The sequence below is a fragment of the Aquarana catesbeiana genome, linkage group LG11, assembly GCF_042186555.1.
Source record: "Aquarana catesbeiana isolate 2022-GZ linkage group LG11, ASM4218655v1, whole genome shotgun sequence".
Lineage (NCBI taxonomy): Eukaryota > Metazoa > Chordata > Amphibia > Anura > Ranidae > Aquarana > Aquarana catesbeiana.
In genome coordinates this window covers 14,774,282-15,052,066 of record NC_133334.1, presented here as the reverse complement: position 1 = coordinate 15,052,066, position 277,785 = coordinate 14,774,282, and the positions used below count along the sequence as shown (strand labels likewise).

Genomic DNA, 277,785 nt, shown 5'->3' with positions numbered 1-277,785 from the left:
TCATGCCCACAACCATTGCCCAGTTGTTGTGGGGGTCTGCGGATGGAGGGCATAACGGAATCTGGAAGCCCCCTTTAACAAGGGCCCCCAGATCCCATCTCCCCTCCCCATTAATCAAAAAAGTGACAAAAAAGTAAAAACGACAGGAGACAGTTTTTGACAATTCCTTTATTAAAAAAAAAGTGTCCATGATGTCCATTGATCTTAAATCACAGTGCAGAAAGGACCCGAAAAAAAAAAAGCTATGCCTTGATGGGAAGCGTCCCGCCAACTGCTGTCTCTTGGCTTGGACAGATGTTACTGTTATATAGGTAAGGGCGGGGCCACTCGGCGACGGGTGACCCCGCCTCCTCTGATGTCACATGACATTACATGATGTCTGAAGGAGGCGGGGTCACCTTTTTACGTCACCGGTGGCCCCGCCCTTGACTATATACAGTAACAGCTGTCACAGTCAAGAGACAGCAGTCGGCGGGACGCTTTTTTTCTTTCTACTTTTCAGGTCCGTCAGTGCCATGATTGAAGATGGATGGACATCGCGGGACACTTTTTTTTATAAAGGAATTGTCAAAAACTGTCTCCTATCATTTTTTTTTTTGACACTTTTTTGGTGAATGGGTAGGGGTACAATGTACCTGCTGCCCATTCACACAGCGTCTGAGGGCCCCCTTGCTAAAGGGGGGCTTCCAGATGCCGATAAGCCCGCAGACCCCCACAACCACCGGGCAAGGGTTGTGGGGATGAGGCCCTTGTCCCCATCAACATGAGGACAAAGTGCTTTGGGGGGACCCCAAAGCACCCTCCCCATGTTGAGGGCATGTGGCCTGGTACGGTTCGGGGGGGCAGCGCTCGCCCCCCCATCTTGACCTGCCAGGTTGCATGCTCGTATAAGAGTTTGGTATGGATTTCAGGGGGACCCCATGCCAATTTTTAAAACATTTTGGCGCAGGGTTCCCCTTAAAATCCATACCAGACCTGAAGGGCCTGGTATGGATTTTGGTGGGGACCCCCTTGCCCCATCTGCCTCCCCTGACTGCACGTCCCTGATTCATATCCATTTCTGTATTTAAAATTAACGTACAATGTATTTTCTTATTGATTCATAGTGATACTGTGTACGGGGCTTCATGAGTCTCCTGAAGAAGCCATATTCCTGGTGAAACATGTAGAGCGGAAACCACTGTACATATATAATGACCATATGAAAGTGTCAATGCTTGTATTATACAAAACTGCTTGATTCTACCTTTTGAATATGTAAAATAACATGTATCTGATTTGATTATTGATCATTTGATTAAGACTGTTGTATTCTGTCTTCAGCACCTTTAAAATCCCATTGAGTATCCTTGCAAAAAATTATAAATCTATCCTATCTTTTCTGTCATCTCCGGTCTCCCTCTATGTCTGTATCTTCACCTGGGTGAAGCCTGTCCATCAGCCTATAGCCACTCCCCCATCCTTATACTATGCTTTCTAATTTATACTTTGCTTGTCTTATGATTGTCCTGTGACAGGTCCTCATTGTGCTGTCAGTAGCAGTCCTGTGGTCTGATGATTGGAGCTCCTGTCTCTCATACAGAATATCATGACTCCAGGCTGTCATTGTTCTCTATGGAATGTGTAGTCAAGCTTCACCTCCAATCTATTGTGTTGTCAGGTGGTATGAAGGTCAGGGGTGAAGAGCTGGAAGGTTTTCAACTTAGATATGTGTATGATTCCTTGTTTGGCTCTTCCTCCAATACTCCACCACACTTTACTACAGACCACCGTCCACCAATACTCCACCACACTTCACTACATACCACCGTCCACCAATACTCCTCCACACTTCACTACAGACCACCATCCTCCAATACTCCTCCACATTTCACTACAGACCACCGTCCTCCAATACTCCTCCACACTTCACTATAGACCATCATCCTCCAATACTCCTTCACCCTTCACTACAGACGCCGCCCTCCAGTACTCCTCCACACTTCACTACAGACCACCGTCCACCAATACTCCTCCACACTTAACTACAGACCGCCGTCCTCCAGTACTCCTCCACCTTTCACTACAGACCATCTTCCTCCAATACTCCTCCACCCTTCACTACAGACCGCTGTCCTTCAGTACTCCTCCACACTTCACTACAGACCACCGTCCAACAATACTCCTCCACACTTCACTACAGACCACCGTCCTCCAATACTCCTCCACACTTCACTACACACCGATTCCCTTCAGTACTCCTTCACACTTCACTACAGACCTCCGTCCACCAATACTCCTCCACACTTCACTAAAGACCACCATCCTCCAATACTCCTCCACCCTTCACTACAGACAGATGCCCTTCAGTACTCCTCCACACTTCACTACAGACCACCGTCCACCAATACTCCTCCACACTTCACTACAGTCCACCATCCTCCAATACTCCTCCACATTTCACTACAGACCACCGTCCATCAATACTCCACCACACTTCACTACAGACCACCGTCCTGCAATACTCCTCCACACTTCACTACAGACCATCATCCTCCAATACTCCTCCACCCTTCACTACAGACCGCTGCCCTCCAGTACTCCTCCACACTTCACTACAGACCACCATCCACCAATACTCCTCCACACTTCACTACAGACCACCATCCTCCAATACTCCTCTACATTTCACTACAGACCACCGTCCATCAATACTCCACCACACTTCACTACAGACCACCGTCCTCCAATACTCCTCCACACTTCACTAACAGACCACCATCCTCCAATACTTCTCCACCCTTCACTACAGACTGCCACCCTCCAGTACTCTTCCACACTTCACTAGAGACCACCATCCACCAATACTCCATCATACTTCACTACAGACCACCATCCTCCAATACTCCACACTTCACTACAGACCACCATCCTTCAATACTCCTCCACCCCTCACTACAGACCGCCGCCCTCCAGTACTGCTCCACACTTCACTACAGATCACCGTCCTCCAATACTCCTCCACACTTCACTACAGACTGCCACCCTCCAGTGCTCCTCCACACTTCACTACAGACCACCATCCATCAATACTCCACCACACTTCACTACAAACCAACGTCCTCCAATACTCCTCCACACTTCACTATACCCCTCTGATTTACTGGGTATGTATAGTTTATACATAGTTACGTACATTGTTCCAGCTTGGACTGTAATGATGCGTAAACCATACCTGGATAATGCCCTTGGAATCTGGAAATCACTGAAGTAGACATCACTACTGCACCCCTACTACACTGCTACTGCACCACTAGTTCACTGCTACTACTCCACTTATACACCACTACTACACTGCTATTACACCATTACTACTACACTGCTACTACACTGACTCTACACCATGACTACACCACTGCCACTACACTGCTACTACTCCACTACTACACTATTCAAATAAAAGTAAGGCATTTTACACAAATGCAGTACAATTATTAACCAGTGATCACAACAAAAGTCCAAAATAAAGTGTACAACCAACACTAAACAGGTTATCAATGCACTTGTAGTTCTTCTTTTCTTTAATTTTACATACAATATTTGTATGCTTGTGCCACCACATGTGTAAGAAATGCACACTCACCAAATAGGTGACAGACTTACCTTTTCAATGAAGCCCTTCAGCAGTTAGTAGTCACTGCTCCCAGCATTTCCATCTTCACCTTAGCTTCCTTCTAGTTTTGAACATGGCATGTGGCCTGGTACGGTTCGGGGGGGCAGCGCTCGCCCCCCCATCTTGACCTGCCAGGTTGCATGCTCGTATAAGAGTTTGGTATGGATTTCAGGGGGACCCCATGCCAATTTTTTAAAACATTTTGGCGCAGGGTTCCCCTTAAAATCCATACCAGACCTGAAGGGCCTGGTATGGATTTTGGTGGGGACCCCCTTGCCCCATCTGCCTCCCCTGACTGCACGTCCCTGATTCATATCCATTTCTGTATTTAAAATTGACGTACAATGTATTTTCTTATTGATTCATAGTGATACTGTGTACGGGGCTTCATGAGTCTCCTGAAGAAGCCATATTCCTGGTGAAACATGTAGAGCGGAAACCACTGTACATATATGATGACCATATGAAAGTGTCAATGCTTGTATTATACAAAACTGCTTGATTCTACCTTTTGAATATGTAAAATAACATGTATCTGATTTGATTATTGATGATTTGATTAAGACTGTTGTATTCTGTCTTCAGCACCTTTAAAATCCCATTGAGTATCCTTGCAAAAAATTATAAATCTATCCTGTCTTTTCTGTCATCTCCAGTCTCCCTATATGTCTGTATCTTCACCTGCGTGAAGCCTGTCCATCAGCCTATAGCCGCTCCCCCATCCTTATACTATGCTTTCTAATTTATACTTTGCTTGTCTTATGATTGTCCTGTGACAGGTCCTCATTGTGCTGTCAGTAGCAGTCCTGTGGTCTGATGATTGGAGCTCCTGTCTCTCATACAGAATATCATGACTCCAGGCTGTCATTGTTCTCTATGGAATGTGTAGTCAAGCTTCACCTCCAATCTATTGTGTTGTCAGGTGGTATGAAGGTCAGGGGTGAAGAGCTGGAAGGTTTTCAACTTAGATATGTGTATGATTCCTTGTTTGGCTCTTCCTCCAATACTCCACCACACTTCACTACAGACCACCGTCCACCAATACTCCTCCACACTTCACTATAGACCACCATCCTCCAATACTCCTCCACATTTCACTACAGACCACCGTCCTCCAATACTCCTCCACACTTCACTATAGACCATCATCCTCCAATACTCCTCCACCCTTCACTACAGACGCCGCCCTCCAGTACTCCTCCACACTTCACTACAGACCACCGTTCACCAATACTCCTCCACACTTAACTACAGACCGCCGTCCTCCAGTACTCCTCCACACTTCACTAGAGACCATCTTCCTCCAATACTCCTCCACCCTTCACTACAGACCGCTGTCCTTCAGTACTCCTCCACACTTCACTACAGACCACCATCCTCCAATACTCCTCCACACTTCACTACACACCGATTCCCTTCAGTACTCCTTCACACTTCACTACAGACCTCCGTCCACCAATACTCCTCCACACTTCACTAAAGACCACCATCCTCCAATACTCCTCCACTCTTCACTACAGACCGATGCCCTTCAGTACTCCTCCACACTTCACTACAGACCACCGTCCACCAATACTCCTCCACACTTCACTACAGTCCACCATCCTCCAATACTCCTCCACATTTCACTACAGACCACCGTCCATCAATACTCCACTACACTTCACTACAGACCACCGTCCTGCAATACTCCTCCACACTTCACTACAGACCATCATCCTCCAATACTCCTCCACCCTTCACTACAGACCGCTGCCCTCCATTACTCCTCCACACTTCACTACAGACCACCATCCACCAATACTCCTCCACACTTCACTACAGACCACCATCCTCCAATACTCCTCTACATTTCACTACAGACCACCGTCCATCAATACTCCACCACACTTCACTACAGACCACCGTCCTCCAATACTCCTCCACACTTCACTAACAGACCACCATCCTCCAATACTTCTCCACCCTTCGCTACAGACTGCCACCCTCCAGTACTCCTCCACACTTCACTAGAGACCACCATCCACCAATACTCCATCATACTTCACTACAGACCACCATCCTCCAATACTCCTCCACACTTCACTACAGACCACCATCCTTCAATACTCCTCCACCCCTCACTACAGACCGCCGCCCTCCAGTACTCCTCCACACTTCACTACAGATCACCGTCCTCCAATACTCCTCCACACTTCACTACAGACTGCCACCCTCCAGTACTCCTCCACACTTCACTACAGACCACCATCCATCAATACTCCACCACACTTCACTACAAACCACCGTCCTCCAATACTCCTCCACACTTCACTATACCCCTCTGATTTACTGGGTATGTATAATTTATACATAGTTACGTACATTGTTCCAGCTTGGACTGTAATGATGCGTAAACCATACCTGGATAATGCCCATGGAATCTGGAAATCACTGAAGTAGACATCACTACTGCACCCCTACTACACTGCTACTGCACCACTAGTTCACTGCTACTACTCCACTTATACACCACTACTACACTGCTATTACACCATTACTACTACACTGCTACTACACTGACTCTACACCACGACTACACCACTGCCACTACACTGCTACTACTCCACTACTACACTATTCAAATAAAAGTAAGGCATTTTACACAAATGCAGTACAATTATTAACCAGTGATCACAACAAAAGTCCAAAATAAAGTTTACAACCAACACTAAACAGGTTATCAATGCACTTGTAGTTCTTCTTTTCTTTAATTTTACATACAATATTTGTATGCTTGTGCCACCACATGTGTAAGAAATGCACACTCACCAAATAGGTGACAGACTTACCTTTTCAATGGAGGCCTTCAGCAGTTAGTAGTCACTGCTCCCAGCATTTCCATCTTCACCTTAGCTTCCTTCTAGTTTTGAACTCTCTGGCCAATTGAATTGTCAGACTGCAATGTCCTGGAAAGCCTGAAGGTGCTCTTTGGATTTTGGTCCCCTCTATGATAAGGTTGTGAAAAAGTCTAACGTGCATCATCAGTAAGAGTAGCAGAATGTGTTTTGGGGTGTAGTTATGAAAGTATGCTCATGCTGTCTGTCAGAAATATCCTAAATATCCTATATTAATTGACAACTTTATGTCAAAAATTTCATTTTCATTTTCTAAAAACTTGTCTCACCATGTCTCTTATAAAATACATTTGGGTGTTTGCTTTCCAATATGTAGTCATTTTGTGGTGCTTCTATTTTCCCGGTGCTCCGGGGCCTCTTACTATATGATATGTAGTCAGAAATTTAGATGTGTAATTTATGCACCTAGTACTCCTGAAGGTGCTCCTTGGTTGTTGGGCCCCTCTATTTGGCTAGGCTGTAAAAAAAAAGGCTCACACATGTGGTATTCCCATTACAGGAGCATCACAAACTTGGAATGCAATTATTTCTTACAAATTTGAGAAGGCAAAATGACTCATGTAATTGGACATGTAATTGCCATCATCCCTTGTAACTTGAACAAATGTGAAAGACCTCTATTAGGATTTTTTTAGGCAATGAAAGACGTTTTTGAAAAAGATTTAATTGATTATACAAATAGAAAACGTTCCATAGAAATTTTAACCATAAAACATATAAATGTTAAAACATTATATATTGATAAAGAAGATAAGGTGATACTTTAATCCAACGCGTTTCAATGGGTAATGGTTATTAAAATCTTCATCAGGGATATTGTATCACTATCTATAGAAGATCAAAAATTCAACATTTAGAAATTACATTCAATGCACATAGATATTATCCATGAGTATACCAAAAAATGATAACTTACTTTTCAATACATAATTAAACAAGTAGCAGGTGCATTCCCCCTAGTATCAGCAAGGAAGGTCCAAAAAAACACACGGTATACCCTTGTTTTCTACAGGGCAGCCGGATATAAGTAAATCCAAAAATTTGGCACTTAAAAACATAAGGTGCTATATAATTGTTATGTTATTGTTTTATGGTTACATTTTCTATGGAACGTTTTCTATTTGTATAATAAATGAAATCTTTTTCAAAAACTTCTTTCATTGCCTAAAAAATCCCACAATAGAGGTCTTTCACATTTGTACAAATTTGAGAAGTGCCAATAATTATGTCCAGTCCTTTTTTTGCATTTTTGTTTACTGCATTGTACCTATTTTGAAAACCTTCATAAAGAAACAACAACATGCTCTGAAAGGTGATCCTATCCTTTAAATCTGCAGCAAGTAATAACAAATCACCCTGTTACACAAATTATCTTACAGCTTGTTACTGTTTTATTACTGGCACTTTTGTACAGTTTGACAACAATTTGGCATAAGTCGGAATCCCCTTATAGATCGGTGTTCTTATACATCTTAGTATATGTACAGAGACTATAATTCCATCAAGTGATTGGAATCTGTGTCATCTAAAAGGTGAAAGTGAAACAAGGTTCAGACACCGTTGGTTACTTCATACAGATCAGACGTCTCTCACAGTTCTCTTGGAGTGGATGTAGCAAGGATGGTGCAATGGGGACCTGGCTGAAAATTCCGCATGTAATCTGCTTTCTGCTCCTCCTAGGATCAGGTCAGTGTCACTCTTCTACATTACAGAGTCGTACAACAGAGGTTCTCAGACATTGCTACTATTACTGTATAATACTATTACTATTCACTAGTCCTTGGAAAGGATGTCCTTGACCTGGAGAGGGTCCAGAGAAAAGCAACAAAGGATGGATCTTCCTCGAATATCCTCAATAACTTCTGAATAGGAATGGCAATTCAACCTCCACAGTTATCCATATATTATAGAAATTCCAAAAAGATGCTCATCTTTGAACTTGCTGGAACTTAGACCTGGACTAAGTGGTTATGATTATCCATCCGTGGCAATTATGGAAATTCTATAATGTATGGATAACTGTGGAGGTTGAATTGCCATTCCTATTCGGAAGTCATTGAGGATATTCGAGGAAGATCCATCATCCTGACCAGGTGGTCACTAAGCTTTTTTGACTTGGATGACGTAAGTCTTTTCAAGTCAATAACCTCTGGTAAGCCTCTTATACCTTTGGTGATGGCTCTTGAACCATCAACAGCTCTTCTGCTCACCTTTGCTGCTCCCACATTCCCACTTACCTGTTTTGGTCCAGTTGGTCATCTAATCTTAACGTCAAGGCGGACATTGGTCTCTTTTACCATTTTGTCTTGGCAAGCCCCCTAAGATCCTTGGTGGTGGCTTTTTCACCCTAATTTCTCTCAATTAACATTGGTGGATTTTATTTTTCGCATTTTGAGTGGTGTTAATTCCAGTTGGACTTTTTGGATTTATTTTTATCACATTTATATATTTTTTTCTATTGTATTATTTGTATTTCATTATGTATACAATGCACTATATGTAGTTTGTAAGCATTTTTTATTGGTTTCTATTTTGTTATCAACACATACACAGCTATTGTACTTTTTAGAGTACATCAGTTTTTGATGCTAGTTGTCTGTCACACAATTCTCACTGTGTCGAAAGACAATTAAAAAGGAATTTTTTTAGGGTTTATAGCGCCACACTTTTTCTATTTATTTTCTTACACTTGGGTCTATAGGTGTGTTGGCTGCCACTTACTTACATTTTTTACGCAGCGCTGTATATATATATATATATATATATTTCTATCAAATTTGAATTTAAATTCATTTTCAAATTCATTTTGAACTTTGGATAATCCATTTTGTTATAATTTATTTCAGATTAGTTGACATTCGCTATTATTGTGATTCGGAAATTCAGGAACATTCAAATCTCTGAATAATGAAAATTGTGTCCAAAATTTGATTTGCAACGAAACAAATTGCACTTGTCTACCTTCCATAGTTGGTGGTGGTGTCAGTAGAGAGTGTAGATAAATCCTAAAAATACCTTTTAGATCTGTTTCTTAGAAAACAAAATTTACAGTGATATGAAAGTCTGCAGTCTCGCACACACACACAGGTGGAACTTGATGGACCAGTGTCTTTATTCAACCTTCCAAACTATGTACCGTAAATATGTATATGTAACTATGTAATTACTGTTATAGTACAGCGCTATAGAACAGTGTTCCTTTTACAATATTATTATATTATTATTAGCAACTATTACATTGCAATGTTACTATGGGTCTATTTATAAAGACCTTTTGCACTCTTTTTCCTAGCAATCACGCATTTTTCTAATTGGACTAATATGTTTCACTTTCAAATTTGAATTAATTTTCAAATTTGAATTCAAATCTTTTTTAAATTTGGACAATTCCCTTTGTTATAATCTTTTTTAGATTAGTTGAAATTCATTATTATTGTGATTCAGAAATTTAGGAACATTCGAATCTCTGAATAACAAAACTTTTGTCAGAATTTTGACTTGTAATGAAATAAATTGCACACGTCTTTCTTCCACAGTTGGTGGTGGTGTCAGTAGAGAGTGTAGATTAATTAGACCTGTTTCTTATCAAACACAATTTTCAGGGATATGAAAGTCTGTAGTCTCACACATACAGGTTGATCTGGATGGGCTATGTATATGTAACTATGTAATTACTATTATGCCACGTACACACAATCAGATTTGCCGACAACAAAATCCATGTTTTTTTTTCTGACGGGTGTTGGTTCAAACTTGTCTTGCATACACACGGTCACACAAATCTTGTCGGAAATTCTGAACCTCAAGAACGCGGTGACGTACAACAAGCCGAGAAAAATGAAGTTCAATAGCCAGTGCGGCTCTTCTGCTTGATTCCAAGCATGCGTGGAACTTTGTGCGTCGGAATTGTGTACACACGATCAGAATTTACGAGAACGGATTTTGTTGTCGGAAAATTTGAGATCCAGATCTCAAATTTTGTTTGTCAGAAATTCCGACTAAAATTGTCCGATGGAGCCTACACACTGTCGGAATTTCCGACAACAAGCTCCCATCGAACATTTGTTGTCGGAAAATCCGATTGTGTGTACGCGGCATTACAGTGCAGTGCTAATACAACAGTGTTAGTGTTAGAATATTATTATATTATTATGAACAACTATTACATTACAATGCTACTATGGGTCTGATTACAAAGACCTTGCACACGTTTTCACAACAATCACGCATTTTTCTAATTGGACTTAATATGTTTCAATTTCAAATTTGAATTATTTTTCCAATTTTAATTCAAATTCATTTTCAAATTCATTTTCAAATTTGAATAATTATATTTGTTATAATTTCTTTCAGATTAGTTGAAATTCGTTATTATTGTGATTCAGAAATTCGGGAACATTCGAATTTCCGAATAATGAAAATTTTGTCTGAATTTAGATTTGTAATGAAACAAATTTGCATATGTCTACCTTCCACAGTTGGTGGTGGTGTCAGTAGTAGACATGTGCGATTAGTTTCATACGAATCGAAAATTCGTACGAATTTCCGTAAATTCGTACATTCGGGAGGATCCAAAATACGAATTGCTATGCTTCCAAATTTTGTACGTAATACGAAATTTTGTTTACGAATTCCAGATCCAAATACCGTTACAACGGAAACGAGAATGTTCATTAATTACGATTGTTCGTTATGATGAAGTTAAAAAACCCAGGAAGTCAGCACAGCACATTGATGGTGGGAGCCCCTCATAATAAATTCATCATAATGAACATTCGTAATTGTTATGAAAAGTTAACAAACCTAAAAGTTAAAAACAAAGGAAGTCAGCACAGCACAGGGATGGTGGGAGCCCCTCATAATGATAAATTCATCATAACGAACATTCGTAATTGTTACAAAAAGTTAACAAACCTAAAAGTTAAAAACCCAGGAAGTCAGCACAGCACAGGGATGGTGGGAGCCTTTCGAAATGATAAATTCATCATAATGAACATTCGTAATTGTTACGAAAAGTTAACAAACCTAACAAAAATACATATTTCGTACAAATCCAAACTCAATTTTGGACATGAATTACGAAATAAGAATTAATTCTAATACAAAACGGAATGAAACAAAACTAATTTATTGACGGCGCACATATCTAGTCAGTAGAGAGTGTTTTTTGAAACGATCAGTTTCGTAGCAAAACACAATTTTCAGGGATATGAAAAACTGTCGTCTCGCACACACAAGTTGAACTGGATGGACCAGTATCTTTATTCAACCTTCCCAACTATGTAATTACTATTACAGTACAGTGCTATACAACAGTGTTCCTATTACAATATTATTATAATATTAACAACTATTACTTTACAATGCTACTATGGGTCTTTTTTTATAAAGACCTTTACACACCTTTCCCCAATAATCACACATTTTCTAATTGGACTTAATATGTTTAAATTTAAAATCTGAATTAATTTTCCAAATTGAATTCAAATTCATTTTAAAATTATTTTTCAAATTTGGATAATCATATGTGTTATAATTTGTTTAAGATTAGTTGAAGTTCGTTATTATTGTGATTCGGAAATTCAGGAACATTCAGATCTCCGAATAACAAAAATGTTGTCTGAATTTCGATTTGTAACTAAATGAATTGCACATGTAAACCTTCTACAGTTGGTGATGGTGTCAGTAGAGAGTGTAGATAAATTAAAAAAAAAAAACCTTTAGATCGGTTTCTTAGCAAGCACAATTTTCAGGGATATGGAGAACTGTACTGGTTGGACCAGTGTCTTTATTCAGCCTCTCAAAGTATGTAACTATGTATATGTAACTATGTAATTACTATTACAGTACAGTGCTATACAACAGTGTTACTGTCACAATATTATTATATTATTATTAACAACTATTACATTACAATGCTACTATGGGTCTATTTATAAAAACCTTTACACACTTTTTCCTAGCAATCACACATTTTTCTAAATTAACTCAATGTGGAAATCCTAGGAGAAAGATATGGAAACATTTATAAATGTACTCTTGTGAGTCTTACTAGGAGGGTAAGACTCATAAGGGTCAAAATTTGAATTTTGAATTCAAATTTTAAAATTTGATTTTTGAAATTTAAATTTTAGAACATGACTACATTTGTTGTATGTTATTCTATTATGTTATATTATTTTCTATTCTAGTCTATTTTTTCTATTTTATTCTATTCTATTTTACTCTATTCCTTCATATTCAGTTATATTCTGTTTTATTCTATTCTATTCTTTTATATTTTATTCCGTAAAGCAGCCGAAGTAGGAACCATCATCTTATTTCACTTTTATACCTTAATGTATTTATTGTAATATGCTTCAAATTCAATCCCGACCATGACACCATTTGTCTGGAGTTTGCCTGTTCTCCCTGTGCCTGCCTGGGTTTCCTCCAGGTACTCCGGTTTCCTCCCACACTCTAAAGACATGCTGGTAGTTTAATCGGATCCTGTCTAAATTGGCCCTAGTATATGTATGTATGAATTTGTGTTATGCCGTGTACACACGACTGGACTTTTCGACAGCAAAGGTCAGACGGAACCTTTGCTGTCGAAAAATCAGACAGACTTTAGATTTGGAACATGTTTCAAATCTTTCCGACGGACTCGAGTCCGGCTGAAAAATCAGTTCGTCTGTATGCTAGTCAGACGGACGAAAACCAACGCTAGGGCAGCTATTGGCTACTGGCTATCAACTTCCTTATTCTAGTCTGATCATACGTCATCACGGTCGAATCAGTCGGACTTTGTTGTGATCGTGTGTAGACAAGTCCGATTTGACGGAACTCCGTCGAAAAGTCCTTCGGAGTTGAGTCCGTTGAAAAGTCTGGTCGTGTGTATACGGCATTAGGGACCTTAGGTTGTAAGCTCCTTGAGGGTAGGAACTGATGTGAATGTACAATGTAAAGTGCTGCATAAATTGATGGCGCTATTTAAGTACCTGAAATAAATAAATACATTTCAAATTTGAATTCAAATTCATTTTCTAATTTGGATAATTAATTTGGTTATAATTTATTTTGGATTAGTTGAAATTCGTTTATATTGTGATTCAGAAATTCAGGAACATTTGAATCTCCGAATAATGAAAATTTTGTCTGAATTTCAATTTGTAAGAAAACAAATTGCACATTACTACCTTCCACAGTTGGTGATGGTGTCCGTAGAGAGTTTAGATAAATCCCCCTAAAAAAAAAAAACTTTTAGATCTGTTTCTGTTTTAGACCTTTAACAAAACAAATCACACGTCTTTTTAGATCTGTTTCTTAGCAAACACAATTTACAGGGATATGAAAAACCGTACTCACACATACATGTTGAACTGGATGGACCAGTCTTTATTCAACGTATGTAACTATGTATATGTAACTACAGTGCCTTGCAAAAGTATTCACCCCCCTTGGCATTTTTCGTGTTTTGTTGCCTCGCAACCTGGAATTAACATGGATTGTTTGAGGATTTGCATCATTTAATTTACAGAACATGCCCACAACTTTGAAGATGTTTTTTTTTTTTTTTTATTGTGAAGCAAACAACAAATAGGACACATTAACAGAAAAAGCCAATGTGCATAACTATTCATCCCCCTAAAGTCAATACTTTGTACAACCACCTTTTGCGGCTATCACAGCTCCAAGTCGCTTTGGATAAGTCTCTATGAGCTTGCCATATCTTACCACTGGGATTTGTGCTCATTCCTCCTTGCAAAACTGCTCCAGCTCCTTCAAGTTGGAGTTTGCGCCTGTGAACAGCAAAGTCTGACCACAGATTTTCTATTGGATTGAGGTCTGGGCTTTGACTAAGCCATTCCAAAACATTTAAAATGTTTCTCCTTAAACCACTCAAGTGTTGCTTTAGCAGTGTGTTTGGGGTCATTGTCCTGCTGGAAGCTGAACCTCCGTTCTAGCCTAAAATCACACACAGAGTGGTACAGGTTTTGCTCAAGATTATCCCTGTATTTAGCATCATCCATCTTTCCCTCAACTCTGACCAGTTTCCCAGTCCCGACTGCTGAAAAACATCCCCACAGCATGATTCTGCCACCACCATATTTCACTGTGGGGATGGTGTTCTTTGGGTGATGTGATGTGTTAGGTTTGCCCCAGACATAGCGTTTTCTTTGATGGCCAAAAAGTTCAATTTTAGTCTCATCAGACCAGAGCACCTTCCTCCATACATTTTGGGAGTCTCCCACGTGCCTTTTCGCAAACTCAAAACATGCCATTTTGTTTTTTGCTGAAAGTAATGTCTTTCTTCTCACCACTCTGCCATAAAGCCCAACTCTATGGAGCGTACGGCTTATTGTGGTCCTATGTACAGATACTCCAGTCTCTGCTGTGGAACTCTGCAGCTCCTCCAGGGTTACCTTAGGTCTCTGTGCTGCCTCTCTGATTAATGCCCTCCTTGCCCGGTCCGTGAGTTTTGGTGTGCGGCCGTCTCTTGGCAGGTTTGCTGTTGTGCCATGTTCTTTCCATTTGGGTATGATAGACTTGATGGTGCTCCTAGGGATCATCAAAGGTTTGGATATTTTTTTATAACCTAACCATGACTTGTACTTCTCAACAACATTGTCCCTTACTTGTTTGGATAGTTCCTTTGTCTTCCTGGCAGTGTTTGGTTAGTGGTGCCTCTTGCTTAGGTGTTGCAGCCTCTGGGGCCTTTCAGAAAGGTGTGTATATGTAATGACAGATCATGTGACACTTAGATTGCACACAGGTGGACATCATTTCACTAATTATGTGATTTCTGAAGGTAATTGGTTACACCAGAGCTTTTTATGAGCTTCATAACAAAGGGGGTGAATACATACGCACATGCCAATTATCAGTTTTTTATTTCTGAAAAATAGTTTTATGTATATATTTTTCTAATTTTACTTCACCAACTTAGACTATTGTGTTCTGATCCATCACATATAATTCTGATTAAAAAAACATTGAACTAATGGCTGTAATGGAACAAAATAGGTAAAAAGCCAAGGGGGGGGGGTGAATACTTTTGCAAGGCACTGTATGTAATTACTATTACAGTACAGTGCTATACAACAGTTTTACTATTACAATATTATTATATTATTATTGACAACTTTCATCCCTGGTTAACATTGCAGCGATTTGTCATGCGATTTGACAAGTCAAATCGCATGCCAAATCAACTGCTGTTGCCGGCAATGGCGCCGTCCGAATTGGCGCCGCACCGATTCCCAAAAGTAGTTTCTGTACTACTTTTGGCAGAAACCCACACCAGATGTCTCTGAAATCAACCCCGAAGTCAGGACTGAAGTGCGGGAATGAAATTGCGCAAGTTCAGCTGCACTCGCACAATTTCATTCCCGCTGTCAGTGTGAACGTAGGCTTAAACTACAGTGCCACTGTGGGAGAGATTTAACAAAACTGGAGCACTCAGAATCTGGTGCAGCTGTGTATGGGAGTCAATCAGCTTCTAACTTTCGCCTGTTCAATGAAGCTTTGACAATAAAACCTGGAAGCTGATTTCTATGCAGCGTTTCACCAGATTTTGCACCATACGGTATTAGTAAATCTCACTGTGTGGGTCTATTCACCTTTACACATTTTTTCCCAACAATCACACATTTTTCTAATTGGGCTCAATGTGTGAATCCTAAGAGAAAGTTATGAAAACATTTATAAATTGACCTCTATGAGTCTTATGCTGTGTACACACGACCGAATTTTCGACCGAACTCGTCCGCCGGAACAAATCCGTCAGACAATCCGACCGTGTGTGGGCTTCATCGGACATCCTACGTACCTTTTCGGTCGAAAATCAGACGGACTTTAGATTTGAAACATGTTTCAAATCTTTCTGAGGGACTCGAGTCCGGTCAAAAAATTAGTCTGTATGCTAGTCCGGACGAAAACCGACGCTAGGGCAGCGATTGGCTACTGGCTATTGACTTTCTTATTTTAGTCCGGTCGTACGTCATCATGTACGAATCCGTCGGACTTTGGTGTGATCGAGTGTAGGCAAGTCTGTTCATTCGAAAGTCCGTCTGAAGTCTGTCAAAAGTCAGTCGAAAGTCCGTCGGAAAGACTGTCGGACCTTTGATGCCAAAATGTCTGCCCGTGTGTACACGGTGTAACTGGGAGGGTGCTGATGATTCTCCCCTTAGAGGCAAGCAATGTTTAAGCAAAAAGCTAAAGCGATTGCCAAGACAAAAAATAATAATATAACATTTGATTTTATTGCACATAATCACTTTTTTATGTAAAATATAAACAGCGAGTTTGTACCCAATGACCAACTCCAAAGGAAAAGATCATTAAAGTGGTGGAATTGAGCAAAAGGGATGATTGGGTGCAGCTGCTGTTCAGGTGACAATTTTCTAACCGGCTCCTTCAAATTTTTTAGCTGATTTTTGTGGAGCCGGGTGGTGTGTTAGAGAAATACGTGGAGGCACCCTCTGCCCTCATGGGCTCAGAATACAATTTTTCCTGAAAATAGGGAATTCATAAGTGACATTATCCACTTGACCTTTGGAAGGTTTTACCACCTTCATAACCAGGCTTTTTTTTTTACTATCCAGCACTGCATTACTTTAACTGGTAATTGTGCTGTCATGCAACACTGTACCCAAATTAAATTTGTATAATTATTTTTTTTACACAAATAGAGCTTTATTTTTATTATATAAACAAAAAAAAACGGAAAATGTTGAAATAAACCCCAATATTTTCTATTTTCTCTTATAAAACATAAAAAAAAAAATCAACAAAAACAAAACAAATGTCTTCAAAAATGTAGGCTAAAATGTATTCTGCTACATGTCTTTGGTAAAAAAAAATGGCAATATCTAAATATGAATTGGTTTGTGTGAAAGTTATAGCATCTACAAACTATGAGATATACTGTATACCAGAATTTACACAGCTATAGACACTCTACTAGTAATGATGGTAGTTAGCGACTAGTGTGACTGTGATAGTGTGGCGGGTGATCTGGCACTAACAGACACTGGCTAGGTGGGACGCTAACTGACACTGACGTTGCTAGTGACACTAACACAGTGATCAGTGATAATTCTGTACACTGTACTAATGACACTGGCTGGGAAGGGGTTGAATCAAGGGGCAATGAGGGGCAAGCGGATAACTGTGTGCCTAATAGGTGTATGTGTTTATTGTGTGCTGCTTTTTCTCACCAGTCTGGCTGCTTTTTCTCCCTGCTTTTCAGGGAGAATAAACAGCCAGAATGGCCTTCTGTGTACAGAGTTCTGTGTGTTTGTAAATGCTGCTGTGATTGGCCGCAGCCGATCAGCAGATTTCAGCCAAAACTATTGGCTAAAACCTGCTGACAAATTCATGTACTCTGGGCGGGAGCAATGGTTAAAAATAAATAGGAAGATAATTTACAGAATTCTACAAAAGTGATGATCTCTTTATTATGGTAACAAACAGAGATTGACATTGTCCAAGAGTCTCTGTCCCCCCTTTAAACTTTGCATCCGGGCCTAAATATTACAGCTTCCTCCTGATTTGTTAGGGAGCTGGAAACTGCCATTGTCCTAACAACCATTAAAGGGGTTGTAAAGGTTCGTTTTTTATTTTCCAAAATATGTTCCTTAGAGGTAGTGTACTGTTGGTTCACTTACCTTTTCCTTCGTTTTCCTTTGTAAATGCTTTTTTTTCTGTGTGTGAATTTTCAACTTCCTGTTCCTCCTCTAGAAGCTTGCCCCCATCATCCGAGCCGTTCTGACTGGGGGTTAGTCAGCGTGCTCGCCCCCCCTCCCTTGGAACTACATTCCTGCGGGGAGACGCTGTGTGCGTTCACAGGCACGGGAGGCAGGGGAGCAGCGGGCGTGTCTAAGATGCTATAGCTCCGCCTCCCGTGCCTTGCTATTATAATCTGAATGACCATCTCAGCACAGCCCGCCTTTACTCCGCCCTACTCCGCCCCCTTTTTTGCTGAAGTGTGGCTCAGGTTCGTCGTCACACAGCGAAAAAGCGGCACCGTGCATGCGCAATGCCGCTAAGCATCAAGGGAATTGTAGTTCCTTCGAAGCCGTGACGTTGCTGCAGGGAGCATGCTCGAAAACCCGGAAGTTGAGGGAGGAAAGGAAGAAGTGCTGATAAAGCCTATTTATCAAACAGGTAAATAAAAAATTTCGGCAGAAATAACAGCTAGATTCATGATCTGTTCAGCATATAGATCAGATATTGCCAAAAAAATTTTTAGCTTTACATCCCCTTTAACTCATCCCTACCCGTCATATTCAGCTCTCAGCCAGGGATCCCTGACTGACAGATAAATGTAAAGAAACAGCTGGAATAGTTTAAAAAAAAAAACCCAAAAAAAACATCATGACCCCCCAAATACCATACGCTTTGAGTCTGATATGGGTTTTTATTGGTGAACCCAACACAAAAAAAACAAGAAAAGGAAGTGTGAGGTCCCCTCTTAAATCCATAGTAGACCCTTAATCTGATTATGCAGTTTGGGTGGCCAGGACGGATGAGTGTCTCTTTATTAACCACTTAACCCCGGACCATTTGGCTGGCAAAAAGACCAGAGCGTTTTTTGCGATTCTGCACTGCATCGCTTTAACTAACAATTGCGCGGTCGTGCGACGTGGCTCCCAAACAAAATTAACGTCCTTTTTTCCCCACAAATAGAGCTTTCTTTTGGTGGTATTTGATCACCTCTGCAGTTTTTATTTTTTGCGCTATAAACAAAAAATAGCAACAATTTTGAAAAAAAAAACGCATTATTTTTTACTTTTTGCTATAATAAATATCCCCAAAAAATATATAAAAAAACATTTTTTTCCTCAGCTTAGGCCGATACGTATTCTTCTACATATTTTTGATAAAAAAAAAAAAATCGCAATAAGCGTTTATTGATAGCATTTATTTAACAAAAAGGGGGCATATTTTTATGGCATTTTTATTAATAATTTTTTTTTTTTACTAGTAATGGCGGCGATCAGCGATTTTTATCGTGACTGCGACATTATGGCGGACACATCGGACAATTTTGGCGCTTTTGGCCATTCACATTTATACAGCGATCAGTGCAAATAAAAATGCATTGATTACTGTGTAAATGTGACTGGCAGTGAAGGGGTTAACCACTAGGGGGCACTGTAGGGGTTAAGTGTGTCCTAGGGAGTGATTCTAACTGCGGGGGGGGGATGGGCTGTGTGTGACACAACACTGATCACCGCTCCCGATTACAGGAAGCTGTGATCAGTGTCCTATCACTAGGCAGAACGAGGAAATGCTTGTTTACATTAGCATCTCCCCGTTCTTCCTCTCCGTGAGATGATCCCGGGTATCCTCTCAGACATCGAGTCCACGGGACCCGCGATCACACTCACGGAGCTTGCAGCGGGCATGCGAGCGCCAGCAAACCGCTTCTTAATGGGCAACGTTCAGGTACGTTAATCTGCCGGTACGCGCCCTTCTACCGACGTATATCGGCGTGAGCCGGTCGGCAAGCGGTTAAAAGTCAGCAGCTGCAGTTTTTGGAGCCGCTGGCTTTTAATTCCCAGAAATGTGACTGGAGCTCCTCTTTAAGTAGCTATTCATTTGCAACCCCTGGACAATATTAGGATGCGATTTGCCTATCTAAAAAAATTCCAAAAAACACACAGCAAAGGTTTTTCTTTTCTTTATCCCGGAGTTTGACTCTAAACAAGTTTGCACTAAGAAACATCTAAAAGTTAAAGCCTTATTGAATAAACAAGAGACACATTGTACATTGACAAAAACAATAAGGTAGCCATTCATACAGAAGTATGCATGCATTGGTTACATAGAGAGATATAGACACAGTGTAACCAGGTGGATGTTATGCTACCTGATTACATTGTGTCCATATTGTCGCAGTAAGTGGGCTTAGCACTATATGACCATATAGTGTGACCAAACCCCCGTATTTTTTTAATATGTTCAGGTGTTTTTAAACTAGCCTTGCAGGATAAATGTCATTCTTGAATATGTACGCTGTAATCTGTTTTGTACTGTTTGTTGGTCTTATAGCAGCACCATCTTGAATTTAATGCATTGTAGGGTGTGCCCCCCAAGTATGTTTTTGTATATTGTAGCAGACCCTGTCCAGGTTTTTTTTTGGGCTGGAGCACCCCTCCCCCTCCTCATTACCTCTTATTAGTGGCCACCAGTGCATAGGAGGAATCCCTTCAGTTCTCTCACATAGAGGCGTTTGGCTCCCATGGTTGAGACGCAGGATTCATTCTATTACTAGGGTGGAACCCACTAATATCGGGTACTTTGTCACAGTAAGTGGGCTTAGCACTATATGACCATATAGTGTGACCAAACCTCCATATTTTTTTTTTTAATATCTTCAGGTGTTTTTAACCACTTCAGCCCTGGACCATTTGGCTGGCCAAGGACCAGAGCACTTTTTTCCATTCGGCACTGCGTCGCTTTAACAATTACGCGGTCGTGCGACGTGGCTCCAAAACAAAATTGATGTCCTTTTTTTCCCACAGATAGAGCTTTTTTTTGGTGGTATTTGATCACCTCTGCGTTTTTTATTTTTTGCGCTATAAGCAAAAAAAGAGCGACAATTTTGAAAAAAAAGCAATATTTTTTACTTTTTGCTATAATAAATATCCCCCAAAAATATAAAAAAAAACATTTTTTTTCCTCAGTTTAGGCCGATACGTATTCTTCTACATGTTTTTGGTAAAAAAAAAATTGCAATAAGCGTATATTCATTGATTTGCGCAAAAGTTATAGAGTCTACAAAATAGGGGATAGTTTTATGGCTTTTTTATTATTGATTTTTTTTTTTTTACTAGTAATGGCGGCGATCTGCGATTTTTTTTTTTTTTTATCAGGACTGCGACATTATGGCGGACGCGTCGGACAATTTTGACACATTTTTGGAACCATTGGCATTTTTACAGCGATCAATGCTATAGAATTGCATTGATTACTGTAAAAATGTCACTGGCAATGAAGGGGTTAACCACTAGGGGGCAATAAAGGGGTTAAGTGTGTCCTAGTGTGTGTTCTAACTGAAGGGGGAATAGGACTGTGCAGGGGAGATGACAGATCGCTGTTCATACTCTGTATGAACAGACGATCTGTCTGTTCTCCCCTCAGAGAACTGGAAACTGTGTGTTTACACACACAGATCCCGGTCCTCGGTGTGCCCTGAGCGATCGCGGGAGCCCGGTGGTGATCGCGCCCGCCAGGCACTTGCATCGGCTCCGTGGGCGAGCAGTGGGCGTCTATGCTACCGACGTAACATGACGCGATTCACGCAGCCGAGCCATGTTGCCGCAGTACAACTGCGGCAGCTGGTCAGCATGCGGTTAACTAGCCTTGCAGGATAAATGTCATTCTTGAATGTGTGCGCTCTAATCTGTTTTGTAATTTTTATGCTACACAACAATAATGCAAAACGTCTAAGACATATCCAATTATACCATTAAAGTGTCATCAGGGACTTGTTGGCTCCACCCATACAAGAATTGTAGTCTTGCTTTAAGAACTGCGTAGAGGTCTGAACATGACTATCATTAGAGACTGCTGGAACAGATCACGGGAGGGTGACCGTGTCTTAGTAGACATCTGGTGTGACAGAAGGTAACATTTTGAAGGCTAAATTCACCTTTAAAAATACATAAATAAATGCCCAAATGTTTTCCCCTTGTAGTTCATTACTGTGGTCTCCCATCTGCCATGGTGGTAGACAAGACCTGTAGTTTACAAAAGCCAATAAATATGTCACTAGGACACCAGGGAACGCCATAAAAAAAAGGACCAACACTTGACCACATCATAGCAGAAGAAAGCGATGTTTCAGAGCAACGCAGGACTGCTTCATCAGGCATGGGGGCTAATGTTAAGCCTGATGAAGGGTTTCTATGTGGCTCAAAAACGCTGCTATGTGATCATTCCATAAAGCGTTGGACCTGTTTTTGAAGTTCCCTGATGTGCTGGTGATCTATTTTTTGACTGAATGTCATCCCGATCTCAAGCTTGTGGTTGCTACAACCCCCACTCCTCCTTCAGCCACTATCAGGAACGTATGCATTGAGAATATTAGATTGTGAGCTCTTCTGAGCAGGGCCCTCTTAATCCTCTTGTATTTTATTGTATTATAACTGTATTGTCTCCCTTTTATATTGTAAAGCGCTGCGTAAACTGTTGGCACTATATAAATCCTGAATAATAATAATAATAATGGTTATGCCACTGTAAAGGTGCACTGACACAGCTCAATATACTGCAGTAAACATGCACTAACGCACTCCAATATACTGCAGTAATCCTGCCCTGAAAACACTAGCGAGAGCAATAATTCTATACCAAGACCTCCACTGTAATGCCGCGTACACATGATCGGACATTCCAACAACAAAATCCATTGATTTTTTCTGACGGATGTTGGCTCAAACTTGTCTTGCATACACGCGGTCACACAAATCTTGTCGTAAATTCCGAGCGTAAAGAAAGCGGTGACGTACAACACGTACATCGAGCCGAGAAAAATTAGGTTCAATAGCCAGTGCGGCTCTTCTGCTTGATTCCGAGCATGCGTGGAAAGTTTTTTTTTTTATCAGAATTTACGACAACGAAATCTTCCAGGTAGGTCATCTGAGTGAGGATTCCGAACTCCAGGTTCCAGAGGCAGGATGTGCCACAAATGGCCCAAACAGGGCCATCCTGCCTCTGGAACCTGGAGTTCGGAATCCTCACTCAGATGACCTACCTGGAAGATTCCTTGAGGCTCGGTTGATGACCCCTGGATATTCGTTAGAAGTCCATCCTACCAGCTCTACCTTCCTGAAATCCTTTTTTTTGCCCAGCTGGGCTTACCGCCTGATTGACTCCATGTCGCTGACAGGGGAGTCCATCTTATCCGGTAAGAGTACCCATCTTTTCTCATCCACCGTTATTGAGTATTGCTGATGTTGGTTTCCTCCACGGATTCATACCACCTTGCCAGCCCACGCTTGCCACTCACCACCCAGAATTGACCCCTTCTGTGTTCTGATACCATTGGACACTACAACATTGCACAATCCCTCACTTTTAAGACTTTATGATTTATTCATTATTTCACGCAACATTGTATCTAAAGAAATGTGGACTTGATAATAATTGTTGTTAATTTTTCTATTTTTCACCTAGCGCTGCATTTACACTTTTCCTTTATTGTTTTTGTCAAAATGTTTGTAGCCGCTTTTTTGTTTTTGTCATTCTAGTAAGCGCAGTGTTTTTGTTTAACTTGTAAAATTCATACCAGCATACCAGACCTAAAGAACTATATTATCTCCCCTGTTGTTTGTTTACATCAACCTGTCAGTTGAGAATCCCCAGCTGACAGCTGAATGTGGACAAGTCAATGGTTGTTAGGACGCCTATGGGTGCCTGCAGTACATGACATTATTTCTTTATTGTTATTTCCTTGTTGCAGATTTTCTCTCAATTCTTTTTTTTTGTAAAACATTGTCAGTGAGATGGGAAGTGAGGGAAAATACATTATATTGTCAAAAGTATTAGGACGCCTGCCTTTACATGCACATGAACTTAAATGGCATCCCAATCTTAGTCCGTAGGGTTCAATATTGCATTTGCCCACCCTTTGCAGCTTTTAGGTTTAGGAGGGTGTCTATGGAAAAGTTTGACCATTCTTCCAGAAGCGCATTTGTGAGGTCCAGCACTGATGTTGGATGAGAAGGCCTGGCTCACAGTCTTCACTCTAATTCATCCCAAAGGTGTTCTATTGGGCTGAGGTCAGGACTCTGTGCAGGCCAGTCAAGTTCTTCCACCCCAAACTCAGTCACCCATGTCTTTAAGGGCCTTGCTTTGTGCACTGGTCCAAACCATTTGGTGGAAAGGGATTATGGTGAGGAGTTGTTTTTCAGGGGTTGGGCTTGGCCCCTTAGTTCCAGTGAAGGGAACTCTTAAGGCATCAACATACCAAGACGTTTTGGACAATTTCATGCTCCCAACTTTGTGGGAATAGTTTAAGGATGGCCCCCTCCTGTTCCAATATGACTGCGCACCAGTGCACAAAGCAAGGTCCATAAAGACATGAATGAGGGAGTTTGGGATGGAGGAGCTTGACTGGCCTGCAGAGAGTCCTGAGCTCAAACCAATAGAACACCTTTGGGATGAATTGGAGCGGAAACTGCAAGCCAGGCCTTCTCATTCAACATCAGTGCCTGACCTCACAAATGTGCTTCTGGAAGAATGGTCAAACATTCCCATAGACACACTCCTAAACCTTGTGGACAGTCTCCCCAGAAGAGTTGATGCTGTTGTAGCTGCAAAGGGTGGGCCAACTCAATATTGAACCCTATGGACTAAGACTGGGGTGTCATTAAAGTTCATGTGCGTGTAAAGGCAGGCGTTCCAATACTTTTGGAAATATAGTGTATCTTAAACAACAGAGCCCCTAATAGCACATACAGACCTGACTAAGCTGTTGCAGGGTTTCCTGGATGGCAGTGTCAGTTTAGTGTTCCCTCTAGTGTGTGCTAGATGTAGTGTTATAAAATAGTCAAACTGTACTGTAATTGTGCTGTCCCCCCTCTACATTGTAAAGTGCTGCATAAACTGTTGGCGCTTTATAAATCGTGTATATTAATAATAATACCCTGACTCATATTGTACATTTGTATCTGTAATGGGGTCAGGATTATTAGAGTTCAGGGCTGGATGACTCATTCTGGCAGCACCCTGGTGCTTCCTCCTGATGTCTGGAAGGTTGGAGAACCTTCTAGAATTAGAGGGTGGGGTTAGGAGGAGCTCCCATGCATATTTATAAGACCTCAGCCAATCCTAAGTAGGGGCTGATAGGGGACTAAGTTTATCTCATAAATATACATGGGCCATGCCAGAAGGGCAGTTGGGTGGAATATGGAGGTGCAGTGTTGAGGATGCTATCAATAGCCCTGAGAGGTACTCCCTAGTCTGGGGGGGTGACCTGCCTTGGGCCGGAGCTCGGTTGCTGGAAAGATCCTGCCAAAGACACCAAAGGAGGAATCTTCTCTGGAGACACGGGAGCAAGGAGAGGACAGAGTGAGTAGCTCAACACTGGTGGTGACCTACAAAGGGGTAGACTGCCACATGTGGCCAGTCTCCCTTGAAAACAGCAGTGTGCTTAAGTCTTTAATCATTTCCCTGGGAGATCTCCTGAGAGTCAGCTGGGTGGGCATGTGAAAAGGCAGTTGAGTGGACTGGTGTGAAGAGGCAAAGTTACATTTTGTGTCACTCCATGCATGCTACTGTCAAGAAACTGTGAGTTCCTGCTAGTAATGGACCATTACTGAACTGACAAAGAGACTGCCAAGTTCCCCCAGGAGTGTACTCGCAGGGGATGAGCAAGAGTGTGCTGTAGGAAAGTGAAGAAGAGACTGTATATAGCTGTATATAGAAATTTGTCTCTGAAGTTTGCTAAGATCAAGTGGGGATCCCGTAACCTCCCATCCCCTATCAAGTAGTTAACCCTCTAATAAGCAATAAAAACAAAGCTATAGGCCGTTTCCTGACTGTGTGACTGTGAAGATGTGGTGTGCCTTGCTGTGGGGGATCCCTATTCATCTGCAGCTCCTACATGGAGTGTGCTACACAAGAATTCCTGTACAAATGTTATCACTCTTTTTGTTCAAATTTTTTAGGTGGTTCTCAGGTTCGGGGGCTGACAGTTACTGGGAAAGATGATCCTACTGAAGCTCATAGAGGAGAAGATGTCACCATCCCTTGTCTTCTGTCCGGTGTCCCAATACCGCTGAATCTACAGATACTATCAGTCGTTTGGACTCTCAGATTACAAAATGGAAGTGAATTTGAAGTTTACCATTTTCGGGGCTCCCATCAATCACTGAGGTCCGGATCTCATATAAATGACAGAGACCTTCTACAAGGAAACGCCAGTCTTTATATACCCAACATTCAGATTAAAGATGAAGGGGAATATGTCTGCTTTGTTATCGTCACTCCTGATTCCGGCTCTGCTACATCTTCTCTGCTTGTATCAGGTACACAGTGATAACGCGGCTATTGGAAAAAGTTGTGGGGTGTGATGGCAGATCTTGGACCAAAGGATCCTGAGGAGTTAGTCAAGGGTTTCTGGTAAAGCTCAGATTTTCCACCAAAAAAGAAAAGAGAGGGAGGCAGGAGAGCCCTTATAGTATAGTAGATTCATTCAAAAACAAAAATACAGTGCTTCCACAATAAAAGGTCAAAATGGACTTACAATATTTATTTATTTATTAAAATACTTGACCTACGCAGTCTTACCCGAAGGCCTCGATGCGCAAAACAAAAGACATTGACATTAAAAGACCTTAAGAGAGCCAGTATACCAGCATGACAACATACAAAATCAAAACCTGTGGGTCTGTCCAACACACCCTAATAAAATTAGGTGACTCCAAAAACTTGTACAAAAAGTTTGGTTTTCAATTTCTTTCAAAATTTCAGAAAATCATTCTCAAGTCTCAGTTTCAGAGGCAAGGAGTTCCAAAATTCAGCTCCCTGTACTTCACATGTTCTCCCTCCACATGTTTTCTTTTTAAATTTTGGAATCTTTGATATGGCCAAATTCGCTGACCTCAAGGATCGGGTAGGCACATACTTGATAAATGTTTCCTTCAGGTACTCTGGGCCACGTCCATGCAATGGCTTATGGACAAGACATCCAGTTTTGAACAGAACACGTTCTTTCACGGGCAGCCAATGCAGGGATCTGTTGAGTCTTTGATCACCCAACTATGGGGAAACATGTGGCCTTCCTAGTGCACAGGTGTATATATTGCTGTTGCTTAGAGTTCCTGGGTGACAACGGTGCCTGACTGCTAATGACATTTACAGGCATTAAAGATTGTTCTTGAAAATATTTCAAATTTATAAAACTGATTAAATGCATCATAACAGCCATCTTGCTGAAAGGGTACAAACACCAATAAAAGCATAATTTCTGGCAGAGAGGTGCTTGAGTATAAGGAGATTTCCTCTCACTTCCTGTTCATGTGATGGGTGTCAGAGAGAACAGAAAGAGGAGATAAAAAAAAAGGCTCCTGTATTTAATGTTGCCATCCATCCCATATAATAAGGGATTATCCCAGATTTTACATAAAAATGCTGTGTCCTTTACTGAATTAAAATGGGGCACAGTACTGTATGTCCTGCATTTTGGTGCAAGTCTGTTGCTAGGATGCTAGGACACAGGAGCCGTTGTTGCTAGGATGCAGAGACGGGACAAGGAGGTACTAAGACCTCCACTTCTGAGCCATCACTCTTTGCGTGGGTAGCTCCTCCTTCAGCCAGAAGGACTCCAACATAGGCAGGGGGCACAGAACAGTGACTGGTGAGGTTTCTACTATAAGTAAACACTGCCTCTGCTTACCACCGACAAAAAGAGAGACAAAGGACTGACCAGAGGGGATGAGCTGAACTTAAGTTCAGGCTGAACATTCACTGTTCAGACTTTCTGAAGTACTTCAAATTTAAAGGACATTCAAAAGGAGTTGCTCTTGCGAATGTCCCATAATGCCAGGGCCAGATTAAGAGCATCATGAGCCTGGTGCTGAAGATTTTGGTGGGCCTTTTTATGGAAACAAAATGAAAATGCAAATTTTATTTGAAAACAAATTAAATATACTCTCACCAGTAATACCAGCCGTGCAGCCTCTCAGCAGCAGCAACACCACCAATACCACCTGCTATGCGGTCTCTCACCGGCAGCAACATAGGGTGACCAAATTTTCAAACTGCCATTCAGGGAAAACCACCCCCCTCTTAACAAAAGATGAGGGGGGTGTGTAGTCTCAGGGTTAATGGGAAAATTCTCAGCGGTGGTGATTTGTCAGACAAATGACTGGTGTTAGCACTTAAAATCATCCTGGCACCATGCTTGATATGGTGTCAGGATGATCAAATTCCATTATTTCTATTACTACATTGTAATATATAAAATAGTTAAACTCACCATAATGCAGAATCAGTGAGAACCCGAGCTTTTCACTTGCCACCAGACACAGCTTGTTACTTGCCACCGTCACCTGCCGCCAGATGCAGCGTGCCACATGCCACTGGTAGCTTGCCATCAGATACAGTGTGCCACTTGCCACCCACAGCCTGCCACCAGATAATGTGCCACTTGCCACCAGCAGCTTGCCACAAGCAGCCTGCCACCAGATAGTGGGCCACTTGCCACCCGCAGCCTGCCAGCAGATACAGTGTGCCACTTGCCACCCACAGCCTGCCACCAGATACAGTGTGCCACTTGCCACCCACAGCCTGCCACCAGATAGTGGGCCACTTGCCACCAGCAAGCTACCAAATACAGTGTGCCACTTGCCACCCACAGCCTGCCACCAGATACAGTGTGCCACTTGCCACCCACAGCCTGCCACCAAATACAGTGTGCCACTTGCCACCCGTAGCCTGCCACCAAATACAGTGTGCCACTTGCCACCCGTAGCCTGCCACCAGATACAGCGTGCCACTTGCCACCCACAGCCTGCCACCAGATAGTGGGCCACTTGCCACCAGCACCATGCCACCAAATACAGTGTGCCACTTACCACCCACAGCCTGCCACCAGATACAGTGTGCCACTTGCCACCCACAGCCTGCCACCAGATACAGTGTGCCACTTGCCACCCACAGCCTGCCACCAGATACAGTGTGCCACTTGCCACCCACAGCCTGCCACCAGATACAGTGTGCCACTTGCCACCCGTAGCCTGTCATCAAATACAGTGTGCCACTTGCCACCCGTAGCCTGCCACCAGATACAGTGTGCCACTTGCCACCCACAGGCTGCCACCAAATACAGTGTGCCACTTGCCACCCACAGCCTGCTTCCAGATAGTGGGCCACTTGCCACCAGCACCATGCCACCAAATACAGTGTGCCACTTACCACCCACAGCCTGCCACCAAATACAGTGTGCCACTTGCCACCCACAGCCTGCCACCAGATACAGTGTGCCACTTGCCACCCACAGCCTGCCACCAGATACAGTGGGCCACTTGCCACCAGCACCATGCCACCAAATACAGTGTGCCACTTGCCACCCACAGCCTGCCACCAGATACAGTGTGCCACTTGCCACCCACAGCCTGCCACCAGATACAGTGTGCCACTTGCCACCCACAGCCTGCCACCAGATATAGTGTGCCACTTGCCACCCACAGCCTGCCACCAGATATAGTGTGCCACTTGCCACCCACAGCCTGCCACCAAATACAGTGTGCCACTTGCCACCCACAGCCTGCCACTCCCTCCAGGACTCTGCACAAATGGGTAGAAGGGACGGGGCCTGCATAGTCAAACAAATCCCTGGAGCCTCCACCCCCTCTGAGCTGGGATGGTATGACCATGTGTGAAATGAATGCCAGTAGTTGATCAGATCAAGTTCTACAGAGGAGGGGATATTGTGTGAACAAGCCTTTGGGCTCACATTGGTGTACTGCAGTTTGGACACACTGCTTGTGTATCTGCCCCATTTTCTGACAGTGCGCCAAAGATTGCAGCATGCAGGAATTTTGATGCGCTTTCAGAAAATGCAGAAAAAACATGCAACCTAATAGAAATCTGTAGGACTGTGGGTAAAATGCAGGAAAACTGTGGATACACCAGCAATGGGCCAAAACACAGCAAACCAGTGTGAACTAACCTAAAAGCACAGGGGACCAATAACTACCACAGGCTGATGACACAATTCTAAACACTTTGGCTGCAGTTATAACAGCTACTGCTGGAGAAATAAGTTAAAAAAAAGGGGGGAGGGAAGGGATATAGGAGTCCAGTCACTGAGCTCACACTTGGATGGTCGGAGGCTTATCACTCAGATATCATGTGAAGGTGAAGGCAGAGCTGACCCAGCCTCTCTCCTCTCCCATTTGTGTGGGGGGGACTGTGCACTCTGACACTGTCATAACCACAGTGAGCCAACACAGATGTAGTAACACACCCCTACATTTACACACAGCTTCTCCTGTCCCATAGACATTTATGGACAGGAGAAAATCGGGCTTATACTGCTGGCCGGGTGGGCTGATTTTAAGGCAGGGGCCTGGTGCTGCAGCTCCAATAGCCCCTATGTTAATCCGGCCCTGCATAACGCACTGCCCTAGTCTTGCACATGACCTCTAGTGAGGTGAAAAATCTGGCTTATGATGGTTTTGACCTAAGTTGCAGCCCACATAGTATAAAAAGTGCTCTCCCAGCACCTTTTACATAAGTGTAGACGGCAACTTTGCTTTGATTCTGCCAAACCCACCCCACCAGCTTCTGCTGTGTTATCCTCTGATACACCTGCCCCCAGTCCCCCATAAGTGTTCAAGAGGCTACAGCTCAGGCAAAAAAGATGCCATGCAGTGCTGTCAGCTTTGCAGAGGCAGGCCCAGGGTTGGTTAATCCCGAGACAACTTGTGACAGGAATGGTGTGTCCTCAATCTAGTGATGCAGGGTATCCTAGATAGAAACCCAAGGTTACAAGATCTTCTGAGGTAGGCTAGAAGAGTTTTTAGTCACTGGGTAGGTGGTCCTACCCAGCCAGTGCGCAGCTGGGTGAAATTCAGCAGGAATTCCATCTCTCCACAAGCCACCTGATCTGTGCCCAACACATGCCTACCAGGTAGAACTTGACCACGGCCATGCTTCAGTGGTTGCACATGCATCAATGTACATGTGTGATTATGGCACAAGGACAGGCTCGGGGAGCTGGGCTTTTTTCCCCATGCCAGTGCCCGCTGATAAAGGATGCATGTCACTTTCAAAAAGGCAAAAATAATGGAGAGCTATGATGATGCATGCATAAGCAATACTTTATCAGTCATGTTCCTGCTGGAGCACTCAGTGTGCCATCATGGACATGGAACTCAAGGCAGAGCAGCAGGAGGAAGAGGAGGACATCCTTTTATCTCAGGGCCCTCCACATTCAGACTATGTTCCTGTCAGACCACAGCAGGCACAGGAGGTGGAGGAGGAAAAGTGGAGGAGTATGATTTCTGTGGGGTTGCTGAAGATGACAGAAAGCAGTCTTAAAGAGGTAAATTTCATGCCTCCCAAACACCAGGATTAGTACATGGCTGGGCTAAAGTAGCTGAGGATCATGTCATTCTCAGCAAACACGAGGACTCAGGGAAAGTTTACAAGGGAAAAGTCACCGAACTGAATCGGTCCTTGCAGAAGGAGCAGATAATGAAAAATCTGGAGGATGCACATATTTGGGGATAAGGAGGGGGAAAATTTGTATTGACTTTGGAACCACATTAAATCTGCATGCTCTACTCCTCAGAGATAGTGGTTCCTACAAAAAGGGTCTAAAAGCTGTGCTGCCAAGCAGTTTAATTTCTACATCTGCTGTGCGGAAGAAAAATACAACATGTATTGTAAGATGCAATCTGCTTGTGCTTTCACTCACCCAAATAGTAGGCATTCTGAATAGAATAAAAAAGTTGTGCATAAAATTTGTAAAATGTCCTTTCTCACTCTAATTGCCCCTTTTTATGGGGCAAATTGCAATCTGGTTACTCTCTCCTTCATAAACTGTGACCTTCACAATCTAGGATTCAAAGATATGTTGAAAAGGTGTATGCTTCCATCTTCAGTGCATAAAACAAAAGCACTGACTAATGCCGCGTACACACGATCGGAAATTTGGCCAGCAAAAGACCGATGAGAGCTTTTGGTCGGAAAATGCGACCGTGTGTATACTCAATCGGACTTTTGCTGGTCGAATTCCAGCCAGCAAAAGATTGAGAGCATGCTCCCAATTTTTTTTCGGTCGGAAAAAGTTCCTATCCGAGAATGCGATCGTCTGTAGCAATTCCAAAGCGCAAAATTCCTACGCATGCTCGGAAACAATTTGCCGCATGCTCGGAAGCATTGAACTTCATTTTTTCAGCTCATCGTAGTTTTGTACGTCACCGCGCTCTTGACGGTCGAAAGTTCAGCGAACTTTTGTGTGACCGTGTGTATGCAAGCCAAGCTTGAGCGGAATCCCGTCGGAAAAGCCATCATATCTTTTTCCGACCATGTGTCCCAATCGTGAGGTCATGTTTAAAAAGGCTTTACAGCTGTGGTGCAAACCATCGTCGGTGTCCAAAAAAGACTATCAATTTTTTTTTTTTTTTGGATGCTAAATGTCTGCTCAATTATCAGACATTGCTGTCTATTTAGAAAGGCTTTCTAACTGTAGATTTGTATGATATTTCCATCATCACCATCTAAAAAAGACATTTTTTTTCAGAAGATGGATGCCAGTTCAAACTCTCCAAAATTGCAATCTGTTTAACCGCTTGCCGACCAGCCGTCATCATTATACGGCGGCAGGTCGGCTCCCCTGCGCAAAGTCCCTGGCAGGATGGTTTCCAGTTGCTAGGGGCAACAACCGTGCAGGGTACCATAGAGTAATCCCAAGAAAAGCACCAAAATGTAGCACTAATCCCATAGGAGTCGCTGATGTCTGGGTTCCCCATTGCTGCACAGCCAGTCACAAAGCATTTCCTTCATTCACTCATGCAGAAATCAGTTTTTGGCTTGTTTTTATTGTTTTATTAGGGGATGATAACTTGGATGGGGTAGGAAATTATGGGATGCCCTACTTAAAAAACATCCAGAACACAGAACAAGGGACAACTTCCTCTCCATTTACAAAAATCCTCTTCTTCCTTCCTTCTTCCTGCACAAACCTGGTTCACTATGTACAGCACCTGTTGATCACTCCTGGTGGAATTGACAGTCACTTTGTTAATTCAGCAACAGCCCACTACAGGCTAGGACCTAACTGTCCCTTCATCCTACACGTTTCAATATTCTTTGTGATTCCTCCTCCATAGAAATCACTGACTCCTCAGCAGAAGAACCCTCACCTTCCACCTCGGAAAACACCTCAAATGTATTTGACACCTCCACACTCACCGATTCTGGAACACTGACACCCTTCCTCCTCCACCCCCCCACTTACTCCTCTCCACATCATTCACCCCACCTTCCACATCATTCACCCCACACTCTACACCAGCCACTTTCATCCCCTTCCCACCCACCCCCCCCCACTATCATCCAATCCATCACCCACCTCATCCCTCAGCATCTTCTGACATCCAGCCGCACTTCTGCCATGCCAAGAAAGTGGGGTCGGTGCATGTGTACGTGCTGGTCCAGCACCCTCCACCACCTTTACCTAGGAGAAACAACAGGTTCAGACACAGACTTGAAAACCACACTTTCCAACACTGACTGGGGAATCACAGACAGGGGGGATACTGACTCCTCAGATAATCTCGCAGGCACAGATTCTGATGGGACAGAGACACTAGGATGCCATGGTACCACCTCAGCCAACTCAGACTCTTCCCTATCCAGATGGAAGAATTCCTCCACTAACTCTGGGTTATTGTGCAAAGCCTCAGGGCACTGGCTGTGAGGGTGACCAATCTCATCACATAAGTTACAACTAATGATTTTACAGCCTCTCTCCAGATGCCCCAGTTCATGACATAAAGAGCACTTCTGCTTCAGTCAGAAAGAGGAGAAATGTCCCTTGACTTCACATTTATGGCACAGCCAGGGTAGAACATGGTAATCCTATCCCTACCATTTAACGCAGAGGATGGCAAATGCTGGACCACATTCCCTCACACCCTCAACCTCAATGACACTGACCACCCACCCATCCCTATTTCTCCAACATCCATGGCACACAAAATGTCTCCAAACCTCCTTAACCAAACCCATAATTCTTTGGGGGTTATAGACTAATTCCTTGTCAGGATACTGAGAGAGATTGTCCATAGGCATTCCCTCACCAGCACTTTCTTTAACTAAAACAACTCCAGAATGTCCTCCATCAACAGACACTGTAGCACTGCCGCCATCTTAACTTTTAACACTACACATCTTTTCCTCAACTGTCCCCCTTTCAGGCCATGGGATGACATCCTCCTCCTCATCTTCATCTGATGAGTCTGTGATACTCAAGGGAGATTCCATTTCCTCAATGGCCTGCAACAATTCCTCAGCGTCCTCCTGAGATGGCCCAGGCTGCTGGGGAGGAAGAAGGGCAGATACTGATTTAGATGCAACAGATCCTGAGACAAGGGTAGTACTGGGGTCACCACATGAAACCACTTCCTTACCCCGCATCCATACTGTGGCCTTGTTGAGATTTTTCTATTTAAACGCATTGCTGCTTTTCTCCAGAGAGGTAACTAACTTCTCCTGCTTCTTCAATGCCTCCTTTAGAGATTTCAGCTTGAGACTGTGCCTCTTACTGTTCCAGGCCTTTTCATGCAGATTTTTCTTCATCATAAATTCAGCTTTCAGATTAACAAGCTTCCCTTACTTCCTATTTATACAGTGAAGTTTATTCAGCACTCTGTCCTGGAAAGTTGGTAAGGACTCACCCTGCATAGGGACAAGTCCAGGGTCCATTGCAGCTTGAGCACGTGGTGTAGGCCTCAGTCCCTCTGGAGAGCCCCTACCTGGATTCTCCCCAGCCTGCTGCATCCTGGCAGGGACAGGGAGTGTAGAAGAGGTCCCAGGCTTGTTGCTTTTCCCAGCTGAGACCAAAGCAGAGTGAGTCAACAGCACCCTGCAGAACAGCACCACCCGGTGGAGAAGCCCCTCTATGTTGGCCAAATGATGTAGGATATTGTCTGTCTGTCTGTCTGTCTGTCTTTTTTAAGCGAACATATGTGTGGACTAGGCTTAACACAGCTGGCAGACAAGTTGCATTTTTACATATCAAAAGGGCCAAAGCAGTTACCTAAGGGGGATTGTAAAATGTACATTTTTCTGATCAGACTTAAAAAGAATAGTATTCATGGGAAATGGTGGCTTGTTTACTTGGTAAACACTAATGTGACTGTAAAAGGTTATTGCAAGTAATTACAAGTAGAGTCTTTTCACCTTGATTAACAATAAGATCAAAAGTATTTTGGGTTGACCAAGCAAAAACCCTCCAGTGTCAGACTAGCATTTCAGGGGAAGATTTGAGCTGTTAATCATTCATTCTCTCTTTAAAAAGATGTTTTCAATGTTGCAAATTAAGGTAGCACCTAGTAACCTAACATAGAAATAATGAATAACACCGTGTCTTTCCTTGTACAGTTGAACCGCAGATTACACTGAGCTATGATAAACACATTGAAGCTGGAATCAAGGGATCTGCTCTTTGTGAAGTCAGCAGTTTTTACCCAGAAGCTGTGAAGATTCGATGGGTTAAATACAGACCCACTACAGCCACCAACTCATCTTTGGATAGAGGTGTTTTTCTCACAATACCATTGAGGAACAGCGATGGGACATTAAATGTGACCAGTCTGCTGACTGTGAGTCCGGCTACTGGTATTGAACCAGGAGATGCATTATTCTGTATTGTGAGCCACAGATCCCTGAAGGAGGAAATCGCTCTTAATTATACTTTGACAGGTAAGTAGCCTTAGAATATGATATCAGCAGAACTGGGCTCCTACTGCCTTCCACCAAGCCAAGAGTCTTCAAATTAGATCCAGAGATTGCCAATTGTGATGTTTACAAAACACCAAATACTTGGGCCCCTTCTCCACGAGCATTCCGATCAGGTCCACTTGTGGACCTGCTCAAAAAATCTGTGCATTCCTATGGACAGGCAGCTGTAAACGAACAATTACAATTAAATAAGTCTTCATAACATATGCTGTGAGTAACCCTTTGGAAAGTGCAAACAACGTGACCCCACGTGATGTTGATATGAATTAAATTGGTCTCACCACTACGCACCTTCTAGACCCCCTCAAAAAAAAGCATTACTAGACCCACTTAACTCTGGGTCTAGAGATCTGGTGAGTAGGGAAGGGCCGAACACCCCCCCATTCGGTTCGCATTCCAGAACATACGAACAGGCAAAAACTTTGTGCGAACACCGTTAAAGTCTATGGGACACGAACATGACAAATCAAAAGTGCTCATTTTAAAGGCTTATATGCATGGTATTGTCATAAAAAGTGTTTGGGGACCTGGGTCCTGCCTCAGGGGACATGTATCAATCCAAAATAAAGTTTTAAAAACATCCGTTTTTTTTCGGGAGCAGTGATTTTAATAATGCTTAAAATGAAACAATAAAAGTGTAATATTCCTTTAAATTTCGTACCTGGGGGGTGTCTATAGTATGCCTGTAAAGTGGCGCATGTTTCTCGTGTTTAGAACAGTCTGACAGCAAAATGACATTTCTAAAGGAAAAAAAAGTCATTTAAAAGTGCTAGCGCTAGTGCCGGCTATAATGAATTGTCGGTTCGGTAATACACTTAAAAGTTCATTGATAAAAATGGCATGGAATTCCCCACAGGGGAACCCTGAACCAAAATTTAAAAAAGAAATGCGTGGGGGTCCCCCTAAATTCCATACCAGGACCTTCAGGTCTTGTATGAATTTTAAGGGGAACCCCACGCCAAAATTTCAAAAAATAAATAGCGTAGGGTCCCCCCAAAAATCCATACCAGACCCTTATCCGAGCATGCAACCTGGCAGGCCACAGGAAAAGAGGGGGGGCGAGAGAGAGCGCCCCCTCCCTCCTGATCCGTACCAGGCCACATGCCCTCAACATTGGGAGGGTGCTTTGGGGTAGCGGCCCCCAAAGCACCTTGTCCCCATGTTGATGGGGAGAAGGGCCTCATCCCCACAACCCTTACCTGGTGGTTGTGGGGGTCTGCGGGCGGGGGGCTTATCGGAATCTGGAAGCCCACTTTAACAAGGGGACCCCCAGATCCCAGCCCCCTCCTGTGTGAATTGGTAATGGGGTACAAATGTACCCCCTACCATTTCACAAAAAAAGTGTTAAAAAAGCCAAGAGACTTTTTTTACAATTCCTTTATTAATTTCTTCTTCATTCCTGTTTCTTCTTCCATCTTCTTTCTTCTGGTCTTCCTTATGTGTTCTTCTTCTTCCTCCATCTTCTTCTTCCCCCGCTTCCTTCTCATCCGGCATCTTCCTCCGGCTTCTTCTCCGCTCCGTCCTCCGCACGATTCGCCTCAGTGGGAGTGTTCTGCTGCTTGACGCTTCTGTGGAAGTGACAGTTCTTATATAATGGAGGGTGGGGCCACCCAGTGACCCCGCCCCCCTCTGATGCACGGGGATATCCCTATGGCTTTCCCCGTGTTGTCAGAGGGGGGCGGGTCACCCGTTTACATAAATATATAGGGATATCCCCGTGCATCAGAGGGGGCGGGGTCACCGGGTGGCCCCGCCCTCCATTATATAAGAACTGTCAACTCAACAGAAGCGTCACACAGCAAAACACTCCCACTAAGGCGGATCGTGCGGAGGACGGAGCGGAGAAGAAGCCGGAGGAAGATGCCGGATGAGAAGACCGGAGAAGTAAGCGGAGGATGAAGCGGGGAAAGAAGAAGATGGAGGAAGAAAAAGAACACTGAAGGAAGACCAGAAGAAAGAAGATGGAAGAAGAAACGGGGAAAGAAGAAATTAATAAAGGAATTGTAAAAAAACGTCTCTTGGCTTTTTTAACATTTTTGACCCTTTTTTAGTGAAATGGTAGGGGTACATTTTGTACCCCATTACCAATTCACACAGGGGGGGTTGGGATATGGGGGTCCCCTTGTTAAAGGGGGCTTCCAGATTCCAATAAGCCCCCCGCCCGCAGACCCCCAAAACCACCGGGCAAGGGTTGTGGGGATGAGGAACAAGGTGCTTTGGGGGGCTGCTACCCCAAAGCACCCTCCCAATGTTGAGGGCATGTGGCCTGGTACGGATCAGGAGGGAGGGGGCGCTCTCTCGCCTCCCCTCTTTTCCTGCAGCCTACCAGGTTACATGCTCGGATAAGGGTTTGGTATGGAATTTAGGGGGATCCCAATGCATTTTTTTTTAAATTGTGCTTCGGGTTTCCCCTGTGGGGAAATTCCAAGACGTTTTTATCAATGAACCTTTATGTGTATTGCCGGACCGTCAATTCATTAATAGCCGCCACTAGCGCCAGCACTTTTAAATGACTTTTTTTCCTTTGAAATGTCATTTTGCTGTCAGACTGTTCTAAACACGGGAAACATGCGCCCCTTTACAGGCATACTATAGACACCCCCCAGGTACAAAATTTAAAGGAATATTACACTTTTATTGTTTCACTTTAAGCATTATTAAAATCACTGCTCCTGAAAAAATGGCTGTTTTTAAAACTTTTTTTTGCATTGATACATGTCCCCTGGGGCAGGACCCAGTTCCCCAAACACTTTTTATGACAATACCATGCATATAAGCCTTTAAAATTAGCACTTTTGATTTCTCCCATAGACTTTTAAAGGGTGTTCCGCTGCATTCGAATTTGCCGCGAACACCCCAAATTGTTCGCTGTTCAGCGAACTTGCGAACAGCCCATGTTCGAGTCGAACATGAGTTGGACTCGAACTCGAAGCTCATCCCTACTCCCTATATAGAAAGTTTTCTGTCTCCAGATCACTAACACCCTTTGAAGCTCTATGCTCTGGGAAAAACCCCCAACACCATCTGATATCAACTATGCACTCCTTTCTATTTGCAGACACCCCTTTTACTCTGGATCGTCATGCACAGCATGGGAAAAAGACCACTCTCTCTCTCTCCCTTTCACCATAGGATTGGGAACAAATACACTTAAACATCCATAAGGGCTCTATAAATGTCTCCACCCAAGAAATTGGATAAAAAAATTCAGGCTCGATGTTACCTAACCCCCACATTAATACACAAACTCTGTCTGGATCTCCTTGAGACCTGTTGGAGGTGTCAATTTGAATGGGGGACAAACGCATTATTGCTCAGTTACCACCTATAACTTTTACCATACCCCAGCTCAATTTCTTCTGCACCACTCCACCCTCCCACATAGTGTTTATTTCAAATCACTGGCCATGCACATGGTCAATGCTGCAAAACAATTGTGTTCCAATTCACTGGGGCACCCCCACCTCCCTTAATCGAAGATTAATAAAATAGCAGAGATGGAACACCTGATCAGCATAGCTCGTGATACCCCCACAAAATTTTCAACCAAATGGGCCTGCTGGAATTACTTCCAAACAACTGCAGACTACCATAACCTGATTAAACTCCTCTCCCAACCTACAATTAGATCATCATGAAGACCTGATCCCAGTGTTCCCTAGACTGGCACTAGTAATAGGCTTATACTAACCTCTCCAAGGTTATCCTTACTTTACCTATCGCATGACCTAGAATTAAGTTATTACTCCCCTCCTCCTCCTCAGAATCCAATAGAGGGAGTGAGAGATGTGAGCCCCCAACCCCCCTTTTTTTTGTCTCTCTCCCCCTCCTCCCCAACATCCTCTTCTACTTTTTTCCTTGATTTTCTTTGATATCTCCTCTGACATACAAAGACCCTCTTTCACATAATGTCCAAACTGTCTGCCAAATATACGCACCATGTACCCTTTCCTAATATCCTCTACAAAGCAGTGGCGGCTGGTGCTAAAAAATTTTGGGGGGGGCGCAAACAAACTAAAAAAATGTGAGAAAAAAAAAAACATCAAAACGCAACCACTGTGCCATCAAACGCTGCCACTGTGCTATCAATTACAGCCAGTGTGCCCATCAAATGCTGCCACTGTGCCAAATGCTGCCAGTGTGCCCATCAAATGCTGCCAGTGTGGCAAATTCTCCATACCCCCCCCCTCACTTGCCCACAATAGGACCTACAGATAGACACTGGGTGGGAGAGATAGACAGACAGATAGATATTGGGTGGGAGGGGGAGAATGAGTGAGATAGATATATAGATATCACCAGGGACCATGCCTGGCTGGGCAAAGCTATAGATGTAATAAAAAATATATATTCAGCAAAGACCCCTAAGACCCCTTTCACACTTGGGCGGTTTGCAGGCGCTATTGCGCTAAAAATAGTACCTGCAAACCGACCCGAAAACAGCAGCTGCTGTCCTTCCAGTATAAAAGCCACTGGAGCGATGCGCTGGCAGGACGGGAAAAAAAATCCTGCTAGCAGCATCTTCAGAGCGGTGAAGGAGCAGAGTGTATACACCTCTCCTTCACCGCTCCTGCCCATTGAAATCAATGGGACAGCGCAGCAATACCGCCGGCAAAGCGCCTCTGCAGAGGCGCTTTGCAGTGGTTTTTAAACCTTTCTCGGCCGCTAGCGAGGGGTAAAACCGCCCTGCTAGCGAGCGAATACCGCCGCTAAAACGACGGTAAAACGACTACAGGAGAGGGGGGGCGGCGCCCGGGCGCCCCCTATGGACGGGCCGCCACTGCTACAAAGACTTCCCTCTCCTATGGGCATACCCCATCCCCCCTTGAAAAAAAAATAAGAAATAACTTTCCAGGTATGCCTAATAACCCTCTGTAAGCTAAAATTAGTTGGCCTGCGGTGGGAAATGGTTCCTTAGACATTATCTTAATCTTATAGGCCTGAGATTTATACAGTAACAACTCCCCCATCTACTGTCTAGAGATAGTTATGATTTTAAAAATGCTATCTAATTAGTTTTTTCTGATCAAACTACACATCACTCTTCAGAGTACAATCTGTGGAGATGTTTCCCCTAATAAGAAGTTCCTCCAAATGCCTTTTGCTTATAGATAATTATACTGTTTCTCATACCATTTGTGCAGATAACAAGATATGCATTTAACTCTGTACTTTCAGTACTCATATTAGGCTCAGTTTCCACTAGTGTGACTTTTCATGTGACTTGGGACTGAAAAGTCGCATGACAAGTTGTACCCCATGATTTCCAATGAGTACTGTTCATATCTGTGTGACTTCAAAGTAGTCCCTGCGACTTTGATGCAACTTGAAGTCCATAGACCTCAAGAATACACAGGCATTGCTTCAAGTCGCGGCAAACAATCGCGGTAAAATCACCTCAAAAAATTGCGGCAAAATCACGCAACTTTGGGGTTGCACTAGTGGAAACTGAGCCTTATACCTGTTTGTAACTTTCACTTTCAATAAACCTTTTGTGGAAAAATAAATAAAAAAAATCACTGCTCCTGGACGAATTGATTTTTTTATTTTTTTTTTGCAATGGTGCATGTTCCCTAAGGGCAGTTCTCAGCCCTCATGCTATATTTTTCACACCCCCTTCTATATTAGTCCAGAAAACAGTCATTTTTAATTTTGTAGATTCAGCTCCCCTTGATTTTAACGGGGTCCAGGTTCAGCAATTTGATAAAAAATAAATAAATAAAATAAACACATATATGTCTCTTGAATCCAAAGTCAATTTTGTCATCCATTGATGAGAATCCACCATCAATCACAAAGAGTGATGACCCACCTGAATATCAAAAAAACTGGCCTGGATCCTGGGTGATGTCATTAACCAAATATGGTCATGGCTATGTTTGGTCAATGACATCACCCAGAATGCCTGTTGACTTGTTTACAATTTGAAACTGTCAGGAACCAGTTTCAAATTGCGCGTCGGGACCCTTCGGAGTAAGACCGCGCTATATTAAGATTCCTCTCAACTCAACTCAGGAACCATGAATCAGACAAAGGTGGAAAATGCAGTTACAATCACACCATTTATTATAATGTTAAAAAAAGTACAAATAGTAAACGTAGTCAAAACATAGTACGGTAGCCAAAACAGATAGTCAGAACAAGCCAGTAAATCAAGTAGCCATAGATCAGCGTAGTTGGAGGCAGCAGACAGGATCAGAAACCAGAAGGGACGTCAGTCAGACAAGTCTTCAACAGGAACACAGCAGAGTCTCCAGATATGTTTGACCAAGGCGAAGGCACAGAAGGAATGAACCAGGCAGTTTAAATAGCCATAACAGGCTGGCTGTAGGCTGGACTGATGGGCAGGAAATGATCATAAGGTGAGCCGTTGTGGAACGATGAGTACTGGCAATTAACCGACAGCTGAGCAACGTGAGCACTGGGAAAGCACTGAAAGCCCAGCCCTGGCAGAAACAAGCCATCAGGAAGTTGTCATTCAGTCACGGTAGTGATACCACTGCTAATAAAATGTGTTCCAGCTGCATCAGCTAGAGGTACAGGCTGGCAAACTGGTCATATCTGGCCATTTTGTTTACTTTTTTGCCAACCTGAGAACAGGTGGGTTTTGAGTTGACCCAAGCCTGAATTGAATTCAGGCTTGGGTCTATATGGTAACCGTGAGGAGGACACCGGGATGGCCATCTGCTTATACAGCCCTACACGGTCCCTTTCTTCTCCCTCCTTCCTTTAAATCCCCTCGGTCTGATAAATGAATATCAGAGCCTGACTGATACAGCTACTATTGCGGAAGATATAGGTGCAGCTTTACTGAGACCGAGATCTCCTGGAATGGATGACTAATGCACTTACCACTTGTGGATCCCCTGCAGCGGCTGTGACGAAAATCAATGGATCACGATGATCCTGTCTAGATGCCGGCGGCGGTAATTGTCTTTCAACTTCAGGATATGGTGAGATGCATGATGTCCCTTCACTGCTGCTAATCTAACTAGTTACATGTAACCAACACAACATTTTTGTTTAACTCGAGTTGATACAATGTGTCACTAATATATGAACTTTCCATATGGATATTTCCTAACATGGAAGCTGTTTCTGCAACAAGATAGCCAAAGGGGATGTTTAAGGAACTCCCACATCGCAACAGCACCAGTCAATAATCACTCTTTAAAATCCCCACTGAAGACAAGTTACTCTGAATACTTTACATATGGACTATGAGATCTATTTAATATTAATTTTTGTACTTCAGTATATTTATACCAGTAGTCACATCTGATCGATCGATTGTGATCTGTGTGTGCGTGCGTGTATGTGCGAGTGAGGTTTTTGAAAGATGGATGTTTTAATGGTGGCCACCGCTGTCCCCCCAAGACACTAGGTCTTTTAAACATGTATTGGAATTAGAGGTACACGCCTTTTGTATTTTTGTATTATTAAATTGTTGTTAGTTTTGAGCTAATTACTTTGGCCAAGACATTTTTTCTAAAAGGATAATCAATAAATGATTTATAGCTTTACAACCGACTTGTCCCCTTTGAAGAATTCCTGTGTAATTTTCACAAACTTGTTTTTGCTATTATAATTTCAATTCAGGGGACAACTAATTTGGGGGTCTCTAATACTCAACACAGCTCTTGGAGACACCCCAACTAGACGGTGGAACCGGGTGAATCTCAGCAGGGCGAGGCTGATTCATAGCCAATCAATGCCCATTAGAGAACACCGGATGCTATAAAGGAGGAGTTCTTTACCCTCTCTCTTCTGCTTTTTTGTTTTTATGAATTGAATTCTTACTTGCTAAAATAAATATATGTGCAATATTTATGGGTTGGATCATATTGTGAGTTCAGCTGGTAAAAATGAAGAAAATGTTACAAACACAATGATAAATGTACAGTCAGTAGATGTAAAAGTGTTGGGGTTCTCCAGACATGCAGAATCAAAATTATGTGTATTTTGTTTTATAGGATGGAATCCATATATAAATATTTATTATGGCTGGTTTGGTTTAAACTTATCATTAACTTTATTACCGATTTTAAGGATTTTTAAAAAAGGTAAGTTACTGACATTTTGTGTGGAAATCAGGATACTATTTAAGCCATATATTTGTCATTAAAACTATTATACAACCTCAGTTACCAGAACATGTGACATCAGATTGTTTGAGGACCAGAAGATCCTCCAGGCCACCAAACCCTGGTCTCCAGGAAGAGCTGAGAGTGTTCAGTGATGCTGGACCTACAGGCAGAGCATGGAAAAAAAATATGGAGAGTTCTACAATCCAATGTTCATATTTGGCCAGTTTAAGACGTGCAGCTGTTCAAATTACAGAATCATTGTAGATATAATTTTATAGTCAGTTAATGCAGAAGTGTTGTTTTTGGATGTGTTTCCAGACATGCAGAATTAAAATGACATCTATTGTACTCTTCTTTTATAGAATGGAGACCATGCATGAAAGTTTTTCGTAGTGTTATCGTTATATTATCAATGCTCCTGTTTTGCCTCTTAATACACTTCCTGGTGAATATTCGTGGTAAGTTTGTGGAAGTCCTGATGCTGGCATACAATGTAGGCTATGAAAACAATGTAAGCCAAGTATCAGCCAATGGGTCTATTGTACAGCTACAGACAGTAGAGTTGGATGCATAGCACTTGAAAGAATCTTGTAAAAGCCTCCTTAACATTTATACTGCTTTGTGCTATTATTGAAACCTAGGGCTAGAATACTCCTTCAACCACTTGTCGGCCGGCTCGCGTCGAGATACGCCGGAAGAATGGAGCCGTAGCAGGCGCGAACGCAGTGCAGCGAGCATGCCCGCCGCACTGCGGGGGGACCTTCTGCCGATGGCTGGCAGGCGCGATCGCCATCTGCCACCTGCAATCGCGGGCACGAGAGCCAGAATGGGGATTTGTGTGTGTAAACACACAAATCCCAGTTCTGACAGGGGAGGAGAAACAGATCATCTGTTCCTACTAAGTAGGAACAACGATCTGGCTCCTCCTCTAGTCAGTCTCATCCCCTCACAGTTATAACACATCTAGGGAACACATTTAACCCCTTGATCGCCCCCTAGTGTTAACCCCTTCCCTGCCAGTGACATTTACACAGTAATCAGTGCATTTTTATAGCACTGATCCCTGTATAAATGTCAATGGCCCAAAAAAGTGTCAAAAGTGTCCGATTTGTCCACCGCAATGTCGCAGTCCCAATAAAAATCGCTGATTGCTGCCATTACTAGAAAAAAAAAAAAAATTCCATAAATCTATTCCCTATTTTGTAGGCGCTATAACCTTTGTGAAACCAATCAATATACGCTTATTGCGATTTTATTTTTTATTTTTTTTTTTACCAAAAATATATAGAAGAATATATATTTGCCTAAACTGAGGGAATTTTTTTTTTCATATTTATGATAGCAAAAAGTAAAAAATATAGTTTTTTTATTCAAAACTGTCGCTCTTTTTTTTGTTTAGCAAAAAATAAAAACCACAGAGGTGATCAAATACCACCAAAAGAAAGCTCTATTTGTGGGAAAAAGGGACGTTAATTTTATTTGTGTGCAACGTCGCACGACCGCGCAATTGTCAGTTAAATCGTCGCAGTGCCATATATCGCAAAAATGGTCAGAAAGGGGGTAAATACTTTCCGGGGCTGAAGGGGTTGAATATATTTTTGCTTCTGTAGTTAAAAGTAGGAAATGAGATTCTGTAGAGAAAGTCTTGTTGCAGTCTTGCGCTAACCGCAAGCTAGCGTCTAGGGCAAAGTTAAAGAACTGTCTGTACATTGTCAGGCGAGATATGAATAATATGTCTATACATAGGGAGGTGTTTATACTGGCCTGGATTGGAGGTAAACCACGGGTGGGTGGGCCCGGCTATATCCTGATAGTATACTATAAAATATGCTGTACCCGGAAATAAATGGAGCAGTGTATGAATTTTGATCTCTTTTGGGTCAATATATATATATATATATATATATATATATATATATATATATATATATATAGCTCCCTGCGCAGGTCTGGGTGTGGGGAATGGAGAAGTGCCGGTGTTCTGTCAGATTAGACGACCTGTCAAAATGTGTAACGGAAGTGACATTTCATCGCCGTCATATTGCTACACCCTGCACTTCTCCACAGTAAGGATACACTGAGAAGGGGGCAAGTGGACACCTTGTTACACCCACCAGAGTTTTGCATTTCACAGTTATTTTTAACAGTAAACGGAGCTTAAATAGTGAAATACAGTGCTTAGAACTCCGTCTGGCTGTTTTGATGTTGAATTTTCAAAAGCAGCGGCAAGCCTGCTGATCTCACAGGTTTGCTAATCGGACAGAACACCGCTGCTTTTAAAATTCAACATCAAAAAATTTACATGGATTTCTAAGTACTGTATTTCACTATATAAACTCAGTTTACTGTTAAAAAAAGTGTAAAATGCAAAACTCCGGTGGGTGTAACAAGATGTCCACCCCCTTCTTAAGCCACGTACACACAATCGCACATTCCTACAACAAAATCCATGTTTTTTTTGGATGTTGGCTCAAACTTGTCTTGCATACGCACGATCACACAAATCTTGTCAGAAATTCCAAACGTCAAGAACGCAGTGACGTACAACACGTATGATGAGCCGAGAAAAATGAAGTTCAATAGCCAGTGCGGGTCTTCTGCTTGATTCTGAGCATGCGTGGGATTTTGTGGGTCGGTATTGTGTACACACAATCAGAATTTCCGACAACGGATTTTGTTGTCGGAAAATTTGAGATCCAGATCTCAAATTTTGTTTGTCGGAAATTCCAACGGAAAATGTCCGATGGAGCCTACACATGGTCAGAATTTCTGACAACAAGCTCCCATCGAACATTTTCCGTCGGAAAATCCGACCGTGTGTACGCGGCATAAGTGTATCCTTAATGTGGAGAAGTGCAGGGTGTAGCAAGATGGCGGCGACAAAACGTCACTTTCGTTACACATTCTGACAGGTCGCCTAATCTGATGGAACACTGGCTATCAGGTTAGGATTGAATAGGTGAATAAAAGCTGTTTACCAGAGTTGTTAACAGTAAATGGTGTCAGAATAGTCAGGAAATTACTACTTAAAAGATTATTATAGGGTTTTGTAGTATTTTGGGGTGAGGCGTGGCCGCCCAAGGTGGCTAAGCTATTTTACTACTAAATTGCACCTGGGTTGCCCTCCTACTAGGACAAACGCCTCAAAAGAAGTTGCATAGTTGCATATTGTCAGTAATTTTAGAAGTATTTTAGCTTTGTATCGTGTACTGTTGGCCGCCTGAGACTTACCTGATAAGCTGCTTTAATGCATATTGTCGCACCCAGGTTGCCCTGTTTTGGGGGTAGGAGCTGGCCACTGGGAGATAGGCGGGAAGTTGTTTTGCTGTACATACCTGCACACCTGCAAGGGTCACTGGATTTTGGGCTTTTCCCCCCCACACAACAAGACAACAGGAATTGATGGGGAATTGGGTAACATGTGATGCCCAAACTGGAGAACTTCAAACAAACAGTTAAGGACCTGCTAATGTCTCTGGCTGCTATGCTAAATCCAACTGTGCTGCCCACCTGTGGGAGAGATAAGGCAGGTAGAATGACAACAAAAGTTGCAAAAACTGAAGTTGCAGGTGCAGCACCTGGCTGCTTTTGACCCAAGCTAGAGAGGGGTTCTCTTGGCTGCTTTGCTCTGCTCAAATCTGCCCCCTGTTCCCAGACATGTAAAGTATTGTGCCTTACTGCCCTCTCTGTAGCCTTGGGGTTTGTTGAATAAAAGGAGGGACAGCCCCACTGGACGCTGGTATCATGTGAGGTGGAGGGGGCATCATATGGAGAGTTCCTGGCTTACAGCATCTATACTCATAGGGAGTGTAGGGGGAGCACTTGAGGCGATTGCTTGCAGAATGGGATAATCCAATCATCTTTCTTGCACCGTTGGAAGATGGCTATTTGCATTTCGGTTATGTGTGGGATTTTTGCACAAACCTTTTAATGAACATTTCATGCTTTGGATTTCTAGCATTGTTCTACTAGTGCCTTCTGGAATCTATCGCCATTGATATGATTTCATGAAAGAGATCATTTCTATTTCTGTGTCACTTTGTTGCTTATCTTCATGTGACACTGATGTGGAATTTCCCTCAGTTTGAGGTGTTTGTGTTAGCGCAAGAAATTTTGAACACACTGACGATTTATTGACAATTACACTTCTACTGATGGCTACCTTGTTTGTGTTTTGGTGTAAAATTCTGTACCCTTTTTGAGATTGACTGTACCCCACAAGTACCCTTTCCTTTGTGCAACCATCCCATTTTGTACGTTTTTCTTTTTGCATGTGCGCATAGGCTTTTCTTCCAAATTTTTTTCGATGGTTCAAATTCAGGGCCCTTCCATTGCACAGTTCAGTTGATTTTGCTGGTAAACGATTTTGGAGATGGCATGCGGTCATAATTGCCTCCCCCCAGTGTGTGGTTGACATATCTGCATCAAACAGCACGGTTCTTCCACTCTCACATAGAGTATGGTTCATTCTTTCTGTAACCACGTTTTGTTCTGGGTTGTATTGTACAGTAGTTTGAAATAGTATGCCGTGTTTTCTGAGAATCACCTGTGTGTCATCACCTTTATGTTCATTTCCATTGTCTGTGCACAATACACTCGGCATTTTGCCATATTTGTTACTTACTTGAGCCAAATACTGTTTAAGTTTCTTTGACACTTCAATTTTGTTGTTAAACAGATATAGTGTAGTATACCCGGAGTAATCATCTATAAGGCCCCTTTCACACTGGGGCAGGAGTGGCATCGGCAGTAAAGCAGTGCTATATTTATTGCCGCTTTACCATCGTTTTAGCGGTGGTATTCGGCCGCTAGAGGAGCTGTTTTAACCCCGAAAAAAGTTTAAAACCGCCCGCAAAGCACCGCTGCAGCAGCGCTATGCCGGCGGTATAGCCGCACTGCCCCATTGATTTCAATGGGCAGGAGTGGTGAAGGAGCAGTGTATACACCGCTCCTTAACCGCTCCAAAGATGCTGCTAGCAGGACTTTTTTCAGCGTCCTGCCAGCGCACCACTCCAGTGCGAAAGCCCTCGATGCTTTCACATTGGAGAGACTGCAGCGGCTGTTTCAGGGCGCTTTGCAGGTGCTATTTTTAGCGCTGTAGCACCTGCAAAGCGCCCCAGTGAAAGGGGTCTAAAAGTAAGAAAATACCTCTTCTTTCCTGGAGTAAATTTTTCCATTGGACCGCAAAGAGCCTAACCACTTCAGCCCCGGAAGGATTTACCCCCTTCTTGACCAGAGCACTTTTTACAATTTGGCACTGCGTCGCTTTAACTGCTAATTGCGCGGTCATGCAATGCTATACCCAAACGAAATTTGCGTCCTTTTCTTCCCATAAATAGAGCTTTCTTTTGATGGTATTTGATCACCTCTGTGGTTTTTATTTTTTGCGCTATAAATGGAAAAAGACCGAAAATTTTGAAAAAAAATGATATTTTCTACTTTTTGTTATAAAAAAAATCCAATAAACTCAATTTTAGTCATACATTTAGGCCAAAATGTATTCGGCCACATGTCTTTGGTAAAAAAAATGTCAATAAGCGTATATTTATTGGTTTGCGCAAAAGTTATAGTGTCTACAAGCTAGGATACATTGATACATTGAATATTATTTTTTTTTGTCCCAAGTGATTGAATAATGACAAAAAAAAAAAAAATTACAAAACGTTGTCACTAAATGATATATTGCTCACACAGGCCATGGGCATATGTGGAATTGCACCCCAAAATACATTCAGCTGCTTCTCCTGAGTATGGGGATACCACATGTGTGGGACTTTTTGGGAGCCTAGCCGCGTACGGGGCCCCGAAAACCAAGCACCGCCTTCAGGATTTCTAAGGGCTTAAATTTTTGATTTCACTCCTCACTACCTATCACAGTTTTGAAGTCCATAAAATGCCCAGATGGCACAAAAACCCTCCAAATGACCCCATTTTGGAAAGTAGACACCCCAAGTTATTTGTTGAGAGGCATGTTGAGTCCATGGAATATTTTATATTGTGCCACAAGTTGCGGGAAAGTGACAATTTTTTTTTTTTTTTGCACAAAGTTGTCACTAAACGATATATTGCTCACACAGGCTATGGGCATATGTGGAATTTTTGGGAGCCTAGCTGTGTACGGGGCCCAGAAAACCAATCACCGCCTTCAGGATTTCTAAGGGTGTAAATTTTTTATTTCACTCTTCACTGCCTATCACAGTTTCGGAGGCCATGGAATGCCCAGGTGGCACAACCCCCCCCCCCCCCACCAAATGACCCCATTTTGGAAAGTAGACACCCCAAGCTATTTTTTTTTCTTTCTTCAATTTTCAAAACTTTGTGACAAAAAGTGAGGTCTGCAAAATACTCACTGTACCTCTCAGCAAATAGCTTGGGGTGTCTACTTTCCAAAATGGGGTCATTTGGGGGGTTTTGTGCCACCTGGGCATTCCATGGCCTCCGAAACTGTGATAGGTAGTGAAGAGTGAAATCAAAAATTTACGCCCTTAGAAAGCCTGAAGGCAGTGCTTGGTTTTCGGGGTCCCGTATGCAGCTAGGCTCCCAAAAAGTCTCACACATGTGGTATCCCCGTACTCAAGAGAAGCAACGGAATGTATTTTGGGGTGTAATTTCACATATTCCCATGGCATGTTTGAGCAATATATCATTTAGTGACAACTTTGTGCAAAAAAAATTGTCTCTTTCCCGCAACTTGTGTCACAATATAAAATATTCCATGGACTCCACATGCCTCTCAGAAAATAGCTTGGGGTGTCTACTTTCCAAAATGGGGTCATTTGGGGGGGTTTTGAACTGTCCTGGCATTTTATGCACAACATTTAGAAGCTTATGTCACACATCACCCACTCTTCTAACCACTTGAAGACAAAGCCCTTTCTGACACTTTTTGTTTACATGAAAAAATTATTTTTTTTGCAAGAAAATTACTTTGAACCCCCAAACATTATATATTTTTTTAAAGCAAATGCCCTACAGAATAAAATGGTGGGTGTTTCATTTTTTTTTTTCACACAGTATTTACGCAGCGATTTTTCAAACGCATTTTTTGGGGAAAAAACACACTTTTTTAAATTTGAATGCACTAAAACACACTATATTGCCCAAATGTTTGATGAAATAAAAAAGATGATTTTAGGCCGAGTACATGGATACCAAACATGACATGCTTTAAAATTGCGCACAAATGTGCAGTGGCAACAAAATAAATACATTTTTAAAAGCCTTTACAGGTTACCACTTTAGATTTACAGAGGAGGTCTACTGCTAAAATGATTGCCCTGGATCTGACCTTCGCTGTGATACCTCACATGCATGGTGCAATTGCTGTTTACATTTGACGCCAGACCGACGCTTGCGTTCACCTTTGCGCGAGAGCAGGGGGGACAGGGGTGCTTTTTTTTTTTTTTTTTCTTTATTTTTTTTTGCTTTTTTATGTTATTTTTAAACTGTTCCTTTCATTTTTTTTTTAATCATTTATATTGTTATCTCAGGGAATGTAAATATCCCCTATGAATGCAATAGGTAGTGACATGTACTTTTTGAAAAAATTGGGGTCTATTAGACCCTAGATCTCTCCTCTGCCCTCAAAGCATCTGACCACACCAAGATCGGTGTGATAAAATGCTTTCCCAATCTCCCAATGGCGCTGTTTACATCCGGCGAAATCTAAGTCATGAAATGCTCGTAGCTTCCGGTTTCTTAGGCCATAGAGATGTTTGGAGCCACTCTGGTCTCTGATCAGCTCTATGGTCAGCTGGCTGAATCACCGGCTGCATTCTCAGGTTCCCTGTTGAGACAGGAGAGCCAGAGAAAAACACGGAAGATGGTGGGGGGGCATTCCCTCCCACTGCTTGTAAAAGCAGTCTAGAGGCTAATTAGTCACTAGGATTGCTTTTACATGAAAGCCGACCGCTGGCTGAAAAGAATGATACCAAGATGATACCTAAACCTGCAGGCATCATTCTGGTATAACCACTCAAAGTCGTGAATGGCGTACCTGAAGACAAAAAAATGGTTAACAATAAAACACAGTAAACGGTAAAGTATAAAAAATTGCATACCTGAAAAGCAAACATGATAAAACATAATAACAATAAAACATTGCAGAATAGAATACAGTAAAAAAGAGCAGAACAATAGAGAGAGAATAGAGAGAGAGAGAACAATAAAACGACAACTATTTTTTTTTATTTTTTTTTGTTTTTTGTTTTTTTTCTTTACACTTTTATAACTGTAACCAGTTCCAGGTTCGGGTCTCTCAAAATGCGATGGCATCTTGGGAGACCCTGTGAAAGTGTACCTAGTCTGTGCAATGCTGTACCCTACGCTAATACTCAACTAGTGAATGGTAGCGTTCAGAACATTCACCAATGCAAAGACCAGGATTGTCAGGACAGGAGGGACAATAATAGCGGGTGTCACGCCTATATCCGTGCTTGCTGCAGACACGACATCTTTTTTGGGGGGGTTCGTTGGGTAGGGGTACTCGGGAGGACATAAAGAAAATGCCTCTCATGCAGCCGACTGCATTTGGTTGGGGATGGGAATGGGGAAAGTACGGGCGCTGCAGAAGTGGTGGGTTCCCAATTAGGATTGGCGAATGCAGAAGGAAGGGCATTATGGGCACGACGGGCATGTGTTTGTCTTTTTGGTGGCAGCGGGACACTACTTGTGCTTGCCACCTCACCAGCTTGAACTGCACTTATGGGACTCGCCACGTCACCAAGTGTTACTGCAGTGCTGGTTTGACTACGACCGGGGTGTACTAGGCCGCTGGTGCTTGCCAGTTGACCAAAACGCTACCAAAAAAACTGTTAGCGATCGCTGGGATCAGGCCTGACTCTGCCAACGCTGCAGTTATGTGTTTAGTGTTTTGTAAGTGACAGTGATCGATCGATACTGCACTTGGGTGGGCTGGGCTGGGCCTGGGCGGAGGGGCAAAACGCAGGTGCTAGCAGGTATCTGGGCTGATCCCACTAACACCGCATTTTTGGGAACCCTAAACTGCTGGGGACGCTAGTATAGATCTGATCGGATCAGATATTGATCCGTTCAGATACTATACTACTAAGGGAGGTGTACGGTGCGTGCTTGGGTGTTAGCGGTACTGGCGCTAACCTGACACTGCCTGGGGCTGGTGCTTGCCAGTTCACCAAAATGCTACCAAAAAAACTGTTAGCGATCGCAGGGATCAGGCCTGACTCTGCGAACGCTGCAGTTATGCGTTTAGTGTTTTGTAAGTGACAGTGATCGATCGATACTGCACTTGGGTGGGCTGGGCCAGGCGGAGGGGCAAAATGCAGGTGCTAGCAGGTATCTGGGCTGATCCCGCTAACACTGCATTTTTGGGAACCCTAAACTGCTGGGGACGCTAGTATAGATCTGATCGGATCAGATATTGATCCGTTCAGATACTATACCACTAAGGGAGGTGTATGGTGCGTGCGTGGGTGTTAGCACTACTGGCACTAACCTGACGCTGCCTGGGGCAACGCATATTACCGCCGGGCGATCAGGGGGCTAAACCTTTATTAGGTAATAAACGGCGGGTGCCCTGACACTATAAAAAATAAACGAACTAACCAGCGTCACCCGTAACAGTTATACGGTGATCAGTGGTGAAAGGGTTAACTAGGGGGCCATCAAGGGGTTACTACATTTATTAGGTAGTATATGGGGGTCCCTGATGCTATAAAACACTGACGGCGAACCTAAATATTTACCTCCCTAACTAGCGTAACCAGTGACACTAATACAGCGATCAGAAAAATGATCGCTTAGCGACACTGGCGACGGGGGGTGATCAAGGGGTTAAAACTTTATTAGGGGGGGTTAGGGGGGTACCCTAGATGTAAAGGGGGCTAACACTAACTGCCCTACCACACTAACTGTCACAAACTGACACCAATGCAGTAATCAGAAAAAAAAACTGCTTGGTGTCAGTGTGACGGGGGGGGGAGGGTGATTGGGGGGTGATCGGGGGGATCGGGGAGTAAAGAGGGGTGTTATCTGTGCCTGGCATGTTCTACTGTGATGTGTAGTGTTGTGCACTCACATTGCAGTCTTCTCTCCTCGGCGCCAGAACGGAAAATACCGAGCCGAGGAGAGATGACATCACTTCCTCTGCCTCTGTGTACTATACAGAGGCAGGGGAATGATCCCATTGGCTGGGAGCGATCGCGAGGGGGGGCCATGAATGGATGGCCTCCTCCTCACCTCCGATCGCTGCCGGACAGAAGCCGACCGCCTCGGGCACCGGGGGGGTCCGATTGGACCCCCCGCCCACGGGAGGCAGATCACGTACAGGTACATGATTCTGCCTGCCCGTGCCATTCTGCCGACGTACATCGTCGTGAGGCGGTCGGCAAGTGGTTAATGAATTAAGTTCAGAGGTTTTTTAGCTCTGATGTTACTCTGGTTTGGAAAGACTTTTCTTGTAATTTATTCCTTTTATACAGCTGGTGCATTTCATTGTTTGATCATATGGACTCATTTTTTTCCACTTGCATAATAATTCTCAGTTATATCTCTTTATCATGTCAGCTTTGCTGTGCCCATGTCATCTGTGCCATGTGTGAATGCAGCTTGAATGTTTTTCCTCCTTGGCAGTATTAACCACCTCATTGCAGTTCAGCTGATACAGTCCATCTGTAATTTTAGCTTTTGCAAGCAAGATATTCCCTTTTGTGACGGCACAGCTGTCATCTTGGAAGGTCACTACATTGCCTTTTTTGTGAGCTTCTTCATTGACAAAAGATTTGTTTCAAAAGCAGGGACATAGAAGACATTATTCACAGCTATCTTTCTGGTGACACTCCGGGAAATAGGAGAGTAAAGAAAACTGTCTCCTATTCCTTCTGATTCTATTCTTTGCCCATTAGCTGTGGTTATTTTTTCTGTTTTACACTGGTCAAGGTGAATAAAGTAATTTCTATAATTTGGCTTGTGACTCGGAGCTCTTGAACACACCATACCTGCAATGATGAGGTGCAACTTTGAAGAATTGAAAAACATATTCATTATCTGAAGAAAAATCAGTTTATTCTTTCAAACTTTTGGCCTTTTGTAGTTTACTTTGCAGAATCTGGAAAGCTAGAATAAAAAAAACAATCTGCTTTTAAATGACCTTATTTCTTGCACACAAAGCATTCATGAGTTTCTTCTTGCACGTTAATGTTTTTATTCCTATTTTTTGTTTTTAAAGCAGACTCTGTGACAGAAGCACCGTCACTATTAATGCTTTCTGTTTAATGCTTATATTCATCCACAAGCTTGCCCTTAACATATTCCAATGTCAGTACATCTTCTGGACATGCATAAAGTGCTGTGGCAAGAATTTCATAGCTTTCTGGTAAACTGCTTAGTAATAGTGCTGCGACATGAAAATCTTTTATTTCTTCTCCTATACCTCTCAGGCATTCAACCATTTCCAAGGTGTGCCTTATGTAATCCTGCATATTCTGGCCTTTCATCAGCTTGGTTTGGTATAGCTTTCTAATCAAATACAGATTAATGCTGAGATTAGCTTTTTCATGCACTTTTTGTTATCCTTCTTTAGCAGTTTCCCACCTAGGCCAGCCATAAACAGAGTAAATTTCTTTCCCGCAACTACGGGTTGCAGGAAAGAAATTTGCTCGATTCACCCATCAACACATACATTATTGAGTCAGGAATCTCTCCTTCCAGGCCATTGTACTTTACCACTGGGGGGGGAGGAGGAGGGCAGGGGAAACCGTCCCAGCCGGGAGAAGACAGTGATTATTACTAGCTGCTATTGCAGCCCTTTTACAAAATGTGATAGTCCAAAAATGTAATTGAAATAATGGCAGGTAAAACCCGGAATGCTGGTTGTACTCAAGTTGATCAGTCAATCAACTTGGTACATTCTGCCTTCCCATACACAATTTGAACAGAGCGCTCATGCGTGAAACATGTAAATCATGGCTACCCTCAGCTTACGATCCACCACTACTGACGGTTCTTGTCTCTTCCTGTTTCCCCCTGTTTCCGAGGCAATGCAGACGTCATCCAGCACGCCCGGCTTCCAGCCAGACTGTTCGGCTTTCCCGGCTTCATCCTCCTACAGTGGTCTCTGTATGACGCTGTGAGCTGCTCAGCAGTCCCACTGCTTAGCGTGCTCACAAGAGGGCTTCCCTTATTAGTGATTCCTTGCTTGGATGTCAACGGAGCGCGACCACCTGTAAGGGTTGAGATACCATTCTCCCCTCTCATCTACAAGCTGACTGGTTGATGTTAACCCTTCCTCACCCGGGCTCCATAGTGGTACCGTTGATTATTTTTATACCAGTATCTAATCTAGCTATATGCTTTATGACTGTTTTTGCAACCTTCTGAAAGTATTTTTTATTATTGACAGTTGCTGCAGTTTTTATTGATTCTACTTCAAGTGCAATAAATTAACTTTGAATAAGTAAAGACTTACAAGTAATTTATGTTTTTCCCATTGAGTGCTGCTCCTTGTTTTCTGCCTTACATATATGTATGATGTGATCATTTTCTATGCTAGAGCTATTGTGCTCTGAGCTTTTTGGGTTTTCTCTATCCACTCATCTGGAGGGTGTTCTGGCCTGACTTCATTCATACATTTCCAAGTACCTTATTTTATTAGCAGCATTTTCATCTTGAATTTCCAAGACTGGTATTTCTGGTTTGTCGGGTTTGCAAATGAAAGCTTGTTGCAGCTGTGTTACTGGCCATTTTCTTTTATATTCTGTTGCAGTCTTCTTTCTGTTACTGTATCTTGAACTGTGAGCGATAGCTGACTAAGACTGGGCTCATAACTGGGTTCTCAGTTTTTCTCTGGGCTATGCCTGGGCCCATAACCTGTTAGAAAATCTGTATATAGCCAGAACATACAGACAGTGCACAGTCAACATTGGCTTTGCTGCTTAACTGCAAACAGGAAAATTGCCTTAATTATACAGAGAAAAAACATAGAGTTTAACCACAGATGCAGACACAAACTTATAAACACTGCCATCTACTTGTTGAAAAATATTTCTGTAGTTGTACAAAAATACATGAACAATGTATTCCAACAGGTCGGCAGCAGAGTAGCTTAGTGATGGGCAGCACAGTGGTGGGCAGTACAGTGGCTTAGTGATGGGAAGCACAGTGGCGCAGTGGTGGTCAGTACAGTGGCCTAGTGGTGGGTAGTACAGTGGCTTAGTGGTGGACAGTGCAGTGGCTTAGTGATGGGCAGCACAGTGGCACAGTGGTGGGCAGTACAGTGGCTTAGTTATGGGCAGCACAGTGGCACAGTGGTGAGCAGCACAGTGGCTTAGTGGTTGGCAGCACAGTGGCTTAGTGGTTGGCAGCACAGTGGCACAGTGGTGGGTAGCACAGTGGCACAGTGGTGGGTAGCACAGTGGCACAGTGGTGGGTAGCACAGTGGCACAGTGGTGGGTAGCACAGTGGCACAGTGGTGGGTAGCACAGTGGCACAGTGGTGGGCAGCACAGTGGTGGGCAGTACAGTGGCTTAGTGGTAGGCAGTACAGTGGCTTAGTGATGGGCCGCACAGTGGGTTAGTGGTCAGCACTTCTGTCTGGCAGCACTAGGGTTGTTATTTCACATCCCAACCACAACACTGGATGTTCTCCCTGTGCCTGTGTGAGTTTCTTCCACACTCCTAACATATAGGAGTAAGTCAATTGGTCCCTTTCTAAATTGGCCCTGGTAGGTATGTGTATGAATACGAGTTTTTAGGAAGCTTAGATTGTAAGCTCCTTGAGGGCAGGGACTGATGTATATGTAAAGTGTTGTATAAATTCTAGGTGCTATATAAATATCTGTGTAGCGCAGGGGTTTCGCTACCAAAGTTAACATGCTAAATAATGTATTGTGCTTAAATAAGAGTTTGGCTCCCTCTAGTGTCTTTTTAATTCTATTGAGAACTTTGGACAGTTTCTGGAAGCAACGTTACAAAGCACTGGGGGAGATGGTAGTTTAGTGAGGAAAGTGACTCATGTATTAGCTTAGTTTGGGAACTACTAAACCCACAATGCCAGGTAACAGACCCACAAAGCCGAGTCATTGCGCTGCCTGATGGGAGCAGAAAATAAATAGGACAGCGCGGGCATCTTTAAGCCTCTTGGGACGCCACTCAATACCTGCCTGCAGTGAGGTCTGTGTGTGTGACCGGAAGACTGCAGCCTGTGAGGCACGGAGTGGAATCTATCAGCCTCTGAGGTGTTCCAGAGCACAGCCAGCTGGACCAGCATGTGGACGGACCTGAGGATCCAAGATTTCTGGAGGTTACCTGTATTCCAGACATCAGCAGTCTGAAGGAGCAGTACAGCGAGACGGTGGCAGCCTTGGATCAGACTGAGACATCAGGAAAAAGAGTCCGGAGGGAGCTCTACAGTATCTGGACCTATTGTGGTGAGTGTGCACTTGCCCAGATCAGTAAAGTGCACTGTCTGCTATGTGAGTTAGTTACAGATTGCTGGTGAGACTTGTAGTTCCATGGAAGTGATTCTACTTACCCACAGACATACAGTTGAACTTTAGGATTTGTTCCCTCGTGCTATAAAGTCATACTGAATTACACTCATTGCTAAAGAGGAAGCAAATATAAGTGCCTTATATTTGCAAGTATACAATTGCCAGCGCATCATTTATTCTAAAGTTTGCTTTCTACTTGTTTCCTTGTTTGGATTTACAAATACTGCAGTCCAATATTATAAGCTAGCAGAAGATTCTGAAGACAAGGAACTTTTATTATCTTCTACAAAGCATCGCAGTTTACTTTGCGTTTAGAACATTACATTACAATCTAGGGGGTACAGGATATATATATATATATATATATATTACATCGTACTGTTATCTATTGTCATTTATTATTTTTCAGTTATTACACCGCTCATTGTGTTAAATTTCTATTTCAGTAAACTTGCTTAATGTTTAATTGATATCCTGTGTGAGTCTCTATCTATTATTACAGCTGAAGAAGTGACGGGCTCCAAGGGTACGGTAAATATACTGTTTAGTGAATCATCACTGTGTTTCCGTTTACTGTTGGTTACACTAATATTACCATACAGGTGTGTCAGCAGCTCCTACGGGGGTTGTCCTACACCTGTACACCTAAAAATAAACATATAATAAATAAATACCTAAACCCCAAAAAAATGTGTTATTTGAATGTATTTAGTTATCATCAAAGCTTTTGTTCATTTTGGCTATGTTACATAGTTAGTAAGGTTGAATAAAGACACCAGTCCATCCAGTTCAACCTGAGTGAGTGTGCGTGTCTACAATTGTCCTTATCCCTGTACATTGTGTCTCATTAAGATGCTCATCTATTATATTATTATTTATTTAAGGTACCCATATAGCGCTGTCTATTTACGCAGTCAATTTACATCACACACTCACATCGGTCCCTACCCTCAAGGAGCCCACAATCCAAGGTCCCCAACTCAAATTCATATACTAGGCCTATTTTGGACAGTATATGAACAGAAGCCAATTAACCTACCAGCATGTCTTTTGAGTGTGGGAGGAAACCAGAGTACCCGGAGGAAACCCACACAGGCACAAGGAGAACATGCAAAACTCATTTGAACCAGCGACCCTTTTTACTGATAGGCAAGAGTGCTACCCACTACACCATTGTGCCACCCATGTGACGAATGTTCTTTATTGAAAGCAATGGATGTATTGTTTCCTTGTGTGCTGAATATATTTTTGGCAAATAACATCCAATGTAATTTTGGTAAAGATGAGTGAATGTAGCAATGTTTGGTTAGCTGGACATTTGGAAAACCCTGAACATACCAGTGAACCCAATTGTCCAAAAGTTTACGAACTTGTTTATATTTGAGTGCTCCAACACTTATTCTGCTAAGGCAATGGGGGGGGGGGGCATATGCAGCATCCATGATGATTTGGAGGCTCACTGTGATGAATGAACCATTGATAAAATGAATAATGGTTGCAATTCCTTGCTGCCCAAGGAAATATAGATAAAATGAGATAAGATGAGATACTTTATTGTCATTGCGATAAGTAGAAAAAAATTAAAAAATACAAATAATTAACAATCAACAATAACACTACATACAAATTTAGTCCCTAGCCCCCCCCACCACCACTTCATAATAGCAGTAGAAACAGTGGTCGCAGTAGGTGCCTAGACACCATTAACTATCTCCCTTTCCCCAGAACTTCATTTACCGACCTAATTGCCCTTGGGGAAAAAAACTATCCCTGAAGCGATTTTGTCCTCACCCTAATGTTTCTGAAGCGTCTGCCAGATGGCAACAGTTCAAAAACATGATGTCCGGGATGAGACAGGTCACTCACTATCCTCTTGGCTCTCCTGATACAGCTTGACTGATTTCGTCTACTGAGACAAACTCACAGCCCACTACTCTCTGCACAGATTTTACAATCCTCTGAAGAGCAGCCTTTTCAGCTACGGTACAGTTCGAATACCAGGCCAAAATGCAGTAAGTTAACACACTCTCGATAGAGGACTGTGAAAAGGACCTCAAGATACTTATACCTAGGCCCTGTTTCGTAAGGAGACACAAAAAATACAAACATTGCTGACACTTTTTAGTGACAGCTCTTATGCCGTGTACACACGGGTGGACTTTTCGTCCGGACTGGTCTGTGTGTGGACTTCATCAGACTTGCAGCGGACTTTTTCGGTCGAAAATCAGACGGACTTTAGATTTGGAACATGTTTCAAATCTTTCCGACGGACTCGAGTCCGGTCGAAAAATCTGTATGCTAATCCAACGGACGAAAACCGATGCTAGGGCAGCTATTGGCTACTGGCTATCAACTTCCTTATTTTAGTCTGGTCATACGTCATCACGTATTAATCCGTCGGACTTTGGTGTGATCGCGTGTAGGTAAGTCCGTTCGTTCGAAAGTCCATCGGAAGTCTGTCAAAAGTCAGTTGAAAGTCCGTCGGACTTTTGATGCCGAAAAGTCCGCCTGTGTGTACACGGCATTACGTTCACGGACCAAGATAAGCTCTCAGTGATATGAACACCTAAGAATTTAAAAACAGGGACTTGCTTTACCGACTTTCCTTTAATATAGAGTGGTGCCAAAACTGCGGAAATATGGGATCTGCTAGAAAAGTTAAAACACAAAAAAAAAAACAGAGCACAGAGAATTGGATGATAGGATCATAAGGTGTGATCTGTTTAATATGTGCGCCTGTTCAAAGTAAAACACATTTTGCATGAATGCAGTAACATTTGTTTATAGTCGGTATATTGGGGCATGACTAAAATTACATCTCTTGTGCTTTTCTTTTATAGGAGTTGGAACATGGTTGTATATTGTCTTACCTAGTGGAATAATTTACTCTTTGATAACATTGGCTTTTTATGGTATGTCTGTCTGGAGATATTTCAAAATTGGTAAGTGTCCGAAAGCTTATGCAAGAAAAGTTGATTATGGTAACATTCCCAACAGTGTCAGACAATCCCTTAAAGACAAGGAAGGACCCTCTGATACCCACTGACCACAGACCGCTATCTATCACTTCTTAAGGCTGGGGGATAAGACCTTCCTGTTCAATGATTTAAATATGTTCCATATTCTGGGTCAACTTGAGCTGTTTACGGGCCAACCAAAATTAGATAAAGTCCCCAGCTTCAGATCACAGTGATTCATTAACTCCTGTCTGGGCCTTTCCAACACCAGGACATCCAGCTAATAAAAAACTCTCACCTCATCTAAGAACAAATATGGGCTTGCTCGCTTGCTTGCTCTGATAGAGGAACTTATATCAACCCCTGACCTCAGGGAGCTTACAATCTAAGACAAAACATTCAGAAATGTTTGTCTGAAGGCCTGTTGGACTGGGCCACTTGGATTTGACACTTTGCAAAATGAGCTTTAAAAGAGAAGTGCAGGAATATAAAATAATAAATATAGACACTCACCTAGATAGCTACAGCATCCATCTGATGCTGCAGCTGCCCCCCATCAGCTCTACACTGAGAACTGAATGATCAAAGACTGCTGATCACTCAGTTCTTGGTCTTCAGTGACCAGAGAGCCAGTGATTGTCAGTCAATGGCTCTCTGCTCCTCTGCCCCTCCAGGGCTCACTGGTTCGCCAGGCTGGGGAGGGGGCGGGAGCAGCTGGCTCTCAGCAACGTGCTGACAGGCTGTGCCAGCAGCTGGTCAGACATTTGGGTGGATCCTGACATTATTGTCAGGATCCCTAAAGAGCCTGGACTGGCTCTGTGGGGTCAGCTGACAGCGGGCTAAATCTGTGTCATAGGAGTGCACTCCTGGGGCCCACTGGAGAAGAATGGTCAAAAGAGCTTTGGCCATACTTCTCCTTAAAGTATCTTCTGTAGACGCGGACAAGTATATTCAATAGATGCAGACAGGACGGCAAGGGAGAAAGCCCACGTGGATGCCCCTCATGGAAAGCGGCTGTCTGTGGGGGTACTCACCAAAGAGGAGTGGCCTGGAGTGCCGGCAGGAGATCCCAGAAGAAGAGGATCAGGCCAGCCCTGTGAAAAAGCATTGCAAAGTAAACATTCAACAGTTCACGGTTTACCTACATCTAGCACTGGATAGTTGTAGGGGATGTATCAAACTGAAAAAGGGCAACCAGTGACTATAGAGAGGATCTATGGTTGAGAGTACTAATCAGAGATTAGCCAGGACAAAGAAAAAAAATTAGTGAAAGAGAATAAAATCAAAAAGGAACATAAAATGGGATTTAAACAGAATACACAGTAAAATAAACTTTGATCTTTTAGTGGTATTTAATCACCACTGAGTTTTTTGTTTTTGTTTTGTGATATACAGTAAGTATAAAAAAGAGCAAACATTTTGAAAAAAAAAAACAAGTTTATATTATAACATTTTGCAAATAAGTCATTTTTGTTCATAAATTTTGTCCAAAATTTATACTACTACATATCTTTGGTAAAAATAATCAGAATAAGTGTATATTATTTAGTCTGTGTGAAAGTTTTAGGCTCGATTCACACCTATGCATGTTGCTTTTGAGCGTTTTTGGAGGTTTTTTTTTCATGCTTGCCGCGTTTTTGAGCCGCGTTTTTGCCGCGTTTTAGCGGCGTTTTTGCCGCGTTTTTGCCGCGATTTGCGTTTTGCGTTTTTTTTTTTTTTTTTTTTCATTTTTTTTTTACAGTCTTACAAAAAAATTACAAAAAAAAAAAATAATAAAAAAAAAAAAAAAAAAACGGCAAAAACGCACCAAAAACGCACCAAAAACGCATCAAAAACGCTGCAAAAAAGGTGCACTTGCGTTTTTGATGCTTGTCCATTGAAAACCATTACATGCAAAACGCTGCATTTTGCATGAGAAAAAGTCCCCGACCCTTTCCAAAAACGCGGAGATACAAAAAAGCATTGATGTGAACATGTTCCATAGGAACCCATGTTAAAAAATTCCCGTGCATTTCTGCAAAATGCAAAATGCATCAAAAAACGCGCTAGTGTGAATGGGGCCTTAGAGTCTACAAACTATGGTGCCAATCATTTAAAAATGAGTACACCTGGTGTATTGACGGCCTATGTAATTGTTTGAGGCACTGAAATGTCAGAACAGTACAAATACCCCCTAAATTACCCCTTTTTGGAAAGTAGACAGTCCAAGGTATCTAGTAAAAGGCATGGTGAGTTTTTTGGAGTTGTAATTTTTTCCCACAATTCTTAGGAAAATTAAGAATTTTTTTTTTTTTTTTTTTTTTACACAAACTTGTCATATTCACCCTTAAAAAAAAAATTACACAAAAAGGCTCCTAAAAATGTGAAAAAAAAATTGAAAAAAAAAATGGGGTACTTAGCAGAAATGGCTGTTGCTAGGAAGATCGTCCTAATCTGCCACTTCCTATTCCGCAGTAGTCATCATTCTTCTCCTCCTCGCGTTGTCTTCTGGGACCTGTGTATGTCCCAGAACACAGCCGGCCATTCACAAAGTGCCACACGACTTGCGCATGCACAGTAGGAAACAGGCAGTGAAGCCACAAGGCTCCACTGCCTGTTTCCCTTAGTTCGAATGGGGTTGCCGGGACCCGATCCGATGGACATATCGGTCTCAGGCGGCCGACATCGCGGGCACCCTAGACAGGTAAGTGTGCTTATTATAAGTCAGCAGCTACAGTGTTTGTAGCTGCTGACTTTTAAAAAGAAAATTTTTCAGCTGGAACACCGCTTTAATAAGTTATTTCCCACACACGGCATAGGCATACTTGCAGTGATACCCCAAAATATATTCTGCTATTTGTCCTGAGTACGATGATACCACATGCATGAGACTTTTGCACAACTTGGTGACATACAGAGGCCCAACATCCAGGGAGAACTGTCAAGCAGTCTAGGAGCATAAATTACATATCTAATTTCCTGACTACCTATCACACTTTTGAAGGCCCTAGAGCACCAGGACAGTAAAATTACCCACAAACATTTTGGAAAGCAAACACCCAAACATATATTCTATGAGGCATTATGAACCTTTTGAGCATGTCATTTTTTTTCACAAGTTTTTGGAAAATGTGGAAAGTAAATGAAAACTTTTTTTTTTTTTTTCCACAATGGGAGGAGATATTCCTGCCGCTGTCATTTTTACAATGCTCCGGTAGGGAAGTGGTTAAATGATATAGACACAGTTAAATTAATATTAAGTCTCAACCACAATAATAATAATTAGAACAACTAAAAATATAAACCTAGGAACTTAAGGTGACTTAGAGAATTTAATTTTAATTCAGAAGGTACTATCTCTACTGTCTCAGAGTACAAGTTATTGGACTAAACTAGCAGACAACAAGGTCCACCCGATCCGACCTTCCAATGAATTCTTCTGCAGAAGAATGAAAGAGGTTAAGTCTAGACACCATTAATATTTACAACATGAAGTACCTTTGGATGCTGAACCCAGACCTTACCCTTCATGGCAGTGAACTCTTCCTCCTGCTATTCAATTATCAAATAGCAGAGCCTTCACTGCCTCTGAGGTTCTGCCATTGGACAGCGGAATAATGGTGGGTGGGGCTTAGGTACAATTTTATGTAGGGAAAACAATCTGACCCAGGGGCGTAACTACCACCATAGCGACCCATGCGGGCGCTATGGGGCCCACAGCCAAGTGGGGCCCAGTGAGGATGAGAGCACCGCCGGCACAGTCTCCCAGCTAGGGGAAGAGAGAGAAGAGGAAGATGCAAGCTGTGACCTGTGCCCAATACAGCCTGGTCTGCCTGTGCCCCACACAGCCTCACCTGTGCAGAGGAAGAGGCAAGCCACCCGGATCAGCAGAGAGCTGAATTGCTGGATGTAATAGCTTTCATTAGAACTTCCAGTGTTCCCGGGGCTCATGTCACATAGCTCCACCTCTTGGCCCGGCGCCTTTTGATAGACAGAACGCCAATCCAATGCGGGACATGTGACGTCATCAAAGGCGTCAGGCCAAGAGGTGGGGCTATGTGACGATGAGCACAGGGAAGACGGGAAATTCAAATGAAAGCTATTACAGCGGGCAATCCTGCTCTCTGCTGATCTGGGTGGCTTGCCTCTTCCTCTGCACAGGTGAGGCTGTATGGGGCCCAGGCAGACCAGGCTGTATGGGGCCCAGGCAGACCAGGCTGTATTGGGCACAGGCAACGCTGCACTGGGCACAGGTCACACTGCACTGGGCACAGGTCACGCTGCATTGTGCACAGGTCACGCTATATGTGGCACAGGTCACGCTATATGTGGCACAGGTCACGCTATATGTGGCACAGGTCACGCTGCATTGACGCTAGGGCAGCTGTGGGGGGGCTGTTTGCAGGGGGGCCCCATACAACATTTTGCTATGGGGCCCTGCTATTTCTAGTTACGCCCCTGATCTGACCTCCTTTTTATATTCATTTTATTTTTAATCCATTTTTAAATCCACGTTTTGTACAATTAGCTAGAAGAAGAAATAAACTCATTACACGCAGAGAGTTAAACAGTACAAAAAAAGGTAGTGAATTAAGATATGACTTAAAAATTCATAAACAAATAGAAACAATTGAAGCATGTAGTACACATCCAGAGGGCACAGTTTCCATCGTAATAAGCGTTAGTAATTAGAAGTGTTGTTGATAAAGGAACCTCAGTCTAACATAAAATGATGTATACTTAGCAGGGAAAAGAGAAAACAACCAAGGGTAACATTCAATAGAGTATGGCAGAAAATGTTCTCATCTTTATTATACAAGGGCTGAAAGGAAAGTAATGCCTGCGGCTTTCATATCTGGTCAATAGATGGCAGCAATGATATGTCACAGTTACTGCTGTAGGTTCTCCTCTGTTGGCAGCAGAGCTATAATTAAATTACCAGCTAAATTCACCAAATTCGCCAAATTCATGGGTAAAAATAATAAATGCATATATTTTTGCATTAATAAATGTGCGCTTATTATTTCTTCCCAAGGAGACCGCAAAACATTTGCTGCTTAGATTGTAAGTTCCTTGAGGGTAGGGAATGATGTGAATGTACAATATACGTATATGTAAATCACTGAATAGATTGACGGCGCTATATAATTACCCGCAATAAATAAAAAAAAGATAAATCACCACTGGGTTTTTTATTTTTTGCTAAACAATTAAAAGAAGATCGAAATGTAGGTTTTTTTCTTAGTTTCTGTTATAAAATTTAGCAATCAAGTAATTTTTCCTCTTCATTGATGGGCATTGATGAGGCAGCACTGATGGGCACTGAAATGGAGCATTGATGGGGCTGCACTGATGGGCACTAATGAGGCTTCACTGACGGGCACTGATGAGGTGGCATTGATGGGGTTGCACTGATGGGCACTGATGAGGCTGCAGTGATGGACATTGATGAGGCTGCACTGATGAGGTGGCATCGATAGGCAGTGCTTATAGGCTATTATAGGCGGCACTGATAAGATGCACTGATTGGGCACTAAATGGCACTGATGGGGCTGCAGTGATAATCAAGGCAGTGATGATCAGTGTCCTGATTATCAGTGTAAACAATGTACCCTCTGTCATACCTCGCAACTTTATGAGATGGGAATGAGGGACACCTATCTGCAAAAGTATGCAGGCATAGGACACACCCCTGCCACACCCCCTTTAAGGAGAATTGTACAAACAAAACAGATTGATTAAACCTACAAGTGCTTTTTTTACCACTACTATTCCTTTATATTGGCTTTTGGAATTTACAAATGCAGCAATTTGGAAATTAGATCTAACGTTTAGCACTGGGGAGCATTTTTTGATAGATAAAAAGTACATTTTATATACAACTATATAGATTAGGCCAAAATGAGGGACAAATGAGGAGGAATGAGGGACAGAGGGACATTGCTCCAAATCAGGGACAGTCCCTCCAAATCAGGGACAGTTGAAGCTATGCCCTGTCAGACTTGTCGGTTATCGGCTCTCCTTTCCTCACACAGAGACATGTGAGACAGAGACACGGACACAGCTGATCACATGGTTAAGAGCCGCTGTGATTGGCCCTTTACCCTGATATGTACACAGCGGTCATAGAGCACACCTGATGCACGCCCCTCAGGGGATGAGGGGGAGGTGTCCATGGACGTCCTCCAAGGACTGGAGAGCTGCGCTGTAGCTATCTTTTGGCTATATCGTGGTCAGGAACTGGTTATACTTTATTCTTCTTCTTATTGTCTCATTGTCTTCTAGGTGAACCTTCTGTATCTGAGATCTCAGGGGATCAGTGTATTCCTCATATGAGGGAGACAACTCTAACCTGTCAAATAACGAATTTCAGAAAAAGGAAAATACAGATAAATGTATATTTTAAAAGACGTACTGACGTAAAACAACATCTTATTGCCTCCGGGAAATCCAGAGACAATAATCCCCATGCTCCATTTCTGGTAGAAGAAGTACCTGAATATAGAATATTACCTGTGGAAATGGAAGTTGAGATGACAACATCCTGTATTGGAATGCACAAGTGTCTCTGCTCCATTACTATAACCCCGGATAAAGAAACAGATGACAAGGCGCTACTTGTTGTTGAAGTGGAACAAGCTGCCTTAAAATGGCCCATCTCTGTACACAGAACTTTGAATGTGTATGAGGGTGAGTAGTGGTTATACTGTAGGTGCTGAGAATGTGTTTTATGGAGTTCTAAAAGTGATCTGTGGCCACAGCGTACACTTTCATTTTATAAGATCAGAATGGTAATAAGAATACAAACAATAGTTACATTGGACAATCCAATATAAGATTACTTAAGATTCCCAGCATGCTTTGCAGCTTCTCCTTCATTTCTAAGGACTACACACTGTATCCAATGATACCTTGCTGCCTGCAAGTAGCGATTCCTAATCACTAACAAACAGATGATTGGTATTAAAAAGGGGATCAACTCCAGAGATAAAACGATAATTCTCCCGCTCTACAAGACTCTGGTCCGGCCGCACCTGGAGTATGATGTCCAGTTCTGGGCACCAGGCCTCAGGAAGGATGTACTGGAAATGGAGAGAGTACAAAGAAGGGCAACAAAGCTAATAAAGGGTCTGGAGGATCTTAGTTATGAGGAAAGGTTGTGAGCTCTGAACTTATTCTCTCTGGAGAAGAGACGCTTGAGAGGGGATATGATTTCAATTTACAAATACCGTACTGGTAACTAGGGATGGGCCGAACACCCCCCGGTTCGGTTCGCATCCAGAACATGCGAACAAGCAAAAAATTTGTTCGAACATGCGAACACCATTAAAGTCTATGGGACTCGAACATGAAAAATCAAAAGTGCTAATTTTAAAGCGGTTGTATAAATATTTTTTAAACTTTTACCTACAGGTAAGCCTGTAATAACGCTTACCTGTAGGTAAAAAAATATCTCCTAAACCTGTACGATTTAGGAGATCTTCCCCTCGCAATGAGCCGCTGACTGCAGCGGCGCATGCGCACAGGGGATTCTCGTCTAAAAGCCCGGCAGCCGCCGGACCTTGCCGGAAAAAAGTCAGCGGGAGTGACAACATTGCGGCTCCGGGCACTCACAGCGCTGGAGCCGCGATACCCGGAAGACACGCCGAGGGGAAATGTCAGCTCCCTTGGCGTGGACCGGGTGAGATGCCGGCGCCTCGTTCTAAGGTAACTATCTCATTATGCCTTTTCCCTTACAGGTGTAGGAAAAAAAAAAAGCCAGCGGGTTTACTACCGCTTTAAAGGCTTATATGCAAGTTATTGTCATAAAAAGTGTTTGGGGACCTGGGTCCTGCCCCAGGGGACATGGATCAATGCAAAAAAAAGTTTTAAAAATGGCTGTTTTTTCAGGAGCAGTGATTTTAATAATGCTTAAAGTCAAACAATAAAAGTGAAATATTCCTTTAAATTTCATACCTGGGGGGTGTCTATAGTATGCCTGTAAAGCAGACTTTTTTTCCTTTAGAAATGTCATTTTGCTGTCAGACTGTTCTAAACACGGGAAACATGCGCCCCTTTACAGGCATACTATAGACACCCCCCAGGTACGAAATTTAAAGGAATATTACACTTTTATTGTTTCACTTTAAGCATTATTAAAATCACTGCTCCTGAAAAAACTGACATTTTTAAAACTTTTTTTTGCATTGATACATGTCCCCTGGGGCAGGACCCAGGTCCCCAAACACTTTTTATGACAATAACTTGTAAATTAGCCTTTAAAATTAGCACTTTTGATTTCTCCCATAGACTTTTAAAGGGTGTTTCGCAGCTTTCGAATTTGCCGCGAACACCCCAAATTGTTTGCTATTCGGCGAACGGGTGAACAGCCAATGTTCGAGTCGAACAGACAGCCCATCTCTACTGGTGACCTCACAATAGGGATAAAACTTTTCCATGAAAGGGCAATAAGAAACGTAGCCATTCACTAAAATTAGAGTGAAGTCAGTTTAACCGGAAACTACGTAGAGGGTTCTTTACTGTATTGCCCCGTACACACGGTCGGACTTTGTTTGGACATTCCGACAACAAAATCCTAGGATTTTTTCAGACGGATGTTGGGTCAAACTTGTCTTGCATACACACGGTCACACAAAGTTGTCGGAAAATCCGATCGTTCTGAACGCGGTGACGTAAAACACGTACGTCGGGGCTATAAACGGGGGCAGTGGCCAATAGCTTTCATCTCTTTATTTATTCTGAGCATGCGTGGCACTTTGTCCGTCCGATTTGTGTACACACGATCGGAATTTCCGACAACGGATTTTGTTGTCGTAAAATTTTATATCCTGCTCTCAAACTTTGTGTGTCGGAAAATCCGATGGAAAATGTGTGATGGAGCCTACACACGGTCGGAATTTCCGACAACAAGGTCCTATCACACATTTTCCATCGGAAAATCCGACCGTGTGTACGGGGCATAAGAGCGGCAAGGATGTGGAATGTGGATTAGATAATCACCTGAATGACCACAACATACAGGGATAAGTAATGTAATACTATTCAGACCCCATTAAATTTTTCACTCTTTGTTATATTGCAGCCATTTGCTAAAATCATTTAAGTTCATTTTTTTCAAATAAATACAAAAATAAAAAATAATATAAATGTGACAAGTCACCTATAGCTTGATTCATACAGTATGTAAAATTGTAGATGTAAATGATAAAATACAGAGTAAATATAAAAGCGTGAACAAGGTCAGCCAAACCTATAGCCACTGAGTTCTAATATATTCCACAAGTAACAGCCACAAGTTGATCCATATATATATATATATATATATATATATATATATATATATGGGTAAATGTGATTGCTACATATATTGTTGATTCCTCCTTGAATTGGATTTCCACTTAGTTCTGTATATTGATACTCATTCTCACTTGTGGGAAATAAGCGTTGGTATATGCCAGTGATGGCGAACCTTTTTGAGCCCGAGTGCCCAAACTGCAACACAAAACCAACGTATTCATTTCAAAGCGCCAACATATACAGAACTTGATGAGCGTGTGCTGTGATGTCTGGGGGGGTGAACATGGGACACATCAGAAATCATCGAGTATTCACTATGTAGTCATTAGGGATGAGCCGAACACCCCCCTGTTCGGTTCGCACCAGAACATGCGAACAGGAAAAAAGTTCGTTCGAACATGCGAACACCGTTAAAGTCTATGGGACACGAACATGAATAATCAAAAGTGCTAATTTTAAAGGCTTATATGAAAGTTATTGTCATAAAAAGTGTTTGGGGACCTGGGTCCTGCCCCAGGGGACATGTATCAATGCAAAAAAAAGTTTTAAAAACGGCCGTTTTTTCAGGAGCAGTGATTTTAATAATGCTTAAAGTCAAACAATAAAAGTGTAATATCCCTTTAAATTTCGTACCTGGGGGGTGTCTATAGTATGCCTGTAAAGGGGCGCATGTTTCCTGTGTTTAGAACAGTCTGACAGCAAAATGACATTTTGAAGGAAAAAACTCATTTAACCACTTGAGCCCCGGACCATTATGCTGCCTAAGGACCAGAGGTCTTTTTCCAATTTGGCACTGCGTCGCTTTAACTGCTAATTGCGCGGTTATGCAATGCTGTACCCAAACGAAATTTGCGTCCTTTTCTTCCCACAAATAGAGCTTTCTTTTGATGGTATTTGATCACTTCTGCAGTTTTTATTTTTTGCGCTATAAACGGAAAAAGACCGAAAATTTTGAAAAAAAATGATATTTTCTACTTTTTGTTATAAAAAAAATCCAATAAACTCAATTTTAGTCATACATTTAGGCCAAAATGTATTCGGCCACATGTCTTTGGTAAAAAAAATGTCAATAAGCGTATATTTATTGGTTTGCGCAAAAGTTATAGCGTCTACAAACTAGGGTACATTTTCTGGAATTTACACAGCTTTTAGTTTATGACTGCCTATGTCATTTCTTGAGGTGCTAAAATGGCAGGGCAGTACAAAACCCCCCCAAATGACCCCATTTTGGAAAGTAGACACCCCAAGGAAATTGCTGAGAGGCATGTTGAACCCATTGAATATTTATTTTTTTTGTCCCAAGTGATTGAATAATGACAAAAAAAAAAAAAAAAAAAAATATTTACAAAAAGTTGTCACTAAATGATATATTGCTCACACAGGCCATGGGCCTATGTGGAATTGCACCCCAAAATACATTTAGCTGCTTCTCCTGAGTATAGGGATACCACATGTGTGGGACTTTTTGGGAGCCTAGCCGCGTACGGGGCCCCGAAAACCAATCACCGCCTTCAGCGTTTTTAAGGGCGTGAATTTTTGATTTTACTCTTCACTGCCTAACACCGTTTCGGAGGCCATGGAATGCCCAGGTGGCACAAAACCCCCCCAAATGACCCCATTTTGGAAAGTAGACACCCCAAGCTATTTGCTGAGAGGCATGGTGAGTATTTTGCAGCTCTCATTTGTTTTTGAAAATGAAGAAAGACAAGAAAAAACTTTTTTTTTTTTTCTTTTTTCAAATTTCAAAACTTTGTGACAAAAAGTGAGGTCTGCAAAATACTCACTATACCTCTCAGCAAATAGCTTGGGGTGTCTACTTTCCAAAATGGGGTCATTTGGGGGGGTTTTGTGCCACCTGGGCATTCCATGGCCTCCGAAACTGTGATAGGCAGTGAAGAGTGAAATCAAAAATTCACGCCCCTTAGAAAGCCTGAAGGCGGTGCTTGGTTTTCGGGGTCCCGTACACGGCTAGGCTCCCAAAAAGTCTCACACATATGGTATCCCCGTACTCAGGAGAAGCAGCAGAATGTATTTTGGGGTGTAATTTCACATATTCCCATGGCATGTTTGAGCAATATATCATTTAGTGACAACTTTGTGCAAAAAAAAAAAAAAAAAAAAAAAATTTGTCTCTTTCCCGCAACTTGTGTCGCAATATAAAATATTCCATGGACTCGACATGCCTCTCAGCAAATAGCTTGGGGTGTCTACTTTCCAAAATGGGGTCATTTGGGGGGGTTTTGAACTGTCCTGGCATTTTATGCACAACATTTAGAAGCTTATGTCACACATCACCCACTCTTCTAACCACTTGAAGACAAAGCCCTTTCTGACACTTATTTTTTACATGAAAAAGTTTTTTTTTTTTTGCAAGAAAATTACTTTGAACCCCCAAACATTATATATTTTTTTAAAGCAAATGCCCTACAGATTAAAATGGTGGGTGTTTCATTTTTTTTTTTCACACAGTATTTGCGCAGCGATTTTTCAAACGCATTTTTTGGGGAAAAAACACACTTTTTTAAATTTTAATGCACTAAAACACACTATATTGCCCAAATGTTTGATGAAATAAAAAAGATGATCTTAGACCGAGTACATGGATACCAAACATGACATGCTTTACAATTGCGCACAAACGTGCAGTGGCAACAAAATAAATACATTTTTAAAAGCCTTTAAAAGCCTTTACAGGTTACCACTTTAGATTTACAGAGGAGGTCTACTGCAAAAATTACTGCCCTCGATCTGACCTTCGCGGCGATACCTCACATGCATGGTGCAATTGCTGTTTACGTTTGACGACAGACCGCCGCTTGCGTTCGCCTTAGCGCAAGAGCAGGGGGCGACAGGGGTGCTTTTTTTTTTTTTTTTTTTTTTTTTTTTTTTCTTTATTATTTTTTTGCTTTTTTATCTTATTTTTAAACTGTTCCTTTCATTTTTTTTTTTTTAAATCATTTTTATTGTTATCTCGGGGAATGTAAATATCCCCTATGATAGCAATAGGTAGTGACAGGTACTCTTTTTTGAAAAAATTGGGGTCTATTAGACCCTAGATCTCTCCTCTGCCCTCAAAGCATCTGACCACACCAAGATCGGTGTGATAAAATGCTTCCCCAATTTCCCAATGGCGCTATTTACATCCGGCGAAATCTAAGTCATAAAATGCTCGTAGCTTCCGGTTTCTTAGGCCATAGAGATGTTTGGAGCCACTCTTGTCTCTGATCAGCTCTATGGTCAGCTGGCTGAATCACCGGCTGCATTCTCAGGTTCCCTGTTGAGACAGGAGAGCCAGAGAAAAACACGGAAGACGGTGGGGGGGGGGCATTCCCTCCCACGGCTTGTAAAGGCAGTCTAGAGGCTAATTAGCCGCTAGGATTGCTTTTACATGAAAGCCGACCGCTGGCTGAAAAGAATGATACCAAGATGATACCTAAACCTGCAGGCATCATTCTGGTATAACCACTCAAAGTTGTGAATGGCGTACCTGAAGACAAAAAAATGGTTAACAATAAAGCACAGTAAACAATAAAGTATAAATAATTACATACCTGAAAAACAAACATGATAAAACATAATAACAATAACAATAACAATAACAATAAAACACTGCAGAATAGAATACAGTAAAAAAAGAGCAGAACAATAGAGAGAGAGAATAGAGAGAGAGAACAATAAAACGACAACTATTTTTTTTTATTTTATATATATATTTTTTTTTTTTTTACACTTTTTTTGTAACTAACTTTTATAACTGTAACCGGTTCCAGGTTCGGGTCTCTCAAAATGCGATGGCATCTTGGGAGACCCTGTGAAAGTGTGCCTAGTCTGTGCAATGCTGTACCCTACGCTAATACTCAACTAGTGTATGGTAGCGTTCAAAACATTCACCAATGCAAAGACCAGGATTGTCAGGACAGGAGGGACAATAATAGCGGGTGTCACGCCTATATCCGCGTTTGCTGCAGACACAACATCTTTTTTGGGGGGGTTCGTTGGGTAGGGGTACTCGGGAGCACATAAAAATGCCTCTCATGCAGCCGACTGCATTTGGTTGGGGATGTGAATGGGGGAAGTACGGGCGCTGCAGAAGTGGTGGGTTCCCAATTAGGATTGGCGAATGCAGCAGGAAGGGCACTATGGGCACGACAGGCCTGTGTTTGTCTTTTTGGTGGCAGCGGGACACTACTTGTGCTTGCCACCTCACCAGCTTGAACTGCACTTATGGGACTCGCCACGTCACCAAGTGTTACTGCAGTGCTGGTTTGACTACGACCGGGGTGTACTAGGCCGCTGGTGCTTGCCAGTTCAATAAAAAGCTTCCAAAAAAACTGTTAGCGATCGCAGGGATCAGGCCTGACTCTGCGAACGCTGCAGTTATGTGTTTAGTGTTTTGTAAGTGACAGTGATCGATCGATACTGCACTTGGGTGGGCTGGACTGGGCCGGGCGGAGGGGCAAAACGCAGGTGCTAGCAGGTATCTGGGTTGATCCCGCTAACACTGCGTTTTTGGGAATCCTAAACTGCTGGGGACGCTAGTATAGATCTGATCTGATCGGATCAGATATTGATCCGTTCAGATACTATACCACTAAAGGAGGCGTATGCTGCGTGCGTGGGTGTTAGTGGTACTGGCGCTAACCTGACGCTGCCTGGGGCCGGTGCTTGCTAGTTCACCAAAATGCTACCAAAAAAACTGTTAGCGATCGCAGGGATCAGGCCTGACTCTGCGAACGCTGCAGTTATGCGTTTAGTGCCTTGTAAGTGTCAGTGATCGATCGATACTGCACTTGGGTGGGCTGGGCTGGGCCGGGCGGAGGGGCACAACGCAGGTGCTAGCAGGTATCTGGGCTGATCCCGCTAACACTGCGTTTTTGGGAACCCTAAACTGCTGGGGACGCTAGTATAGATCTGATCGTATCAGATATTGATCCGATCAGATACTATACCACTAAGGGAGGTGTACGGTGCGTGCGTGGGTGTTAGCGGTACTGGCGCTAACCTGACGCTGCCTGGTGCTTGCTTGCCAGTTCACCAAAATGCTACCAAAAAAACTGTTAGCGATCGCAGGGATCAGGCCTGACTCTGCGAACGCTGCAGTTATGCGTTTAGTGTTTTGTAAGTGACAGTGATCGATCGATACTGCACTTGGGTGGGCTGGGCGGAGGGGCAAAACGCAGGTGCTAGCGGGTATCTGGGCTGATCCCGCTAACACTGTGTTTTTGGGAACCCTAAACTGCTGGGGACGCTAGTATAGATCTGATCAGATCAGATATTGATCCGATCAGATACTATACCACTAAGGGAGGCGCATGCTGCGTGCGTGGGTGTTAGCGGTACTGGCGCTAATCTGACGCTGCCTGGGGCGACGCATATCACCGCCGGGCGATCAGGGGGCTAAACCTTTATTAGGTAATAAACGGCGGGTGCCCTGACACTATAAAAAATAAACGAACTAACCTGCGTCACCCGTAACGGTTATACGGTGATCAGTGGTGAAAGGGTTAACTAGGGGGCAATCAAGGGGTTAAAACATTTATTAGATAGTATATGGGGGTCCCTGTCACTATAAAACGCTGACGGCGAACCTAAATATTTACCTCACTAACTAGCGTCACCAGCGACACTAATACAGCGATCAGAAAAATGATCGCTTAGCAACACTGGTGACAGGGGGTGATCAAGGGGTTAAAACTTTATTAGGGGGGGTTAGGGGGGTACCCTAGACCTAAAGGGGGGTAATACTCACTGTCCCAACACTGTAACTGTCACAAACTGACACTATGCAGTAATCAGAAAAAAAAAAAAAAAAAAAAACCTGCTTGGTGTCAGTTTGTGACAGGGGGGGGGGGTGATTGGGGGGGGATCGGGGGGCGATCGGGGGGGGGATCGGGGTGTTTTGTATGCCTGGCATGTTCTACTGTGTGTGTGTGTGTTGTGCACTCACATTGATGTCTTCTCCCCTCGGCGCTGGAACGGAAACTACCGAGCCGAGGGGAGATGACATCATTTCCTTTGCTGCTGTTTAGCATACAGCAGCAAAGGAGTGTTCCCATTGGCCGGCGGCGATCGCGAGGGGGGGGCCACGAATGGATGGCCTCCCCCTCATCTCGGATCGCCGGGGAACAGAACGGGACCGCTTCGGGCACCGGGGGGGGTCCGATCGGACCCCCCACCCGCGAGAGGCAAATCACGTACATGTACGTGATTTTGCCTGCCCGTGCCGCCTTGCCGACGTAAATCGGCGTTAGGCGGTCCTTAAGTGGTTAAAACTACTCGCGGCTATTGCATTGCCGACAATACACATAGAAGTTCATTGATAAAAACGGCATGGGAATTCCCCAAAGGGGAACCCCGAACCAAAATTTAAAAAAAAAAATGACGTGGGAGTCCTCCTAAATTCCATACCAGGCCCTTCAGGTCTGGTATGGATATTAAGGGGAACCCCGGCCAAAATTAAAAAAAAAAACGGCGTGGGGTCCCCCCAAAAATCCATACCAGACCCTTATCCGAGCACGCAACCTGGCAGGCCGCAGGAAAAGAGGGGGGGACGAGAGTGCGGCCCCCCCTCCCTCCTGAACCGTACCAGGCCACATGCCCTCAACATTGGGAGGGTGCTTTGGGGTAGCCCCCCAAAACACCTTGTCCCCATGTTGATAAGGACAAGGGCCTCATCCCCACAACCCTGGCCGGTGGTTGTGGGGGTCTGCGGGCGGGGGGCTTATCGGAATCTGGAAGCCCCCTTTAACAAGGTGACCCCCAGATCCCGGGCCCCCCCCCTGTGTGAAATGGTAAGGGGGTACATAAGTACCCCTACCATTTCACGAAGAAAGTGTCAAAAATGTTAAAAATGACAAGAGACAGTTTTTGACAATTCCTTTATTTAAATGCTTCTTCTTTCTTCTATCTTCCTTCATCTTCTGGCTCTTCTGGTTCTTCCTCCGGCGTTCTCGTCCAGCATCTCCTCCGCGGCGTCTTCTGTCTTCTTCTCCTCGGGCCGCTCCGCACCCATGGCATGGGGGGGAGGCTCCCGCTCTTCTCTTCTTCTTTTCTTCTCTTCTTCTCTTCTTCATTTTCTTCTCCGGGCCGTTCCGCAATCCATGCTGGCATGGAGGGAGGCTCCCGCTGTGTGACGGCGCTCCTCGTCTGACAGTTCTTAAATAACGGGGGGCGGGGCCACCCGGTGACCCCGCCCCCCTCTGACGCACGGTGACTTGACAGGACTTCCCTGTGGCATTCCCCGTGACGTCACAGGGAAGTCCCGTTCTACTCCAGCTGAAGACGTACTGGTTGCCCTGCATTGTAGGAGAAGACTATGTGAAAAATCTCTCATTCCTGACTATGTTCACAGTCCTATATGTCCAAGAAACATCCTTCTGAACGTGAACACTCAAGGACAACTGTAGCAATGCTTTACCAATGCGGTTCACTCACAATGCCTGTGCAGTTCATTGCACGTCGAATGCAAACTCCCAGCAGCAGCTCCACCCCTCCACAGGGAGATGGCAGGGACAAAAACTATATGTATTTACATCTCACTTTACTGCAGTGGTATCTGCTAAATCTAGCAGGTATTCCCAGCCAGATAAACCTGAATAGACAACACAAAGCATCATGGCATCAGAGCTCATATCCTACAGAAAATGCTTCTCTGACAGCTTTGATAGAGAGTAACACAGACAGCATATACACACCATTATTCTGACAATACCCTTCCATGTTTTGTGGCAATGTTGGGAACAAGAAGAAAAAAAAAGGTCCCCAAGGAATAGATTCTATTTGAAGAGGCACAGAAACAGTGTACACAGCTAAACACATTTATTCCCCACACAGCATGTACACTTACTTTAACAACGCTTGCCACAGCACTCCAATAATACACCCATCAGCTGATTCAGTTCCCGGGCATGAGAATGGCCTGTGATTGGGCATCTCCCCACCACATGTTCTGCCTGCCATCCAACCCAGAGCAACCCTTCATCCTCCTAGGAGGAGTCAGTGACGTCATTCATTGAGGCTGGTAAAAGCACCATTGCGAAGCGGTGAGAGATCCACCGCGCCTCAAGCGGCTGATTACTTTTTCATCTAAGCTGAAAATTCCTAGGCGTATGTGAGTGGACCTGGTGAGGGGGGTTTACCCTGTAGATATTGTCCATTACGCAATGATGTTTCTTCTCTGGTTTTTCATTTCATGCATACGGGGCATCTGAGATTTACCCAGCGGGAAGCTATTTATACTACACGGCGATTGTTTACTTGTGAGCAGAGTTTGTTTTGGCACTTATGAGACTTTGTCTGAGAGCATATATACCAACGCTTATTTCCCACAAGTGAGAATGTGTATCAATATACAGAACTAAGTGGAAATCCAATTCAAGGAGGAATCAACAATATATGTAGCAATCACATTTACCTATATATATATATATATATATATATATATATATATATATATATATATATATATATATATATATAGGGATCAACTTGTGGCTGTTACTTGTGGAATATATTAGAATTCAGTGGCTATAGGTTTGGCTGACCTTGTTCACGCTTTTATATTTACTCTGTATTTTATCATTTCATTCTACAATTTTACATACTGTATGAATCACACTATAGGTGACTTGTAAAGTTTATATTATTATTTATTTTTGTATTTATTTATATTTTTTCCACAATTTTTTATGAATCACGGTTTGATCTATGCAGTGTTTGTGCACTAGTTATTAGTTTGACTGGGGCCACTCTGTGCAAAACGAACTGCACAGTGGAGGTAAGTATGACATGTTTGTTATTTAAAAAAAAAAAAAAAAAATGAACCTATACAACCCCTTTTAATAAAGCTTTCACAAAGGTAATGTGCTAGGTTGGTGCGCCCTTTGTTCCTTCTTATAGCCAGTATTGTATTTTAACATTTTGCTCTTATTTACTTCAATAGGATTCATAACTTAGTATTATTATTAATAATCAGGATTTACTATATATGGTGCCAACAGTTTGCACAGCGTTTCACAAAATGAAGGTAGAAAGTACAGTTACAATACATAGTGTTGTGGAAATTTTTTGAAGATGTATTTTAATATGTATTGTCACAGTGTCTCCCAGTGTTAGTTCTCCCGCAGCCCGCTCTCAAGAGAAGACTGGGGCAGACTGACGCTGGTTGAGATCCGTCTGGTATTGGAAAACTTCCTGAGGTTGGAGAGAAGTGTTTGCAGAGTGGGCCCCTGTGCGATGCACAGACGATCGTCTGAGGGGGATGTGTTCACTCTGCAAAGACATTATCGGTTATGAGCGGATGTACGCTCGTGTCACCCCGGTGTGCCTGATCAACACATTTGGGGGGTCATGGTGTGCCCCTGCAGATAATCCCCCATCCATAGTAATGGTAGTATAATCCAGGTATGCTTTGTTCTCTGAACGATGCAGAATAAGGATTCACGCCAACGGTAAAAACGGGAGCCTTTGAATTGTTATGGTCGGGGACAGCGTTCATGATTTCACGCCATGTGGCTTCCTGTTTACTGGAGAGCATGGCTTACAGGTACAGGGGGAGGGAAATTGTACACACTGTCCCTGCCCAGACACGCCCATAAGACTCCCCTAACCATTGTTCATTGGTTGTTCTATAACCCCTCCTGCTTGCCTGTGCTTGATTGGCCGATTTGTGAACCACCAAGCTCTATTGTTATATGAATAAAGATTGCTCCCAGGCTCAAGGTCAGTTGGTCGAGTGGAGGATGTAAGCATGTAAGCATGGTGGTCATGTCAGTTTACTTGGGGATATGCGGGAAACAGAGTGATAGAAAGATGCATTATACCAAAAGGCTGAGAAGGGCGCTTAAAGCGCAGGAGACATGGATTATGCGCAGCGTATAGTGGAATTTCCAAGACATTAGTTACATAGTTACATAGTAGGCAAGGTTGAAAAAAGACACAAGTCCATCAAGTCCAACCTATGTGTGTGATTATATGTGATTACATTGTATATTCCTGTATGTTGCAGTCGTTCAGGTGCTTATCTAATAGTTTCTTGAAGCTATCAATGCTCCCTGCTGAGACCACCGACTGTGGAAGGGAATTCCACATCCTTGCCGCTCTTACAGTAAAGAACCCTCTACGTAGTTTAGGGTTAAACCTCTTTTCTTCTAATTTTAGTAAGTGGCCACGTGTCTTATTAAACTCCCTTCCACGAAAAAGTTTTATCCCTATTGTGGGGTCACCAGTACGGTATTTGTACATTGAAATCATAATAGTTACAATACAATTCAATACAGGAGGAATCAGAGAGCCCTGCTCAACATTAGAGCTTGCAATCTATAAGGAAGGGTCAAGTGATACAAAAGGTAACAACTGTGGTGGAGGAGCTGTTGAAGAAAGGAAGGGAGAGTCTCTAGAGAAGTCCTGGAGGTGAGCATGGGAGGAGGTGACGAGGGCGCTAAAAAGCAGGACGTCTTAGGAGGACTGAAGAGAATGGTTTGGTTGGTATTTTTTGGGGACAAGTTTGTTATGTAGCTGGGGGGTCAAGTTGTGGATGGATTTGTAGGTTGTTTGTTTTTTGTTTTTTTATGGGGTGAGCAGAAGCCAGTGGAGGGATTGAAAGAGAGGCATGGCAGGCAATGAGTGGTTGGTAAGGTGGATGAGTCTGGCAACAGCATTTATGATAGACTGAAGGGGCCTATGTAAAGGTAAGCCAATGAGGAGACAGTTGCAACAGTCAAGGCAAGAGATATCAGAGAGGGGGAAAAAAATACAAGCTTTTTGGTGTCGTTGATTAAGAAGGGGCATATTTAAGAGATGTAATGGAGGTTATTGTGGCAAGATTTGGATAGTGAATGGAAGTGGGGCTGAAAGGAGAGTTCAGAGTCCAAGATTACAGCTAGCACCTGTGCACACAGGGACAGACTTATGCCACGTACACACGATCGGATTTTCCGACAACAGATGTTCGATGGGAGCTTGTTGTCGGAAATTCTGACAGTGTAGGCTCCATCGTACATTTTCCATTGGAATTCCCGTCACACAAAATTTGAGATCTGGATCTCAAATTCTCCGACAACAACATCCATTGTCGTAAATTCCGATTGTGTGTAATTCCAACGCACAAAATTTCACGCATGCTCGGAATCAAGCAGAAGAGCCGCACTGGCTATTGAACTTCATTTTTCTCGGCTCGTCGTACGTGTTATATGTCACCGCGTTCTTGACGTTTGGAATTTCCGACAACATTTGTGCGACCGTGTGTATGCAAGACAAGTTTGAGCCAACATCCGTCGGAAATAAATCCAGGATTTTGTTGTCGGAATGTCCGATTGTCTGTACGAGGCATAAGAGTTGTGCCCTCATCCTCAACAAAGAAGTCATGGGAAGAGGTTGTGGTGGAGCTCAGTTTTGCATAGACTGAGTTTGAGGAAGTGGTGTGACCATTATACTAATATGTCTGTTAGTAAATTAGTAACGTGTGAGGAAACTAATGGGGAGAGATGATGGGTAGAAAGATAGATTTGGGAGTTGTCAGCTTAGAAATGATATTGGAAGCCATGGGAGGCTATAAACTTACCCAGGGAGGAGGTATAGATAGATAATAAGAGAGGTCCAAGGACAGAACCTTGGGGGACCCCGATTGAAAAAGGAAAAGCAGAGGAGGACATAGAGTTGTAAGTGATATATTTAAACTCTCTACATAGTTTCACTTTCCAGGAAATATTGAACAAAAAATCATGCACTGATTAACTTCTGGGTATAAGCTGCCTTTTAAATCATATCAGCCATTTCTCTAGCTGTATATCATTTTTTTTTCTAAATTGCCTCCTTAAGAGCTCTCATGTATGTAAAGCGGTTAGAAAGTTATTGTTCAGCAAAATGTAAAAATTCTAACTGGTTTCAAAGATTTTACATTTTTTAGTATGTCTTCCTATCTGGGTTTCATTCAAGTGGTTGTAAAGGTTTTTTTTTTTTTGTTTTGTTTTTTTACAAAATAACTAGCATGGTATACTTACCTGCTCTGTGTAAAAGTATTGCATAGAGCAGCCCCAAAGCGCCTCTTCTGGGGTCCCTTGCCAGCACTCCTGGCTCCTCCTCTTCTTTGTGTGCCACCATAGCAAGCTGGTTCACTAATGAGCCACATTGTGTGGGTCTATAGACATAGACAGTGCGGCTCCGCCCTGCTGCCCATTCTATGCTCACAGGATTTGATTGACAGCAGCAGGAGCCATTGGATGCCTTTGTGAGCAGGGAGAGAAGAGAGAGCTGCTACAGATGGGCACAGGACTGGATGGAGTGAGGAATGTAATACGGTAAAAAATGTCATGGATTTAGAGCCACATTAAATCTCATGTTCTGTAGAACGTTTTTGCTTGGAATTACAATATTATTATTATTATACACAATTTATATAGCGCCAACAGTTTATCCCAACAGTTTACGCAGCGTTTTGCAAAGTATAGGGGGGACAACACAATTACAGTGCAATACAGAAGGTACAGGAGGGCCCGGCATAATAATATTACTATTTCTATATGGTTAGTTGAACTACTTTTGACTCAAGGCGGAAAATAAATGGTGCAGTATTAAAAACCAAACCCCTCCATCCAGCTTACCAGATCTATCTGTAATCTGTTCTGTATACTTAAGAGACTTTAACAATTAAAATATTCATTCATTTTCAGGTGATAAACCCAGTTTATGGAGAAGATGGAACATGCAAGTCAATGATAGAATCTCGAATATTTACTTAGCCTGCGGTTATATCTGCTCTTCCTTCATCATAGAAAGACCTCTTCATGATCTTTAGCGTACTACGCATTCAGTTGTGGAATCCTGAATATATCATAGGTTATAAAGGAGGACAGTGAAAAAAACATGTGGCACGGGCCCCCTTGGGGGCTGCTGAGAATTAGCTGTATTCACTATAGCGCTGGTGAAAAAATACTTCCAAAATCAAATTTACTATAGTTCCCTGAAACCAAATAGCTCCCAAACCCTTACTCTGCTAAAACCTGGAGTAGTGCACATGGAAATAATGTTTAGAACATGATATAATTGCCTAAATAGTACTGAAATATGCGGTATATTATTTAAAGATAATCTGCTTTTAAACTGTGTGAAAAAGTGATTTCTACACTGAAATATCTTTAAAAGTCTGAGAAGTGAAAAATTCCCTGTTTTGGACAACTAGGTGCCAACACAACTGAGCATGCTCAGACCTGAAAATAACTCTCATTTTAACTCAAGTGTCTTTTTTAGCCGGCGCTATAGTAAATACCAAAATGAGAGCTAATTAGAGAGCATTTTTTGGAAGTGAAAATCTGCTCTATTTTAGTCCAATGCAAGTTTCAGCCATTGATTCTAATGGAACAATTGTAACTTTTACAAAAAAAAAACCTTTTAATGTTGAGATGAAATGTATCTTTCTCTGAAATAAATTTTCCTTTGCAACATTGTTGCTTCTACTTAAAATATTTTGTTTTTAAGAATACTACAATGTGGAATGTTTTGATGGTAAAATATATTTTTCTCTGTCACTTTCACTTGTTACTCTCCATCTCACAACATTCTTTACCCCAAACTCACACAGGTGTCTTTATAATCCACAAACAATACCATTGCTGATGCAAATTTAAAATGAATCACAATTTTTTGTGCTTTTTATTATTTCCAAATATTCATAATTTGAGCCCAAAAAATGTGATATGTGTACCAACATCAGAAAGCAAAATGTAATTCTCAAAAATTTGAGGGTAATATTCTACTCTCACCCACAAAAAAAAAACACCAAATATCACAGAATAAATCAAGAAGAATAACTCTTGAGTAATGTAATTCCATCGCTTGTATGTCCAAAGAAATGCAGTATTTATGTGTATTTATGTGTAGGAGGTTCTCAAATATGGCAGCTCCGTGGCTTAGAGGTTAGAACTTTGGCTTAGTATCTCTGAGCGTCTGGGTTCAAATCCCAAACATACTGCTTCATATAGAGAAGTTGTCTCATCTCCCAGGTCCTATAACTATGTCTAAATGTAGTATTTATGTGTAGGAGGGTTCCACCACCATTGTAAATCTTTCCAGATAAACTATTTAGTCAAAAGTATTGGTACGCCTGCCTTTAAACACACATGAACATTAATGGCAGCCCAGTCTTAGTCCGTGGGGATAAAATTTGATTTGGTCCACCCTTTGCAGCTAGAACAGCTTCTGGGAAGGCTGTCCACAAGGTTTAGTTTGTCTATGGGAATATTTGACCATTCTTCCAGAAGTGTATTTGTGAGGCCAGGCACTGATGTTGGATGAGAAGGCCTGGCTCGCAGTCTCTACTCTAATTCAGCCAAAGGGTGTTCTATCGGGTTGAGGTCAGGTTGTGCAGGCCAGTCAAGTTCCTCCACCCCAAACTCTCTGATCCATGTCTTTATGGACCTTGCTTTGTGCACTAGTGTGCAGTCATGTTGGAACAGGAAGGGGCCATCCCCAAACTGTTCCCACAAAGTTGGGAGCATGAAATTGTCCAAAATATCTTGGTATGATGATCCCTTAAGAGTTCCCTTTGCTGGAACTAAGGGGCCAAATCCAACCCCTGAAAAACAACCCCACACCATAATCCCCCCTCCACCAAATGATTTGGACCAGTGCACAAAGCAAGGTAAAAAAAAGACATGGATGAGTGAGTTTTGGGTGGAGGAACTTGACTGGCCTGGACAGAGTCCTGACCTCAACACAACAGAACACCTTGGGGATGAATTAGAGTGGAGACCTCTAAGCCAGGCCTTCTCGTCCAACATCAGTGCCTGCCCTCACAAATGCACTTAGAAGAATGGTCAAACATTCCTATAGACACACTCCTAAACTTTGTGGACAGACTTCCCAGAAGAGTTGAAGCTGTTGTAGCTGCAAAGGGTGGGCCAACTCAATATTGAACCCTATGGGCTAAGACTGAGATGCAATTACAGTTCATGTGCATTTAAAGGCATGTGTTCCAATACTTAGGCCAATATATTGTATATTGCTTGTGACACTGACCATGGCTATGGACTTAGGACTGGTTCACACCACAGAGATGCAGAGAACATGTGCGAGGCTGCCTGCTGGCTAAGTGGGTAGCAGTTCTGTCTAGCAGCACTGGGGTTGCCGTTCAGTTCCCCAACATGCTAAATTTTGTTGAAGTTCTCGCTACAATCCAAAGACATGCTGGCCTTGTTGGACTTTAGATTGGAAGCTCATTGCAGCCAGGGACTGACGTTAATGGGGTTATTTACGAAAGGCAAATCCACTTTGCACTACAAAAGTGCAATTTTCAAGTGCACTTTGCACTTGTAGTGCAAAGTGGATTTGCCTTTCGTAAATAACCCCCAATGTTCGTTAGCACTAATCATGCCCAGGGACTTGGACATTTAAAATTGTAGGGTTTACACTGCACAGGTACATATGCTTAGAAAACTGTTGCTTTGTGGATGCAAATAGACTTCGATCTTTGGCCTGTAGTTGGAGGTTTGATGTACATAGCCAAGGGCTAACACAGTTGCAAATAGTATTATGTGTTCCTGCTCTTCAGGTGCAATCACTTTAGACATACATGAAGAGACAGATTGAAAGATACTGGTGGGCGTGTACTTCTAGTGGGTGTGTACTTCGATTGGGCGTGTCAGTGTGCTAACAATACAACCTCTCTTATATAAAGGGCTGCAGTAGAGGGGGTGCGTTTGGCCTGAGAAGGTCATCTTTTTTCCTGTGATTTGTGGGGGGGAGGAATGATATTGTGCAGATTGACAAATGCCCAACTAGGGTTGTTTACTGAAATTCTTGTGCTTTTTTTTCCATCAAAAGTGGCTTTTTGTGGCCATGCTGTCACTGTTGTGTGTGTTGTTCCTGTCTGACCATGCAAACCTGGTTTGGGAGTATGTGCTGATGATCTACTCTTTGAGCTCATTGCTTAATCATGTACACAGAAGTGCAGCTTCTAGCAGAACATGGTCACCAATGTATGTATATGTATGTATATGTGTGGATTGTGGGGTGGTGGTGGGTGTTATGTTTTGAATAAGTGCCTTTTTTTTAATATTATGTTGGAATGCTTTGTAAGGATAATGACTGTTAAGTATGTTTCTATAATCTTGCAGATAAAAATGATGTGTTGCCTGTTATACACTGGAAGTAAAGCTGTGTCCACTCTAAGTTTTAGACAAATTTTAGATTGTAAGCTCCTATGTGCAGGGCCCTTAAAATCCAATTGCTAAATGTAGCACCATATATCCTGTAGAATTATTATTTGTTTTGCTAGTAAATGAATGTACATAATTTTGTTTCTGCTGGCAACATAAAAGTACATTATTGAGCTTGTTGTGGTGTTTTTTTTTTCTTTCTTTTATTTTAGTTTTGGGGGTGGTGGTTTTGGGGAAGTGCAATATTTTTTTCTTATATTTTCTATATGTATTTGTGCACCAAAAAAGCTAGTCTCTTCGCCCTGGTTCACATTGATGCTACTTTGAAATTGGGCTACTTCACTTGAAGTAGCACAATTTTAAAGTAGCAAGGTCAGCGCAATTTCAGGTGCTACTTGATAGACATCTGTGTGGCTTCATACAGATTTCTATTGAAGTCACACCTGAAATCAGCAAAAGTTGTGCAGAAACTACTTTCGCAAATTGGTGCGGTGCCACAAAATCGGTGTTGCATTGATTGGAACAGTGCCATTGCTGCTAATGGGCTGTGACTTGTCATGTGATATCTCTCAAATCGCTCCAATGTAAACCCAGGCTTCAGAACACCTGCAAGCAAGTGATGAAGGTAGAATCTTAATATGTAACAACTGTGGAGAATTGCAGGTTATGAATTCAGCTGGTGGATGGGCAGTGTTTGAATGTGTCAGCTCTGGTTCACATTGGTGCGATTTGACATGTCAAATCGGTGGCAATTGCACTGTTCTAATTGGTGCGATTTGTATTGATATCAGTGCAGAAACCTGCACTGATGTCTCTGATGTTGCCCCCACAGTCGGGACTGACATGCGGGAATGAAATTGTGAGTTCAGCTGAACGATTTCCTCCCTCTGTCAGTGTGAACCAGGGCTCAAACTAGGCATTTGTCTTTGTAATGTACCTGCTGCTATCCCAGGGACACCATTTCTTATCGAACTCCCATAAGTTTACCTTCAAATATATGTAGAAATACAGATTCGCATATCTGCAAATAAACAAAAATAAAAAAATACTAATCGTGGTTGCGATCAAATATTCGCAGCTGCAATCAAGAGTGTGGTTTCACCTTCTGAAATTAGTCATTGTATGCACCTAGAAGTTCCTGTGCTGGTCAGGATCTCCATCTAGGTGGACATGGCGAGGTCTCTTTAGCAGAGAGGAGGTGCTGCTCATTTGCCAGGTAAGTGTAGGATATGTACTTGTACTTACTCAATGAGGGGGTGGATGTGGTAGTTAGATTTGGTGTGGGTGGGGTTCATTGATTTGTTTGGCATCACCACACATTTGCTTCCATCCCATGTGCACACATCACTTCCTGCATTTGTTCTGCTGAAGTAAATCAGTAAGGACTATGTAAGTATAAATGAGAGCTCCTTTTTATTGAAATATATATGACTTGTTTCACAGTTGGGCAAATTTTCCAGCAAATTTGGACCTCTGAGTTGCATGACAAGTTGTACCCCATGATTCTCAATGATAACCATTCATATCTGTGCTACTTTAAGTCGCACCAACTTCAGAGTAGTCCCTGTACTACTTTGGTGTGACTTGAGGTATATCGGGTACAATATTACACAGGCGTTCCCAGAAGTTGGGGCCAAGTGGCAGCTGCAAAGTGGTAGCAAAAATAGTGTGACTTTCAGGTCACAGCAGTGTGAATGACATTCAAGGATAACACCTTTGAATTTGGCCCTATTGTCACTTGTGCATCCTGAAAGTGTAGCAAATTCGTCCCTGCACTACCTTGGTTTGACTTTGATGCGATTTGAGGTCCATACACCACAAGATTACACAGACATTGCTTCAAGTCATGGCAAAGCTGTGCAACTTTAAGGTCACACAAGTGCAAATGGGGCCTTATTCAAAGGTGTTATCAATTAATCGCATTAGGTTACTTTCACACTTGGGTGACTTTTCATGCAGCTTTGGACCTCAGAGTCGCATGAAAAGTTGTCCCCCTTGATTTCCATTCATATTTATTAGAGCTGCACAATTAATCATCATTGTGATTTTTTTTCCCCTTTGCGATCTTGGAAAAAGCGTTTCACGATTCTTGCTATGCAAAGAATTCTCTCTGCTCTTCTGAAGCCACAGCCTTCAGAAGAAAGGAATAGAAAAACAGGGAAGTCTGCCAAGAATTAGAACATTCTTTATCAGTGAACTTAAAGAGGAGTTCCACCCAGGGGCTCCATTAAAAAAAAAAAAAAAAATAAAAGTCAGCAGCTACAAATACTGCAGCTGCTGACTTTTAATTGGACACTCACCTGTCCCTGGGTCCAGCGGTGCGGGGGATCGAAGCCCCGCTCGTCCCCCCTCCGCTCGTCGGTGCCGGCATTTCAACTGTGGGCGCCGGGCTGTGGCTTCACAGCCTGGCACCCACTGCGCATGCGCGAGCGGCGCCGTGATTGGCTGCTCAATCACCTGGGACCTGTAATGGGTCCCAGATGATTGACAGGAGGGAGGGAGCAGAGCCGAGCCCTTCCTGTGCCTGGGGGGAAGTGATGTCACCAGCCCAGGCAAAGGAATAGGCAGACTACGAGGGACCACCTAGCAACAGGCATTTAGAGGTAAGTAAAAAAAAAAAATATTCAAATGTTTTTTTTGTTTTTACAATTTTTCAGGTATTTTCGTTTTTTTGGGTGGAACCCCACTTTAACTAGAAACATTGTAACAATTTGTCAATGAAATAGACTTCTGTGTAAGTGAGGAAAGTTTAACCACTTAAACACTAAACCTTTTCCTGACATTTGTTGGTTTCAGGTTAAAATCATTTTTTTTTTGCTGGAAAATTGTAGAACCCCCCAAACATTATATATATATATATATTTTTAGTAGAGACCCTAGAGAATAAAATGGTGGCTGTTGCAATATTTTATGTCCCACTGTATTTGAGCAGCGGTCTTTCAAATGCAATTTTTCTTTGGAAAAAATTACTTTAATGAATTAAAAGGAAAAAAAAAAGTTAGCCCAATTTTTTTGGGATAATGTGAAAGATTTTACGTTGCGAGAATCGATCTTTTTATTCTAAGCAAAAAAATTGTGATTCTCATTTTGGCTAGAACCGTGCAGCTCTAATATCTATGCAACTTCACCCATGTTCACATAGCTCTGAATTGACATGTGAAATTGCAGGCCAAATCGGCACCTATTGACGGCAATGGAACTGTCCGAATTGGTGGGACACCACAATGATTCCCAAAAGTAGTTCCTGCACTACTTTGGGCGACTTCAGGGGGCAATTTCTTACCTCCTAACTTTTTGAGATGGATATAAGGGACATCTATTAGCAAAAGTAGGTAGGCATAGGACACCTTCTTAAAGGAGAACAGTTGGGACCTATGTGATTTCACTAGACATCTGTGCAGGAAAGTGCACTGATGTCTCTGAAATCGCTCACAAAGTTGGGCTGAGTCACACTTGTGTGACTTTGGACATCAGAGTCGCATCACAAGTCATACACCATGATTTTCAATGTGTACCATTCATATCTGTGCGACTTCAAGTAACACTGACTTCAAAGTAGTCCCTGTACTACTTTGGTCTGACTTTGATGCGAGTTGAGGTCCAAAGACCTCAAGTTTACACAGGCATTCCCTGGAATCAGGGCAAAATTGCTGATGCAAAATCGCGGGAAAGTTGGGTGCCTTTCCCTGCGACTCCTGCGTCCATAGACCTCAAGATTACACAGGCATTGCTTAAAGTCGCATCAAAATCTTGCAACTTTCAGGTCGCACAAGTGTGAAAGGGGCCTAAGTCACTGTGCTGAGTACTATTATACCTAGATTATAACGTAGTCCCACCATCAAACACTAGTAAACATATGTTCTCAATATAATTGTGCTCAAATGGCTGAAAATCACACAGATGGTATCACCTACTGAAAGCTTGCATTAGACTCAGCAGCATATACTGAAAAGAGGGGAATGCCTATTAGCCAATGCCACCTCAGCATGAGCTTGGTTGTTACTATAATATTAATGCCTGAAATGGAAAACATTATTGAATAGAATCAAACATTAGTAAATGTATTTTCTCTGTACGTATGTGCTTATCTCTTTAGCTTAGCTGTATACCCTGCTGCCCTCGAAGGTTCAAGCCATGAGTTCAAATCCCACTGACAGTATCACCTCCTGGAAGCATGCATTGTACTCAGCAGCATAACTAGCCAATGCACATCAGCTTGGTTTATTCCATATTTTAACTCTTCAAATGCATGCAATGGTATGTACTTATTCAATAATATTATGGTAGCCGCCATTTTCTCCATCTGCTGTGTTCCTCTGCACCGCTGGTTACCCGCTGATAAAAAAAAGCTGCCCTTCTTCCATGGCGGTATTCCTCTGCTGTGTTGTCACCTGCTGTGTGGCATCTCTAACATAGCCATGGAGCGGACTCTCCGGGTAACATTATCGGATGGCCACAGATGACCGCCACAAGTAGAGCAGCTTTTTTTTATTAGTGGGTAACTGGCTGCGTGGAAGAACACATCAGCGGGAGAAGATGGTGGCGGCAAGAGAAACAGTTCGGGGAGAAGAAACATCAAACACTGGTAAAACGGAAAATTGTATACTCACCTTTCCGTAATTTTCCTTTCCTGACGCATCTTCATGGAAGCACACACTGGGTTGTGACTTCGCCCCCACAACCTGACAGGATTGGTTAGCTATTAAATTTGAAGGGGAGACACCCCGCTGCATTCTCTGTAAATATATCACCAAAAAACGGGTTGGGAATCTGTGTGCTGCCATGAAGATGCGTCAGGAAAGGAAAATTACGGAAAGGTGAGTATACAATTTTCCGTTTTCCTGATGCCTTCATGGCAGCACACACTGGGAAATAACTCGCCAGATGGGTGGGTGCAAGAAAATGATATTTATTCTTTATAATGCGGAAGAATTGGCTCTAACAACGGATCTACGGAAGTCTGCCCTAGCCAAGTGATCAGAGTCCTCTCTATAGTGAGTAATGAAAGTATGTCTGGAGGACCAAGTCGCTGCTTTGCAAATCGTCTCCGGTGAAACACTGCAATATGCTGCCCAGGAGGTAGCCACTGCCCTAGTCGAGTGAGCCTTGATGCCTTCAGGAATTGCCAGATGGCGAATGGAGTATGCCTTCTTGATGGATTTGACTAACCAGGAGGCGATGAAGTGGCCGCTTGACCTCGTCTGTTTCCATGGGGTATGACCATGAGGAAATCAGTCTTCCTAAAAGGAGTTGTAGCCGCCAGGTAACTAATGATGGTTGTTTTAACATCCAGTGGATGAGGTTCACCTTGATCATTAGTAAAGGATGGTAAGACAATGTCTTGGTTGTAGTTGAAGGAAGTTGCTACCTTCGGGATGAAGTGGTCTGAAGGTCTTAGTACTGCTTTATCAGGGAAAAAAACTAAGAAAGGTTCTGATGCCATCAGTGCTTGGATTTCAGATACTCTTTTTGCTGATGTAATTGCAATGAGAAAAGACAGTTTCAGAGTTAGATCCCACAGCGAGATTCAGATGGAGTAAAAGGAGGATTGGTGAAGGCATCGAGGACTACTGAGAGATTCCATGATGGAAAAGTTGGTTTTTTGGGAGGTTTAATTTTCAGACAGGCTCTCAGGAATTGGATTACCAGAGGATGTAATGCCCATCTAGTGCCTGTTTTGGCCGACAAAGCGGATACTTGTACCTTAAGTGTACTTGAACTTAAGCCTTTGTCGATTCCTGACTGGAGGAACTCTAAAATTTCAGAAGGTTCTGGAGAAATGGGGTTCCATCCCTTCTGCTGTGCCATGGAGAAGAACTTGCTCCAAATTCTTGTATAGGTGGTGTTGGTAGCAGGGGCGTTGCTAGGGGGTGGCTATTGGGGCTATAGCCCCGAATCTGGGGCCCATAGCCCCGAGTCTCTTTCCGCAGGGTCCCTGCCTAACCAGCGGGTTGCGGCTGTTGCGGCAGGCGGGCTGGCTGCATGAGAGAGGTGGAGGAGAGGAAAGAAGTGAGGTCTTTACAGCCGGGCCTCTTCAACTTTTGAGCGAGGTGCGGCGAGCAGCAGAGAGATGACATAATCTCTCACTGTCCGCCACAAATCGGCGCTCCCTCACAGCACGGTCATCGTGGAGCTCCACTTTGCAGCCAGACCCCTTGCTTCAATGTCGGAGGTGCGGCAGGGAGCAGCGAGATGACATCATCTTTCACTGCCAGCCCTGCATCACCGCTCTCCTGCTCTCACTAAAGTAAGTGACAATCTGCAAATGGTGGCAAGAGATGTGGCAAGTGACAATCTGCAAATGGAGGCAGGAGACGTGGTAAGTGACAATCCACCTCTGGTGGCAGGCGACATGGCAAGTGACAATCCACATCTAGTGGCAGGTGACGGTGGCAAGTAAGACGCTGCATCTGGTGGCAGGAGATGTAGCAAGTGACACGCCCAGGGCTCCCACAGATTCTGCAGTATGGTGAGTTGAACCACTTCAATATATTAGAATGTAACAATAGAAATAATGCACTTCAATCACCCTGACACCATATCAACCATTATGCCATGATGATTGAAGCGCCAACACCAGCCATCTCCCATGAAAAATTGCTTAACACTGGTCCCCCCCCCCCCCCCCCCCGTGGGCATGCAAAAAGGTTGGTGACTGCTGCTATGGGCCCTAGCCCCAGATCTTTTGCAGACATAGCAACTCCCCTGGTTGGTGGTATTTTTCCTGGATTGCATCAGGGTTGATATTACCTCCTGAGAACAGCCTTGTTCCCTTAACCTAGCCCTTTCAACCTCCAGGCCGTCAGATGCAACTGAGCTGGGTGCTGGAGCTGGGTGTAGGAATTGGCCTTGAGATAGCAGATCCGGGGTTACCGGAAGAGGGATTGGAGGCTGAAGACTGAGTTGTAATAGAGTCGTGAACCATGGTCTTCTCGGCCAAAGTGGGATTACTGATATTACTGTGGCTAAAGATCTCCGAAGCCTGGACAGGAATCTCGCAATTAACAGGGTTGGAGGGAATATGTACCATGTTCCATGGGTGAATTAGACAATCTATTCACTCGGCTGATGGGAACGATGCTCTTGACAGAAACCGACACTTTGTATTCGCAGGTGTGGCTGCTAAGTCTAAGGCGTTCCCCACGTTTCCGTAAGAAGGGAAAAGGCCTGGAGGCTCAAGGACCATTCATTGTTCGAGAGAGTCTCTCGGCTCAGATAATCGGCTAACATGTTCTGTGCCGCAGGGACATATATTGCCTTCAAGTCTGTTAGGCGTGCCTGTGCCTATTCCAGGATAGGACGGACTTCCTCCATCAGTGTGAGGTGTGAGACACTTGGTACCCCCCTGCTTCTGGATATAGGACACTGCCACCTTGTTGTCCATCCGGATAAGCACATTTTTCCCCCTCAGGGCTGGTGCAAATGCCATTAGAGCCTGGAAAGCTGCCCTGAGTTCCAGTATATTCGATACTACACCCTGGGCCTGGAACTGCCATCGGCCTTGGGCTGCTTGATCTTGAAAATGAGATCCCCAAATGCTCTGTTAGGCATCCGAAGTGACTATCTCAGGGTCTAGAGGAACTATGGGCTTGTATCTTCTGAGGTTGTTCGGCTGTGTCCACCACCATACCGATTGCTTCATTGGTCTGGAAATGGGAATGGACTGATCCATGCATGATAAGCTGGACCGCTTATCAGATCTTTCCCACTCATCTTTAATTAGATCTTCCAGTTCACCTATAAAAGGGAAGTGTTCTGGATCTTTTCTTAAATTTGGGAAATATTTCTGAACTTTCTGCGGTTCTACTTTATCTTCTTCCCAACCGATCGCTTCCTTAACTGTCTTTGCAAAAGGTTCAACTAGGGAAAAATCAAAGCCTGCTGACATTTCCTGGTCATCATCTCCCGAATAAGATTCTGATGCCTGGGGCTGATGGAAGTCTGCTGCCGATGTGTTGGGAGTAGGCCTATCCGTTAGTGGTGCTGCTGTCTCCATTATGGATTCTCGTACAGATTCTCTTATGAGCTCCGTAGCCGCCCTTGCGTCTAGTTCCTTTTCTTTTGTTGCCTCATTGAAGCATGAGCGGCAGGCTAGTTTATCTGGCAAGGCCGGTGCACCGCATACCCAGCGAGCGTTTACTGTGGGACAGGTGTGGCGGCTCTGGCGGTGTGATGAAGGTGACCATCTGCGGTGTGATCGACTATGACGGGAGCGGCTGTGATGTGAGCGGCTATGTCTTCGGTGGTGGGAAGAAGATCTTGAACGGCTTCTGCGGGACCTCCTGCTTGACGCATGACTTGATCTTCTTCCATGCCTTGAACTTGCAGCTCTTGACCTGGTAGGGCTGCCAAAAGAGCAGCGTTAGTGGTCCGGATCTCTTTTTTCTCTCCCCTTCTTCAATACTTACCGATGTTTACGGACAGCCTCTTACCTAGTTTGCTGATGGTGGTCTGCGTGGGCAGTGGTCTCCATAGCGACAGTAACAGGAAGGCTGAAGAGAAATAAGGAAAAAGATTCCTATTTATCTATATACAGTGGGGAAGGAAAGTATTCAGACCCCCTTAAATTTTTCACTCTTTGTTATATTGCAGCCATTTGCTAAAATCATTTAAGTTCATTTTTTTTCTCATTAATGTACACACAGCACCCCATATTGTACACACAGCATCCCATATTGTACACACAGCATCCCATATTGACAGAAAAACACAGAATTGTTGACATTTTTGCAGATTTATTAAAAAAGAAAAACCAAAATATCACATGGTCCTAAGTATTCAGACCCTTTTCTCAGTATTTAGTAGAAGCACCCTTTTGATCCAATGCAGCCATGAGTCTTTTTGGGAAAGATGCAACAAGTTTTTCACACCTGGATTTGGGGATCCTCTGCCATTCCTCCTTGCAGATCCTCTCCAGTTCTATCAGGTTGGATGGTAAACGTTGGTGGACAGCCATTTTTAGGTCTCTCCAGAGATGCTCAATTGGGTTTAAGTCAGGACTCTGGCTGGGCCATTCAAGAACAGTCACGGATTGGTTGTGAAGCCACTCCTTCGTTATTTTAGCTGTGTTCTTAGGGTCATTGTCTTGTTGGAAGATAAACCTTCGGCCCAGTCTGAGGTTCTGAGCACTCTGGAGAAGGTTTTTGTCCAGGATATCCCTGTGCTTGGCCGCATTCATCTTTCCCTCGATTGCAACCAGTTGTCCTGTCCCTGCAGCTGAAAAACACCCCCACAGCATGATGCTGCCACCACCATGCTTCACTGTTGGGACTGTATTGGACAGGTGATGAGCAGTGCCTGGTTTTCTCCACACATACCGCTTAGAATTAGGGCCAAAATATTCCATCTTGGTCTCATCAGACCAGAGAATCTTATTTCTCACCATCTTGGAGTCCTTCAGGTGTTTTTTTATCAAACTCTATGCAGGCTTTCATGTGTCTGGCACTGAGGAGAGGATTCCATCGGGCTACTCTGCCATAAAGCCCCGACTGGTGGAGGGCTGCAGTGATGGTTGACTTTCTACAACTCTCTCCCATCTCCCAACTGCATCTCTGGAGCCCAGCCACAGTAATCTTTGGGTTCTTCCTTACCTCTCTCACCAAGGCTCTTCTCCCCCAATAGCTCAGTTTGGCTGGACGGCCAGCTCTAGGAAGGATTCTAGTCATCCCAAACGTCTTCCATTTAAGGATTATGGAGGCCACTGTGCTCTTAGGAACCTTAAGTGCAGCATAATGTTTTTTGTAACCTTGGCCAGATCTGTGCCTTGCCACAATTCTGTCTCTGAGCTCTTCAGGCAGTTCCTTTGACCTTATGATTCTCATTTGCTCTGACATGCACTGTGAGCTGTAAGGTCTTATATATACAGGTGTGTGGCTTTCCTAATCAAGTCCAATCAGTATAATCAAACACAGCTGGACTCAAATGAAGGTGTAGAACCATCTCAAGGATGATCACAAGAAATGGACAGCACCTGAGTTAAATATATGAGTGTCACAGCAAAGGGTCTGAATACTTAGGACCATGTGATATTTCAGTTTTTCTTTTTTAATAAATCTGCAAAAATGTCAACAATTCTGTGTTTTTCTGTCAGTATGGGGTGCTGTGTGTACAATATGGGGTGCTGTGTGTACATTAATGAGGAAAAAAAATAACTTAAATGATTTTAGCAATTGGCTGCAATATAACAAAGAGTGAAAAATTTAAGGGGGTCTGAATACTTTCCTTCCCACTGTGTGTGTGTATATATATATATATATATATATATTTTGCATCGTACTGTTATCTATTGTCATTTATTATTTTTGAGTTATTACACCGCTCATTGTGTTCAATTTCTATTTTTGTAAACTTGCTTAATGTTTAATTGATATCCTGTGTGAGTCTCTATCTATTATTACAGCTGAAGAAGTGACGGGCTCCAAGGGTACGGTAAATATACTGTTTAGTGAATCATCACTGTTTCCCTTTACTGTTGGGTCCCACACTAATATTACCATACAGGTGTGTCAGAGGGGTCAAGACTGTTCTTGGGGCTGAGTAGGCAGAGTGAAGAATCAAACAGTCATCAGCAGCTCCTACGGGGGTAGTGCTATACCTGTATACCTAAAAAAAAAAAAAAATAAAATATATATATATATATATATATATATATATATATATATATATAAATAAATACCTACAAAAAAAATAAAATAAGCGTGTTATTTGAATTATTTAGTTATCATCAAAGCTTTTGTTCATTTTGGCTATGTGTCGAACGTTCTTTATTTATACCTGAAAGCAATGGATGTATCGTTTCCTTGTGTGTTGAATATATTTTTGGCAAATAACATCCAATGTAATTTCGGTAAAGATGAGTGAATGTAGCAATGTTTGGTTAGCTGGACATTTGAAAAACCCTGAACATACCAGTGAACCCAATTGTCCAAAAGTTTACGAACTTGTTCATACTTGGGTGCTCCAACACTTATTCTGCTAAGGCAATGGGGGGGCACATGCAGCATCCACGAGGATTTGGAGGCTCACTGTGATGACTGAGCCATTGATAAAATTAATAATGGCCACGATTCCTTGCTGCCCCAGCAAATATAGCTAAGATGAGATAAGATAATATACTTTATTGTCATTGCGACAAGTAGAAAAAAATAAAAAAATAAAAATAATTAACAATCAACAATAACACTACATACAAATTAAGTCCTTAGCCCCCCACCACCACCACCACCACTTAATAAAAGCAGTAGAATCAGTGGTCGCAGTAGGTGCCTAGCCACCAATAACTATCTCCCTTTCCCCAGAACTTCATTTACTGACCTAATTGCCCTTGGGGAAAAAAACTATCCCTGAAGTGATTTGTCCTCATCCTAATGTTTCTGAAGTGTCTGCCAAATGGCAACAGTTCAAAAACATGATGTCCGGGATGAGACAGGTCGCTCACTATCCTCTCGGCTCTCCTGATACATCTACTGAGACAAACTCACAGCCCACTACTCTCTGCACAGATTTTACGATCCTCTGAAGAGCAGCGTTTTCAGCTACGGTACAGTTCGAATACCAGGCCACAAGGCAGTAAGTTAACACACTCTCGATAGAGGATTGTTAAAAGGACCTTAAGATACTTATACCTAGGCCCTGTTTCGTAAGGAGACACAAAAAATACAAACGTTGCTGACACTTTTTAGTGACAGCTCTTACGTTCATGGACCAAGATAAGCTCTCAGTGATATGAACACCTAAAAATTTTAAAAACAGGGACTTGTTTTACAGATTCTCCTTTAACCGCTTGCGGACCAGCCGCCACAGTTATGCTGCGGCAGGTTGGATCCGCTGCGCCAAATCACGTAACTGTACGTGATCTCGCAAGGTCCGGATAGCGGGCGCACACCCGCCGCGAGCCCTGTGAGTCCGACTGTGCATCCCATGGACTCGATGTCCATGGATATACCCACGATCGTCTCACGGAGAGGAAGAATGGGAAAATGCTTTTCCCCGTTCTGTCTAGTGACAGGACACTGATCACAGCTCCCTGTAATCGGGAGCGGTGATCAGTGTCATGTCACACATAGCCCATCCCCCCCACAGTTAGAATCACTCCCAAGGACACACTTAACCCCTGCAGCGCCCCCTCCTGGTTAACCCCTTCACTGCCAGTCTCATTTACACAGTAATCAGTGCATTTTTAATTGCACTTATCGCTGTATAAATGTGAATGGTCCCAAAATAGCGGCAAAAGTGTCCGATCTGTCTGCCATAATGTCGCAGTCACGGTAAAAATCGCTGATCACCGCCATTGCTAGTAAAAAAAAAAAAAAAATGAATAAAAATGCCATAAAACTGTCCCCTATTTTGTAGATGCTATAACTTTTGCGCAATAAATGCTTATTGCGATTTTTTTTTTTACCAAAAATATGTAGAAGAATACGTATCGGCCTAAACTGAGGAAATATATTTTTGGGGGATATTTATTATAGCAAAAAATTTAAAAAATTATGCGTTTTTTTTTTTCAAAATTGTTGCTTTTATTTGTTTATAGCACAAAAAAATAGAAACCGCAGAGGTGATCAAATACCACCAAAAGAAAGCTCTGTTTGTGGGGAAAAAAGGACGTCAATTTTGTGTGGGAGCCATGTCGCGCGACCGCGCAATTGTCAGTTAAAACAACGCAGTGTCAAATAACAAAAAGTGCTCTGGTCTTTGGCCGGCCGAATGGTCCAGGGCTGAAGTGGTTAATCATCACCGAGTTTTTTTTTGTGATATAAGTGAAAAAAGAGCAAAAGTTTTGAAAAAAAAACACTTTTTCTTAGTTTATATTATAACATTTTGCAAATAAGTAATTTGTGTTCATAAATTTTCTCCAAAATTTATACCGCTACGCATCTTTGGTAAAAATAATCAGAATAAGTGTATATTATTTAGTCTGTGTGAAAGTTATAGAGTCTACAAACTATGGTGCCAATCATTTAAAAATGAGTACACCTGATGTATTGATGGCCTATGTAATTGTTTGAGGCACTGCAATGTCAGAACAGTACAAATACCCCCTAAATGACCCCTTTTTGGAAAGTAGACAGTCCAAGGTATTTAGTAAAAGGCATGGTGAATTTTTCGGAGTTGTAATTTTTTCCCACAATTCTTAGGAAAATGAAGAATTTTTTTTTTTTTTTTACACAAACTTGTCATATTAACAAGTTATTTCTCACACATAGACATACTTGCAATGACACCCCAAAATACATTCTGCTATTCGTCCTGAGTATGGCGATACCACATGTGTAAGACTTTTGCACAACTTGGTCACATACAGAGGCCCAACATCCAAGGAGCACCGTCAGGCAGTCTAGGAGCATAAATTACACATCTAATTTCCTGACTACCTATTACACTTTGGAGCACCAGGGCAGTAAAATTACCCACAAACATTTTGGAAATCAAACACCCAAACATATATTCTATGAGGCCTAATGAGCCTTTTGAGCAGGTCATTTTTTCCACAAGTTTTTGGAAAATGTGAAAAAAAATTTATAAGATATTTCTAACACATAGCATGTACATAGCAAAAATTATGACGCCCGCCCGGTGGGAGGAGATGTTCCTGCCACTGTCATTTTTACAATACTCCGGTAGGGAAGTGGTTAAACTATATAGACACAGTTAAATTAATATTACGTCTCAACCACAATAATAATAATTAGTACAATTAAAAATATAAACCTAGGAACTTAAGGTGACTTAGAGAATTTAATTTTCATTCAGAAGGTACTATCTCTACTGTCTCAGAGTACAAGTTACTGGACTAAACTAGCAGACAACAAGGTCCACCCGATCCGACCTTCCCATGAATTCTTCTGCAGAAGAATGAAAGAGGTTAAGTCTTGACACCATTAATATTTACAACATGAAGTACCTTTGGATTCTGAACCCAGACCTTACCCTTCATGGCAGTGAACTCTTCCTCCTGCTATTCAATTATCAAATAGCAGAGCCTTCGCTGCCTCTGAGGTTCTGGCATTGGACAGCTGAATAATGGTGGGTGGGGCTTAGGTACAATGTTATGTAGGGAAAACAATCTGACCTCTTTTTATATTAATTTTATTTTTAATCCATTTTTAAATCCACATTTTGTACAATGAACTAAAAATTAGCTAGAAGAAGGAATAAACTCATTACATGCAGAGAGTTAAACAGTACAAAAAAAGGTAGTGAATCAAGATATGACCTAAAAAGTAGACATGTGCACAGTGAAATATTTTGTTTCGGAATTTCGTTTTCGTCTGAAAAATACATTTATTTAGTTACTCCCAAAATTCGTTTTTATTTATTTTGTTTCTTTAAAAAATGCATTCGTTCGAAAATCCGAAATAATTAAGGTCGAATCTGTCATTGAAGGCTTATGGTGTCTGTCGAATGTTCTAAGAAGATTCGACGGAGCAGCTAAACTGTACGACGCCGCAATCATACATTTCCGGTCGAATGTTCCGCCTACAAGCTATAGTAGAATTCTAATGTTGTATGACACTAGTAATAATTATATTTGTTAATTATTATTACTAGTCAACCAACATTAGAACTCTTCTATAGCCTATGGGTGGAGCATTTGACCATAAATGTCCGCTCGCGGTGACTGCTTCGCCGAATCTTCATGTCAAATCTTTTCTCTCTATGTTGAATAATCTTGGACAAATAGAGTTAGGTTAGGCACATTCAACCTTTTTTGCTATTGTCTCTATAATGTTGAATCTTTTCTCTCTATGTCGAATCTTTTCTCTCTATGTCGAATAATCTTGGACTAATAGAGCTAAGGTTAGGCACATTCGACCACAGGTTCAATGGACACAGATCGCTATTGTCAGCCTCATGTCGAATCTCCTATCTATATCGAACTGTTGTCGCAATGAAAACAAAAATAAAGCATTTGTTTATGTCGGATCTTTCGGTTTTCTGATTCTGCGCGTTCGTTATTGTTTGTTAAAACGATAATGAAAATACCCGAAAATGCATTTGGACGAAAACAAATGCACGTCTACTAAAAAGTCATAAACAAATAGAAACAATTGAAGCATGTAGTACACATCCAGAGGGCACAGTTTCCATAGTAATAGGCGTTAGTAATTAGAAGTGTTGTTGATAAAGGAACCTCAATCTAACATAAAATGATGTATACTTAGCAGGTAAAAAAGAAAACAACCAAGGGTAACATTCAGAAGAGTATGGCAGAAAATGTTCTTATCTTTATTATACAAGGGCTGAAAGGAAAGTAATGCCTGCGGCTTTCATATCTGGTCAATAGATGGCAGCAATGATATGTGACATATACCGTTGTAAGTTCTCTTCTGTCACCACTGATGGCAGCAGAGCTATAATTACATTACCAGCTAAATTCACCAAATTCATGGGAAAAAATAATAAATGCATATATTTTTGCATTAATAAATGCACGATTATTATTTTTTCCCAAGGAGACTGCAAAACATTTCACCCACCACCAGTGGGTTCAATGTCAGGCTGCTGCAAACAAGTCCTAAAGCTTTCTGGCCGTACCTCTTTGCGGGCTTTCTGTTTGAAAGCTGCAGGGCTTATGAATGAACAACAAGGACACTCTTCACTCCATTACAGTGAAAGACGGAATTTGTAGTTCATTTATTCACATATTGCTGTAAAAGAATTTGTCAGGACCCGGATCACCTGCATGCTTAGATTGTAAGTTCCTTGAGGGTAAGGAATGATGTGAATGTACAATATACGTATATGTAAATCATTAAATAGATTGACGGCGCTATATAATTACACGCAATAAATTAAGAAAAGATAAATCACCACTGGTTTTTATTTTTTGCTAAACAATTAAAGAAAGACCGAAAATGTAGGGAGAAAAAAATGTTTTCTTAGTTTCTGTTATAAAATTTAGCAAAGAAGTAATTTTTCCTCTTCATTGATGGGCATTGATGAGGCAGCACTGATGATCACTGATGAGGCTGCACTGATGGGCACTGATGAGGCTTCACTGATGGGCACTGTTAGGCGGCATTGATGGGGCTGCACTGATGGGCACTGATGAGGCTTCACTGATGGGCACTGATGAGGCAGGATTGATGGGGCTGCACTGATGGGCACTGATAGACAGCATTAATGGGGCTGCACTGATGGGCACTGATGAGGCTGCAGTGATGAACGTTGATGAGGCTGCACTGATGAGGTGGCACTGATAGGCAGTGCTTATTGGCTATTATAGGCGGCACTGATAAGATGCACTGATTGGGCACTGAATGGCACTGATGGGGCTGCAGTGATAATCAAGGCAATGATGATCAGTGTCCTGATTATCAGTGTAAACAATGTACCCTCTGTGCCCTGTCAGACTTGTCGGTTATCGGCTCTCCTTTCCTAATACAGAGACATGTGAGACAGAGACACGGACACAGCTGATCACATGGTTAAGAGCCGCTGTGATTGGCCCTTCACCCTGATATGTACACAGCGGTCATAGAGCACACCTGATGCACGCCCCTCAGGGGATGAGTGGGAGGTGTCCATGGACGTCCTCCAAGGACTGGACAGCTGCGCTGTAGCTATCTTTTGGCTATATCGCAGTCAGGAACTGGTTATATTTTATTCTTCTTCTTATTGTCTCATTGTCTTCTAGGTCAACCTTCTGTATCTGAGATCTCAGGGGATCAGTGTATTCCTCATATGAGGGAGACAACTCTAACCTGTCAAATAACGAATTTCAGAAAAAGGAAAATACAGATAAATGTATATTTTAAAAGACGTACTGACGTAAAACAACATCTTATTGCCTCCCGGGAATCCCCAGACCAGACATCATCCAATAATTCTCCTATTGGCTTAGCAATGGCTGGAGGCCAGGAGAATAATAATCCCCATGCTCCATTTCTGGTAGAAGAAGGAGCTGAACGCAAAAAGGCAATAAGATACATAGCCATTCATTAAAATTAGAGCAAAATCAATTTAACCGGAAACTGCGTAGAAGGATCTTTACTGTAAGAGCGGTTAGGATGTGGAATTCCCTTCCACAGGCGGTGGTCTCAGCGGGGGGGGGGGGGCATCGATAGTTTCACAAAACTATTAGATAATCACCTGAACGACTGCAACATACAGGGATATACAATGTAATACTGACATACAATCACAGAATTCATGAGAGTCTGTGTGCGGTAGACATGTGCATCTTGTTTTGTTCCGAATTCTTTTTTTAACGAATTTCGACAAATTCGTTAATTTGGAAATGTCCAAATTAACGAAAACCCGTATAACAAATTTTTTTGCATATTCGTAAATTCGAATATTCGAAAATTTGTAAATTCGTACATTTGTAAATTCGGAAATCCAAAATAATAATTACCTAATAATAACTAACTATTAAATTATAGGTATTGGAATTTCCTTTCAAATTTGGCTGTGAACGTAACAAATACAAATTTATCCGAAGTTACAAATTATTCGAAATAATGAATGCCATATCTAAACGAGTGGAACGTAATGAATTAATAATAATAAATAATAATAATAAAAACTTTTTATTATTATTATTATTAATTTGTTCCGTTCCATCTGTTTAGATGCGGCATTCATTATTTCGGATAATTCGTAACTTCGGATAAATTCGTATTCGTTATGTTCACTAACAGCAAAATTTGAAAGGGAATTACATTATCTATACCCAATTTAATAGTTAGTTACTATTTCAGATTTTCAAATTTTCGAATTTAGAATTTCCAAATTTCCAAATTTTCTAATTTACGAATGTATGAATTTAGGAATATACTAATTTTCGAATGTACGAATGGCGATCATAACGAATGACCTGAACAACGAAAAAAAGAAAAAAAGAATGATACGAAAAAGAACACAAACACATTTTTTGGCAGTGCACATGTCTAGTGTGCGTAATCTTAACAATGTTTACAAATTTCAAGATAATTTAGATTAATAGGAGTAGGCTAGAAATAACTGAAATAAAAAAATGTAAATGAATATACTGTGTATATGTGCATGTGTCATGTGTCCTGTGCATGTGTCATGTACCTGTGTCCTGTGTATATGTGCATGTGTCCTGTACCTGTGTCCTGTGTATATGTGCATGTGTCCTGTACCTGTGTCCTGTGTATATGTGCATGTGTCCTGTACCTGTGTCCTGTGTATATGTGCATGTGTCCTGTACCTGTGTCCTGTGTATATGTGCATGTGTCCTGTACCTGTGTCCTGTGTATATGTGCATGTGTCCTGTACCTGTGTCCTGTGTATATGTGCATGTGTCATGTACCTGTGTCCTGTGTATATGTGCATGTGTCATGTGTCCTCTACCTGTGTCCTGTGTATATGTGCATGTGTCATGTACCTGTGTCCTGTGTAAATGTGCATGTGTCCTGTACCTGTGTCCTGTGTATATGTGCATGTGTCCTGTACCTGTGTCCTGTGTATATGTGCATGTGTCATGTACCTGTGTCCTGTGTATATGTGCATGTGTCATGTACCTGTGTCCTGTGTATATGTGCATGTGTCATGTGTCCTGTGTATATGTGCATGTGTCCTGTACCTGTGTCCTGTGTATATGTGCATGTGTCATGTACCTGTGTCCTGTGTATATGTGCATGTGTCATGTACCTGTGTCCTGTGTATATGTGCATGTGTCATGTGTCCTGTGTATATGTGCATGTGTCATATACCTGTGTCCTGTGTATATGTGCATGTGTCATGTGTCCTGTGTATATGTGCATGTGTCATGTGTCCTGTGTATATGTGCATGTGTCCTGTACCTGTGTCCTGTGTATATGTGCATGTGTCATGTGTCCTCTACCCGTGTCCTGTGTATATGTGCATGTGTCATGTACCTGTGTCCTGTGTATATGTGCATGTGTCATGTACCTGTGTCCTGTGTATATGTGCATGTGTCATGTGTCCTCTACCCGTGTCCTGTGTATATGTGCATGTGTCATGTACCTGTGTCCTGTGTATATGTGCATGTGTCATGTGTCCTGTGTATATGTGCATGTGTCCTGTACCCGTGTCCTGTGTATATGTGCATGTGTCATGTACCTGTGTCCTGTGTATATGTGCATGTGTCATGTGTCCTCTACCCGTGTCCTGTGTATATGTGCATGTGTTATGTACCTGTGTCCTGTGTACTGTACCCATGTCCTGTGTATATGTGCATGTGTCATGTGTCCTCTACCTGTGTCCTGTGTATATGTGCATGTGTCCTGTACCTGTGTCATGTGTATATGTACCCGTGTCCTGTGTATGTGTGCATGTGTCATGTGTATATGGTCCTGTGTATGTGTCTGTGTGCATCCTACCTGTGTCCTGTGCATGCCTCCGTGTGCCGCTCTGCACCGATCAGCGTGTGCTATTCCTTTTCGGCGGCCATTCACTGCTCAAAAGCCGCGCCTCCTTGTCATCCATGATAGGCAGAAAATTCCATTTCCCAGCAGTCAGCGGACCATACCACGGACGAGGATGAGAGAATGTCCGTGATAGGCAGTCAGTGTACAGCCTATCACAGACGAGGAGACGTGGCTTTTGAACTGTGAGAGCCGAGAGCCACTGCCGAGTGCTATGTAGCACACACTGGCCGCCGTCTGCCTGCATGACACGCTGATCATGTAGGCAGACAGCGGTGACTTGTGTACAGTATAAGTCGAGGGGGGCACTTTCAGCCCCAAAAAAGGGGCTGAAAAATTCGACTTATACGCAAGTATATACGGTATGTGTTTTTTTGACCATTGATTCATTTTAAAGCGGTAGTAAACTGCTGTTTTCTTTTTCTTTTATCTTGCAAGGTAAAGCCATAATGTGCTAGTATGCATCGCATACTAGCTCATTATGAAATACTTAGCTTAGAAAGAGGTCCCCGCATCGCATCCCGGTCAACGCCGAGGGAACTGACATTTTCCCCTGAGCGTTTCTTCCAGGTTCGCGGCTCCGACGCTGTGAGTGGCCAGAGCCGCAATGATGTCACTCCCGTGTATGCGCACGTGAGTCCTCCGTTCCGGCAGTGTCCAGCACGATACACCAGACCTTCGCTACACATGCGCCGCTGATGTCAGTGGCTGCATGCAGGGTGAATATCTCCTAAACCATGTAGGTTTAGGAGATATTAATTTTACCTACAGGTAAGCCTTATTATAGGCTTACCTGTAGGTAAAAATGTCAAAAAGGGGCATACAACCGCTTTAAATTTATATCTGAAAAGACATAATGACATAAACAATCATCTCATCCATTCCTGGGCATCTGTGGACCAATTTACTAAAAGCATATGTATACTGTAATATTCATACCAACTGAGAGCTGGAATAATGGAATTCCAGGGTATTGCAAGAAGGCTGTCACATGAATGAACAGAAAGCACAAAGAAATAATATGTTCAAAGCCAGCGGCTGCAATTCATAAATCTAATTTGGTATGCACACTATACATATTGTATATGTACTAACAAAGAAAAAAACGTTGTATCTGTTCTTAGTAAATTCTCATTATGATATTTGTTGTTAGCAAGATAGGATTTGTATCTTGTTACAATTTCATACAGGGATAATGATATGTGTTACACCCTACCTATATTTATATATATATATATATATATATATATATATATATATATATATATATATATATATATATATATATATATACACAGTCAGATCCATAAATATTGGGACATCAACACAATTCTAATCTTTTTGGTTCTATAAACCACCACAATGGATTTGAAATAAAACAAACAAGATGTGCTTTAACTGCAGACTTTCAGCTTTAATTTGAGGGTATTTACATCCAAATCAGGGGAACGGTGTAGGAATTACAAGAGTTTGTATATGTGCCTCCCACTTTTTAAGGGACCAAAAGTAATGGGACAATTGGTTGCTCAGCTGTTCCATGGCCAGGTGTGTGTTATTCCCTCATTATCCCATTTACAAGGAGCAGATAAAAGGTCCAGAGTTCATTTCAAGTGTGCTATTTGCATTTGGAATCTCTTGCTGTCAGCTCTCAATATGAGATCCAAAGAGCTGTCACTATCAGTGAAGCAAGCCATCATTAGGCTGAAAAATCAAAACAAACCCATCAGAGAGATAGCAAAAACATTAGGTGTGGCCAAATCAACTGTGTGGAACATCCTTAAAAAGAAAGAACGCACCGGTGAGCTCAGCAACCACAAAAGACCCGGAAGAGCACGGAAAACAACTGTGGTGGATGACCGAAGAATTCTTTCCCCGGTGAAGAAAACACCCTTCACAACAGTTGGCCAGATCAAGAACACTCTCCAGGAGGTAGGTGTATGTGTGTCAAAGTCAACAATCAAGAGAAGACATCACCAGAGTGAATACAGAGGGTTCACCACATAATGTAAACCATTGGTGAGCCTCAAAAACAGGAAGGCCAGATTAGAGTTTGCCAAACAACATCTAAAAAAGCCTTCACAGTTCTGGAACAACATCCTATGGACAGATGAGACCAAGATCAACTTGTACCAGAGTGATGGGAAGAGAAGAGTATGGAGAAGGAAAGGAACTGCTCATGATCCAAAGCATACCACCTCATCAGTGAAGTATGGTGGTGGTAGTGTCATGGCGTGGGCATGTATGGCTGCCAATGGAAATGGTTCTCTTGTATTTATTGATGAAGTGACTGCTGACAAAAGCAGCAGGATGAATTCTGAAGTGTTTCGGGTAATATTATCTGCTCATATTCAGCAAAATGCTTCAGAACTCATTGGACGGCGCTTCACAGTGCAGGTGGACAATGACCCGAAGCATACTGCGAAAGCAACCAAAGAGTTTTTTAAGGGAAAGAAGTGGAATGTTATGCAATAGCCAAGTCAATCACCTGACCTGAATCCAACTGAGCATGCAATTCACTTTTGAAGACAAAACTGAAGGGAAAATGCCCCAAGAACAAGCAGGAACTGAAGACAGTTGCAGTAGAGGCCTGGCAGAGCATCACCAGGGATGAAACCCAACGTCTGGTGATGTCTATGCATTCCAGACTTCAGGCTGTAATTGACTGCAAAGGATTTGCAACCAAGTATTAAAAAGTGAAAGTTTGATGGATGATTGTTAATCCGTCCCATTACTTTTGGTCCCTTAAAAAGTGTGAGGCACATATAAAAACTCTTGTAATTCCTACACCGTTCACCTGATTTGGATGTAAATACCCTCAAATTAAAGCTGAAAGTCTGCAGTTAAAGCACATCTTGTTTGTTTCATTTCAAATCCATTGTGGTCATGTATAGAGCAAAAAAAGATTAGAATTGTGTCAATGTCCCAATATTTATGGACCTGACTTCATATATATATATATATATATATATATATATATATATATATATATATACCATATATACTCGAGTATAAGCTGGGAAAACTTATTGACCCGAGTATAAGCCAAGGGTGAGAAATGCAGCAGCTACTGTAAGTGGAAAATAGGGTCAACAATGCCCATCTGCAGCTGCAAACCTCACTGTGTCCATTGCAGCCTCCTTGTCTATTGCAGCCTCCCTGTGCCGATCTGCAAGCTCTCTGTGGGGGATTGCCGTTTAAATGTAGCGGCGAGCGGTCGGGATGTCCCCCTGATCGTTCTGCATATCTGATCAACGTGTCATGCAGGTCAGATGGCGGCCATTGGGATGAGGATGAGAGGACGTCCGTGATAGGCTGAACACTGACTGCTGGGAAACTGAGTGTTCTGCCTATCACAGACGAGGACGAGGAGGAGGCGCGGCTTTTGTACACTGGAATGGCCGCCGTCTGTCTGCATGACACGCTGATCAGGTAGGCAGACGGCGGTGACTCGAGTATAAGCCGAGGGGGGCACTTTCAGCACAAAAAAATGTGCTGAAAAACTCGGCTTATACTCCAGTATATACGGTATATATACACATACTGTACATGTAATAGAAATATTGTTCAATGTATAAATCTGAGGTCAGATCCACATTTTTTTTATACCCAACCACGGCCGTTTCAAGTACAAGTGGACTTTGCTGTGCCTTAGTGCTGATGTTGTTTTGTGAGTATACATCTGTTCGTTTAGCATTAAAGGGGTTGTGAAGGTTTGTGTTTCTTCACCTTAATGCATAAAAACAGCTTGCACTCTCCGGCCCCCCGAGCCCCCATTTTAGTTACCTGAGCCCCGAATCTCCATGGTCACGATCCCGCTTGTTTTCCCCCAGCTCCTGTGGGCTCTTCATTGGATGATTGATAGCAGCGCAGCCATTGGCTCCCACTGCTGTCAAACAAATCAATGACGCGGCGCGCCGGGGAATGGGGCCGAGTGATACAGTCGGTGGCTATGGCCGCCGACTGTATCACATGAGAGCGCGCCCACAAGCTAAGCCCCTTGGGAGAGCTCTTCGCAGAGGGGGGTTAGCTCTTGAGGGGAGGAGCCAAGACAGCCACCGAGGGACCCCAGAAGAGGAGGATCGGAGCCACTCTGTGCAAAACGAACTGCACACTGGAGGTAAGTATGACATGTTTGCTATTTAAAAAAAAACTGAACCTATAAAACCCCTTTAATAAAGCTTTCACAAAGGTAATGTGCTAGGTTGGTGCGCCCTTTGTTCCTTCTTATAGCCAGTATTGTATTTTAACATTCTGCTCTTATTTACTTCAATAGGATTCATAACTTAGTATTATTATTAATAATCAGGATTTACTATATATGGTGCCAACAGTTTGCACAGCGTTTTACAAAATGGAGATAGAAAGTACAGTTACAATACATAGTGTTGCGGAAATTTTATAAAGATGTATTTTAATATGTATTATTACAGTGTCTCCCAGTGTTAGTTCTCCCGCAGCCCGCTCTCAAGAGAAGACTGGGGCAGACTGACGCTGGTTGAGATCTGTCTGGTGTTGGAAAACTTCCTGAAGTTGGAGAGAAGTGTTTGCAGAGTGGGCCCCTGTGCGATGCACAGACGATCGTCTGGGGGGGATGTGTTCACTCTGCAAAGACATTATCGGTTATGAGCGGATGTACGCTCACGTCATCCCGGTGTGCCTGATCAACACATTTGGGGGGCCGTGGCGTGCCCCTGCAGATAATCCCCCATCCATAGGAACAGTAGTATAATCCGGGTATGCTTTGTTCTCTGAACAACGCAGAATAAGGATTCACGCCAATGGTAAAAACGGGAGCCTTTGAATTGTTGTGGTCGGGGACAGCGTTCATGATGTTGCCATGTGGCTTCCTGTTTACTGGAGAGTAGGGATGGGCTTTATGTTCGGGTTGAACATGAGTTCGACTCAAACATTGGCTGGAATCAAACCATTTGAGGTGTTCGCGGCAAATTCGAAAGCCGCGGAACACCCTTTGGAAGTCTATGGGAGGAATCAAAAGTGATCATTTTAAAGGCTTATATGCATGGTATTGTCATAAAAAGTGTTTGGGGACCCGGGTCCTGCCCCAGGGATCATGTATCAAATGAACAAATTTTTTGCCTGTTCGCATGTTCTGCTGCGAACCAAACCGGGGGGTTTTCGGCTCATCCCTACTGGAGAGCATGGCTTACAGGTACAGGGGGAGGGAAATTGTACACACTGTCCCTGCCCAGACACGCCCATAAGACTCCCCTAATCATTGTTCATTAGTTGTTCTATAACCCCTCCTGCTTGCCTGTGCTTGGTTGGCCGATTTGTGAAGCCACCAAGCTCTATTGTTATATGAATAAAGATTGCTCCAAGGCTCAAGGTCAGTTGGTCGAGTGGAGGATGTAAGCATGGTGGTCATGTCTGTTTACTTGGGGATATGCTATAAACAGAGTGATAGTAAGATGCATTATACCAAAAGGCTGAGAAGGGTGCTTAAAGCACAGGAGACATGGATTACGCACAGCGTATAGTGGAATTTCCAAGACTATAGTTACATAGTTACATAGTAGGTGAGGATGAAAAAAGACACAAGTCCATCAAGTCCAACCTATGTGTGTGATTATGTGTCAGTATTACATTGTATATCCCTGTATGTTGTGGTCTTACCTGAGCCCTCGAAAGTCCCGCGTCGTAAACGCGCTTGTTTCTTGACCGTGCTTCTTGGCTCATTCATTGGATGATTGATAGCAGCGCAGTCATTGGCTCACGCTGTTGTCAATCAAATCAATTATGCGGTGCACTGGGGGGCGGGGCCAAGTGATACAGTCGGTGGCTACAGCCGCCAACTGTATCACGGGAGCGCGCCCGCAAGCTAACTCCCTTGGGAGAGCGCTTCCCAGAACATGGGTTAGCTGATGCGGGGAGGAGCCGAGACAGCCGCCGAGGGACCCCAGAAGATGAGGATCGGGGCCACTCTGTGCAAAAGGAGCTGCGCAGTGGAGGTAAGTATGACATGTTTGTTATTTAAAAAAAAAAAGAACCTTTACAACCCCTTTAAGCATCTAATAGTTTTTTGAAATTATCAATGCTCCCCGCTGAAACCACTGCTTGTGGAAGAGAAGTCCACATCCGTACCGCTCTTACCGTAAAGAACCCTCAATGCTGTTTCTGGTTAAATCGTTTTTCCTCTAATTTTAGTGAATGTCCACGTGTCTTTTTAAATGCCCTTTCGTGGAAAAGTTTTATCCCTATTGTGGGGTCACCAGTACGGTATCTGTACATTGAAATCATAATAGTTACAATATAATTCAATACAGGAGGAATCAGAGGGCCCTGCTCATCAATTGAGCTTACAATCTAAAAGGAAGGGTCAAGTGATACAAAAGATAACAACTGTGGTGGATGAGCTGTTGAAAAAAAGGATGGGAGAGTCTCTAGAGAAGTCCTGGAGGTGAGAATGGGAGGAGGTGACGAGGATGCTAAAAAGCAGGAGGTCTTGGGAGGACTGAAGAGAATGGTTTGGTTTGTATTTTTTTGGGACAAGTTTGTGATGTAGCTGGGGGGTCAAGTTGTGGATGGATTTGTATTTTGTAGGTTGGTCGAATTTTTTTTTTTATTGGGTGAGCAGAAGCCAGTGGGGGGATGGAAAGAGAGGCATGGCAGGCAATGAGTGGTTGGTAAGGTGGATGAGTCTGGCAACAGCATTTATGATAGACTGAAGGGGCCTATGTAAAGGTAAGCCAATGAGGAGATAGTTGCAACAGTCAAGGCAAGAGATATCAGAGAGGGGAAAAAAATTACAAGCTTTGGTTAAGAAGGGGCATATTTTGGAGATGTAATGGAGGTTAATGTGGCAAGATTTTGATAGTGAATGGATGTGGGGCTGAAAGGAGAGTTCAGAGTCCAAGATTACACCTAGCACCTGTGCATACAGGGACAGACTAATGCCACGTACACACGGGCGGGCTTTTTGACCGGACTGGTCTGACGGTCTTTCAGACTAAAATAAGGAAGTTGATAACCAGTAGCCAATACTGTAGCTGCCCTAGCATGGGTTTTCGTCCGTCGGACTAGCATACAGATGAGCGAATTTTTCGACCGGACTCGAGTCCGTCGGAAAGATTTGAAACATGTTCCAGATCTAAAGTCTGTCAGATTTTCGACCCAAAAAGTCCGCTGCAGGTCCGATGGATCCCACACACTGTCGGATTGTCCGCTGGATTAGGTCCGTTGGACAGGTACAGTCGAGAAGTCCGCTCATATGTACGCGGCATAAGAGTTGTGCCCTCATCCTCAACAGAGAAGTCATGGGAAGAGGTTGTGATGGAGCTCAGTTTTGCATAGACTGAGTTTGAGGAAGTGGTGTAACCATTATACTAATATGTTTGTTAGTAAATTAGTAATGTGTGAGGAGACTAATGGGGAGAGATGATGGGTAGAAAGATAGATTTGGGAGTTGTCAGCTTAGAAATGATATTGAAAGCCATGGGAGGCTATAAACTTCCCCAGGGAGGAGGTATAGATAGATAAAAAGAGAGGTCCAAGGACAGAACCTTGGGGGACCCCGATGTAAAAAGGAAAAGGAGAGGAGGACATAGAGTTGTAAGTGATATATTTAAACTCTCTACATAGTTTCACTTTCCAGGAAATATTGAACAAAAAATCATGCACTGATTAACTTCTGGGTATAAGCTGTCTTTTAAATCATATCAGCCATGTCTCTAGCTGTATATCATTTTTTTTTCTAAATTGCTTCCTTAAAAGCTCTCATGTATGTAAAGCGGTTAGAAAGTTATTGTTCAGCAAAATGTAAGAATTCTAATTGATTTCAAAGATTTTAAAATCTTTAGTAGGGTTGTCCCGATACCGAGCATTTGTACGAGTACTTGTACTCGCACAAATGCTCCCGATGCCAGATCCGATACCTGGGAGATATAAATAAAGCGACCCGGCGCTACTGGAAGTCAGTGGGCGGAATAACGGAAGTGACGCTCCGTGTCAATGCTGACGGTTGGACACCCCGACGCCCATCTTGGTACACCCTGCACTCGGCCACAGTAAGCCAGCAGTGGACATCTTGTTACACCCAGCCCATATAGTTCAGGCTGGGTGTAATAGGATGGCCGCTGCTGCTTTTATGCGGCCGAGTGCAAGGAGTACCAAGATGGGCCGTCGCAGGCAGCCTTTCCTCATGGCATTTCAGTGCCTGCCCATCAGTGCCCATAAATACCACCTATTAGTGCCCAATGCCCATAAGTGCCGCCCATCAGTGCCAGCCACCTGTCAGTGACAGCTATCAGTGCCAGCGCCAACCATCTATCAGTGCCAGCCACCTGTGAGTGACAGCCATCAGTTCCATATGTCAGTGCAAGCCATCTGTCAGTGCCCGCAATCTGTAAGTGCCAGCAATCAGTGCCATCTGTCAGTGCCCACCATCTGTCAGTGCCCACCATCTGTCAGTGCTAATCGGTGCCACCTAATCCTATCATTGCTCATTAGTGCTGCTTAATCAGTGCCACCTAATCTGTATTGTGCTTTGAAAACTGTCACATGACATAAAAAAAAGTAATCGGTATCGGCGAGTACTTGAAAAAAAATATTGGTACTTGTACTCGGTCTTAAAAAAGTGGTATCGGGACAACCCTAATTTTTAGTATGTCTTCCTATCTGCGTTTCATTCAAGTGGTTGTAAAGTTTTTTTTTGTTTTCTTTTTTTACAAAATAACTAGCATGGTATACTTACCTGCTCTGTGTAAAAGCATTGCACAGAGCAGCCCCTTCTGGGGTCCCTTGCCAGCACTCCTGGCTCCTCCTCTTTTTTGTGTGCAACCATAGCAAGCTGCTTGCTGCTGGTTCACTAGTGAGCCACGCTGTGTGGGTCTATAGACATAGACAGTGCGGCTCCGCCCTGCTGCCCATTCTCTGCTCACAGGATTTGATTGACAGCAGCAGGAGCCATTGGCTGCCCTTGTGAGCAGAGAGAGTAGAGAGAGCTGCTACAGACGGGCACAGCACTGGATGGAGTGAGGAATGTAATACGGTAAAAAATGTCATGGCTTTAGAGCAACATTTAATCTCATGGTCTGTAGAACGTTTTTGTTTGGAATTACAATATTATTATTATTATACACAATTTATATAGCGCCAACAGTTTACGCAGCGCTTTACAATGTATAGGGGGGACAACACAATTACAGTGCAATACAGAAGGGACAGGAGGGCCCTTGCTTGTAGAGCTTACATTCTAAAGGGAGGGGGTGGTGGTACAAAAGGTAATAGCTGCAGAGAATGATTGGATGGGGGGTGGCTCGGGGACAGTTGTTAGGTTGGTGCGGGATAGGCTTCCCTGAATAGATAAATGTTTTGTGGCTTGATGCCACACTGCATAATAATATTACTATTTCTATATGGTTAGGTGAGTTACTTTTGACTCAAGGTAGAAAACAAATGGTGCAGTATTAACCACTTGCCAACCATCCGCTGCAGTACTGCGGCAGAATGGCACGGCTGGGCGAAATAATGTTATGTAGCGTCGCTTCGCCCTGTGACCACTAGGGGACGCATGCCCGCCGCCCCCTGCTCGCCCACGGAGTGAGTGCCCGGCGGTCGGGATCACCGCCAGGCTCCTGCGTTCGCTCAGGGCACATGGAGAACCGGGATCTGTGTGTGTAAACACACAGTTTCCGGTTCTCTGAGGGGAGAACAGACAGATCATCTGTTCATACAGAGTATGAACAGCGATCTGTCATCTCCCCTACACAGTCCCATCCCCCCTTCAGTTAGAACACATAAAAGGACACACTTAACCCCTTAACTGAACCTTAGTGGTTAACCCCTTCACTGCCAGTGACATTTTTACAGTAATCAATGCAATTTTATAGCATCGCTGTAAAAATGCCAATGGTCCCAAAAATGTGTCAGAATTGTCCGATGTGTCCGCCATAATGTCGCGGTCCCAATAAAAATCGCAGATCGCCGCCATTACTAGTACAAAAAAAATTAATATTAAAAATGCCATAAAACCATGCCCTATTTTGTAGACACTATAACTTTTGAGCAAACCAACAAGCGATTTTTTTTTTTACCAAAAATATGTAGAAGAATGTTTTTTTTATATATTTTTGGGGGATATTTATTATAGCAAAAAGTAAAAAAAATGTGTTTTTTTTCTAAATTGTCGCTCTTTTTTTGTTTATAGCGCAAAAAAAAAACAAAAAACACAGAGGTGATCAAATCCCACCAAAAGAAAGCTCTATTTGTGGGGAAAAAAGGACGTCAATTTTGTTTGGGTGCAACGTCGCACGACCGCGCAATTGTCAGTTAAAGCGATGCAGGGCCGAATCGCAAAAAGTGCTCTGGTCAGGAAGGAGGTAAAATCTTCTGGGGCTGAAGTGGTTAAAAACCAAACCCCTCCATCCAGCTTACCAGATCTATCTGTAATCTGTTCTGTATACTTAAGAGACTTTAACGATTAAAATATTCATTCATTTTCAGGTGATAAACCCAGTTTATGGAGAAGATGGAACATGCAAGTCAATGATAGAATCTCGAATATTTACTTAGCCTGCAGTTATATCTGCTCTTCCTTCATCATAGAAAGACCTCTTCATGATCTTTAGCGTACTACACATTCAGTTGTGGAATCCTGAATATATCATAGGTTATAAAGGAGGACAGTGAAAAAAAACACGTGGCACAGGCCCCCTTGGGGACTGCTGAGAATTAGCTGCTCATTTGCATCGCCATGACCAAGTGAATCTTCCAACCCACCTGACATTCTGGGTTCAGACATCCTGTTAGTACTATTGAGCAGAACTCAGTGGTATCAGGTTCTGAAATGTTTTACTTGAAGCAAATAGGAAAGGTTATTTCACAAAGAAAGAAGTAAGTCCGCTGAGCTGTGATAACAGCGCCAACTCAGAAAACAGACTCCTCCCAAAAGACACAACAATGTCTGAACAATGAATAATGCTACACACACAAAGATACACTGTGTTCAGATCCGAAGTCACCTCCTAGTTGATGTTTTAGTTATCTACAGTAATGAGTAATGGCAGTAGAGTTCCACATGGCAGGTCTGTTATTCTTTGCTAGCTAGTTGGAGCTCGTTAGCTGTAATCTGTTTGGTTGCAGATGAAACGATGGATTCCAAATGGTGATGGCCTAAGGCGTCTGAGTGCAGTGTTCCAGCCAGGGTTTTTTTTTCAGCGGGAACGCAGTTCCAGCACCTTTAGCACTGAATGCATGTAATAGCAAAGGCATGGTTAGTATGCAAGCAAAGGGCCAGTCCAGGCAAAAGGCAGAAGCATGGTTGCAAAAACAGGCAAAGGGTCCATACACAGGAGATCGGATACAGGCAAATGGCAGGTAGTCAGATACATCTGAAACACCTGCACCATACTTTTATTAATGTAGCAGTGAGGTATGGTAGTGACTGAAGCAGTCTACTCCTCCCTATGCTTATTAGTCATGCTTAGAATTTAAATGGCTTCCTGCTTTTTAGGACATGATTGGCAATGGCTGTACTGGTACCTGATTAGCCTGTGGTGTTCAGGACACTAGTTCTGGTTGGTGATCAGGTTACTGTATATGCTGGCTCTGGTGAAACTGTACCGGTATAGCAATGCACAGAACACTGTTGCTGGCTTGACTGGCTCTGCTGACAAGGTTGCTGGTCTGGTGACACTGTGACTAGTCTGGTTGCGATAAGGAATCTTCCATCTTCATATGCAAACATCATACTGGACCAGTGCATCAAGGGTTAAAGGGAAATCTTTCACAGGAATCCAAGCATACATGTAAAAAAAACAAACGCCAAAAAAAGTGCTCTCAGTTTATTAAAAAATAGCCAACAGCGCTCTTAAAACCACTTCCTCTGAGGAAGTTCTTGTCAGACATAACGTGTAAGGGGAGTGGAGCTTTGTGGTCATCCCATCGGCACCTTCTGGCTGACGATCTCTGCAAATACATAAGGACAGCTGTTTGAAGCTGGGCAGAGGAGTAACATGTATAACAGTGAAGCGCTTCTTAATGTAAATGACCAAAGGTAGACTCAAATGTGCATATAAAAATACCAAAGCACCAAAAAAAAATAAAAAAACATGAAAACAATCCCATATATCATCCCTTGTCACCTCATCCTATGCCCACCTCCAGGACTTCTTCAGAGCTTCTCCCATCCTCTGGAATGCTCTACCCTAATCTGTCTGACTATTTCCTACTTTGTCTACTTTCAGACGATCCCTGAAAACTCATCTCTTCAGAGAAGCCTACCCGGCCCCCACCTAACAACTCTACATTTATTTACGCAATCAGCACATCCCCCACAGTTATTATCTCTTGTATCTCCTGACCTTCCCTCTTATGCCGCGTACACGCGGTCGTATTTTCCATCGGTAAATGTTCGATGGGAGCTTGTTGTCGGAGATTCTGACCATGTGTAGGCTCCATCGAACATTTTCTGTCAGAATTTCCGACAAACAAAATTTGAGATCTGGATCTCAATTTTTACGACAAAAAAATCCGTTGTCGTAAATTCTGATCATGTGTACACAATTCCGACGCACAAAGTTCCATGAACTTTGCTTGGAATCAAGCAGAAGAGCCGCACTGGCTATTGAACTTCATTTTTCTCAGCTCGTCGTACGTGTTGTACGTCACTGCATTCCAGACGTTCGGAATTTTTGACAAGATTTGTGTGACCGTGTGTATGCAAGACAAGTTTGAGCCAACATCCATCGGAAAAAAAACATGGATTTTGTTGTCGGAATGTGTGATCGTGTGTACGCCGAATTAGACTGTAAGCTCTAAGGAGCAGGACCCCCTGATTTCTCCTGTATTAAAGTGTATTGTATTTGTCTACCCTCAAGTTGTAAAGGGCTGTGTAAACTGTCAGCGCTATATAAATCCCATATAATAATAAATAACATCATCCAGTTTGGTTGCAAGTAAAAAAAACATGAGAAAAGCCTCATAAATCATCCAACTAGATTGTGTGTCCAGAAAAAAAAATGAAAACAATCCCATATATCATCCAATTAGATTATAAGTGTAAAAAAAAAAAAAAAAAAGCACACCACCACAGTTCATGTGCCCCAAGTAAAGGTAAGTCTTAAACAGTATCAGAAATCTTCCACCATGGACTGCCACCAAAGACTATCACCCATGTGCACAATCGGTTGTCTCTTCACCTGATGTGATGGAACCTTTAAAATAATCAAAGTGGTCAAAAATGCTTCAATCACATAGGCAACAGATCAGCAACACTCAGGTCACATCTACATTTTCTGCAGTTCTTGCATAAAAAAGCTCAAAGAGATATGTATAAAGAGGATCCAATAGTGTAATATTTTCAGTGACTTTTTAATAAAATAATCAAAAGGAGTAACACTCACAATGTACAGACACACATACACGTGTCTGTTCACAGCATGTAATATATGAAGTGTAGATTTGTCAGCTCAGCAAGATGGTGCCTGGCCCCTCCTAGCATGATGTCATCACACAGGACCCATCAGTCTCCCTCACCAGTACCATAGCTGGTTGGATGCATGGTTCTTTCTCTTAAAGTTACCCATGTTTTACTGTGTATATATATATATATATATATATATATATATATATATATATATATATATATATATATATATATATATATATATATATATACACACATATACACACACAGTATGAATACATTATTATTATTATACAGGATTTATATAGCGCCAACAGTTTACGCAGCGCTTTACAATATAAGAGGGAGGCAATACAGTTATAATACAATAAAATATGAGAGGATTAAGAGGGTCCTGCTCAGAAGAGCTTACAATCTAAAAGGGTGGGGCAGGTGGTACAAAAGGTTGTAACTGTGGGGAATGAGCTGATGGAAGTGGTAAAAGATTAGTTAGAGATGTGATAGGCTTCTCTGAAGAGATGAGTTTTTAGGGATCGCCTGAAGGTAGCAAGAGTAGGGGATAGCCGGACAGGTTCAGGTAGTGAGTTCCAGAGGATGGGAGAGGCTCTGGAAAAATCCTGGAGATGAGCATGGGAGGAGGAGACGAGAGAGCTTGAGAGCAGGAGGTCTTGAGAAGAGCGGAGAGGACGGTTTGGGTGATGTTTATGGACAAGATTGGTGATGTCGCTCGGGACCGAGTTGTGAATGGCTTTGTATGTTGTGGTTAGTATTTTGAATTTAATTCGCTGGGTGATCGGGAGCCAGTGTAAGGATTGGAGGAGAGGGTTGGCAGACACTGAGCGGTTGGTAAGGTGGATAAGTCTGGCAGCAGCATTCATGATAGACTGAAGAGGGGATAGCCTATGGAGAGGCAGGCCAATGAGAAGGGAGTTGCAATAGTCAATACATTAAATTATTATCCTATAATATATAAATATGAATATTTTATATATGTATAAACATAATAAGAAATATGTAATACGATACATGAAGAGTAACTGAATGGATATACAAATAACCAAGACATGAGTAAGATAACAACGCATGCCTTCCACAAACCATAAACCATAGTACAATCAATGTTATCTTGTTCTTGTTTCAAAGGATGTCTCTCATATATCTATATCTGTAACAAATATCCCATATATTGGTATTGGGTTACCCACCTAATGAATAGGGATGAGCTTCGAGTTCGAGTCGAACATAAGTTCAACTCGAACATCGGCCGTTCGACCGTTTATTGAATTGAAAACATTGTGGGCCGTTCGTGCCAAATTCGAGTGGCGCGTCACGGCCCATAATTCACTGCGGCATCGCAGTGCATTGCTGGCTGATGATTGGCCAAGCATGACCTGCATGCTTTGGCCAATCACAGCGCGGTAAGAACGGAGAGCCATAATTGGCCAAAGGCAGGGGGGCTTTCGCCAATTATGCCTCAGGGAATTTAGTACACGCCCCACACTATATAAGGCCGCCTGGAAGTCGGCCTTGTGTAGTGTGTTCACGGCATGCTGAGAGATAGAGAGAGACAGACAGTGTCATTTCATTTGAGTTATATAGAGTAGACAGGCGAGTCAGTTAGCTGCAGTCAGTGTATTGTGTATATATATATATATATATATGCATCCCAGGTGTTGTGTGTATATATATATATATATATATATATATATATATATATATATATATACACACTGTATTCAGTTTAGCTAGATCTGTTCCTGTTATTCTCTTCCTAATATACTTACAGGCAGGCAGCTGCAGTATTTTCAGTCAGTGTACTGTATCCTGCGCAGTGTACAAATAAACCTTACTGCAGACAATTGCTGGTGTTCTCTTCCTAATAATACCTCAGGCAGGCAGTTGATTCAGCTAGCTGCAGTATATTAGTGTACTGTATACCGGGCACAGTGTGCAACTAAAGCTAACTGCAGCCAATTGCTGGTGTTCTCTTCCCAATATACTTACAGACAGGCAGCTTCAGTATTTTCAGTCAGTGTACTGTTGTACTGTATCCTGTGCACAGTGTGCAACTAAAGCTAACTGCAGACAATTGCTGGTGTTCTCTTCCTAATAATACCACAGGCAGGCAGCTGCAGTATTTTTAGTGAGTGTACTGTATCCTGTGCACAATGTGCAACTAAAGCTAACTGCAGCCAATTGCTGGTGTTCTCTTCCTAATGTACTTACAGGCAGGCAGCTGCAGTGTTTTCAGTCAGTGTACTGTATCCTGCGCATAGTGTGCAACTAAAGATAACTGCAGACAACTGCTGATGTTCTCTTCTTAGTAATACCTCAGGCAGGCAGCTGCAGTATTTTCAGTCAGTGTACTGTATCCTGTGCAGTGTGCAACTAAAGCTAACTGTAGACAATTGCTGTCACCCAGGCTACCTTGGCTGCCAATGCAGGTGCCAAAGCGGCCTATTCCTTGGACTCGAGGTCATCATCAGTTACTCCTTCCCTAGCCCCACCGGAGGAGTCCCCCGAACTGTTCGACCACAGTGTTGGGTACATGCTGCAGGAGGATGCGCAGCATTTTGAAGGCTCCGATGATGGTACCCAGCTTAAGGAAGGCAGTAACATGGCCCAGAAAGAGGGGTTGCCAAGAAGGACAACAAACTGGCAGTCATGTTCCCCCAGCTGCAGCATACTGCCAGGTTTGCTCCAGTGACAAGGAGGGAGGGGATGATGAGCTCACTGACTCTACGTGGGTGCCTGATAGGAGAGAGGAGGAGGAGGCGGAGGAGGAGGAGGCACATCTCCAACGAGGCAGGATGCCCTCCAGGGGCCAGCTTAAGGGCAGCCAGCCAACTGCATCACACCGCAGAGCTCCGCAAGTGCAGGGCGCTGGTGACTCCGTGCGTTATTCCAAAAGTTCTTCGGTGTGGGCCTTTTTTAAACGTGTGCCGCAGATCGCACCATTGCTATTTGCAACATATGTCTGAAGCGTATCAAGCGTGGACTAGACAGCAAGCGCTTGGGCACCACATGCTTAATCAGACATGTCGAGCTCCCATGCAGCCCATTGGCAACACTAGACATGTGCACACTGAAATATTTCGTTTTCGGAATTTTGTTTTCGTCCGAAAAATAAATGTATTTAGTTACTCCCAAAATTCATTTTTATTTATTTTGTTTTTCGTTAAAAATTGCATTCGTCCGAAAATCTAAATTAATTAAGGTCGAATCTGTCATTGAAGGCTTATGGTGTCTGTACGACGCCACAATCGTACATTTTCCGCCTACAAGCTAGCTGTAGTAGAATTCTAATGTTGTATGACTAGTAATATATATTTATTAATTATTTTACTAGTCAACCAACATTAGAATTTTTCTATAGCCTATGGGCGGATGCATTTGACCGGAAATGTACAATTGCAGCGTCGTACAGTTTAGCTGCTCCATCGAATCTTCTTAGAACTTTCGACGGACATCATAAGCCAAAGATTCGACGTTTGTATGTTTTTCGTTGCTTTGTCGAATCTTCGTCGTTCATGTTGAATGGTCTACTCTACCCCAACAGTCAGCCAACTTCCACATTCGTTTCTCAATCTTTAAGTGCAATGGCGGGCGCGGCATCCGACGTTGTGTCAGATATTGATATGGCATTATAATATAGAATCAATAATAATAAATCCCCCCCCACAACACGGGCAGCCTCTGATCACAACACTAGCAACACTAGTATCACTATCAAGTTCACAACACTAACACAATAGCAGCAGATTATTATGAAAAAGTTAAGTTGAACTGTAGCTTGCTTCACTATTGTTCTGTTGCTGTGTTTATGCTTAATTGCTAAATAATTCAGGTTCTCTGACTAACGGACCATCTAAGATTGACGGTCTTCTGAAATGATTCAGTGTGTGTGTCTCTCTGCTAGCAATCGTAAGTGAAAGTAAGTTGGCTGTACGTGTGTACTTAGTTCTAGCTATTTGACTGCCCCTCCTCTACGGTTACAATCAGCCAATAACATTCATCATCATAATTTTTATTTTACTTCCCCCACCCAATTCCAGCAGCGATCTTTTCTCTCTATGTCAAATCTTTTCTCTCTATATCAAATCTTTTCTCTCTATGTCAAATCTTTCTCTCTATGTAGAATAATCTTGGACTAATAGAGTTAAGGTTAGGCACATTCGACCACAGGTTCGATAGACACAGATTGTTATTGTCAGTGACATGTCGAATATCCTATCTATATCGAACTGTTGTCGCAACGAAAATAAAAATAAAGCATTTGTTTATGTCGGATCTTTCGGTTTTCTTATTCTGCGCTTTCGTTATCGTTTGTTAAAACGATAACGAAAATACCTGAAATTCGGACGAAAATGCATTCGGACAAAAACGATTGCACATGTCTAGGCAACACTACCTAAAAGACCCGCACCAAAGAACAAGGCGGACCTCTCGGTGGTTGTGGGGGTCTGCGTGTGGGGGGGGGCTTATCGGAATCTGGAAGCCCCCTTTAACAAGGGGACCCCCAGATCCCGGCCCTCTCCCCTGTGTGAAATGGTAAGGGGGTACAAAAGTACCCTTACCATTTCACAAAAAAAGTGTCAAAAATGACATCACGGGGAATGCCACAGGGAAGTCCCGTCAAGTCCCCGTGCATAAGAGGGGGGCGGGGGTCACCGGGTGGCTCCACCCCCCGTTATTTAAGAACCATCAGAAGAGGAGAAGCGTCACACAGCGGGAGCCCCCTTCCATGCCATCATGGATGCGGAGCGGCCCGAGGAGAAGAAGGGAAGAAGGCGCCGCGGATGAAGATGCAGGACGAGAACACCAGAGGAAGAACCAGAAGAACCAGAAGAAGAAGAAGATGGAGGAAGAAACCGAAGGAAGATAAAAGAAAGAAGAAGCATTTAAATAAAGGAATTGTCAAAAACTGTCTCTTGTCATTTTTAACATTTTTGACACTTTTTTTGTGAAATGGTAGGGGTACTTTTGTACCCCCTTACCATTTCACACAGGGGGGAGTGCCGGGATCTGGAGGTCCCCTTGTTAAAGGGGGCTTCCAGATTCCGATAAGCCCCCCGCCCGCAGACCCCCACAACCACCGGGCAAGGGTTGTGGGGACAAGGTGTTTTGGGGGGCTACCCCAAAGCACCCTCCCAATGTTGAGGGCATGTGGCCTGGTACGGTTCGGGGGGGGGGCGCTCTCGCCCCCCCTCTTTTCCTGCGGCCTGCCAGGTTGCGTGCTCGGATAAGGGTCTGGTATGGATTTTTGGGGAGACCCCATGCCATTTTTTTTAATTTTGACGTGGGGTTCCCTTTAAAATCCATACCAGACCTGAAGGGTCTGTTATAGATTTTGAGGGGGACCCCACGTCATTTTTAAAAAAAATTTTGGTTCGGGGTTCCCCTGTGGGGAATTCCCATGCCGTTTTTAACAATGAACTTTTATGTGTATTGTCGGACCGGCAATTCATTAATAGCTGCAAGTAGTTTTAAATGACTTTTTTTCCTTTGAAATGTAATTTTGCTGTCAGACTGTTCTAAACACCGGAAACATGGCCCCTTTACAGGCATACTATAGACACCCCCAGGTACGAAATTTAAAGGGATATTACATTTTTATTGTTTCACTTTAAGCATTATTAAAATCACTGCTCCCAAAAAAAACGGCCGTTTTTGAAACTTTTTTTTGTATTGATCCATGTCCCCTGGGGCAGGACCCAGGTCCCCAAACACTTTTTATGACAATAATTTGCATATAAGCCTTTTAAATTAGCACTTTTGATTATTCATGTTCGTGTCCCATAGACTTTAATGGTGTTCGAACAAATTTTTTGCCTGTTCGCAAGTTCTGGTGCGAACTGAACAGGGGGGTGTTCGGCTCATCCCTAATCACAATAAGATTATTAGAAAGTGCTGATTGAGTAAGTAAATGCTGTTTATGGGATTCTTGATCCTTGATCGGTCAAATCTCGATATTATCGATCGGTTTGACTAAATAATTGTCCCGCAGTGCATTAAGTGGGGGTATTACCTGATACCAATAATATAGGAAGAAGAGTTTTAGTGTCCAAGTGAGACAGAGAAGAAGAGGAACCACCACCAACCGTGTTACCTGACACCAAATGAGGGCTGTGAGATCCCAACGATGTGAGTGACTCAGTGATGCGTTTTTTACTTGACTTCTCGTGCGATCCATTTGCTTGTGAGTTCCTTTTAGATTTCCGTGATTGCTTGTGTTTAGTAGACCTTTTAGAAGAGAAGAGGCATCAGATTGCCCTGGATTAGTTTTGATTTTTGATTGATAATCCTTACATCTGTGTCCCCATCAGGGGAGTCCTCCTTACATCTGCGTCCCCATCAGTGGAGCCCCTCCTTACATCTGTGTCCCCATCAGCGGAGTCCCTCCTTACATCTGTGTCCCCATCAGCGGAGTCCCTCCTTACATCTGTTTTCCCATCAGCGGAGCCCCTCCTTACATCTGTGTCCCCATCAGCGGAGCCCCTCCTTACATCTGTGTCCCCATCAGTGGAGCCCCTCCTTACATCTGTGTCCTCATCAGCGGAGTCCCTCCTTACATCTGTGTCCCCATCAGCAGCAGAGTCCTCCTCACATGTGTCCCTATCAGCAGAGCAGAGTCCTCCTCACATATGTCCCCGCAGCACAGCCCTCCTTCATGCCACGTCTGTTACTGTCCCCTTCAGCGGCAGCTAGTTCCCAACTTTCTCCGTGTGTTCAGTGGAGAACACAAGGGGATTAGTCCTCACTTTGGTGTAAATCTTTGACCCGCCGGAAGTGATGTTGGTCTCACACTGAGAACAAAGCAGCCGGCCGTAGTGGTACACTACGGGCGCCGGGCGGAAGCTGTTCGGCGCAATGGACTGCCCCACAAAGCAGCTCCAAACCCTGCAAATGAAGTGCCTCATTTGCAATCACGTGATTGCATAGACGTGGCACTTCCCATAGTGCACTGTGTCTGTAACCCCAAACACAGTGCTCTTAAGGACTTTTTTTTGTGACAGCCTGGGGGGGTGGCGCCCGGGCGCCCCCTATGGATGGGCTGCCACTGCTCCTGAATGACTTTCCCGGCAGTGCTCCCCGTTGTCTTCCTCCTGCTCCTGTTCCAGGACACCTCTCAATGACAATGTACAGAGAGGCTCTCTCCCAGCTCCCGAGCTCCAGGCATGAGGTCACCCACCTCAGAAAGGGGGTTCCCTCAAGGGCCACCACAGCCTAACACTCCATCATTCAGTTTAATCACCCGACAACTCCTCCCACAACAGGCTGACCATGAGTATATATAGGAGGCCTGCGCCCTGCCAATCCTTGTTGGGTATAGGTCAGGGCTCCCATATACACTCTATGCCACTCCAATCCTTTGCCCTGCCTCTTTTCCTTTAGAAATAGAAATAGAATCCTTTAGAAATAGAGGAGGCGCCAGAGAGATGAAGTACATGTCAGTCACCCGCTGCTACACTCAAATCCACTCCCAACCCCCAGATGAAAACAAACAGGCCTAGCTCACAGCTAGGCATGCCTAAATTTACCTGCACTGGCTGTAACAAAAAACACACTACTCTAGCAACCTACCTACCTAGGGTAGAGGGTGCTACAATATATATATATATATATATATATATATATATATATATATATATATATATATATATATATATATATATATATATATATATATATACACACACACACACACACACACTATTCCAGTGTGGTTGTACAGTGAGTCTGACTAGTACAGATCAGACTGGGGATCTTGGTCACCCCTTGCCCCAAATGGGTGACTTACATATAGGAAGGGCCATAGGAGCTGGACCAGGAGCTTCCAGTGCTTTCCAAGGTAAGCTGGGTCCCACAAGCCCCCCGCCCAAAGTGAGTCCCGTCACGCATCTCCCCTTTTGGCAGGGGACTACCACAGGAAGAGACCCCAGACAGGTTGACTCCGAAGTTAGTCAGTAGTTCCAGTCCCCCAATGCCGGTATCCACAGTTCCCCAAATAAATTGCCCCAACTCACCCAACCAACCTCTGCCTCTCTCGTAGAGCATACCCGTCGCTGGGGAGAAGTGTGGACTGACCCTTCTCCCTGGTGTCCTTTCAGCTGTTGGAGAGAAGACAGGGTGGCTGGGCTCACTTCATCATGCTGTTGGGGATCTGGGACAACTGCCCAGCATCCCTGGAGTATACAGGTGGACACTGCATCTTTTGTTAGTTGAGGGCAGAGGCCAGCAGCACTTTGCTCTGTTGCCAGCTCTTCTGCTGGGTTGGTGGCATCATTCTGGGGTGCTGTCTGTTGCTGGGAAGGGGAGCAGCTGCTCCATCCCCCTTGCCCTCATCTTGCTGCTGGGATGACATGTCTCTGGTCCCAGGTGCACTGATCTTTGCTGGGGAGGAAAGATTGCTTCCTCCACCCTGACCAACTGTTGGGAAAGGAGGACGAACACCTCCCCTCCCTTCTTCCCCTGGATCTTAATCTGCTGCTGGGAAGTGACCATTTCCTTCTCACCCTGGGCCTCCGGAACTGCCGCAGGTATGGGGCAGAGGTCTTGGACCCTCTGTCCAGTTGTCAGCGCTTCAGCTGGAGAAGTTTCTGGTAACTTCACAGATGCTGCTGGCAGAAAATCCCATGTCTCTGTCAGTATTGTGGGAGAAAGGCCGACTGCCTCTTCTCTCAGGAAGGCTGAAGCTGCTTTTGGTGCTAGGCATAGCTCAGTGATGTTTGGCCCTGATGCCAGCTCTTCTGCTAGAGGGTCACCAGGTTGTACTTCCTCAGCAGAGAAGTCTATTAAATCCCCAGTCTCTGGAACTGGTGTCTGGGGATAGAGGTTCACCATCTCCTGTCGGTAGAACCCAGAAGATGTTATTGGTGCTGGGCAGAGGTTAGCAGAGCTCTACCTTCTTGTTAGCACTTCAGCTTTGAAGAAGGCAAACTCTGGAGTTTCCACTAGCGATTCTTTGGCATGCTGCTGAACGTGTTCTAGCAGTTCCCGATATGCCCTTTCCAGATGCTGTTCCTTCCTTAGCAAATAGTCCAGATCAGGTTTAAGCTCTGAGACCCCTGCAAGACCAAGCATAGCCTCTCTGTATTCTCACAGGTCCTCAAGGGTAGGTTCCTCTTCATTGCCAAACACAAAATGATCTGTAAGGGTCTCCCACAGCAAATCAGGGCTGCCAAAGTCATATCCCTCCAGAAAGCATTATTTTATCTCCCCTAAAAATTCCTGCTCTGCATGCCATTGCAGAGCCTGATATCGATTGTCCAGCTCTATCTCCTGCTGGACTAGCCTATCCAACTCAGACACCCATTGCTCCTGGGATCGCTCTCCCAGGAATGCTATCCATAACTCCCGTTGGTCACTGGCTCGTCGCTCTGGGGTTGGAAAGCACTTGCCCTTGTGTGTACCAGCAACCTGGAGGGCTCCAATCCAGATCTGCACCCGAATCTGCTGCCTGATCTCCAGGTACTGATCCGCAGACACAGGCCTGCGGATTGCTGAAAGGGCGCCCTGCAGCAGCCCTTGTAACTCTGATGCAAGGTCCATATCTCCACAGAGATGACCAAAGTCTGCTATCCCGTGGAGGTTTGGATGTCCCAGACTGCAGGAAGCGTCCCACTGCTTGCCTCCAATGTAACGGATTCCCGTTGCACTCTGCTTGAGTGCGTCTGTCAGTACACTGCTTCCTCCAATCTGGATCCTCAGATATCAAATATTACAGCCATATATTGTAACCAAGAACCAGACGAGACTAGTTTATTTACAAACTGAACATGGAACTATTTATTGAAACACATGTAACAGATATCAACTCAGGGAGAATGCCCCTCCCTTGGATTCAGGGCAGGGTAAACTGTCCAATCAGCAATAAGGAACACACAGATATTCAACATTTGAACAATAGACCACCTTATCAGCAGGGGGGGCTGTTGGAGGAATTCCCCCCTCCCCTCTATGCCCTGCCCCCGGTTTACATGCTAGGAACACAAATATTCATCCCATTATACATTTCTCACAAGGCAGGCATAAAACATAGAACAATGGAATACAGCCACACCCCAAATGACCCAGCAAACAGTCCACAACAGTATGAGACTATATATATATATATATATATATATATATATATATATATATATATATATACACGCATACAATATTAATATAGTATCTAGTATAGATCAGACTGGGGTTCTCAGTCACCCTTTGCCCCAAATGGACACAGGGTGACTTACACATAGGAGGGGCCAGGGGAGCTGGACCAGGAGCTTCCAGTGCTCTCCAAGGTAACCTGGGTTCCACAAGCCCCCCACCCAAAGTGACTCCCGTCACACTACTTAAATGAATTATTTAGGTTTGTCCATATATTACAATGTTTTGGTAAACCTGAAGGAGATTGTGTAGAGATTATGCAATCAGATTGTATAGTGTATTCTCACCTACAGCATCGTGTTCTTGTGCATGAGTACTGACAATGACAAATGTTTTCCCTGTTATCTTTATTCTCATCTTTGCAGATGTGTTTGCCCAGGAGCTTTGTCTTTGAGTCCATTAACCACTTCTGGACCACCCACCGTCGTTATATGTCGGCTGTTTGAAGAGGGGTATCGTTGTTATGGCAGCAGCTAGCTGCCATAACCCTGGTATCCTCTTTTTCAGTGGTCGGTCCGGTTTCAGATAAAAGTGGTCCCTGCGGCGGATTCGCCGCAAGGTCACTTTTATCCTCGGCAGAGGAGGGGTCCCCTCCCGCCGCCCTCCGCCACTTACCGGAGCCATCGGCAGCGGCGGAGGCGATCAGATCCTTCTTTTGGCCTGACATGGAGACGAGTGAGGGGAAGATGACCCCCACCCGTCTCCATATCATTGCAGGGCGGAAGCGACATCAAAACATCACTTCCGCCCATAGCTCTTAAAGGGCCATTTTTTTTTCATTTTTTTAAATGACAAAATGTATTTATTTTTTTTTATTATTGCGTTTTAGTGTAAATATGAGATGTGAAGTCTTTTTGACCCCACATCTGACATTTAAGAGGTCCTGTCATGCTTTTTTTCTATTACAAGGGATGTTTACATTCCCTGTAATAGGAATAAAAGTGACACCATTTTTTATTTATTTTTTAAGCAGTAAAAATTAAAAATAAAAGCTAAAATAAATAATAAAAAAAAATTAAACGCGCCCCATCCCGCCGAGCTCGCATGCAGAAGTGAACGCATATGTGAGTAGCGCCCGCATATGAAAACGGTGTTCAAACCACACATGTGAGGTATCACCGCGATCGGTAGAGCGAGAGCAATAATTCTTGCCCTAGACCTCCTCTGTAACTCAAAACATGCAACCTGTAGAATTTTTTAAACATCGCCTATAGAGATTTTTAAGGGTAAAAGTTTGTCGCCATTCCACGAGTGGGCGCAATTTTGAAGTGTGACATGTTGGGTATCAATTTACTCAGAGTAACATTATCTTTCACAATATAAAAAAAAATGGGCTAACTTTACTGCTGCCTTATTTTTTAATAAAAAAAGTGTATTTTTTCCAAAAAAAGTGCGCTTGTAAGACCGTTGCACAAACACGGTGTGACAGAAAGTATTGCAACGACCGCCATTTTATTCTATAGGGTGTTAGAAAAAAAAAGTATAATGCTTGGGGGTTCTAAGTAATTTTCTAGCAAAAAAGAGGCTCGGTCCTTAAGTGGTTAATAAAGTGGCTGCTATGGCCTTTAAAACCCAAAAATAGAATTGGTGTCCTATGCCTACATATTTTTGCTAAAAGGTATCCCTTGTTCCCAACTCAGAAAGTTGGGAGGTACAGTATGTATAAATTATGTTACAAATGGTTACTGTTTTATTTTGCTTCTTTCGTACAATTTTTAAATTCTCTTTTATACCTTTATCTCTATGGTCTTATTTTTTGTACATGTACAGTGTAATGCCCCGCACACACGGTCGGACATTATTCAGACATTCCGACAACAAAATCCTAGGATTTTTTCCGACGGATGTTGGCTCAAACTTGTCTTGCATACACACGGTCACACAAAGTTGTCGGAAAATCTGATCGTTCTGAACGCGGTGACGTAAAACACGTACGTCGGGACTATAAATGGGGCAGTGGCCAATAGCTTTCATCTCTTTATTTATTCTGAGCATGCGTGGCACTTTGTCTGTCGGATTTGTGTACACACGATCGGAATTTCCGACAACGGATTTTGTTGTCGGAAAATTTTATATCTTGCTCTCAAACTTTGTGTGCCGGAAAATCCGATGGAAAATGTGTGATGGAGCCCACACACGGTCGAAATTTCCAACAACAAGGTCCTATCACACATTTTCCATCGGAAAATCCGACCGTGTGTACGGGGCATTAGGCTGCATTCACACTTCAGCGTTTTGAACCGCGGGCAGATTTGCCGCGTTTCTGCCCATGATTTGAAAGCGCTGATGTGTGAATGACAAATCGCTGGACTCGCATTTGAGATGCCATTCATTTGAAAATCGCGCTGCAATCATGGCAACATGCATCGTGAAAAGCATGTTGCCCAAAAGTAGCTCCTGAATTTTTTCGGGGGGGGCGACATGATTCCCGCGATGTGTGTTGCCGTGACTGCAGCGCGATTTGTCATGCGACAATCGCGGCAGACACGCACCGTGATTTGAGATGTCATTCAAATGAAGTCCCGTGATTTGTCATTTGCCCATTGGTGCTTTCAAATTGCGGGCAGAATTGTGGCAAATCTGCTCACGATTCAAAACGCTGGAGTGTGAATGCAGCCTAAGAGGTTACACTGCCACCAGGAGGCCAGAATCTGTGAAAGTGAAACAAGATTCAGACAAAGTTTACTACTTTGTACAGATCAGACGTCTCTCACAGTTCTCTTGGAGTGGATCCGGCATGGATTGAGCAATGAGGACCGGGCTGAAAATTCTGCATATAATCTGCTTTCTTCTCCTCCTAGGATCAGGTCAGTGTCACTCTTCTGTGATTAATGTCATTGTACCCGAGGATACATTACAGAGCCGTATAATGGAGGTTCTCTGGCACTGAACGTACCTGGGATCAAGTTGGGGAGCCAAATTGTAGAAATCAATCATCTGTCATTTTCTAGGCCAATAGGTAACGAAGTGTCAAGCAAATGATATTGGGGGCTGGACACTGCCCTCTACCACAGCAAGCCTGACTTTGGGTGTGTTATGGATTTTAACCACTTCAGCCCCGGAAGAATTTGCCCTCTTAACCACTTAAGGACCGAGCCTCTTTTTGAGATGTGTTATTTACAAGTTAAAAACTTTTTTTTTTGCTAGAAAATTACTTATGCCGCGTACACACGGTCGGACTTGCCATCGGGATAACCTCAGTCTGAATTTCCGATGGAAAAATTTAGAACATGTTCTATATCTAAGTCCGTCAGAAATTCCGACAGAAAAAGTCAGATGGGGAATACACACGGTCAGAATATCGGACTGAAAGCTCCCATCGGACTTTTTCTGTCGGAAATTCCGACCGTGTGTACGCGGCATTAGAACCCCCAAACATTATACATTTTTTTTTCTAACACCCTAGAGAATAAAATGGCGGTTGTTGCAATACTTTCTGTCACACCGTATTTGCGCAGCGGTCTTACAAGCGCGCATTTTTTGGAAAAAACACACTTTTTAATTAAAAAATAAGACAACAGTAAAATTAGCCCATTTTTTTTATACTGTGAAAGATAATGTTATGCTGAGTAAATTGATACCCAACACGTCACGCTTCAAAATTGTGCCCGCTCGTGGAATGGCGACAAACTTTTACCCTTACAAATCTCCATAGGCGACGTTTAAAAAATTCTACAGGTTGCATATTTTAAGTTACAGAGGAGGTCTAGGGCTAGAATTATTGCTCTCACTCTACCGATCGCGGTGATACCTCACACGTGTGGTTGAACATCGTTTTCATATGGGGGCGCTGCTCAACTATGTGTTCGCTTCTGCGCGCGAGCTCGACGGGACGGGGCGTGTTTAAAATTTTTTTTTTTCTTATTTATTTTACCTTCTATTTTTTTTTTTACCAAATAGTACACACGCTGCGCTTATCAAAATAAAAATGTAAGAAATTTCTACTAAAATATTAATAAAGTGATATTGTGCTTAACATACAAAATATACAAAATCTATTAATACTATACATTAATGTGCAATAAACCTCAATGAATGAATAAATAGGTAAAAGTGCTCCAATCAGCCTGTGTATTGCAAATATTCCACAAAGCTTGTGCAATTTTCAAACATTATTAGATCATTCAAAACAAAGCAAACAGAATATTGGCATTAAAAGGGGGATCAACGCCAGAGATAAAACGATAATTCTCCCGCTCTACAAGACTCTGGTCCGGCCGCACCTGGAGTATGCTGTCCAGTTCTGGGCACCAGTCCTCAGGAAGGATGTACTGGAAATGGAGCGAGTACAAAGAAGGGCAACAAAGCTAATAAAGGGTCTGGAGGATATTAGTTATGAAGAAAGGTTGTGAGCTCTGAACTTATTCTCTCTGGAGAAGAGACGCTTGAGAGGGGATATGATTTCAATTTACAAATACTGTACTGGTGACCTCACAATAGGGATAAAACTTTTTCGCAGAAGAGAGTTTAATAAGACTCGTGGCCACTCATTACAATTAGAAGAAAAGAGGTTTAACCATAAACTACGTAGAGGGTTCTTTACTGTAAGAGCGGCAAGGATGTGGAATTCCCTTTCACAGGTGGTGGTCTCAGCGGGGAGCATTGATAGCTTCAAGAAACTATTAGATAATCACCTGAATGACCGCAACATACAGGGATATACAATGTAATACTGACACATAATCACACACATAGGTTGGACTTGATGGACTTGTGTCTTTTTTCAACCTCACCTACTATGTAACTATGTAACATCCATGCCATTTAGTGTTGCATCCATGCATTTCAGTGCTGCATCTATGCAATATGGTGTTAGTGCAATGTTTAAACAATAAAAAATGAAAAAATACAAAAAAACTCATCCATGCGATTCTATGCAATTCAGTGCTGTGTTGCTGTGCAATGATCAAATTAACAGTCCACAGATCTTCCCCAATCCATTCATGTGTTATTGTGAACACAAACTAAAGTGCTGTGGGCTCATACAAGTGCTCCCCCCCGGTGATAGCCCCTCACCTTAGGGCATGTGACCTTACAATTAAGCTTGGTCCGAATGCGCCTTAGAACCTCTATGGGTTCGATGTTATATGCAGGGTCCTGGATAGATTTGCACTGGTGCCTCTGTTCCTCACAGCAGTCCCGTTTGTACCTCAATATATCAACACAAAAGGGACTTCATGGTGCAGTATGTACTAAATTTATTAAAATCATAAACAAATCCCGCAATGGGTACTCACAGTAACAAGGCGCTTAAGGGCGCCACACTAAAACAGCAGAAACAAACGGGCAACAGCGGCCGGTATGGGGCGGCGTGCTAATCTTTCCCAACAGGTTGTATAATGTTCCGTCCTGTCCCCGTCCCCTACGCATGTTCGATACAAGGGGTATTTCGTATCTTCATCAGGGGGTGATTTGATTGGACGGTGAACCTGTCAATTAATATATCCTCTCCGTGGCCGCCATTTTGTTGTGACGTGCTGACACTCTAGTAAGCAATCAATGTGATTCTATGGGAGAAACGTCTATATGCAAAAATAGATGGATACAAATGGCAAAAGACAATAGCCATGGCTATTATCTTTTGCCATTTGTATCCATCTATTTTTGCATATAGACATTTCTCCCATAGAATCACATTGATTGCTTACTAGAGTGTCAGCAGGCCACAACAAAATGGCGGCCACGGAGAGGATATATTAATTGACAGGTTCACCGTCCAATCAAATCACCCCCTGATGAAGATACGAAATACCCCTTGTATCGAACATGCGTAGGGGACGGGGACAGGACGGAACATTATACAACCTGTTGGGAAAGATTAGCACGCCGCCCCATACCGGCCGCTGTTGCCCGTTTGTTTCTGCTGTTTTAGTGTGGCGCCCTTAAGCGCCTTGTTACTGTGAGTACCCATTGCGGGATTTGTTTATGATTTTAATAAATTTAGTACATACTGCACCATGAAGTCCCTTTTGTGTTGATATATTGAGGTACAAACGGGACTGCTGTGAGGAACAGAGGCACCAGTGCAAATCTATCCAGGACCCTGCATATAACATCGAACCCATAAAGGTTCTAAGGCGCATTCGGACCAAGCTTAATTGCAAGGTCACATGCCCTAAGGTGAGGGGCTATCACCGGGGGGGAGCACTTGTATGAGCGCACAGCACTTTAGTTTGTGTTCACCATAACACATGAATGGATTGTGGAAGATCTGTGGACTGTTAATTTGATCATTGCACAGCAACACAGCACTGAATTGCATAGAATCACATGGATGCGTTTTTTTGTATTTTTTCATTTTTTATTGTTTGAACATTGCACTAACACCATATTGCATAGATGCAGCACTGAAATGCATGGATGCAACACTAAATCGCATGGATGTTTTGGATGTTTGTTTTGAATTATCTATTAATGTTTGAAAATTGCACAAGCTTTGTGGAATATTTGCAATACACAGGCTGATTGGAGAACTTTTACCTATTTATTCATTCATTGAGGTTTATTGCACATTAATGTATAGTATTAATAGATTTTGCATGTTAAGCACAATATCACTTTATTAATATTTTAGTAGAAATTTCTTACATTTTTATCTTGATAAGCGCAGCGTGTGTACTATTTGGTTTAACTATTTTGCATGGTTATGAGACATGTGTAACGTTAGCAGCTGATCATTTGCAAAGATACACTATTTTGGAGACCAGATTTGGTCAATTACCTGAAGGTTCACAGGACTACAAATTAGCATTCTGAGTACATTCTTTATTTTTACACCTCTTAAATATGAGATCTGGGGTCAAAAAGACCTCAGATCTCATATTTACACTAAAATGCAATAAAAAAAAAATAAAAAATTGTCATTTTAAAAAAAATGGCCCTTTAAGAGCTATGGGCGGGAGTGACATTTTGACTCCGCTTCCGCCCTGCAATGCTATGGAAATGGGTGGAGGCCATCTTCCCCTCACTCATCTCCATGCCCAGCAAGGCTGCCGATGGTTCCGGTAAGCAGCAGAGGGCACCGGAGCACAGCAGGAGGGGGGCTCTGTCCCGCCGCCGATAAAAGTGATCTCACGGTGAATCCGCCGCAGAGACCACTCGTACGAAAAGCGGACTGCCGGCCGAAGAAGAGGATACTGGGATTATGGCAGCTAGCTGCTGCCATAACAATGATATTCCGCTTCAAAGTAAGGACGTATATTGGCGTGCAGCGGTCTGGAAGTGGTTAAATGACCAGGCCATTTTTTGTGATTCGGCACTGCGTCAATTTAACTGACAATTGTACAGTCGTGTGACGTTGTACCCAAACAAAATTGACGCCTTTTTTTCCCACAAATAGAGTTTTCTTTTGGTAGTATTTGATCATCTCTGCGGTTTTTATTTTTTGCACTATAAACAAAAAAAGAGCGACAATTTTGAAAAAAACCCACATTTTAAACTTTTTTGCTATAATAAATATCCCAAAAAAATGAAAAAAAGGAAATTCTTCTTCAGTTTAGGCCAATATATATTCTTTTACATATTTTTGGTAAAAAAAAATTGCAATAGGCGTATGTTGATTGGTTTGCGCAAAAGTTATAGTGTCTACAAAAATAGGGGATAGATTTATGGCATTTTTATTATTATTTTTTTTTTTACTACTAATGGCGGCGATCAGCCATTTTTAGCGAGACTGTGACATTGCGGCGGACAAATCGGACACTTGACACTTTTTTGGGACCAGTGACATTTATACAGCGATCAGTGCTAAAAATAGCCACTGATTACTGTATAAATGCAATATATACAAAATAATTCTGCGCTGCCAGAAGAGAAATAAGCAGCTAACACAACCAACAAGATATAAACAACGGCAAAAAACAAAATAAGTTTAGCGCTATGAAAAATGAAAAAGTCCAATAAAGAACAAATTAGACCGGCAGTTCAAAGTGTAGTTGCCAAAGAAGGGACATCCTTAGGAAAGAGATGAAGAATCTTCAGGAACTGACCACTTCAGATATATAAACCATCTGCAGTAGAAACATGTCTTTTATGCTTTTACATGTGAGTGTATACCATTTTTTAAATAAATTCCATTTTTATGTGGATTTACACTATGTGGCCATTCCTTCTTTTTTTCCATCCGCTGCTGCCATCCTTTGGTTTTTAACACCGTTCTGAGGATATATCCAAGGTGCCGTTTGTTCCATATTCCTCGGTTCCGGCATTTGAGGAATACAGCAACGTGTGAGCCATCCCCTCAACATTGCCCTTCCGGGCCACCTGTAGCCCATCACCACCTAAGTCTGTTTGGCCCTACTCGGCGTACGCCCTGTTGGGTCCATCGATTCTGATAAGCCTCTTCACTTCTGGTGGTGTTGTATATGTTTCTACTGCAGATGGTTTTATATATCTGAAATGGTCAGTTCCTGAAGATTCTTCATCTCTTTCCTAAGGATGTCCCTTCTTTGGCAACTACACTTTGAACTGCCGGTCTAATTTGTTCTTTATTGGACTTTTTCATTTTTCATAGCGCTACACTAATTTTGTTTTTTTACTGTATAAATGCCACTGGAAGGGAAAAGGTTAACACTAGGGGGCGATCAAGGGGTTAAGTGTGTTCCCTGGGAGGTGTTTCTAACTGTGAGGGGAGGGGACTGACAGGGAGTACAGGGAGATCGCTTTTCCTGATTACTAGGAACAGCAGATCTCTTTCTACTCCCCTGAGAAAGGGGATCTGTTTGTTTACATTGACAGATCTCCATTCTGTCTCTCAGAGGAGCGATCGTGGGTCACCGGCGGACATTGCGGCCACCGGCCACACGCATCAGCTCCGGCGTCATGCTGCGCCCCTATACCTCTTAAAGCGGCCTATGTACACCTACAGAGGTTTGTTCAGCTGTGCTAACGTGTCGCAGTATAACTGTGGCGGCTGGTCATTAACCACTTCCCGCCCGCCGTATGCAGAATGACGTCCGGGAAGTGGTTCTGTCATCCTGACTGGGCGTCATATGACGTGGCGATCGCGAGTGCAGCGTGTCAGTCTGACACCCCGCATCTCCGATCGTGATAAGAAGCCTCTGTCAGAGGCTTCTTACCACATGATCAGCTGTGACCAATCACAGCTGATCATTGCGAGAACCAGGAAGTGCCGGTAAACGGCATTCCTCGGTTTGCACTGACAGGGAGAGCCGATCGGAGCTGATCAGTGGCTCTCCCTGTCAGAGTGGGGGTCTGTGCTGATAATCAGCACATTGATTATCAGCACAGCCCCCTCAGATGTGCCACAACACCTCAGATGTGCCCCGTCAGCTGTCAGTCAGTGCCCCAATTAAAACACAGCTTACAGTGCCCATCAAAGTGCCAATCAGTGCCCATATCAGTGCTAATCAGTGCCCACCACAGTGCCCGTCAATGCCCATCTCAGTGCCCAGCAGTAAAATCTGTCCGTACCTCAACACCAGTGCTGCCAATCAGTGTCGCCAGTCAGTGCCCATCAGTGCCGCCAGTCAGTGCCCATCAGTGCCACCTATCAGTGCCCATTAGTGCTGTATAAAAGTGCAGCCTATTGGTGACCATCAGTGCTGCTTATCATTGCCACATATCAGTGCCCATCAATTCTACATATCAGTGCATCCTCATCAGTGCTGCCTCATCAGTGCCCATCAGTGCTGCCTCATCAGTGCCCGTCAGTGAAGGAGAAAACAAAATTTTATAACCAAAACTAAGAAAAACTTTTTTTTTCAAAAATTTTGTTCTTTTTTAGTTTGTTTAGCAAAAAATAAAAACCGCAGAGGTGATCAAATACCACCAAAAGAAAGCTCTATTTGTGGGAACAAAATGATAAAAATTTAGTTTGGGTACAGTGTTGTATGACCGCGCAATTGTCATTCAAAGTGCAACAGTGCTGAAAGCTGAAAATTGTCCTGGGCGGGAAGGGGCGAATGTGTCTGGTATTGAAGTGGTTAAGAAAGAAATGCACCCCAAAAAAAACACAAAAAATCTTTCCCTTCTACCCTCCCCCCCCCCGATTTATTTTGGTTTGGTGAACAGTTTTAATCACAAAATAGCGGAGCAGCAATGGGGGCCAAATATTCACCAAGTCTTCCTAATATTCATGTAGCACTACCCCCGTAAGGGCTGCAAGCGCCAGTCGCATGGCATTTTCGCATAGCAGTAATGGCAGTGATCAGCAATTTTTAGCGGGACTGCAACATTGCGGTGGACAAATCTAACACCTAACTGACACTTTTGACACCTTTTGGGGACCAGTTACATTATTACAGTATTCAGTGCTAAAAAAAATGCACTGTCACTGTACTAATGACACTGGCAGGGAAGGGGTGAACATCAGGGGCAATCAAAGAGTTAAGTGTTCTCCTAGAGAGTGCTTTCTAACTGTGGGGGAGGTGCTTTCACTAAGGGAAAACATAGAGCTCCATTTTCCTCTCTGGCAGAATGGTGACCTGCCTTGTTTACATAGGCAGACCGCTGTTCTGCCTCTCCAGAGAACGATCGGCGGGTCCCGGTGGATGTCATGTCCGCCAGACCCGCTGATCAGCTCCCGCTGTGTCCAACTACAGCAGGAGCCGGAGAAGATAATCACGTAAAGGTACTTAATTTTGCGCTTAAGGACCGCCCTGCTGCAGTAAATGTATGTGGGGCGGTCCTTAGGAGGTTAAAGTGGTTGTAAAGGTAGAAGGTTTTTTATCTTAATGCATTCTATGCATTAAGATAAAAAAACTTCTGTGTGCAGCAGCCCCCCTCAGCCCCCCCCCTAATACTTACCAGAGCCCCATCTCTGTCCAGCGATGTCCACGAGTGTCTCGACCGTTCAAGACTCTCCCTCCTGATTGGCAAAGACACAGCAGCAGCGCCACTGGCTCCTGCTGCTGTCAATCAAAGTCAGTCAGCCAATCAGGAGAGAGAGGGGCGGGGCCGGGCCTCAGCTTTGTGTGTGAATGGACACAGAGAGCTATGAATCAGCTTGGGTGTCCCCATAGCAAGCTGCTTGTTGTGAGGGCACTCAACAGGAGGGAGGGGCCAGGAGAACCAAAGAGGGACCCGAGAAGAGGAGGATATGGGCTGTTCTGTGCAAAACCAACTGCAACAGTGCAGGTAAGTATAACAGGTTTGTTATTTTTATAGAACAAGAAACAAGACTTTAGTATCACTTTAAATACTAACAAACTTTTGTTAGCTTAGCAACAGCCCCTTACAGTCTAGGAGCTCTCAATCCCTTTAGAAAAGTAGCACATGTTGAGTAAACTGCATCCTGCAACTCCTTCTGCTTTCCTGTAGCCACTGGTCCCGGCTCCACTGCTTGCAGAAAATGTAATAAGAATATTCCTGCGCTACCCAATTGGAAAAAGAAAAGAAAAGAAAAACTCAGAAAAAATAGTAAAAACGCACGTATGCGACTGGACAGCTGCATGCACCGAAGCAAGGGTCAGACATAAGCCCAAAATCAAACTGAGGTATAGGGGGGGAGGTGCTGCGCTAACCAGAAGAAAGCTATAAATCTCTGTCTGTGGTCAATTAATAAAATGACATAAAATCGCATAATAAATCGCATAAATAAGTGTTGACACTAAAAACATTCAAGTCTTAATAATCAGCATCCTGTGTATGTGAAAAAAAGTGCATAAAAAATCCTTTTCAGTTGGTATATACACTAAATGACAAAAAACATTGCATGTAAAATCGCATAAATAAGTGTTGACACTAAAAACATATAAATCTGGATAATCATGTGTAGGTGCACAAAGGGACATAAACACTACTTCATGTGAATAATTCTAAATAAAAATACATAGAATAAATCAGAAATAACCATCAAAAACATATCCTAATAAATGGTGCAAAACGTACAAAGTGCCAGTGCTTAAAGGTGATCTAGATATCGCAAATAAAACACATCAATCCAACGCAATATGGATAATAAATAATATAAATACATGTCCCAATAATAGTGATATAAAATATATTGTGCTGGCCTGCGAAACAAATGACCAATGACATGCCAGTAAGTGCAGCAAACTTAAAGTGCCAGTGTAAAAGTCATTGAAGGTGCAAAAGCAAGTTCTGGTGTATTCAACAAAACAACAGTGGGGTGTCTGGGATGCAATTCACTCAGTGTCCTCTTCGTGCATAAAACACTAATGTAAGCAGTGGCCCCTTACCTAGCGGTGCTAGGTCAACCGCATGAATTGTAGCTAAAACGCCAGGTCCTGAGCCTCCATCGCGTCCCTATATCCACGCTTGCCGGTGTTGGGTTATCCTAATGGCAGCTGATTACAAGTGGCTATGGTCCTATCAGGGGTCCTGGACCAGCGCGGATCCTAGCTCAGCCTCCACATCTCAGGTATGTATGTACAGGAATATGCAGGACAAAGGTACTTGATAGTGAAGTATGTCTTAACCAGGTAATGCTTTATTAAAAATCTTTAAGTAGATGTACTCACATAAAAACAATGCAGAGCAAACCTCTCTCCTACGAGCAGCGAACTCGTTCTGTGTCTAGCAATGTGAAACAGCCTATTCCGTCCCTACGCGTGTCATCACCGATCACGTGACTTCTTCAGGGGTGATAGATGGATAGATTCATGCTATGCTTAAATCTATCCATTATGCATATAGGGGGTGGCGTGGATAGAGGGGGTAGCGGCCGGGTCCCCCTAATGGACAGGCTTCCACTGGAGATGGGGCTCAGGTAAGTATTGGGGGGAGGGGCTAATGCACACATAATTTTTTTTTTTATCTTAACCACTTCCGGATCGCCCGCTGTCATTATATGGCGGCTCTTTGAAGAGGGATATCGTTGTTATGGCAGCAGCTAGCTACTATAACCCCGGTATCCTCTCCAAGAGCGGGCGGTCCACTTTCAGATAAAAGTGGTCTCTGCGGCGGATTCACTGCAAGATCACTATTATCGGCGACGGGAGAGGGGCACCTCCGCCGCTCTCCAGTGCCTTCCGCCGCTTACCGGAGGCGATCGTGTTCTGTCCCCTGTTTTTTGACCCCATATCTCATATTTAAGAGGTCCTGTCATGCTTTTTTTCTATTACAAGGGATGTTTACATTCCTTGTAGTAGGAATAAAAGTGACACTATTGTAAAAAAAAAAAACCAATGTAAAAATAAAAGGTAAAATAAATAAGAAAAATTATTATTTTTTAAACGCGCCCCGTCCCGCCGAGCTCGCTTGTAGAAGCTAATGCATACGTGAGTAGCGTTCGTATATGAAAACGATGTTCAAACCACACGTGTGATGTATCGCCGCGATCGTTAGTGCGAGAGCCATAATTATAGTGCTAGACCTCCTCTGTAACTTAGAACCACTTTATTATATGTATACAGGAGGATAAGTTAGACAAATAATTATTTTTAGCTACGGACAGGAATGGTTACATTCTTGTCTCTGTCTGTTATCACCCTGAGGGGTAATTCAACAAAGAGCAGTTCACATGTATTAGAAGGAACTGAAGGGGATAAGAATGTTAGAGATATATATATAGATAGATATATATATATATATATATATATAGATAGATAGATAGATAGATAGATAGATAGATAGATAGATAGATAGATAGATAGATAGATAGATAGATAGATAGATAGATAGATAGATAGATAGATAAATGTACAGTTGTGCTCAAACCTTTGCCTCCTTGGAGAATTGGTAATATACAGGCTGTACCATTTTTAAGGAAAAAATGTGTGAGCCGGCAAAACCCAATTATTTTATTCCTTATGGGAATCATAACTGGAGGTGATAACAGAATGGCCCAATCATAAAACAAAGCATGGCAACAAGTAAACCAATGAATTGCCCCCCTGTTCAAAAGTCTGCACCCCTTAGTTCTTAATACTGTGTATTGCCCACTTTATCATCAATGACAGTGCACAGTCTTTTGTAATAGTTGCCTATGAGGTTCTGAATTCTTGCAGGCGGTATAGTTGCCCATTTACCATGGCAAAATGCCTCCAGGTCATGCAAAGTCTTTGGTCATCTTGCATGACCCGCACGTTTGAGATCTCCCGAGAGCACATAAAGCTCTATTTTTGTTTTTCTTTGTATCCCGAACAATTCTTTTGGCAGTTGTGGCTGAAATCTTTCATTTTACATTGATCTCTTTGAGCGTTGGAGGAATCTCGTCTAACTGACGAATCAGTAATTATTAATATACATGTTGACATCGTGGAAAGTGGATTCTACTTTTGTTTTTATTTATCCGTTCCTTAACAACCAGCTTACACTGTGTCCTGATTGGCGCATTGCAGGGTGTCCGTCGAGGGGTAAACCCACCGAACACCCTGCAAATTCGAGTATTCGGCGAACAGGCAAATGCTCGGCCCGAGCATGAGTTCGGCCATCCTTAATACACAGACACTAATTACAATTTAAAAAGCCACTGATGGGGGAAATTAACCCTTTATTGCCCTTGTAACCTGTGTGTGTCACCTTGTGTGTCTGTAACAAGGCCAAACATTCCAGGGGGGAAACATTTCATCAGGACAATTTCATGTCACAAGAAGAGCAGCCAACTTCTACTGAGGAGAGGATTCTGGCTTTTTGTTCACTGCTCTTCTTATTCTCTCTACCCTTATCATGTGACATGACTGGAGAGGGGAAGAAAAAGCTGACTGTGTACAAAAGGGAAAGGGGGAGAAAACTAAGCCTTAGACCTCCCCCCACCTCCCCTCTCCTCCTAAGCCCCACTCCCCCCCCCACACACACACACATCTCTCCTCAGACCACCCCCACCTCCCCTCTCTTCCTAAGCCCCCCCTTCCCCCCACCTCCCCTCTCCTCCTAAGCCCCCCTTCCCCCACACACACACACACACATCTCTCCTCAGACCACCCCCACCTCCCCTCTCTTCCTAAGCCCCCCCTTCCCCCCACCTCCCCTCTCCTCCTAAGCCCCCCTCCCCCCTCACACACACACACACACATCTCTCCTCAGACTACCCCCCACCTCCCCTCTCCTCCTTATGTCACCGGGTGGCCCCGCCCCCTCTGACACTACAGGGAAGACATAGGACAGAGTTGGGCGGGGTCACCCGGTGACATCACCGGGTGGCCCCACCCTCAGTTATAAAAAAAACTGTCACCTGTGAGGACGGTCATTATGGTGGGTGCCTTCCATGGAGGCGGATCGGTGGTGGCGTGCAGGTTTTTTTTTTTCTTTTTCGGGTCCGTCGGCGGAGCAAGAGAAGAAGCCCCCCTCCGGCAGACCCCAACAACCACCGGGTAGGGGTTCTGGGGATGAGGCCCTTGTCCCCATCAACATGGTGACACGGTGCTTTGGGGGACTACCCCAAAGCACCCTCCCCATGTTGAGGGCATGTGGCCTGGTACGGTTCAGGAGGGGGGTGCTCTCTCTCCCCTCATCTTTTCATGCGGCCTGTCAGGTTGTGTGCTCGGATAAGGGTCTGGTATGGATTTTGAGGGGGACCCCATGCCATTTTTTATAAACTGTCTGTTTACATTCACAGATCTCCGTTCTGTCTCTCAGAGGAGGGATCGTGGGTCACCGGTGGGCATTGCGCCCGCCGGCCACACACATCGGGTCCGGCGTCACACTGCGCCCCTATACCTCTTAAAGCGGCCGACGTACAGCTACAGTGGTTTGTGCAGCTGTGCCAACTTACCGCAGTATAAACTGGCGACTGGTCTTTAAAAGGTTAAGAAAGAAAATCTTTCCCTCCCCCCCAATTTATTTTTGTATGGTGAACAGTTTTAATCACAAAATAGCACAGCAGCAATGGGGGCCAAATATTCACCACGTTTTCCCAATATTTATGTAGCATTAGCCCCCGTAAGGGCTGCAAGTGCCAGTCACATACAGTAGCATTTTCCGCTTTCATCCAGACACAGAAAACAGTCCTTCAGTTTTGTTTTTGTTGTTTTTTTAGGAAATAATAACTTGGATAGGGATGAGAATTATGGGATTTTTTTACATTATGGCCTAAATTTATGATGATTTTTTGAAAACAGAAAGTAGAAAGTATTGGTTTTCTTCAAAATGTTTGCTCTTTTTCGCTTATATTGCCCCCCCCAGTGGTGAATAAATACCACCAAAAAAGCTCTATTTGTGTGAAAAAAATGATAAAAATTTAATTTGGGTACAGTGTTGCATGACTGAGTAATTGTCATTCAAAGTGCGAGAGCACTGAAAGCTGAAAATTGGGTAGGAAGGGGGTGAAAGTGCCCTGCCATTGCCTGGAACACCGCCCGCTCCCCCCTCGATGGAAACAACGGGACAGGGAGAGAACAGGAGAGGCGGCTCTTTAATTAGGTGGTCGCCTAAGGCCTCGTGCTCACAGGGGCCTTGCGGCCGCCTAATTTTCCTGATGGAGGAAGGGGAGAGCCCGGGGGAAGAATGATGGCACTGCCTGCGGATGTGCGGGACCAATCTCCTCATGCCAGGACTCTGCACTAATATCAGCTGGACTGCCTCTCCCTCTCATCTTTATCCCGGGCTGCACGGAGATAGAACCGGGTTAAGTCACTGCCCCTCGAGCTGCTGTAATTTCAGTAATAAGATCCGCACCAGCTATGATGGGAGGAAACCATCTCATTGGTTGGTCCAATGAACTGCAGGATGCTGTGTTGACTGGTAGATGAAGCCCGCCCTCACATGTGTTGTGATTTCACCAAGAGGCAATGCAAAGACTGCCAGTAGTGAAGGTGATCTGATGAACATGGGGAATGGGGTGAGTCCAGTGACAGGAAGGATAAGTTTTATTGCACCCTGACACATGTCCGCTCTGTCCACCTCCCTGCCCCGTATGCAAACAACATGTGCCCGGACCGACTTCTGGAGCCTGCACACACCCGGAGACATCACAGGTTATCCCGAATCACACACAGGAGCTCTCTCTCTACTCTCCTCTCCCCCTCTCTCCTCCCCCTCTCTCCTCTCACCCCTCTCTCTCTGCTCTCCCCCTCTCTCTCCTCCCCCATCCTCTCTCTCTCCTCCTCCCCCTCTCTCTCCTCTTTCCCTCTCTCTCCTCTTCCCCCTCTCTTTTCCTCCTCTCCCCCTCTTTCCCTCCTCTCCCCCTCTCTCTCTCCTCACCCCCTCTCTCTCCCCCCTCTCTCTCTCATCTCCCCCTCTCTCTCCTCTCCTATCCCCTCTCTCTCTCCCCTCACTCTCTCCCCTCTCTCTCCTCTCCCTCTCTCCTCTCCCCTTCTCTCTCTCCTCTTCCCCCCTCTCTCTCCTCTCCCCCTCTCTCTCCTCTCTCTCCTCTCCCCCCTCTCTCTCTCTCTCTCCTCTCCTCCCCCTCTCTCTCTCCCCTCTCTCTCTCCTCTCCTCCCCCTCTCTCTCTCTCCCCTCTCTCTCTCCGCTCCCCCATCTCTCTCTCTCTCTCTATCCTCTCCCCCCTCTCTCCTCTCTCTCTCGCTCTCTCTCCTCTCTCTCTCCGCTCCCCCATCTCTCTCTCTCTCTCTATCCTCTCCCCCCTCTCTCCTCTCTCTCTCGCTCTCTCTCCTCTCTCTCTATCCTCTCCCCCATCTCTCCTCTCTCTCCTCTCTCTCTCTCTCCTCTCCCCCCTCTCTCCTCTCTCTCTCTCCTCTCTCCTCTCTCCTCTCCTCTCCCCCCTCTCTCTCTCCTCTCCCCCCTCTCCTCTCCCCCTTTCTCTCTCCTCTTCCCTCTCTCTCTCCTCTTCCCCCTCTCTCTCCTCTCCCCCCTCTCTCTCTCCTCTCCTCCCCCCTCTCTCCCCTCTCTCCTCTCCCTCCTCTCTCTCTCTCTCTCTCTCTCCTCTCCCCATCTCTCCTCTCTCTCCCCTCTCTCTCTCCTCTCCCCCCTCTCTCCTCTCTCTCCCCAGTCAGCCCCAGCACTGGGATCATTGGATGTGTGTAGAGGCTGCACATGGGAGATTATACCTAGTCCTGCATCCTCTGATATGTGTCCCTAAAACACATGATTAGCTCATGCTTAAATAAATCGTTTCTGTGTTCAGGTTTACTGTCATTGTCATAGTCATTGACCATAGTCATAACCATTGGTTGTGTCCACAGCAGGCATGGGGCATAGGTTTAGGAAAATAGATGATGGATCTATGGCCAAGGAAAAGTGAAATGTAGGCATAACAGTGAGCTGTCTAGTAAGTGATGATCGCTATATGGAGGGAGCTTGTGTTGCAATGCATATCCTGGATTTATATTATCATGGCATGCAGAACTGGCCATGGGTGAATTATCATCAGTTCATTGGACACTACAGTGCAATTAATTATTAATTTGTATCACTTTAATTCTTTTTCCCATTATGGGCGTGAGTGGGGCCTCATGTCTAAGTTTTGCCTAAGGCCTCACAAAGCCTAGAGCCACCTCTGGAGAACAGCACCCCTCCCCAGCAGCACCTCAGCAAACAAGACCTGAAAGTCATCGCTGCAGACATCAAGGACACTCTGTTGGCCTCCATCTCAGAGCTGCAGCTAGATATACACACTCTGGCTGACAGGGTCCATAAGGTAGAGCAGATCTCAGCGCAACACGACACGGTCCTTCGCAGGGCTACCCGGAATGTGGACGCGCACATCCTCCAGCTCAGGGGACTCCAGCACCACATGGAGTACCTAAACAATCAGGGAAGACAACATAATCTGAGGATCCACGGCCTACCCAAATCGGTGGACACAGAACAGTTCACTCCCACGGTCACTGGCTTGTTTAATAGAAAACTAAATAAGTGTAGCGCTAATATGAGAAGTGAAATAACCACATAATATGTACAATGAAGACCATTACATCATCAGATTGGCAAACAATAACACCAAACAAAAAAAAGAACATCAAAAGTGAACTAATTATAGTCCTCTGTGAGTATGTGACTTCATACAGAGTGAAGGAATTAAAGTGCTCTATAAGTATGTGAGTTCATACTTAAAACAGGGCGGCACAGTGGTGCAGTGGTTAGCACTCTCGCCTAGCAGTAAAAAAGGGTCGCTGGTTCGAATCCCAACCACGACACTACCTGCCTGGAGTTTGCATGTTCTCCCTGTGCCTGCGTGGGTTTCCTCCAGGTACTCCGGTTTCCTCCCACACTCCAAAGACATGCTGGTAGGTTAATTGGCTTCTATCCAAAATTGGCCCTAGTATATGAATGGGGACCTTGGATTGAGGGTAGGGACTGATGTGAGTGTGCGATGTACAGGGTTAGGGACAAGGGTCAGGGTTGTAGACACACACACTCAGGTTGAACTGGATGGACTGGTGTCTTTATTCAACCTTACTAACTATGTAACTATGTAACATATCAATGTGCACGTGACATCTGGAATAAGAAGAATACCACCACGACAATGGGGAAGCTTACCGGAACGTTTGAACCCAAAGAAACGTATGTTCAGTTGGGTCAAACAAGCTTGAGTGGTAAACAGCTGATAGGATTCTGTAGAAGTTTAGAGAAGATCCTGGGATGATCTGTGAGCCGGTATGTCCCTCAGGGGTGATGCCCAGAATGCATAGTAATTACATTGGATAGGAAGGAACAAAAGAAGGCCACATAGTGTAATTCCGTATAAAAATGTATGCCAAATTTATTAAAAAGAAAGAAATACACTCACATGGAAATGGATAAAACAGCGCTGTGTAAGTAAAAAACCCCACTGCCGCCATTTTACTTACACAGCGCTGTTTTATCCATTTCCATGTAAGTGCTGGAAAACACATCCCTCCATCTCCCTTCACAAGATCCAGGTAAAAGACTGTCACCTTGGACTTGCTTACACGCAAACCACCATTTCTAACACCACCATTTCTAACATACTGGTTCCCTAAACCCTGCCATGATCCGAAATGTGAACTGTTCACTGCTGGGTGCGGCGTATACTCCACATTGAGGACCACCGCTAACCGGACAAGGCATGGGTATTTACCGCAAACCATCACCCTACTGTATTAGTCTCATGACAGGCAATTTGAGATTACCTCCGCTGCCTCCATCCACTTCCCCTCAACCCACCCATGTTCTCAACAAGACCCCAATGGTCTACTTCCACCAATCTGTCCCAACACCCCAGCGGCGGGCTGACAAGAGCACCAAAAGACTCTTCCTCACCTGGTTTTTGCCAACCCCCACACAGTGACATAGCATAGAGCGGGTCACCGTTAGGTGGACACACTCTAGCTGTATACTGTACCCGACCAAAACACATCACCCCCCCCCTTGTATTTTTTTTTCTCTTTTCCTCCTCCAGAAAAGATGGGCAGGTTTCCCCCTATCCTCGGCTTATGGTCTAGGGAAGATCCGTCTCGCCTAACTGGTCACCTCATAGTTTCACCCCCCCCAGGGGTCCCTACAGACTCACACCCCCTCCATCTTGGCGGATTCCCCTACCCTTTACATCGCACCCACGACAAGACCCAATCACTCTTACGGATCAAACTATACTCACTGAACATACACGGACTCAATACCCCTGAAAAGAGATCCCAATTACTCCTAACCCTACAGAAGACCAGAGCACATATAGTCTTCCTCCAGGAGACTCATTTTAGGTCCGACAACATCCCCAAACTTAGTAGCAACCTCTTTCCTACAGCCTACCATGCATCTAACAAGGACTCTAAATCTAAAGGCATCTCCATCTTAATTTCCAAACACTGTCCCATTCAAGTGCACGACATTCAACGAGATAATGAAGGCAGATACCTATTTCTAAAAGGGTCGCTACACAATAGGCCTATTACTCTGGCTAACCTATACACTCCTAATAAACAACAAGTACCCTTTTTTCCGCAAAACCCTGCAACACCTTACATCTTTCCAAACCGGAATCCTGATTGTTGGGGTAGACTTCAATGTGGCTCTATCTCCCTCCCACGACACTTACGCAGGTACATCTTCCCTGACCTACAGAGCCCTAAGAGCTATCAAAAAGCTTGGAAAAACTCTGAAATGCAAATATGCACTGACACAAAAGATGTTTTACGAATTTGGGAACAAGTCTGGGAAGCTGCTGGCTAGAGCACTCCAACTTATCACATTCACCACGCCAGAAGACATAACTGACCAATTCGTACAATATTTCAGAAAACTTTACAATTTACCCACCCCAACTGCAACTGGGAAAGACTCCGACTAAATAGAAATAATTGATAACTTTTGAAGCAATATAGCCCCACACCCATTACTGCAGAGGAAGCGACAGACCTAGACCCCCCTATCTCCATGGCCGAAACCATTGTTGCACTAAAACAACTAAAAACTGGCAAAAGCCCTGGCCCTGATGGCCTGACAGTGACCTACTACAAATCCTTTACTGAAACATTACTCCCCCACTTTCTCAAAGCGTTTAACTCATTAACCTCCTTGCCTCGAGCCCACAAAGATATCCTGACTCCCACATAACGCTTATACCAAAACCTGGCAAAGACCCCACTATAGTCTCAAATTACCGGCTCATATCACTCTTAAATGTGGACATGAAGCTCTACGTGAAAGTCCTTGCGAACCGCTTACTTCCCCTACTCCCCAAGCTGGTTTCACTAGACCAGGTTGGATTCATCCCCGGTAGGGAGGCCAGGGATAACACCATAAAAACTATCAATATCCATCACTGACTCTATAAATCCTTACATCCAGGCTTCTTGTTGTCTCTCGATGCGGAGAAGGTGTTCGACAGAGTGGCATGGGACTACATGACAGCAGCACTAAAGGCCCAGGGATTACCAAACCGTACGCTTCAACTAACACTTGCTCTCTACTCGTCGCCAGCAAAAATTAGAGATAATGGCCACCTGTCGAGCACCTTCTCCATCTTGAACAGCACACGCCAAGGTTGCCTACTATCTCCCCTCCTTTTTGTACTTACCATGGAACCCCTATTACGCAGACTTAGAGATAACCCCGACATCAAAGGAATTGATGGCTAAGATAGAACATGAAAGACATATAGCGGAGGAAAAAATCCCAAGAAATTCTTTAAGTATGTAAACTGTAAAAAAGGGAGGACAGACCATATTGGCCCCATAAAGAATGAGGAAGGACATCTGGTTACAAAGGATGGGGAGATGGCAAAGGTATTGAATTTATTCTTCTCCTCAGTCTTCACGAGTGAATCGGGGGGCTTCAGCAACCAAAACTGCAGTGTTTATCCTCATGACACAACACAGAAAGCACCTCCATGGTTAACAGAGGACAGAATTAAAATTAGACTTGAGAAACTTAACATTAATAAATCACCGGGACCTGATGGCTTGCATCCGAGGGTACTTAGGGAACTCAGTCAAGTGATTGCCAGATCGTTGTTCCTAATTTTTACAGACAGTCTACTGACTGGAATGGTACCAGCTGATTGGAAAAAAGCCAATGTAGCACCAATATTTAAAAACGTCCCAAAATACATTCCTGGGAATTACAGACCAGTTAGCCTAACATCAATAGTATGAAAACTCTTGGAGGGGATGATAAGGGACTATATACAAGATTTTAGTAATGAGAACGGTATCATTAGCAGTAATCAGCATGGATTCATGAAGAATCGTTCTTGCCAAACCAATCTACTAACCTTCTATGAGGAGGTGAGTTGCCATCTAGATAAAGGAAGGCCCGTAGACGTGGTGTATCTGGATTTTGCCAAAGCATTTGACACAGTTCCCCATAAACGTTTACTGTACAAAATAAGGTACGTTGGCATGGACCATAGGGTGAGTACATGGATTGAAAACTGGCTACAAGGGCGAGTTCAGAGGGTGGTGATAAATGGTGAGTACTCGGAATGGTCAAGGGTGGGTAGTGGGGTTCCCCAGGGTTCTGTGCTGGGACCAATCCTATTTAATTTGTTCATAAACGACCTGGAGGATGGGATAAACAGTTCAATCTCTGTATTTGCAGAAGATACTAAGCTAAGCAGGGCAATAACTTCTTTGCAGGATGTGGAAACCTTGCAAAAAGATCTGAACAAATTAATGGGGTGGGCGACTACATGGCAAATGAGGTTCAATGTAGTAAAATGTAAAATAATGCATTTGGGTGGCAAAAATATGAATGCAATCTATACACTGGGGGGAGAACCTCTGGGGGAATCTAGGATGGAAAAGGACCTGGGGGTCCTAGTAGATGATAGGCTCAGCAATGGCATGCAATGCCAATCTGCTGCTAACAAAGCAAACAGAATATTGGCATACATTAAAAAGGGGATCAACTTCAGAGATAAAACGATAATTCTCCCGCTCTACAAGACTCTGGTCCGGCCGCACCTGGAGTATGCTGTCTAGTTCTGGGCACCAGTCCTCAGGAAGGATGTACTGGAAATGGAGCGAGTACAAAGAAGGGCAACAAAGCTAATAAAGGGTCTGGAGGATCTTAGTTATGAGGAAAGGTTGCGAGCACTGAACTTATTCTCTCTGGAGAAGAGACGCTTGGGAGAGGATATGATTTCAATATACAAATACCGGACTGGTGACCCTACAATTGAAATAAAACTTCTTTGCAGAAGAGAGTTTAACAAGACTCGTGGCCACTCATTAAAATTAGAAGAAAAGAGGTTTAACCTTAAACTACGTAGAGGGTTCTTTACTGTAAGAGCGGCAATGATGTGGAATTCCCTTCCACAGGCGGTGGTCTCAGCGGGGAGCATCGATAGTTTCAAGAAACTATTAGATAAACACCTGAATGACCGCAACATACAGGGATATACAATGTAATACTGACACATAATCACACATAGGTAGGACTTGATGGACTTGTGTCTTTTTTCAACCTCGCCTACTATGTAACTATGTAACATTGGAGACAAACACTGCAAAATAGCAGCCTACGCAGATGATATTTTACTATTGCTTACTGACCCCATAATCACCATACCCAGCCTACTCCAAGACTTTGTGCTCTTCAAAACAATCTCTAATTTCCAAATCAATTTCACAAAGTCGAAGGCTTTAAACGTCTCCCTACCCACAAGGATAGTGACACAATGTCAAACTTATTTCCCCTTCAGTTGGGAACCCCATGCTATCACATACCTTGGAGTCCAGATCCCGACACGCCTATCTGAGCTATACTCCAGAAATTTTTTTACCCATTCTTACAACTATTTAGCAAGACCTCCACAAATGGACCACGGGCCCCTTTTCTTGGTTTGGGAGGGCCACCATAATAAAAATGAATATCCTACCCAGAATCCTTTATCTTTTTCTAACTCTGCAAATTAGGATCCCCCTACATTCTTTACTGCATATAAATGAATATGTAGAAATTGCATATGGTCATCCAACACTCCCAGACTGAACTTGGACAGACTGGTACTTCCTAAACTGAAAGGTGGCACTGGACTACCAGATATTCTCAAGTACCACTGGTCCAGTCACCTAGCATGTATAATAGACTGGCATGTACACCCAAGCACAAAAGACTGGATAAACATTGAAGTCTCGTTCGCCCAAATACCAATCTTTCACCTACCATGGCTTGAACAGACATCGATCCCCAAAGACAGCGTTAGTTACCCATTAATAGGCCCTATCCTACTTATCTTTCAAAGTGCATGCAGGAAACTTAATCTGGCCTCCACACCTGGGCCCTTGACCCCTATAGCTCAAAACCCTGATTTTCCTCCTGGGCTCTCAGAATGCATCCCAAAATACTATCACCAAAAACCTCCACTTAGGGCAGAACACTTATTTCAGCATGACGAGATCCTTACATACCCAGCCCTCTCCTCAAATTCCCCGACCAAACCATTCCCTTCTTTAAATACCTACAGATCAAATACTTCCTCAATAGCTCAAAACCCCTTGATAAATGGCACAGAGACTCCCTTTGAAGCGCTATGTACCAGCCCTCAACCTCTACTGACACCTGATCTCAGCCATATACTCACTCCTATTCACAGGCTACAATCTCAAGGCAAATCCAATTAGCCAGCAGTAGGAAAGAAATCTCACGATAGACCTATCTAAGGAAGAATGGGAATGTATATATGAGCATATCCACAAGGGATCAGTCAACATTACAGCACAATAAAATGGATACAAGATCTATTCTAGATCTATTCTAATTGGTACAGGACCCCTGATAAGATACACAAATACTACCCCAGTATATCCCCGCTGTGTTGGAGATGTGAGCTTGCCCTAGGCACCTTGATCCACATATGGTGGGTTTGCCCACTCATACAACCTTTTTGGCAAGAAGTACATCACCTAACCGCCCACATTACACTCCAGATTATACCCCAGCTCAATATCTACTCCATCACACCTCTATACCCCAATCTGCTTACAAAAAATCTCTCACCCTACACCTCATCAACGCAGCCAAACAATGCATACCTGTACACCCAAGATCTTCGACTGGCTCCGCTGCATAGAGAAAATATGGAAGCCCTAATTCACCAAACAAAAGAGACAACAACAAAATATCAAACAACCTGGGCTTGTTGGCTACACTTCAAGGAATCCGCCGAATTCCACAACCTCCTAACTAACCCATAACCACCTTTGTCTCTTTCTTTCCTCACCTCCTCCCAAATACTAGCGTAATCCCCTACAGGTGAACCTAACTATCACTGTGTCTCTTGACCGACAACCATAATATATTGGGTCACCTGGGAAATTTCCCTGGCTATCCACCCCATAGGTGGAACCGGTTACAAACCAAACCCCTCTGACACAAAATAGCTCCCGATAAACACATGTGTAAACCAGATCTGATGTGCTTACAAATATCCTAGCTCTCTGCCCCACCCACTCACAGTTAGTTTCCAATAGAGGTGTTTGGGTGTTAGGGTAGTTTGTTGGGTTTACCTGCATCTCTCACCTAAATCCCTCCAAACATTTTACCCACATCTCTCAACTAATTAAGCACTTGATGTACCTTATGCACATACTCGATATAAACCTGTTAACTGGATTTCTTATGCTACATCTACGTTGGATTGTTTGAGTGCCTTTCATGTTATAACATGTATACAACACAAACTTACTGAAATGTTTCTGTATACCTGAAAACCTTAATAAAACATTTTGAAATAAAAAAAATAAAATTTGAAAGCATCTGTGGTGTCAGTGGAAAGAAAAATGTTCTGGCATCCAGGTCAGAGAGATAAAAGAGAACTGGGGGAGAGCTGGAATGTTCAGAGGAAGGGAGAGGGCTAAGGAGCTTAGAGGCACTTCCCCATCCTCCATGCATTTATTTTTCAAAAGGAAAAGTTCTCCCAGGGTTAGTTCACCCCCCCGGTTTAGCGACGAGGTGTGTAAGTCAAAGCAATGACAATGTTATACAATCAATTCTTGTTTTTAATTATACAATAATATACAATCAGATCGAATTCTAAAATCATTAAGTTTGTAGTCTCTGGTTAATGATAACATATAAAATATACTTCAATATAGAAATTGTAAAAATTATATACACTCTGGTTGCAGGCAGTAATGACATATACCATAAAAAATGGTCAATGATGAGATACATTGTATTACAAAAGGTGAGTTGTCATCCATGTGAGTACCCCGACGTGTTCTGACCAATCACAGTCTTCTTCAGGCGAATTTGTACTCTGGTGAGAAATATCAGAAAATAATATAATTCTGACATTCTAACAAGGTACCGACATCTATTGTGTATATGAATAAAAATATATTTACCACTCAAAAGAGGGGAAATGACTCATAGCCAGAGAGTGTGAACATAAGTGCATTGATCCAGAATCTTCATGTAGCACCCCCCTCCTCTCACCCGGGCAGGAACCACCTGAAAAGAGGGGCTTGCAAGGAGTCACACATAGGAACCCTCAGGGGGGGAGAAAGAGGATGGAGGACACCTGTGATGATTAAATGAGTGATTCAATCATCTGAAATATTAATGTGTTTTAACAGCATCTAACTAGTATCAAGTGAACTTTTCTACACCCACCTGTTGGAGAGTATGCTAATCCACAGTTCCAACATGTGTTGAGACAATGTGGAATGGAGTGTGTTGTTACTCTGTCAGATTGTCATGTAGTGATTATATGTATAGTTTGATGTGCCAAAACCATTAAAGGCCATTGAAAAATAGTAGGTAATAATTATAATTGCTGGGGTCCATGGTATATTGATAACATAGAAGCGAAGGAAAAATGTGAATGTTAAAAAATGTAAAAAATATAAAAAATAAAAAATGTGAAAAGGTGTATCGAAAGATGTGAGAGAAACTGTGACTGTGTGTATCTTATATGTGTATGAGTGTATGTGTGGGATGTGTGTGGGGTGACTGAATCAAAAATTGAAATAAAAAGTGAAGTGCAACATAGGAATAAAAAAGGGGGTGATAAAAAAGTGTAACGAAACAGTGACAAATAAAATGACTGAAATAGGTGAAGATATGTGAAATGAAGTGAGATGTATGTGAGAAACGTTTATCAGTATATATGTATACCCCATATAGTAATAATATAAATTGAATAGCCATTTGCGATAGTAAGGGAAGACAACAATACTATTGGCCTTGATAGAATGCAGAGATACACATCAGGCATTGTACATTAATAGATAAAGTGTGCTGGGTGTAATACTTACATGGGTTCCAATCCCATATATATGTATAGAAGGGACTCAGCCAGAATCACTTCAGGATCCGGGTGAGGTAAGGTGCTTAAATAGGGTCTAAGCCTATAAGCATCAGGTGTCAACTCCTTCTCCCCCCCTCTTATTGTCTGTCATGGTTATGCAATAGAGTTTGTCGATCAGCATACCTGTCTCCATGTGTTCATCTCTAGAGACCAGCTGACCCTCACCTGACTGCTTTTGTAACCTCTCCTCTAAGCATGGCCCCACCCCAGGCACTATCAGGGAACCCTATATTAACCTGTGCACCGCAAGCCAGCAGTGCTGATCAACCATTGTGTGTTAACCTCTGTGTGTACTTGCTGTGTTTCCTACATCTGATTCCTGTTACTGAATTTGGCCTGCTCTTAACTATTCCTGTCTGCTCGTGACCCTGACCTTTGGCATGTTCCCGACCATCCCTGTTTTCCTGTGACCCTGAACCTTGGCGTGTACTCTGTTGTCCTTGTCTGCTTGTGGCCCCGACCTTGGCTTGTCCCTTACTTTCCTTGTTGTTAGAGCCTGCTGCCTCCTTCCTCTTCTCCTGTAGTCTACCGTGAGCGTGAGCTGTGAGACCCTGGGGGCCGTGACCTGGAGCCAGACTGCAGCTCAGTCCATCCTTACCATTAAAGGCTCTGGTGAACACCTGCTGGCTCTTAGACTCCGCGATCTGGGGAATCTATGCTCTAGCTCCCAATGGGATCTGTGTCAGTGATCCAGTAGACCTGCTTCCTGAACCTCCCAGGGTTTAATCCGCAGCAGTCAGTCGTAGGGTCCACTACCTTGCGGTACACTCCTGATCCCAACGGTGTGCATCTGTCACCCAGCCTTTTGGTGACCTGACTTTATCCATGCCGCCAAGGATGGCGGTCATCGTGTGGCTGCCTCGGCGTTCCTGTGAGCGTGAGCTCCGGCCACTGCCGTCACCCCATCGCAATCACGTGACGCCATGACTTCATGATATGCATGATGTGCGTATGGGGCCATGAGGCATCTGGCGGTGATCAAGGAACGCCGCCAGCACGGTAACGCTCCCTCTAGTGGCCAGAGATAAAATAACCCAGCCCCGAGAGAGCATGAGGGGAGAGGTGCAAGTGTTTACACATCTCTCCACCGTGCCGGGAAGCCTCTCTAGAGGGGACCATATGCACACATACACACACTGAGTAACAAAATACAAAATTGAGAAATGCAGACATTATACCATTATAAATACCCAAATGTGAATGGGTTATATAAAGGTTGATGTATATTTTAGAACATTGAATTGAGTAATGAGATTTTTTAAAGGTATTATTAATAAAGAGCAGTGGGCTTAAGGAGCAGATGGGGTCATACCTAAAGATGACAATGGGTTTTAAAGTGAGTTGACCCAAAATTTATATCTTTGGATCAATATATTTTTTGGACAATCCTGTTAGGAAGGGGAACATACAAAATGTTTCGTATAGGTACACATAAAGTGATAACCCATATTCCAAAATTATGTGTAAATACTCATATTAACAGTGTACAAGTCCCAAGAATACTGTTTAGATGGAACCGAAGGTTCAATCAAGAAACAATAGAAATTGCTATCAGCAAAGAATGACTCCCATAGTACTCAATAATAGGCTATCACACTGCTCAAGTTGGCTCTCATGCGTAGGAGGGAGAGAGGGTGTTTAACCACCCAATGGTAATTCGAGAAAAAGAAAAAACGCATGTAAATAGAGTCCAGGAGTTGCGCACCCCAATGTATATAGAAAAAAGGAAAAGTTCTCCCGGGGGGGGGGGGGGTTTAGCCACGAGGTGTGTAAGTCAAAGTAATGACAATGTTATATAATCTATATACATTGGGGTGCGCGACTCCTGGACTCTATTTACATGCGTTTTTTCTTTTCCTCGCATTTATATTTCAGACCTCACTTTCAGTAGCATAAAAGTACTAATCCATGCCAGGAAAGAAAAAAAAAATCACATGTGGATGAAGCTGCCAACACTGAAATTCATAATACCAAATTGTAAATAATATTAATAAAAAGGTGTATCACTAAGGGGCGTGGCCTGAAGTAGTTTGGGATGGCCGCACACTAGCTCGGCTCAGAGACTCGGCAATTGATCAGGGTACACAGTGAGGGCGGTGAACACTCAATACCAGCACACCAGGCAGGATGTCAAAGAGGAAGAAGGAGAAGGAGAAGACTGCGCTGTAGAAACTGACAGAGTTTTATCCCCCACCGCTCAGACAGGCAATCCAAAATGGCCCTGGCAGACACAGGGCCTCGCAGCGTGGTGAGGTGGCGGAGAAAGTCAGAGAGCTTCTTCCACAGAGGAGACTGCACAGAAGCCATATCTCCAGCTGTGTTTAGCTCACAGACCTTCTCTCCAATCTAATAGTCCAGCTAAATCCCAACTAAATCTGACACCAGCAGCAGAAATGGACTCTGAGGTGAATCATTCTCTAATACCTATCCCTGAGGGACCTGGGCTCTAAAACTCAATAGCAGCCTTCCCCACCATCAACCAACCGGTGTTAGACACCACCATGAAAGACATGCTACTCTCACTACAGAGCTCCATTCACTCTGACATCCTCAACTTGGTGCACAATTTCAAAACTGAAAAAATTTTATAGGAAAAAGGGTCACACATATTGAATCTAAACTAGGCAAATTTGCCACCTCATTTAATGATTTAGTGGATGCCCACAACGAGAAGGAGGAAGAGATGGACTGGGTAAAAGCTAAATTGGCTGATCTGGAAGATTGTTCCAGAAGGAACAATGTGAAAATTAGGGGTATACCAGAATGTATTCAGCCAGCGGCACTGAAAGATTATTTTGTGCAACTCATGGCGGTATTTCTACTCAATACCCCTTAAACTGATTTAGTAGTTGACCGCATTCACTGCCTACCAAAAACATCTTCCAGACACCATACCACAAGATACTATTGTCCATGTCCACTTTTTTCATGTAAAGGAGAAACTAATGAGAGCCACAGGAAACACTACTACATACCCACAACTATATGCTGGTTTATCCTTTTATACTGACTGAAATAAATATGGGGTGGTTTTGGATTCCCCTATTTATTATAAATATGTATTATCTTGTCTAAAACTATATTTAGCTATTCTATCAAAGCTCTGATACGGTTAATGGTGATGATATAATAACAATGTTAGCTATAGAAATAAGCACAATGCTCAAATAAGCAAATGTCTCATTTATTTACAAGGAAAGTATAAATGCTAACATAAAACACTAAAAGAATACTACAGAGCAGATCAAAAAAAAGCGGGGGTGATACAATACCGTATGTCCTTCCTTTCAGGTTCTGTATGCTGACTGGGCTCCAGGACAAAGAGAGAGAGACCCTCGCTGAACATTACCTTTTGTTTCAATAGTTTTTATTGAAGTTTTACAGATAACATCAATAGGTAACGAACATTGTCATACATCTAGATTCAGTATTGCGAAGTTCGCTATACAGGTATATATGACATAGTAGGATACGAACAGTTGTAAACAGTTTCAACAGTGATATACAGTATGGGTGCCATGGGTAGGGTTAAGAGTGCTGTCTATCAACCCCAAACACCCCAACTGGGTAATTACTGTGTCTGGGGAAGGGAGACAACATCTTTTATCCCTGTGCTTTAGAGGGAAAGGTAGACAGGAGCAGTAGGAACACAAAGTGGAACATATTAGTTACGCTAATTCAGAGGTTGATGAGTTTTTTGTACCAGTTGATCCAGGCAAACCAATTTTTAAGCAGTTTTGAGTGTATATAAGCTTCATTCGTCATTAGACGCTCATAGGTGAAGTGGGTCTGTACCATGGTAATTACATCAAGTAATGTTAGGACTCTATCAGTCTTCCAGTTTCTAGCGATCAAAAGTCTTGTTGCTAGAAGAATGTGGGGAGTAGTTGTCCTATTGCGTGGCAGAATGGAGTCTATGTTAATGTTCAAGATGGCCAATTGTGGGGTGAGTATACATTGTGTTTGTGTAATGTCAGATAACAGGTTAGAAGTGTCTGTCCTGGGGCTTTTTCAGGTGTGGGCAGGACCAAAATATGTGGCATAGGGAACCTTTTTGTCCACATAATCTCCAACATGTGGAGGAGGAGTTGCAGATGAATTTTACTAGTTTCTGTGGTGTTAGGTACCACCTTAGAGATATTTTCCGGGTTAATTTCCAGTGTTAAGCACATTTTGTGAATTTGTATATAGATTGCAGGGCTGATTTCCAGTTTTGATCCGAGAATGACTGTTATAGTTCCTCCTCTCATCGCACGAAGGGCAATGATTTGGTAAACTTTGTCTTTTCATGTAGCATTGAATAGATCAAGGAAATGTCTTTGCAATTCCGACTGCTGGAGAAGTAATAGTTCCACATGTCAGTGGATATTGCTCCTTCCAGGCTAGGGCAGGGGGAGACACATTGGTGAATCCTATGGTATATTAGGAAGTCTTTGGTAGGTGCATTGTATAATTTTTGGATTTGTGGAAATGTCTTTTTAGCTATTTTATCGCGGAAATCTGAAGTGAGGGTTATTCTGTTTGTTAACCAGTTTGGTAGGGTTAAATCTGGGGTTAGTAGCTGTAACATTTCAAGGGGGATTGGGAGTGCTTTAGTTGCAATATGGTCCCATTTAGAGAGACACAGTGTTTTCCAAGCCGTAACAGAGGCCTGAATTTATGGAGCAAGAAGTTTGAAGTTGGGAGGGTTCACAGCTGTGCTGAGAAGCCAAGTTTTAAGATTCCCTCCTGGATTCGTGGTTGATTCTATGTGTCCCCAAAGAGTTGCTGTATGTGCAGAAAGCCAGTCTTTCAGTTGTGATAGTATTGTGGCAGTGTAATAATCTTTTATGCCAGTATAACCTGTCCCTCCAGCTAGTCTATGTTTGATGAGTTTATCGTGCCCACTTCTAGCCTTTTTCCCCTGCCAGATGAATTGATGGATTGCAGAGATTTGAGGTAGGAGGTGGGTAGTGGTATGGGTAGTGTGCGGAATAGATATAATATTTTGGGTAGGAGCATCATCTTGAATGCTGCTAACCTTCCAGACCATGTGAATTCAAATTTGGAAAGTTTGGTCAGTTCCTGGGAAAAGGTGTGTTTAAAGTTTACATAGTCGTGAGCATAGAGTTGTTTTACATGTCTCGTGAGTGTGATTCCCAGGTATGAAAGACCTGTGTCAGCCCATGCGTATGTATTTCTAAGTATGTTGCTGGTGACTCCATCCATGCCTAGGTCCAATATGAAAGATTTGTTCACATTTACCTTATAATAAGAGATCTTACTAAATTTATGTAAAACCGATTGTACCGAAGCCAGGGAAACGCTAGGATTGGTCAGCATGAGTATCACGTCGTCTGCGACTAGATTTATTTTGTGTTCTGTGGAGGTTATTGTATTCAGTTGACACCTGAGTTGTCTCGTATATTGCGATATGTCAGAATACAATTGCAGCTTGGAGTACGGCGGTGGGAGTTGACCCAATTGCCTTGTTTTGTACAGAAGCTGATCTTTAGTGTGGTAGAAATGTATTTGCAGTAATACATCGCGGGGAACATCGTCTGGGAGGTGAGGGGGTTTTGGCAGGTGATGGATCCTGTCAATAATGGTTTCCATGGGTGACAGCTCAGGAAGCAGGGTTGAGATTAGCTGTCTTGGCCTGGAGGAAGGGGCTGAGGGTCAGCGTCCGACGGAATTTATTGAGGAACTACTTCGCACCCTTCTCCCTGCAGCCCATTTCTCGCCAGTTTATGCTGTCGAGAGGGCCCATCGGATCCCACCCAAACCAGGTCCCCCTGGAGCGCCGCCGCGCACTTTCATTTTGAAGTTTCTGAATTTCAGGGATAGAGATGAGGTGCTCAGAGCAGCTAGAGTGAAGGGAGAATTGCAATAGCAGAATGGCAAGCTACTTATCTTCCCTGATTATTCAGTTGAAACTCAAAAACTTAGACGTTCTTTTGATCAGGTCAAAGCAGCCATGCGCCTTAAGGACATTCGCTACAGCATTCTTTTCCCTGCACGTCTTCGGGTTCAGGATGGGGAGACTATCAGATTCTTCACATCCCCCCGGGATGCTACCGCATGGCTGGAGTCACTTCCTCCAAATCACTAATCTGCTGGCAGTTGAATTCTGTCACGTACCTACTATATATGCTGTAAGATGATCATATCCTGCTAACAAGTGAGTCCATGTTGCACCTGTTGTGCCTTTTGCCTGACTGACTATTGGAATCTCAAGTAATGTGCCCCTGGCAAGTCCAGGTGATATGTGCCTCTAAGACTGCCAAATTTTGCATTCAGGTATAATCTGCATTAATTTACTGGTGCCAGCATACTTATGGAAACCTGGGCAGGGATGGTAGGAGATTGGTAGTTTGTTTGCTGCAGCAATGACAGTGCACGCTTTCCTCCTAAAAGATTAGTCTCCCTAATACTGGAATACCTGATTTGTTTAAGTTGGTAACTGGCGGACTCTAGTGCTAATTTACTGTACTGCAAGCTCAAATTTCCTCTTTCCTATGATTATTGGGTCATGCATACCAGCTGCCATGCCTACCTCTCCTAGACAACAATTTCTGGTGAGGTTTGATGATCCTGCATGTGTCCCGAGCAGACAAGTGCCTCTAACAACTGTGAACGATCACACACTGGTGAACTAACTTTTCTTGTATGGTATGGCAACGTGGTTATAACCAGAAGACATTTTCCCTTCTTCTTCTTCATTTTTCATTCCCTTTTTCGTTTTTCTATCTTTATTCATGAAGATAAGAATTAGAACAGCCTGATAATTTTTTATTGTTGGAATTTTTTCCCCTACTTCCTATTGGCGGCGGAGCCTCTCATCACTTTATGTGGACGATTAAACTCCACTAAGTGACTACACCTACTGGTTCACGCTCCCTGACATTGGGTGTTTGATGTTTGAGGAACAAATCATTCCTAGGTTGGGATGGGGGATGCGACGTGGGGGGGGGTATTTTTGTTAATTGGTTTTTCTTTTTTCTACAGGTGCTTTAGTTTGTCTACACTTAAATATTTTGACATAGAGCTGTGCATGATACTGTATGTAATACTGGGTTCAGATGCTGCCCCCTCGGGCTGGTTACTAAATACATTTCCCACATATCTCACGTCTAATGGCTTTCAAAGTGATCTCATGGAACATGCGGGGCCTCAACACTGCTATAAAGCGCTCTCTGATGTTCTGCTTCCTACATAAATATAACCCACAGATCTGTATCCTCCAGGAGACACATCTGCAGGGTAACAAAACTGTCTACCTTAAAAAAGCCTGGGTTGGCCTAAGTTATCATTCCGCCTTTTCCACGTAAGCCCGTGGGGTCAGCATCTTGGTTCACAAGACACTACCGTTTAAGCTTCTTGAGGTCAAAACTGACAGAGAGGGAAGATTTATTATTGTACATGCTAATATATATGATAAGGATGTGGTATTAGTCAGAATCTATATCCCCGCACCAGCCACTGGCAGAATCCTTCACGAGATCATGCAAACTGTGGTGCAATTTGACACAGCCCTGGTCTTTCTCCTGGGGGATTTTAATATGGTTCCCTCGGTGGACCTTGACAGGCTACACTAGTCGGCTCGTGACACTCCAGATCTCAGGCAGTGGGTTGAAACTTTTGCTCTCACTGACGTGTGGAGGCACATGCATCCGACGTTGAGGGTTTATACTTGTCATTCCGCTTCTCACAAAACCCTGTCTAGAATAGACCTAGTATATGCCTCTGGCCCTGCACTACAATATGTTCAGGACCTGACTGTGCTTCCCAGGGGGATCTCCGACTCCGACCACGCACCCTTATGCCTGACGCTGACTTTGACTACCCCCCCTGGAACCCGCCTTTGGCAGCTCTCCAGATTTTGGGCTAATGATGAGAGGCTGCAGGAACCTCTTACAGCCTCCATTTGCAACTTTTGGACGGACAATGCTGATTCTGCTGCTCCACCTATTCTATTGGACTCCTTTAAGGCCTGGGTTAGAGGGGAATTTGGGACTAGCATTTCTCGTCTTAAACGTGAATCTGCTCGTACCCTGGAAGAACTAGAGACACGGGCCGCTGCCCTAGAGGCTGACTTTGTCTCCGCCCCGGGAGATGACCAGTATAGGGCATGGAAACACGCTCTGCGTGAACTATTCACAGCTAGAATGGCCCAAACGGACAAAGCCCTACTATATTCAGCCCAACGAGTATTTGAACATGGTGGGAAGAATGGGAAACTTCTTGCATGGCTGGCTAAAGGTAACATACCTTCTACCCCCATAGGTTCCATCAGGGATAGTTCTGGCAAGATATATACGGCACCCAATAACATCAATGACCGTTTTCGAGAGGAAGTGTACTCCTTTCAGGAAGTGTACTTCTCTCGGGCTACTGCTTCTGACTCCACCCTGTCCTTATTTCTTGATTCCCTGTCCATTCCAGTCCTGGCTGAGGAAGCCAAAGAGGGTCTAGAGGCAGATATTACACATGAAGAGATTGAAATTGCCATGGGACATCTCCGGGGGGAAGGCACCTGGATCGGATGGTCTACTGTCCGAATTTTACTCTAATTTTTCCGAGCTGCTAGCTCCTAAATTAATCTCACTACTTTCTAAATTCGAGACATTGGAGACCTTGTCTGATTCAATGAATGAAGCGGTAATTATGTTGGTTCCCAAACCTGGTAAGGATCCACTTGATTGTGCATCCTACAGGCCCATCTCTTTAATTAATGTGGACGCCAAGATCTTTGCTAAGGTCTTGGCCACCCGTTTATCTCATGTCATAGAGGACCTAATCGGCATAGATCAAACCGGCTTTATGCCGGGCAAGGGAACCGACATAAATATTAGACGCCTATTCCTTAACCTAACTATCCCGCATGATAACCCAGGGTCCAGAATTATTGCCTCTCTCGATGCCGAAAAGGCATTCGATTTGGCCGAATGGAACTATTTATGGGAAGTATTGCATAGATTTGGATTTGGTCCCAAGTTTATTCACGGTATTCCATTGTTGTACCACGCTTCTAGAGCTCGCGTCTATATGAACAATTGGGTCTCGGATTCTTTTAATTTGTTTTGCGGTACGAGGCAGGGATGCCCGCTCTCCCCCAGCCTGTTCGCCCTGGCGCTGGAGCCCCTGGCTATTTCAATCAGGAGTGCTCCTGACGTCCCGGGCCTGCGGGTGGTAATGATGGAAGAGCGCCTGTCCCTCTACGCCGACGACACGCTTTTATATTTAAACGACGCCTAAATTTAACTATCTGTTCAGAAACTGCCTGGTTTGGGTCCCTGTTTCATTCTTTAAGGAGATTGATCGGCTGGTGGGTTCTTTTATTTGGAGTGGGGGGAACCCTAGGTTGGCACGCTCCACCCTGTGGTTGCCTGCCGGGTTAGGGGGCTTGGCTCTCCCTAATTTCCAGATTTATTTCTGGGCTGCTATGTTGGTGTCGGTCCACTGGTGGTTTCAGGGCCCCAGAACCAATGCGGCGGTCTGCCTTAAGGCAAACTGTTTGGGCTCACTTACTGACCTCCGTAACTTTCCCTACTGGGGACCGGGGGCATACCCTGAGGTCCCCGGTCCTACCCGGGCAACATGGAAGGTATGGGTGGCTGCTAGATGTAGATACCTTAAACCGGGCCAATTATCATCAGCGCATCCTTTATGGGGGAACCCAGCGCTTAAGTACTTTTGTACTATCCCGGACCCGCAGATTTGGGCTAAATATCATATTACAACCCTGGGGCAAATAATGCCTAGAGGGGAATTGCTCCCCCTACCAGATATAATGGATACATTTCAGTTACCCCAATGGATGCGGTTCAGATATTTACAGCTTAGACACGCGGCTAGGGCTCAATTTCCACAAACACCCCTACTTCAAGCTGATCCCATTGAGGAACTTCTTTCTCCCAGAGATATCTCTAAACCCCTATCTACTCTATATAATGCACTCCTAGGCAAGTCTCTCCCAAGATAGAGAAATTATGGGAAAGATGGCATACAGACATACCTTCATTGGATAAAGAAGGGTGGGAGGACTGTCTGGATTATGGCCCTAAGCTAGTGATAGCATCTAAGGACAAATTAATTCAGGTCAGATTTATTCATAGGGTTTATTATACTCCTCAGAGACTCCATCGTATCTTCCCTGATAAAGACCCCATATGTCCTAAATGCAAGCTTCAAATTGGAACCTTCTTCCACATGTTCTGGGTGTGCTCCATTATAGCGACATTTTGGTCTGCGATATTTGGAGAAATTAATTCCAGGTTACAAATATCCATACCAACCTCGCCAGAGCAACGATCCTATCATCTTAAATTACTTATCTCTTATCTTCTCTTCTACGCCAAAAAGGAGATCCTCATGAAGTGGATTGACTCCTCCTCCCTGACCGTTGCAGCCTGGGAAGCACAGATTGAGGCAGCTATACCCATGTATAGAATGACATATATTAACTGAGGTTGTCCATGGAAATTTGAAAAAGTCTGGTCCCCGTGGATATCCTCCTAATATCATGTAGTATGTTGTTGTGTGAATAGTCTGTTGGTGGGGTGGGAGAGGTTTCCGGATGTGGGGTGGGAGAGGTTTCCGGATGTGGTAAGAGTTTTTCCGTCTATAGTATTGATATTTTCTATGCGCTGCCCTTCAGTTTATGCACACCAACTCAATCTGTAAGAAGTCATGTATTAATTCCATGAAGTGTTATGTACTATGTCAATTGGTATTTTGTATTTTTACCTTCTGTGACAATAAAGCACATCTGTTTTTGTTTAAAAAAAAGAATTTTGTCACCCAAAGGAGAAGTGAGACTGGTGCTAACTGTAGCCAGAATGCGATCAGAAAGAATCAGAGGAACCGGAACCGACTCCATCTTGGAAGTAGAGGAAAATTGTTGTGACAAAGTGTCAGCCCTTACATTCTTAGTACCGGTTATAAATTGAGACAATGTAATTGAAACTAGACAAGAAAAGAGCCCATTGCGCCCTTCTGGGAGGGAGGCGTTTAGCCTCAGACAAGAATGTGAGATTCTTATGGTCAGTAAGAATGAGAACCGCCACAGTGGTACCTTCGAGGAGATGTCTCCATTCTTGATCGCTAACAGCTCTCTGTCACCAATCTCGTAATTGCACTCCGCAGGTGACAATTTCTTGGAAAAGTAGCCACAAGGATGCATAACGCTCTCAGAGGTAGGACGTTGAGACAGAAGGGCACCAACTCCAGTCTCAGAAGCATCAACCTCAAGAATAATAGGTAACATAGGATTAGGATGTGTTAACACAGGAACAGAAACAAAGGCAGCCTTGAGACTCTCAAAGGCCTTAATGGAATCCGGAGACCAACTCTGTGGGTTACTGTCCTTTCTGGTCATATCAGTCAGGGGCTTGACCAGAGACGAGAAGTTACGAATAAACATTGGATAATAGTTGGCAAAGCCAAGAAAATGCTGCAGAGGGCGTAAAACCACGGGTCGGGCCACTGTAGGATTGCTGAATGTTTCTCTGGGTCCATCAAAAAACCAGCAGTGGAAATGACATAAGCCAGGAATTTAACCTGTTCACGATGGAATTCGCACTTCTCCAATTTACAGTAGAAATTGTTCTCTCTTAGTTTCTGAAGCACACGACAGACATCTGTGTGGTGGCTCTCCAGGGACTTGCAAAATATGAGGATATTGTCGAGATAAACCACCACACGTAACTGCAGCAAATCTCAGAGGAAATCGTTAATAAATTCCTGGAAAACTGCCGGGGTGTTACAAAGGCCAAAAGGCATTACAAGGTACTCATAATGGCCTGTTCTGGTATTAAATGCAGTTTTCCACTCGTCGCCCTCCTTAATCCTGACGAGATTGTATGCCCCTCTCAAATCAAGCTTCGTGAAAACTATTGCTCCCTTGAGTTGGTCAAATAACTCTGTAATCAATGGAATCGGATAGGCATTCTTAATTGTGAAATGATTGAGACCTCTATAATCAAAACAAGGTCTCAGTTCACCACTCTTCTTCTTCACAAGTAAGAACCGGCACCAGCAGGAGATGAGGATTTGCAGATGAAACCTCGAGAAAGTGCATCTGCAACATACTCCTCCATGGCCTTATCCTCCAAGACTGACAAAGGGTAAACCCGGCCACAAGTGGGTATGGCACCAAGTTGAAGGTCAATTGCACAATCATAAAGCCAGTGTGGAGGCAAACCACCAGCTTGACCTTTGTCAAAGACATCGCTAAAATCGCGGTACTGCTCCGGTAGGGAGGAGAGTGAAGAGATGCACAGGACCTTGGCTACCTTCTGGAAGCATGTCTTACTGCATTGTGGCAACCAGGAGAGAACCTCAGCACAGAGCCAATCAAAAGAGGGGTTGTGCCTCTGTAACCAAGGATAACCAATAACCAGCGGAAACTTATGTGAGGAAATAACTTGGAATTGGATTATCTCATGGTGAAGAGCCCCTATGGCCATGGACAACAGAACAGTCTCATGAGTCACATGGGCAGGCTGTAGAGGTTTCCCGTCAAGAACTTCAGTGGCAGGTGGAGTGTCACGCAGCTGCAGCGGAATTGAGTGCTTTCATACAAAGGTAGATTAGAGCCTGTATCTCGACGGATAACTCAGCCCAAGAAAGGGTAACCGAAACCAGGGGCTTATCCTTTTGAATAACTGGGGATGAAACAACGCCACCTATAGTCTGTCTGTGACAGGACCTCAAGGTTCAAGCGTTCCCTGAATGGGTAGGACAAGTCTTGCTTGGGCACAATAAAGGCACAATCTCTCCCTCCTCCTAAGGGTTCTCTCATCCACAGAGAGACGCGTAAAGCCCAAGTGCACGGGTTCATCTTCACTGACCGACTCGGTACCAGAAGGCATGGGAGGTGAGGGAGGCAAGGGTGGGACTGCAAAGTTCAGAGACAAATGTACAGGAGGCTTCCGCAAGCGCTCCTTAAAAGGGAGTCTCTCTCTGAGTCTGGAGTCAATGAGGATGGCAAATGTGATCAACTTCTCCAGCTCAGTGGGTATATCTCGGGCTGCTATCTCATCCTTGATGGTATCTGAGAGACCATGAGAAAAAGCAGCCACGAGGGCTTCATTGTTCCAAGCAACCTCTGCTGTCAGAGTACGGAATTTAATGGCGTAGTCGGCAACAGTTCTCGTACTCTGTTTGATAGACATGAGGCACTTGGCAGCAGAAACAGAGCCTGCGGGAACGTCAAATACCCCTTTAATAGAAGCCACAAACTCAGGGTAATTCAAGACAACAGGTTTTTGCGTCTCCCATAGAGACTTTGCCCAGGCCAAGGCTCTCTCAGAAAGCAAAGATATCACGAAACCTACTTTGCTTCTGTCCGTGGGAAACGCCAGGGGCAGCATCTCAAAGTATATCTCAACCTGGTTGAGAAACCCTCTGCATTGGACTGGATCACCCCCAAATCGCTGGGGAAGCAGAGCGGAACCAGACATACAGTGCCTTGCAAAAGTATTCACCCCCCTTGGATTTTTACCTATTTTGTTACATTACAGCCTTTAGTTCAATGTTTTTTTAATCTGAATTATATGTGATGGATCAGAACACAATAGTCTAAGTAACTGCAGTAAAATTAGAAAGATATATACATAAAACTATTTTTCAGAAATAAAAAACTGATAATTGGCATGTGCGTATGTATTCACCCCCTTTGTTATGAAGCTCATAAAAAGCTCTTGTGCAACCAATTACCTTCAGAAGTCACATAATTAGTGAAATGATGTCCACCTGTGTGCAATCTAAGTGTAACATGATCTTTCATTACATATACACATCTTTTTGAAAGGCCCAAGAGGCTGCAACACCTAAGCAAGAGGCATCACTAACCAAACACTGACATGAAGACCAAGGAACTCTCCAAACAAGTAAGGGACAATGTTGTTGAGAAGTACAGGGTTAGGTTATAAAAAAATATCCAAATCTTTGATGATTCCTAGGAGCACCATCAAATCTATCATAACCAAATGGAAAGAACATGGCACAACAGCAAACCTGCCAAGAGACGGCCGCACACCAAAACTCACGGACAAGGAGGACATTAATCAGAGAGGCAGCACAGAGATCTAAGGTAACCCTGGAGGAGCTGCAGAGTTCCACAGCAGAGACTGGAGTATCTATCTGTACATAGGACGACAATAAGCTGTACGCTCCAAAGAGTTGGGCTTTATGGCAGAGTGGCCAGATGAAAGCCATTACTTTCAGCTAAAAAAATTGGCACATTTTGAGTTTGCGAAAAGGCATGTGGGAGACTCCCAAAATGTATGGAGGAAGGTGCTCTGGTCTGATGAGACTAAAATTGAACTTTTTGGCCATCAAAGAAAACCCTGTGTCTGGCGTAAACCCAACACATCACATCACCCAAAGAACATCATCCCCATAGTGAAACATGGTGGTGGCAGCATCATGCTGTGGGGATGTTTTTCAGCAGTCTGGACTGGGAAACTGGTCAGAGTTGAGGGAAAGATGGATGGTGCTAAATACAGGGATATTCTTGAGCAAAACCTGTACCACTCTGTGTGTGATTTGAGGCTAGGATGGAGGTTCACCTTCCAGCAGGACAATGACCCCAAACACATTGCTAAAGCAACACTTGAGTGGTTTAAGGGGAAACATTTTAAATGTTTTGGAATGGCCTAGTCAAAGCCCAGACCTCAATCCAATAGAAAATCTGTGGTCAGACTTGATGGTTTTCGCTGATGAACAGCAATATTTAAGGACCTGGAGCAGTTTTGCCAGGAGAAATGGGCAAAAATCCCAGTGGTAAGATGTGGCAAGCTCATAGAGACTTATCCAAAGTGACTTGGAGCTGTGATAGCCGCAAAAGGTGGTTCTACTAGGTATTGACTTTAGAGGGGTGAATAGTTATGCACATTAACTTTTTCTGTTATTTTGTCCTATTTGTTGTTTGCTTCACAATAAAAAAAAAAATCTTCAAAGTTGTGGGCATGTTCTGTAAATTAAATAATGCAAATCCTCAAACACTCCATGTTAATTCCAGGTTGTGAGGCAACAAAACATGAAAAATGCCAAGGGGGTGAATACTTTTGCAAGGCACTGTACCTCTTATAGAGGTAATACTCGAGGCGGGTGCCTGCACAGGGACCGGAGCAGCAGCAGGGATGGCCTGCAACACAGGTTGTACCGGAGCAGCCACAGTGGGAGATTCCAGGTGAGCTGCACGACTCAGGAGCATTTGTAACACCATGGCAAACTGATCCATGTGGTGCTTCTGCTCATCCAATCTGGAAAAAATATTACCAACAAGTGGATTGACTGCATCTTCTGAGTTCATGGCCTTTGCCTACTGTCAGGAACCATAAATCAGACAGAGACAGAAGTACAGTTAAATCACAGAGTTATTACAGAGTAAATATAGTCAAAACATAGCCAGAGTTCAAGAACTGGAATGGATAGTCAGACAAGCCAAAAAGTCAGGGAGCCAGAGATGAGCATAGTAAAATAGCAAGCAGGATCTGGAGCCAGAAGGAATGTCAGCCAAGCAAGTCTTTAACAGGAACACAGGAGAGCATCTCTAGAGATGTGACCAAGGCGAAGGCAGAGATCATCTGGACTGGACGGCTTAAGTAGGCAGGACTGACGGGCAGGATATCATCAACAGATGAGTCACTGTGGAGAGATAGGAGCTGGCAATTAGCCGACAGCTGAGCGGCCAGCTTTGAGAAGGAAGGGCTGAGCCCAGCCCTGACAACTTCACACTTTCATTACAGCTGCGATCAGTTTTAAATGAAATTGTTTCCTTTAGAAATGTCATTTTGCTGTGGTACTGTTCTAAACACGGGAAAAATGCACCACTTTGCAGGCATAATATAGACACCCCCCAGGCACGATATTTAAAGGAATATTTCATTTTTATTGTTTCACTTTAAGTATTAAAAAAAATCACTGCTCACGAAAAAACTTCAGTTTAAAAAAAAAAAAAAATTGCATTGATATATGTCCCCTGGGGCAAGACCCAGGTCCCCAAACACTTTTTATGCCAATAACTTGCATACAAGCCATTAAAATTAGCACTTTTGATTTTTCATGTTAGTGTCCCATAGACTTTAATGGGGTTCCGGGGGCTTTTGAATTTGCCGTGAACACCGCATATTGTTCGCTGTTCGGCAAGCCGGCGAACACTCGATGTTCGAGATGAGCTTACATTTGACTCGAACATCGGGCTCATCCCTAGTGGAAATACGGGGCAATTTAGGAAACAGTGATCACAGGTCAATTGGCTTCAGTATAAATCACAGAAATAGGAAACATAAGGGGAATACAAAGACACAAAATTTCCAAAGAGCCAACTTCTCTAAACTATGAACCTTGTTAGAAGGCATGAATTGGGATAAAATCTTAGGAACAAAGAACACGGAGGAGAGATGGGTTTGCTTTAAGAGCATAATAAATAAGGGCATTAGCCAATGCATCCCATTGGGTAATAAATTTAAAAGAACGAACAAAAGTCCTGGATGGCTTAACTCCAATGTAAAAAATGCATAAAAAAAAGCAAAAGAGAAGGCCTTCAAAAAATACAAGGTTGAGGGATTATCATCAGCATTCAGACTTTATAAAGAAATGTAAGAAATGTAAGGGTGCAATTAGGGCGGCTAAGATAGAACACAAAAGACACATAGCGGAGGAGAGAAAAGAAAATCTCAAGAAATTCTTTAAGTATGTAAACAGTAAAAAAGGGAGGACAGACCATATTGGCCCCATAAAGAATGAGGAAGAACATCTGGTTACAAAGATGATGAAGGTATTGAATTTATTCTTCTCCTCAGTCTTCATGAGGGAATTGGGGGGCTTCAGTAACCAAAACTGCAGTGTTTATCCTCATGACACATCACAGGAAGCACCTCCGTGGTTAACAGAGGACAGAATTAAAATTAGACTTGGGAAACTTAACATTAATAAATCACTGGGACCAGATGGCTTACATCCAAGGGTACTTAGGGAACTCAGTCAAGTAATTGCCAGACCATTGTTCCTAATTTTTACTGACAGTCTACTGACTAGAATGGTACCAGCTGATTGCCAATGTAGCACCAATATTTAAAAAGGGCCCAAAAATACATCCCTGGGAATTACAGACTAGTTAGCCTAACATCAATAGTATACAAGCTCTTGGAGGGGATGATAAGGGACTATATACAAGATTTTAGTAATGAGAACAGTATCATTAGCAGTAATCAGCATGGATTCATGAAGAATCGTTCTTGCCAAACCAATCTATTAACCTTCTATGAGGAGGTGAGTTGCCATCTAGATATAGGAAGGCCCGTAGACGTGGTGTATCTGGATTTTGCAAAAGCATTTGACACAGTTCCCCATAAATGTTTACTGTACAAAATAAGGTCCATTGGCATGGACCATAGGGTGAGTACATGGATTGAAAACTGGCTACAAGGGCGAGTTCAGATGGTGGTGATAAATGGGAAGTACTCGGAATGGTCAGAGGTGGGTAGTGAGGTCCCCCAGGGTTCTGTGCTGGGACCAATCCTATCTATTTTGTTCATAAACGACCTGGAGGATGGGGTAAACAGTTCAATCTCTGTATTTGTGGACAATAATAAGCTAAGCAGGGCAATAACTTCTCCGCAGGATGTGGAAACCTTGTAAAAAGATCTGAACAAATTAATGGGGTGGGCAACTACATGGCAAATGAGGTTTAATGTAGAAAAATGTAAAATAATGCATTTGGGTGGCAAAAATATGAATGCAATCTATACACTGGGGGGAGAACCTCTGGGGGAATCTAGGATGAAAAAGGACCTGGGGGTCCTAGTAGATGATAGACTCAGCAATGGCATACAATGCCAAGCTTCTGCTAACAAAGCAAACAGAATATTGGCATGCATTAAAAAGGGGATTAACTCCAGAGATTAAACAATAATTTTCCCGCTCTACAAGACTCTGGTCCGGCCACACCTGGAGTATGCTGTCCAGTTCTGGGCACCAGTCCTCAGGAAGGATGTACTGGAAAAGGAGCGAGTACAAAGAAGGGCAACAAAGCTAATAAAGGGTCTGGAGGATATGAGGAAAGTTTGCGAGCACTGAACTTATTCTTTCTGGAGAAGAGCCGCTTGAGAGGGGATATGATTTCAATTTATAAATACCGTACTGGTGATGACCCCACAATAGGGATAAAACTTTTTTGCGGAAGGGAGTTTAACAAGACACATGGCCACTCATTAAAATTAGAAGAAAAGAGGTTTAACCTTAAACTACTTAGAGAGTTCTTTACTGTAATAGCAGTAAGGATGTGGAATTCCCTTCCACAGGCAGTGGTCTCAGCGGGGAGCATCAATAGTTTCAAAAAACTATTAGATAAGTACCTGAACGACTGCAACATACAGGGATATACACGGTAAAACTGATATATAATCACATACATAGGTTGGACTTGTGTATTTTTTCAACCTCACCTACTATGTACAGTATCTAACAAAAGTGAGTATACACCTCACATTTTTGTATATTGTATTTTATTGTATCTTTTCATGTGACAACACTGAAGAAATTACACTTTGCTACAATGTAAGGTAGTGAGTGTACAGCTTGTATAACAGTGTAAATTTGCTGTCCCCTCAAAATAACTCAACACACAGCCATTAATGTCTAAACCGCTGGCAACAAAAGTGAGTACACTCCTAAGTAAAAATGTCCAAATTGGGCCCAATTTGCCATTTTCCCTCCCCAGTGTCATGTGACTCATTAGTGGTACAAGGTCTCAGGTCTTAAAGGTGTGAATGAGGAGCAGGTGTGTTAAATTTGGTGTTATTGCTCTTACTCTCTCATACTGGTCACTGGAAGTTCAACATGGCACCTCATGGCAAAGAACTCTCTGAGGATCTTAAAAAAAGAATTGTTGCTCTACATCTGCAGCACGGTGGCCAAGACCATGCAGCAGTTTAACAGGACAGGATCCACTCAGAACAGGCCTTGCCATGGTCCACCAAAGAAGTTGAGGTCACGTGCTCAGTGTCATATCCAGAGGTTGTCTTTGGGAAATAGACTTATGAGTGCTGCCAGCATTGCTGCAGAGGTTGAAGGGGTGGGGGGTCAGCCTGTCAGTGCTCAGACCATACGCCATACACTGCATCAAATTGGTCTGCATGGCTGCCGTCCCAGAAGGAAGCCTCTTCTAAAGATGATGCACAAGAAAGCTGCAACAGTTTGCTGAAGACAAGCAGACTAAGGACTCGGAATACTGGAACCATGTCCTGTGGTCTGATGAGGCAAAGATAAACTTATTTGGTTCAGATGGTGTCAAGTGTGTGTGGGGGTAAAGGTGAGGAGTATAAAGACAAGTGTGTCTTGCCTACAGTCAAGCATGGTGGTGGGAGTGTCATGGTGTGGGACTGCATGAGCGCTACCGCCACTGGGGAGCTACAGATCATTGAGGGAACCATGAATGCCAACACATACTGTGACATACTAAAGCAGAGCATGATCCCCTCCCTTCGAAGACTGGGCCGCAGGGCAGTATTCTAACATGATAACGACCCCAAACACACCTCCAAGACGATCACTGTGTTTTTTGTTTTGTTTTTTGTTTTTTTTTGTTTTTTTTATGGTTGGACTGGATGGACTTGTGTCTTTTTTCAACCTGACTAACTATGTAACTATGTAACTGCCTTTCTAAAGAAGCTGAGGATAAAGGTGATGGACTGGCCAAGCATGTCTCCAGACCAATATCATAATGAGCATCTGTGGGGCATCCTCAAATGGAAGGTGGAGGAGTGCAAGGTCTCTAACATCCATCAGCTCCGTGATGTCGTCATGGAGGAGTGGAAGAGGACTCCAGTGACAACCTGTGAAGCTCTAGTGAACTCCATGCCCAAGAGGGTTAAGGCAGTGCTGGAAGATAATGGTGGCCACACAAAATATTGACACTTTGTGCCCAATTTGGACATTTTCACTTAGGGGTGTACTCACGTTTGTTGCTAGCGGTTTAGACATTAATGGCTGTGTGTTGAGTTATTTTGAGGGGACAGCAAATTTACACTGTTATACAAGCTGTACACAGTAAACAATTTCCCTATAATACTCTAAAAAAGATTAGTTAAAAAAAAGAACATTTAAAATCCAGTGTTTAGTAACGCTGATATGATCAAAAAATAAAATCCCTCTTCAACTCACCACATACCACAACAAGGATATGCCCTCACCACTTCACGTTATAAGAGGACTGAGAATTGCCTGATACATCAGTGTTACTAAACACTGGATTTTCATTTTTTTTTTTTCCACTTATCAACTTTGGAGTATTATTGGGAAATTGTTTACTGTATATGTTGTGTGTACGTTATTTTGTTCTACACACTAATTGAAAAGTTGAAAAAGGGAATAGTTTTGGATAGTCTAACTCATAATGCTTTACAATTCATGTTTAGATGAGATTTCACATATGTATACGCTTAAATGCATGGCATTTGTATGTTCTTTTATTAAGACATGTTGCTCTAAACTTTTTTTTTTTCAGGATTGGGTAGTCTCTCTCTTTGTTTATATATTTTTCCCTACTCCTCTATATCCATATATATATATATATATATATATATATATATACACACACACACACACACACTTTGGGGTTGATTTACTAAAACTGGAGAGTCCTAAATCTGGTGCAGCTCTGCTTAGAAACCAATCAGCTTCCAGGGTTTTTTGTCGAAGCTTAAACTGAAGTTAGAAGCTGATTGGCGACCATGCTCAGGTGCACCTGATTTTTCACTCTCCAGGTCTAGTAAACCATCCCCTTTGTGTGTGTGTATGGATAGTGGGGTGTTTTGTTTTTTTCTCCTCTTTCCTCTCTCTACTACTCATTCGGGTTGTAAAGTGACTTTATAATTGCTTGTGTACCTAAGGGGAGTTACGGACAAGTGTAGATATTTAGAAGCAGGAAACTCAATGCCGTGTAGCTGTGAATGAGCATCTGCTCTGGTCCTGAGGGGGAGGGGGCGGAGGCTTGAAAAAGCCTCTTCCCCTATTACCTCGCCTAAACCTCCTTCTTTGGGGTCTAGGGGGTGGTGGGCGATATCCTCTATAGGGTTGGTTGTTATAATTATAATATATAATATATAATTATAATATCCCCTATCTGGATAGGGGGAGATACCTCCTAAAGAGCATGAAGGATGAGAAAAAAGGGTTTCCTCTATGATGGTAAACTTCCTCCCTTTGAGGTGTTATGTCCTTCAATGGGGACTATCTGTTATAAGTAGGTATTCTGTAATTAGAAGAATGTGTTCTCTCTCTGTTTCTAAAATCACTATCTTCCATTCCTCCTCTCTCTGGTATCCTCTCTATTTCCCTCTTGCTGAATCTAACTCCCTTTTTCCCTTCATGAACAGGTCCTCGGTCTCCAGTGGTTTGGTCATTCTGTTTTCCATAGATCCTATCCTTTGTCTCTAAGGGAATTTCTGGTGACATTTCCATTGATGTGGATACATTCTGGTTCTCCCCTCTTTCTTATTCTTAACTATCTCTCTGGTATTTTTCTTTTCTTTTTCTTTTTAAAATCATTTTTTGTGATATTTCATGAGATGTTTTTCTAATTGATGGGTTTTGTCCTTATATTTATTTGAGAATCAACGAATAGTTACATGTTTTATTTAAACGTAGATATTTTTGAGTCTAATAGATTAAGTGTTAATACAATAGTAAAAATAATCAGAACAACCACCAACTCAATCCTGCATCAAAAGTGTTCAAATTATTATGCCTTGCGATCTAGGCATTAATTGCCGCTAACACTTTCCCGGTGTTTTTCTAACACCACGACAAAAGTCAACTTAAAAATATATATAAATATATAAATAAGTGCAGAGCAACAGGTATATAGATATATTACAAAAACAAAATAAAATTAGTGCTACAATAAAGTGTATCATATTATAACATACTGTATAGTGAAATGTAGTGACAGTTCATATATCTTCTCAGTGCTTGTGGTGACCCACCATCTTCAGGTGTGGTGCCTGTAGTCTATCTGCTGGAGTGCCCATGTGGCACCCAGTATGTGGGACGAAACTCTAGAGAGCTTTAAGCCAAAATTAAAGAACATATGACTAAAATAAGGAATGGGAAAATGGAACGTAGTGTCCCTAAACATTTTAGAACTGGGGGGGTGGGGGGTGGAGAAGGTAGTAAATCACTGGAGAGGGGGGAACTTTATCAGGCAACTAAGTAAGAGAGAGTCCTTTTGGATATATGAACCCAAAGTTCTAGCACCTTTTGGCATGAATTGTTTCATCTCTGATAAATACTATAAATAGAGAATTTTCCTTCTGACTATTACTACTGCGTTATTGTACTACTGTGGTTTATGTACACATTTTTTATATATAAAGAAAAATGTATACACACATTTTAATATATAAACTCATATACATTTTTCATATATTTGTATATACATTTTTTTTCATATACATTTTTTTATAATTTTTACATATATTTGTTATTTTTGAATTCTCTTTTTTATTATTTTTTAAAACAAATTTACTTTATGAGAGTGTATGTTGTTGCACCTAGTGCCCTTAGTAGTGTCAATAAAAAAACTGTGTTAAATTATAAAGTGCAAACAAAATCTGAAACCTTCCTCCTTAGTGTCCTTGGTAAATAATATTGGTGAATACATAAATATACAGTAAGTGAAAATGTGAAACAAAATGTGTACTTTGAAAAAAATCGTAACAAAATGGCATAATCACAAGATCACAATCTCACAATGAAATCACATAAAACTGAAAGAGTCCTTAAAAGTGCAACATGTGTATGCAAGTGAGATATACTCTAATAACAGTGCAAATAAATGTGAAACACATAGGGGGTTATTTATACAATGGGGGTTATTTACTAAAGGCAAATCCACTTTGCACTTCCAAGTGCACTGCAAGTGTACTTGGAAGCAGGGGCGGACTGATAACTCATGGGGCCCCCAGGCAATAGGAGATTATGGGGCCCCCAGGCAATCAGAGATTATGGGGCCACACAGTATACAATCACACAGTATACACATACATGCACACACAGTATACACAGACAGATGTAAAAAAAACACAGATTTATACATACTGTCCCTGGTTTTACTGAGGCTGGCAACCCTGAAGGAGCCCCCTAGTGGCCAAGGGCCCTCGGGCAGTGCCTGAGTGGCTCAATGGTCAGTCCGCCCCTGCTTTGAAGTGCAGTCGCTGTAGATCTGAGGAGGACATGCAAGGAAAATTAAAAACAGCATTTTTTCTTGTACATGATTGGATGATAAAATCAGCAGAGCTTCCCCTCATTTCAGATCTTCCCCTCAGATCTACAGCAACTGCACTTCCAAGTGCACTTGTAGTGCAGAGTGGATTTGCCTTTAGTAAATCAACCCCCATGGTGTACTGTGAAAAAAAAAGTAAACTTAAATTTGAAGAGTTTGTTAACCCAAAAATAGATAAATAAATATCCTGCTCCTTTAACCACTTGACCACTGGGCACTTAAACCCTCTTCCTAACCAGACCAATTTTCAGCTTTCAGTGCTCTCACATTTTGAATGACAATTACTCAGTCAGGCACCATGCTACTCATATGATTTTTTTTTTCCTTTTTTCATACAAATAGAGCTTTCATTTGGTGGTATTTGATCACCACTGGGTTTTTTATTTTTTGAGCTATAAAAGAAAAAAGATCGAAAATTTGGTAAAAAAAAGCATTTTTCTTTGTAATGTTTATAAAATTTAGCAAATGAGTCATTTTTCTTCATACATTTTGGCCAAAATTTATACTGCCACATATCTTTGTTAAAAATAACCCAAATCAGTGTATATTATTTGGTCTGTGTGAAAGTTATAGAGTCTACAAGCTATGGTGCCAAACACTGAAAATTGATCCCACCCGATCACACCTGATGTACTGACGGCCTATCTAATTTCTTGAGACACTAACAAGCCAGGAAAGTAAAAATACCCCCCAATTACCCCTTTTTGGAAAGTAGACATTTCAAGGTATTTAGTAGGAGGCATTTTGAGTTTTTTGAAGTTGTAATTTTTCCCACAATTCTTTGCAACCTGAAGATTTTTTTTTCTTTTTTTTTCCACAGAATTGTCATATTAACAGGTTATTTCTCTCACACAGCATATGCATACCACAAATTATACCCCAAAACATCTACTACTCCTCCTGAGTATGGCAGTACCACACGTGTGAGACTTTTACACAGCCTGGCCACTAGGGATGAGCTTCGTGTTCGAGTCGAACCCATGTTCGACTCGAACATCGGCTGTTCGATCGTTCGCCGAATTGCGAACGTTATGGGCCGTTCGCGCTAAATTCGTGTGGCGCGTCACGGCCCATAATTCACTGCGGCATCGCAGTGCATTGCTGGCTGATGATTGGCCAAGCATGCACTATGACCCGCATGCTTGGCCAATCACAGCGCCGTCAGTAGAGAGAGCTGTAATTGGCCAAAGCCAGGGTGGCTTTGGCCAATTATGGCTCAGGGGATTTAGTACACACCCCACACTATATAAGGCCGCCTGCACGGCGGCCCTGTGTAGTGTGTGTTCCGGTGTGCTGAGAGATAGAGAGAGAGAGAGACAGTGTCATTTGATTTGAGTTAGATAGATTAGGCAGAACAGTCAGTCAGTTAGCTGCACTTACAGTGTATTGTGTATATATATGCATCCCAGGTGTTGCATATATATATATACACTGTATTCAGTTTAGCTAGATCCGTTCCTGTTATCTTCTATCTAGACTATTTACATTTAATGCAGTGCGTCCTGCTCACAGTGTTCAGCTAGATCCGTTCCTGCTATTTACATTTAGTGCAGTGCGTCCTGCTCACAGTGTTCAGCTAGATCCGTTCCTGTTATCTTCTAGACTATTTACATTTAGTGCAGTGCGTCCTGCTCACAGTGTTCAGCTAGATCCGTTCCTGCAATTTACATTTAGTGCAGTGCGTCCTGCTCACAGTGTTCAGCTAGATCCGTTCCTGCTATTTACATTTAGTGCAGTGCGTCCTGCTCACAGTGTTCAGCTAGATCCGTTCCTGCTATTTACATTTAGTGCAGTGCGTCCAACTCACAGTGTTCAGCTAGATCCGTTCCTGTTATCTTCTAGACTATTTACATTTAGTGCAGTGCGTCCTGCTCACAGTGTTCAGCTAGATCCGTTCCTGCAATTTACATTTAGTGCAGTGCGTCCTGCTCACAGTGTTCAGCTAGATCCGTTCCTGCTATTTACATTTAGTGCAGTGCGTCCTGCTCACAGTGTTCAGCTAGATCCGTTCCTGCTATTTACATTTAGTGCAGTGCGTCCTGCTCACAGTGTTCAGCTAGATCCGTTCCTGTTATCTTCTAGACTATTTACATTTAGTGCAGTGCGTCCTGCTCACAGTGTTCAGCTAGATCCGTTCCTGCAATTTACATTTAGTGCAGTGCGTCCTGCTCACAGTGTTCAGCTAGATCCGTTCCTGCTATTTACATTTAGTGCAGTGCGTCCTGCTCACAGTGTTCAGCTAGATCCGTTCCTGCTATTTACATTTAGTGCAGTGCGTCCTGCTCACAGTGTTCAGCTAGATCCGTTCCTGCTATTTACATTTAGTGCAGTGCGTCCTGCTCACAGTGTTCAGCTAGATCCGTTCCTGCTATTTACATTTAGTGCAGTGCGTCCTGCTCACAGTGTTCAGCTAGATCCGTTCCTGTTAAATTCCTACTGACCGGCAGGCTTGTCTGGTTACAGTATATAAAGCTACCTGAAGAAAATTACAGGTGTTCTATTTGATCCTATTAGTACCACGGTCAGGCAGCTAGACTATTTACATTTAGTACAGTGCGTCCTGCTCACAGTGTTCAGCTAGATCCGTTCCTGTTATCTTCCTACTGACAGGCAGGCTTGTCTGGTTACAGTATATAAAGCTACCTGAAGAAAATTACAGGTGTTCTATTTGATCCTATTAGTACCACGGTCAGGCAGCTAGACTATTTACATTTAGTACAGTGCGTCCTGCTCACAGTGTACAGCTAGATCCGTTCCTGTTATCTTCCTACTGACAGGCAGGCTTGTCTGGTTACAGTATATAAAGCTACCTGAAGAAAATTACAGGTGTTCTATTTGATCCTATTAGTACCACGGTCAGGCAGCTAGACTATTTACATTTAGTACAGTGCGTCCTGCTCACAGTGTTCAGCTAGATCCGTTCCTGTTATCTTCCTACTGACAGGCAGGCTTGTCTGGTTACAGTATATAAAGCTACTTGAAGAAAATTACAGGTGTTCTATCCCAGCTTAGTGCAGCTACAGGCCATTAGTATGTCTGGAAGGCCAAGAAGGAGAGGCAGACAGTCACAAGCCAATAAGAGAGGGCAAGCAGGCTCTGTGTCTAGTGCTGGTCGTGGAGACGGTGCATCCTCATCAGCACGTGGCCATGGGACACGCTTGGCCTTTTTTTCGGCAGCTGGCCATGTTGAGCCGCAACATGCGGAAGACTTGGTCGAGTGGATGACCAAGCCGTCCTCATCCTCCTCATCCTCTCTCACCCATGCCCAGGGTGCTTTGTCTGGCAAAGCAGCGGCCTCTTCCCTCAGCTCAATGTCATCAGTGACTCCTTCCCTAGCTCCACCATGTCCTCATGAGGATTCCCTCGAACTGTTTGACCACAGTGTTGGGTACATGCTCCAGGAGGATGCCCAGCGTTTGGAAGGCTCTGATGACGATACTGAGCTCGATGAAGGCAGTAACATGAGCGCGGACAGAGGGGGTGCCCAAGAAGGACAGCAATCTGGCAGTCATGCTCCCCCTGCTGCAGCATACTGCCAGGTTTGCTCCAGTGATGAGGAGGGAGGGGATGATGAGGTCACTGACTCAACGTGGGTGCCTGATAGGAGAGAGGAGGAGGAGGAGGAGGAGGAGGAGGAGGCGGCAGCACATCACCAACGAGGCAGGATGCCCTCCAGGGGCCAGCCTAAGGGCAGCACATTGACTGCATCACACCCCAAAGCTCCACATGTGCAGGGCGCTGCAGTCTCTGCGCGTTATTCAAAAAGTTCTTTGGTGTGGGCCTTTTTTGAGACGAGTGCATCAGATCGCACCGCTGCTATTTGCAACATATGTCTCAAGCGTATCTCGCGTGGCCAAAATATCTCCCGCTTGGGTACCACATGCTTGACCAGACATATGTTGACCTGCCATGCAGTTCGTTGGCAAGCGTATCTAAAAGACCCACACCAAAGAACAAAGAGGATCTCTCCTTGCTCCTCATCAGCTGAGATTTCCAACCCCACTAGACCTTCAGTCCTCTCTGAGACCTGCAGTGAGAGGAATGAAGGTGTAGAATTAGGTGTGTCACAGCCAAGTACTTGTGGGCAATCTGCTTTTGGTACACCGACGTCAGATTGTACCAGGCAAATTTCCCTGCCCCAGCTGCTGCACCGCCGAAAGAAGTTTGCTCCCAGCCATCCACATGCCCAGCGGTTGAATGCTAGCTTGGCAAAATTGCTAGCACTTCAACTGCTGCCTTTTCAGTTGGTAGACTCTGCCCCCTTCCGTGAGTTTGTGGAATGTGCGGTTCCTCAGTGGCAGGTACCCAAACGCCACTTTTTCTCACGGAAGGCGATTCCGGCTCTCTACCGGCATGTGGAAGGCAATGTCCATGCCTCGCTGGACAGGGCGGTCAGCGGTAAGGTGCATATTACCGCTGACTCATGGTCCAGCAGGCATGGACAGGGACGTTACCTAAGTTTCACGGCGCATTGGGTGACTCTGCTGGCAGCTGGGAAGGATGCAGGACAAGGTGCAGTAGTGTTGGAGGTTGTTCCGCCACCACGCCTCCAAAATGCTGATTGTGACACACCTCTCTCCTCCACCCCCTCCTCTTCTTCTTCCTCCATGGCCTCTTCCTCGGAACCAGCGGTGCTCCGTAGGCGTTCAAGGGGCTACGCAAGTACGCAGGCCAAAAGATGCCATGCGGTGCTTGAGCTGGTGTGCTTGGGGGACAGGAGCCACACTGGGGCAGAGGTTCTGTCAGCTCTGCAGGGGCAGGTTCAGAGGTGGTTGACGCCACGCCAACTTAAGGCAGGAATGGTGGTTTGCGACAATGGCACCAACCTCCTCTCTGCCCTCCGACAGGGACAAATGACCCATGTGCCCTGTTTGGCTCACGTCCTTAACTTGGTGGTGCAGCGGTTCTTGGGCAGGTACCCGGGCTTACAGGATGTCCTGAGGCAGGCCAGGAAAGTCTGTGTGCATTTCCGCCGGTCATATAATGCCAGTGCTCGGCTGACGGACCTCCAAAAGGAGTTTAACCTGCCCAAGAACCGCCTAATCTGTGACATGCCCACCAGGTGGAACTCAACGTTGGCCATGCTGCAGCGGCTGCACACGCAGCAGAGGGCCATCAATGAGTACCTGTGCGACTATGGCACCAGGACAGGGTCAGGGGAGCTTGGTTTTTTTTCCCCACGCCAGTGGGCCATGATCAGGGATGCGTGCACTGTCCTGTCACCATTCGAGGAGGCCACGAGGATGGTGAGCAGTGACAGTGCATGCATCAGTGACACTGTCCCCCTTGTCCACCTGTTGGAGCACACGCTGCGTGGAATAATGGACAGGGCACTTGAGGCAGAACAGAGGCAGGAAGAGGAGGACTTCCTTAGCTCTCAAGGCCCCCTTTATCCAGACAGTGTTCCTGCGTGCCCGCCGATCACACAGGAAGAGGACGAGGAGGAAGAGGAGGAGGAGGAAGATTGTGTCAGTATGGAGGTGGAGCCTGGCACTCAGCATCAGCAGCAGTCTTTAAGGGATCAGTCCCAAGAAACACATGGACTTGTACGTGGCTGGGAGGAGGTGGCTGCGGACCATGTCGTTCTTAGTGACCCAGAGGACTCCGGACCGAATGCCTCAGCAAACCTACGCTGCATGGCCTCCCTGATCCTGCAAAGCCTGCGTAAGGATCCTCGTATTCGTGGTATCAAGGAGAAGGACCAATACTGGCTGGCAACCCTCCTTGATCCACGTTACAAGGGTAAGGTTGCGGACCTTATCTTGCCATCGCAGAGGGAGCAGAGGATGAAACATCTTCGGGAGGCCTTGCAGAAAGGTCTGTGCAACGCGTTCCCAGAGACTGGGAGGTTACAAACTCCTGTTTCTGGACAACGTGTTGCTGAGGCTTCGGTCAGTCAAAGAAGGAGCGGTGGAGAAGGTGGCCGTCTGACCGATGCGTTCAGACAATTTTTTGGTCCGCAGCCCCAAGGTATGATCGGTTCCAGCAACCATCGCCAGCGTCTGTTTTACATGGTGCAGGAATACCTAGGGGCAAGATCAGACTTGGACACCTTTCCCACCGAAAATCCTCTGGGTTACTGGGTCTTGAGGATGGATCACTGGCCAGAGCTTGCACAGTATGCAATTGAGCTACTGGCCTGTCCTGCATCCAGCGTTCTTTCGGAACGCACATTCAGTGCTGCTGGAGGCGTGGTAACCGATCACAGGGTGCGTCTGTCCACCGACTCGGTCGATCGGCTGACCTTCATAAAAATGAATGAGTCTTGGATCACCACCAGCTACCAAGCACCTGATGCTGATGTAACCGAATAATTTTTTTTGAAATCTCAGATCCCTTCAAAGACTGCCTATGCTGATGCTGAGTGACTATCCCTGAGTAATTATCCTCTTCCTCCTCAATCATCACGCTGATAGCTTGTAAGAACATTTTTGGTTCTGGGCGCCACCACCAGTGCCTAAGGCACAATTTTTCAGCCCCTGTTTAACAGGGGCGTGTAATTACAATTTTTGATGTAATACTTTGCAGCAGGGCTCGTTCCTGCATTCCAACTAGAGTGTCTGTGAGGGGTTGCAGTGTTGTGGCACCAGCACCAGTGCCTAGGGCCCAATTTTTCTGCCCCTGTCTAACAGGGGCGTGTAATTACAATTTTTGATGCAATACTTTGCAGCAGGGCTCGTTCCTGCGTTCCAACTAGAGTGTCTGTGAGGGGTTGCAGTGTTGTGGCACCAGCACCAGTGCCTAAGGCCCAATTTTTCTGCCCCTGTCTAACAGGGGCGTGTAATTACAATTTTTGAAGCAATAATTTGCAGCAGGGCTCGTTCCTGCGTTCCAACTAGAGTGTCTGTGAGGGGTTGCAGTGTTGTGGCACCAGCACCAGTGCCTAAGGCCTAATTTTTCAGCTCCTGTTCAACAGGGGCATGTAATTACAATTCTTGATCTAATATTTCACAGCAGGGCCCTGTGAGGGCTTACAGTGTTGTGGCCACAGCAACACCTAAGGCCCAAATTTCTGCTGAGTATATAGGGCAGGACCCTACTTTCAAACATCTAACTTACAAACGACTCCTACTTGCAAACGGAAGGAGACAACAGGAAGTGAGATGAAATCTACCCCTAGGAAGGGAAATTCTCTCCTGTAAGAGTTAATATGGGAAAACAATTTCTCCTTTCCACTGATGCTTTCCAATCCTTGTTCCACAAAAAAACCCAAATTTTCAAAAAACATTTTTCATTGGGACAAAAAAGTGAGGTGAAATCTTCTGAAGAGGAGGAAAGACAGCAAAACAAATGTCACAGGGGTGATAACCCTTCCCTATGTTTTCCAAAAAGCTTAGAAAAGATTTTTTGGCTGGAGCTAAACACGTTAAAAATGTTCAAAATTACAAACAGATTCTACTTAACAACAAACCTACAGTCCCTGTCTTGTTTGCACCGCCTGTATACTGCTGTTCAGAGTATATAGGGCCTGGTGGCCCCACACCTTTCCTTATTTTAATTTGGGTGCGGGGTTCCCCTTAATATCCATACAAGACCCAAAGGGCCTGGTAATGGACTGGGGGGTACCCATGCCGTTTGTCTCACTGATTTTCATCCATATTGCCATGACCCGACATGACATTAAACCCGCAAGCAGTTTTAAATGAGATTTTTTCCTTTAAAAATGACATTTGGTGCAGGGACTGTTCTAAACATGGGAAACACGCGTCACTTTACAGGCATACTATAGACACCCCCCAGGTACGATATTTAAAGGAATATTTCACTTTTTTTTTTTTACTTTAAGCATCATTAAAATCACTGCTCCCGAAAAAACGGCCGTTTTTAAAAGTTTTTTTTGCATTGATACATGTCCCCTGGGGTAGGACCTGGGTCCCCAAACCCTTTTTAGGACAATACCATGCAAATTAGCCTTTAAAATGAGCACTTTTGATTTCGAACGTTCGAGTCCCATAGACGTCAATGGGGTTCTAACGTTCGTGCGAACTTTCGGTCCGTTCGCGGGTTCTGGTGCGAACCGAACCGGGGGGTGTTCGGCTCATCCCTACTGGCCACATACAGAGGCACAACATGCAGGGAGAACTGTCAGGGGTTATAGGGACATAAATTACATTTTTTGATTACCTCTTACACTTTTAAAGGCCTTGGAGCTCCAGGACAATGGAAACGTCCACAAAATGAAATGACCACATTTTGGAAAGTAAACACCCCAACGTATATTCTATAAGGCATAATGAGTCTTTTGAACATGTCATTTTTTTCCACAAGTTTTTGAAAAACGTGGAAAGAAAATGAAAACACATTTTTTTTTACAGAAAGTTGTCTATTTATAAGATATTTCAAACACATAGCATGTACATAGGAAAAATGACACCCCACAATATATTCTGCTACTCCTCCTGAGTATGGCGATACCACATGTGGGAGACTTTTCCACAGCCTGGCCACATACAGAGGCCCAACATGCAGGGAGCACCATCAGGGACATACATTTCAAATCTAATTTGACTACCTATTACACTTTTGTGAGACACTGATGGGCACTGCAGTGGCAAGGATGAAGCATGGATGAGAACTGATGTGGCATGGATGTGGCACAGATGAGCACTGATGTGGCATGGATGAGCACTGATGTGGCATGGATGAGCACAGATGAGGCATGGATGAGCACCGATGTGTCATAGATGAGCACAGATGAGGCATGGATAAGCACTGATGTGGCATGGATGAGCACTGATGTGGCATGGATGAGCACAGATGAGGCATGGATGAGCATGAATGAGCCATGGATGAGCACAGATGGAGCATGGATAAACACATGGATGAGCATGGATGGAGCATGGATGAGCCAGGGATAGATGGAGCATGGATGAGTCAGGATTAGATGGAGCATGGATGAGCCAGGGATAGATGGAGCATGGATGAGTCAGGATTAGATGGAGCATGGATGAGCACGGATGGAGCACAGATGGAGAATGGATGAGCACAGATTGAGCATGGATGAGCCAGGGATGGATGGAGCATGGATAGAGCATGGATGAGCACGGATGAAGCATGGATGAGCCAGAAATGGATGGAGCATGGATGAGCACAGATAGATGGAGAATGGATGAGCCAGGAATTGAGCACGGGTGAGCATGGATGGAGCACGGATGAGCCAGGGATTGAGCATGGATGAGCACGGATGAGCCAGGGATGGATAGAGCACAGATGAGCCAGGGATGGATGGAGAATGAATGAGCATGGATGAGCCAGGGATGGATGGAGCATGGATGAGCCAGGGATGGATGGAGTATGGATGGGCACATATGTAGCATGCATGAGCACAGGTGGAGCATGGGTGGGCACATATGTAGCATGCATGGGCACAGGTGGAGCATGGATGGGCACATATGTAGCATGCATGTGCACAGGTGAAGCATGGATGGGCACATATGTAGCATGCATGGGCACAGGTGAAGCATGGATGGGCACATATGTAGCATGCATGGGCACAGGTGGAGCATGAATGGGCACATATGAGGACATATGAAGCATGGATGTAGCATGGATGGGCACAGGTCAGCACTGTGGGCACTCCAGAGACAGCCCACAGCGCTGCTGCACCCGGCTCCCTCCTCTCCTCGCACACTGTACCGATTTGTGTGAGGAGAGAGGAGGAGCTACACTGGACAAGTTCTGGTTTGTTGACAAGTGATCGCTTCGTCATTTGACGGAGCGATCACGTGGTAAAGGGCCGCTGTCATTAAACCTTTACTCCGTTTTGCGACGCGCCGGGTCCAGAGGACTCCGACGATCATGGATATTCCTGAGTGCGCGCCCCAGGGGGCACGCGCGAACGTGATTCTGTGAGGACATCCATGGACGCCCTCCCAGAATAAGCCGACCGTGCTGTAGCCGTCTTTCGGCTATGGCCCGGTCGGCATGTGGTTAAGGCATGTTATATAGCACAGTGCTTGTGCTGTGTCATTTGGCCCCCTGTAATACCTGGCTGATCCTGCCTGGCTATGCCCCCCCCTTAAGCTGACTCCGATATATCAGGGCTGCTGAGCTCTGACACCGGAGTCAGCATATGTGCCTCCATCATCCGCAGTCCCCCTCTGTGTCTCCTGTGTCCTCTCCTCCATCCTCTCCTCCCTCCCTTCTCTGCTAGTCATCTCCGTGTCCACGCCGCCCCCCCCCCCACCCTGCTGCTCAAATTACTGTTTCTTTTTAATAGAATCCTCTGTTTTTCAATGTAATGGCCCCTTGTGACTGTGTTTTATAAAAAATAATATTGTATATACCTTACTTACAGAGCGCTGATCTGTGCTCATTGACCCGCCTCTCTCTCCTCTCTTGCCCCGACAGATGCAGCTGGCGGGGCCGTCTCTCTCCTCCTCCCCTCCTGACTGACCTCAGCGGGGGAACCCCGGCCCCGCCCACTGCATCTGCCGGGCCGAGAGAGGAGATAGGCGGCAGGTGAATGACCGCATATCAGTGCTCTGTAAACAAGGTATATACAGCATTATTTTTATAAAGCACAGTCACAAGGGGCCATTACATTTAAAAACAGAGAGGAAAATATAAAGATGCATTGGTGTGTTAACAGCCACTTTAAATTTAAAACAAACAGCTCCTGTGACGGGCAGCTGGATACAAAGGTTCCCATATCACTTCCTGCGTGCAGCAGTGTCACCTGACTCCTAAGGATGACACGCGTGGGATAGAGTCAGGTGACACTGCTGCACGCAGGAAGTGATGTGGGAACCTTTGTATCCAGCTGCCCATCACAGGAGATGTTTGTTTTAAACTTAAATGTAAGTTACTATTTTTAAATAAATTCCTATTTTGAAATTACTACACCATGAGGGACCCCCCTTTTTTTCATGAATCTTTATATGGAGGGAAAACTGCCGTTTTAAAGGGCCACACACCCCACTAATGAAAGGTTATCTGGATATACAGTGGAACAAACGAGGAGGAGGACGTCAGAGGAGCCCACTGTGCATACCCCAACATACAGGGGGAGGTGAAATTTGACCTAGTAAGAGAGGTCAAACATAGAGGTGAGCGCATTAGTTGAGAAGTGGTGGGGATCACCAAAGCACCAGCACATTTGGATTACGGATTATTATCCGAATTATATGGACTCACTTATGAATTGCATATACATGTTGCACTTTTAATGATTTTTCAGATTATACAATTTATACTGTGATATTGTGTTTTTGCGATTATGCCATTTTGTTGCGATTTTTTTTTTCAAAGTACACATTTTGTTTTACATTTTCACTTATATTTCTGTATTCACCAATATTATTTACCAAGGTCACTAAGGAGAAAGGTTTCAGACTTTGTTTGCACTTTATAATTTAACACAATTCTTTTATTGACACTACTAAGGGCACTAGGCACAACAACATACACATTGATTCACATTGTGTGAACAGAATTAGGTTGTATGCAGCCACCCATCATAAGACAAGCCACATATTAATACCTACAAGCTAGCACGGGATATCCTACACATTTTTTGTCGTACCAAATTTACTTTATGTACGTATATACATATGAAAGATTTTTTTATGTATATTTAGTAATGTATTGCTCATTTTGTTGGTAGAGTATTTAATTAGGGTAGTGTTAATATTGTGTAGCACCCTCTACCAGAAGATAGGTGCTAGAATAGGATTTTCTGGGTTTAGGATATCATTGTAGGCAAATTTAGGCAGGCCTGTGCTGTAGGTTAGGCCTGTGTGTTTTGATTTGAGATTGGGAGTGTTTAGTGTAGTGGTGGGTGTGACCACCTGTGCTCTGACTCAGAGGCGCCTCCCCTGCTTTCAGGAAGATTGTTCTGGAACAGGGGTTGGACCTGAGGTTTGAGTGGCAGGCAGCTCATGTGAGGAGCTCTGACCAATTATCTTTTGGTATTGGCAGGGGGCAGGCCTCCCATATAAGCTGGGGTCACATACTGCTGGGGAGTTCGGACAGTGCAGAGAAAAGGAGAATGGAGTGTTAGGTAGCTGCCGCAGGGCGTCCCCATGTGGCACGGAGGAGGGATGGAGGAGCTGCTAAGATGTATTCCTGGATAAAGATCTTCACCATGGAGTTGGTGTCAAGCTGCTGTGACCAGGGAACACAGGACTTGCACTTTGGAGCAGATCGGTGAAGGAGAAGCAACAGTAGGACTGAGGAGAGTAGAAAAAAGTTCTGTGACCGGGAACACAGAACTTGCTCTTTGGAGAAGGTCAGTGTGAAGGAAGCAAAAGGAGAATTGTTGAGAGTAGTGCAGAATTCTGTGGCCGGGGAACTCAGCGTTTGCAGTTATGGACTGGCTGGGAACAGTAGTCCGCTTATTACTGTTTATTATTGTTGGGCCGTTGGGGAGAGGTACCGAGTATCTCTGGCCTGGTAAAGTACTCTGGTAATATTTTCCAAGAGACTGTGTAGCTACCAAATTCACTGAGCCTCCGGGGAGAGGTACTGTAGGTCTCTGGCTTATTAATTTGCTGAAGCAACACCATTCAAGAGACTTTATTACAGTAACAAAGTACAGCCAGCAAACTGGGGTTATTCAGAGTGGTCCCTTTTTGTTCTACTGGAAGTGATGATACAGGAGTCCAACAGTTTTGCAGCAAAGGATTTGTACAAGAGGAGTTTGAGGTAGTGATACTCTGCAGGAGTCAGTGCAGAGGAGGAAGAGGAGCAATAGTCTGCAGTGAAGATATGCAGGAGAACAGACTGTGAATGTTAGAAGTGCATCATTTTTCAGGGCTAAAGCTGCTAATCAATGTTCTACAAATGTGATGACGAATCAATAAGTGCTATGGGCATCCCATATCTTCCTTTACCCCAACCAAGTTGTATCCCGCAATAAATGCATCAAAACTACACAAATGACTGCTCAGTGTCTCAGAGGTGATAGATGGGGGTCTGGCAGCAGGGTGATTTGGTTAATGTTAGTAACTAGTGGTAACCAACCGCTACAATTGTATTGTACATATGTATGTATTTGTACTTTCGGAAGTGACAAGGTGCGGCATTATGATATCCAACTAGGAGATTCATCCAATAGTGGCATCATAATTTTATTGAAGAAAACTGACACTTTAAAAAGATGCTGTGTGTCCCCGTGGGTCCAGTTGCCTTGTTCCGGGGTGACTGCCAGTGGGTCTGAGCACCTCACTTCCGTGGTGGGTAGAGGTGGAGTTTCATCCCATTTCCTCGCTCTTCTACCTTTCTTAATTATATTTCTTTATTATAGATTCTCATCATTACAGACCAGCATACATTCTTATTGGAAAATTTAGTACTTATCTCATAAGGTCAGTCCAAAGCAAGTTCTGAAATTTTTCTTTCTTTTTCCTTGCTTATATCATCTATACAACTTAACAAGCATACAGTATAAACATTGCTACCATAATACGTAAAGTGAGTATGGTTGGCCGGGACGTCATTTCCGGTTCTTCCATATGTGTACTTCGGGCAGAAGTGTCTTTATGAGTGGGGAGGTATGAGGAGGGGAGGGGACCAATAGATGATTGGCTGACTATTATCCAACAGGAATCTAGAATGCACCGGCCTCATCACTTCTGGATCCTGACGTATGGATATTGTTTAATGGATGTTAGGCTATAAAAGGGCTTGCTTGAGGTGGGCTCCCTGCCTACTGAAGAAGCATAATCGGAGGCCGTAGCGGCCGTATGGGTGGGAGGAGCCGAAGCCTGTGATGTCGCGTAGTAGCTATCAGTGTCAGTGTGGTGAGCTGATGATTTTTACGCTTGTTATCTAGATTTTCTTGTGAGTGTTTGCTTTTAATCCTTTTTGGTTTACAATGAATATGTGGAAACAGAGAGCACTAGGGTTTTTCTGCTTTATTTTATGGTTTATTATGCTAATGACTGAGTAGTGAAGAGTGAAAGGTAGCAGCCATACCCCTGGACAGGAAGTTCTTGCTGCACCTCCTAAAGGAAGAATCAGTCAAAGGCATATTAGACTCTGTAGTGGGGTCAGATACTTGAGGTGAGCAGGCACAACACCTGAAGGTGGTGGTCACCAGAAACACTGAGAAGATTTATGAACTGTCACTACATTTCACTATGTGTGGGACTTTTTAAATATATGCTGAATTTTGTTCATATTATTATAAGGTGTTTCCGATCACGAGTCCAGTGGAAGTGTTATCCGATCAATGAGTAGACTTCACATGCATGTTATAATGTGATACACTTTATTGTAACACTAATTTTATTTTGTTTTTTGTAATATATCTATATACCTGTTGCGTTGCACTTATTTTATATATATATTTTTAATAGGTTAAGTGTTATCTTCCTTCTGCATATAATTACTTTCATTTACATTTTCTCTCATTGATTAAAGAAACTAAACCATTCAACCATACGTTTTTGATCATCAATGCCATCATTGGGGTTTATGTCCCACCTTGGTGTGATATTTTCTCTAATGCCCTGTACACACGAGCGGAATGTTCGACCGAAAAAGTCAGACAGAAGCTTTTCTTTGTCTATTCCGATCGTGTGTAGGCCTCATCGGACTTCTTTTTTCGAAATTTCTGACGGACCTAGAAATTAAACATGTTCTAAATTTTTCCGACGGAACCAATTCCTATCGGGAAAACCGATCGTCTGTATGCTGTTCCGACGGACCAAAAATGACGCATGCTGTGAAGCAAGTACAAGACAGAAGCTATTGGCTACTGGCTATTGAACTTCCTTTTTCTAGTCCCGTCGTAAGTGTTGTATGTCACCACATTCTGGGTGGTTGGACTTTGGTGGGACTTTGGGTTGACCATGTGTAGGCAACATCGCTTGAATGGAATTCCGTCGGAGGAACCTGCGGAGTTAATTCCAACGGCAAAACCGGTCGTGTATACACGGCATAAGGTATTGTTCTAATGCACCGTACACACGACCGGACTTTCTGGGAAACTAGGTCCGACATTCTTCCCGACAGACTTTCGCCAGAGTTACGGTGGTCTTTCAGAATGAACGGACTTGCCCACACACGGACATGTCCGTTCATTTTGAACGTGACTTGGGTACGATGGGACTAGAAAAGGAAGTCAATCTCGGCGCTTTTATCATCGAGATTGACACCTTGCGAGCCCCGTCGCAGAGCATACCAGGCCCTTAGGTCTGGTATGGATTTCAAGGGGAACTCCTACGCCTAAAAAACTGCGTGGGGTCCCCCCCAAAATCCATACCAGACCCCGTTTCGAGCACGCAGCCTGGTCAGGAAAGGGGGTGGGGACGAGCGTGCAGCCCCCTCCTCCTTAACCGTACCAGCTCACATGCCCTCAACATGGGGGGGTGGGTGCTATGGGGGAGGGGGCGCCCTGCGGCCCCCGCCACCCCAAAGCACCTTGTCCCCATGTTGATGAGGACAAGGGCCTCTTCCTGACAACCCTGACCGTTGGTTGTCAGGGTCTGCGGGCGGGGGGCTTATCGGAATCCAGGAGCCCCCAGATCCCAGCCCTCCACCCTATGTGAATGAGTAGGGGTACATCGTACCTCTACTCATTCCCCTGGGGGAAAAAGTGTCAATAAAAAAAACACACTACACAGGTTTTTAAAGTAATCTATTAGACAGCTCCGAGGGTCTTCTTCCGACTTCGGGGTCTGCTTCCAACTTCGGGGGTCCGCTTCCGACTTCGAGGGTTCTCTTCCGACTTCGGGGGTCTCTCCGGTCTCTTCTATCTTCTGCCGCTCTTTTGCTTGCGGTGGCCCAGACTTCTGCCTTCAGAAGAATTGGAACACCGGGAGAAGAGGTCGAACACCAGGAAAAGAGGCCAGAGAGAGCGGAAAAGAACCAACCGGACGCCAGGACAAGAGGCCGGAGGGACCCCCGAAGTCGGAAGAAGACCCCCGGAGCTGTCTAATAAATTACTTTAAAAACCTGTGTAGTGTTTTTTTATTGAGACTTTTTCCCCCAGGTGAATGGGTAGGGGTACCATGTACCCCATACTCATTTACATAGGGTGGGGGGCCGGGATCTGGGGGCTCCCTTATTAAAGGGGCCTCCCGGATTCAGATAAGCCCCCCGCCAGCAGACCCTGACAACCAACGTCCAGGGTTGTCGGGAAGAGGCCCTTGTCCTCATCAACATGGGAACAAGGTGCTTTGGGGTGGCGGAGGCTGCAGGGCACCCCCCTCCCCCAAAGCACCCACCCCCCATGTTGAGGGCATGCGGCCTGGTACGGTTCAGGAGGGGGGGGGCGCTCGCTCATCCCCACCCCCTTTCCTGAACGGCCGTGCTGCGTGCTCAGATCGGGGTCTGGTGTGGATTTTGGGGGGGACCCCACGCCGTTTTTTCAGCGTAGGGGGTTCCCCTTAAAATACATACCAGACCTAAGGGTCTGGTATGCCCCGCGCTCGCCGCAATAGGAAAATTTGTTTTTCCCATTGCAGCGAGCGCGAGATGCAGTACCCTGCCCTTGCTTCGTATCTGGTCCATCGGACCAGCATACAGACGAACAACTTTCCGTCAGGAACTGAGTCCAGCGGAGTTACGACGTAAAGATTTGAAGCAGGTTTCAAATCTAAAGTACGTCGGATTTCCGACCGAAACGGTCCGTCGGAAGTCCGATGCAGACCACACACGGTCGCATTGTCCGCCGGATTTGGTCCATCAGCGTCCGTCGGACCAGTCTGGTCGCAAAGTCTGACCGTGTGTACGCCCCATAAGAAGGTTATATTCCACCAGGATCTAATTTTGTTTTTCCATATTGTGCTTTAACTGGTTAAACCCTTCTTCCAAATGAACATTAAATGCATAATTTTGGTGAAATATACCTTCTAAATGTATCTGTCTATTTTCCAAAAATGTAATTATATCCATTGTGAATACCAGTGTTAACAAACCAAAAACAACAGATAGTAAATGTCAACGTGGATTATCCCAATGTGCAAACTAAAGAAAATGAACCAGCAAAGAATACAATGTAAAAAAACAAACAACAAAAAACAGACAGCTGCCTTACAAAAGCACAAATAAATGCTTAGAAATTGAAACACCAATCTGAAGGCGCTATGCTATGAATAAAAAAGTATTTTTTAACATAAATTGTTAACTTGAAAAAAGAAAAAAACAAAGAATAAAAGAATAAAAGAAAAAGAGAAAAGGAAAGTGAGCCCAGCTGCCCCTTTAAGTGTGAAACACTTCCAACATAACAAAAATCTAAGATAGGCGCTAACTTATCAGTACAAATGATATACAAAATCCTGTAAAACATCCTAAAATATGGTGTACAATCCAGAATCATTATATAAAGGAAAATCCCTGATCACCGTGATCTTGTGGAATAAAATATGAAGTATCTATTTTTTCTTTCTTTCTTTTTTTCATTTTTTTAAACCCCTGTAAAGTAAAGGCATAATGTGCTAGTATGCATACTTACCTTAGACCGAAGCCCTGCATTGCTGTCAAGTCTGACAGACGCTTCCATCTTCACCCTGTCTTCCTTCCGGGTTCTCATCCTCCGGCCGTCTGATTGGCCGCAGCGCAATTACATCACTCCCGCACATGCGCATGGGAGTCATGGACCGTGGCATGGAGCTCTGAAGGGCCAGCACGTGTATACTGTCCCTTCAGAGTGCATGCGCCGGTGACATCACCGGCTGCCTGAAGTGCGAATATCATATCAATATTTTTGCAATACGGCACTGCATCACTTTAACTGACAATTGCGCGGTCGTGCGATGCTGTATCCAAACAAAATTGACATCCCGTTTTTCCCACAAATAGAGCTTTCTTTTGGTGGTATTTTATCACCTCTGCGGTTTTTATTTTTTGCGCTATGAACAAAAAAAGAGCGACAATTTGGAAAAAAAAACATTTTTTTTACTGTCTGCTATAATAAATATCCAAATAAATAAATAAATAATGTATTTATCAGTTTACGCCAATATATAGTATTCTACATATTTTTGTTTAAAAAAAAAATCACAATAGGCGTATATTGATTGGTTTGCACAAAAGTTATAGTGTCCACAAAATTTGGGAAAGATTTAGGGACTTTTATTGTTTTTTTATTGTTTTTACAGGTAATGGCGGCGATCTGAGATTTTTAGTGAGACTGTGACATTGCGGCAGACAAATCTGACCCCAAATGACAGTTTTTGGGGACCAATGACATTATTACATTGATCAGTGCTATAAAAATGCACTGATCAATGTAAAAATGATACTGGCAGGGAAGGAGTTAACACTAGGGGGTGATCAAGGGGTTAAGTGTGTTCCCTGGGTGTGTTCTAACTGTAGGGGGATGGGCTTACTGGTACATAACAGAGATCACTGTTCCCGATCACTGGGAACAGAAGATCTCATGACATGTCATTAGGCAGAACGGGGAATCGCCTTGTTTACATAGGCAGTTCCCCGTTCTGCCTCTGTACACTGTGATCGCAGGTCGCTGGCGGACATCAAGTCCGCGGGACCCGCGAACACGCCCCCATGGCACGCGCGTGTCCGCTATCCTCCTTGCATGGACGTTTGCGCAGGAGAGCCGACCTGCCGCAGTAAATGTACGTGAGCAGGTTGGCAAGTGGTTAATAGGTTCTTTTCCATGTGCCCAGGTGAAATGTACACTCACCAGATGGTTGCGGCTGACAAACCAGCCTACAAGCCTTGTACTGTATGTTAGATCCTGTACACATGTTTTCAGATCTTCTCCATAAAGGTGCAAATGCCAGCTTGATGTCACTGGTATGAATACTCATTCGCTCATATGAGTAGACAAGAAACCCAGAGACATGTCATAGTGTAATATGTTTTATTAAAATGGTATAAAATAACGAATAATTAAAATGCACTCACATTTAGCAGATGCCAATGGGCAGCAACACATCCAGCTCAACTGCTCCTATCTCCTGCACCGCCGGTCTTGTTTCCGGAGCCGGCGTGCGTTCCAGGGGACCACATGTAGACTGCATGAAAGACCTGATATGACATCAGTGGCTCAGATTCTATGCATTTTGTGCGCAGTGTGACCTCAGGAAGCTCAGCTGTCATTTTGTTGGAGTCTTATATAGCAAGGGATCAGTACTGATTGGTTGATTTATAATTTGCAACCCCCGAGGGAAAACTTTGGATCTTGTCCCCTTATTGAGACCCCCCATTCACATAAATTGTACAAATTGTTTATGCTAGCCCAGGGAAAGTTTGATATTGCTTGCCTGTATGTCTATTGTAGAGTCAGTTGTACTTCAATTGGGCACATCACTGTTAAGCTGGACATTGTTATATTTCCTTTTATTTCCTGAGTCATCTTTGCTATGTGATAATCTACTCATTGGCTCTGCTAACCTGTTTTGTGTCTAATTTTTAAGGCTTGACAAGTTTATCAGTTGCTACTTGTATGTGTGAGTATACCCTGGAGTGTCAGAGGGGCTGAGGATTTTAGTGGGGTCGAGGCAGGAACAGAAGACCCAGTACTACTAGCGGTCCTTGCAGGGATATGCTACACCAGAATTCCCGTACAATTGTCATCACTCTTTTTCGTTTTAATTTTTTTAGGTGATTTTCAGGTTCGGGGGCTGACAGTTACTGAGAAAGATGGTCCTACTGAGGCTCTTAGAGGAGAAAATGTCACCATCCCTTGTCTGTTGTCTGGTGTCCCAATACCGCTGAATCTACAGATTCTATCAGTTGTCTGGAGTCACAGATTACAAAATGGAACTGAATACAAGGTTTACCAATTTCAAGGTTCCCACCATCAATCATGGAGGAACAGATCTCATATGAATGACAGAGACCTCCAACAAGGCAACGCCAGTCTTTCTATATCCAACATTCAGATCACAGATGAAGGGGAATATCGCTGCTTTGTTATCGCCACTCCTGATTCCGGCACTGCTACATCTATTCTGCATGTATCAGGTACACAGTGACAACAGTAAAAAGGCAGAAAAGTGAGGAGTACCAGATAGTACCTATGTGATGTTTATTGTTAATAAAAAGGAATCCAAAGAATTGCAAACTCACCTAAGACTCCAGCAATGACATGTTTTGAGATTCTTCCTCACTATGCTGGCTTGGACACCGCTGCTACTCTGATGAAGAGGAAGAGCCTCAAAACATTTCAAAAAATGTGTTTTGTTTTGATTCATTATTTAAATAATTTTATTTAGTTACATTTGTTAAATTCTTTTTCAGAATTCATTTCATTTATTTGTTTTTGAACTTGTTTTGAATTTAATCTATTCAAATTTCAGAAGACAGTTATATTCTTTCTATTTTATTCTATTCTATTTCTTTCTATTCAATTTCCTTCTATTCTATTCTCTTATTCTGAACAAAAGAGAGGGCCCCAGGGGGACTTTATAAGCAGTAGCCAAGCAGGTAGCATAAGTACAAGAAAGTAAAAGAATGTATAAAAAGCTACAGTTTTATTTAACATCATAAATTGGTGATGGTGTACATAATTTCCCTGGATGCCCATGCTATAGTTAACCTCTGGGGAATCTGCCAGGCCTTGCCAGATGCAGGATCCAGTCCCTCCTTTCCTGGATACTCTCAGGGGACGTGGGCTCCCACAACAGGTAAAGCCCCCCCAGCATTTATAAAGTGCCATCAGAATATAATGGAAGATAACTGACCCTTTAAAAAGATGCTGTGTGGGTCGGGTTGCCTAATTCCAGGGTGACCACCAGTGGATCTGGGCACGTCACTTCTGTGGTGGGTAGAGGTGGAGTCTCATCCCATTTCCTCGCTCTGCTACCTTAATACGTGAAGCGAGTATGGTTGGCTGGGACATCATTTCCGGTTCTCCCATATGTGTACTTCAGGCGGAAGTGTTTTTATGAGTGGGGAGGTATGAGGAGGGGAGAGGACCAATAGATGATTGGCTGAAAATTATCCAACAGCAATCTGGAATGCACCAGCCTCATCACTTCCAGATCCTGATGTATGAATATTGTTTAATGGATGTTATGCTATAAAAGGGCTTGTTTGAGGTGGGCTCCCTGCCTACTGAAGAAGCCCAATTGGAGGGCTTAATGTGTATGGGTGGGAGGAGCCGAAGCCTGTGGCGTCACATAATAGCTACTAGTGTCAGCGTTGGGAGCTGATGATTTTCATGCTTGTTATCTTTAATTTCGTGTGAGTGTTTTTAATCCTTTTTGGTTTACAATAAATGTGTAGAAACAGAGAGCACTAGGGTTTTTTTGCTTTATTTTATGGTTATTATACTGATGACTGAGAAGTGATAAGGGAAAGGTAACAGCCATACCCCTGGACGGGAAGTTCTTGCTGCACCTCCTACAGGAGGAATCGGTCAAAGGCATATTAGACTCTGTAGTGGGGTGTATTATTTAATTTATTTAACATCATAAAATGTTGATGGTATACATAATTTCCCTGGATGCCCATGCTATGGTGAGCCTCTGGGGAATCTGCCAGGCCTTGCCAGATGCAGGATCCAGTCCCTCCTTTCCTGGATACTCTCAGGGGATGTTGGCTCGCACAATAGCTAAAGCCCCCCCAACATTTATAAAGTGGCTACTCCATCATACTGGTAGTCAGCCTATCTGTCTCCCACGCAGCATACGGCACTCTGAATGAGGACATCCACACATGTAAGTTCTACAATCCTGCAATCTGTACCCTGTTTACTGTTTATACTGCTGATATACTTCCCCATCTTTGAGTTATATCTGTTACAGATGGCTATCAAGGGTGGGGTCCTGTCCCACTTTGTGCTGGTCCTCATATTCATTAAATTTTGCCCTTAGGATGGTTCCCCATGTGTGATCCTTGTGAGCATTAATTGGCGCCAATAGTCATTTTGACATCTGCTGATTTTGTGGCTCATTGTTCCATCTGGGTTACTTTATCCCCTCCTACCATCCTTTCAGTGTGAATCTAATGTGGTGGGGCAGACTTTGGGGACGAATGTTATCAAACCATATATGTTTCTGCTGTTGTACACACTGTGAGTATTTTAGGAGCGGATATATACATGGATGTTCTACCTGCATTGACATTATCCTAAGTCTGTTTATTGACATGTTACTACTATATACTTTTTCGAGAATTGCAATATGCTCTGATCTTCGCCTAAAGAAGAAATAACACTATATTTTGAAACCTGTTGGGACTTCTGTGAACGCCTCTCCGGCTTGGCCTTTTAACCATGTTTTTGGTGTATACCATCACCATTTTATGATGTTAAATAAAAGATTTTATACATTCTTTCACTTTCTTGTAGTTTTGCTACCTATAAAGTCCTCCTGGGGCCCTCTCTTTGGTTCAGATTGTCTTTGGGATGTGGCAAGTTAGATACAATACTAAGCTATTTCAAACTTTTCTAGTCAATTCAAATTTATTTTATTTGAAAATCGAATTTCAGAAGACGGTTATATTCTTTCAATTGTATTCTATTCTATTTTAGTCTATTATTTCTTTTCTTTTCCATTCAATTCTATTCTTTTCTATTCTTTTTCTATTCTATTCTTTTTTTCTTTTTTTTTTTCCTAACCACTTAAGCAAACTCTGTTGAGAGGCTTATTCAACTTTACGTTCATTTACTGTCTCTTTCATATATATATATATATATATATATATATATATATATATATATATATATATATATATATATATATATATATTTATTTATTTTTTATTTTTTTTTTCTATTATTCAGTTTCTTCTATTAACAACATTTTCTAAAGTTTAATTATTAAAATCTTAGTCACTACCATTACCCTCCATGCCTATTTTACAGAAGTATTTTTCTTTTCCCACTATTCGTCCAACCACCCACCAACTTCTCTCCTTCTCACCCCCTTCCCCTCCCCCCCACCCCGGTTTGGTTCAGTTTCGGCCCTCTTTCCAATCTCTTGGCCCACTCAGGTCCTACCACCTTCCATTAAATTTTCTAAGTATTTCTCTGAGGTTTTAAAAATTCTCCATCTTTTCCAGGTACTATTGTATTTTCCCGGTTTCGCTTTTTCTCTGCTGCCTAAGTATTCCATTCTGTTTTAGTATTCTATTTGCTCGAACCATTCCCTTACGACCGTTTTTTCTATACTTAACCACTTCTTTGGGATTAGACTCTTTGCAGCATTCAACAATTTTGGAGTTAATGTTTTCTCGTATTGCTTTTTTGAGAGTTTTGAATCATGAAATAGACACGCTTGAAGGCTGTTGGTTATCTTTTCTCCGGTTATCTCCTCTATATATTCCAGGATTTCTTGCCAATATTCCTTAATTTTTGGGCATTCCCACCAAATGTGTGTCATTGTGGCCCTCTGTTTACATTCCCTCCAGCACTGTGGGGATTTGTCTTGATTGGTATTTGTGAATTTTATCCAGTGTCAAATACCATCAAATACCATCTTATCAAAAGCTTACAGTTCATTTCTATTGTATTTATATTGGTTGCGTAGTTATATACTGCTCCTATCATTCTCTCAACTTGCTGATCCTCTAGTTTCATACCTATTTCTTTCTCCCATTTCCGTATATAGGGGGGCCTCTCTTGTCAATCCAATTCTGTCAGTATTCCATACACTTTAGATATACCATGTTTTAATGGAGTTTGTATACCACACAGTTTTTCCAATGGATTTAAGTTCTTTCCATCTCTGATTGGTTGAGGTAATGTATTTACCAAATGTTTTAACTGAAAATATTCCCATTCGCTTACCTTCCACCTGTTTATTACCTTTATTTTCAGTAGTGATTTCATTTTCCCTTGTGTAGTGATGTCCCTAATTTTTGCGTTCCCCATTCTAACACCATAAAGTGTCCGTTTTCCTGGGGCAAAATTTGTTCCGGTGAGTGCAATTAATGGTGAATTATATACCCAGTTTTTTTGTCGATATAGTGTGTCCCAGATTTTAAACACATTTATAGTCAAGTCATGTGTCTCCGAGTCTAATGTTCTAAACCTATATGGTATTCAAATATTTTTGTGCAGAGTTGTTCTACTTAACGTATTTTCAATCCTAATCCACTTTTTTTCACTTTTTTCATTAGCCCATTCTATTATATGTGAAATAATTACTGACTTATAATATCTACTGTATTTATCGGCATATAACACACACTTTTTTCCCCTGAAAATCAGGGGAAAATCGTGGGTGCGTGTTATAGGTCGATCCCTGCCGTTTTCTCTGTGTCATCGGAGCGATCGCGGTGATTGCCGCGGTCGCCGCCGACATACACAGCCGTGGGTAGATTTAAATATGGCGCCAAGACTGCAGGGAGCCGAGATACACATACCCGAGTGTTCTCAGCTTTTTTTGGCGGCGCCGCCGTCACGCCCAGTCCCACCCCTTCCCGCCCCTGGACCTGTGTTATGTCCATCATAGGGCGGGACTGGGCGTGACTGTGAGCGGCGCCGAAAAAAGCCGAGAACACTCGGGTATGTGTATCTCGGCTCTTGTCGGAGAGAGCTGTGCAGGACTGGAAGATGCTGAAGCTCAGGAAGGAGGATGAACAGCTGATCCAACAACAGGCCGGGGGTCAAAACACCGTTGACTAGTAAGAGTCTCTAGATAGGCAAAAACAGTCTAGTGCAAGGACTGTTAGCAGGTCTGTCAGCAGGCTGATGACTAGTACTGAAGATTGATAGCAAAAAGTCTGTAGGCAGGCCGAGGGTCAAACACAGGTGACTGGAAGCAAAGTCTGTGAGCAAGCCAGGGGCCGAGCACTGAAGACAGTAGCAAAGTCGAGGAGCAGGCTGAGGGTCAATCACTGGAGACAGGAAGCAATATCCGTAGACAGGCCAAGGGCCAAACACAGTAAGCAAGTGGAGAAGTCCGTTAGGCAAGCCGAGGGTCAGATGCAGGTAGAGATCAGAGCAGGTCAAGGTTAATCCGGGTCACAACAGGTAATCAAGAATCAGGATACAAAGCAGGAAACACATGGGGAGCTGAAAGACAAACCAGCAATCTGGTCATGGCACAGAGTGGCTTTTATAGGCCAGTGGGAGGATCATGTTGTGCGCGCTATTGCGTACGCGCGTACGCCGTTTAGCCGAATTGCGCACGCACATTAGCCGTTTCGCTGTATTGTGCCCAGGGGTTGTGCCGGAGTGCCGCTCTACTGCGCATGTGTGAAGGAAGGCAGCGATATTGGCGAGACTGGTACTTGCCTCTTTCCTGACAATCATTGAAGTGCATGAAACGCAAGATCTGCTCGTATCATGTCCTGGTCATGGAGGCAGAGAACACGGGCATATGGTGAATTGGGTCAGTGGATCAATATGACCGAACTCATTCTTTTTAGTTATACCCATGAGGAGGGATAGGCCCAGGAAGATCTTAAATTCCGAGACCGTAATAGGTCTTCAATCTCTGGCAAGGGTCAACTGGGGATTAGCGGCGATGAATTGACAAATTGCTTTGGTCCACAATAGATCTATAGAGATCTTCCGTGAAAAACAGAGAATAAAAATCAAGTGACGTAAAATCAACTGTTTCCACCTGAATTCTGGGTTGGCCAGTGAACGGGGAAAGTACAGAAGTAGTGGGCTCCCAATTAGGATTGGCAAATGCAGCAGGAAGGGCAATATGGGCTCGATGGGCCTGTGTTTGTCTTCTTCTTGGTAGCCACCTCACCAGCTTGACCTGCACTTATGGAACTCGCCACGTCACCAAGTGTTACTGCAATGCTGGATGTACGACCAGGATGTACTAGGCCGCTGGTGCTTGCCAGTTCACCAGAAGTATGAGCGGCACTAGTACTGGCTCTCTGCTCCACACGAGAGCCCTGTGGTTCACCTCAACGACAGCAGAAGAATGGAATCGGTTACACCTGACTTTGGCAGGGACCACTACTCCGTTGCCAGAGCTATCTGTCAGGGTGCTACTGCTGTCTACAAGTTCGTATTCTGAGCCTGAATCTGACGGATGGGTGACTTCCTCTTCATCTGTCATGCTCAGAAACGTGTAGGCCTCTTCACTAGTGTACATTCGATTTGACATTTTGGTCTCTAAATTTTCTGGTACAGTAGTGAGACTCACAGGAAAAAGAGCTCCTGACTGTCAGCGACTGCTTCAAACGCTGGGCTGGGCTGGGCGCAGGTGCTAGCAGGTATCTGGAATGATCTCGCTAACACTGCATTTTTGGGAACCCTAAACTGCTGGGGATGCTAGTATAGATCTGATCAGATCAGATATTGATCCGTTCAGACATTATACTACTAAGGGAAGTTATGGTGTGTGTGTGGGTGTTAGCGCTACTGGCACTAATATCATATGACACTGCCTGGGGCAACGCAGACCCTATCTGACACTAAAACCAATTTGATCAGGGGGTTGAACCATTATTTAGGTAATATACGGCGGGTGCCTTGACGCTATAAAAAAAAACTAGCTAACCAGCTTCACCCGTGACACTAATACAGTGATCACTGGTGACAGGGGGTGATCAAGGGGTTAACCTTTATTGGGGGGGTAGGGGAGTCCCTTATCCTATCTGGGCCTACCACTAAGTACCCTAACACTGATTTTTGTCACCAATGACACCAATACAGTGATAAAAAAAATATGAACACTACACTGGGTGATACAGTGACAGGGGGTGAGGGGGTTAACTGGGGGGGGGGGGGGGGCGATCGAGAGGTTATCGGGGGGGTGATAAGTGTACATACGTGAACTTGTGTCAGTGTAGTGTTGGTGCACTTACTCTGAGATGTCTTCTCTTCTCTCTCTGGAGCGGAAAAGAGTTCCACGAGGAGTTTACACTTACACATGCAGGTGTAGGATTTCATTCTCCAGGACTGATCACCAGGTCCAGGCCATAAATCTTTGGCTTGGGCCTGGAGACTGATCGGTTCTGAAGTGAATCCGTGTCAGAAACCATGAAATCAGACCGAGACAGAAGTACAGTTAAATCACACTTGTTTAATAATAAAAGTAAATAGAAAAAACGTAGTCAAAACATAGCCAGAGTTCAGGAACCGGAACGCATAGTCAGACAAGCCAAACATTAGGGAGCCGGAGATGAGCATAGTAAAACAACAAGCAGGATCTGGAGCCAAAAGGGATGTCAGCCAAGCAAGTCTTTTAACAGAAATGCAGGAGAGCGTCTCTGTGATGTTGACTAAGGTGAAGGCACAAATCCTCTGGGCTGGATGGCTTAAGTAGGCAGGACTGACGAGCAGGATATCATCAACAGCTGAGTACCTGTGGAGCGATAGGAGCTGGCAATTAGCCGACAGCTGAGCGGCCGGCTCAGAGAAGGGAGGGCTGAGCCCAGCCCCTACAGTACCCCCTCCTCAATGACTCCTCCCCCTCAGAGGACCACCAGGCTTGAGGGGAAAACATCTATGGAAATCATGGAGGAGGACAGGGGCATGTACGTCCGAGGATGATACCCAAGAGCGTTCCTCCGGGCCATATCCCTTCCAATGCACCAGGTACTGTATGTGCCCACGGAACCTACGGGAGTCAACGATGGACTGTACTACATACTCCTCATGGTTCTCAACCTGTACAGGGTGAGGACGTGGCACCGAGGTGATAAAGCATTTGCAGACCAAATGTATTAATAAGAAGACATTAAATACATTAGAAATACGCATGTTAGAAGGAAGGTCTAATGCGTAAGCCACTGGGTTAATCCTGCGAAGAATACGAAAAGGCCCAATAAACCGAAGTGCGAACTTCAGTGAGGGAACACGAAGTCGGAGGTTGCGAGATGACAGCCAGACCCTGTCCCCAACCTGGTAGGAAGGCGCGGGCAGGCGTCTGCAGTCAGCATGGAGTCTGTACCTATAATTCGCATGTTGCAAAGCCTCCTGGACTTGTGCCCAAGTGGAAAGAAGACCACAGAGATGCTCCTCTAACGCAGGAATACTCTGCAGAACAATGAGTCAGGCAACATGGAAGGTTGGAAACCATAGTTCGCCCTAAATGGGGACAATAGGGAAGCATAATTCAAGTAACTATTGTGAGCAAACTCTGCCCACAGTAATAGGTCTGACCAGTTGTTATGATGGATAGAAATATAGCAACGTAGGGATTGCTCCAAGGACTGATTGGCTCATTCTGCGGCCTCATTAGACTGCGGGTGATATGCAGAGGAAAAAGCAAGCTGAATTCCCAACTGTGCACAAAAGGCTCGCCAGAACCAGGACACAAACTGACTATGCCTGTCCGAGACAATCACCTTGGGTAGCCCATGTAAGCGAAAAATCTCCCGAGCAAAAATGGAAGCCAGTTCCTTAGAAGTGGGCAACTTCTTAAGTGGAATACGAGACATTTTTGAGAACCGGTCAACCACCATGAGGATAACTGTATTGCCCTTGGAGTTGGGTAATTCCATAATAAAATCCATAGACAGGTGGGTCCAGGGCCTGTCTCCATTGGGTATGGGTTGTAGGAGGTCCACTCGAAGATGTCGTGGAGTCTTACTCTGAGCACACATGGAACAGGCAGCTACGAAGGCGGTTACATCAGCACATAGACTAGGCCACCAGCATTGTTGGGAAATGGCCCAAAAGAGTTGATTCTTCCCAGGGTGGCCAGCAGCCTTGGGAGAATGGTAAGTCTGGAGCAAGGCAGTACGGAGACTCTCTGGGGCAAAGCAGTGGTCACAAGGTTTCTCAGGAGGAGCATGGACCTGAGCAGCAAGAATTTTGTCACCCAAAGGAGAAGTGAGACTGGTGTGAACCGTAGCCAGAATACGATCAGGAGGAACTGGAAACCGACTCCATCTTGGAAGCAGAGGAAAATTGTTGTGACAAGGCTTCAGCCCACACATTCTTAGTACCGGGTAAGAATGAGACAATGTAATTTAAACTAGACAAGAAAAAAGCCCATCGCGCCCTTCTGGGAGAGAGGCGTTTAGCCTCAGACAAGAATGTGAGATTCTTATAGTCTGTAAGAATGAGAACCACCACAGTGGTACCTTTGGGTAGATGTCTCCATTCTTTCAGGGCTAAAATGATTGCCAACAGCTCTCTGTCACCAATCTCGTAATTGCACTCCGCAGGTGACAATTTCTTGGAAAAGTAGCCACAAGGATGCAAAGCGCTCTCAGAGGTAGGACGTTGAGACAGAAGGGTGCCAACTCCAGTCTCAGAAGCATCAACATGAAGGATAAAAGGTAACCTAGGATCAGGATGTGCCAACACAGGAGCAGAAACAAAGGCAACCTTGAGACTCTCAAAGGCCTTAGCAGACTCCGGAGACCAACTCTATGGGTTACCGTCCTTTCTGGTCATATCAGTCAGGGGCTTGACCAGAGATGAGAAGTTACAAATAAACTTCTGATAATAGTTGGCAAAGCCCAGAAAACGCTGCAGAGGACGTAAACCCACAGGTCGGGCCACTGTAGGACTGCTGAAAGTTTCTCTGGGTCCATCGAAAAACCAGCAGTGGAAATGACATAACCCAGGAATTTAACCTGTTCATGATGGAACTCACACTTCTCCAATTTACAATAGAGATTGTTCTCTCTTAGTTTCTAAAGCACATGACAGACAACTGTGTGGTGGCTCTCCAGGGACTTGGAAAATATGAGGATATCATCAAGATATACCACCACACATAACTGCAACAAATCTCGGAGGACATCGTTAATGAATTCCTGGAAAACTGCCAGGGCATTACAAAGGCCAAAAGGCATTACGAGGTACTCATAATGGCCTGTTCTGGTATTAAATGCAGTTTTCCACTCGTCGCCCTCCTTAATCCTCACAAGATTGTATGCCCCTTTCAAATCAAGTTGTGAAAAACGTTGATCCCTTGAGGCAGTCAAATAACTCCGTAATCAACAGAATCAGAATGATGGCCTTATCCTCCAAGACCGACAAAGGGTAAATCCGGCCACAAGGGCGTATGGCACCAGGTTGAAGGTAAATTGCGCAATCATACGGCCGGTGTGGAGGCAAACTACCGGCTTGACCTTTGCCAAAGATATCGCTAAAATCGCGGTACTCCTTCGGCAGGGAGGGGAGTGAAGAGGTGCACAGGACCTTGGCTACCTTCTGGAAGCATGTCTTACTGCATTGTGGCGACCAGGAGAGAACCTCAGCATGGAGCCAATCAAAAGAGTTGGTTGTGCCTCTGTAACCAAGGATAACCAATAACCAACGGAAACTTAGGTGAGGAAATAACTTGGAATTGGATTATCTCATGGTGAAGAGCCCCATGGACAATGGAGTCACATGGACAGGCTGTAGGTGTCTCCCGTCTAGAGCCTCAATGGCAAGTGGAGTGTCACACAACTGCAGCGGAATCGAGTGCTTCGATACAAAGGCAGCATCAATGAACAGGCCTGCAGCCCCTGAGTCAATTAGAGCCTGTATCTCGACAGATGACTCAGCCCAAGAAAGGGTGACCGATACCAGGGGCTTATCCTTTGGATAACTGGGGAAGAAACAACGCCACCTAAGGTCTGTCCGTGACAGAACCTCAAGGTTCAGGCGTTCCCTGTATGGGTAGAACAAGACTTCAAAAAGTGACCTACCTGGCCACAATAAAGGGACAATCTCTCCCTCCTCCTAAAGGTTCTCTCATCCGCAGAGAGATGCATGAATCCCAAGTGCATGGGTTCATCTTCACTGACCGATTCGGTTCCAGGAGGCATGGGAGGTGAGGGAGGCAAGGGTGGGACTGCAAAGCTTGGAAACAAACATACAGGAGGCTTCTGCAAGCGCTCCTTAAAAGAGAGTCTTTCTCTGAGTCTGGAGCCAATGACGATGGCAAACGTGATCAACTTCTCCAGCTCAGGGGGTATATCTCGGGCTGCTATCTCATCCTTGATGGAATCCGAGAGACCATGAGAAAAAGCAGCCACGAGGGCCTCATTGTTCCAAGCAACCTCTGCTGCCAGAGTACAGAATTCAATGGCGTAGTCGGCAACAGTTCTCGTACTCTGTTTGATGGACATGAGGCACTTGGCAGCAGAAGCGGAGCATGCGGGAACATCAAATACCCTTTTAAAGGAGGCAACAAACTCAGGGTAACTCAAGACAACAGGTTTTTGCATCTCCCATAGAGGGTTTGCCCAGGCCAAGGCTCTCTCAGAAAGCAAAGATATCACGAAACATACTTTTCTTCTGTTCATGGGAAACACCTGGGGCAGCATCTCAAAGTATATCTCAACCTGGTTGAGAAACCCTCTGCATTGAACTGGATCACCCCCAAATCGCTGGGGAAGCGGATCAGAACCAGACATACCTCTTATAGAGGTAATACTCAAGGCGGATGCCTGCACAGAGACTGGCACAGCAGCAGGGACAGCCTGCAACTCAGGTTGTACCGGAGCAGCCACAGTCGGAGATTTCAGGTGAGCCGTGCGACTCAGGAGCGTTTGTAACACCATGGCAAACTGATCCATGCAGTGATCTTGCTCATCCAATCTGGAAAAAATATTACCAACAAGTGGATTGACTGTATCTTCTGAATTCATGGCCTTCGCCTACTGTCAGAAACCATGAAATCAGACTGAGACAGAAGTACAGTTAAATCACACTTGTGTAATAATAAAAGTAAATAGAACAAACGTAGTAAAAACATAGCCAGAGTTCAGGAACTGGAATGCATAGCCAGACAAGCCAAATGCCAGGGAGCCCCAGATGAGCGTAGTAAAACAGCAAGCAGGATCTGGAGCCAGAAGGGATGTCAACCAAGCAAGTCTTTTAACAGGAATGCAGTAGAGCGTCTCTGTGATGTTGACTAAGGCAAAGGCAGAGATCCTCTGGGCTGGACGGCTTAAGTACGCATGACTGACGAGCAGGATATCATCAACAGCTGAGTACTTGTAGAGAGATAGGAGCTGGCAATTAGCCGACAGCTGAGTGGCCAGCCCTGACAATCTGATCATCGCGGCCCCTCAGGCGGCCGTGTGCGCGACGTATAGCTATGACGCTTCGCCCAGGCGGGCCAACCTGCCGCAGTATAACTGAGGTGGCTGGTCCGGAACTAGTTAATATGAAATCCTACTACAGTAGCAGCAATCACAGAAAAGTCTTCCACACACTGAGAGAGATTCTCCATAGGCACTCCGTCACCAGCATTTTCCTGAACTGACACAGTTCCAGCATGTCCTCCCTTTGGAGACACTGTAGCACTGCTGCCATCTTAATCAGACTTAAGAAAATGATAACTTTTCCACAACTTTCTCCCTTACAGGCTGAGGAATGACATCCTTCTCCTCATCTGGCGATTCGGTGGAAAATCAAAACTTCCTGTCACTTAAGGGAGATTCCATTTCCCCAATGGCTTACAGCAATCCACCCATTTTCATTAACATCCTCCTAAGATGACCCAGGCTGCTGGGGAGGGAGGGGGGCAGATACTGACACAGATGCAACAGATGCTGAGACAGGGGTAGTACTGGGGCCACCATGTGAAAACACTTCTATACCCCTCATCCATACTGTCACCATTGCTCTGGTGTCCACCCTCTGGCCTGTATTTGCACAAGCTCTTTTCATTCAATACACTGCTGCTCTCCTTCAGAGAGGTGCTTCTTCAATGTCTCCTCCAAAGACTTCAGCTTGGAGTCTTGCCTCTTACTGCCCTCAGTCTTGCCATGAAGAATTTTTTTCCTGAAATCTGCTTTCAGGACAGCAAGCTTCTGTTCCTGCTTAGTTATATGGTGAAGTCCATTCACCACTCTGTCCTGGAAATCTGGTATGGCCTCCCATTGCATAGGGACAAGTCCAGGGTCCATTGCAGATTGCTTGGGCATGTGATGTAGGCCTCAGTTCCTTTAGAGAGCCCCCCACCTCCATCCTCCCCAACCCGCGGCATGATGGTTGGGGTGGAGCCTGTAGGACAGGCCCCAGGTTTGATGTTTCTCCCAGCTGAGACCAACAGCAGAGTGAGTCAGCAGCACCTTGCAGAACAGCTCCACCTGGTAGAGAGACTGATGTGACTGGCTCAGTGTTTTCTGTACAGTACTGAAATATATGTCAGAGCTATATAAATGTATATTAACCCCTTCATGCCAACCGTACACAAATTTGCATTCATAGTATGAAGGGGTCATACCGGGTGATACCTGCAGCTGCAGGCATCACCCCGGTATCGTTTTTTAGAGCGGACGGTTGGCTCTTTAGTGATAACAACCAAAGTGGCTGTCATCCTAAAGTAGCGGGAGGGGACGTCTCCCCCCTCACCGTTTTTGGCGATCTGAATACTTTTAAGTACAAAGGAGGGATTGGGGGTCTTTTAGACCCCCAATCCCTACATAAAGAGTACCTGTCACTGTCTGTTACTGTCACAAGGGATGTTTACATCCCTTGTGACAGCAATAAAAGTGATCAGATTTTTTTTTTTAAATGGACAATGTAAAAAACAAAAAAGGAAATAGAATAAGTAATAAAAAAAATAAAATAAAATTTAAAGCGCCCCCCCGCGTGCTCGCGCAGCAAAGGAAACGCATACGCAAGTCACCCCCACAAATGATGTTTAAATCACACATGTGAGGTATCACCGCATCCTCTGTAACTCTAACCTTGTAACCGTTAAAATTTTTTAAAGCTTTGCCTATAGAGATTTTTAGGTGCCATAGTTTGTCGCCCCTCTACGAATGTGTGCAATTTCAAAGTGTGACATGTTGGGTATCTATTTACTTGGCATAACATCATCTTTCACATTATACAAAAAATTGGGCTAACTTTTTTTTCGTTTTTTTTTTTCAATTAATGAAAGTGTCTTTTTTCCCCAAAACATGCGTTTGAAAGACTGCTGTGCAAATACTGTGTGACATAAAATATAGCAAGGACTGCCATTTTATTTCCTAGGGTCTCTGCTAAAAATATACATATATATATATATATATATATATATATATATATATATATATATATATATATATATATATATATATATATATATCTATCATATTTATCGGCGTATAACACGCACTTTTTTCCCCTTAAAATCAGGGGAAAGTCGTGGGTGCGTGTTATACGCCGATCCCTGCTAATTGTGAGCTATCGGCGGCAATCGCCGCCGACATTCACATAGCGAGTAGTTTTAAATATGGCGCTGCGGAGTTCGGAGGGACTCGGCGGTGCTGAACGAGCGCCGCCGAAATCACAGAGCCGAGATACACATAGTCGAGTGTATTCGGCTCTTTCTGGCGCCGCTCACAGTCACGCCCAGTCCCGCCATTGGACCTGTGTTATGTCCCAGGGCGGGACTGGGCGGGACTGTGAGCGGCGCCGGAAAGAGCCGAATACACTCGACTATGTGTATCTCGGCGGCGTTCGTTCAGTTCCGCCGGCGCCAAGTCCCTCCGAACTCCGCGGCGCCATATTTAAAACTACTAGCATGTGTATGTCGGCGGCGGCGGCGGCAGGCGGTAGGCATGGACACTGGGGACAAGGCTGCACTGGGGACAAGGCTGCACTGGGGACAAGGCTGCACTGAGGCAAGGCTGCACTGGGGACAAGGCTGCACTGGGGACAAGGCTGCACTGAGGCAAGGCTGCACTGACAAGACTGCACTGACAAGACTGCACTGACAAGACTGCACTGGGGCAAAGCTGCACTGACAAGGCTGCACTGGGGCAAAGCTGCACTGACAAGGCTGCACTGGGGCAAAGCTGCACTGACAAGGCTGCACTGACACTGAAAAGGCTGCAATGACTCTAACAAGGCTGCAGATGAACACTGATGAGGCTGCATTGATGGCCATATTAATGTAAGTTTCTTTTCCTTAAACTTCCCTCCTAAAAGGTTTTTCCTTAAAATTCTCTCCTAAACTTAGGGTGCATGTTAAACGCCGGCGCGTGTTATACGCCGATAAATACGGTATATATATATACACACACATATATATATATATATATATATATATATATATATATATATATATATATACATACACATATATATATATATATATATATATATATATATAGATATATCTATATCTATATATAGATATATATATAGATATAGATATATCTATATATATATCTATATATAGATATAGATATATCTATATATATAGATAGATCTATCTATATATATAGATAGATCTATCTATATATATAGATATATCTATTTTTTTTTTTTTTTTGGGGGGGGGGGTTCTAAGTAATTTTCTAGCAAAAAATATGGACTTTAAATTGTAAGCAAGAAATGTCAAAAATACCCATGAAAGGGATAATGGTGTGTAAGACTGATTTGGTGTGCTTTTCTCTCTCTCTCTCAATGTTTTAAAATAGTTTAAAGTAGCATGTGATAATTTAATATAGAAATAATAAATAACAGTGTGTAATAAAACATTTCTCTCTTCATACAGTTAAACCACAGACTTCCATGCGTTATAAGAGACTCATTCAAGTTGGATTCCCGGGATCTGTGTTTTGTAATGTCAGCAATTTTTACCCGCAAGAAGTGAAGATCCGGTGGGTTAAACACAGTAAAGGTATCATCACCAGCTCATCTTTGGATGAAGATGTTTCTCTCACAAAACAAATCAGGAACAGTGATGGGACATTTAATGTGGTCAGTGATCTGACTGTGAGGCCGGATAGTAGAGATGAACCCGGAGATGTATTCTTCTGTATTGTGAGCCACAGATCCCTGAAGAAGGACATTTTTCTCAATTTCACCATGCCAAGTAAGTAGCCTATGACTCTAATGTCTGTAGAATTTGGCTCCTACTGCTTCCAACAAATCCCAGATCAGTCCGATTAGATCCAGAGATTGCTCAGTGAGTTTACAAAACATTGGAAAGCAGAGGCTGCATGAGCACATACACATACATAGTAGGTAGAGGTAAGAGGGGATTATAACCTCTACCTACTATTTTTACCAAAGTGGGATGAGGTGCCGTATCCGTTGAGCATTCCCTAGCCACACCCCTAGCTTTCGAACATACACATACATATTTTGGAGCAATTTTTTTCATGTGTATTCAGGCTTTGTTTTAGCCAATGAAAAGGTACCTATTTTTCAGATGCTCCTATTTAGGTCGCTGTATTCTCTGTCTGCATATGTGCAGTATGCTCTCCCTCCCCCTCTTATCTCATAGTGCACACTCCCTGCCCCTGTCACAGCAGCATTCATCTACATGAAGAATGAACCCATCCCACAAGAATCGCATGTTAAAAAATTCAGCAAAGGTCCTTTATGTTCCTAAGGGAAAAAAAGTTTGTCAATATTGTGATGGGTGAAAGTTTGGTTCACTGTTTGCCAAACTCAGCAGGAAATCTGCAAACCCCAAACAGAGCTTCTGAGGCCCATCAAGGTCTTTAGCTCCAAACCTTTTCTGGCACTTTTTGTTTACATGTAACAATCAGTATTTTTTGCTAGAAAATTACTTAGAACCCCCAAACAGTATATATATTTTTTAAAGCAGAGGCCCTAGAAAAGAAATTGGTGGGTGTTACATTTTTTTTATGTCACACGTTATTTGTGCAGCGTGTTTTCAAACGTAATTGTTTGGAAAAAAATACAGTTTCTTGAATTTTAATAAAAAAAACCCACAATATATAACGTAATTTTTTTGGAAAATATAAAAGATGATGTTACACTGAGTAAATAGATACCTAACATGTGATGCTTTATAATTGCACACGCTCCGTGCAAGAGCAATAAATTATGTAAATTTTACTATCCATAGGCAATGCTTTAAAAGCCTGACAGAGGAGGTCTGGTGCTGGAATTACTGCTCATAATCTGACATTTGTGGTGATACCTCACATGTGTGGGATGATTGCTGTTTGCAGGACTGACACATGCATTTGCCTTTGCACATGAGTGGGGGCACATACAATTCTTTTTAAATTACTTATTTATGTATTTGTTTTTTATTATTTTTATACTGTCTCTTTCATTTTTTTTTTTTTTAATCACACTCATTGCAGTCACAAGCAATGTAAACATCCTTTGTGACCGCAATACGCATGTGACAGGTGCCCATTAATGGAGAGATATGGGGTCTATAAGACCCCAGATTCCTCCTCTGCCCTTAAAAACATCTGATAACACCAAGATTGGTGTGATCAAATGCTTTTCATTTTTTTAAATGGGGCCATTTACTTTCAGGGAAACTGGAAGTGATGTAAGGCCATTACTTCCGGGTTCCTATATCATAGGGGCAATCAAAGTCATTCCGGTCTTTGATCACCTCTATGATCAGCTGGCAGAAGTTCCAGCTGATTGATTGGGACTCCCGGTGGGACGGGGGATCTGGGTAAAGCCAGGGAAGGTGGCGGGAGGGAGGGGACATCCCGTCCCACTTCTTGTAAAAGCAATCCGGTGGCTAGTTAGCCGCTATGATTGCTTTTACAAGAGAGCCGATCATTGGCTCTAAAAAAAACGGTACTTGGGGGATGCTTGTATTATCCCAGTGTAACCATTTGAAGTCTAGAGACATACGGGTACATTGCTGGTTGGACAAGTGGTTAATGTAAATTTTTGTGGCTTTTTTAAAAGCCAGTTTGTGAGCTTTTGTTTAAAAAATAAGGGCACGGGGACCCTACACCATTTTTTTCTAACAGAACAGTATACTTTTTGTAAAAAAAATGTGTTCTGGCTCTTTTAGACAAAAAAAACCCATACTAGACCCATATCCATCATTATTATTATACAGAATTTATATAGCGCCAACACTTTATGCAGGAGGATGCAGATTATTAGGTAGAGACAGGATAGGCTTCTCTAACGGGATAGTTTTTTAGGGATCACCTAAATGTAGGAGAGTAGGAGATAGTTGGACAGATTGAGGTAGGGAGTTCCAGAGGATGGGAGAGGCAGTGGAGAAGTCCTGGAGTATGGGAGGAAGTGACAAAGGAGCAGGAGGTCCTTGTATGAGTGAAGAGAACAATTTGATTGGTTTTTGAGACTAGGTCAGTGATATAGCTGGGGGCCGAGTTGTGGATGGCTTTGTAGGTTGCAGTTAGTATTTTGAACTTTGATCATTGGGTGAGTGACAGCCAATGGAGGGATCGGCAGAGAGAGGTAGCAAACACTGAGCGGTTGGTGCGGTGGATGAGTCTGGCAGCAGCATTCATTATGGACTGAAGCGGGAAAAGCAATAATAAATGAGTCTGTGCTACAGGTATCACCAGTACACTAAATACAGCTGCAGTCACTAAAATACCACTAAGGTGCAGAAAAAATCTATGGCAAAGAGTATGTGACCTCACTCATAAAACACAATAAATACTACAATAACTATATAAGAAGCATTTCACTTAAAGCGGGGTTCCATTATCTCGGAGATTTTTTTTTTTTGGCAAAATGACAATGAATATGCTCTATGAATATAGAACTCACTTGTTCGGTTTTTAAAGATGAGTGCTGTCCATTTTCTCCTAATAAAGAAACTTATAAATTACGGTTGTCATCTTGCCTGTGGGCATGTGAAGCCCACAGGCATCCTCTTCCGGGATACGGTGCTGCTGATCAACCAGCATGCACTGCCCGTTCTGTTCCCGATCTCGCGCATGCGCAGTAGATTGACATTGCAGCACCGGCAACAGCTCCGGTTGCCATCACAACGAGCGGCGTCATAGGAAGTCCCGCCCCACAGCATATACAGATAAGCCCACAGACCCCCACAACCACCGGGCAAGGGTTGTGGGGATGAGGCCCTTGTCCCCATCAACATGGGGACATCCTCCCCATGTTGAGGGCATGTGGCCTGGTACGGTTCAGGAGGGGGGCACTCTCTTGTCCCCCCCTCTTTTCCTGCGGCCTGCCAGGTTGCATGCTCGGATAAGGGTCTGGTATGGGTTTTGAAGGTGATTTTATAGGGTCTGGTATGGATTTTGAGGGGGACCCCCACGCCATTTTAAAAAAAATTTTGGCACGGGGTTACCCTTATAATTCATACCAGACCCAAAGGGCCTGGTAATGGACTGTGGGGGGAATCCCATGCCATTTTTTCAATGACTTTTATGTGTATTGCAGAAACCCGACATTTCATTAATAGCCGCGAGTACTTTTAAATTACTTTTTTTTCCTTTAGAAATGTCATTTTGCTCTCAGACTGTTGTAAACACGGGAAACGTGCGCTACTTTACAGGCTTACTATAGACACCCCCCAGGTATGAAATTTAAAGGAATATTTCTCTTTTATTGTTTCACTTTAAGCATTATTAAAATCACTGCTCCCGAAAAAACGTCCGTTTTAAAAAAAAATGTTTGCATTGATACATGTCCCCTGGGGCAGGACCCAGGTCCCCAAACACTTTTTATGACAATAACTTGCATATTAAGCTTTAAAATGAGCACTTTTGATTTTTCCCATAGACTTTTAATGGGTGTTCAGCGGCTTTCGAATTTGCCGCGAACACCCCAAATTGTTCGCTATTCGCCGAACGGGCGAACAGCCAATGTTCGAGTCAAACTCATGTTCGACACAAACATAAAGTCCATCCCTACTGTATATGCTGTGGGGTGTGGAGGAGGGGTGAAGGAAAGAGTTTAAGGTGAGAGGACACAACTGTAAAAAGGAAAAGGTGGAGAATGCATGTTCTAGATTGGAGAGATTAAGAAGCAGGCGCGGTAAGAGATGAAAGAGCTGGATGGGAAAACAGAGTCATCTGCTCCTGTTTACTGTTTTGCAAAGTAGTTTGTTGCAGATTTTCTCATTCTGCTTTAGCTGTAGTGTTCCATTACTTAATCCAAGATGATACTTTAGCAAAGATGATAATTGCCAGTGCCAACCCCACTCTGTGCTATCCCAGGATATTTAAGGATCTGATATGCATTTGAGGGGACACCAATGCCATACCCTATACCAGACCCTCATTCAAGCTGGCCAGGAAAGGGGGAAGTGGCAGTGAGCATTTACCCTCTCCATCCTCCTGAAACATACCAGGCCTCATGCCCTCAACATTGCTTCCTTTGCTGCAAGACACCTTGTCCCCAAGTGGATGGGGACAAGAGCTTCTTCCCAATATCCTTGGCCCAGTGAATGTGGGTCTCAGATAACTGGCCCTCTACCCTACATGAATAGTAAGTAAGAGGTACAGAGCACCTCTTGTTACTCATTCACAAAAAAATTGCACCATAAAAAAAGTACACAGTAGACAAAGTCCTTTTAAAAAAACATATCTGGGGGGGTATGACTAGCGTGCGAGGTGGTTAGACATTTAGCCTCGGGGCTCCAGCGAGGAGCCTGTAAATACAGCTCCAAGTGATGAGGGAAGGCACCAAAATCGCCCACTTTCAGCGCGATCAGACTCCCCACACTAGTGGCCGCATGACCCACAAAAGAAGAGGCAAGTCATGGCCACAGAAACTCAAGGCCTTCTTCCACCAGTCTGGCAGGGGGAAAGGCAAGATGGCACCGGCTCTCCTTCATCACGCGGCAGCACCCAGTCTCTGCCAGCGAGCAGGCCGGCCAGGTCTCCCTTTCTAGGTTTCCTACAACTGCCTTCATCTCCTGCAGCATCCACACCTGCAAGCAGGAGCCCTGCCAAATCCAAGCCATGGCTGGAAGATCATGCAGTCTCCACTGGTGAGTTCTCTCCCAGCCATGACTCCTCACTGATCTTTACTAGAGAGTTGCCTGACTCTATCATATCTTTTCCTACTACTAATTAGCCGTTCTCTGACACGACTTTAAAGGACATGCTGGTGTCTCTTGGAAGGTCTATACATGCTGATATGCAACTGACAAAGCATTTCACAAAGAAAATTCACTTCCTCTGCACCAGAGTGGATCACATTGAGAACAAGATGGATGAGTACTCAGAACAACTCTGAACAACTAAAGACTAAATTAGCATATTTAGCGGACAAATCCAGATGTAACAACCTGAAAATAAGAGGAATACCTGAGAGAGTCCAACTGTCAGAGCTGAGGCAATACACCCTTGATTTATTTAAAATCTTATTGCCTGAGATTCCAGATTCTGAATTAGTGGTTGACCGCATCCACCATATACCAAAGCCATCCTTTATACACAAACATTTGCCGAGGGATGTGCTGATGAGTGTCCATTTTTTTTCATATAAAGGACCAGCTAACGTCCATTGCTCGCTCTACAGGATCCTTTCCGCAACCCTATACCAATCTGCAGTTCTTTGCAGACTTCTGACAATGTACAATGCAGCTGAGGAAGAAGTTGACCTCTGTCATCAAAGCACTATGGAACCACTCCATCACGTACAAGTGGGGCAACCCTACCAAGCTATTGGTGTACAAAGACTGTGAGAACCACATAATTTCCTTGCTAGAATCTGGCCTACAGCTTTTGAAAACATCTAGTTGCCTTTAAGATGATAGTACTACCACAGTTACTATATCTATTTAGAACTCTCCCTATTCGGGTCCCGGTCTCTTACTTTTTGTAAGCTACAAGCATCCGTGAACAGGTTTCTGTGACAGAATAAGAGATCCCATTGTGCCTTTAGCAAACTTACCAAACACAGAAAGGTTGAGGGTTTGGGTCATGTGGTCCTACGAGATTACTATCTGGCCTCCATTCTGGCTCAATTAAAATACTGGTTCAAACATCTCTATCCCTGCTTGTGGGCAGTAGCGTCAGCAGAGGGGGGCTGACTGTGGCTGAAGCCCTGAGTGGGTCCCCAAAAAGCCCTTGGTCTCGGGTGGGCACTGTTCTATTATTAGCCCCTAGCGCCGCCCGGCTCGGACTTTGGGCTGAAGCCCCTGTTTTTTTTGCCACCTAGCAATGCCCTTGCTTGTGGGCCTTTATCGAGTGTGCACAGATTCAAGGTAAAAACATAGTCACCTTTTTACTCTCTCAACAGTTTCTCAATTGGTCCCCACCTTTTCTACCTCCCACTGTTCTAGCAACTGTTCAGGCTTGGAAAATTCTAACCTCTTTAGCTTTTAAAGCCACACCAAACTCTATACCAATCCCCATTGAAATTTGTCAACTAGCTATCCCTAACTTAAATATTAACAAATGGCTGAACAAAGGGGTGTAGTGAGTACATCATTTGTACTCTTCAAACATGCTTAAATCCTTCCTCACTCTACAGAACAAATTTATTATACTTACATGAAGATTTCTTCCCTCCTGAGGCAATGCTCCAGCCCATCATGTCAGCTCCCTAACTGCCTGGTTAAGTTTTTTCAAAATTCTGGAGTGGTGAAAGGTGGTGCATCTCCCTTATCTACACTGTAAGAGGAGATAAGTGCAGTTTTTCTAAGTCCTCTACATTTCTAGCATGGGAAGATGAGTTGGCCTCCTCCTATACACCTGTTCAATGGCAACATGCTTTCTTAGCCACTTATTCTTATTCAAAAAATGCCAATTTGAGGGAAATGATGCATAAGATAACATTAAGGTGGCACCTGACACCTTGTCGCTTATCTAAATATTACCCCTAAACATCTAACCTACTTGGCAGAAATGCGGCCAAACAGGTATGCTATATCATTTACTGTGATCCTGTAAGTCACTAGCTAAATATTGGCTTCCTATCTTTCAAATATTCCAAATCCCTTGCGAAATACAGTAGTAAATGTATTGTTAGCAGTAACATTAGCCTTAATGAGACACTGGAACTCTTCCTTGACTCCAACGAACTCTGAAATGGTGTCCTTAGTCCACCAACATTTTACTTATGACAAAATGCGTGCACTCACTACTGACTCTCTTAATGTGATTATAGATAGATGGAGTCCCTGGTTAGTCTGGCATGTTAACCCTAACCATACGACAAATTAACCACGATGCAATCACTGATGATTTTGCTTACTATGAGATATTCTCTGACTCATGTTCTGCCTTTTTTTTCTTTTGTATGCTCTGTTTGGTTTTGTATACTTCCAAACGTAAGCATTCTAGATAATGTCTTCCAAATAGGGGCCTTAGCCTATTTTTGTGGTTATTTGGAAACCTTTGTATTAAGCTTTGTATATGTTATGTTTAAGACTCAATAAAAACTCATTGGAATTAAAAATCATATATATGTCTCCTGATATGAATCCAAGTAAATCCTTATATTCGGAGATAAGGATTAAGCATCAATCATGATGAATGAGTGTCAACCAGTCAAAGAGACAATCCTCCACAAACGACAGTCAATGGCCAGATGCCAGATGCTGGGTGATGTCATTGATCAAATATGATCGTGGCAATGTTTTGGTGAATGTCACTACCCAGAATCCCTGCCAGCGTGTTTACAGTTTGAAACAAGCCATCAGGAAAACGGAAAATTGTATACTTACCTTTCCGTAATTTTTGAAGAGGAGTCCACTGTTGCAATCTCAGTAACTATCAGCTTAGAAGGGTGGGATTCTGTGTGCTGCCATGGGATGCGTCAGAAAAGGAAAATTACGGAAAGGTAAGTATACAATTTTCTATTTTCCTGACGCATCATGGCAGCACACACATTGGGAAATAATTTGCTACATGGGTGGGTGCTTTCAGAAGATTTTATTTACTGAAGTACAGGGTATAGGAGAATTAGTCTGAATTATTGATCTCCCAAACTCAACCGTAGTTAATTGAGCCCGGTCTATTCTGTAGTGTGATATGAAAGTGTTTCTGGAAGACCAAGTTGCTGCCTTGCAAATGGTTTCTGAGGACACTCTACAGTACGTTGCCCAGGAGGTCGCTACAGCTCTGGTCGAGTGGGCCTTTAATCCGTCCGGTATTGGGAGTAGCCAAATTTGGTATGCTTTTTTGATGGTTTTTACTAGCCAAGAAGCTATTGTTCTTGAGGAGGCTGCCTGACCTTTTTTTGCACCATGCGGTATAACTAGAAGGTTTTCAGTCTTTCTGAACTGTCTGGTAGCTTCTAAGTAGGTGGAGATAACAGATTTAATGTCCAACGGATGTGGTTCCCCTTCACTAGTAAGAAAAACTGGAAGATTGATTTCCGAGTTGAAGTGGAAGGTAGATGCTACCTTAGGTATAAATTGATCTGAGGGTCTGAGGACGACTCTATCCGGGTAAAAAAACAGATGCGGTTCTTTGATTTGTAGAGCTTGTAACTCTGAAACTCTTTTGGCAGACGTTATTGCAACCAGAAAAGATAATTTAAACGTTAGATCCCATAATTATACTGATTCTAGGGGAAAGAAGGGTTCTCTTGACAGAGCCTCTAGCACAATCGATAGGTCCCAAGTCGGAAAGGTTGGTTTTCTTGGTGGCCTAATTTTCAGGCATGCTTTCTGAAATTGAATTATGAGCGGGTCCAGTGCCCATTTGGTTCCCGTCATTGCGGACAGTGCAGAGACTTGGACTTTAAGAGTGCTTGAAGCTAGTCCTCTCTCCAGACCTAGATGCAGGAACTCTAGGACTTGAGAAACTGAAGGAGAGAGTGGATCCCAAGACAGTTGCTGCGCAAATGCGGTGATTTTTTCCCAGATTTTGTTATATGTGCTGTTCGTTGTCCCTTTCCTGGCCTGTTGAAGTGTGTTCACTACTCTAAGTGAACACCCTTGGTCTAGTAGCCTCTCCCTTTCAACCTCCAGGCCGGTGATGGGTGTAGGAATGGGCCTTGTGAGAGCAAATCTGGGGTCACTGGGAGCGGAAACGGCTCTTCTGTGTTTAGCTGTAAGATGGTCGCAAACCATGGCCTCCTCTTTGGCCAGAACGGCAACACTGCTATGACTGTGGATGTCGATCTCCTCAGCCTGGCCAGAAATCTGGCTATTAGGGAAATCGGAGGGAAAATATATCCTAAGTGGAAACTCCATGGGTGGTGAAGACTGTCGATCCCTGCCGCCGTTGGATAAGTGGCTCTCGCTAGGAACCGGTAACATTTGCTGTTCTCTGGAGTTGTTGCCAGATCCATATCAGGAATCCCCCATCTGCGAGTAAGAAGAGCAAAAACTTGAAGATTGAGGGACCACTCGTTGTTTGATATAAATATTCGGCTCAGGTCGTCCGCGAGTTGGTTCTGTACTGCCGGGACGTATATTGCTTTCAAATCTGTCAGATGAACTTGAGCCCATTCGAGTATAGGGCGAACTTCTTCCATGAGTGTGTTGCTCCGGGTACCTCCTTGTCTGTGAATGTAATTCACAGCCACCGTGTTGTCCATGCGTAGGAGAATGTTCCTCCCTGCGAGGAGTGGTCTGAATGTTAAGAGAGATTGCCAGGCTGAGTTCCAGAATGTTTGAAACTATTCCCTGTGGGTGAAAGGACCAACGACCCTGTGCCCCTTGTTGATAATGTGCTCCCCACCCCTGGAGGCTGGCATCAGTGGTGATTATCTCTGGTAGTGGTGGTACTATGGGACGATTGCATGTTAGGTTGCTGATTCGAGTCCACCACCATGCAGACTTCTTCACTGCTGGGTTGATCATGATCCGCTGGTTCATTGATGACCCGTTCCACTGTCATAGGAACAAATTTTGGAATGTTTTTGAGTTCCATTGGGACCACTGGACCATTAAAAAGGTGGAAGACATTGAGCCCAGGATGCTTAGACACGACCTGGCCGATAGGTACTCTGCTGCCAAGAGCTTCTTTATTTTTTGAACCGGCAGTTCTATTTTTGCTTGGGGATGTCCAACCGTGTTGGAACTGGTGTCTATCTCTGCACCTAAGAAAATGATTTTTTTGTGCCGGAATCAGGTTGCTCTTCTTCCAGTTTATTATCCACCCAAACTGTTGGAGTGTGGAGATTAGTATTGTTTGATGTTGATGCAGAGTTTGTTGGCTGTTGGCTAGGAGAAGTATGTCGTCGAGATAGTGTAGGACTCTCAATCCTTTCTCCCTCTGATGCGCCATTACCGGTAGCAAGACTTTTGTAAAGGCCCTAGGGGCCGTTGATATCCCAAACGGGAGGCTCCGAAACTGAAAGTGCTGGTGGCCTATTGCGAAACGTAGGTACTTCTGGAAGGTTTGGTGCACGGGAATATGCAAATAGACGTTGGACAAATCGACCAAGAGCATCCAATCTTTTGTCCCTACTGCTAGTAGTACGGATTGAAGGCTTTCCATCTTGAAGGATTCGACTAGAATCATTTCGTTGAGGCTTTTTAAATCGAGTACCGGCCTCAAGTCTCCTGCCTTTTTTGTTACTAAAAAAAGAGGAGAATAAAATCCTGTGCCTTTCTGTTCCTGTGGAACCTCTACAATTGCCTGTTTTTGTAGTAATTCCAGGATATACTTGGTTCGAAGTTTTTGCTTCGGGAGGGAAGATGGTAGTCTGGTAACTCTGTAGTACTCTTTGGGTGGTTTGTGTTTGAATGTCCATCTGTGACCCTCTTGGATGATAGATATCGTCCAGGGGTCTCTTATAAGGTCTATCCATACATGAGCAAATAGCCTCAACCTCGCTTTGGGCCCCGGTTGGGCTTGCGTGTCATCAAAATGACTTCTGTTGATCTCCTGAGTTGGGGGCTTTGGGCTTCTGCACCCTCACAAAAGACGGTTGTGGGTTTTGCCAATCCCGTTTAAATTGCTTTCCTGGCCTATAAGACCTTGCTTCTCGATATCTTTCAGGCAGATGACGTCTAAAAGGTGGGTTTTTCTGTTGTTTAGGTCTTCTATCAGAGGGGATGAGACCCGATTTACCTCCCGTAACTTTCGAGATTGGAGAATCTAGCTTAGGCCCGGATAGGTTGGTACCGTCGTAGGGGATTCTACAACAACTGGACTTTGAAGTCGCATCTGCGACCCAGGGCTTTAGCCACAATGCTCTTCTGGACGTTACTGATGCCAACATTGCTCTCGCTGAGGATCTTATGATATCCACTGATGCTTCTGCCACGAAGTCTCCTGCCAGGCTCCTGTAGAGCAGATGTGATTTTTTTTCCTGGTCTGCTGCTTCTAGCAATAATTTTTCAATGTTAGATGTCCAGCTGGTGATAGCTCTGCCGACTGCTGCCAGTGTAACTGCCGGCCTCCAGGCCACTCCTGCCGCTGAATAGGCTTTTTTAAGGTCGAGGTCTATTTTTGATCCATTATGTCTCTGAAGGTGACGGTTTACTCGATTGGTAGAGTTACATGTCGCGCCAGGCGCATTAATGAGGAATCCACCACAGGTGCTGAGATGAGAGGATTTACCGTTGGTTCCCTTAGTGGGTAAAGCATGGCTAGCCTATTGTTTAGACCGGATTTTTTATCTGGCTTTTGCCACTTGTCCTTTATTAGTTCTTCGAGTTCATCAATAAATGGAAACGTTTCGGGATTTTTTTTTGGTTAGGAAAGTATTTCCTTAGTTTACAAGGAGCATTCTTCTCTTCTTCCCAACTGATCGCTTCCTTTACTGATCTCGAAAAAAGGGTCTATTAATGCAAAGTCAAAGGAGGTGGGTATTAGGACTTCATCCTCTTGGTCTTGAGGCTCGTAAGAAGTTGAGGCCGAAGTAGATTGTCTAATTGATTCAGATGCTGCCACCTGCAGAATAGATTCTTTTACTGATTCTCTTATTATGTTGGATGCTTCCCTTGCGTCAACTTCTTTATCACGGGTTGCCTTGTTGAAGCATGTTTGGCATACCAGTTTACCAGGTAGAGCTTGCGTTCCGCAGACCCAGCAGGTATTAGCCGCAGGACGGGTATGATGTTCATATCGAGGCTGGTGAGAAGATGTTGAATCTCTATGATGGGAGGTTCTTGAACAGCTTCTCCAAGAATGAGAATGTCTTGAAGGTGAACGCTCTTTTCTTTTAGAATGCGATGACCTTGATGACTTGCCGGAACTACCAGTACAAAATGGTATTAGTGGCAGGGCTCTCTTTTCTCCTTTTCATTACTTACCCATCATACGCCCCCTTACTTTGTAGTCCGTGAGTGGTCTGCTGGGGCAGCGGCCTCCATAGGAGAGAGTAGAGTGTGTCTGTGAAAGAGGATAAAAAAGAAAAGAATTCCCCTTTTTTTTTTTTAAATGAACGGTAGTCAGTGCTGGAAGAGGGAGAGAGTGTGTCTTACCAGTAACAGGTGGCAGAGCTGGGACAGCAAGGCAGCAATGAGGAGAGCAGGACTGGGTTGGAGGTTGGTCTTTTACCCTCAAAACGACATGCTGAAGGCAAAATGCCATTTTTAAATATACCCCCGTCGCTGCAGCTCTGATGTCATGGCCGCGCATGCCCCGTAGCGATCCGTGGCGTCCGGCGCCATTTTGGAGACTGGTAAAAGAGGACGCCGCCTGTGTCACTTCCTGTGGCACCTTGAGTCTGAGCTGGCCGCCATGGTGGAAATGGCAAGGCGAGGAACTACAGCGTCCAGCGGGCCCAGAACGAGGGGAAAGGGAAAAAAAAAGGAAAACTAAAAATGACAACTATAAGCAAAACAGTGGAAAACCCACCAGGTGGCATGAAACAGAAACCTTAGACGGTAAGAGGTGGAGACCACTGCACATGTTTAAGGTTTGTATAACGTGAATAATTAAACATACCCCTGAGACCATCAGAATGGGGCTCCCTGCATAAAGCTCGTTTAGAGACTGTACAGTCAGGGCTTCCAACTAGGAGAGGCTGAACCTAGCTGGGGTGAATCGGAAAGGGGTTCCAAGTTCTAACCAGTTGATCCATACAGGTGAGGAAAAAAAAGGAGAATGCAATGGTGGACTCCTCTTCAAAACTTATAGCTATCCAGTCCTATCAGGTTGTGGAGGCGGAGTCACAACCCAATGGGTGTGCTGCCATGATGCGTCAGGAAACTTTCTTTCAGTGGCTGTAGTGATTCCACAGCTAAATAAATGTCTTACAGCTGCATTAGCCAGAGGTTTGAGCAGGTGATCTGGTTTTATCTGCCATTTTGCTCACCTATTCTTCAAACTGCAGACAAACTGGTTTTGGGTTGAACTCATGGTTGACCCAAACAGAAAGCTCATTCTTATGTGCAAAAATAAATGTGCAATATTAATGGATTATGGAGAATTATATAGTTGGATCATATTGTTCAGCTGGTAATAATAACATAAATGTTACAAATGCAATTATAAATGTACAGCCAGTATACAGTATGTAGAAGTATTGGGGTTCTCCAAACATGCAGGATTCAAATGATGTTTATTGTATGTTTCTTTTACAGAATGGAGTCCAGTGATGGAAATTTTGATTGCTCTGGGTCTTTTAATGATATTAGTATTGGTAACACTCATTTTGGATAAATGTGTTAAAAAAGGTAAGTTAGTGACATTTGGTCTGTAAGTCGGTATACAATGTAAGCTGTGTATTAGGAATATTATACAACCTCAGATACCAGAACATGTGATATCAGATTGGTTGGGGACTAGAGGATCCTCAAGACCACCAATCCTTGGTCTCCAGGAAATGCTGAGAGTGTTCAATAATACCGGCCATACACAATAGATTATCAATTTTTCAAATAATAATTGCCCGTTATCATTTGTTTGTTCCTTTTGATACTGACAAACATCAGCCTCCTTTTTATCAGACCGATTGATTTCAACAAACAAATAAAAGAGATACTGATAAGCTCACAAATGATTATAAGAAGTAATGCATGCTCATTATGATCACAGATTGAAAGCAATCAGATTTTTAGTACCTAAAAAGTAGGGATGGGCCGAATGACCCCCTGTACGATTTGCACCAGAACTTTCTAACATCTCGAAAGTTCGGAACCGAATAACGAACCCCATTGAAGTCTATGGGACTCAAACTGGAAAAATCAAAAGTGCCCATTTTGAAGGCTTATATGCAAGTAATTGGGCATACAATGGTTATGGTGGCCCGGGTACAGCCCTGGGGGACATATATCAATGAAAACAAGTTTGTAAAAAACATAATTTTTAAATGAGCAGTAATTTACTGATGCTTAACCACTTTAATACCAGGCAATTTCTCCCCTTCCTGCCCAAGCCAATTTTCAGCTTTCAGCGCTGTCACTTTTTAAATGACAATTGCGCGGTCATGCTACACTGTACCCAAACAAAATTTTTATAATTTTGCCCCCACAAATAGACCTTTCTTTTGGTGGTATTTGATCACCTCTGCAGTTTTTATTTTTTGCTAAACAAAATAAAAAAAGACTGAAATTTTTTTTTAAAAAAAGTTTTTCGTTTCTGTTATAACATTTTGTAAATAAGTAATTTTTCTCCTTCACTGATGGGCACTGATGAGGCTGCACTGATGGGCACTGATAAAGCAGCACCAATGAGATGTTGCCAATGAGGTGGCACTGATGAGCACTGACGATGGGCACTGATAGGTGGCACTGATATGCAGCACTGATGAGCATTGATAGGCAGCACTGATGGGCACTCATAGGTGGCACTGGTGGGCACTGATGGGCACTAAAAAGGCTGCACCTATAGGTGGCACTGATGGGCATTGATGGGTATTGATAGGCGGCACTGGTGGGCACTGATGGGCACTGATGGGCACCGATGGGTTGCACTGATAGATGGCACTGATAGGCATCACTGATGGCACTGGCAGGCATTACTGATGGGCATTGATTGGCATCTTCCTGGGCACTGATTGGCATCTGCCTAGGCACTGATTGGCATATCCTTGGTGACCCAGGGTGGCAAACCTGGTGGGTGTCCTTTATGGGCATCCCTGGTGGTCCTGGCGGCATCCGCGGGGGGCTGCGCTGATAAACAATTAGCACAGACTCCCCCCTGTCAGGAGAGTAGCCAACCGGCTCTCCTCTACTCGCGTCTGTCAGACGCAAGTGAAAAAAAGCCGATAAATTGTTCTTTCTGTTTACACTGTGATCAGCCATGATTGGACACGGCTGATCATGTGGTATAGAGCCTCCATCAGAGGCTCTTTCCCAAGATCATTGTTGCGGTGTGTCAGACTGACACACCATAACATTGATCGCCGTGCTGCGCGCCCCCTAGGGCGCACGATCGCAGCTTATCCTGCTGGACGTCATATGATGCCCAGTCAGGATAACTGAACCACTGCCCGGCCATCATTTTGCGGGAAGTAGTTAAAGTGAAAGCATAAAAATGAAAAATTCCTTTCAATACAGTGCCTACGGGGATCCCCTTAGACTACCTGTAAAGTGGTACATCTTGCAGGACAATTTCATGGGTCAGATGGTAAATGCACAAACAAGAATTAATGCGTTACTAGACCTACTGATTACTAACAATACAGACCTGATCACAGATGTGGAAATGCAGGCCAATTTAAGTAACAACGATCACAGGTCAATTAGTTTCAGCATAGATCACACAAATAGGAAACACAAGGGTAATACAAAGACACTGAATTTCAAAAGAGCCAACTTCCCCAAAACTGCTCTACTTGCTAAAATATATTAAATGGGATAACATCCTAGAAATAAAGAACACAGAAGAAAATGGGTGTGCTTTAAGAGCATATTGAATAAAGGGATTGGCCAGTTTATTAAATGGCACGTAACACACTGAAATATACTGCGTTAAATGGCACGTAACGTACTGAAATATTCTAGCATTAAATTTGCAGTAACGCACTGAAATATACTGCATTAAACGTGCACTAACGCACAAATATACTGTATTAAATGACTTGTAACGCAATAAAATATACGGTGTTAAACTTGCAGTAGGGCATTGAAATATACTGCATTAAACTGCACTAATGCACAGAAATATACTGTGTTAAATGGCACACAACGCACTGAAATATTCTAGCATTAAACTTGCAGTAAGGCACTGAAATATACTGCGTTAAACAGCACATAATGCACTGAAATATACTGCGTTAAATGGCACATAATGCACTAAAATATACCGCATTAAACTTGCAGTAATGCACTAAAATATACAGCGTTAATCTTGCAGTAACGCACTGAAATATACTGCATTAAACGCCACATAATGCACTGAAATATATGGCATCAAACTTGCAGTAATGCACTGAAATATACTGCATTAAATGTGCACTAACACAGAAATATACTGCGTTAAACGTTTTGTAACGCACTAAAATATATGGCATTAAACTTGCAGTAACGCACTGAACTATACAGCGTTAAACGGTACGTAACGCACTGAAATATATGGCATTAAACTTGCAGTAACACACTGACAAAAACTGTGTTAAACGTTCACTAACACATAGAAATATACTGCATTAAACGGCACATAACACACTGAAATATACGGTGTTAAACTTGCAGTAATGCACTGAAATATACAGTGTTAAACTTGCAGTAATACACTGCAATATACTGTGTTAAATGGTACGTAACGCACTGAAGTATATGGCGTTAAACTTGTAGTAACGCACTGAAATATACTGCATTAAATGGCACGTAACACACTGAAATATACTGCGTTAAATGGCACGTAACACACTGAAATATTCTAGCATTAAACTTGCAGTAATGAACTGAAATATACAGCGTTAAACTTGCAGTAACGCACTGAAATATACTGCAATAAACGTGCACTAATGCACAAATATACTGCATTGAACGACTCGTAATGCAATAAAATATATGGTGTTAAACTTGCAGTAGGGTACTGAAATATACTGCATTAAACTGCAGTAACGCACAGAAATATACTGCATTAAATGGCATGTAACGCACTAAAATACGGCGTTAAACTTGCTGTAACGCACTGAAATATACTGCGTTAAACAGCACATAACACCCAGGAATATACTGCATTAAATGACACGTAACGCTCTGAATTATTCTAGCATTAAACTTGCAGTAACGCACTGAAATATACTGCGTTAAACGGCACATAACACACTAAAATATACTGCGTTAAATGGCACATAATGGACTAAAATATACGGCGTTAAACTTGCAGTAACGCACTGAAATATACTGCATTAAACGCCACATCATGCACTGAAATATACGGTGTCAAACTTACAGTAATGCACTGAAATATACTGTGTTAAACATGCACTAACACAGAAATATACTGCGTTAAATGACTCATAATGCACTAAAATATACGGCGTTAAACTTGAAGTAACGCACTGTACTATACAGAGTTAAACGGTACGTAACGCACTGAAATATACAGCATTAAACTTACAGTAACACACAAAAATATACAGCGTTAAACTTGCAGTAACGCACTGCAATATACTGTGTTAAACGTGCACTAACGCCCAGGAATATACTGCATTAAATGGCACATAACATACTGAAATATACAGCATTAAACTTGCAGTAACGCACTGAAATATACTGCATTAAATGGCACGTAACACACTAAAATACGGCGTTAAACGTGCACTAACACACTGAACTATACTGCAGTAAACCTGCCCTGACAAAATAAACTGACACTAATGTAAAGGTGAATGTTCGCACTATACTCACACTGACTGAACAATCACTAGATTCACACCAGGGCCTAGAATGGGAGATTTCAATGGTCCAGGTCAGCGGGACTGGGGGGGGGGGGGTGAGGAGGGGTCCTGTGTAAGTTCACCCTACAGATTTTTCTGTAAAGGTGAACTTACACTTTAAGCTACTTTCACAGTGCCCAGTTCAGGACTTCTGGTCCACAGTACAGTATTTAGTTTAGTTTTCCAGTCTCCAGAGAATAAATCTGGGGTTTCAAATTTGTGGATGAGACTTCTAAGGCCATATTCCCCTATCAACACAGACAGTGTTGACAGGGGAATCCCTCCTGCCGAGCCATTGTGTTCTCCCGTCAAGAGAAAACAGTAACTATTGCTAGTGGCTACAACAGCCGTTGGCAATAACCACATGTAAAATCCAGCAGCCTGGTTGTACCCAAGTTCATCGATCGATCAACTTGGGTACAATCATCCTGCCCATACATGGTTCAAATCTCAACCGGTACCTACTGAAGCAGCCGAAATTCAAATTGTCGGTGCCAGGCTTTATTCACCAGCAGACGTTTGAGTGGCAGCTCCTGGGTTCTTGTAAACAGTTATTGACCTCTCAGGTCTCTCTGATTGGCTGGCCAAACACTTTTGATCTTGTTGTTAATCAGCTGTAGTGTTTATAACCCCCATTGCCCAGGACAGTAAACAATTGGCCATTTTGATCAATTGTTAAAGTTTGCATTTTGAGTAGAATTACATACCTCACAACTTTCTGAGATGGGAACAAGGGACACCTATTAGCAAAAGTAAGTAGGCATAGGACACACCCTCTGTCACGCCCCTTTAAAGGAGAATTATACAAAAAAAGATTAGTTAAACCCACAAGTGCCTTTTTACCACTACTATTCCTTTATACTGACTTTTGAAATTTACAAATGCAGCAATTTAGAATCAGGATGAAAGGTTTAGCACTGGGAAACACTTTTTGAAAGATAAAAAATGAATTGTATATACAACTATACAGATCAGACCAAAATGAGGGACAAATGAGGAGGAAAGAGGGACAGAGGGACTATCAGGGATAGTCCCTCAAAATCAGGGACAGTTGGGAGCTATGGAATTAGCATAGCAATAGTTTGCCAACTCTATTAATCTTGATGAATATATCTATTGTGACAAACAGCCCCTGTCATTTGTCAATGGAGTGCATCTGCCACAGATTCTTGAGGTAAATGGCAGTGAGAGGTCTGTAGCAGGAGGCAATGGGTTAAGCACTGGCCACACCTTGCTTCCCACCTGGGGTATAATTTGTGTTCCCTGGGTCAGTATGTGCTGGTACTGAGAAAGGAGACAAGCAGGCTGTGAGGGAACGTGCCTGCAGGACTGGAGCAGGCCCACTGAGGTCTATTTATCAGCCAGGAGGCTTAAACTGTTTGTTGGAATTTTGATTTTTTTTTTGGACTGTGTTTACTACCCCTGCACAGGAATTCTTTTTGTTTGTTATACATGCTGACCAATAAAGACAGGTAGGAAGCCCTTAACCTTACAGGCGGCTTGGATCAACTCTCTGAGAACTCTCCTCTGGAAGCTGAACCCCACAATTAGTGGAGGATGCTGGGCAATCCCTCTACCGATCCTTGTTGAAAGGAGTTGTGTCAGCGGTGTTAAAAAGGACAGCAGTGTGCCTCTATACCACTTAAAGGCACAGTGTACTGCAGTGTAATTGTGAATCTGAAACTTGGAGGACCTGATCAAGGCTTTGGTCCAAAGTAATGATGCACAGAAATAAACAAATAGAATGTTAGCTGTTCAGATGGCGAGCACAGAAGCTCAAGTAACTGCATTGGATCAGGCAGCTGAGGCTCAAGTAACTGCCCTGGCTCAAGCAACAGAGGCTCAAGTGACTGTTTTGGCTGAGGCAGCCAAGAAAGAATGACAGGCCTTAGCAGAAGTACTACAGCAGATGCCAGCCCAGACTGTCTCCATAGTGTCCCCTGATGACGCCCTGCCAGGCACCAAGAGTCACCTTCTACAAAACATGACATGCCAGGATGATGTGGAGGCCTTCATATGTACTTTTGAGAGAACGGCTGAGGGGCAGACCTGGTCTAAAGACCACTGGGCTGCACTTGTGGCACCACTGTTACCAGGGGACTCCCAAAAGGTATGCTTTAACTTGACCACTGAGTATGCTTGAGATTATGACAAACTAAAAGCTGAAATCTAGCAGCGTCTGGGGGTCACAGTGGCAGTGAGAGCGCAGTGAGTACACAGCGGGAATTTCAAGCAAGAAAGATCTCCCCCTACTCCTGAATGTATGACCTAATCAACATGGTAAATAGTAACTCACAGCATTGGTTACCTTTGAAACCGGCTCAGGATCTGTTTGCCTTGAAGTGGCTGCGTCCCTATCTTATTTCATAGTGTAATACTGGGGAGAGACTTTCCACTGTTCCAGGAACTCTGCAGTAGGAAGGATAAGAGTACTGAGCTTGGACTTTCTAGTGGGGGGAACCCCAACCTCTTTGAACCAAAGGTTTATGAAAATACTGTAGGGGTAACCCCGGATAAAAAAAAATGTTTTCCTAGCAGTCTGTGTGGGTGAACTGTGTGGGTGAACTGGAAGTGACCCCTGAGACCCTAGAGTTCCTGGATGTTCAGGTGCTAGAGGTCTTTCGGGACAATCATGACATGTTGTATCGGGTTGACAAAATTCTGGGTGAGATTGTGGAACAACTCGTGGTGCCTGGCCCGTTGAACTTCTGTATGGGAGGCAACGCCAAGGGTTGCTGTATATTGCAAAAGAAACTTGGGAAAATGAAACCACTCCCTACCGGAGTGTCTTAGAGCATATCTCAGCCATGCAGGATAATGCCGCTTGTTTGAGAACACCTTGCAGCAAGCCCAGGAAGCAAAGAGTCGAGTGTACAATAGGTTGACTAAGGTTTGAACTTACTATCCAGGGAATTGCATGCTTGTTTTAATTTCCACAGTGGAAAGTAAGTGCCTAGCTAAGTGGCTAAGTGGCAAGGACCCTATGAAATACTGGAAAATGTTGGGGAAGTAAACTATATGGTATACCAACCAGGCAAGCAGAAGAAGAAATAGATCTATAATGTGAATTTAATCAAAGCCTGGAAAGATAGGGAAGCCCTCCTAGCCCTGGGTGATCAGCCACTAAAGAAAGAGGAAGGCATAAGTGAGGTTAAGATACCTGAGTCTATGTTGGTGTCACAACAGCAGGAGGTGAGAGAGTTTCTACAGTGTAATGAACACATAAATGTGGTATGACCACCAAGACGGTCAATAATGAATGAACCGATCAGTAGAAGGGTAAACTTCACCTCTCACCACATCCCCAAAAAAATAATCAATGAAAATATATGAGCAAACAGGACCCTGGGGATTTTTTGGGGTGGAGGGAAGATATGAGGTATAGGAGTATGTGGAGGTAAGAAGCAATAGGGTATATAGTAAAATATTTGTCCTTTATTCAAATATATATCAAAATAGAAAATTTAAAAACAATTAAGTATACATTGGCTGCACCTAATCAATAACATAAAGGTTCTAAAGGTGAAGAACACATATATGAATATTGCATATGGAAAAATTCAACATGTTTCAGAATGTTTAGAATGTAAATTCCTTCTTCAGGGATTTCCTGTGCAGTTGTATAAGTAGTCTGTAAAGTGTATAGAAAAGTAGAGGTATACTAAACCACAATATAACCATAATAACCATATACGTACTAGTGGACATACATTGATAGGGGAACAGCTTGGAACCAAAAGTGAGAAAGAGGGAAGGGGGGGGGGAGAAAAAGGGGGGGGGGCGAGAAGGGGGGGAACAAAAAGGGGGGGGGAGAGGGAGGATGGGGGGGAGGAAAGGGAGGGGGGAGGAAAGAAAGGAAAAGGAAGGCGAAAAGGACAAGAGGAGTGATGATATAATACCAAAAAGGACTTACTGATTTGCATTGGTTACAGTGGTTTGCAAAAATCAAAAAAGGTAATACTTTAAATTCTGATCTCCCAACTTGCAAAGAAAGGAAAGGGGAGGGGGATTTTTTTTGGAGCAGTTAGAAGAACTTAATCCATTAACTTGTAATGTTGACAGAGCATATTGGAGTAATTCATTCCATAAGAATTTGTGTGGGTGGAAGCATTGTAACAGGCTAGACTGTGGGGTATACCCGGCCCATTTGGTCCACAAGGAACGGCTCAGCTGGTGTCGATGTGACGTCCAAGGGTATAAGTGGTAATTCGTATATATACTATACCTACTATAAAATGAACTACATAGATTTTATGTGAAAAATGTCCACTATCAAATATAAGGGTTGTAAGAGCTGGTCTAATTTCATGAAAGTAGCATTGAAAGGAACCAAGGCTCCATAGGGTAAGAAGGACCTAAGGGTAATACATATTTTTGCCTTATAGCCTTATAGCCAAGCTCCTGGATGTAATGCAGCAAGTCAGTGGGAAGGCTGCAAAGGCCTAAATGGTTGCATAGTTGCGCAGTATGTAGATAACAAATTATAAATGAATTATAAGTAAACATATATTATGTATTGCTGCAGGAGCTTTTAAGGCAAATGCTATGAATAGTTAAAAATATATATATCCAGTTAACAAGATAGAAACAAAATGTGTGTATAGCAAATGTACTTACTCTATGGATACTGGTTCAAAAGACGTCGGCTCGGATGAAAAGATGCAGGGTGTATGACAGAAGAGCATGCATTTTACATGATTATGTAACAGCTGATTGGGAGACAACCCCGCCCAAAGGGGCATCGGTGGGTGACCGCTTGGTCAAAAGTGAGTTCAGAGGTCTCACTCGGGGAGACCCCTGCAACATTCGGGGCACATTCACGTGCGGATCTTGTGCGTATTGCCAATATATGAACACTATCAAGAATCCAGACCTTCCTTATGGCTGGAATGGCTATAAGATGGCAAAAATATGTATTACCCTTAGGTCCTTCTTACCCTATGGAGCCTTGGTTCCTTTCAATGCTACTTTCATGAAATTAGACCAGCTCTTACAACCCTTATATTTGATAGTGGACATTTTTCACATATAATCTATGTAGTTCATTTTATAGTAGGTATAGTATATCTGACTATACGAATTACCACTTATACCCTAGGACATCGCATCGACACCAGCTGAGCCGTTCCTTGTGGACCAAATGGGCCGGGTATACCCCACAGTCTAGCCTGTTACAATGCTTCCTCCCACACACATTCTTATGGAATGAAATACTCCAATATGCTCTGTCAACATTACAAGTTAACGGATTAAGTTCTTCTAACTGCTCCAAAAAAAATCCCCCTCCCCTTTCCTTTCTTTGCAAGTTGGGAGATCAGAATTTGAAGTATTACCTTTTCTGATTTTTGCAAACAACTGTAACCGATGCAAATCAGTAAGTCCTTTTTGGTATTATATCATCACTCCTCTTGTCCTTTTCCCCTTCCTTTTCCTTTCTTTCCTCCCCCCTCCCTTTCCTCCTCCCGCATCCTCCCTCTCCCCCCCCCCCTTTTTGTCCCCCCCCCTTCTTCCCCCCCCCCTTTTTCTCCCCCCCCCCTTCCCTCTTTCTCACTTTTGGTTCCAAGCTGTTCCCCTATCAATGTATGTCCACTAGTACATATATGGTTATTATGGTTATATTGTGGTTTAGTATACCTCTACTTTTCTATACACTTTACAGACTACTTATACAACTGCACAGGAAATCCCTGAAGAAGGAATTTACATTCTAAACATTCCGAAACATGTTGAATTTTTCCATATGCAATATTCATATATGTGTTCTTCACCTTTAGAACCTTTATGTTATTGATTAAGTGCAGCCAATGTATACTTAATTGTTTTTAAATTTTCTATTTTGATATATATTTGAATAAAGGACAAATATTTTACTATATACCCTATTGCTTCTTACCTCCACATACTCCTATATCTCATATCTTCCCTCCACCCCAAAAAATCCCCAGGGTCCTGATTTCTCATATATTTTCTACAGTGTAATGAAGGTTTCTTCTCAAAGTTGAAGGCTGCACAAATGTAATTAAATAGATAGATATACTTTATTGTCATTGTATACATACAACAAAATTTTTCCGGATACTCTTTACAGCAGCAATAAAACATTTCTCAAGAAAAACACACATATATACTCCTAGCACATGCCCACATATCTATTTAAATATATCAAAATATAAAATGTTATTTAAAAAGAAATAAATAAAAGAATGTTAAAATTCTACATAAAATTCCTAAAACACTGTACCTGATGGGATTATGGACAATACGGCCCTAGGGAAAAAACGATGCTTTAAGCGATTAGTGTGCATTTTAAGTGTTCTATATCTTTTCCCTGATGGCAATGGGACAAACATACTGTAACCTGGGTGAGTTGGATCAATACTAATAGCTTTTGCCCACTTTTTTAATCGGCTGGCATATGATGTGTCCAAATTTGGTAGATCTGTTCCTATGATCCGCTGTGCTGTTTTCACCACACGAGACAAGCACTTCTTATCCTCCGCCCTGCAGCTGGCATACCACACTACAGCGCAGTGGAGAAGAATACTCTCAATGGTACAATGGCAGAAATTGACCAGAAGCCTTAAGGGCAATCCAGCCTGCTTCAGTCTCCGAAAGAAAAACAGTCTCTGCTGCGCTTTTTTCACTAGAAAAAAAGTATTTTGAGACCATGACAACTCCCTTGCAATAGGTACTCCCAAAAATGTAATAGTGTCCACCCTTTCCACCTCCTCACCACCTATATAAACCGGGCAATGATTGATCTTTCTTGATCTCCTATAATCCACTATTATTTCTTTCGTTTTTGCCGTATTGAGTATTAAATCATTTTCTCTACACCACTCAACCAAATGTTGAATATAAGCTGTCTCATCATTATCTTGTATGAGTCCCAATAAAGTAGTGTCATCAGCAAACTTCACTATAGATAAACATAACAATGTCACTGGTTCGGGTGCGGCTTAAGCCATATCATATTCCCAAGGCCCACAGACAGGCAATAGCCGAAGAAATACAGAGGATGTTCAACCTTGGCTTGATAGAGAAGTCCAAAAGTCAATGTTGTAGTCTATAGTCTTGGTTCCCAAACCAGATGGGTCCGTAAGATTTTGCAATGACTTCTGGAAACTGAACGAAGTGTCAAAGTGTGACACCTATCCCATGCCGAGTTGATGAATTAGTGGAGAAGTTGGGCCCCGCCAGGTACATAACCACCCTTGATCTCACTAGAGGGTATTGGCAGGTTCCTCTGACAGAGGAAGCAAAAGAAGAAACAGCTTTTGCAACTCCAGAGGACTTGTGGCAGTATGTCTGGATGACCTTTGGGTTAAATGGAGCTCTTGCTACATTCCAGCGGATGATGGATAAGATTCTTAGCCCACACCAATGCTATTCAGCAGCCTATCCAGATGATGTGGTTATCTGGAGCACAGATTGGGAAAGTCACCTACCTAAAGTGCAGGCTGCTATAAATTCCATTAGAAATACTGGCTTATACCTAAAGAAGGGTGCCATAGGGTTAGAAGAGGCCCGGTATCTGGGATAAACCATTGGGCGGGGCCTAATCAAACCTCAAGTCCATAAGGTAGAAGCCATTAAAGACTCGCCTACTCCTTTCACCAAGAAACAATAAGAATCTTCCTAGGCATGGTTGGGTATTATCTGAGGTTCATTCCAAACTTTGCCACAATGGCAGCACCCTTAACTGACCTCACCAAGGGAATTTTTTTGTTTGTTGTACATGCTGACCAATAATAGCCCTTAACCTTACAGGCAGCTTGGCTCACCTCTCTGAGAACTCTTCTCTTGAAGCTGAACCCCACAATGATAATTACACATACAGTACAATATACTACACTCTGTATCATTACATTCACATAATAGTATTTGCTTGATGCCCTCAACATCAAGTAAATTGACCACCGCTGGTATAGACCCTAGGGCAGGGGCCCTCTTACTTGAAGACGGAAACCTTTCTTTTTGGTACAATATGGACATCCCTATCTGAAAATATGTCTGACATTTTACATACAGTAAATGCTTTGTGGCCAGTCATTCCTAAAATGTCAGGCCCCTTTCTAAGTGGCAGCCCCTTTGAACTGTAGTGGTGGCATCACAATAAAATGGCCACATTTCCATTACATTCAATGCCAATTGCTCTGTTCTGAAGGAGTTTGTGATCTCTGAATGCTAATGATTGTGAGATAACATCAAATTATTTCCAGCTCTTATCCTTTCCTGAAATGTATTGTTATTTATGTTTATATATTACATTGCACTTTATAAAAAGTGTGTCCATACACTTTGCAATAAGTATGAAATGTTTTTGGATTATAGAGAGTTATACAATCCGATCCTCACAGTTGGCCAGTTTCAGATGTGTAGCTGGTAAAAGTTAAAGAAACATTGTAGATATCGGTTTATAGTCAGTGTTGTTTGGGAAGAATTTCTAGACATGCAGAAATAAAATGACATTTATTGTGCTTTTCTTTTATAGGATGGAGACCATGGATAAGAGTTTTTCTTAGTGCCCTCTTTATATCAACAACACTTTTGGTTTGTTTTTTAATATACTTCATGGTGGAATTTGGTGGTAAGTTAGTTTGTCAAAGTCCTGATAAGTCAAGGTAGACAATGTTAAGCCATTTATCAGCCAATACTATATATAGTATAATACTATACAGTGCTAGACAGCAGAGCTGGATTTGACACCAAAACTTTGGTGGAGGACAGGAGAGCCTTCTGCAGGAAGTCTCAATGGCATGGTTTCTTTTTCAGTGATGCCACATTAGACTGTTATTGTTTTTTTTTTTTTAACGGAAAATTTTTATTTGACAAATCAGCATTACAATACAAAAGAATATAGTACATGTCGTAAAATAAGAATATAGACTGGAGAAACCACCTTCATCTGGTAGCCATAATTTAGCAAATATTCCAGCAGTGCAAGTGTCACAGGTATCACTTATCAATACACATTAGTGCACTATAACATTAGAAAAACCTCATAAACATTACGTAGATATCCAATATTCAAGAGGGCTGGGGTGAGGGGGGGAGAGGAAGAAAAAGGGGAGGGGGGGGAGATGCAGCAAAGCAAGGAGTAATCAGGATAAGTAAAGGATTGGGGGGGGGGGGAGGGAAGGAAGGGGAGGAGGGGGAGGGAGGAACAAGTTACGAGGGGGAAGGTATGAGATAGAGAATAATCGCTAGTGTGATTCAAGTCATATTTAGGGGGAAGGGGGTTCAGAGCCACAAGAGGCATCTATCCAAGAGGACCAGATTTTATCAAACTTCCCTGGGCATTGTCTACTTTCATAGGTCATTCTATACAGAGGAAGTACCGAGGTCACCGACCTCCTCCACGAGGCTAGAGTGGGAGGCTCCTCTAGTTTCCATCTCAGTAAAATTTCACCTCTAACATAATATAATGAGAAGGTAAGACACAGTTTAGAATATCTGTCTCCCTCAACATCCTCCAAATGTCTGAGAAGTAGTATTTGAGGGTCAACCTGTATATTTAATCCTGTGACACTGCTAAGTGTAGAGGCCACTGCCTTCCAAAAGGGTCGGATTTTGGGACAAGACCAGACCATGTGCCAGAAGGTACCCACCTCGTGCCTGCATCTCTGACAATTAGGGTCTCTTTGATGGTAAATGCGCGCCAGTCACTGTGGGGTGAAGTACGCCCTGTGTAGGAACTTAAATTGTATGAACCTATCTTTTGCAGCAATCATGGAAGGAATGTATGAAATGAAAAACACTCCTTCCATTACTCGTCGTCAAGAGATGGAATATCCATCCTCCATTTTTCCCAGGTTTTGGTTAGTTTAGTGTCATATTCTACTGTGAGATATAAATATAATGTCAAGAGAGGCTTCCCCATCACACTGGAGATCAGGACCCGCTCAATAGAGTCCGACTCCAAAGTGAGGGGGGCAGGGAACTGGGCCTCGAAGGCGTGCTTCAACTGCCTGTATCTAAACTGAAAAGAGAATGGAAGAGCATATGTTTGCCTCAGGACCTGGAAAGTCATAATCCTACCATCCTGAACTATGTGTTTTAAGGTAATAATTCCCTTTTTTGCCCACAAGGAAGGGTCCGGAATACTTTAGAAGTGAGAGAGCATAGGGTAACCCCACAGGGGCATGTGTGGTGAAATGTGATTGGGTTTCCCGTATATCTTCCTAGCCTCCTGCCAGACCCTCACTGTGGTTCGCATCAAAATTGTCATAGCTGAACTGGCCCTAAGTCCACGAAATGGCAGGTTGCTCAGGGCTGCAAAGGAGCCCAGGATGGTTGCTTCTAGAGTGACCGCCGGATTCTGTGCGGGCTGGGAGAACCACAATCGTACCGTGACCAGGAGTGCTGCCCAGTAGTAAAGTTGAAAGTTCGGGAGTGCCAATCCCCCCCCGAAAGTGGGAGATATAATATCTGTTTGGCCACCCTGGGGGGCCTCCCAGCCCAGACAAAGGATATCAGCAGACTCTCCAACCTCCGGAAAAAAGTCTTGGGAATGTGTGTGGGGGTATTACGGAAGAAGTATAAGTATTTGGGAAGATAAATCATTTTTAGTAGAATAACTGTACCCACAGGGGTCAACGGGAGGGAACGCCATGCAGCACATTTAGCCGTTAAATGCGTCATGAGTGGTCTCAAATTGTTTTCCATATAGTCCTGCACTTTACAACTAATTTTAATCCCCAGGTTTTTAAAATCGTCTACCCATTTGAGCTGTAGATGTGGCACTCTAGGGGTCGAAGGATGGAACGGGAAAATAACTGATTTGTCCGAATTAATACGAATCCCAGAGTAACGACCGAATTGGTTGATTAGTTCCAGTGCAGTCTGCAAAGAGGATGATGCATCCGCTAAATAAAGCAGAGCATCATGCGCTGTTATTGTTTTTTAAAGTGGATGTAAACTCTCATGTATGATTTTTACCTATAGGTAAGCATATAATAAGGCTTAATAAAGGAAGGGGAGCCACGCTAACCAATGCTGTAAATGATTACATACATATGCAAATATATATATATATATATATATATATATATATATATATATATATATATATATATATATATTGATTATCAATTGAAATAGTAACAATGAATGAATATATGATCAAAATATAAATTATGAATAAATAGGTCCATCAACTCCCAAACACCACTACACACTATGGTGAGTTCTTTCCTTTTTGGGTAAATTTTCCTGGCCCATGTCAACGGAAACTGGATCATTGAGTCTTCCTGGTTTGATTGGCGAGTGTCTTGCCCATTTAGGATGCCATGCAAAGAATCTACTTGTGAGCTGGTATCTTAACACCCCCTGGATAAAGGCCCTGGCTGGGTTGATAGCCGCAAGCTAATTTAGCTTGCCTTTCAGTAAGCACACACCCTATGTGGTGGAGGTTCACAAGTCTGTAGTGGTGTTTGGGAGTTGTTTCAAGTCATTTGAACAATTCAATTTACGCACATTCTCCTGTGGTTGATGGACTTATTTATTGATAAATTATATTTTGATCATATATTTATTCATTGTTACTATTTCAATTGATAATCAATATATATATATATATATATATATATATATATATATATATATATATATATATATATATATATATATATATATATATATATATATATATATATATTGCTTATGTATGTAATAATTTGCAACATTGGTTAGCGCGGCTCCCCTTCCTTTATTATTTTTTGAATCTGTGTGTGTCTCACTTAGAGCCACTGCTCTTCATTCACCTATTTAAATTATTCACCTAAATTCGTGGTAATTTTCATTTTTTCTATAAAAAGGCTTACCTATAGGTACAGTAAATATCTCCTAAACGTGTATTGTTTAGAATATAATTACTTTAGATGCATCCGGTGATGTCACCGGCACATGCGCTCTGAAGAAATGGCCGTAAATATCGACTCCCATGTGCATGCGTCATTGCCGGCTCACCCATTCATATAGTGGAAGCCCGCAAACCTGGAAGGAAGAGCACGTGTAGATGGAAGCGCCTTCAGCGGTGACGGCGCACTGCTGTAGGGCTTCATTTACTGGGAAGTCTGTCATAATGTGCTATTATGCGATGCATACGAACACATACTGGGGTTGATTTACTAAAGGCAAATAGACTGTGCACTTTGCAAGAGCAGTTGCTCCAGAGCTTAGTAAATGAGTAGAAGCTCTGCTGACTTCTATCAACCAATCATGAGCAAGCAAAAATGTTTTTTTCTTTTTCTCCTTGCACATGATTGGGTATTCTTTGCAAAGTGAGGCTTTACCCCATTTACTAAGCTCTGGAGCAACAGCACTTGCAAAGTGCACAGACTATTTGCCTTTAGTAAATCAACCTCTATGACTTAAACTGCCATAATCAGCGATTTTTATTATGACTGCGACATTATGGTGGACACATCGGACAATTTTGACACATTTTTGGGACCATTTGCATTAATACAGCGATCAATGCAAAAAAATTGCATTGATTACTGTACAAAATGTGACTGGCAGTGAAGGGGTTAACCACTAGGTGGCGCTGTAGGGGTTAAGTGTGTCCTAGGGAGTGATTCTAACTGTGGGGGGGAGGGGCTATGTGTGACACGACACTGATCACCGCTCCCGATTACAGGGAGCGGTGATCAGTGACAGTGTCATGAGGCAGAATGTAAACAAGCATCACCCTGTTCTTCCTCACCGTGAGACGATTGTGGGTATCCCCGCAGACATCGGGTCCGAGGGACCTGCGGTCATGGAGCTCCCGGCGGCGCGCCCGCGCCCGCAAGCCGCCTCTTAAAGATCAACGTACAGGTACGTTAATCTGCCTGTACGTGCCCTTCTGCCGCAGTATATCTTCGTAAGGTGGTCGGGAAGCGGTTAAACCTCTTTTCTTCTAATTTTAACGAGTGGCCACGTGTCTTGTTAAACTTCCTTCTATGGAAAATAAATGTATAAATTGAAATCATATCCCCTCTCAAGCGTCTCTACTCCAGAGAGAATAAGTTCAGTGCTTGCAACCTTTCCTCATAACTAATATCCTACAGACCCTTTATTAGCTTTGTTGCCCTTCTTTGTACTCGCTCCATTTCCAGTACATCCTTCCTGAGGCCTGGTGCCCAGAACTGGACATCATACTCCAGGTGCGGCCGGACCAGAGTCTTGTAGAGCAGGAGAATTATCGTTTTATCTCTGGAGTTGATCCCCTTTTTAATGCCAATATTCTGTTTGCTTTGTTAGCAGCAGCTTGGCATTGCATGCCATTGCTGAGCCTATCATCTACTAGGACCCCCAGGTCCTTTTCCATCCTAGATTCCCCCAGAGGTTCTCCCCCCAGTGTATAGATTGCAGTCATATTTTTGCCACCCAAATGCATGATTTTACATTTTTCTACATTAAACCTCATTTGCCATGTAGTTGCCCACCCCATTAATTTGTTCAGATCTTTTTGCAAGGTTTCCACATCCTGCGGAGAAGTTATTGCCCTGCTTAGCTTAGTATTATCCGCAAATACAGAGATTGAACTGTTTACCCCATCCTCCAGGTCATTTATTAACAAATTAAACAGGATTGGTCCCAGCACAGAACCCTGGGGGACCCCACTACCCACCCCTGTCCTCATAGAAGGTTAATAGATTGGTTTGGCAAGAATGATTCTTCATGAATCCATGCTGATTACTGCTAATGATACCGTTCTCATTACTAAAGTCTTGTATATAGTCCCTTATCCTCCCCTCCAAGAGCTTGCATACTATTAATGTTAGGCTAACGGGTCTGTAGTTTCCGGGGATGTATTTTGGCCCTTTTTAAATATTGGTGCTACATTTGCTTTTCTCCAATCAGCTGGTACCATTCCAGTCAGTAAACTGTTTGTAAAAAATAGGAACAATGGTCTGGAAATTACTTGACTGAGTTCCCTAAGGACCCTCGGGTGCAAGCCGTGACTTATTAATGTTATGTTTTTCAATTATTGTTTCTGTAGGCTGAACCAGTGGTCCACAATTGACTCAATTTGCCAAACAGATGCGCTCCTATCTTTTATTCTTTTTGAAAGAGTGTTTAGTGTAGCCAATAGTATTTTAACTCAAAAGTGCACAATACTGTTGACTACAAGTAACAAGGACTGTACAAGCCTTAGCTTTCTGCTACCCATTCATTTTTTTGGTTTACAAACTATTTATTAAGGTATTTACAGTATATAGTATCATTACAAAATACAGACAATGTCATAAGTAAAAAATTTATACCATAAGAAAAAAAAACACACTTTTCGAAGCATACAGTATAAAGAATCTCCAGAGTATCTGAGTCATTAAGTTTGCACATATAGGCATATAGAAAATCAAAAGAGCACCCAGTGGTTTGCTATCCATTACTGATATCACAGAATACACACAGACACCACCATCCCCATTCACTCCACCAACCAACATCATTAGTAGCTGCTAAATAACAAAAATACTCCATTCTCCAAAACCTCCACCACCTGAGGCTGCTTTGTTATTCATGGCTACCACTCCTCCCAGCCACAAAAATCAACAGATTTTTGCATCACCCCCTCTTGCTGTCAAAAGGGAACAAGGTAGAACACACCTGCAGACCGCCCGGTCAGATGAGATGACAAATCAGCTGCAGCTTAGCTCCTCCCAAGCCACTCCCCTCCCTGGTATTTCAAACCAAATATACCATTTGGATGATAGTACCTCATAATGATGGAAAGCACTGTCTCTCCTACTGCTGTACTATACTCCCCCAACTAAAAAAAATGATATTCCTCCAAATATAGGGCCCTTCCATAATACAATTTTTAGTTTACAGCAAGAAAACCTTGGATTTTTTGGTAAAAAGTATGCAACTAACTGTTTTCATTATCCTCTTTCAAATATTTTATTGAGAATAATACAGTACAAGTCATCGTACAATGAGTTTGTAGGAAAATAAGATATTCAAAATAGAAAACAAGGCTTCTCAATAGCTTTACAGAAAGTATATATTTTCATTGATTAGTGTAATTTAAAAATATTTCTCTAATTAAGACAAACATGTAAAATATTCTAAGAATAATTAAATCTAAGGTATATAATATGACATCAAGATTCAGGTTGGAGGAGACATGGCAACTTATGACCTGAAAGGATGGTTATCCTCAGGATAGTAGGGGAAAGCATGTTTGAAATCCAGGGCCAAGATCCATCCATGTGGCTTGGTACTTCCTGGGAAGAATGATAATAGATCGGACCATCCCAAGTGTCTCCTTTGTAAAAGTTTTATTAAACAATATATAACTGATTTATTATCTTGGTTTCTTATATACAGGGGGGGGGGTTACTGGGAAGTTTGTAAAGAGGATGCAGGAAGGAGGGTATCTCCAGAAAAGGTCTGTGTTTTAGTGAGTTCGGAATAATACATAAGTGGTGATATGTGAGATAGGTTTGTATCCTCGGGTAATTATAAGTAAGTGATCAAGACCAGGTGGTAGGTTGTGTTCAATCCATAGGAGCCATAATGATTCAAACTTGGATAATTTATCTAATTAGATCACCTCTATTTTGGCATGAATCATAGCCTGTGTTACTCGGTGTTTGACTGATACCATGCATAATGTGGTTGATTTCCAGGCTTTTGCAATGGTTTGTTTTGCAGCCGTGGTTATTAGGAGTAGGACTTTGAATTGGCGTGAGTTATGGCTTGTGGTTTATTATTCAGGATCGCTACAGTTGGGTCAGGCAGTATAGTGGTTTTGAACATGGTAGAGAGTGTTAGATATTTCAGACCTAAAGACACTAACTTTGGGACAAACCCACCAAATGTGTAAATGTGTACCCGGGTCGATACAGCCTCGGTAGCAGTTAGCGGGGTATTGGGGGAGGAGTTATGATATCCTAGCAGGTACCAGGTACCATCTGGTAAGCACCTTGTAATTGGTCTCTAAAGCTACTATATTTGGTGTGACAGATTTAGTAGCTTGCCAGATTTGAGCCCAGTTTAGTGTATCTGTTTGGAGGTTTAGATGAATTTTCCATTTGGTTGTATAGGATGGGGGGGGGGAGGCTGTGTGTGATAATAGTTGGGTATACAAATCTGAGATGAGTCCACGTCTATGAGGGTCAGATTTGCAAGCTTGTTCGAAGATTGTGAAGCTTGGGGTAGATGAGTCTAGGGGAGCGTTTTAGATTACAAATTGTTTTATTTGTAAGTATCTGAAGGTTTTCTTCTGAGGTAGAGCATGTGTTTCTCGTAGTGTAGTAAAGATGTGATAGTAGTAGTTTTGTAAAAATGATGTGAGCATATTAGTTCCGCTTTTGACCATGCAGTGAAGGAGGATGGAGAAGTCCAGGCTGGGTAGAAGGAAGAGTTATTGAGGAATGAGAGAAGGGGGTTATGTTTAGATTGAAGACCGAAACGAGATCTTAGTCTGTCCCACATTGAGAGGCTATGTTTAGTAATAGGGTTGGTGATTGTCCGGCGTTGTGCTGGTGGAAGCCAAAGAAGATTTGCTGTGGATAAAGGGTCACATTCCACCAATTCAATCGCAACCCAAAGGGGAATTTCTTTAGTGGCGTGGTATTTGGGTAATTGAGCTAATTGGGCAGCATAGTAATATTTAGAGAAGTTAGGAACACTTAACCCACCACGTGTGCGCGGAGTGTATAGAGTAGGTTGTGGGAGATGGAGTATAAGTTTTCCCCAAATGAATTGGGAAGCTTTTCTCTGTAGGATTCGTAGAAAATATGCTGGAACCTGTATCGGGAGTACTCTAAAAAGATTTAAAATCTTAGGTAGTATTGACATCTTGATTACAGTAATTCTACTCATCCAAGCTAATGGGAGGGAAGACCAGGTTTTCATTAGGGTCATGAGGTGATTTAGCATGGATGGGTAATTTGCCACAAATAGATTTGTTGGATTTGCTGTAAATGTGATTCCAAGATATGTAATTTGTGTTGTCAACCAAGTCAATGGGAGGGATTCTTGTAATTGTGTCTGTAGGTCAGGTGGTATAGAAATGTTTAAGGCTTTGGACTCACGTGGGTTTATTTTGAGTCCGGATATTGATTCAAATTTGGTTAGGGTGTCAATGAGGTTTGGAGCTGAAATTAGGGTGAAGTGAGGAATATTAGAACATCGTTTGCAAACATACATACTTTGTGTTGATGGCCTCCTAATTCAAGACCTTTAACATTCATGTTGGAACGAATGAGCTGTGCAAGGGGTTCAATTGCCAAAGCAAATAGGAGAGGGGAAAGGGGTCATCCTTGCCTGGTTCCTCTTTCAACGACTAAGGGGTCAGAATGGAATCCAGATTATGAGACATATACTTTTGGGTTATGATACATAGAAGAGATTCAACGCAGAAAATGTGTTCCAAATCCCCATCGGCATAGGATAGAGTTAAGATAAGGCCAAGAGAGAGAGTCAAATGCCTTTTGTATATGTCAATGGAGAGGAAGCAGGCAGGTATGAGGCAGGTTTGTGCTATATGGCTAAAAGGGTAGCACAGCGGATGTTGTCAGCTGTTTGTCTAGAAGGAATAAACCCAGTTTGATCTTTGTGAATGAGGGAGCCTATAATTGGGTTAAGTTGGTTGGAAAGAATTTTGGCCAGTATCTTAATGTCTAAATTAAGTATGGAAATTGGTCTGCAATTGGACCAGGAAGTGTCATCAGTATTCGGTTTAGGAATCATGGCGATGGATGCTAAGAGGGATTCAGTACGGAAGAAATGGTTTGAGAGGAGGGAGTTAAAGGCTTATACTTAGGAGGGGATAGTATAGCTGCAAAGTTTTTATAGTATGTTTCTGAAAAGCCATCAGGGCTAGGGCACTTATGTATTTGTAATGTTTTTATTGCTGTGCGGACTTCGAAGTCTGAGATAGGTCTATCAAGGATTTCTTTTTGAGCATCAGAGAGGGAGGGGAGTTGAATGGAGGAAAGAAGGGTATCAAATTTTGTTTGATCAAATTTATGAGTATTCCGGTACAGGTTAGCGAGTGGAATTTATAGAGAATTTTTTGAGGGTTACTGGAATAAGTGTCTTTGGAAAGTTGAAGTCTAATTGGTTTGGGGATATAGTTCGCCTTACATAGGGCTAAGGCCAAGGATGTAGTCGGCTTATTGGCTTTCATATAGAAAGTGTGTGTGGATTTTCTGAGAATATTTTCAGCCGAGTCCGTTAGGAAAAGATCAAGTTCTAATTGAGCTTTATCATATATTTGTTTATTTTGCTGAGAGGGTAAATTTTGAAAATTCTCCGAAGCTTGATAGAGGGCTTCATCTAGTAGCTCATGAAGTTGTTTCTTTAATTTATGATATGATGCTTGGCTGATAAAAACCCCTCTGATGGATGGTTTAAGGGCCTCCCATAGTGTCAGAGGATCTGTAACCATGGGATTCTTGTTTGTAAGATAGTCTTGTATAGCATTGTATAGCGTTCTATGTCTTGTCTATATTTAGGATTAGTTAGTAAACTATCATTTATATACCAAGTTCGGAGATTAGGTCGTGGGACCAGTGAGGAGAAGGTCGTCATGACCGCATTATGGTCTGACCATGAGCATGGTATGATTAGACAATTGAGAATGAGGGGTGAGATACTAATGCTGATAAGAAGGTGGTCTATATGAGAAAATTGTTTGCGAGGATGAGAATAATGTGTGTATTGTCTCCTAGTAGGGTTTTGTTCACGCCATGTATCGAGGAGGGAGTGTTGGTTCAGGAGTTGTTGGAAGGAGAGAGAGGCGCTGGAAATTTTTTGAGAGTCGGGATTTATCTAAAATTGCATATATTACTTGATTAGAGTTGCCACATATCATGAGCGTATCATTTTTATGTGTGTCCACTATGGAGAACAAGTGGGAGAGGAATGACACTGTTTTTATTTGGAGCATAGTATGAAACAATAGTAACTTCATTATCTAGTAAGAGACCAGAAAGTAGTAGGTATCTTCCCTCAGGATCTTTGATCTCTTTATGAAGAATGAATGGTGTAGTGTGGTGGAAAGCAATTAAAACGCCTCTCTGTTTGATGGAGGCCAAGGCTGTATAAACCTGGGGGTATTCTCGGCTGAGAACTTTTGGGGAGGATTGTGAAGAGAAATTTGTTTCCTGTAGACATACCACATGTGCTTTGAGTGTGGAAAAGGAGTGGAAAGCCTTGGTTCTTTTTGGAGGGGAGTTTAGTCCCTGTACATTGAGTGTTAAAATATTTAAAGTCATCACAATGTAGTGTATATAGGATTATGCCTAATTGTTTTAAGATTATTAACCGGAGAGGCTGGGGGATAAGGGAGGTTGGACCAAGGTGGAAAAAAGGACTGAGGATAGTATCAGTTAGGAACTGGGGATTGTAAATAATATCTGATAGTAGAAAGGGGTATGAGAAGCTTTGGTAAAAAGAAGGAAGGTGGCTCCGATGTGGAGTGAGTATCCAGAGGGTAGTGAAGAATCACCAGCCAATGGATACCGTAGGTCCAAAGAGTTTCCAATCAACAATGTCGGGTACTCGAGGATCAAATGGGAGGTGCAGTGTGTTATTTCCAGGACTATAACAGCCATTACTAAATTCATATAACTATATAATAAACAAGTCACTAATATTACAATAGGCATTATATAGAAAACTGGTAGGGTATTAGATAAGAGTAGAGCAAAACGTTACAACATTAGGGGGAAGGATTACATTTTCTGCAGATGAGTTGACGGCTTTAGTCAATTATTAAAGAACATTGCCAGAGGGGAAGGATTGTTTAGGTTATAATGGGAGAAGAGGTACAATCAAGCTCACTGCAGAAAGTTTTAAGACAGATTTTGGTTGAGATAGCAGATACATCTGTCTGTGAATTCTTACTACCCTGTGCTTATCAATCAGGGGGTAAAACCCCCATCCACAAGCCCAGGGGAGAGTTGTGGGATATAATTCCCTGATGAGTAAAATATGTTATCATATACAGAGTAGTGTTATTGTGTTCATTAAGAACCTTCATTTGGAACATGATGTAAGGCCTGTCTCTGGGTTAGTTACTGACAAGGTCACATTGTATGTGATTTAAAGAAAGGACAAGCCCATAGGGCCTGATATCACCTATACGAGAAACATCAGTCCATCTGTTCTTCTGGAGCTGGTGGTGGTAAATCAAAATGGCTCCTCTTGTGTGTGCTGGAATGACCTGGAAGATTAGGAATGTCCTGTGGAGTTTTAGGGGAGCTGGAAGTTGCTCGACGTGTGGATCCCTCAGCTGTATTTTCTGATATTGACAGGTGAAGATCGTGTATTGCTGCAAGAAGGTCATCTTCTGTTTTGCAGGTAAAGGAAGAACCCTTGTGGGAAAAGCAGACAGCGAAAAGGAAACTCCAACGATCTGAAATATGATGATGTTGGAGAATCAGCAAATGTGGCTTCATCGCTTTTTGTTTCAAGAGTGTCTGCTGTGAGAGGTCTTGAAAGATCTGGTAACGATATCCCTGGAAGATCAAGGAGTCTTTATTGCGGGCTGCTTCCATTAGTTGTTTCTTGGTGCGGAAGTAGTGTAGTTTTATTACAATGTCCATTGGGGGGGGGGTTGTGGAAATTTTATGAAGATGTATTTTATTATGTATTGTCACAGTGTCTCCCAGTGTTAGTTCTCCCTCAACCCACTCTAAAGAGCCAACTGGGGCAGACTGACACTGGTTGAGATCCGTTAGGTAGTGGAAAACTTCCTGTTGTTTGGAGAGAGGTGTTTGCGGAGTGAGGATATGTCAACCAGTGAAGGGCCCCTGTGCAATGCACAGAACGATCGTCTGGGGGGGGGTGTTCGCTCTACAAACACATTATCAGTTTAGTGAATATGCGCTCGTGTCAGCCCTGTATGCCTGATCAACATATTTATGGGGGCATGAGCATGCACCTGCAGATAAGCTCCCATCAGCAGGAATTGTAGTCTTTGTTTCATTGGTTGTTGTATAAATTCATTTCTCCTGTGTTGACATTCACATCCTGTGTTGTCATATCCTTATTTGGTCATATCCTTATTTGGTCATATCCTGTGAGGTCACATCCTGTGTAGGAGGCGATTGGCTGTTGGAGGCAGGCCTTCCAGTTTGTGACTTCCTGTTTGTGTGTGAATAAAAGAAGCAGTGAACTGCTCGGCGGGAGTCATGCTGAGATGAGGACTTAAGAATGTGGTAATGTCTGTTTACTGGGGAAGAGGGGAGACAAGGGGTTATTTTAAGATGCATTATACCATTATGGTGAAAGGGCGCATGTTAGCGCAGGTGAGATTGGTTATGTATAGCCAATCTCTCCACTACAGGGGGTCATCATCTGTTCGAGGCTAGCCAGGGTTCTATGAATCCTGTCCATCTCTAGGCGCTCTATGGGAATCGATGGGGCAAGTTCCTGAAAGAGCGCAGTAATGGTAGATTGGAGATCTTCTATGGCCTCAGGAATGCCACGGACACTGAGATTAGATCTCCTAGCTCTGTTCTCAAAGTCCTCAAGACGGGTACTGAGGGACAAATTTTCCTCCCTGAGGGCTTCTAATTCGTCATTATGATTAGTGGAAATAACATCCAGTTCATCCACCTTCTGTTCTAAAACAGAGGTGCGATGGCCCACCTCATGAATCCCACACGTGAGTTTTTCAGTGATTGTGTCTGAGGTGTTCTGTAAAGCCTTTTGTAATACCCACTCAAACTGACAGAGAAGGTCAGAGCCAGGGTATTCTGTAAAGTAATTGGAGTCATTCCAAAATCAAAATCCAGCTCACCTTTCTGAGTAGAAAGAGAAATCCTTGTCTGTGCCTGTTTCTGTGAAAGTGCAGAGTGGGAGGATGGCGCTGCCGCCATTTTAGTTGCGGCTCTAGTCAGCTCTTTACTGATTTAAGTTTCGTTTTTTTCCCGCTATACATGCTGTAAAAGTGTGCCCTGAAGTCCCTTTATTGTAAAGGTCACTTCTGGGAAACGGTATGCGGCTGTGACTTGCCAATATGTGGCTGTCAGGTCCCGGTGTCCGCAGAGCTCTAAGCAGCCATGTCCTTGCTCAGTCAGCTGCACGCATGCGCCTCCCTGTTTTCATTTTCCATGTAAAGTTTTGTAAAGGCGGGATCGATTTTGGGTGGTAGATTCACAAATTGCACAATTCATGAGTACAAAAGTAATGTTTTTTGTTCATTACAACTTCCCAGTGTTTGTTCTCAGCTTCAGGATCTCTCAGCATTGGATGTCACCAGGAGCCATAACAAGGTTTACATCTTGTTTTCTAAGCATCTCATGTAACCTTATCTGAGGTGGCCGTATCTGGAGGTCGAGAGTAAAAATTATTATTTTTTTTAATCAAATAAACTTGAAGAAGAAAACTCTTCCCACAGTGTAGACATCTGTAGGATAGAAATGGACAACCATGGAGACACAAGTGATGACCGAATCATCAATAGAATAAATAATGGTCACAATTCCTTGCTGCTCCCGGAAATCTGGGACCGGCTAGAAAAACTAAAATACAGAAAAGGAACCCAAATCACCCAGAATGATCGGATCATCAATGTGTGATCGGTTTAAGATGTGTGACTGAAGTATAATAAATGTTGTGTAAATGCAGCAATAAGTGTGTAGTCAGTATATTGGAGAGTGACTAATATTACATCTATTGTGCTTTTCTTTTATAGATCTGCCAACGTGGCTATATATCGTATTACCTTGTTTATCTACTGTTTTTTTACTATGCTTGGCTTATTATGGGAGGTTTTTGTGGAAATATTTCACAAGAGGTAAGTGTCTGAAAGATTAAAGAAACAATATAGAGCAGAAGGGTATAAAAACGGAGATATAAATTAGATTAAAGTGGAACTTTAGTCAGAAAATTAAGTTCTGTTATGCCGCATACACACGACCGGACTTTCCGGCAAACTAGGTCCGACGAACTTTCGGCAGAGTTCCGACGGACTTTCAGAATGAACAGACCTGGCCACACATGAACGGACTAAGTCCGGTCGAAAGTCCGTTCGTTTTGTACGTGATGACGTAAACGGGACAAAAAAAGGAAGTTCAATAGCCAGTAGCCAATAGCTTCCCTTGCGTCGAATTTGGTCCGTCGGACCAGCACACAGACAAACGTTTTTCCCGATTTTTAGTCCGTTGGACAGATTTGAAACATGTTCTATTTCTAGGTCCGTCTGATTTTTTCCCCAAAAAACGATCGGACTAGCCCACACACGATCGGATTGTCCGACTGGGAGTGGTGTGTTGGAGAGTAGTAGATATCAGAACCTTGTCCTCTTTATTATTTGAGTCAGACGGGGATAGGTCATATTGCAGCCTTTTAAGGTTTATTAAATACTATTTAGTTTTGTAATCATTTTTGTATGTAAACCGAGACTGGGGCTGTTATAGTATTCAGGGTTACATGAGTCCCCCCCCCCCCGTTTTTTTCTCTATATAAAAAACACCACCATTAATTTTACTCACTTATATATTTTTCTCACTTCCCCACCACCTATATGGATGGATTTACTTACCTGTTTTTAACCAGTAGGGGGACTATAATAACATGCCGTCTCCCCCTAGGAGATGGTTGATATGAAGTCACATTCGCTTTTAAATAAGGAGTTTTTTTGTGAACAATATAGTAAATATCCACAAGATGGAGCCAAGCTCCAAACCATAGTTGAACTTTCCAACTTTATTGCTATGAGCACAGTTCCTGTGGTCTATTTTCCAATTACCCGCCCACTTCCTGTTCCTAATAAAAAGTCACATTCGTTTTTAAATAAGGAGCTTTTTGTGAACAATATAGTAAATATCCACAAGATGGAGCCAAGCTCCAAACCATAGTTGAACTTTCCAACTTTATTGCTTTGAGCACAGTTCCTGTGGCCCATTTGCCAATTACCCGCCCCCTTCCTGTTCCTAATAAAAGCCACCATTTCAGTGACCAACGTACGCTTCCCTGAAGACGTTCACTACGAAACGTACGTAGGAGCGGTACGTGGTCACATGTCCTATCATCCAACAACATCCGGATCCTTTGGCTGCCCCCCTGTGTAAGCTGGAACGCACACCAGCGTGGAGGAGACATGAAAGGCTTTTTCTGACTGCGAAGTCACCCTGACATGCAAGCAGCCCCAGTGCCGGGTAGGCACCCACCAATGTAAGCGGCCATTTGGCTTTTTAATTTGTTTACTTTTTTAATAAATGGTTTTACGCTATGGAGACTGTTTTTGTTTCCTATGTATCCTTATCCTATCTTGAATGAGCCTGACGGGAACGATCCATGCCTATAATACCAACCACAGTCCGGCCATCCATGTGAGCAGGCACAGCCCTGCACAAGCGCTAGTGACTCTCTTTTTAACTAAAGGAGTCATTGGTATCTGGTAAGCAGATATCTACTACTTCGAGGTGTTTTCCTTTTCTTATTTTTCTCTGGTGATGGAAAACCTTTTGTTTACAGCAACAAGATTGGGATAATATTGAAAGATATCACTTCAACTACTTCAATCACCTTTTTATGTGGACAATCAATCACTATATATGTTTTCACTAATGTGGGCACTTCAATGTGTAATCTAACTATGATTTGTCAATATTATGATTTTCATTTTTTTTGGTAATGCAGGAGATATATTTATTTAGAGCACTTGAATAGTATGGTATCTAGCGCCCCCTAGCTTTCTCACATTTCCATTTTTTTGGTAATGCAGGAGATATATTTTTTTTGGAGCACTCGAATATTATGGTATCTAGCGCCCCCTATCTTTCTTACATTCCTTTTTTTGATTATCTATTTTTTTGATTATTCAAAAATTGGGGAGCAGCTTACACTGATTGTTTATATATTTCCACAATTTTTTTATTGTTGGGAATGTTTTCTTACTAGATGTACCACCAGTATATATAATTCATATATATTATCTGCTATCGACACCACTGGCGCAAAGGTATCTATTATTTTCTTCTGATATCTACTACTCTCCAACACACCACTCCCTGACTTATATCGGTTGGCTGAGTGTCCGAATATTATTCTTATATTGTTATCCCTAAGTTTAAATGATAACTGAACCGATATTATTTTACAATTACCGTATTTATCGGCGTATAACACGCACTTTTTTCCCCTTAAAATCAGGGGAAAATCGTGGGTGCGTGTTATATGCTGATCCCCACCGATCTCCGCTGATTATTTGCGATCGCGCCAACATACACATCCAAGGGTACAGATTTAAATATGGCGCCGGCAGAGCGAGCGCCGCCAAGATCGCCGCGGAGGGACTTGGTGGAGCAGAGATACACATAGCTGAGTGTACTCGACTCTTCTCGGCTCCGCTCACAGTCCTGCCCAGTCCCGCCATTGAACCTGTGTTATGTCCATCATAAGGCAGGACTGGGTGTGAATGTGAGCGGAGCCGAGAAGAGCCGAGCACACTCGGCTATGTGTATCTCTGCTCCGCCGAGTCCCTCCGTGGCGCATATTTAAATCTGTACACTCGGATGTGTATGTCGGCGCGATCGCAAACAATCAGCTGAGATGGCAAGGCTGCACTGGGGCAAGGCTGCAAGGCTGCACAGAGGCAAGGCTGCACTGACAAGGCTGCACTGGGACAAGGCTGCAATGGGCACTGGGGAAGGCTGCACTGACATGGCTGCACTGACATGGCTGCAAGGCTGCACTGGAGCAAGGCTGCACTGAGAAGGCTTCAATGACACTGAGAAGGCTGCATTGATGGACATTTAAATGTAAGTTTTTTTCCTTAAAATTCCCTCCTAAACTTGGGGTGCGTGTTATACGCCTGATAAATACGGTACATTAATACCATATCGGACATCTCAGTCTTTGAACATATTATCCAGCATTACAGAACTATATTTTAAACTTTTTTCAAATAGACTACTCGTGACAGCATATTAGTATACATTTTTGTATATTTTCTATTTTCTGCTACCAGTTTCATCCCTCTTCCTTTTTTTGTCATACCATCAAATTTATTAATTCACGACTATCAATAGGTATTTATATACTTTTTGAATTATTCAAATACCCAAATCTATATATCCAGTAGACTCACTCTGGATTTATGGTATACTTCTTCTTACTCTCAGGGACTCCATTTGCCTCAGTATATCACTCTGGCCATCATGCAGCCGCGGAACGTGTTAGGAACCTCCTCTTAGTAAGGACAATACCACTCGGCATACACCTAATCCCACCAGTATTAGTATCCAATGCTATTTTGACTCCTTGTTTTTAATGTAACTTAGCGAAACATATTAACAACTGTCTCACCATTTAATACTATGTAAGTGATTTGATTACATAATCATGAGTAGATAATTCTATGCCTTCACATGCCATGGTAATCCACTTATCATCATATATTCTAATTATCCTAGATGAATCTCTCTACTTATGTACATGGGATTTTTTTGTTTTTTTATTTTTAATAAATTTGCAATTCGCTGTGAATACTTTCCAGATGCGCTCTATTTATATCATGCAACTGAATAAACAAAATTGTTGCCATCAGCTTCCAATGTGATCTCTTAAACTTGAACTTTGTAAAATATAATTAAAAAGCAAAAATTGTAGATGAAATCTCAGTCTGTGACCATATAGTATAGAGATGAAGACTATGAACTGAGATCTATTCTATTATAACAATACTTCATAAAAAGAATCCAATATTGATATGTCAGAGTATTTCACAATGTCCAGGGACTCCAGTTAGTTGTAATAATATCCGCATAATCACTCTCTTCAGGTTAAAGTGGACCTGTCAGTACCTTTATATGAGAGCAGGAATACATTTCTGATGTGTCACAAAATAGACAAAATACAGCAACTATATAATCGTTCCAGAAAATTTCTACTTTTATCATTAAAAAGTCATTCTTGTGCTCCAGTCAGTGACTTTGCCTATGAAAATAGTAAAAGTGCGCTATGTCAAACAAATATTGTGTGAATATAAAAATCACATAATAATCCTCATAATCTTATAATATCAGATATCCACTGCCGTATACATATACAAATATTCAATGTGCAAATTACTGTGCAAAAACTAATATGATAAAGTGCAAATATAGTGCAGAAAATTCATATAATACACATTTTATATAGAGTGCAAAAATCAACAAAATAAATGACCATATTGATTGATCCAAAATTTCATACACAGAAAATAAATTAAAAATAAAAGTCCAAACAAAGTCCACCCGGGTGTAAGAGAAGTGATCTTGTGCTAAACACAGCTGTAAGTGAGCTACTTCAGTGCAGAATGAGTCCTTTTACATTTCAGTAACCATACCTCCCAACTTTGGAACTTGAGAATGAGGGACTCCTAGAGAAGGAAAAGACAAGCGGAGCGCACCATGACAAAAATGGGCGTGGCTAAAAAATGTGCTGAAGATTGAGGTGGCTTAAAGGAGAAGTCCAGCCTGAGCTTGTGTGGCTAGGCTTCTCTTAATGGCCCGTACACATGATCCAAATATCGTACGAAAACTGTCGTCCGAGGAAGAATCGTACGATTTTCGTTAAAGCGGGAGTCCGGCGAAAACATTTTTTTTAGATGTCAGCAGCTGCAAATACTGCAGCTGCTGACTTTTAAAATAAGGACACTCGCCTGTCCCGGGATCCAGCGATGTGGGCATCCGAGACCGAACCATCCCTCGATCCTCGGGTGCTGCCGCCGCCATTCTCAGTGAGGGAATCAGGAAGTGAAGCGTTGCGGCTTCACTTCCCGATTCCCTACTGCGCATGCACGAGTCAGGCTGTATGTTCTCAATGGTCCCCGCTATCTCCTGGGACCTGTGTCTTTCCCAGGAGACAGCGGGGGAGTGCGGGAGGGGGCGTGACTCCCGCGGGAGTCTATTCCCGGAAGTGGGTGCAGATACCTGTATTATACAGGTATCTGCACCCCCCTCCCCCTGAAAGGTGCCAATTGTGACACCTATTAGGCTCTAATAGGCATCAAAAAAGGCTTTCCTAACACTAAACCGCCTCTCCGCCAATCAGGTGCTCGGATCTGTTACCCATCACCTGATTGGCTGAAACGACAGGCGCTGTGATTGGATGCCTATCAGATGTCCAATCATAGCAGAGGATGGGAAGAGAGGATGGGGGAAGAGGAGCTGTCCCACTGAGACAGGGTAAGTGCAGACGTCGGGCCAGTGGGCCAGTGGGTGGGGGGGCACACTGGCAGCATTTGATATGGCACAGGGGCTGTGTTTGATGGGGCACAGTGGCAGCATTTGATAGCACGGTGGGAGCATTTGATATGGCACAGTGGCTGCGTTTAATGGGCACAGTGGCTGCGTTTGATGGCACAGTGGTGGCAGTTGATGGGCACAGTTGCTGCGTTTGATGGCACAGTGGCTGCGTTTGATGGGTACAGTTGCTGCGTTTGATGGCACAGTGGCTGCGTTTGATGGATACAGTGGCTGCGTTTGATGGGTACAGTGGCTGCGTTTGATGGCACAGTGGCGGCAATTGATGGGCACAGTAGCTGCGTTTGATGGCACAGTGGCGGCAATTAATGGGTACAGTGGCTGCGTTTGATGGCACAGTGGCTGCGTTTGATGGCACAGTGGCTGCGTTTGATGGCACAGTGGCTGCGTTTGATGGCACAGTGGCTATGTTTGATGGTACACTGGCAACAATTGATGGGCACAGTGGCTGCGTTTGATGGCACAGTGGCTGAGTTTGATGGGCACAGTGGCTGCGTTCGATGGCACAGTGGCTGCAATTGATGTTTTTTTTTTTTTCAGAATTTTTTGGTTTGTTTGCGCCCCCCCCCCCCAATTTTGAGCTCCAGTCGCCACTGCCTAGGTCACCATATTGTTGGCAACCAGCACCCACTGATTATGCAGCTTTGCATAGACCATTCTGGTTTGGGAATGACTGTGGCCCCAATGCAGCTGGGAGCATTTAAATATTGTGCCTGGGGGTGTTTATAGTATGCCTGTAAAGTGGCGCATTTTTCCCATGTTTAGAACAATTCCACAGCAAAATTACATTTCTAAAGGAAAATCTGTCATTAAAAACTGATCGCGGCTGTAATAAATTGTCAGGTCTCGGCAATATAGATTGAAAAAAAGGACATGGTCCCCCCCCAGTCCATTAACAGGCCCTTTTGGGTCTGGTATGAATATTAAGGGGAACCCTGAACCAAATTTTTTTTAAAAATTGCGTGCCCCCCCCCCCCAAAATCCATACCAGGCCCTTCAGGTCTGATATGGAAATTAAGAGGAACCCTGCGCAAAATAAAAAAAAAATGGCGTAGGGGTCCCCCCAAAATACATACCAGGCCCTTATCCGAGCATGCAACCTGGCAGGCCACAGGAAAAGAGGGGGGGCGAGAGGGCCCCCCTCCTGAACCATACCAGGCCACATGCCCTCAACATGGGGAAGGTGGTTTGGGGTCTCATCCCCACAACCCTTGCCCGGTGGTTGTGGGGGTATGCGGGCTAGGGGCTTAAAGGAATCTGGGGGGGGCCTTGTTTTCAATGAGTTTTATCTATATTGCTGAGACCCGACAATTCATTACAGCCGCGATCAGTTTTAAATGAAAATTTTTCCTTTAGAAATATCATTTTGCTGTGGTACTGTTCTAAACACGGGAAAAATGCGCCACTTTACAGGCATACTATAGACACCCGCCAGGCACGATATTTAAAGGAATATTTCATTTTTATTGTTTCACTTTAAGCATTAAAAAATACACTTCTGCGGAAAAAATGTCCGGACCCGGGTCCCCGAACACTTTTTATGACAATAACTTGCATATAAGCCTTTTAAAATGGGCACTTTTGGTTTTTCATGTTAATGTCCCATAGACTTTAAAGGTGTTCCGCAGCTTTCAAATTTGCAGCGAACACCACATAATGTTCGCTGTTCGACTCGAACATCGGGCTCATCCCTACTGGCCAGTAACACACCTCCTGCAGGCAAAGTAACTCAGTACCGGGCTTTTGGGGATGTGATGTGAATATATGTTTTCAGTAGTATATATGAGTGCTTTTGCTACTCCTTGAGAGGTAGCACCTTCAAAACGTCCCACTCCTTTTTTCTTTTGGTTGGCATTTGTGCTATAAGGCAGTGGTCATCAACCCTGTCCTCAGGGCCCACTAACAGGCCAGGTTTTATGTATTACCTTGGGGAGATGCAGACTAGAATACGGCAATCACTGAGCAGCAAATGATATCACCTGTGATGTATTTCAGTTATCTTGCAAACCTGGCCTGTTAGTGGGCCCTGAGGACAGGGTTGATGACCACTGCTATAAGGGATGTGGTGAGGAAATTATCCATTGCAATACTAGTTAAATACGGCGTATGGCATATTAAGGAAATGGAGATGTACAGTGCCTTGCAAAATCATTCACCCCCCTTGCCATTTTTCCTGTTTTGTTGCCTCACAACCTGGAATTAACATGGATTGTTTGAGGATTTGCATCATTTAATTTACAGAACATGCCCACAACTTTGAAGATTTTTTTTTTTATTGTGAAGCAAACAACAAATAGGACAAAATAACAGAAAAAGTCAATGTGCATAACTATTCACCCCCCTAAAGTCAATACTTTGTAGAGCCATCTTTTGCAGCTATCACAGCTCCAAGTCGCTTTGGATAAGTCTCTATGAGTCTTGCCATATCTTACCACTGGGATTTTTGCCCATTCCTCCTTGCAAAACTGCTCCAGCTCTTTCAAGTTGGATGGTTTGCGCTTGTGAACAGCAATCTTCTGACCACAGATTTTCTATTGGATTGAGGTCTGGGCTTTGACTAAGCCATTCCAACACATTTACATGTTTCCCCTTAAACACTCAAGTATTGCTTTAGCAGTGTGTTTGGGGTCATTGTCCTGCTGGAAGGTGAACCTCCGTCCTAGCCTCAAATCACACACAGAGTGCTACAGGTTTTGCTCAAGAATATCCCTGTATTTATCACCATCCATCATTCCCTCAACTCTGACCAGTTTCCCAGTCCTGACTGCTAAAAAACATCTCCACAGCATGATGCTGCCACCACCATGTTTCACAGTGGGGATGGTGTTCTTTGGGTGATGTGATGTGTTGGGTTTGTGCGTTTTCTTTGATGGCCAAAAAGTTCAATTTTAGTCTCATCAGACCAGAGCACCTTCCTCCATACATTTTGGGAGTCTCCCACATGTCTTTTCACAAACTCAAAACGTGCCATTTTGTTTTTTGCAGAAAGTAATGGCTTTCTTCTGGCCACTCTGCCATAAAGCCCAACTCTATGGAGCGTACAGCTTATTGTCGTCCTATGTACAGATACTCCAGTCTCTGCTGTGGAACTCTGCTGCTCCTCCGGGGTTACCTTAGATCTCTGTGTTGCCTCTCTGATTAATGTCCTCCTTGCCCGGTCCATGAGTTTTGGTGTGCAGCCGTCTCTTGGCAGGTTTGCTGTTGTGCCATGTTCTTTCCATTTGGTTATGATAGATTTGATGGTGCTCCTAAGGATCATCAAAGATTTGGATATTTTTTTATAACCTAACCCTGACTTGTACTTCTCAACAACATTGTCCCTTACTTGTTTGAAGAGTTCCTTGGTCTTCATGGCAGTGTTTGGTTAGTGGTGCCTCTTGCTTAGGTGTTGCAGCCTCTGGAGCCTTTCAAAAAGGTGTGTATATGTAATGACAGGTCATGTGACACTTAGATTGCACACAGGTGGACATCATTTCACTAATTATGTGACTTCTGAAGGTAATTGGTTGCACCAGAGCTTTTCATGGACTTCATAACAAAGGAGGTGAATACATATGCACATGCCAATTATCAGTTTTTTATTTCTGAAAAATAATTTTATGCACATATTTTTCAAATTTTACTTCACCAACTTAGACTATTGTGTTCTGATCCATCACATATAATTCATATTAAAAAAACATTGAACTAAAGGCTGTAATGTAACAAAATAGGTAAAAAGTCAAGGGGGGTGATTACTTTTGCAAGGCACTGTATTTTACTTCTTCTCATTGTTTTCTAGGTAATCTTACTGTATCCAGGATCTCAGGAAATTATTACATGACTCATATGAAGAGAACAACTCTAACCTGTCAGATAACAGATTTCAGACAAAAAGAAATCCAGATAAATGTACCGTATATCTGAAAAGACGTAATGACATTAAAAAACATCTTCTCGCCTCCTGGGAATCCAATAATTCTTCTAATTACTTACTGATGGCTGAAGACCAGAGAGACAATTCCCATATTCTGCCTCTTCTAGAGGAAAGTGCTGCAAGCCGTACATTGTTACCTGTGGAAATGGAAGCTGAGATAAGAAAATCCGGGACTGGAAAGTACAAGTGTTTCTGCTCCATTACTATAACCCCGAGTAGAGATACAGATAATGGTGCTGTGCTTGGTGTAGAAGTGGAACACGCTTCTCTAAAACGGCCCATCTCTGTACACAGAACTCTGAATGTGTACAGTCCAGTAGGTAAGTAATGGTTATGTTGTAGGTACTGAAAATGTGTTTTATACTTAAAAAAGTTCTCTGGTCACAGCTAGGGATGAGTTTCGAGTCCGAGTCGAACCCATGTTCGACTCGAACATCGCCTGTTTGGTTGTTCGTCAAATTGCGAACGTTATGGGCTGTTCACGCCAAATTTGAGTGGCGCGAACGGCCCATAATTCACTGCGGCATCGCAGTGCATTGCTGGCTGATGATTGGCCAAGCATGCACTATGACCCGCATGCTTGGCCAATCACAGCGCCGTCTTTACCGAGAGCCGTAACTGGCCAAAGCCAGGGTGGCTTTGGCCAATTATGGCTCAGGGGATTTAGTACACGCCCCACACTATATAAGGCCACCTGCGTGGCGGCCTTGTGTAGCATGTTGCGGCAGCGGAGAGAGATAGACAGAGAGACAGTGTCATTTGATTTAAGTTAGAGTTAACAGGCGAGTCAGTTAGCTGCACTTACAGTGTATTGTGTATAAATATGCATCCTAGGTGTTGTGTGTGTGTGTGTGTGTGTATATGTATATATATATATATATATATATATATATATATATATATACACACACACACACACAATTGCAATAAAAAGTATGTGAACCCTTTTGGAATGATATGGATTTCTGCACAAATTGTTCATAAAATGTGATCTGATCTTCATCTAAGTCACAACAATAGACAATCACAGTCTGCTTAAACTAATAATGCACAAAGAATTAAATGTTACCATGTTTTTATTGAACACACCATGTAAACATTCACAGTGCAGGTGGGAAAAGTATGTGCACCCTTGGATTTAATAACTGGTTGGCAGCAATAACTTCAACCAAACATTTCCTGTAGTTGCAGATCTGACATGCACAACGGTCAGGAGTAATTCTTGACCATTCCTCTTTACAGAACTGCTTCAGTTCAGCAATATTCTTGGGATGTCTGCTGTGAATCGCTTTCTTGAGGTCATGCCACAGAATCTCAATCGGGTTGAGGTCAGGGCTCTGACTGGGCCACTCCAGAAGGCGTATTTTCTTCTGTTTAAGCCATTCTGTTGTTGATTTACTTCTATGCTTTGGCTCGTTGTCCTGTTGTAACACCCATCTTCTGTTGAGCTTCAGCTGGTGGACAGATGGCCTTAAGTTCTCCGGCAAAATGTCTTGATAAACTTGGGAATTCATTTTTTCCTTCAATGATAGCAATCTGTCCAGGCCCTGACGCAGCAAAGCAGCCCCAAACCATGATGCCCCCACCACCATACTTCACAGTTGGGATGAGGTTTTGATGTTGGTGTGCTGTGCCTCTTTTTTTCAACACATAGTGTTGTGTGTTTCTTCCAAACAACTCAACTTTGGTTTCATCTGTCCACAGAATATTTTGCCAGTAATGCTGTGGAACATCCAGGTGCTCTTGTGCAAACTGTAAACGTGCAGCAATGTTTTTTTTGGACAGCAGTGGCTTCCTCTATGGTATCCTCCCATGAAATCCATTCTTATTTTGTGTTTTACGTATCGTAGATTCGCTAACAGGGATGTTAGCATATGCCAGAAACTTTTGTAAGTCTTTAGCTGACACTCTAGGATTCTTCTTCACCTCATTGAGCGCTGTGCTCTTGCAGTCATCTTTACAGGACGCCCACTCCCAGGGAGAGTAGCAGCAGTAGCAGCATTTATAGACAATTTGTCTTACCGTGGACTGATGAACATCAAGGCTTTTGGAGATACTTTTATAACCCTTTCAGCTTAATGCAAGTCAACAATTCTTAATCGTAGGTCTTCTGAGAGCTCTTTTGTGGGAAGCATCATTCACATCAGGCAATGCTTCTTGTGAAAAGCAAACCCAGAACTGGTGTGTGTTTTTTATAGGGCAGGGCAGATGTAACCAACACCTCCAATCTCATCTCATTGATTGGACTCCAGTTGGCTGACACCTCACTCTTATTAGCTCTTGTATATCTCATTAGTCTAGGGGTTCACATACTTTTTCCACCTGCACTGTGAATATTTACATGGTGTGTTCAATAAAAATATGGTAACATTTAATTTGTTGTGTGTTATTAGTTTAAGCAGACTGATTGTCTATTGTTGTGACTTAGATAAAGGTCAGATCACATTTTATGACCAATTTGTGCAGAAATCCATATCATTCCAAAAGGATTCACATACTTTTTATTGCAACTGAATACACTGTATTCAGTTTAGCTAGATCCGTTCCTGTTATTCTCTTCCTAATATACTGACAGGCAGGCAGGTGTTTTTACAGTATTTACAGTTAGTGTACTGTATCCTCTGCACAGTGTGCACCTAAAGCTACCCAAAGAAAATTGCTGGTGTTCTTCTGATCCTATTAGTACCACAGGCAGGCAGCTGCAGTATTTACAGTTAGTGTACTGTGTCCTTTGCACAGTGTGCACCTAAAGCTACCTGAAGACAATTGCTTGTGTTCTTCTGATCCTATTAATACCACAGGCAGGCAGCTACAGTATTTACAGTTATGCCCTGTACACATGGTCAGACATTGATCGGACATTCCGACAACAAAATCCTAGGATTTTTTCCAACGGATGTTGGCTCAAACTTGTCTTGCATACACATGGTCACACAAAGTTGTCGGAAAATCTGATCGTTCTGAACGCGGTGACGTAAAACACGTACGTCTGGACTATAAACTGGGCAGTAGCCAATAGCTTTCATTTCTTAATTTATTCTGAGCATGCGTGGCACTTTGTCCGTCGGATTTGTGTACACACGATCGGAATTTCCGACAACGGATTTTGTTGTCGGAAAATTTTATAGCAAGCTCTCAAACTTTGTGTGTCAGAAATTCCTATGGAAAATGTGTGATGGAGCACACACACAGTCGGAATTTCCGACAACAAGGTCCTATCACACATTTTTTATCGGAAAATCCTATCGTGTGTATAGGGCATTAGTGTACTGTGTCCTTTGCACACTGTGCACCTAAAGCTACCTGAAGACAATTGCTGGTGTTCTCATACTAATAATACTACAGGCAGGCAGTTGATTCTGCTAGCTTCAGTATAATCAGTGTATATATATATATATATATATATATATATATATATATATATATATATATATATATTATACATCCCGGCTTTGTGCAGCTACATCTCACCGCAGGCCATTAGTATGTCTGGAATAGGGATGAGCTTCAAGTTCGAGTCTAACTCATGTATGACTCGAACATCAGCTGTTCGCTAGTTCGCCGAACAGCGAACAATTTGGGGTGTTCGCGGCAAATTCGAAAGTCGCGGAACAACCTTTAAAAGTCTATGGGAGAAATCAAAAGTGCTAATTTTAAAGGCTTATATGCATGGTATTGTCATAAAAAGTGTTTGGGGACCCGGGTCCTGCCCCAGGGGACATGGATCAATGCAAAAAAAAGTTTTAAACACGGCCATTTTTTTTCGGGAGCAGTGATTTTAATAATGCTTAAAGTAAAACAATTAAAGTTTAATATTCCTTTAAATTTCGTACCTGGGGGGTGTCTATAGTATGCCTGTAAAGGGGCGCATGTTTCCTGTGTTTAGAACAGTCTGACAGCAAAATTACATTTCAAAGGAAAAAAGTCATTTAAAGCTACTCGCGGCTATTAATGAATTGCCGGTCCGACAATACACATACAAGTTCATTGATAAAAACGACATGGAAATTCCCCACAGGGGAACCCCGAACCAAAATTTAAAAAAAAATGAAGTTGGGGGTCCCCCTAAATTCCATACCAGGCCCTTCAGGTATGGTATGGATATTAAGGGGAACCCCGGCCAAAATTAAAAAAAAAAAAATGGTGTGGGGTCCCCCTCAAAATCTATACCAGGTCTGGTATGGATTTTAAGGGGAACCCCGCGCCACAGTATTAAAAAAATGGCGTGGGGTCCCCCCAAAAATCCATACCAGACCCTTATCCGAGCACGCAACCTGGCAGGCTGCAGGAAAAGAGGGGGGGACGAGAGAGCGCCCCCCCTCCTTAACCGTACCAGGCCACATGCCCTCAACATTGGGAGGGTGCTTTGGGGTAGCCCCCCAAAACACCTTGTCCCAATGTTGATGGGGACAAGGGCCTCATCCCCACAACCCTTGCCCAGTGGTTGTGGGGGTCTGCCGGCGGGGGGCTTATCGGAATCTGGAAGCCCCCTTTAACAAGGGGACCCCCAGATCCCGGCCCTCCCCCCTGTGTGAAATAATAAGGGGGTACAAAAGTACCCCTACCATTTCACAAAAAAACTGTCAAAAATGTTAAAAATGACAAGAGACAGTTTTTTACAATTCCTTTATTTAAATGCTTCTTCTTTCTTCTATCTACTTTCTTCTATCTTCTATCTTCCTTTGGTTTCTTCCTCCATCTTCTTCTTCTGGTTCTTCCTCCGGTGTTCTCGTCTGGCATCTTCCTCCGCGGCGTCTTCTTCCCTTCTTCTCGGGCCGCTCCGCATCCACCATGATGGGAGGCTCCCGCTGTGTGACGCTTCTCCTCTTCTGACGGTTCTTATAACGCCCCCAGTGACCCCGACCCCCCTGACGCACAGGGACTTGATGGGGACTTCCCTGTGGCATTCCCCGTGACGTCAGAGGGGGGCGGGGTCACCAGTTACGTAACGGATTTTGTTGTCTGAAAATTTGAGAACCAGCTCTCAAATTTTTGTTGTCAGAAATTCCGACAAAAAATGTCCGATGGAGCCTACACACGGTTGGAATTTCAGACAACAAGCTACCATCGAACATTTGTTGTCGGAAATTCTGATGGTGTGTATGCGGTAAAAGTGTTTTGGTTTGTTTGATAAGTGCAAAATATTACCTATTGATCCTGCCAGAAATCCAGTGAGCGCCTAACTCCCTGTGCTGCACTGAAATCCCAAGCAGTGTTACCAGCACTTTGCACTTCATCTCTATGAACTAAAGAACACCACCCCCCCATGTTATGATAAAGAGGAGAGGGCAAGATGTTCAGTACTCATGACTAGGATTTTATAGATGATAGACTGAGGTTAAACTTTAACTTGGTTGGTGGCTTCCTTATCCACTGGACAGGAATGAAGGTAGTTAGCTAGCTTGTAGTTTTAGGGGTTCTGATTCTTTTTTTGATGGTTTCAAACTTGTGAGTGGAGTTCATAGATCGCAAGTCGACCTATCATCAGTTTTGCAGGTAATTCCCCAGTGGCACTGTCCTGTAGTTTTGTAGAGCGATAGTTCTAGTTTTGCTGAAGAGTCCCTCATACAGGCGTAACTCTCCGAAATGGCCACTTGACTCCCAGGCTCCGTCCCGCTCCGGCCGTCTGATTCACTTGGCAGCAAGCAGACAGAGCCGCACTGCACTTTTCCTTGCTCCTCCGATCCCAGAAGGATCCGGGAACATCTGAATATCACAGGGGAGCGCAAGGAGGGATTTATCCTGGCAATTGGACGCTGTTTCCCGGGCCCAGGAGCAATCCAATATGGCATCCGGCGCGCTGCATGAGACAGCAGCAGAGATGGAGAACATGGATGCCGGCGCTGAGTCATCCCTGCAACCTAACACCCTGCCGGGATCCATCACAGTGAGTACACTCAGCGGCCCGGTCCCCTCACCAGCCTCCACAGAATCTCTCATAGAGAGAATGCTGGATGACCTCCTTTTATCCCCTTTGGGAGACATGGACAGAAGTTCTGGGCTGCATGAGGGCATGACTCTGCCCCCCTCAGTGCACCCCACTGACCTCACTACAATTATAGCCTCGTTCTCCAAGATGCTCTCCAGAGGCCTGGCACAGACAGCAACGCAAATTACCTCTATTATCCAGGCTGACCTCCACAACTTGGGTACTAGAATAGAGGCCATCAAGCAGAAAACGGAACATGCCATAGCAAGAGCAAACCAAAATACCTCTCGCATACAAGATCTACAAGATCAATTGGAATCAGCACATGAGAAAATTGATGACCTGGAAAATAGGACCAGACGTTATAATTTTAGAGTCAGAGGCCTTCCAGAATCTATTAAAGACACTTCTGAGGTGATTTGCGCCCTTATCAAGGACCTTATTCCTGGCATATCAGAGCATGTCTGGAGCTGGATAGGGCTCATAGAGCACTGCAGCCACCTCGTACTGAGGGTCCTCCCCGAGTTATCATTGTGAAGTCACACTACTATACTGTGAAGGAGGAAGTCATGAGGAGATCGAGGGAAGCGGACCGACTTACTATTTAGGGCCACCCTGTCCAGGTGTTCGCTGACCTATCACCTTACATTATCCAGAGGAGACGATCTCTCAAACCGCTACTGCTGGTATTATCCCAGAATTCTATAAAATATAGCTGGGCATTCCCCTTCAAGCAAACCATCCAGGAAGGTGAAAGGCTTCTTCTGCGTTTGGGCCTCATTTCTCAGACCCCCTCAGTTACGCCTGAATGAGCATCTTCACATAAGACCCTGGGGTCTTCTAAGCGACCCCCTCCAACGAGCCCTATCGCTCCTCTATGGCAGAGGCAACACACCAAACAATCCAAAGACGCTCAAACTCCTTGAATCCAACTGTACTGGATCTTCAATTTTCGTTTTTTCCAGGTCTCACTTTTTCTGGTTTGATACGGACTCAAGTATCCCCTCAATGCTGATGATCATTTTTTGACTATTCCTTTTTACTCAGTTCTGCAGCGGATGTATTGTTCCAAACTTTTTTTTTCTAATCTTTTTTTTTTTCCCTTTTTGCTATGGTTTTTATGGCCCGGGTTTAGGGCGGATGTGTGGGCAGATACGAGTGCACGTGTCCGCCAGTGTGCACGGGTATACATGTGAACATATGCATATTGATAGTTATGCATATTTACAAGTTACCCCCCCCCCCGTACGTTCACCTGGGATGAGTCCTACCTACAGTTATTAAGGCTATCTGTTTGACGTGTAAGGCCTGGGCGGCTTCTTTCGCCTCCCAGGCTCTCCTATAGAGTGGTCTTCTTTATTACTCTTACCTATGGTTCCGGATATGCTAAATCTCATCTCAGACCTCACCCTGAACTCTCACTAGCCATCCCCCTGTAGAGGGCAGCGGTAAAATATACATGATTTACTATAGTGGGCCTCGGCCGGAGCAGACTACATGCTCCTCCATCTGCCTCAATGTTGAGGATTTTCCTTAGGGTCGAGGCAGATCCCTGCCCACCATTTCGGTGGGGTTTCCGCAAGATACTCTCCCTATGTGGGATCTGACAGGTCCATTCCCACCTTGTTAAGAACCGCAGTGTATAAGGAGCGAACACCGCGTGTTCTTCTACCCTCTCTCTTCTTTCTCTCCTTCCACTTTCTTCTCTTACATTCTCTTGTATTGGATGATTAAGAAATGTGATCATGGTGAACTGTCTATTCCAATACATGCTTTATATATCTAACATATATCAACCTTCAACCTTAAAACATATTCAGATATTTGCAAAGCTTAGCTCATCCCTCCCTTGCTGCTGTGGAACTGAACAGTTAACAAAAAGTTTGCGCCTGCTTCCGAGAATACATTCAGAATATAACAACATAACACCAATGGATTAAAAGAAGCAAGAAATGCTGCAAGAACAAAAGTTACTTCCTCAAATGAGCACCCAGCTAAAACCAATGTTTTATCACTATATGTATTTTTATATTTGTTGTTTGTATGTGCCAGTCTTGTTGATGTATCTCAATCTTTAATGGAATTGTATAAAAGTCTTGAGAAGCGGAAATATTAAACAGAAGTTTTTTATTCTGAACTAAGTGTTAGCCTAATCACTTCAGAGCGTGCATGCTTTTATATTCAATCTGATCAGGGGTAGATATAATAATATCGGACTTTTGTTCTGATCTAAAACATCTGGCGCCTGAACGTAAAGGCTATTTGGGTTCTGATCCGGGAGGGAGCTGATCGAGAAGGGACCGGGACAGGCCAACACAGGCACAGGATGGAGACTGATCATCTCTGAAAACGGTAAGACACTTTTGATATCTCGTATATCTAGTCTACTGTTTATCCTGTAACCGTGATTGGCTAATCTCTGTCAATATCGGCTCTCTACGGTCAGCAAAGAGACAGTTATATATCTTGCCCATAGCCTTTGAACCTGTACCAATTATATCTACTGCCTGTTTTGTTCTGTTCCGTTTTGTTGATCGATCTTGTGTTTTGTGGTGGCTGTTGGGAATGAGGGATTGCTTATAGAGTCACGGATGAAATTAGTTGACGTGGTTAAACTCCTCCTGGGGAATAAATGATTGTGCGGCAAAGCACAGGTACGGTAAAGCACGGGAAAACCAGGAGGGGGCGTCAGGAATACGCCCAGCGGTGGCGTGGGCATTCCGTGAGATCTGAATAATCCTGTATTTCTCTATGGTTGTCACACATGTTGTTGCTTGTTGTTGGTTGTTGGTCACATCTTGTTGGTGGTGATGTCATGTCCTAAGTGTGTTTATGGACTGTTGTTTGGGATACACGACGAGGGCTGGGGGTTGGTTAAAGTGGTCGAGCCAGGATATAAAAGGGAATGTCTTAGTTATAAACACCTGTTAGCAGAGATCACAGATGTGTTGGTATTCAGATTAAATGTGCATTACCCAGTCAAACTTGAGGTTGGCAAGTCACCACAGGTTATAGAAAGTGAAGTTAGAAGGAGGAGACACGCAGCCGAAAGGTGTCCCTTACAACCTCAACAACCAGAAGGGCTTGAAGAGTTTGAAAAAGCCAGAGTGAGAAGTTTGGGCTTTGAGTTGGGACATGTAAATGACGTCTAAAGTGGTTCATTGAGAATAAAATGCTGTACTCCTTATCTGTTTCTTAAGTGTCTTGCTGAGAGGTCTCTCTCTCTCTCGCTCTCTCTCTCAAACAATGGGGCAAAAGTTAGTGAGGCCCAAAGAGGGCAGTTTGGCCTGTGACTTGGTATTAGAGTGGGAAGGAGAGAGTGCTGTCAAAAAGGAAAAAGTCTGACTTTAGTTGTAGTTGCCTATCCTTGCATTATTGAAGTCAAAAGGTGTTTCTTTCCTAATAACAGCAAATGTAGCAAATGTGCTATATTTGTGCAAATGGTTTTAATTGTGTTTAAGCTGTATTAGCAATAATTGGGGATTTTAAAATGTTTAATTTCAACCAAATACATATTTAGGAGTATTATAAATAAAGAGGAAGTTATGTATTTGTATTCTGGGCGTTTTGCCAGATAAATTGTGGTTAGTAACGAAAGAGGAAGTGCTTTTCTTGCGTAATTCTATGTACTAGAATCACACAAGTGTTTGGTGACTTAGGCCCCATTCACATCTGAGCGTTTTGTAGTTTGAAGCCTGAAGCTACGAAATGCTGGAGGGAAAAAAAAATTAATTATTCTCTATGGAGATGGTTCACATCTCCACTCCAAAATGCCTGAAGCCAATATGCGTACAAGAGGTCACACAAGAGAAAGGCAAATCTGTTGAGAAATATCACAATGGAATAGCACAAATGTTTACTGATTTGGGTTTCAGCCCACTGACCAAAGTACATAGACACATGTTAGCTGCCGCATTTGTCTCAGGTCTTAAAGAGTCAATCCGAAAGGGTCTGCTCCTATCACGCCCAGAGTATAGAGTAATGGAGCTTGAGAAGTTGTTATTAGTAGTTATTAGGTCCAGAATCCTCACAGAGCAGTAGAGAGTAGCTCCTCTCATGATGGCCTCTGACACACCGTATATGCGCCCCCCAGTACCCACTCCACGTGTCTGCTACAACTGCGGATGACCCGGCCACTCCAGAAAGGAATGCCGATGACACCCCACCCCTCTCCGGATCACACCCCTCTCCAGATCGCTAGGATTCAAGCAAGCCTGTCTCACCTGCCTGCTACACCTGGACTGTTATGCCACAAGGTGCTCATAACTCCCCCTCCCAATTCGCCAAGGCAATGGCCCTCATTCTGGACACCTGGATGAAGTTACACCGAGACATTTTACTCCTTCAGTATGTAAATGACCTCCTGCTTTGGGTAGATACCCTTGGTGACGCCTCAATCTTCTCTGAAAGCCTCCTTCACTACCTGGCTGAGCAAGGATGCAAGGCCTCAAAGCAAAAAGTCCAGTGGTGCAGAGAGAAGGTGATTTTCCTAGGCCACTGCATCTCCCAAGTCAAACGACATCTCACTGAAGAAAGAGTTGCTGCAATCAAGGCCTTTCTAGGATTGATCTCCTACTGCCGTTCTTGGATCCCAGAAGCCTCCCTCTTGATGCAACCCCTCTATGATGCCCTGAAATCCTTTGTGATACCCTTAACCCATCCACTCTGCTTACTCTTCTCGAGGGGGGAACCCCTTTGGAGAATGATCCTCATCTCACTGCTTATGACTGCTTTGAAGTGATGAAGATAGAAACACGCTTACTGACAGTCAGTGAAACAGCCCATGAGAATCCTGACTTGACCATTTTTGTGGATGGTTCCAGGTATGCAGACAGCACTGGACGGTACCACACAGGATACGCGGTCACCACTGAAGATACAGTTCTTCAGGCTTCAGCATTACCCTCCTCCACGTCTGCCCAGGAAGCAGAACTCCAGGCCCTAACTATGGCATGCAAATTGGCAGAAGGAAAGAGAGACAACATTTATACAGACTCAAGATATGCCCTCGGCGTTGCCCACGACTACGGCATCATCTGGAAAATAAGAGGGTTCCTGACAGCAGCAGGAACACCTGTAAAACACAGTGCAGCTATCAAGGACTTGATGGATGCCCTACTCCTCCCAGCACAAGTGGCTATATTTAAGGTAAAGGCGCACAGCAAGCTGGTTTCCCAAGAAGCACGAGGCAATCACCTGGCAGATACCGCTGTGAAACAAGCTGCAGATAGAATGCGAGAAGTGGTCATCAGAGTGAATGCACCCATCCTAGATGACCCAATAGACACCCCTGAAGAGACTGTGCAAACTACTATGATTCTACAAAACCCTCCTGTAAACAGGACTCACCTCAAGGAGCAACAGGAGGCAGCTGACCAAGAGGAAAAAGAAGTGTGGATCAAAAAAGGAGCCACAAAAGTTGAAGGAATCATGGAATTAAACAAGAGACCGTGTCTGCCACGGTCAATGTTTCCTGCAGTGGTACAGTGGGCCCACGGTGCCTCTAACCTGTCAAAAGCCTTGATGAACGCCCTAATCAACAAATACTACTTGGCCCCAGGGATCACTCCGCTTACTAACAACTTCTGTAAGTCATGCACCATCTGTGCTAAATGTAATCCTAGAAGAACAGAAAAGGCACCCTTGAAGCATCTAGCAAAAGCCCAATACCCCTTCCAAAGGATACAGATCGACCACATCCAGATGGAGAAAAGCGGCCAAGACACTTGCATGTTCTCCGGGTGGCCCAAAGCCTATCCCGTCACCAACATGACAGCAAAAACCACAGCTAAAAGACTTTTAACAGAAATAGTGTGCAGATATGGTGTCCCAGAGGTTATAGAGAGTGACCAGGGGCCGGCTTTCATGGCTTCAGTGACCAAGGAAATATGGGCAGCTTTAGGGGTCACACTAGCTTTCCACATCCCATACCATCCTCAGAGCAGTGGGAAGGTGG

At 43.4% G+C, this 277,785-nt stretch overlaps 1 protein-coding gene across 2 annotated transcripts; it reads left to right on the top strand.

The window, feature by feature from the left end:
* Positions 1-132,546: 132,546 nt before the first annotated feature.
* On the top strand, positions 132,547-266,013 carry LOC141111850 (natural cytotoxicity triggering receptor 3 ligand 1-like). 2 transcript variants are annotated; one of them, XR_012236479.1, is made up of 7 exons: positions 132,547-132,666; positions 200,197-200,559; positions 215,901-216,221; positions 229,527-229,619; positions 242,271-242,366; positions 256,428-258,134; positions 265,766-265,894. XR_012236479.1 is itself a non-coding variant. In XM_073604012.1 (7 exons), exons 1-7 carry the CDS (start codon positions 132,609-132,611, stop codon positions 265,888-265,890), a joined length of 1,158 nt encoding a protein of 385 aa, XP_073460113.1. In that variant the 5' UTR covers positions 132,547-132,608; the 3' UTR covers positions 265,891-266,013. The 2 variants fall into 2 exon arrangements, 1 of the variants encoding a protein (XP_073460113.1); XM_073604012.1 differs by having other exon boundaries at positions 256,428-256,529; positions 265,766-266,013.
* The last annotated feature ends 11,772 nt before the right edge of the window (positions 266,014-277,785 follow it).

Excerpts from the sequence above, each read along its gene's own strand:
- LOC141111850 (XM_073604012.1), top strand. The coding sequence starts at position 132,609 with ATGAGGACCGGGCTGAAAATTCTGCATATAATCTGCTTTCTTCTCCTC. Across the intron at positions 132,667-200,196 it reads TCTTCTCCTCCTAGGATCAG|GTGATTTTCAGGTTCGGGGG; the intron begins GTCAGTGTCACT and ends TAATTTTTTTAG. Across the intron at positions 200,560-215,900 it reads ATCTATTCTGCATGTATCAG|TTAAACCACAGACTTCCATG; the intron begins GTACACAGTGAC and ends CTCTTCATACAG.